Source organism: Centruroides sculpturatus, unplaced genomic scaffold (genome assembly GCF_000671375.1).
Source record: "Centruroides sculpturatus isolate CEXI.00-Female unplaced genomic scaffold, Cexi_2.0 scaffold63, whole genome shotgun sequence".
Taxonomy (NCBI): Eukaryota; Metazoa; Arthropoda; class Arachnida; order Scorpiones; family Buthidae; genus Centruroides; species Centruroides sculpturatus.
Window position 1 is genome coordinate 742730 of NW_019384640.1, and position 205913 is coordinate 948642.

General features: G+C 27.8%; 2 protein-coding genes across 3 annotated transcripts in view; both read right to left on the bottom strand.

Annotated features, from left to right (window-relative positions):
- The window catches only part of LOC111625973, a 36364-nt gene extending 8643 nt beyond the window's left edge, over nucleotides 1-27721 (bottom strand). The window contains exons 1-3 of one of the 2 annotated variants that reach the window (XM_023369237.1): nucleotides 27268-27721; nucleotides 3840-3968; nucleotides 3305-3445 (exon numbers count right to left, since the gene is read on the bottom strand). In XM_023369237.1, the coding sequence (XP_023225005.1) occupies nucleotides 3305-3445; nucleotides 3840-3968; nucleotides 27268-27523 (526 nt within the window). In that variant the 5' untranslated portion in view covers nucleotides 27524-27721. Of the gene's footprint in view, nucleotides 1-1822; nucleotides 3446-3839; nucleotides 3969-27267 lie in introns of those variants that run through there. The other variant, XM_023369236.1, reaches the window with a different exon arrangement.
- An 18015-nt stretch (nucleotides 27722-45736) lies between these two features.
- Nucleotides 45737-195406, bottom strand: LOC111625990 (dynein heavy chain 7, axonemal-like). Its single transcript, XM_023369258.1, has 56 exons — nucleotides 195174-195406; nucleotides 194792-195075; nucleotides 192842-192977; nucleotides 191527-191790; nucleotides 188268-188531; nucleotides 186630-186685; nucleotides 186416-186551; nucleotides 185102-185365; nucleotides 180674-180822; nucleotides 178433-178564; nucleotides 174594-174735; nucleotides 174380-174486; nucleotides 173839-174037; nucleotides 172684-172824; nucleotides 171213-171425; nucleotides 168621-168899; nucleotides 167805-168035; nucleotides 167476-167688; nucleotides 166317-166415; nucleotides 166075-166209; nucleotides 161278-161391; nucleotides 159723-159872; nucleotides 152507-152534; nucleotides 151340-151572; nucleotides 129599-129754; nucleotides 126115-126286; nucleotides 125875-126001; nucleotides 123173-123389; nucleotides 121943-122253; nucleotides 119327-119468; nucleotides 119106-119255; nucleotides 113613-113816; nucleotides 112414-112643; nucleotides 111334-111664; nucleotides 111032-111143; nucleotides 110869-110954; nucleotides 106946-107088; nucleotides 104960-105126; nucleotides 104305-104504; nucleotides 97654-97817; nucleotides 97422-97569; nucleotides 96983-97308; nucleotides 96454-96586; nucleotides 93268-93546; nucleotides 88986-89231; nucleotides 86864-87130; nucleotides 80229-80381; nucleotides 74026-74235; nucleotides 72628-72789; nucleotides 69817-70002; nucleotides 61140-61277; nucleotides 60494-60724; nucleotides 46933-47085; nucleotides 46681-46858; nucleotides 46138-46241; nucleotides 45737-46066 (listed from the first exon to the last, which is right to left on the bottom strand). The coding sequence occupies exons 1-56, from the start codon at nucleotides 195294-195296 to the stop codon at nucleotides 45860-45862; spliced, it is 10125 nt and encodes a 3374-aa protein (XP_023225026.1). The 5' UTR covers nucleotides 195297-195406; the 3' UTR covers nucleotides 45737-45859.
- Nucleotides 195407-205913: the final 10507 nt, after the last annotated feature.

Consider the following 205913-nt stretch of genomic DNA (forward strand, 5'->3'; position numbering starts at 1 on the left):
AAGAATTAAATAATTCTAGAAAAATTACATGTAATATAAATTATAATTAATAAAATTCTCATTTAAATTTTAAAATATATAATCATTTAAAGACGAATTTTATCAAAACAACGGAGTAATTTTAAATATTTTAAATTTATTTCTACTCTAAATAAAGAAACATTAGGCGAATAAAATTAACTTATTCATTTATATAATTAAATTTTAATTTAATTTCTATTTATATAATAATTAACGGATATATATATACATATTTTTTTAATTTCTACACATTTTAACTTCCGTGTTTTATTTTAATAAGCTGTAACCATTAAATGAGTTAATTTTCATATTTAGCCTATATTCTACATTATGAAACGGATTAACTTTATATTTAAATTATAAATATTAATCTATTTTAACTATTCTAGATAAAGAAATGAATTAATTTTATTCTAGATAAAAAAAATGGATTAATTTTAATCCGTTTCATAATCTAGAATATAAATTCATTTTAATTCATTTCTTTATATAGAATGCAGTTTTTAAAGAAAATTAAACTAATTTCGCATATGTAAAGACTCCACGACGCCTTTTTTAATCTTTTATTATTTACAGAAATAAATAAATAAATATTCTGATAAGAAAATATCTTTTTAAATTGCTTTTTTAGAAAGTTTACATGTATATGTATTTTTTTTAGAAAGGTGCAACTAAAGCTTTTTTGATGCGACATTCATGCAAAATAACAAAAGGAGAGAACATTTTTCATACATTTTGTTCTTAACGCGAGGAGAGTGATGAAAGGTTTTGAACTTTTGTCATTTCTCTATCGATTCTTCTTCTTCTCATGCAAAATGTGCGCCAGGTATTTTCGTGTAAAATAAAAATTTATTTTCCATTTGTTGATCGAATCGAAATAACGTCCTGCATTTACGTGATAACATTTTAATGTAAGTAATTAACATCGTTAAATTTACGACGGCATTTGCCAAAATTACACTTAATGTAAATATAGTCTATATTGAATGCGTGAGCAAAAAAAGTATGTTAAATCCTTCGAAAGTAGACGGAAATATTGAATTTTTACGAATTATTTTTTTAAATTTCAATCATATTTTCTGTTTAAATACATTATTTAATTTAATCGCACGTATCCTGAGCTGGATTCTGTATATTGTGGCTCTAAGCTATAAAATATAACTGACCCTTCCCTTCTATCTAGTAATGATACATGTAAAATGTGAGGCCCTTTAACTATAAAATATAACAGACCCTTCCGTTTACTAAGTAATAATGTATGTACAGTACAATATGAGATCCTTAGCTATAAAATATTAGGCCCTTCCCTCTACATAGCAATGTAAAATGTGAGGCCCTTTAGCCATTCTCTTCTAAAATGTGAGGCTCTAACTTATAAAATACTATTGGCCCTTTCCTTCCATTAAGTAATGATAGATAAAAATATGAGGCTCTAACTGTAGTCTTATAACACGAGGCCCTAAGCTGCATCTTGTTTAGCTAATGCGTAAATACGGCCCTGCATGCATCTATAATTATAATATAATCGCTTATAGTGTTTAACGTTATATATTATATTAATTACAAACATCATAATAACATCCATCAATCTAAATCTTTTTCGACAAATCTTACGGTTAGACAAATAAACAGATAAAGCGAATGCAGAAATTGAGCCCTTATCTATTTAGTAACTAGATAAGCTTGTAAACAGACAAACAAACGCATGAATAAATACAAAATAGTTTATAAGTCAATAAAATAACCTAAATTTTTATTTTAAAAAATGTTTNAAAAAAAATAAAATCAATAAACAATTTCGGATTATTTAAATGTTTATTATGAGGATTAAATCTGATTACATTTCTTAAAAATCGACATAAACGTACACGTGTACACACGATCTTTATACAAATTTGTTCTATTGTTTGATTTCTTTTTTATTATTTGGGGTCTCAATATTTTGCTTACATGTTTGTCATAAATATAATACTATATATTGAATTTTATTTGATAAATGCTTGAAATTTTTGTCACAGGAAAAGTATATTGTATTTCTTTTTTTAACGTTTTTTTTTTTAAATATATACTGTATATATTTTTTTTGATGAAAAATTTCCAGCAAAGCAAATACCATATAAATAAACCAATAAAAATCCTCCATACGTTTCGATTAACGTAAACGTAAATAAAATTTTATTGTATCTCGTCGCTGATTGGTAGATTTAAATTTTTTTATTACTAGTGGACATTATTATTGATTTATTTATATACATCTAGAGCAATATCAAGCAATTAAAGCTATATACAGCGCTAAAGAAAGTAATTAACGGTAAAAACTAATTTTTCTTGTTTTATGAGCCGGAAACCAATTTGGAAGAATAAAAAAAAAAGGAAAAAAATAAAAATAAAAAAGGAAATGCCTATAGGTGCAGTCTACTTATGGCAGTGAATAGTAAACTACTGCCATCTTGTGGCAGAAATCTGTACTATTGCTGGTATTTACAACAATAATTTTGGATTTAACAGTTTACCGTAAAGCCTTAAAAATAAAATACCAAATTATGAAATGATTACATTTAATTTTTTTTTTGCGTGGAATAAAAACTAATTATGATAATGATTAAAAATTAAAGTGATTCTTTCCCTCGTTTAGGGATTTTATATCAATAGAACGTGAGTAGAGTGAATACAGTAACGGATCTATTCATAAGTGAGCGTGTATATATAATAAATACATTTTTCAACATATTAAAGTAAGTAGACATTTAAGAATTTCTGTTTTCTATTCAAATTTCGGGTTTAAACCCATCGAAAAGGTAAGAAAAACGATCAGATGGTCACAGAACATTGTCTGGATATACAAACCATATATATTTATATATATATATATTTATTTATATTGTGCATATAGATATGTAGTAAATAAAACAAAATTTTTGGCACTCGATCCCTAGATTTGGCTACAGTTCGATTCAACGCACAAATTTACACAGAAATCGGCTTTTGTTTTTAAAGGTCCTCTAATCTAAAAAAATGAAACAATAAAACACAGAACTGATATGATTTTCCTTTCTTCTTAAGGTAGAAATGTTCTCAGATTTGCTGAAGTTTATCTCGACCCCTCGAAGTAAATTAAGAGAGCTACAAATTTGAGCAAAAATCTGAATAAAATAGAAGGTCAAAGGTTAAAGAAATTATATAATAATTCGGTTGTAGAAAAAACCTAAGAGGTGACATAGAACAAGAATGATGTAAGAGGAAAAAGACTGAAGATTTTCACTTCCATCTTTGTTGCATCCATCTCCTTTGCAACAACTGATGCAGGAAAATTCTGCTTTGCTTCTGTCGCAATGATCCAAGCCTAGACCTGTATTTTGACTAGGATCTCTCAAACTGCACGGGGCTAAAGCACATTTCTTTTCGATCTGATAACCTTCATCCTCTGAAAATACAAAGAATAAAAACCTTTACACAAAAAAATAACAATTTAAATAAAAAATATGACTATAGAAAACTAGAATATAATTTGTATTTCTTAGCGAGATAATCCCGTTTCTAACTGGATAAAGGTTTTATGGTGGAATATGTTGTTGCTATGGAGACGAATATTTTTGTAAAAAGAAACGATATGGAGAACAAAAACTGAAAATCGCCTTAGGACTCAATTCGTCGTTTTTATCCACAAGATTTCTATGTACAACCCCGATAGATAAGCCCTAGAACACAGGACTCCTCTCCGGCGATCGATGGTCCTTATGCGTTTCGCCAAAATGTTCTCTTCAATTAATGCTGTTTTAGACTACTCTACTAAGTTTGTTATAATAGAAAATACTTACTAGAGTTGGAGATAATAGTCATGCATCTGTCAAAAGCTTGGCTCGTGGGACAGGGCGCCAGGAATTCCTCAGTACATAATTTGTTGTCACTCACTAAACATTGATAACACTGTAGTTTATCCTCTACAGCTGTAAAAAATTCAATTTAATTATTTTACAAACAAAATTTTAGCTCTAATTTAAAATTTAATATAAATTAAATTGTTATAAATAATTTTAAATGTAAAAAACAATAGCATTGGTATAGTTTAGTATCGATTAACTAACTAATTAAGAACTAATCCCTCCAGGCTTGCAATTTTAATCAACATTACACGAAAAAAAAAAGAAAAATTTTAATAAGTTTCTGGAATTTTCTTAACAAAATACTATGTTATATACCACAAAAGATCCATTCTTATAAATGACAGCGTTAAAGAAAAACTAGAAGCAATTATCGACATAACTGACGTCCAAGAATTACCTTAGCGTAGTTTGTAGCCTGAAATACATAAAATCAATAAATCCTCAACAACATATCCCTGCAGAATCGTAATAAGCTGTTTTTTCTATAAATAAATGATAGCCAATATCAGATTTTGAGACATATTCCACTAGAATGCCAACAAATTAGCTATGGTGTTGTACGGCTCTATTCATTCAAGATCTTAAGACATTCTAGATCACTCTTTTTCTATACCTAAAAGCAAAGCAAAAGATACTTGAAAAATATTCTCTAAGAGGAATCGGGATTAGTTTTCCAATAACTTCCATTAGGAACCATTTCCAGAACTGGAATTGATTTCCATTAAGTTCTAGAAAGCTCTCTCTCTCTGTTGACATTTGGATGTTGCAAGGATTTGAGTCTTACAATGGATGCTTTATACCTTTCATCGAATCTCTTCACCTTAAAGAATTATCAAGAAGATAGTTTTCACGCTCGTAAATTGGCAGATATTTTCTCTTTCAGGAAACATAATGGATAAACAGGAGTATAAAAGTAGATGAGACATTATTACGTCACTTATGTGCAATGGCTAATTTATGTTTTTTTTTTTTAATTCTTTGTATAACAAAATGTGTTCTTTGCATATCAAATTTTATTATTAAGAAGAAGAAATTGTTTAACATTTTCTCCCCCTCTCGCTAATAAATGAACTTCTTTGGTAATTTGAGCCAGCCATTGTTGAAAAAGTAATTTCGCTTTATGTTATTTCCAAACGATAGCCTTTATCACATATTTAAACTTTACACATTTTCCTTGTTAAAAATTTCAAGCAACTTTATTTTCAAAACTTAATAAGACTAATTAAATGAAATTAAGATACGACGAAGCACTTAATCTTCAGAAAAAAACACAGAAAAAATAATTCTAGGAAAGGATAATTTCGTACTTATTAAAGTACATTTGATTATCTACCTTAATTTCATTTCTATGGCAATAATTCTACTGTAAATGTCAGTATTACTTGGCACATAATTAGATAAAACAGGCGAATGTTTCAACAATGCTCATAATTAACATAGCGGGCGTCCTGTTTAGATTTGTAACGCTGTATAATCTTTGTCAGTTTATCGTAAAATATACATAGCTTGTTATAATTAATAGGAATGAATTACCACCCCCTGATACAAAGATTAAAGGATTAATTAAGATTCTATTAAAAGTTCTAACTTTACTGAGGAATGCAACATTCTACTAAGCATATATTATCTAAATGCTATCGTGCAATAAGTTTTTATGGTTTTTTTTAATAGAAAAATTAAATTTTTTCTTCAATTGTACCGAGCTATTCTAACTTTTATGGCCGCCATAACAGTTTTGTTCTTGGAAACTATTTCTTTTCTATCCTATAATCGCTTTAAATTCCTTTGTTTTCCTCATTTTTAAACAATCGATTGAAGAAAGTTAAATTTAACTTAACCTTTAGTTTAAATCCAAACTGTTGACTTGTATTCTATTCTATTACTCGAATATCAATAGATTTTAAATGTAATATTTAAAAAAATAATAAATCAATTTTTAATGCTCTTAAATCCGCATTTGGGTATTAAGAAGCGATTAAAAAAACGAAGAAAATTTGCTATAAAATGAATTTAATGAACCCAAACAATAGGAAAAATGATAAAAGGTGACTGAAACGATATTTAAAAATTACATTGTCGAGTAAATTTGCTTAAAAGACAAACACAAAATCAATTTTTCAATCCATAGTTAACGTATCAGAATTGAATTGTTGCCAAATTTCGTTGTATAACGAAAATTCAGTCGATTTAAATCTTTTAAAAAGACATCTGCTGTATTTAATGAGGAGGACAAAGTATATCTGACAATGTATATATATATATATATATTTTTCAAAAAGTGTGGTCAATATTTGAAAAAAAATGCGATAACTTTACCGAATTTCTTTCAAACAAACCGCTCTACAACCGAGAAAAAAAGTGAAGACATTAGAGAAAATTTTCAAATTGCTTAGAGATCGACTTAGAAAATTTCGATAATTAATGATGCATGACAATTTTAAATTATGAATATTAATCGATGAAATAAAGAAATATATCACTATTAAATACCAAAAGACATTAACTTCTCTTCAATAATTTATGGATATTTATAAGATTATGTCGTATAAATTATTAAAATAATTAATAATTAATGTATTTTTATTCTTTTTCGAATATTAGTTACTATGAAGATAATTGAAAATTTATGTATTTCTCCTTTAAATAAATCTCTTTTAATTTATTCAACGAGATAAAAATACTTTCCTAAAGGATAAAAATTTTCACTTTTAATTGTATATTCATTAAATATATATTTAATAAAGTAGAAATTACATAAAAGTTTTAATAATAAGTTTAATAAAGGATGTAAAAAAATTTTTAATTACAAAATTTTATGCTTAGAAAAGTGTAGTAAACTCCTATCTGATTCTGAAGAAATTAAATCTGATAAAATATGTAGAGTGCTTAGAGAAATTTTCTTAAGTAATTTTTAAGATAACATCGCTCTGGTTTTACTTTGCTCATATTTTCAAATCAACATCAGCATCAGAAATTAAAATCGATCAACATAAATATCATTCTAAGTGTACCTCACGCATCTCTCTCTTTTAATTAGCCATAACTCAGCATTTAAATAATAAAAAAAAAAAAAAAGATATCTCCTAACTAAAACTATTGAGTGTGTTGAGTTGATTCTGCTCTCTTTCCAGCAATCATTACCATTGAGATAATTCAATTAACTCTGGACTTGTGCCAAATATTTGATTAGCTTAGAAATTACTTAATTATTTTATATAAGATTATATGGAGTAATTAATAATGAGATAATTATATAAATTTTATTATAATACTTTATTGAAGTAAAGAGTCAGGTTATTTATGTACAAAATGGAGAATTAAGTAAAAATCGATAAATCATGCTGTGTCAGATTATCAAGCAGAAAAAAAATACTAAAATTACAAATATTTTATAAATATTCTGACGTGAATATCTTCAATTTATATAGTATTATATTAATAATATATTTTTCTATATTAAAATTTATTGTTAGATGTCAAAATCTATCTAGATTTGTATCAAAAAATAGAAAAATAGGTTAATTTTTACATTTATATTCTAGAGTAAAAAATTGATTAGTTTTGTTTTTTTTTTTGAATTTGAATTTTAAAATATTCATCAATTTCAATTGTTCTAGACAGAAATATATTTCTTTTATTTTCTACAATTACAGATAATGAAATGGATTAATTTTCCATATATTTATTATTCACCATATATCTTCCGCATTCGCGAATTAAATAATATCCAGGAATTCAGATAAATGTAATTTTCTAGAATTTATTCATTTCTATTCTTTATGTAGATTAAGAAACGCTATATCTAGAATTAATGAAAAGAGTTAATTTTTTTTTATTCATTCATTTATTTATTTACACAATAGAAGTGATGCCACAAGGCAAGGAAAATCTTCCCTCAAGAAAATTATCGATTAAAAATTAAAAATAACAATAAACTGAATAAATTTCTAATGTTCTAGAGAAAACAAAATATATGTTCTAAAATTTAATTACAATTATAGATAATGAAATGGCTTCATTTTTTTTGTGAATTTGTCGTTCATTATATTTATTCTGCATTCCAGAATATAAAAGATATTCTGGAATTCAGATAATGTAATAATTATCTAGAATTTATCCATTTCTCTGTTTTAAATAAATACTTTACTTTATCTAGTTTGAAGTTAAAAAAAAAATAAAAATTCGTATATAGAATAAAAGAAATAAATTAAATTTTAAATTTACGTTCTAGAAAATGAAAGAGATTATTTTTATATTTGAATTTGAAAAAATAATCAATTTCTATTATTCTAGATAAAATAATTTTTCTTTTATTTTCTTTCAATAATGATAAGAATATAAGTTAAATAATATAATAAAATGACAGTTTTCTGTATATGTCAATATCTTATTTTGCATTCCAGAATATCTGTAATTTTCTAGAATTTATCCACTTTGAATTAATTCATTTCTTTACTTACATTTTTTCAAGTATATAAAAATATATACTTGAAAAAATGAATTAATGAATTTTTATTATTCTAGAGAGAAATTTTGTATTCTAGAATTCAGAATAAACATAATTATCCTTAGCTTATCCGATTTTCTGAATTTAAATTAAATTTATTTATTTATTTAGATTAAAATATTGATTCTAGAATTAAAAAAAATAAACGAGTTAATTTTTATATTTAAATTCTTGATTATAAAACGGATTAATTTTTATGTTTATAAATTATAAAAAAAAATTNTTAATCGATGAAATAAAGAAATATATCACTATTAAATACCAAAAGACATTAACTTCTCTTCAATAATTTATGGATATTTATAAGATTATGTCGTATAAATTATTAAAATAATTAATAATTAATGTATTTTTATTCTTTTTCGAATATTAGTTACTATGAAGATAATTGAAAATTTATGTATTTCTCCTTTAAATAAATCTCTTTTAATTTATTCAACGAGATAAAAATACTTTCCTAAAGGATAAAAATTTTCACTTTTAATTGTATATTCATTAAATATATATTTAATAAAGTAGAAATTACATAAAAGTTTTAATAATAAGTTTAATAAAGGATGTAAAAAAATTTTTAATTACAAAATTTTATGCTTAGAAAAGTGTAGTAAACTCCTATCTGATTCTGAAGAAATTAAATCTGATAAAATATGTAGAGTGCTTAGAGAAATTTTCTTAAGTAATTTTTAAGATAACATCGCTCTGGTTTTACTTTGCTCATATTTTCAAATCAACATCAGCATCAGAAATTAAAATCGATCAACATAAATATCATTCTAAGTGTACCTCACGCATCTCTCTCTTTTAATTAGCCATAACTCAGCATTTAAATAATAAAAAAAAAAAAGATATCTCCTAACTAAAACTATTGAGTGTGTTGAGTTGATTCTGCTCTCTTTCCAGCAATCATTACCATTGAGATAATTCAATTAACTCTGGACTTGTGCCAAATATTTGATTAGCTTAGAAATTACTTAATTATTTTATATAAGATTATATGGAGTAATTAATAATGAGATAATTATATAAATTTTATTATAATACTTTATTGAAGTAAAGAGTCAGGTTATTTATGTACAAAATGGAGAATTAAGTAAAAATCGATAATTCATGCTGTGTCAGATTATCAAGCAGAAAAAAAATACTAAAATTACAAATATTTTATAAATATTCTGACGTGAATATCTTCAATTTATATAGTATTATATTAATAATATATTTTTCTATATTAAAATTTATTGTTAGATGTCAAAATCTATCTAGATTTGTATCAAAAAATAGAAAAATAGGTTAATTTTTACATTTATATTCTAGAGTAAAAAATTGATTAGTTTTGTTTTTTTTTTTGAATTTGAATTTTAAAATATTCATCAATTTCAATTGTTCTAGACAGAAATATATTTCTTTTATTTTCTACAATTACAGATAATGAAATGGATTAATTTTCCATATATTTATTATTCACCATATATCTTCCGCATTCGCGAATTAAATAATATCCAGGAATTCAGATAAATGTAATTTTCTAGAATTTATTCATTTCTATTCTTTATGTAGATTAAGAAACGCTATATCTAGAATTAATGAAAAGAGTTAATTTTTTTTTATTCATTCATTTATTTATTTACACAATAGAAGTGATGCCACAAGGCAAGGAAAATCTTCCCTCAAGAAAATTATCGATTAAAAATTAAAAATAACAATAAACTGAATAAATTTCTAATGTTCTAGAGAAAACAAAATATATGTTCTAAAATTTAATTACAATTATAGATAATGAAATGGCTTCATTTTTTTTGTGAATTTGTCGTTCATTATATTTATTCTGCATTCCAGAATATAAAAGATATTCTGGAATTCAGATAATGTAATAATTATCTAGAATTTATCCATTTCTCTGTTTTAAATAAATACTTTACTTTATCTAGTTTGAAGTTAAAAAAAAAAATAAAAATTCGTATATAGAATAAAAGAAATAAATTAAATTTTAAATTTACGTTCTAGAAAATGAAAGAGNAAAATTTTTATAAAAAATACATTTTAATTTTCTGAATAAAACCACAGATAGACAAACAGACGAACAGTGAATTTAAAAAAAATTACGTTTTAAGTCAACAAAACAAGGAAAAATTTCCTTAAAATGCTTTATAATTATGTAAGATTGTATCCCAATTAATTAAACGAATCTAAAATGGATTTAACTAACAAGAATGTAAAATTCAGCCTTTACTTAAAACGAAATGGCATAATTATCATCATCTAAATACTATTATCTTAATAATATCACTATAATTATAATCATTTATCAAAAATAGTTAAATGAAGTATAGGAGAAGAGGAGTGTGTATGTGTTCATTTTCTCATGAGCATTCATTCAAACGCTCGTCTCTTCTCCAAGAAAAATGAAGCTGTAATAATCTGCTAAATATATTCTCCAGATAATCATTCTAGTGCTAATTACACATCAAATAAGCAAATTTAAGCATTTGCTAATGAAGAGATATGAATTTCAAGATTTCAAATTAAGTCACGTTCCTCATTGATTTCCATTAGAAAAATATCGACGAAAAATAAATATCAAAAGCAATTAAAGGGATGAAGAATCACTCAATTCCCTTTCATATTCCATAACTAATGCATACGAGTCAAGAACTTCAACTTCATGTTTATTAATTCTATTTGCTTAATTTGTATTTTTAAATATAATCAACTGTTTAATTGGATTCGTAAAAAGAGAGAGAGAAAAAAATCCTTTTATCTCCTTTGAAAATTTAAAATACTAATTACATGTTTTATTTATTAGATAAGCTTAAGTAATTGCATTTTTGAGTGGGGGAAAGAGAGTTGAACATGTTCGATATGCCTAATTAAGCTGGGGATTTTAACGTTGTTTCTCATAAATATGTGGTCAAAAAATTATAAATTAAATTCATTTCACATAGAAAAAGGATGATAAAATTTGGAGATTTATAGAATTTTAAATGTCTTCTTTAATTAAACATTTTCTGAATTCTTTTAAGTTCATATACAGCAGCTTACAGGGTGTTAAGAATTTTAAACTGTGCCATCTTCCAGTTATGAAAACGTTTCGAGGATGTAGTTGAGAGCATTCTGAAGAGTTTTAAATTAAAAATCACATTGCACGACTTTCATAAATGTGAGAAATTTCAAAAAAATCTCACTCTCTCCCCTTCTTCCTTTCCACCTATCATAAGGTTAATGTAGAAAACATTGCGTGTTTTAATGTAAAAAAGTTATTTATTTAGCAACTTTTAATTAATTATAAACTTCGTCCAAGGCATAATTTTATGTCTTAAGATGCCAAAATTTAGTTATAAATATCGAACTTAGGTTTTGTTTCAATCGATAACTATAAAAATGCAAATGTAAAACTTTAAACATTCTCGGGAATTTAAGCAAGAATTCTAATTTGTAACATTATAAATCCTTATAAGAATTTAATATTTTTTTAAATATAAGAATATATACACTATCTAGACTTAAAATATATATATATTTATACGTAATAAAAGATTGGGAAAGGTTTACAACATGTTTTACGACTAAGAAATAGTTATGATACAGCTCTGGATAACAATTTATAACATCTGTTTATTAAAATAAGAAAATAAAATACGTTGCAACGTTAAGAGATTTAATTAAACATATCAATAACATTGGAAGATTTATTAAAACAAGGAAGTTAATACTAAATCAGTTAGTTAAATGATGAAATTTTTACAAATTTCATTGTTAGAAAGTCGACTTGCTTAAATAAAGAATTAAACTGTTTACTCGAAAGACATTATGTGAATGGCAGTGTCATATACACGAGGATGTAGTCTGCTTTCTGTCAAGATTCAATAGTACGTGACTCAAATAAAATTCAACTCATGCACAACCAAGTGTTGTTAAATCTTGCGAAGAACCCTTCAAAACGTTGAAGTAATCCCAATTGTGCCAAGCAACTTTAATTAAAATTTTGAAGTATATAAGTTACTTGGCTTGTAAAAGATTGTTTTTTGATGAACAGATAAATCCGCAAGCCCGTTAATGGCACTCGAATTAGATTGGCATAGGCGTAACTGTAATATTGGAATAATCAATTATTCGGATGAATAATCTCGATAATAACGCCGCGAATATCTAAATGGACGGTTTCAATCTTATAGTTTTATTTATTCACGACGGATATTAACAAAATTGTGAGAGGTAATAAATTTCGCTAATTCGACTTGTCGAGTTCTTTACACGAGTAGCAATGGACGGTACATTATTTGTTTAGACACTCCCGGTTGTCACACGCGACTAACTAGGACACAAAAGAATATAATCCATGAGTCATCGTCCGTCTCCACAGACGACAGTGCTTACTTCTCGTACGTCGCCCCGAGCTAATAATTCTCTACCCATTAATCTATAGACAAGGCGCATGCTCGTCACGTCCCTTAGGAAGACTGTAGAGAGGGGATTACCGAAGTTTCAACAGCAATAGTCAGAGACACGGGCGTTGATTTCCCGTAGGGTACATCAGGTTTGAGATTCTCTCTCTAGATATATAAAATTTATATATCGAAACTTCTTTCGTTGTACTTTTTGTGAGAAAATTCCACCAATCTTAACATGTCATACGTTTGTATTTTTATATTAGAACAATACCTCATTATTTATTATTACTGTTATATTAAGTTAAAATACCATCATATGTTTTCGATNGATAGAATTAGAAATACTCTATTTTTGTAATAAATTCTTTGAGACTTGATAACATCAACATGATGATAGATCTCCTCTTTCTTCCTAAATATATCTTTTTTTTTATCTGTTCATATTCTTGTCTGTTGTTGATAAACTCCTCCACTCTACTTTAAAAGAAAAAATATATATTTTTTTAAAATCTACTTGTTAGAGTTTACCTTTATAAAACCTACAAAAATCAATTTAACTTCTACAATTCTTCTTATATTCGTACGTAAATAGTAATTTAAACAATATTTTTCATTATTTATTTATAAAATACATTCATAAATAATTTTTAGTTGTAATAAATAATCAAAATTTCGGTAGTTAAATAATAATAATAATATTCATTTTTATATATTAAAGTGCATTATTCGCTTATAAAAACGACAATTTTAATGGTACTTTATGAAGTAATTCGAAGCTACAAATCAAAGGATATTCCTAAAAAATTAATAATAATATCTTAAGAAGTAATGCTTATCAAATTATCTACTAAATTATTTAATGTATATATCAATTTAATTAATATATTACGTAATTTTCCTTAAGAGCATAACCACATTTACCGTATGAAATTTAAGTTATAGTAGACTTATATTATTTATAATGAGATAAATAACCGATGTGGAGGAATTCATAATCTAAAACAGATATAATTTTAGATATAAGACAGCAATAACATGAGATAAGACTGAAACTAAATGACTTTCCAACGTTAATTCTCCAATAATACCTATCTTTATGTATGAATATTTTTTTGTTGTTGTTATTGTTGAAAACGAGATATTTTCTCTTGTTTTTTCCAAAAACCCATTAGTTATATGATAATCCTAGCTCAATATTTGGTTCAAGATACGATATCAAGCGATAAGAATGATGAAAGGTATCTTTATCTCCTTTATCCTATTTCCGTCTTCCATCCGGATGTAATTAATGTGGTAGTAAACAAATTTGATCAATTGGATTCTAGTGTTTTACCCCCATCAAGAAATTTAATTCTGAAGTACTCAGTTATAAAAGGAAAAAACAAATAAAGGTTTTATTTTATTTTATTTTATTTTTTGTGCTAGTGAGACAGCTCCTAGTTATAAATCATTCGTCAATCCTCCCTTTCACCCGGTCTTTCGAGATTTAGAGGTAATCCTAACCGTTTCATGCACTCAACAATAGGTATTGTCGATGTTTGATAGCTGTACAATAACTTTACTCTTCACTTTTTTGATTATATAAGTTTGTTTTTTTAGTTTCTTTTGTGAATTTTTTACTTCAAAATAATCTATTTTTTTCCTAGAAAAATCGCCTCTCTATATAAAACTTTAACATTTTTATATCAAAAAAGAATCAAATTATAAATCATGATCGTGTTTTTGTGGTTTATTGAAGAATCTTCACTCAAAAATTCCCCCAAAAAACCTTAAAGAAGTTCAAAAATTCTTTACAGACTTAACTGAAGTTTTCTCCTGTATTTTTGACGAATACTTTACAGAAAAATAATATAAATTATTTTAAAAATTTAAACAATAATACAAGAAAAATATTTTTAAATTCGTNAGAATATTTTGTACATCTTTTTGATGTCCCTTCCTAGGGAAGAAGTACGAGGGTATATAAATCTGTTTACAATTTAAGCCGTTTCTTACGTAAAACATCATAAGAAATGCTAGTTTTGGTAAAAGAAAGTCGAGAGAATTATTTTAAAAATTTAAATATTTAAACTAGAAAAATATTTTTAAATTCGTTTAACAGTTTGATACAATAAACTGTACTACTTATAAGTCATCAGTGGATATAATTTACTTCAATACATTTCTAAATGTAGTTAGTCTTGTTTCATTTTTTTCGTTACAAGCCAAAATATGATTGAGGTTTAACTCCAGAAAATGGCCTCTCTCTCCTTCTCTTTCTATATATTTTTTTTCCTCCTACAACAGTAATCAATAATAAGATAAATGAATGTGGAAAGAGAAATGCTCTCTTGATAGTAAACCACTCCAAATCTTTTACGAGCCTTTCATAATTTTTATAAAATTCCATTTTAGAAATTACACTCTCGAATATCCAATTTTTATAAATTTACAGGAGACTTTACATATTAATAAATTTTCTATAAAGAAAAATTGATTTCTTCTAGATAAATTTTTTAAAGATTCTTCCTCCATGTTAGATTAGTTTTAAGGTAGTAAACTGGAAACGAATCATAAGAAAATAATCATTCTTACAAAAGTAAAATGGCCAATCTCATAAACAAGTTTGTAAGAATGGGAAGAGAAGTAAACTTTAAATATAATGCTAGAAAAAAAAATATAATTTTAGAAACTTTAAATCACATTTACGAGATAAAGGAAAGCATTTTTCTAGTAGAAGGATAAGAAAAATCAAATGAAGATTGTACAGAAATCTTCTATGTTTTCTCTTCTACTTAAATTGTTATAAATTCGTTTTCCATTTAGGATGAAGTGTACAGCATAAAAAAAAAATAAACATCATAATAAAACTGTACCTAACAGACATACTTTTTACTTTATCTACTATTATATTAATATTATTTGACCAATAGAAAAGTGTAAGTTTGTAGAATCTGTTTTTCGAGTCCTGTACAGATAACTAAAGAATTTTCTACAGCTTATCTTAAATGTATGTGACCATCATTTCAAATATCTCGATGCTATAAAGATCGGTTTTTCCATTTTGGTATCCAATTTCGTTTCTATCATAACTGGCTACAGACCTGGATAAAAAGATAAATGCTTGGCCAGCACTAGACGTATGCTTCTTATTCTTTTATTTTATTTTATTTTTTTATTTTTATACTGGAAAAAAATAATACATTCTTAAAACTTTACAATAAATTTTATTATTCTTTAACTTAAAAATATGCTATCGGATTTATGAATAATTGCAATTATTTAGAGTGTAATTTTAGCTGGTGCAGGAAAGAATTATACGGTTGATCTGATGATATTTTCGCTTTTGTGAATGATGAAAACTATAATTATCATCAATTCGTATCAAAATTGCGTTATTAATACCCGTTTATTACGCTACAATGTTTTCAAACCGATACTTAAAACAATAATTAAATGATCAGTTTCGAATCCAAGGTCGCGTATGATGTATTAATTCTAATGAAACTAGCTTACATAAAGTACAGCAGAGTCTCGGTAATCCGACGTATATCGGACCAACGGGTGCCAGATTATTGAATTTTAAATTAAAAAAAAAAAATAGAACTACAATAGGGGAGAGTGGAGATAGTTGTGACAGGGGGAAGTAGTGACAAAGCTTATAACTTTTTGAGGCTGATAGTACTGAACACTCATTGCAACATTCTATGTATCCCGTTTATATTGCGTGTGAAGTTAGAGGACGAATACTGTACAGCATTGAAGTTACAGTAATTAATGTGTTTTTAGGGTCAAAAGTAAAACTTGATTGATAGTTTTAAGTAGGATTTGTTCAAGCAAATAATTGGTAAGTTATATTAATTTTATGTCTATGGACAACAGACCTTCAGGCGTTATTTAACAGAATGCTATGGTAGCAATGTGATGTTATTGTAGTTACATAGACAGAAGAAGAAAACGGCGGTTGGGGCTAGCTAGTTTTGACACGCAACATTGAGACACTGTCACAACTTACCCCGTTGATCTTACGTTTAACGTATAATCTTCAGAGAAGGTATTGTACTGTACATAGAGGAAAACGAGAGAACAAAAGCAGGCTTACAAGATAACGTAAAAGAGCTAAAAAAGTAGTCAGAAAGATGTATTTTACGGGACTCTTCAATGTCTATAGAATGCCTCTAATGTGTCATAAACGTCTCCTATCCTAGTGCTATTAGACTCAAAACAATAATCCTTATTATGAATGCCTTAATTGTCAATCTGAAACATATGAAGAGAATAAGGATGATTACGTTGCAGTCAAATATGCTAACGACTAGTCTAACCTTCATATTTTGATTTATAGATCTCATTCAGTTTCATTATTCTTAAATTTCATAGTTTACATTATTCTCAGTTTATTATTGACAAATTCTTATTTTACTGCAGTATTATGAAAACCAGTCGACCCCCTATAACGTGGGTTCCTATAACGTAGCGAAAAAATTGCGGCAGTATTCATATAAAGGGACTCGTAAAACGTCGTCGCCGACTCGTGTCGCCACAGGATTGGTCGAATCTGCACTTATAGTAGACGAGCAGCCGAACTACTTTCCGCCGTCCAGCGCCACGCTACGGAGAGTTTAGGCGGGTAAATTGAGTTTACTATCGTCTGTACAGTAATATATATAAATTACTGTATATATAAATTAGGTACTGTACATATAATTATATATTAATTTAATTTATTGTAACTTTATTATAATTATATATATACTTTCCGCCGTCCAGCGCCACGCTACGGAGAGTTTAGGCGAGTAAGTTGAGTTAACTATCGTCTGTACAGTATGTAAATTAGGTACCGTAAGTCTAATACAGCACTAATTTTATACATTTCTTGTGAAAGAAACATTTCTTATTCAACGGCCATAAAAATTATTTCTATTAATGATGTCTCCAAAGTTCAACGAAATTTTCGCAGAAAAATAACTTATCAGAAAACGCGGCCGCCGTTTGGTGCGCTGCTCCGCAACGAAAACAAGCGTAAGCAACGGCGTAGTCGAACGGTGCACACTCAATAAGTAATCCTACAATTTTTTGTTTATAGCATAGTTTATACTGATTATTCCCAAAAATTATACGTGTTTTGGAAATGTTGAGTCGAATTAGTCTAGAATCGATTAATTTTATCGAAGAAAACCTTTCAAACAGCCTTAGTCCGTAAACTTCACACGGGTCGGGCTGTGATTGGCTCATGTATTTAAGGATTCCTACAACGTAAAATTCTTATAAAGTGGAACGTATCTAAGCGTTATAGGGGGGTCTACTGTATATACATTATAACAAGAAAAACATTCTAAATAAATTCACAACAGGTATGCCACAACTTGTTACAACATGCCCAATGATTAGAGCATGCTGTGACAAGTGTGAAAATAATAAATTACTTGGAACTATTTAATATTTAAAGGTTTTATGCTTATATAATGAGGAAAACAATGAGGTATACAATGTATATGATTTTGTTTTAGAAGTGCAACTAGTATACACATTATATAGAAAATAGTAAAAAAAACTGTCACAACTAGCCCGCCCTCTCCTACATACAAGAACAAATCATTCTGTTTATTAATATAATGTAGCAAAACACAGTTAGGGTACTGTACAGAGTATAAAAAATATAAATAAACTACAAAATTTAACTTTAAAACTATAAAAAAAAACCTACAAAATTCGAATTACTGGACCTGTCGGGCTGGCGAGTGGCGGATTATAGACTCTATTGCAGCAGTTTCCAATCTTTTTGATTTGGCAACCCTTGGCAGCCCATTTACCTAAGTTTTATTTTCCATTTTCGCTGTTTTATTTCGTTAGTCAATATACAGCACTGTACAATTACATGCAAAAATGGTGTATTTTTTTAAGTCGAAAAGCGTTGGAGGAAGGACACAGATAAATATAACAAAGTATATTTATATTTTAATTTAAAACTAACCATCGAGTACCGTGACGCCGTCAAATCCGAATAATCTTACAGGACATCCTCCATTATTAGTTTTTTCTCGCGTATTCACAAACCATCAAGAGCGTATTCTTAGGGGTACGCATATCCCCGGTTGATAATAGCTGCTCTACTGTAATAAAAATATACAAGATGGATGCTCGGAAACAAAACTTTTAATCGGATTTTTTTAAAGCAAATCACGTTTTTCTGTATGATTTTAAAAATCCAACTTGCATTTCTCCATACCAAATTCTTTTTAAGTAATACTATCGAGTACATTCACGTATTTCTACATATATAAAGTTCCATAAGTTAAAAGGTATAAACTTTTTACAACGTTTTTAAATGATGTACGAAGACATAAAACACTTTTTTTAAATATAATCTTTGTAATAAATTCTTGCTTTTTAATCTTTAATCAATTTAATTTTTAAAAATTAATTTAAATATTATGAGAAGCGCATAATATATAGCCTACACATATAATTTATTAATTAATGTGCATTAATGCGTGTGCAAGTATTTTTCAAGCGTAAATTAATTAAAAATACTTTGCAGTATAGTAATTATGATAAATATTTTTAGTCACTGACGACATTGACGTGCGGAGAAAAATGATATTTTTCAAAAAATAATTATGCTATAAAAAAATAAAAATAAAATAAATAATTATAAATTTAATTATTTTCCTTCGATAATAATATACAAAACGTATATTAACAGTACACGTAATGAACGTAATTTATGCATTACACGTGTACAAACGTAATGTAAGTTATACGTAAAGAACGTATAATTTTACGTATAAAATACAATTTTAAGAGCACTTTAACGTTGAATTTACTATTTTTACAGTCTTAAATGCGGTTTAAATTATATAAATTTAGGCAAAAAAATATTATTTTCGAAGTGATATTTTCAAGATTGGTAGAAGTAAGTTGAAAGGGCGACCTCATTAGTACCATTCGATTATCTACTTCACATTTCCTACACCCACTCCAACTGATTAGGTCCTATTTATTCGTTTCGTTAGTAAATTATTAGATTTCCCTAGAAAATAATAGTAAAAAAAATCATGCGGGTCGTGCTAAACAACATTCTATTCCTTTCTTAAAAAATATTTCTGCTTTATTCGTAAAGAAATTACGATAAATTACTTGTGGTTATTGGATAAAGAATGAATGAATTGTTTTTTCTTCACCATATATTATCTTTAAATAGATTATGTGTCGCATCTGTATAAATTTCAAGTGAGTGGAAGAAACTCTGTCATAAAGAAGTTAAAAATTATGAAAGATATGGGGGGAAAAAAACTAAAAAATTCGGTTGTAATTATTATNCAAAGTTCAACGAAATTTTCGCAGAAAAATAACTTATCAGAAAACGCGGCCGCCGTTTGGTGCGCTGCTCCGCAACGAAAACAAGCGTAAGCAACGGCGTAGTCGAACGGTGCACACTCAATAAGTAATCCTACAATTTTTTGTTTATAGCATAGTTTATACTGATTATTCCCAAAAATTATACGTGTTTTGGAAATGTTGAGTCGAATTAGTCTAGAATCGATTAATTTTATCGAAGAAAACCTTTCAAACAGCCTTAGTCCGTAAACTTCACACGGGTCGGGCTGTGATTGGCTCATGTATTTAAGGATTCCTACAACGTAAAATTCTTATAAAGTGGAACGTATCTAAGCGTTATAGGGGGGTCTACTGTATATACATTATAACAAGAAAAACATTCTAAATAAATTCACAACAGGTATGCCACAACTTGTTACAACATGCCCAATGATTAGAGCATGCTGTGACAAGTGTGAAAATAATAAATTACTTGGAACTATTTAATATTTAAAGGTTTTATGCTTATATAATGAGGAAAACAATGAGGTATACAATGTATATGATTTTGTTTTAGAAGTGCAACTAGTATACACATTATATAGAAAATAGTAAAAAAAACTGTCACAACTAGCCCGCCCTCTCCTACATACAAGAACAAATCATTCTGTTTATTAATATAATGTAGCAAAACACAGTTAGGGTACTGTACAGAGTATAAAAAATATAAATAAACTACAAAATTTAACTTTAAAACTATAAAAAAAAACCTACAAAATTCGAATTACTGGACCTGTCGGGCTGGCGAGTGGCGGATTATAGACTCTATTGCAGCAGTTTCCAATCTTTTTGATTTGGCAACCCTTGGCAGCCCATTTACCTAAGTTTTATTTTCCATTTTCGCTGTTTTATTTCGTTAGTCAATATACAGCACTGTACAATTACATGCAAAAATGGTGTATTTTTTTAAGTCGAAAAGCGTTGGAGGAAGGACACAGATAAATATAACAAAGTATATTTATATTTTAATTTAAAACTAACCATCGAGTACCGTGACGCCGTCAAATCCGAATAATCTTACAGGACATCCTCCATTATTAGTTTTTTCTCGCGTATTCACAAACCATCAAGAGCGTATTCTTAGGGGTACGCATATCCCCGGTTGATAATAGCTGCTCTACTGTAATAAAAATATACAAGATGGATGCTCGGAAACAAAACTTTTAATCGGATTTTTTTAAAGCAAATCACGTTTTTCTGTATGATTTTAAAAATCCAACTTGCATTTCTCCATACCAAATTCTTTTTAAGTAATACTATCGAGTACATTCACGTATTTCTACATATATAAAGTTCCATAAGTTAAAAGGTATAAACTTTTTACAACGTTTTTAAATGATGTACGAAGACATAAAACACTTTTTTTAAATATAATCTTTGTAATAAATTCTTGCTTTTTAATCTTTAATCAATTTAATTTTTAAAAATTAATTTAAATATTATGAGAAGCGCATAATATATAGCCTACACATATAATTTATTAATTAATGTGCATTAATGCGTGTGCAAGTATTTTTCAAGCGTAAATTAATTAAAAATACTTTGCAGTATAGTAATTATGATAAATATTTTTAGTCACTGACGACATTGACGTGCGGAGAAAAATGATATTTTTCAAAACATAATTATGCTATAAAAAAATAAAAATAAAATAAATAATTATAAATTTAATTATTTTCCTTCGATAATAATATACAAAACGTATATTAACAGTACACGTAATGAACGTAATTTATGCATTACACGTGTACAAACGTAATGTAAGTTATACGTAAAGAACGTATAATTTTACGTATAAAATACAATTTTAAGAGCACTTTAACGTTGAATTTACTATTTTTACAGTCTTAAATGCGGTTTAAATTATATAAATTTAGGCAAAAAAATATTATTTTCGAAGTGATATTTTCAAGATTGGTAGAAGTAAGTTGAAAGGGCAACCTCATTAGTACCATTCGATTATCTACTTCACATTTCCTACACCCACTCCAACTGATTAGGTCCTATTTATTCGTTTCGTTAGTAAATTATTAGATTTCCCTAGAAAATAATAGTAAAAAAAATCATGCGGGTCGTGCTAAACAACATTCTATTCCTTTCTTAAAAAATATTTCTGCTTTATTCGTAAAGAAATTACGATAAATTACTTGTGGTTATTGGATAAAGAATGAATGAATTGTTTTTTCTTCACCATATATTATCTTTAAATAGATTATGTGTCGCATCTGTATAAATTTCAAGTGAGTGGAAGAAACTCTGTCATAAAGAAGTTAAAAATTATGAAAGATATGGGGGGAAAAAAACTAAAAAATTCGGTTGTAATTATTATAAAAATTAAAAATAAAATAAAATTAGTTACAAAAATATATTATTTTAAACGGAAACTATTATAAATATATAAAACATTTTATTAGTTAATTTATTTTAAATTAATTTATATTTATAACAATTGTTTATACATCAATTTTATTACTTTATAAAGTAATAAATGAAAGCTTTATTAAGCTGTAAAACATTAAAAACAATTAGAATTTGTTTTAAAAAATCAGTTTTATAAATTATAAATATATTTAAATTAAACATAGCATACAATCTAGAATATTATTGCCAAGTAGAAACAGGGCAAACACATGTAAAACATTCTTCGATATTAATCTCTTTTATTACTCTGTGCAAGATATTATTATAAACACTGTACATAGCTTTAATTTATAAATTTAAAACTAAATTTTATATAATAAAATTTTTAGAAAACAAAATATTTTTTAAAAATTTGAAGTAAAATAACAAGATAAATATTATCTGAGAAGGTGGCCTTATCATCTTACTACAGCTATTAAGGAGCAAAGTGCTGCAGAGGAAGAAAATACAACTACCACTACCTTGAGAGCATGGGGAATACAACACAAAAGGAGAATTATTGCTGCGATAAAATTACGTTCCTGATGAAATTTTTATATAAGTAAGTAATGAATCACGTTTAAAAATAAATCCATCTTATTATATATATACGTTTACAGGGATTAACATGGATAAGATAAAAAGGAATTCGTATTAAATACCACAAAATAATTTCAATTCTTCCTTCATTCGTTCGTTAAATTATGAAGAAATTCATAAATTATCCCTCCAATTATTAATTTTTTATGAAAAAATTTCATACTTAAAAATATGGCGATTAAAATTATTTTCTATTTCTTTTTAAAATTTACTAATTAAACTTGTTTCCATTTAATTACTGTTTATTATTCCGAATCGTTTCATTATTATTTACCGAAGATAGAATAATAATATGAAGTTTAAAATTAAAGTCATAAGAGGTAACGTGGATAGTAACATTGTAATATCAAATGCAGGCATTAGAAAATGACTATTCATTAGCACACACTCAGATATACAACAGATGTCTTCGTATTATCAGATTTATAAGGCAAGAATATACAAATTTAAATATAGTTGGGAGTAAACATCTCCTTCGTATAATACCCGTGTTTATTGTGCTATTGTTTACAGTGTTAAGTATTAAAAATTGGAATTATCCTCGGTTAGTTGAGAATTATATTAAATTTATCCTAACAATAACATTTTAATGTATCGACTACTAATATCATCTAAAATTCTATTAGCAAATTACATTTATCTGTTCATTTTATGCTGTTCTAAATTATATTCGAGATGCTTACTGCATTAGTAACATTATCTATAAATTAAGCATCATTATAATTAATTAGATGAAACAACTAATATATTTTTTCCCCGTTAAATTAAACAAAAAAATACATAGAATTTCTGTTTTTAATCTAAATAAATACAGTGGCTTATAACCTAATTAATTAGCTTACTGAATGATTTACAATATTTAATTTTTGATGGGAAGTTTTAATGATGTTTCTTCAGGATGTTGAGAAGATTTTTATGTTTGTAATGAAACGGTACACCCAATTTACTCGTCCATTTTTAATTTTTGATTAATTTACAGTACTTAAAATAAATCAAATCAAGCGTTGTAAGCATAAACATCCTCCCTCTGCATTATTTACGATAAATACATTAACAGAATCTTTAAAAAATCCAGTTTAAATCCTTTATAATATTCATAAATGTTAATTATTTACAAGATGGATCATTCTCGGATCAATTCTAATGATTTTCAATGCAGAGATATCTTTCGAATTAACTGTATTAAAATTTAATGACAGATTTAAGATTTTAATAATTAGAATCAAGATATTTAATGATTATAAAATGAATACACGTTTGTATCCGATAAAGGAGACATTTATTTTAAATATAAAGTCCCTCGTTATTCTAATGGCATTTTATTAGCGTTCATGATAACTAGATTTTAAATTAGATAAGGAAATGGGAGATTCTGATAAATGTACAGTACTCCAAGAGTACAAAGTATAATTCTTCCTTTGATCTTTCAGAAATTTCTGTGCGAATTTTCATGCAATTTTTACAATCGATTTCGCATTGGTTAATTTAATTCAGCATCGTGGGTGGTGAAAGCTATTTTAAAATATATTTTTAAACATTTTTAAGAAAAAAAATCGTGTAAAAAATCCGTCATGAGCGCACGTAATTTGTTTATAAATTCAAATACATGAATATTTAATGATTAAAATACTTTTAAAATTTTTCTAGAAGTTCTACTAAATACAAAACTAAAAAAAAAAAGGAAACAGATTTATTAATTTTCAAAATTTCTAGAGTTAATCTTGAAATCTGAAAACGACATAACGCTTTTAGTAATTGATTCATTAAACGAAACTAACATATTAATTGATTAATCTAGTATAACATAATTACGCCGCAATTATAGAATAATGTGTAGATGTAAAGTACGTGTACATTTTTAAAGTTTATATATATTTATAGGAAAAAAAAATTACATATATTCATCTTTTGATGTAACTTTATCCTCTATTAATGAAGAATCTACAACGAGAGCAGAACAGATTTATGAGGATTGTGGACGATCCCGCTCTAGAATTTTATGACCAAACGTGTACATTACACGTACACTTCCATTTATGTTCCCGAAAGTTAAAGCATATACGTCGTAGTTAAATAATATTCTCATACATAATTAATATATCTTTAATTTTACTTCATATAACCAATAAATTTTTCATCTTTTTAAAACTTTTCTACAAAATATTTATAATGAAACTGAAGTACTTATTATAAGCCACTTTGGCCATAAAAATTTAACGTTCCTTTATTGATTATATAATTAATATACACTCTTATCTATCTTTACGTGTTATTTTAAATTTTTGAATTTATTTCTACGTGATTTTAAATCGTAAAACTTTAAAAATTTAATAGCGTTTTTAAAATTAAATTTAAAATGTTACTTTCTAGAATTTCTTAAATTGATTTATTGGAATTTTAAATTCGCTTGTAACAATTTAGTAATTAAACTTAATTGGATCAAATTTAAATAGAATAATTTAATTAATTTTAAAAGTTGTATAATTTTATTTTTCGACGATTAAAGCTGTTAAGTATATATATATTGTGCATGATCTGTATAAAAGAATATCAGCACAGTTCATAGAGGACAGTTTTCTCTAGTGACTTGACCTAGTTTCTGGAATATCTCTCACTATCTCAATGTTAGTTGCAGTAAGACATTAAAATGCCGTGAAAAAAGATTATTAAAGAGACAATAGCAAATTCTAGAACGGAACTTTAGCATGTATTAATTGTCTCGAAATTAAAGGTAATTTTTCTTAACTCTTAATTATAATTAAATTACTGTTTTACTGATTTTATAGCTTAAGGTGATGGCACTTTTAACCTGTTTTTATAAATATTTAATAATAGCTGATAAAGAAAATTTATTCTAGATCTAACCATGATTAAATTGAGTAATACTCTATCACAGATATTTGGAAATAATCTATAATAAGGATTATATATGAGGATTAAAATAATTAAAATTATATAAAGTTTTAATAAATTAAGTAGCATTTTAAATGTCAAAACACTCAAAAGGGCTATAAACTCGCAGTATAACTTGCAGTTTCAATATAAATTATTCTAGAAATAACTCTGTAAATTAATTAATTACCAAACCAGTAGTTAAATATTTATTTAATTCTTTTTAACCTGATCAAACTAAACGTGCGATTAAAAATATAATATTATCGATATTTGATGAACTTAGCACTGTTAACGCAGGAAATGGTTCTAGAACTTTGGTAAACAAAGCCAAATTACATTTGAAATTTTATTTTAAGGAAGAGATTTGCGGTTCAATTCTCTCCACCAATTTAAATGAACCTAAAGAAGCATTTTCATCTTATTGTGATTACAGCACTTCCTGTAATTTTTACCACATCACCAATTTCGAATCGACTGGAGTGAGAGGAAACACTTTTCCATTTTCTTTATTTCTTCTTTATCCTCTATACATCTTCATTTATCTTCGTATCTGAATCAATTTGTAATCCTCCTATTGTGCTTCTAAACGTAGTCCACCCATCACGTCACCAATTTGTAGTAGGCGGAATGCAATGAAGATGTTCCAATTCTTCTTTATACATAGATAAACATTAAATTTTTTTCGCGTGTGCGCGAAAACAAACAATTTAGTGGAGTTATAATGTTTATTATTCAATAAATGTAAGAAATTATACTAATTTGATTTCAATTTTGGATAAATTCCAGCTAGTATGTAAGAAAAATTCAGGAAAATCGAATCTATAGAAAAACCCAGTCATTCAATATACTGCACGAAGAACTTATCATTTGGATTACTGGATCACCTTTCCTCCAGTTGCTATGACGACAGGTAAAAGATGCTGAGAGCAACGATTGAACGAGTGCAATCAAATGAAATATTCATACTTTCTCTCCCATTGTTATTTTCTCAAATATTACTGCATTGTTAAGAACTAGACTGCAGAAGGTATTGTACAATTCTCTTATTCAAGCTGGCAAATCGACGTTATCTAAAATGAATATTTTCTAAACGCAGACATGACAAAGGTCACAAGTAGAGAGATCGTGCAGCAAATTCGAAAGGGAGTTCAACAAACCTAGAGCACCATGCTAGGGTTTGATTTTAGAGTTATCACATTACATAAAGAAGACTTACCAATTACGGAGGTAGCAAATAAAACCAACCAACTTGCCACGTGTTTCATCATTGGTTGAAAATCCAGAGGAGTAAACGAAGAGACTGCAATACAGCAAGCCTTCCACATGTACTGCCAGCAAGGTTTCCGATCGATTCGTCTACATCTTCTGGCAAGTTGTTCTACCACTAGGTGGTGTAATGTTGTGTTCAATGCAAGGTATCGCCCACAGCTGTCAAAGGACGTCTGTTTGTGTTTCACTTTTATCTTCATCATCTTTTTCAATTGAACCTATCGACAAATACTCTTAACGCAATTACCACCACAGAATCAGAAAGGAAAATAAAATAAACGTGTAATAATAAAATTAATTTTTTTCTTCTTAAGAAAATTTATTGCTGAAGTTCTGAGTCGACCTATATTGCAACAAGTGTTCAATTTGTTTTCTACTACTTAATATGAAATTTACACTTGATATATGCCTCTTGCTGATATATACCAACCCATTTATAACGTAATTTTTTCATTTTAAATTAAAAATAATAACGTTTTAAGTGATTAAATGGCAACAAAGCATGGATTAAAACTTCGAAAAACTTTTCTACGCGTTTACAGTACGAAAACTAATCTTTATATTTTGTTTTTATGTGAACTTAGACAAAAGTTCATTCTTCCTGAAAAGCTTTATAGGACAGTCTTTAATAATTTAACCTTTTCATTACTGAATTTTAATTAAATTTTTAAAATTATTGTTCCGTTACGTTTGCCTTACCGCATACACTGTTAAGTAATATAAGGAAAAGTCAATTTCGTTAAATTAAAAACAAAGCATCCTCTTATTTAAGCTTTATACTGTGACAGAAACATGATAAATCTATCGAATGGATCTTCTTTTTTGTCTGTTAATAAGTAAACAACTACTTTTTTTTTTTAAATATTATCTCAACTGACCGTTCACCAGTCTAAATTTAATCTTACTCTAGTATTTCGAAATGTTAGTTACGAAGATGATCTGTCATGTGAAAGTGGAGTAAGTGTGTACTTAATGAAAAATCACTTTCCTACCGACTGATAATGATTGAAGGGATTAAAAAAAAGAACAGAATTTCCACTCCAGTTCGCTAAAATTTGTTTTTCTTTGGGATTATCCTTCCGGATTTTTTTTTCTAAATTTATAAGTATAAACACGTTATATATATATATAAAATTGCAATTTTTTAATCTTCTGGATGAAAAATTTGTTGACATTTATGGCAATACGAAACCGTAGAAAAAGAAAATTCATATATATTTTTTTTTGATATTATAAACGAATATTTTCTCAAATGAAATTTATTTATAAAGTTGTTTTTTATTTATTTATACGATGAAAATAAATAAAATATGTTTTTTTAAATATTAATACAACAGCAGTTTTTATACTTGGATGAGAATTATAAAAAAATCGATAAGTTGCGGTACTGTTATTGTAGCAGTGAACTTAGTCCATAGACTATTGTGAATTTTTACACTCTTCTGGATGCAGAGGGAAACCACAAAAAGCTTTACATTTGCCAAAATTAGTTTTACTTCATCGTTATGTACTTAGTTTACTGGAGATTAGTTTAATAAAAGAAATCTACGGACAATTTTCTGTAGATTTTATGCCTTGGATCTACAATTCCACGATTCCTGAGAAGAAAATAAGAGATGAATTAATATGAGCATGATGCAATGAATTATACAAATGCTACATAAATTCGGTGGATTTTATTCTTAGAACGAAATTATACTAAAAGCCAGAGAATGTGTAAATCTAATTAAGCTAGGAAAATAAGTAAATTAGAATTAAGTTAATATAAAAATTTCATCTAAATTACAAATCTAAATCATAATAAACAAGGTTTTTCTTGGTAAAACATAAGTGTTTTACTAATTTAAAAAGATTTTCCTTTATAATATTCACGGAATATTATAAAATTAGATTTAATACGATGCAAACAACATAATTCGCTTAATTTGTTGTAAGTTCTTCATAATATATTTTATTTTTATTTAAAAATAAATGAAATAAACGTAAACAGGCTTAGTAAGCCGTTTTAGAAGCAAATAATACGAATATAAATTACTATAATCATAGAATGTGCAATATTATATCCAGATTCATTCGTAGAGGCTTGCATATAGGCGTATTCAGAAGGGCATAGGGGAATGTGTCCTTTAATAAAAAAAAATCCAGCAACGAATTGCTTAACTTTCCCGGTAACATTTGGTGGCGCCATCTGTTATCATATTTTATTAAAATAAGTTTTTATATTTTTAACTATTATAAAGTGGCACAAAGCTTAATTTTGAGGATAGGGTGGGTTTTATAAAAAGTTGTAAATGCTAATAACGAGTAAAATCGTCATTAAGCCTGACCTTACTGAAGATACACACGCCCCAATTTATCTCCCCACTCCCTTGACTTTTAATCACCAAAATTTAATAGCATCAATCTCCCTAATAACCAAACCGCCCTGAAAAATTTCAGAAAATTTCGACAAAAAGCACAGGAGTTATTAAGCTTCAAACAGGGTAACTAAATCGTGCCCCACACACTAAAATCCATACATACAAAAATTACTCCCGAAATTTTTGCATTTCTCGAAGTTTCAAGGTCCCCTGAGTGCAAAAATGTAAAATTCTTGGAGGTCATTTTTTAATCGATCGGCATACTTTCCCTCTGTCATATATAACCGCCGAGAAAGTAAAAATTAAAATAAATATATAAAGAAAATTTGTGATCAATACTAAGCAGTAATTTATTCGTATGATTTTACAAGAGTTATAGTATACTATGCTGTCACTACATTCCCTAAAGGTGTGGCCAAGAAAAAATGGATTTCCTGTGCACAGTGCCTGCAAGCATCAATCCTCTGAAGAACGTCATAAAGGCAGGGCATAGCACACCAGGAACACTCACTCACTCTTTCGCCCTACAACCTGCTGAAATCACTTACCACATCCACACTTGACACCCTTCGCAATTTGTCTACCCATACAAACCTCTTTCACTTCTTCCGTAGATAAAGATAAAAAAATCAAACATTCTTTGTATGTATATAAGCCATTTTGATAGTAATTTTATTCACAAATCACTTATGATTGTGCGCAATTTTTTTAAAGATAAATCTAGCCTTATACACGTATATTTTTGGTTAAGAAGAACAGTGATTGCTATAACTTTAAAGGGCCCAAGTGAATCTGAATTAGGTGACCCGATGTACTGTACAGTGTTGACTTCAGACATTTTTCTTCGGGAAAGTTTTGGGGAAATATTTCCTTATAAAAGATTGCTTTGGGGTTTCCTTTCGTGGTGCCCCAGGCAATTGCCTTTCTGACGGTAAGATAACGTGCTACTGAAGAGAAGGCACATGTACAGTACAGTACCCTCGCCTCTCCCTGTATACGCTTGTAGAAAATATGACTAATTCTAGACATCAAATTTATTTTGATCAATTCTAATTTTTCTAATAAAAGCTTTAAAAAAATGAAGCGATAAAATTCTACTGAATAATTCAAAATATTGTATTAAGAAATATGAATTCGTTATTGCATATTAATGTAAAAGCTGATTTATCTACTGTATATTCATGTTTGAGTTAAACTGGATTATGTATCTGAATAACTTTCAAAGAATGGATTTTATTAAAGTAAAATATGGAAGGAAAAAAACCTGAAATTTGACTGTATTTACATTTTTATTTATAATATTTATTTTAAAAAAATAAGAACGTAAAAATTCAGAACGGTTTTAGAGGATATTTAAACATTAATTTTGATAACTAGTAAATAATTATGATAAATCTTAATTTAGATGTCTAAATCTGTATTAAGATCTATTGCTGCAATTATATTTGGGATAAAAATGCGTAAATAAATGTAGGAGGACTTAACAGAATGGTTATTTTAGATCAGTATCCATTAAAGTATCTAGAAAAATATTCCTAAAAGCAACAGAAAAGATATAATTTCCTATTTTTCCAATGAAAAAGTAAAGAACAGCAACAAATTCCCTTTTCAAATATATAGGGCATCGATAGAAAGTTCGAAGAAAAAATTTATTCCTGTTACTTAGATCATTGATAGAAAAGTAAGGAAAGAAAAAACTTTTCTATCTTTTATATAAAAAATTCTGATATAAAAAACAAAACTTTTTTCTTTAACTTTTCACATTGCATTTCGGCAACAATCATACAGTTCCGTAGCATTTTGGACTGTCTTCTTTTATTAAATCAATTTATCAATTCTAAATTCGCTAAGTAAAAGCGTGTTTTAAAAGAAGAAGCGGTGTATATTCTTATATTTTATGAAGAAATAAAAGCCGAAACAATGTTAACACGTGTCAATCGATATTAATCACGATTTAAATGACGAAATTATCGCTGCAACATAATTCAAAACGAGAGTTTATATAGTAGTGAAGGCAGAAATTCCATATTGTCTACACCAGTTTGTGTATATACGTTCTAGAATTCAAAATATAGAGTGTATTTTTTAACCTTAAAACTTTTTTTACTAACGAAAATATTTGAATTTATATACACGAATCATTCTAAAAAAATTCTAGCATTCAATCCTCGGTTCATCTCCAGAATCTATAATTTTGAACATATTAGCAATTCTGAAGTGACTGCTAGACTACAAAAGGAAGCAAGGACCTGTACTGAGAATACTTTTATCAATAAAAATAAGATATTAAAATTGTGCAGTGTAGTTGAGAATATAAATTTCAGAAAAATTATATCTAGAATGGATTGAATTTATTATGCGTGATATCAGAACAGGATTTAAACTTGTTGCCACCCTAAGCTGTAGCATATAAGAGAGCTTCCTTCTTCACTAAAAAATAATAAATAAAAAAGACCGAAGCCCTAAACTGCACCTTGTTTAGCTTATGTGTAAATCCCGCTTCGTGCAATCAAGATTTCACTGTTAAAGGTAGATCTAATCTGCAAAATTATCGATCATAGATGACGAATGAGAAACAATGTTCTGAAACATCTACTAAAAACACGATAATCATGAATGGAATTTGAATTCGAACTCTTACGAAGTAAACGGAATACGCTGACATTGCACTTTCTTCTAGATATATTCAGAAACTCGTCAAAAATTTGCAAATGGTGCCTAAATTTTAAAGATTATTTTAACTAAACGGGCAAATACTTATTATGACATCATCAAATGCCAGGCTACAATTTTTAATATATCTAATTTAGTAGTGGCATGCCCCTGTAACCATACTTTTCCTTTAACAATAGAGTCATAACACCTTTCAGGAGAAAATGTTTGAATTGAAATAACGTGATTTCCGGTGAAAATCATCAGTTCATATATATATATACGATTTCCATATTTGGTCTCGACTTTCATCTATCTAACTCCGTTATCGCGATTAAGGAAAGACAGACAAATAGCCGGACGGACAGACAGGGGGACAGTGGAAGGTCTACAATGTTTTCAAATTGCAACCCAATTAATTTATAAGGAATACACTTTATTAAAGAATTTATATCATTCTCTTTAAGAATTAGAATTATCAAAGATATTAAATATTTAATTTTAAAAAATATTTTTTAAAAAACTAGAATATTTCGTTCTATAAGAAGAGAATTTATTTTGNTAAATAAATATATAATTATATTATTGAATTTATATCGTATTGAATAAATGTAACCGTAACCTCGAGAAGAGATTGCATATTTCTATTTCTTTCCATTTCTTTACAGGTTTCTTTTTTTTTCCTTCAAATCTTCTAACCACTTTTTCTTCTCGTTTTGAACTTTCAAGTTGGGAATTCAACCACATTGATCCTAGAGGAGGCTACATTCCCCGCTATTCTTATAAAAACGACTTATAATATTAGATTTTTTAAAAAATGTTACAGCATAATCAGCGATTTATGATGTAAAATAGCATCATCGGTGGTTCTAAGAAAACGTAGAGGAACAGGAGAAAGCCAGGCTAAAAGCTCACTTTAGATTATAAAAGAGGAAAGAAGGTTAGAAGCAAATTTTAGAGTTGGAAAGAAATTTTAAAGCATGTAATAAAATAAACAATACTAATTACATTGTAGAAAGTTTTGCTCTTTCAATTCTTTAAGCCAACCCGAAAAATAAGGTTTAAAATGCCATTCTTCACCCCTATTGCCACCCGCTTAGATAGCCGCGCCTTATATTGCTAATGGATTTTTTTTTGTCCTACATACAAGGCATGTACAGTAAAACCTGTGTAAACCGAACTAGCAAAGTAATTTTTGTCCGTTTTGGCAAGTTTCCGTTTCAGACAGGTTTAACTACATTATTATTATAATAGAATTTTGTTCTTTAAATCACTTTATAAATATTTTTAATTAAAAATGCAGTTAAAATTACATACAAGCTTTAAAAATTAATATAAATTTTGAATATTTTTTCGTCGAAAAATTGTAATTCTCTTGCAAGATTGATTGCGTTACCTCGTATATATTTGTAAAAGAGTAAACTACATAACATCTACGGATATTTGCCAGTGACCGAGAATAAAAATTCTAGCAGAAAATACATTAAAGTGTCGACTTTATTCAGAATAAATATTTTAAATCCACAAACTTTTTTTTTTAAGTGTAAACGTTTTTCCAAGTTTAAACTTATAAATGTTTTAGGTATGTTTAGGTATTGACATAGTTTAAATTCATTCATTTATTTTTGTTTGAAAGAAAAATAATAATTTTTCATTTATTCGGAATTTAATTAATATACGTTAAAGTAAGTAAAATTTATGAAAAATTTCCTTTTTAAATCAATTTCCAAGAGCTCTTTTGACATTTTCGAAAGAATATGCTCAATTTTTATAACTTAAAATTGGATTAAAGTCAACTTCACACACTTTAAAAGTGTTTACAAGTAAATGGAATTAAAAATGTTGTGAATCAAATTACCACTCAGTAGCAACATGTAAAATAAATTTTAAAATTACCCTAAAAAAAAAAAATGTTCCATCAACCGAAATTTCTGTGAAAAAAAAAAAAAAAAAATATATATATATATATATATATATAAATTTAGTTGATTTCTACGGTTTTTTCGAATTAAATGCGCGGAAGATATTGAAAAGGAAATAACTATTTTTGTCGGATATTAAATAAATGAGAAAACTCAAGACAGTGAATGTAAAGAATAACGGATAGTAAATGGAAAGCGAGTTTTCCTAACTCTATTCAAAACTATTCAAGTTTAGATATCACAGCAAATGGTGCAATCAAGAAAGAAAAATATATGACCATTTTAACCCATTCAAACCGTAAAAAGAGATTTAAAAAACTATAGAAAACCATACTCGACTTGGAGTCATCAAATATCGATGATGATGAATCTTTCTTTCACCAATTCTTCTCGCTCTCGTACTGTTTTCTTTCAACAAAAGTCGTCGCCATTTTTTTTATGAGCAGAACTTCTATCGGATACTTAAAACAAACAAATGAGAGCAATTTAAGAAACAAGAAAAGATGCTGAAAAGATGCCTTTTAGTACTATTAAATATAATCCTATACTAATGTTGAATTTAAGTTCTGCCATTCCGTTTACCAAGTTCTTTATGGATACAAATTCGATTGAATAAGAGTTTTGAATTTTTAGACGTTTCTCAACCTATGGCTATCCATCACTGAAGTTTTTATAGTTACAATTTCACCAGTAAATATTACAATAAAATTCTCTTAAACTTACGAGATTAAAAGGAAAAAATAGAAAAAATAAATCCAATTATTTCTTCCATTTTTATTATTATTATTATTATTTTTTATCATCATCAAGTTTAACTCGCTGCGGAATATTCATTGTGCAGAATTAATTTAATTAATGAAAGTAATTACTAAATGTAATTTTAATAAATTAAATATAAACGAAATTATTACACAAATTCGATACGAGTAATTTTTAATGTATCATTAATTTTTAATATAAATTATTAATGATTATCAACAGAATTAAATAATATTCAAATTTTTCTTTAATAAACAATAAAACAATAACTGATTAAAAATCACAATTAAAATTATAATTTTCTACTCCTCCCAATTCAAATTTGAAAATTAGATTATTTAAAAATCTGTCAAATTTTGCAAACTTCTATTTTTCAAAATGAATTACATATTGAATTCTTTGTTTGTTGGATGTAAAGTTAATTAATTCTGATGGAAGCTAAAAGTCCTCATAAAATTCTAAAAAATTAAATACCAACTTACTTAATTTAATTAGAATTTTCCTTTCGAACTTTTTCAATAGTTTTTATCATACTCCTTGAATTTTATTTATATATATTTATTGAAAAACTTTCGATAATTTAAGATATTTTTTTCCCTCTCTTCTTTCTCTAGATCATGTAGACTTGATAAAAATCCTCTTTACCTCAAAATTAAAATTTAAGAACTTGAATAAATAAACTATTTAATTAAAATGTAATGAAATTCAAATAGATGAATCTTTAATTAAAATTAACAAATACAAAAAACATCAAATTTTCATTTGAAAAATTGATTTTTTTTTATTATTAAAGAAAATCCTGCATTTTCCTCAATAAAGGAGAGAGAATTCTGACATTTATAAATATTTTATTCAAAATTCTTGAAAAAATCAATCTGAATTCTCCATTATTTTTGAAAAATTCACATCTGAAGAAACTATTAGTTTATATACAAAAAAATTCAACGAGGAGCACTCATAAAAATATAAAGGGGGTAAGCTTTTAAAAACTAATATACATATCTTTTAAGAGGGTAAGTTTTCATTTAATTATTCCTTATCTCATGTAAAATTCTTAAATGTTTATTCCATTTTATGCATGAAAAAAATTGTTTGAGATTTTCATAATAAAAATACTGATGCAGATTTAAACGGGATAACACAACCGAAAAAATGAAAAAAATAAAAAAAAAATTTATTGGCACTCACTTTTTCAAGATAGAATGCAGAATGTATGCAGTTAAAATTTAACGATTTAAAATTTAAATTTTAAAAAAGTTTTTCTATTCAACCTATTTTTTACTCCGTTTAAACTCATATTTTATCTTACAAATAAGGCAAATATTAAATTAGTTTCCACATATTTTTTCAATTAGAAATACAGTAGACACTCGATTTAACAGAATAATTGGAGAAGTGTCCTCCGAAAACAGATTAATAACAAATTTTATAAAGTAGAGAATATACTAAAATGCTATTATAATGAATAAGTATGAATAAAATATTATAATGTATATTGCATTGAGTAATTTATTCTTGTTGAACTACCTTTTAGAGCAGGGGTGTCCAACCTTTTTGTTTCTCTGGGCCGCATTGGAAGAAGTCAAAGAGTTTTGGGCCACAAGTATATATAATATATACTTGTGGCCCAATATACAAGCATATTTAAGGATTAACATGTCTAGATTACAATAATAAGTATTAAAACTTTATCACGAAAGAGAATATTTTAAAAAATTACTTCTACAGACACTTTCAATTTTTACTTAGAAATAGATAAATTCATTTATTTGAAAAAAGCAAATATTTGAGTCTCTGATTAATAAAAAGCGACGAAACACCATTTTAAAGTGCATTTTTATTCGACTAATATATTTATAAATGATATGTAGCCCCAAAAGTAGCCAAAGCGCCAAATGATATTTTTTTACGTTAAACTAAAANCTAACAGGAAAAGTAACTTTCGTTATCATGGAATTATAACAAAACCTGCCAATTCAATATAAATGGAAAAAAAAATATTATATGGAATTCAACGAAAATGAAAATTTGCTTGATAATTCAACTACGCTTGTTGAAGAACAATAAAAACACTACACTCAACAAGCCACCAATAAAACTCAACTGCCTAACCTATAACCAAAGTCTCCTTTTAATTTGTTTTTTAAAAAAAAAACGCTTGACAAACTTGCCCCGCATGCCGAAGTTGCCCCGGTCTCCCCTATATTTTTTAAAATATAAATTGCTGTAATTATCGTAAATAATCATAAATATACTTAAGTAATTTATTTATTTATTATTGTTATGGGTATATTTATAAATTATTCAAATAAGTCAAAAATTCTAAATGTTTAAGCGTTGAAGAACATTGGTTTATATTGAAATCTCGCTATAGAATAATCCATAAATTACATAATTCTATTTTTATACTTGTAAACTAACATTTCACTCCTGCAACGCTCCGTATCTTCTTTGTCGCACATACAACCCCCAAAATTATGTAACGCATAGCAACTCCTTAGTACAATTGACTAGGGAGAGTAGAGGATCGCGGGCACAAGAATTTTACTCTGTATCACGAGACCCGCAAGAGAAAACTTATATCCTTTTACATCAATTGATATTCCAATCTGTTGGCTATCATATGGTATATGACATTTAAAAACCTGATCAGTTTATTAGTATAAAAGTAGACAATTATGCAGTGTCCGGTATTTCCCTGTGGCGTGGGGTAACAGTGGACAGTACCTGAGGCAACGCCAGACAGCTAGAAAGTGACCAAAATTCGCAAAGGGAATAAAAGAAATGACATATATTTTATTTGCATATATTCATTAGAAATTAAAATACAACGAATTTGGAACCAGACCGGAATCAGAACTACGGATCGAAAGTCACGTAATTTAAAAAATTACGTGACTTCCGGTCCGTAGTTATTGGGATCTCCGATCCTTAAGCTTTCCATATTTGACCTGAATTAGTGGTGTCATGCCCCTGTACACAACGCTTCTCCTGATAACAATCGAGTCATGCCGGTCATCTGAGTCCGTTCTCGAAAAAATTTTGAATTGGAATCAGATGACTAAAGGACCAAATCGAAAGTTAACGTATAGTTAATCGGGTCTTCCTAAGCTTTCCAAACCTTTTCTCAATTTTCATCTGTCTAACTCTGTTCTTGAAATTAACGAAGGACAAACAGACACACAGCCGACAGTGGGACAAATGTATAGGTCTGCAATTTGTAAATTGCAACCTAGTCACTACAATTTTATGCATGGTCGGGATTTTCTCACGACCGTGGAAATCTAAAATTCTAGACTACTAAGAGAAAAACTGAGTAAATATATCATAAAATTAACCCCGAGAAAATTCCAAACACTATAAAGCTGTCTGTAATCGCCCACGGATACCCTAAATTGCAATATTTGATTCAAACGTATAGATACGTTATCCTATCTACAGTTTAATATATGATAAACAAATAACACAGAACACATCATCATCCACATTTATAAAGATGTCTAAAAACTCCAATTGGTACTTGTACATAAGAGCATTTCCTAAAAGAGTATTTTCGGCTTCACGAAACTTGGACGAAAACTTGCCAAAATAACATATATCATTACTACGTAACTGATAAAAATCTAAGGCAATACGGAATGTTCATCCAATATTTTATTTTTTACAATATTTCATGTCCGGCTTCCCCCCGCGCGCTTCTAAGATTCCCCCAATCTTCCCTAAGGATTTGCTACGTAACACTTCAGAAACAAAAATGAATCATTCTGTTATCTAAGGGCTAATATCCTAACACTAAGTAACGTTTTTGTAAACACCACCACCCCTTGTAACGCATCGTAACGATTACTTGTATAACCATCCACTCCTATTGAGTTACGTAATTTATGGATAGCCCGTATAACAATATACCAAAATCTACAAATTTTGATCATGTAGACAGGCCCCATCTCAGGAGGAACCAACAGTTTACGAGGCCTCATAAATTTCTTGTATATTAAGAAGAAATCTTTTCATTCTTGTCAAATTTTATTATTTAAAACATATAATAGAATTTTAAAACACTGTTCTGTATTTTAAATATATCGAAAGCCTCAAAAAAATAAGCGTCACGGGCCTTTCTTGACTTATAAGAGGTCATACATATAGAATTTTGATAATTAAATATATAATTTAATATCCTTATTCTTCCAAAACGTAACAAGATGAGATTCAGTTAAGTATCATTACATCCCTTTATCATAGTACAATTAAATGGCAAAAATGGGTAAAATTAGAAGAAATTTAATTTCAATATATATCTATATTAACTGTCATATCCTTATCTGGCTATTACTATTTCAGTACTGATGTGAAATATGTGCGAATTTAAAATAGGATATATTTAGTTTAAAAAATTCAAAGAACAAGGTCAAGAAAAACTATTTAGGAAAGATTTATTGCCGAAATATTCTTTCCTTATAAATATATATTTCGGATCTTATTTAATTATACATTAATATATAAAAGGTTTATATTTATATAACATAAATAATAAGTAAATTTGAGATAAAACTCTACCTGTACAACTTATAAAAGGTATTAGAATGTATGAAAATACCTTATTAAATGATAAATTTATGATATCGTGTTATATAATTTTATAGACATAAATTCCTTTAAATGTTACACCGATAATTAGAAATTCATAATTTTGGGGACGTTCATATGTTAACTCCGGGAGCGTAACGCTGTTGATAGGGAAGAGGATGTTGCACGAAGACGTCATCACTACTTCACATCTTTATTTTTGTAGATGTTGTACTTTGGATAATTTAACAAAAGAACTGCAAAATCACGAGTTTGACCTTAAGAGGATTACAATATATTGTGCCTGATACCACGTTCTTCACTCACAACTAAAGGAATGTATTCATTTGAATACCGTGCCAGTCCGTTTATAGTGCACAAAAGCTTTTCTGCACAAAACTCGCCCTGATCAAGCCTTTTGTAGAGCCACAATAATACAACTGAAAGAAATGGCATCTTTCCTTTCTTGCTCTTCTTCGTGTTGTATTTTTGTCACAGGATAACAATGCGAGGGTGCCAATAGGACTAACAATTTTCTTACAGGACCACCGAAAGAGGTAGCTGGGATTTTTTCCCGCGCCGAGAAAAAATTAAGGACTCTACCTTATAAATTGATGTTACTTTTACTAACATAAAATATTTAAGACTGCTAATTATTGAAAGAGAAACATTCTACATATTTCACTGTTTTAAAAAAAAACCATAATGCCCACTTTAACCACCAGGCCCCATACTAAGATTTCAACAGCCCTGATTCCTTATGATACATATTGTCCAAGTATTCAGTCGGCATTTAGAAAGAGGACCTGCAAGTACTATTATTATACATAGAAAATATATATATATATATATATATAAAATCTATAATCAAACGCTTCAAAATGAGCATTTTGTAAAAGGAAGTGTGGAATTTATCATACTTCACAAGAAGCCTGACGAGCATTCCAAAATCAATAGCTCCCAATCAGTTGCAGCAACACCAAACAACATACTCCAACGGCTAGTACAGTACGTATTGTTGCAGTAAGACGAGAATTAATAGTAAAACTGAAAGATCTAACTGTTCGTGAGCGATTTGCCCCATTATGGGCTCGGTCAAACCCGCAATAGATATGGGGAAAAGGTCCTCTTAGTACCCACAGGACAGAAAGACTTAAAAATGAAAATAAAATACTGAAAGATGGATTAAATCTGGAATTCAGTAAGTTGTTAGATGAAGTAGATATAAAGGTAAACACAAGAAAAGCTAATAATTATTAGTATTCAGTGTAACCTAGTTTCTCGTCAATTTAAATGTAAATACGATATTCGGTGTATAACAGGTTGACAAGAATCTCTTGCCCGCAAGATCTACTGAGCATGTCGACAGATTGCCAATTATCAATATAAGCAGTCGGAATGATTGGATAACAAGAAAGTGGGTTGAGACCATTAGAACTTGATGTCTTACTTGTTTGCTGCGATTGATGTAAAAATAAAATATTGCAATATGAAATGATCAAGCTTCGAATTACTTGTATCTATTTTATTAATAAAGAGGAGATGTACTGATTATGATTATGTAATATCCTAGAGAGGCTTTTATAATAATGATACTTGATAACAGGAAAAAGAAAGGATAGAAATGAGCATTTTTTGATGTAATATATATGGAGGATGTCTTTTCTTTTATGTAATATTTTGAAAATTCTATTAATAGAATTTTAAAACACTGTTCTGTATTTTAAATATATCGAAAGCCTCAAAAAAATAAGCGTCACGGGCCTTTCTTGACTTATAAGAGGTCATACATATAGAATTTTGATAATTAAATATATAATTTAATATCCTTATTCTTCCAAAACGTAACAAGATGAGATTCAGTTAAGTATCATTACATCCCTTTATCATAGTACAATTAAATGGCAAAAATGGGTAAAATTAGAAGAAATTTAATTTCAATATATATCTATATTAACTGTCATATCCTTATCTGGCTATTACTATTTCAGTACTGATGTGAAATATGTGCGAATTTAAAATAGGATATATTTAGTTTAAAAAATTCAAAGAACAAGGTCAAGAAAAACTATTTAGGAAAGATTTATTGCCGAAATATTCTTTCCTTATAAATATATATTTCGGATCTTATTTAATTATACATTAATATATAAAAGGTTTATATTTATATAACATAAATAATAAGTAAATTTGAGATAAAACTCTACCTGTACAACTTATAAAAGGTATTAGAATGTATGAAAATACCTTATTAAATGATAAATTTATGATATCGTGTTATATAATTTTATAGACATAAATTCCTTTAAATGTTACACCGATAATTAGAAATTCATAATTTTGGGGACGTTCATATGTTAACTCCGGGAGCGTAACGCTGTTGATAGGGAAGAGGATGTTGCACAAAGACGTCATCACTACTTCACATCTTTATTTTTGTAGATGTTGTACTTTTGATAATTTAACAAAAGAACTGCAAAATCACGAGTTTGACCTTAAGAGGATTACAATATATTGTGCCTGATATCACGTTCTTCACTCNATGATAATGTTTACATTTTTTAGTGAATGAAACAAGAATTACATTTTTTCTGTTTTTTTTTATAAATTTATTTTTCTTAACTTAAAAAAAATAATAAATAAAATAAAAGTTTTTATTTGGCAATTTAAAAAGCAACTTTCTATCATGACCATTACTTCTAATGTATTAGAAACTTCACTTCTTTGTTGTCACTTCACTTTTTTTTTTTTTGGCTTTTTATTCATGACTTCCAAACTTAAAATGGAAGCAAATAAATATAAGAGAACACAAACATTCTGGAATTTGTCTGGTGAAATTGTGCAGATTCTGTTTTTTGTTGTTGTTGGACTTTCTGCATTTCTTTTTTTTTAATAAAATTAAATTCTTCTACTATATTAAAATATAATCATTTTTTTATGATAAAATCAACAATTATTAAAATAATAATATTTTTCTACCGAAATTATGCACGTTGGCCTACATAAATCATTGTAATTTATCAAAAAAACATAATGACAATATTTATAAAACATAAATTCCAATAGAAAGATGATAAAGTAATGTTCTGCAGTTTATCTCTTTTCACATCCTACAATTTTAATGAAGTTCTAAGCTGGGAAATATTAAACAGAGTGTTTTACTTCTTTCCAATGATTGTGAAGAGTAAATTGCTTTTTCCTATTGTTTGCTTCCATTGATTAAATTTAACATTAAGGGCCTCTTCTTTTAATGAAAAAACATTGGCCTATAACAATTATTTTTCTAAACGATCCAACTAAAGGATGTTTACAGAACCGAAAAAGTGAAATATAAACAAAGGTATAGGTTAAACTCAAAATACATTCACCCTCAATTTCTTTTTTAAAATTTATAACTTAAATATACAGATAAATTTTATTAAATGGTAAGAATATGAGGTTCTTAAAGTAAAATATACATAAATTTCATTATATATTCTATATGAATAGGAAGTTTGCTTGAATTCAATATCATCATTTTGAAAAATATAAGAAGAATTTATCATAATTTTCAAGAGGGTAATCAAATATTCAATTTTTTCCAAGATAATAAACAGTTGTCTGTTTTGATCTCTCTCTAGTGTATTCCACATATTGAATTTAAAGTAATAATATGCAAGACTAGGGACAATATCAGATATCAGATCTTCTAAAAGCGGTTATTTAACTACAAAAAAATTTTGAGGTTAAAAACTCGACATTCTGCTCCTTTATTATGCTACTATTTTTCTTCACGTAATGAAATGACTAGACTACTTTTTTTATCATAAAATCACATAGTTTCGTATCTTGGTGACCGATCTTTACTTACTCCAAGCTTTACTCGTAAAATCATAAAAAAAGAGCCGAACTTTTTCCATGTAAGTTACTATTATTTTATTTATTTTTTTATAAGAAAACTAACATTCGAAAATTATTATTTATTGAGCAGTTGCGAATGATACGTTTCTATATTTACTCAACTAATTTTTTTTTTCTTGTCAGATAAAATAAGGAGAATAAAAACTCTGGTATCACTACAGCACTTCACAGAACACTCCACAATTCATTTTGTGACGTCAGATTCCTTTCTTAACAAAATATCGTGACAAGTATCCGTGACATTTCAACTTTTTGCTTCCGTCAAATTATCTATTAAAGAAAAATAAAAAGAAACTTGGCTAAAGTCGACAGACTCTTCAACAAATTTAAAACTAGACAGAATATTTTTTTTTTTTTAGTTTTGTTGGAATGTTATATGCAGTATACAATATATATGGAGCCGAAGCTAACGAAATTCTGAATAATATATTCCATTTCCGTTCAACTCTACCAATATATTCACCTGTTTAATATGTTTTCGAAGAAGGGTTTTGATAAAAATATAGATATATGCGGACGAATTTATTCTCTCTGCGCTCTTAAATCATAAATAAAGTGCAATGGGAGTTATCAGATTAATTGAAAATATACCGAGGCGATAACATTATTCATCGTTACTTATATTAATAGCGAGAATAACAAGTACTGTGTCGTTATTCAAAGGTTGATGGCGTGTGTTTGTAGTGCAAGACGATGCTGTCGGTGAACTAAGTGTCCCTATTCGACTCTTCCAAATATCGACTACTCCAATGGAGTCCCCCCATTTATATCCCTGGTGATCTATCTCCTGGGATATGCTCCTTGTAATATCAACGCTAGATGATGGAAACAGGAAGATAAAATATGACATTTCTGAAGTTCGAACGGCAAGTAACTTCACGACTTTCACACCAAAAAATGCAATTTACTAAAATATAAACAAATAACTTTCTATACACGTTGATAATGACACAGAATTTCAAATTCGCAGATTTAATCCAAACATGAAAGACAAACTACAACGATTTAAAGTATGAGAATATATTTTTGTAAAGTATAAACATATATATATATAAATCCGGTGACAAAAATCTCACGTGACGTATCACGATATATCAGAACTGAAGAAAAGAAAGAAAAAAAATGTTTTCAGATTTTTGAATTTTCAAATCCACGAAAATGTATCGAACGAATTTCCAATAAAAATGAATTATCGATTTGAGGAAAAAACTACTGATTTTCTGCATGAGATAAAGGGAAAAAATCTTGAAAAAACTTTAAAATGCATACATCTTTTCTTAGATAGTGATATTTATAATATAATTATTTAAAATATAATAAAATTTATAGCCAGATGCTACCCATTTAAAACGAAATTTCGTTACAGCAAGTCCATGCAACTTAAACGATTGTATTAATTGTGCTTTGAGAAAACGGTTGAAGATGAAATAAAATTATTTAAATTCTTATAAAATCTTCGAAAAAATTAAATATTTTAATAAATAAATTGTATTATAAAAAGTTAGATTTAAAAATAATGATTATACATAGCAAAAGTGAACTAGCAATCGTTGTTAACTTTATTTATTTTATGAACTTTGTTAATGGTTTTTTCGTCTCGAATGTAATTCTATTCTTTCGTAGGAATGTTGAAGGATGAATTATCTAACAATAAAACAGAGAAATTCGAAAAAAGCAATTTGGTGTGGGAGGAAGAAAGGTTAACAATAGATCAGCGGCGTCATCTGGTATTGGTAAAAGACACTAAGTTTATCCATAAACGATAAATCATAATTTAATATCGATCATCAAACTTAATTTTTGAATTACTTTCTTGTCTCAGTTTTAAATAAATGACAGTTTAACAATTTTATTCTTTCAATTATCTTAGCGATCGTTTTGCATTCACTGCTTTAGACTAAAGTCAATATTTAGTCCCGTGAAATTTGCTTTGGAATGTTTGCACAGTTTAAACAATTTAATTGGATAACATCCGAATAGGTCCTCTCTAGATTTTACACAAACAAAATGAAAGCGGATTTACATCTTTAAAACCAATACTGCTTTAATTTCAGTTCAAAACTTTTAATAAATTTTCAAGTCGATATCTTGTTAAAAGTAATGAATTTATAAAACATTTTTAATGAATTCTTGTTATATTTTTATTTTTTTAACTTCGTAATTTTGTAAAAAAAGCCTATAAAAATTCGTATTATAATTATGCCACGATCTAAGTTTTCAATTATAAAGTGTCTGGCTTGTGAAAAATAACACGAATGCTGAGAAATGTTTCATTGTTTGGGTATAAAATTAATTTAAAAAATTAATTATCTAAAGTGAAGATATATCAATTCGAAATTTTAATCCAATAAAAAATTTTGGCTTATCTGTACAAAATAAATCAATTATCTAGTTGACAAAGAAGAGCCACTCCACGACATATCCAATACTCTTCTGGTTTATCAGAAGGAAGAAGCATGGCAATGACAAAATTAGTCGAGTGTCCTGTCGTTGATAAAATACCTTTCCTTTCACTAGTTTTGTATACTGGGCAGAGGTAACTTGGATATGGCTTTGTATCCGCTTTTCTCATTGGTTTTAACCAAACCTTGATAAAAAATATTTGTTTTAAATGAAAATAATATGTTCAAAAATATATAAAAATGAATAAATAATTACCACAGGCAAATCACTAAAGAGAACTTTCGGTTGAGATTCGCAAAGTTTCCAAGTTTGGTGATCCCAACTGGCACCATCAATGAATAAACCTCTTATATATACTCCTATAGGAAACAAAGAAAAATTACTGCTGGGATATGCTAATATACGGTTCGAAAGTTTCGACATATGTTAATATTTTATCTCAAGTTTCTGAAATAAAAAGCATTCCAAACTTTGACATATTCTCCATCACAAAAATAAACACTATATTTTTATATTAAAAAACTGTGGAATGAATTTTGGCACAAAGTATTTCAGGTTGTAAAATATATTCTACTTTAATACAAAAATAATTTAAATTTAAATATTGATGTCAACAATAAAGAAAATGGTAATGGATAATATTCCAAATTTTCTTCTAATTAATAATTTTTAAATGAATTGCAAACGAAAAATACTAACATTATCATCATCAATGGTTAATGACAGTCTATATTCTTCAATTTTTATGCAGTTGTTTAATTAATTATTAAAAATTTTAAAATAATAAAAATAACTTACCGTCTGTTGGCGGTTGAAAATAAGGTTTATCTGTTAATATTTCATAATCAAATGTAAGAAGATCGATGGGTATGGTATATTTTCGTGCATAATTCTGTTGTGCTCCCGTGAGAAATGCTTGAGTGAAATAGAAACCAGAAATCCAGAATACTGAAGGAGGTCCTCGTTCATACCATTTCTAAATAAAAAATATATAAAAATATATGTAAAATTGCATGTAAAAAATATAAAAATTTACATAAAAAAACTAACTTGGAAAAAATTCACTCTGTCAATAAAATCATTAATATAACTTCCCAATGGTTTTAACGTTGGATAAGATTTAACCATCCATAAATCCGGTATTTTTCCATTTAATATACTAAGAAAAACTTGCTCTAATGACATCGACATGATAACTATACCCTGAAATATATATACAAATACTATTTTAATAAACTGAAAATTAAAATATTTTATTTTATAAAATTATTTTCAATAAAATAATTGCTAATATGACTCTAAAATAATTCAACAATATAAAGATGTAAAAGCCTATTTTTTAGGAAAATATTTATAACTGTGCATCAAATATTCTTTAAGAAAAGAAATACGTGAAATCTTTTTATAAAGAATTTAAACCATTTTAAAGTGGATATCAATAAACTCTGTACTAACTTGGAAGTCAAATTTGTATTGATTTCAATGAAAAGCGGAAAGTATCCAGATTCACATCGTCATAAAAATCTGTGATCGTATGAACTCTGATCAATGTAAAAATAAATAGATTATATATTTTTGCATGGGTGAATTTACTGTATTATAGGTTTTCTTCTTTCTTAGAAAGAAGTTTCAAAATATATATATGTGTGTTTGTAATGTCTGCTCCCCGAGGGAAGAGCAGCATGGCTAGTTTTCTCACATCATTAGGTAATATCTTCTCGGTACATGGACAGGACGTAAGAGCTGTAGTCTGTTTTCCAACTAGAATAAGATTAGATTCTACACTTCAAATTTTTCTTTATATAAAAATCCCTATACTTAAATGAACTTTCTATTCATTCGTCAAAGTAAACAAGATTAGAAAAAAACTATAGAAATAACGCGATTTTATATGGTTTTCAATTTAAAAATTAGATCCTGATAGGATATTTTTAATACCGTATAATATACCAAATTAATATTCTAAACATCTATTTTTTAAGTTTATTTAATAATTCAATTATTTATATATGAAAAAAGCATACGAACTCATTGCAAAATATGAATGATTTAAATAGAAATAAAATATTCAATATGAAATACAGTAGAACCTCCATTATCCGGACCTCTGTTATCCGGATTTTCCAAAATAAACAAACATTTTACGAATTTGCTGATTTGTACTTGGCGAATTACGATACTGTTTATGTACGTGATGGAGTGCATAACTTTTTTTGTTTCTACAACGTCTCACCCGGCACAGTGGCCGTAAACTCTTAAATATATTTTACGTAGTAATAAAAAACTTGACATACGTATTTATAAATAATTTATATTCAAATCACATCGTTTCTATGACCAAGGGCGGCGTAAGGCATGGACGACGTGGGCCACCGCCTATGCCTCGCGGTCCGAAGGGCCTCGCGCTTCGAAGGTTAATGCATTACTTAAAAGCCGTGAACGCGACGAAAAAATTTTACTCGTCATAAAACGATAAATAGTTTGTCAAATTTTTATTCATAAAAATGTAGTTTAAACTGCTTTTTATTTTATAAAATCCGTCTTATTGCGCCACCAGAGGGCCTTTTAAACAATAGGTAGTTTGTTAGCGTTGATCAGTAGTAGTCCAAATTCGATACGAACGTTTGTTTCTTGAAAATTTGATCACGATTTAAATACAGTATTTACTTTTAATGTTACCGATATGTCATCGAAAAGAAAACGTGTTGTATTATCATTAAAAGACAAATTAAAGTATTTGTTTCGATTATCCGGATTTTTCCTTATCCGGACTACCTTCATCCCCAATTAGTCCGGATAATCGAGGTTCTACTGTATTGTTAAGGCTGATTGTTATCTCTTTGGTTATTCACGCGATCTCCAGCAGATGGCGTTAAAAATTTAATGCTTTTTCTATGGGAAAACTCTTTTCCAAAATTCTCGAAAAAGAAAGCAAATAGAACCAAACAGTTTTTTTGCGTTAGAATCCCAATTAATTCTTCGATTAACGTACGGTTCAGAATTTTTAAATTCTTATTCATTAATTTTCTATAAATTTTCTACGAATTTAAAAATTCATAGAAAATTAACGAATTTGAGTTTCAAAATTCTGAACCGTATCTTAACAGAAGAATTAAATAGGATTCTAACGCAAAAAACTGTTTGGTTCTATTTGCTTTCATTTTTGAGAATTTTGAAAAAAGATTTTCCCATAGAAAAAGCATTAAATTTTTAACGCCATCTGCTGGAGATCGCGTGCATAATTAAAAAGGTTACAATCAGCCTTAATATATTTTAATAAATTAGTTCATTTTTTATATTTTATCATTAAAAATCACTTATTTGATCATTTAATATATTGCAGTTTGTCAATATAGTTTATTACTGATTTCTTATTTTGTTGAATGATACTATATCATATCTAATAAGTGGCCAAATCATATAAATTATATTGCCACATATAAGAAATTTAAATATGATATAAATGAATTATGTTTATTTGAAAAATACAATGGCGTAGCGCCATTGAATATATGGAAGATATATAACTTCTCCTGAAAATTTTGTAGTGTGTATTGATTATTGATCTGATACTCTTATTAATATTGCTTGTTCATAGTACATGAACTTTTTTTAAAAAATTCTGGCAAGGTTATAATTTACAAACGCTACTGAATAACATGCCATTTGGCTTCGTATTTTAAAAGTATCTCCTTACACCAAACATAAAGCTACTGAATACTGGTAGTTGGTCACAGATTCGCGTCTCACAAATGGGCTGGCTGCTTGAAGTTTTCGTGGTCTAATACCTAAACAAAGGCTAGTTTCCTAAGGAAAGGTCTCTCAAGAGGCACCTCCTTGGAAAATCGCCCATGTGTTGCATTGCCTCAAACCATCAAACCAAACAATTACCTAAAAGGGCTAATATAGTAGCCTTACATCATACATGTGTTAGTAAAACTAGCTACTGATATTTTATTAAAATTCCTTCAGCTATCCGATTTGTCATTTAAAAATGTTAGCGTATTACGTATAAATAAATAATTCTACAGGCTTTCATTCATTCATTTTATCTAGTACCTCTTTCCTTTAATTAATTAAAAAATTTCACCATATATTTCTAAATTAAAAGTTTCTTCCTGGGGTAACCGCCTTGGACTCTCGTTTTCCTGGGAGTAGCAATTAACAAATAGCGAAACCAGGATGGAGCCCAGGCAGCCGAGATACCTTATATTTGTTAATAAATAAATTAAGAAAATATGCAATAAGTACAGGAAAAAGACTTGAATGTGAGAAACACACTTAAACATACGTATATACAAGTATAATATCGAAGAGTTTACTTTTTATCCAAAATGCTAGTGGCTACACAAGAATGAATGTAACTTTATAAACGTTTTAAGTTGAGTCCCTCTCTAATATCGTTATTGCAACCCTATACGGTTTCTCCACGACCTACGAATAGGAAAATTCACTCTTTCTATTTCTTAATACTCTACATCTTCACCCTTACGAAAATCACGAATCTCCACTAGACAAATTTTTATAAAATTTTCTTTGAAAAAGTATATTTAAGTTAGAAAGGCAGTAATTCACATAAAAATATAATATGTAGATAACAGATTCTCAAATGCATTCTATCAAACATTGAAAATAAATTGATAGATATCTCACATATAATGGTTAATCCCATGAAAATTTCTGATGATCACGAATCTCCTTAGAGAGACAAGCTATTTCCTCGGCCATCCAGTCTTTAAGATTAAATTTTTAAATTCTTCATTTGTGTAAATACAGTAGACCCCCTATAACGCGGGTTCCTATAACGTATATTCCTATAACGCGGCGAAAAAATTGCGACAGTATTCATATAAAGACGCTAAAAGGGACGCGTAAAACGTCATCGCGGACGAGCAGCCGAACTACTTTCCGCCGTCCAGCGCCACGCTACAGAGAGTTTAGGCGGGTAAATTGAGTTTACTATCGTCTGTACAGTATTATATATAAATTAGGTACTGTACATATAATTATATATTAATTATATATAAATTAGGTACTGTACATATAATTATATATTAATTATATATAAATTAGGTACTGTATATATAATTATATATTAACTTAATTTATTGTAACTTTATTATAATTATATATATACTTTCCGCCGTCCAGCGCCACGCTACGGAGAGTTTAGGCGAGTAAGTTGAGTTTACTATCGTCTGTACAGTATGTAAATTAGGTACCGTAAGTCTAATACAGCACTGTAATTTTATACATTTCTTGTGAAAGAAACATTTCTTATTCAACGGCCATAAAAATTATTTCTACTAATGATGTCTCCAAAGTATTCAACGAATTTTTCGCAGAAAAATGATATCAGAAATCTCGGCCGCCGTTTGGTGCGCTGCTCCGCGACGAACACAAGCTTAAGTAATGGCGACGTCGAACGGTGCACACTCGGTAAGTAATCCTACAATTTTTTGTTTATAGCATAGTTTATACGGATTATTCCCAAAAAATTATAGTACAGGTATTTTGGAAATGCTAAGTCGAATTAGTCTAGAATCGGTTAATTTTATGGAAGAAAACCTTTCAAACAACCGTAGTCCGTAAACTTCACACGTGTCGGGCTGCGATTGGCTCATGTATTTAAGGATTCCTACAACGCGAAATTCGTATAGCGAGGAACATATCTACCGCGTTATGGGGGGGGTCTACTGCATACAGTTATAACATTTCAATCATAAAGATTTATTAAATTTAATACAGCAATATTCCGTTCTTTAAAAATAGTATTCGAATTTACATTTGATGTAGAAAATATAAATAAAAAATGTATAATAATATTAAATAATTAAAAAAGATTTTTATTAGAGTGTACTTTCAAATCATCAATTATCCAAACAATGTGACTACATCCGATTCATTAAAACTAAGACATTTACTTCGATAATTGTCTTTCAAATGAACAATTAATATGATATCTATGTTTTTGATCTTTATTGTTCTGGAATATTTAACAATATACTGTAGTAAAGGAAAGTAATGTTCTACACAAGATAGAGTAACGATTACATTAAGCTTGAAAGAACAATGCATGCTAAGTTATACGTTGATCAAATTTGTTTCAATAGAAAAATTTCAATGAAATGAGTTAAAACGGCCATCTGAATAAAAATGTGTCATAAAATTATTCAATAATTTATTTCTAGTGCTTAAATATAATTGTTTTATTTATTGCTTTAATTTGCATAAATGTATTTAGTTAAAGTAATGATAATCCTAATATTTGCATATTCATTCGAAGAACATACAAAACACACACAGAACCCGAACTTCAAAAAAAAATGAAAACAAAATTTCCAAATTCTGCCAAATTTTTGAAAGTTCTTCAAATAAGCAAAATTTGAAGTCTCTTCAATATAAGAAATTTTTTCATTGCAAATAAAAGAAAATACTCTATAGACAGCAATATTATAATTATATAAAGAAATAATTGTAGCAGACAAACAACACACCACTAAATCTTTATATAAACAATCTGGACATAGTACAATCTACAGTAATTTGGACATTGCTTTTTATATAGGAACTTAGATATTGTCAGAGACAGTAGCAAGTGCAAAAAAAATCTTCACGATAAATATCCTTGAGACATTAGTCATGATTGTATTGACAAAACTGTGTCAAACAATTGGTTACCTCGGGATAATAAAATAAAATCACATACATCATAGATATATCCATTCTAAACACTCATAATGGTAAAATCAATACGTACAGTACATAGAACTCGCCCGAAGAATAAAATACCCGTGAAAAATGTATAAAGGATTTATTGTACTCATAGTCTTCTCTCCCACAAGTATCACACATGCATTATTTGAAAGGCTAGAAACATTAGATTTCAATTACAATTTTCACATCACATTTCTGTTAAAAAAAATACAGAGATGACAAACCTTTTTTCGAAGGTGGGTCAAAATTAAATTCAAAATTTAGTAACTGCAAATCGCATGTCGAATATTTATTTAATTTGAATAATTTAAAAAATATAAAAAATGCTTATAAATTTTAATTTATTTAATTTAAAATACATTCTCTCCACCTGAAATTAGTTATGGCTTAACCCTGTACATCACACTTTTCCTTTAATAACAGAGTCGTGCCAGTCATCTATCTAACATCTTCCAGGGGGAAGTTTGAATTGAAATACTGTGACTTTCAGTTTGAATTGGACGTCCGTAAATAGTTAATCGGGGTCTCCTGCCCCTAAACTTTTCACATCTGGATTTCATTTACCTAATTCCATTCTCGAGATTAAGGAAAGACAGACGGACAAGTGGAAATTTATAGATCTACAAGTCTAATAATTTCTAGATATTCAATGCGGATATCGTAGAATTTTCGCGCGTGTCACGGCAAACCCGTGACGCGCGGAAATAGAGATCACATAGGAACTTTTTAAACACAAACACACACACTAACAGCACGCAAATGCGATAAAACAAGTTTTTTTTTAATACGTATGCTTTGATTTTAATTTGGCATGACACTTATTACCAATATTAATCAATATTACCAAATTTTGTGTTTACATACGAACTATAACAATGATAAAATATTCACTAATAATAATACAACTTCATTGAGATATTAACTAATTAATTACGCGAGGGTCCGGCGCACTTTAGACAATATGAAGATCAATGATTGTACCCTTAACAGTTGAGCCTGAACTATAATAGTAACGGCTTGCATAACTGAGAGATAGGGAACAATGACTCGATTTATACTACCCATAAATTAGGACTTCCATGATTAGACTTTCTTTTTAAAATTCTTTCCGCCCTTTGGGCACTAATTGGGCCTTTTTTCCATACCGATCGTACGTTCGGCCAAGCACACAATATGGCGATGGAGTGATGAGAGACGAAGTCCGACATATCCGGTTTCAACCGTCCATGAAAAATACCTGGCATTTTTCGATCGCCCGAATTTAATCCTGGATCTCCTAGAGCGGTAGGATGACACCTTAACCGCATCGGCCATAGAACGTCTAAATGACTAGGCTAAATCCATCACGGTGAAGCATTTTCGCGACTATATTGAGATAATTATAACAAAGTACAATGTTTTACTTATATTAATTATTATATTCGGCGGTGGGCTTTTATTTTTAATTGGTAAAACTTTTATCCGCCAGAATTAATTTGAATAATTTAAAAAATATAAAAAATGCTTATAAATTTTAATTTATTTAATTTAAAATACATTCTCTCCACCTGAAATTAGTTATGGCTTAACCCTGTACATCACACTTTTCCTTTAATAACAGAGTCGTGCCAGTCATCTATCTAACATCTTCCAGGGGGAAGTTTGAATTGAAATACTGTGACTTTCAGTTTGAATTGGACGTCCGTAAATAGTTAATCGGAATCTCCTGCCCCTAAACTTTTCACATCTGGTCTCGGATTTCATTTATCTAATTCCATTCTCGAGATTAAGGAAAGACAGACGGACAAGTGGAAATTTATAGATCTACAAGTCTAATAATTTCTAGATATTCAATGCGGATATCGTAGAATTTTCGCGCGTGTCACGGCAAACCCGTGACGCGCGGAAATAGAGATCACATAGGAACTTTTTAAACACAAACACACACACTAACAGCACGCAAATGCGATAAAACAAGTTTTTTTTTAATACGTATGCTTTGATTTTAATTTGGCATGACACTTATTACCAATATTAATCAATATTACCAAATTTTGTGTTTACATACGAACTATAACAATGATAAAATATTCACTAATAATAATACAACTTCATTGAGATATTAACTAATTAATTACGCGAGGGTCCGGCGCACTTTAGACAATATGAAGATCAATGATTGTACCCTTAACAGTTGAGCCTGAACTATAATAGTAACGGCTTGCATAACTGAGAGATAGGGAACAATGACTCGATTTATACTACCCATAAATTAGGACTTCCATGATTAGACTTTCTTTTTAAAATTCTTTCCGCCCTTTGGGCACTAATTGGGCCTTTTTTCCATACCGATCGTACGTTCGGCCAAGCACACAATATGGCGATGGAGTGATGAGAGACGGAGTCCGACATATCCGATTTCAACCGTCCATGAAAAATACCTGGCATTTTTCGATCGCCCGAATTTAATCCTGGATCTCCTAGAGCGGTAGGATGACACCTTAACCGCATCGGCCATAGAACGTCTAAATGACTAGGCTAAATCCATCACGGTGAAGCATTTTCGCGACTATATTGAGATAATTATAACAAAGTACAATATTTTACTTATATTAATTATTATATTAGATATGATTGATCATAATAAATACAGAGCTGAGCAAACAATCTTCACAGACATTTGTGAAAAGTTTTTATAAAAATAAGCGATTGGTAAAATAATTTATAGAATATATAACTTTTGCATTATATATAGAATATCAAGCGTAAAATGATGATTGATTGTAAGAATCTCTTAACCATAACCAGTTAGAAATAAAAAATGAATGAAGATATATTTGCTATTATTCATTTCTGTTTCTTTAAACAAGTACAGTTACATAAAATAATCGCTTTTTCAAGTCAAATATTTTCGACAAACAATTACATTATTTCTTTTCTTTTCGTTTTCTTAATTAATTCAGACTTAATATTATCTTACGAATAAACAGGAAAAAAGCCGCCTATTCTTAATTTATTCTATTAAATATTACAATTATTAAAGCATTAGATTATCATACTTACAATGAATTAAACATATCACAAAACAGCTACAAGAAGCTAATATTTACAATATATATTTGTAAAGTAACCTTCCATACATAAAATTTCTTCAATTGAATAAGTTAAAATAGGTTAGCAAGATAATAAAAATAGAATTAATAGTATTTGACTTAGCTTTTTTTGTGGTTATGTAAATTATCAAAATGTAAGTCAATATTGATATTATAAATTTCAACAGAGAGAATCTATTTGATAAAACCGAAAAGAATTCTTCTACTTCTGTAACCAAATTAAATTAAGTTCAATTTCGATCTTTACCTACGATCGACCCTGAAGTTTTTGGTAGTTTTGGTTACTATTTCGTTCTGTATCCTTTATTTATGTTAGCTGACACCTTGCAATGAGTAAAAATACGATGACGTGAACAGAATAACATTTATAAATCAATTCGAAAAACAGGTTCAATCTAAATTTGGAACTGATAATTAGCTTTATCTACAAAGAGAGATATGTCACTCTAACTGGATATCTCATAGTAATTACTTCTCCACTTAACATAGTATTTTCGGCACGAACAGTGAATATATTAATTCACTGTTTGTGCCGAAAACACTACTCTATTACATCAGGCGCACCATTAACCGAGTGGATAACACTGGTAGTTGGTCCGTTGGTCATGGGGACGCCCTGACCAACAAGTTGGCCAGATAGTTTCCGAGTTTTCTTCGTGTCTAACATACAGAGGCCAGTTTTTCATGGAAAACCTCCCTAGAGGCACCTCCTTCGCCCACGTGCAGCGTTGCCTCATCTTACCAATCATGGATCTTTCAACATTCAAAAGAACTAATATAAAAAATTCAGGTTCCTTTATTTAAGACCAACTCTCTAAAAATCTTTAATAATTAAAAGTATTTCGAGAAATTCTAAAATCTAAATTCTTCAGATGGAATTGAGCTATTTTTAAGAATGTAATACCAATTATTACTCAGAAATTAATGTTGAGGTTTAGTTTTTAGCCTTTAAATATGTATAAAGTGTTGAATAATCAAATTGAAAATTTTACTTTAAACTACTTTAAAATAACATTTTAAGAATTTTAAGGATGCTTTAATAGCTACAGTAAGTTCTAGTCATGTTCTCCTAACTTCTTTAATAGTTAATATGTAATTATTTTTTATGTTCCTAATGTTCTATCTGCAACATGCCTCCTGAATAAAGAGCAAAATATACTTTATAAGCGAAGATGCGCTAAACATTAAAAAGTAACTCGATATTGATAGAAAATTCGAAAAATGAAGGCAATACTGTAAATTGAATTTACATCGATAATAATCTGCATAAAGTATATTTTCAATAGCCTTTGCAACTTTTTTAACAAATCGATTCTATTTATTAAAAATAAAATACTCTTAAAAAAAGGAAAAACACCATTACAAATGAAAATAAATCGTATTTTTGTAATCAATAAACTTACAAGAAAAATACTAGAAATTTAAAAAGAAAAGATTCATATGGATTTTGTTCATATTTGACATAAAGATTTCAGATATAAACAAAATTTGACATAGCACTTTTCTGTGTATTCGTCTCTAGAGCATCGGTTAGGCTCTAAAGACGATTACAGAAATCTCTATAGAAAATAAAGGAAAATAATAATTACGCTACCAGATGTAATATTTTTTGACATTTTCGAATTGTCATATTTTAAAAATATCGATCCAAAGAAAGACTAAAAAAAAAAAAAGATATTATCGGAAAATTACATTATGGCATCTTTATATAGAATCAAATCAACGATGACATTCATATTTATCATTCTTACGGTGATTATTGATATTAATTATGGTCAAAAATTAATTAAATTTACAATTATACAATATAAACGATTATATATAATCGCTTTTGATGTTTAAATGTAAAAATAACTCTTTTCTCAGCAATAAATTTTATTGACCCGTGACTTTCGATAATGTGTGTGCTCCGATATACATTGGTTACTGGCATTGTTCCAATTACTTCTTTACGTTAATTACAAAAAAAAAAGAAGAAGGAGAAGAAGAAGAATTAATAAACTTTTCAACAACGCAATATAAAAGAGATAATCCGAAGTAAAAAAAAAAAACATAATTAAAAAACTCAAACGAAAATTAACAACATAATGAATGTTTTTCGCTAATTAAAAAGTAGCTAAAATTTTAATATATTTTCGAAATTAAAATTAGATTTTCAGCAAAATAAAACGAATATAAAATAAAATTACCAGAAAAATAGTAAATGTGTAAGATAATAAATTTTATGAGACGCTTTTAAAGATAATAAAAGCTTTAATGTTTCTTTCATATCGGTAATTTTAAAATAATTATTTGTGATGAAACTCTTCGATATAGAACGTAACGAGTTAAAAATATTTGAATAAATATATAGAAACTTATAATAAGAAACAAACTTAAATGTAGATGTTTACACTATCATCAGAAGAATTTTCTAACCAGGAACATCGAGAACCTTTATAGAGCCCTAGACCCCTTTTGCTATGTTTTAAACATATGAAATAAGTAAAGTACTTTTTTATTAATAAAATGCATTCTTAAAGATTACATTGTTATTAAAATTACATTAATTTGTAGGGGTATGAACCACCATGAGTGCCTAAGCTTTCTCCAGGCCTAGAAAAACATCCCCATCTTTCCCCTTGGTAGATCTGTTTCTAACAATCCGTTCATCATCAGACAATGAGTCGATAGTGGATGATTATTCTATTTACTATTTTAAAGGATTTAATTCCCGTAAAACAGATTTAAAACTATTTAAACTCAAAATATTCTCTTAACTAAGAGAACAGCATATTTTAAATTTGAATAAAACAGTGATTATGTCAAATTATATAATATTTCCATTCTTTAAAATAATTCTATGAAAATAAAATAAAATACCATATAAAATTCTAGAATGACGAATAATAAAATTACATATGTCATAGAAAAATGAATTAGTAATTTAATCGATACTCTCAAAGATTCATGATAAATGACAGATTCAATTCAACAGAAATTCAGACAGAATTCAAATGACAGATTCATCTTACGTTAGACATTACATTTATTTTTGTATTAATAAGTGCCAAAGAAGTAATAGGAATCATTCAAGTATGACATAAGATTATTAATGGATAAGATGAGAAGATGATAAGACGAATGAGATAATATTAATAAATTATTTTAATATTTATAAAAGAAAATAATTTATTAGAATCTTTTAATAGAATAACCGTATGATATTTTAAAAAGTATGTACAGTACTGTGTAAACTGTAATTACTATACTAATGTACTGTATAACTTTATAACTTTAATGTACTGTAAAAATTATGCAATGTATTCGACAAAACTACAATTAATTTAATACTTAAGTTACTCTAATTAATTAAAAATAATACATAAATCAATGATTTTAAAATGGAAATTTATAATAATTTCATAATGAATTTTATCAGTTTTCAAGTACGTTTATGTAAAATACACATTGGACCGAGTTAAATACGTATTGAAATCATCCTTTTCGACCAATGAATTTTTTTATAACTTCTCAAAGAATTCACTTTACTACAACAGCAAGTTGATGAATGGATACAGAACTTTATAGTTCTGTATCCGCCATTCATCAACTTACTAAAAATTAATTATAAGATATATAATTGTTTAATCTTTAATTTATATCCAGCAAAAGTTTTTCAAAATGTCAGAACACTGTACTCGAAGCTTCTTCCTTCTAAAATGATTTATTTCACTTCTTTTATATGACATTTTTCAAACAAATAAACTTTAACCGATAATCAATAAATCTGAAAAAAAAAACTCATATTACTTTTATATTTTCACTACCATTTCCGTTTAATAGCCGTTTTTCAATGTCTAAAAATACTAAATCTACTGAAAATTCTATAATTGAGAATAAGGAAATATAATTTTGTAATGTTTTTTTCCCTCAGTATTCAAGAACACCATAAGAAATCTGTATCCGGACATTGTATACATCGAGTTGTTTGCATGATTTGCAAATTAATAATATAAGTAATATTATAGTAATTAAAATAGATCGTTTTGTTTATTTGAGCTAAGCCCAGATAGAAAATTCAGCTACAACAGATTTCTTTATTAATAAATTAGCCTATATAATTTTCTTTATGTGTATGGTGATAGTTAATTTGATGTTTTAACCGAAATATACCGTTTATTAAGACGATTTATTTCAAAAACAAATGCAAATTTTTCTAATCTATTAACATGTTTTTAAATGAAAATACAATGCATATAATCAAGAAAACCAGCGAAATTTTTCAGAATAGACTATAGATCATGTCCACTTTTATAAAGTAAACACTTATGTTATATATGTGTAAACTATAAACTATTATTATATATAATGTCTTACTACTGTACATCATACTTTTCCTGAAAACAATTGAGTAATGATGGTCATTTATCTAACTCCATTCTAGAGAAATTTTTGAATTGAAATCACACTACTTCCGGTCTAGACCGAAACTTCATACATAGTTAATCTGTCTCTCCTGCCCCTAAACACTCTATATCTAGTCTCAACTTTTATCTATCTAACTTCGTTATCGAGATTAAGGAAGGATAGACAGACAGACGGACGCAGTGGGAATTTATAGGTCTGCAATTAGAAAATTGAAGCCCAACGACTACAATACCTAGTAGTATAAATATTTACTTCTTCAATGCAATAATAAATTTTGATACTTCAAGAAAACAATAAAATTTAAGAAATATTGCAAATATAAAATGAACAAAAAAAATAAAGTAGTTATTTAAGTACATAACTTATTATAAATATTAAGTTTAGCAACATACTTTAATAGCTTTCTGAACTTCAATTAATGAATCTCTAATTACACTTAGCAGCACATTAAATTTTTCCATTTCCTGAACTAGAACTGTATTCATGCTCTGTTCATAACTTACAGGATACTTCAGTAAAGCCAAATGAATATCAAAATTATTTGGTAATTTTATAAGAATGTCATTAGCAATTTTTAAAACAACCTCTTCTGATGATTGATCAGTTCCTGTTCCAATTTGAGCCTATTTGAAAAATTAAAAAGAAATAGTAAATATTAATTAATATACTTGTGTGCTTATAAACAACCATATATTAGATTAACTATTATATAAAAACAGAAGACGATCATAACAAGTAAATATGCTAGACGAGGAAGCCCATTATACATTAATAATTTTATTTTAACATATTGTTTATAACTTAATTACTGAAATTACAGTATTCTAACTGGAATTTCAATAGTGTTACAATGAGACAATTTATGTGATAAAATAAGAGAAAAGAAATTTAATTAAAACTATTTTATTACTTGAAATTTGTTAAAATTGAAATTTAATTTAAAAATCAATTTTATAAAAAAAAAATTGTACAATTTAGTATTTTGACTGCATTAATTACATTGTATTAATCATTAAAAACAATAAAAATAATAGTTACTTGAGTTGATATAATGGTATTAAAGAATAATTTTGTTTCATTCTGATCTTTAATAATGTTTGCATTTGCATCCATTCCATGTACTTCTGGTTCAGTTGCAAAAGGTAAGTTTTTAACAAAAGCGATGTAATTTTGATACTGCAATTGTAAAAACGTAAAAAATTAAAGTTAAATATTTAAGATATATTTTAAAAATTAATGTATAATCTGCAATAACAGAAGTTAGCCTATTTTAGTGTTTATGCACAAAGCCATTTATCTAATGCTTAGAAGATTAATAATTTTGAACAATGATCAAGAAAAAACAATTTATATCAAAAAATCATAAATAATCCAAAATACGTCAGATGAAAAAATGATGGATTAGTGTTTATTAGAATAAAATTTACCAGAAATTGCTACAATCTTCCTTAAAATAATTTTTTTTATTTATTTCCAATTTCTGTCAACGTTATGAAAATTAATTTTTGAAAATACTCTCTAATCGTTACATCATTTCATTTTAGGAAATTTAAACGAAAATATAATTAGATATATCCAAATTATCTTGCATAAAAAGTTACATTTAAAAATCAAGTGAGAGAATATCACGCTTTTAACAAAAAATGTATATACCTACGTTAATCATTTTGATATTCAAATATAAAAATCACTATTAATAAACCACAATGTGCGAATTAGGATATCCACTCAAAATTTCGAAAAAATCCGGTTAATTTCCGATTTTTTCCCTTAATAGAACGATTTTCCTCGTTTATTGGGTTGCAATTTGAAAAAAAAAACTGTAGCCTGTCTCCGTCCGTCCGTCTGTTTTTTCTTAATCTCGAGAACGGAATTGAGTAAATGAAATCTGAGACCAGAAGTGGAAACACTAAATGCAGGAGACCCCGATTAACTATATACGAACGTCCGACACAAACACGAAGTCACATTATTTCAATTTTAACTTCTGCCTGGAAAGTGTTAGATGACCGGCACGACTCTATTGTTAAAGGAAAAGTATGATGTACTTTTATGATGCAAGCCATTACTTATTGGAGATAGAGAGCATGTATTTTAAATTAAACTTTCATGAATTCACGAAATCCTAATATATCAACATTTTTAAATAATAACAAATATATTTTAATGGTTAGTAATACAGTAGACTCGCGATTATCCGGCCTAATGTGGGGGCAGCCGAATCGGATAGGGAAAAAGACGGATAACACTGAGATTGAAGATAAGGCATTTCTTTAAAGTCAGGGCACATCAATATGTCCCATATGTGTTATTTTTCAGCTGTAATTTTTGCGGTACCTGCGATGTTTTAATACAGAATTTTCAGCAAAAATAAGCCGGCAAGATGCCTGTAATTATGATGACTGCATTTGAAGGCCAGATGGCCGAGCGGTTAAGGTGGCTCAGGTCGACCATGTCGGGGTATTCTCGCTCGATGGTTATCATTGGTTAACATGGCATGCATAATTTCACTTTGAAGATTTTCAGACAACAATTGTCACGTTTCTACACTCTGCAGTTTGTATGAGACCAATTTTTGCATTTTTTCTGGGTCTTAGATTTTCACTTTCTAACGCCTATAGCCTATAGTTTGCGATTTTATGAAACAGCTGTTACATTTCGTGAGTTTTAAAATTTATTATGTCTACGCATTTTCGCCATTCAGTATTGTTTGAAATATAAGAAACGGGAAATATGTAAAAGTTGTTGGATTTAGTTTGCATGAGCGTATTTATCCTTTAATGCCATAGTGGATTCTGATGCTTTTTTGTTGGCTTAACAGCATATTATAAATCAAGCGAAAAGCAGGAGTGAGAAGCTAAATATATGTAGTTTATACATATAATGGTTAAAACTAATAATTTATTAAAATAAAGATGTATTTATCCTCTGCTGAAATTTGCAAAATTTTCTAAGAGATCACCTCAAAAAAAAAAAAAAAAAACACAAGAATGAAAGAATGAAACTCTGCTTCTAACGGCGACCAACACGTGATTACAGATTTATGATGTCATTTGCTATCTAACCACAACAATCACACATTCACAATTCCATTGTGTTTCGAGATACCTAAGTGAGCGGAATTGCTCTCTGAGTGACATTGCCCAACTTTCCCCATGGGCTTGCTAAAAAAGGCTCTCTTATAGGCCCACAGGGCGGAGAGTTTAAAATTTACCCGCATATATGATTATTCCGCATTATCCGCGGAATAATCGTACATTTTACGAAAACGTTTGCAATAGCATTACTTGCATACATTATTATTATTATTTAATAATTGCTCATTACATTTTGGATTATTCTAAAAAGAAAATTATTTTCAAAACGAGCAATTATTTATTATGACATGGTCACAATGCCAGGCTGCAATTTTTTATCATATCTTTAATATATGCTCTCCACCTCAAATTATTAGTAGTGTCTTGCTCCTTTACATCATACTTTTTCTTTAACAAGAATCGTGCCGGGTCATCTATTAACAGCTTTCAGGGGAAATGAACAGTTTTGAATTGAAGTAACATGACTTCCGGAAGTTCATACATAGATAATCGGGACCTCCTGCCCGTAAGGTTTCCATATCCGGTCTCGGATTTTATCTAACTCCGTTCTCGAGATTAATTAAGGAAATACTGACGACAGTGGGAATTTATATGTCTATAATTTTTTCAAATTGCAACACAATAATATGCCCAGCAGTGGCCGAGTGACGTTTTTCGGGTTTTCTTCATAACACCTAAATAGGGGGCTAGTTTCCCATAAAAGACTTCCGGGAGGCATTCCCTTGGCAGATCGCCCAAGTGCCGTTGCCATATAAGAATAAAACTAAACCAAACCATTTAATGATATTGTACTCTAATAAAACATAAATTAATTATAAAAACATAATTACTTTTTTATTTTTGTTTATAAAAAAAAAAACTTTAAAGCTGATTAGGCCAGATAATCGCGAATCTATTGTATTGGTAAAATTTTTGTAAATAGTCATAAGATGGGTGTCTAATATCAGAAAAAAAAACTTGCAGGCAAGACATTTCTAATGCTTCGATTTATTTGAAAATTTTTGTGTAAATCTTCATCAGTTAAAAAACTCAGAAGTATATTTAATCATAGAAACATATAAATATGAAATCACAGTACACATAAAAATAAAAACAATTTATTATTTATGAATTTTCCGCATTTATCCACGATGTGTCGGTCCCCATCCTTCAACACCTGGCCGAATCCATGCCAGGTTTTAAAAAAGCCACAGAACAGGATAAATTTTAAAAATGCTTTCTTGAAAAAAATCGATTAAAATCGCAAAATTATGTGAGTAATGTTAATTAAAAAATTAAAATTAAAAAGAAAACATTTTATAAATAGACCTGCTTTTTTAGAATTAGGCCTTCAAATTTTGAAAGAAAATCACTGTCAAACCTTTTAAATATTTATGTTTTCTTTGATACATATATATATCAAGGAAAACACAAATATTTAAAAGAAATTAAATTTCGTCTAATAACTGAACCGAAAATGTTTACAATAATAATATCAAAGCTTAATCAGCCATTTTGTGTTAGCACATCTCAGTTAGACAGAGAATGCAGTTTGCAGATAATACTTCTAATACCCAAATCCAAATTCAGATTTGGCATATAATATATCACAATACAAACAATATAGACAAATACATTATACAGTATATTATTATTTTTTAAATACGTATATGTACTCTACAATACAACAAACATTGAACAATAAGTGAAAAGGTCTGTTACAGTGTGTGTCTTCGACGATATCGAGTTTGATTTCTTACTCAACAATGTTCTCGATATTAATTAATTTCTTCCTCGTCTTCCTCGCTTGTTTCTTTACTTCAATAATGTCATCTTCAGATAAATATCCGCAGACAGCTATATTATTATGAGCATTGACAAAATGACACAATTTTCATCATTCGTTGCTATGAGAACGGCCTAGTCTTCTTCGATAAAGCCAATGAATTCTAATATAAATTCCGATGTATTCGAAGCATCGACACTTGTTGACGAAAACCTGCTTTTGTAAAGCAACTAGTAGTTTTGCTTTATTCCAAGCTTTGTTAATCATTCGCATTGCAACTAGCAAGTTGATTCAAACTCATGTGATCCATCTTCAATAACGTGCAACACCTTTTGTATAATAAGCTTTACGTATTGTAATTTAATGTTTTGAAATCCCGTGTCCCTCAGGGAGGTAGACTGCCACCTCCATCGCTAGGTCATCTGGCCGTCTGCTTGTGAGATTATCTCCATAGTAGGACGCACCGCTAAGAAAAACTAAGACGTATCGAATATTTGCCGCTGCCACTAAGACTTACTGCTTTCGATAGTCAATGAAGTGATAGTATATCTGGCATCAGAACAATACTATATACCCAAGTGTGGCAAGTATATCTAATTAGACGATGTATTAGCGTTTCCAATAGGCTCTTTTGTATAGCCGCAAACGTTACTTCTTTCAATAAAATAAAATTCTACATCTTTGCCACTGAAAGTTCGCCACCATCACTAGAAAATTACAAGTGGAATCAATGCTTTACGCGTTCTTTGCATTTTTATCCTTCTAATACGAATCACTTTTGAACCAGTTTTCCGGCCCTTTTAAAAAATAAGCCGGTTTTGCTTGAGTTGAAAATATCATTCGAACTATAGTTCTGTAGAATTTCGCACAATTCACCTCTCACATTTCAGCACTTTAACCCAAAAATTTTATTGAAAACTATTTTCTCTCTTAAATTTATTCAACTTTCCGATGCTGGCTTTGACTCAGGTATGTCCCAAATTGAATCTGAATTATTTGGTTTTTTTCCCTCTAAGTTCATCGACAGGGATTGCTTGTTTCTACACCGTACAAACCATTTCAGCATCTGAATATTCACATTTACGTCCGCTATTCTGTTCTATCCGATTCTGTTATTTATTGAAGCTTTCCGAAATCCTCTCTTTGTTTTCAGATACGTACGGTACTCAATGGAATGCCAAATTCATTTGCAATTTCTGAGTTTTTTTTTTTTTTCTTTCCTTCTTCCGCGGTATTTATGAAAATCCTCAACAAAATTTTTATATTCTCTTGTTCGCCGCTTCTATCTACAGTATTTACTTGCTAGAAATGAAAATGGTCGGTACAGTCAGTGATTAATTGGTCACTACCAGCAATGAAAACGTCACCACGAAATTTACAAATTATGAACGTTTAGTTCCAAATAAGATATTGACAAACTCGTAAATCTAATTGACCGATAATTCAGCAAGTTGTCAAATTACATATGTGTTCCTTACATTTTTAAATTTACGTTACTTCACGATGGGTATCGATTTCATCAAGTCATACCAGCATATAATTACAGTACGTGACTATCGCAGGATTCGCACTGCAAATATCCATTTCGCTACACTATGTGACAAAAAAAAGAGGATAAAGTAAAGATGGATGACGATGACGACGCGATAATCTTAGTGATATATCCGTTATTTATGAAAAAATAAATAAATAAAAGAACGATTTTGGGATAATTTTTAAAAGTTTGGTAGATTTTGGTATTTCATCAACATTGATGGCAGAACTACGCAACGATGCCGAATTACATAATTAATAAGTAAATTTGTGAATTTAAATACTGCAGCATATTAAAAATTTTTATAGTTTTTAACGACTGTCACGTAAGAACTTCGAGAAAATTATAATCTTGTTAAATCCTAAAGTCGAAAAGAAAGAAAATGACATCAAGCTATTTGATAACTTTTATTCGTTTCTAATTGGCTTTATAATTCACGAGATATAAAAGCATCATTCAAATAATGTGCTTAAATTGCTCGTGGATTTAGTATCAGCACCAGATGTAAAACGCCGTTAAAATTTGAATTTTATGTCATGCGATCAGAACTACAATTCTATACAATACAAATCTTCAACTTCGTGATAATATCGTCTATCCCCAAAAACGTAAAAAAAAAAAAAAATTAAATTAAACATGAAACAAAGTCCTTCAAATCTTAAATTTCGAGTTAGTCACAACTGCTTTGACCTATAAAAATATAAAATGCATTGAATATATGGGAGTTAAGGAGGAACAAAAATAAAATTTGCGTTAAGGAATTTCGATTTATCGAGAGTCTACTTTAGATATAGTTGTGCGTGTTTTTGAAATACTTTTCTTGTATTTAAATGTGTGTATAGAATAAAATCTTGTTTAAAAATTTCAGATTATAAATAATTCATTGATTTGATTTTTGTTTGGTGTTTATTGTAGCATATGATTGTCAGCTTTGCTGTTGTGTCCTACATATTTACAGAAAAGCTGCCAATGCAGGAACTATAATTAATTAATACAGTACTATAATATAATATAATATAAAAAAAAATTATACTGTAAAATTGTATTACGAATTAATTTTAAAAATTTTAAATAAAATCAGTATTATTCAAAATATACTTTTTGATAGACAAATCATTTAATTGTTTTGGTTTTTATAAAACTTACAAATATAATTTTGTGAAGAGACCTAAACAGACTACAAGTAACAATTGAATTTTTAATTAATATTCTTTACGAATAAAACAAATAATCGTATTAAGTTATTCAATGTTCCTAATAGAACATTATATATGTATATTTTCTTAGCATGTATAAGAAAAATAAATTTAATAATTAAACATAAATTTAAAATTCAATTAACAAAACAACACAATCAATATCTTTCTCTAAAATTCAATGAAATAATTTTCTATAACCATAACATTTATATATTTTCTATTAAAATAAACTTTTAAATATTTTTATAATTATAATGAATACACAACAATATATTGTAAAAAAATAAGTTATTTATTAATGTTTTACAATTAAATGTTAAGATTTAATATGTCTTCAATATATCTGTGTAGAATTTTCATATATTTATATGATCTAAACTAGAGATATTTATTCTGAGAGATAAAGTTTTGCTTGTAACAAATCTTAAATTAAGTTGAAAATTAATTAGTGTTTAAAATAAACAGTATAAAATAAAATACAAAAGTATATTATTTATGTTGTTTTTTCAGAATTAAGAATACATATGAAACTTTATAGCTCGATTATTAATACAATGTTATTTTATGCCAGTCCTATTTGGTGCTTGGACTATTTCTACCAACTTGAACAATTTCACATTTATTATCTATGCAGACTATTTCACATAGAAAGAACAGTACCGGGATATGCACTACGGCACGAAGCTAATCGAATATGGTTATTCCCGTTTATATTAAAGCGAATTATCAAATTCTTTTATAAACTTAATTTCAAAGGTGATAATAATTTAACTATTTTATATCATGAAAATATTAGACAAAGTAAACTACAAAAACATAAACAACTATGGTATAATAAGCTGCAAACTATCTTCAACTCCTTTGGAGTATCAGTTCTATTATTTAAAGATAAAATTCAAGATTGGAAAACAGGTTACTCATTGATGTTAGAATCAGCTATAGCTCAATCTATAACTAAAGATCAGAACTCCCTTTATAGCAGTAAATATCACTCATATCACTCGTGGTACTTGGATATATTTGAAATACCTTCAATGCAATCATATATATGACAATCGGTAAATTTGAATATAAAACGATTTATAATGCAACTTCGTCTAAATAAATATTCGCTGTATACTTACTTATAAATACTTATATAAGTTTACTAACTAAATGTTTTTTATGTAATGCTGACGTTTTAACACCTTACCATTTGATATTAACATGTCCAAAGTTAAAGGAAATTCGTGAATATTATGATATAAATAGCACTTATAAATGCAACTCGCTAATAGAATTGTTAAAAAATTTTAACAATATGAGTAAAAAAGAATTATATAATATTTATAATTATTTTTGTAAAATAATAGAAATTTATAATAACAAAACAATGTAAATTAAAGAATATGTGAATATGTACGCGAGTAATAAGTGCAAATTAAACAATTAATGGAAAATATTGTTTTATTAAAGATAAATATGGATACATGAAACTACAACCCCCATGTAATAGGGAAGTTAATAGACAATAAACTTTTTTTTTTTTTCTGAATTATTTATGCTGTTTTATAAAAATGTATGTAAAATTGGTTTATAGCATACCAATATAACAATACATGATACCAGTCTCTATTAAAAATTTTAAAGGTAATTCTGTTGATAGGCAAATATTTCCAATAATAATTATATTAAAAAAATATGAATACTATATATTTTAAAAATATTTAAATACTGTATATTATCCTTTAAATTTATTGTTCTGTGGTCATTTAAAACTTGGAAATTTATCAACATGTGTGTTTTTGGTTTAATTCACAACTTAATCATTTATAAAGACTAAAATTACCAATTATCTATACCTTTAGCAATTGAATAAACACTACTTTTATTTTTAAACAGTTAGTAACTTTTATATAAATTTAATTTGCATATTTTTCATTTTTTTTCTTCTTTCTTGATCACTTTTAGATAATTATCAATTTTATAGCTATCATGATAAATATATTTTGCTTTAATTATGGACTCATTATTTTATTTTAAATTAAATGTAATTCTATTTATAGAATTTGAAACAAAACACCAAGTTTAATTTATTTAAAAATTTTATAATTGCTTAATAAATTAAAGTTATGCTTACAATGCCTTCTGGTGGTAAGCAATAAACTTTTGATGGATCAAAATAATAAATATCTTGTGTGACAATTTCAGGTCTAAAAAACTCATTTAATAACGTTTTTAATGTTCGACGATCCCAGTCATCAGTAACTCTGCCACCATAATTACATTCTCCAATAAGGTACAACAATGACTCAAATGGAATATACTAATAAAAAGAAATAATAATTAATATTGCCAAAAATACACAATAATTATTTTATTGCATATTATAAATATTTATTTTAAGAGGAATGTTTTAAATATATTATATATAATCTATCTATATATATAATCGAGACGAGTTGATAATAATAATAATCAGCGCAGAGCCCAAATAGTTAGGAGTTGAAAGTTGAAATTTGGTACACAGTTAGGGTACGTCACGAGAACGCACACTAAGAAGGGATTTTTCGAAATTCCCCCGGGGGGATTTTCAAGACGGGTTGATAATAATAATAATAAGCACAGAGCCCAAACGGTTAGGAGTTGAAAGTTGAAATTTGGTACACAGTCAGGGTACGTCACGAGAACGCACACTAAGAAGGGATTTTTTAAAATTCCCTCTCAAGGGGAAAGGGACAGGATTAAGGCTTCAACAATGAAAGTGTCAACAATGGAAGTGAGAATAATGGAAGTGTTAAAAATAAAAGTGTTAACAATGGAAGTGTTAATAGAAAGCGAGGTGCAAGATTTACAGGCACAGATGCAGTTTTTTTGTGTTTTTGCGGGAAATCGAACATATTTTTAGACCCATCTAAAAATTCTCTAATTAGTCTGGAAACAGGGAGACCAAATTCTTGCATTCTGAGAAAACAGATAAAATTGGATGTAATGTAATAACCTTAATCTTTGCTATTGTTACTTTTTTCCCGAGCAACACCGGGTTTATTTGCTAGTTATATATATATTTATAACTTAATACAGTCGACCCCCTATAACACTGTTGATTTTTCCGTTTTATATGAATTCCATGTTGTACGAGTGACTTAGATTTTACAAATACGTAAGCCGTTCACAGCCCGGCACATGTATTTGTAAAATCTAAGTCACTCGTACAACATGGAATTCATATAAAACGGAAAAATCAACAGTGTTATAGGGGGTCGACTGTATTAAGTTATAAATATATATATAACTAGCAAATAAACCCGGTGTTGCTCGGGAAAAAAGTAACAATAGCAAAGATTAAGGTTATTACATTACATCCAATTTTATCTGTTTTCTCAGAATGCAAGAATTTGGTCTCCCTGTTTCCAGACTAATTAGAGAATTTTTAGATGGGTCTAAAAATATGTTCGATTTCCCGCAAAAACACAAAAAAACTGCATCTGTGCCTGTAAATCTTGCACCTCGCTTTCTATTAACACTTCCATTGTTAACACTTTTATTTTTAACACTTCCATTATTCTCACTTCCATTGTTGACACTTTCATTGTTGAAGCCTTAATCCTGTCCCTTTCCCCTTGAGAGGGAATTTTAAAAAATCCCTTCTTAGTGTGCGTTCTCGTGACGTACCCTGACTGTGTACCAAATTTCAACTTTCAACTCCTAACCGTTTGGGCTCTGTGCTTATTATTATTATTATCAACCCGTCTTGAAAATCCCCCCGGGGGAATTTCGAAAAATCCCTTCTTAGTGTGCGTTCTCGTGACGTACCCTAACTGTGTACCAAATTTCAACTTTCAACTCCTAACTATTTGGGCTCTGCGCTGATTATTATTATTATCAACTCGTCTCGATTATATATATAGATAGATTATATATAATATATTTAAAACATTCCTCTTAAAATAAATATTTATAATATGCAATAAAATAATTATTGTGTATTTTTGGCAATATTAATTATTATTTCTTNATTTATATTATAATAAACCAAGGACATTGAGGCATATTAATTTAACAATTTTTTTAATAATATATTTAGCCAAAATTCTGGTGAATCAGAGAATGCAAAGAACAGGAAACATGGAGAAAGAAATAGAAAGATTAAAATCGGAAATATGGTACCCAGGTATACGAAATAAAATAAAAATTGTTTTCTGTTAATCTTTGTAATATTATCTGTAAAACCAGTATAATAAGTCCTGATAATAGATGAAAGTCGAATTTATAGTCGAAAAATTTACATATTGCTAATCAATGATAATTCACCAATACAGTTTTGTTACAATTTCAAATAATTTCTCAATTTCATATGTCAAATAATACTCAAAACAATAATAAATAAGTAAATATTCAATCTTGGTTACAGAAATCTCAATTTCATTTTATTTTTTTTCCAAAATGCCTTTTGCTGTTAGAAAATAAACTATACTGATGCTTAGTGAAAATATTTTTCCATTAATTCTTTGCTCCAATGTTGTGTGTATTACAGATGGTAAAAATGAGAAGTCATTTATCAACTATTTTCTTTTGTAAGTTCTAATTGCTGTTTTATGCATAATTTGCTTTATTATACAATTTTGCAATTTACTAATAAATTATTCTATTTTCAAAAATTAATAAATTTGAAACTGTGTTTAAAAACTAGATCAAAATTGTTAGTACAATTGTTATTTGATTCAGCTATATTGTATTAGTGTATGACAAATATTTCTTATATTTTTAGTTATTAAACCTAATAATAATTTAAGAACTATTATGCATTTATTTCTATCTAATATAAATTGAGTTTCTAATTTGAAAACAGTTTAATTTTTCTTTAATGTATTCATTAGATAATTAACCTTCTTTATCATAAGCTTAATAAAGATATATAAAAAAATAAAAGTTTAATATAAAAACATACATCATATTCATTAAGAAAAATTGCTAATTGTTTGACACTTATTTGAAAATCTGTTTCATTGAATTCATATAGAATATTCCATCCTCTGGAACCAAATTTTTTACGTTCTTGAATAAGAGCATGAAAAAAGCATAAACTGTATAATAACTTCTTGAATGTAGTCTGTAATTTAAAATAAGAAAATTAAAAATGATTATTATTACAAATTATAACACACAAACATGCACAAATACATGTATACATACATAACGTTATAACAATGTAGATAATAAATTTAAAATAGAATTTTATTTCTATGAAGCTATTTTATTTTCAGTGGAATTATTGCTGTAACTTATTAGTTCTAAAATAAAACAAATTCATAATTTCACAGTCATTTGATGTAGTTTCTATCTTTGTGGACAAACCTGCTGCCAAACTTCTGGGAAGAAGCAAACATTGTCAGTAGCATCATTTTTAACCAATATCTGAAAAGATTGCTTTAAAGAAGAAAGGATGCTGTCAATGTCTTGGAAGTGTTTGTCTCTAAGAAGTTCTTTCATTTTCAGATAAAGATCCAAGTCACATGGACCTATGTTAGGTGAGCATGGTAAATGTTCTAGTATTTTCCAATGTCATCTGCTTAGCAATGTCCTCATTTGTGACAACCTATGTATCATCCAATTATCTTGCATAACAATGCACACAGCCATCTGATTGCACACATTGTTATGCAAGACAACAAAAGAATAAATTTAGATTCATTTGAAAATATAAGAGAATTCCAAATCAACATTTCAGTTCATATGCTATTTAACCCAGATTAATTACTTCTGCACAGTTTACTAATTGGTAATGGCTTTTTTATATGAATAGTAGGTTTTTAGCATTATATCCTGGCATGGTGTACTCACATGTTTTCAATCTTTCCATGTTCATGTTTCATTATAACAAATGAATAGTTGTTGATAAATGACAATGCACTCTGCATTATTACATGAGAGGATAAATCTTTATATACTTTTAACACAATGTTAATTGTTGAAAACTTTCCATTTTGTTTATGAAAGTACATACATCATCTTTACACAGCTTTCTATATCAATGAATGATTAATGATATCAAGGATGATGCAATCTTTATAGTTTCTTTCAGGTCTGTAGCAAAATAATACTGTACTTTAATTTTAAAAAGTAAATATGCTTTTATAGGATTTTATGAGTGATGCAATTGCAATGGCCAGTACTAAATAATATCCAAAATTTAAAGTGTAAATAAGAAAGAAAAATCAGGCTTTTTAAATTACAATCTAAAAAAAAGCATATTTGCAATATCTACAATTATTAAAAATTAAAATACACCAAAGAAAGTAAATATATATTATTTTTAATATATAAGAAATTAACATTACATACTTACATTTTGATGACATGAATTAAAAAATTCAGAATCATTCACAGGATCAGTACAATATAATCTAAGTATACTTGATCTTAAACCTTTAGGGGGCTCATTAGTTATTTTTATACTGTTTTGTAAAACTGATATTGGAAAATCTTCAGATGGATAAGAGGTTAACCATAATCGAAAGTTTGTATGTATTTCATCTTTAATAAATTCTTCACAAATCTAGAGTTATTTTTATAATAAAATTAATTATAAAGTAAAAATTAACAATAATGCATTACCATATAAAAATAAATAAGAATGATAATTTCATTTTAAATACACTGATATTAGTAAGAAGAAAAACAAATTTTATTGACAATAACTTTCCAACTTCAAAATCAGTTACGCCCAGGAAATCAGGCATCTGTGGAGGATGGATAGGGTGCTTATTGTACCTGTCGTTCTCTCCTGTACAGGTGTGATACCACACACGCTACACAAAAGCCTGGGAACATTACAATTGAGTAGAAATACATACATCACACTACAGAAGGCCACTATATTGAATACATGCCATATTGTTAGGAAATTCCTTAATACTGACATTGACACACACATTTAATTTTAGTTTTGTTTTGGTTGCTATGCCTTGACTCTGATCCGGCATAGTACACAGCCACCGGTGTGTACCGAGTATAATCCACTAAACCCAACACATAATAATCATAAGATCTGGATTTAACAATATCACAGTAATTCTAATATTATTCTATTTTTAATCCAATTTTTCAAAAATGAGTTTTTTACTTGTAAATACTATATGCAAATACTTCCATAATGTAAAATAGGCTATAAAATTTTTCTAAAATATTTTTAAACTTTTAATTTGAAAAAAATTTTGATATTTTCTTTAATCAATGAATGGAATGAAGAAATAACTTTTGTGACATATAATTCTATGTTTTTTATATTGGAATATTTAGTCAAAGAAACAAAAAAATATATGACTGAGTACAAACAACAACAAAAAATTTGAAGAAAGATAAATTTAGAAAAATTAACTATTCTGAAAATTTATTAAACAAGTAAAAAGCATTGAAAAACTTAGTTACAGTATAAATTTTTAATCTATAATTTTAGTTTAGTACAGTTTTTTTAAATATTTAGTTTAAAAAAAATAAAAATAGAAAACTTAATTCTTGGAATATTTTTTAAAACTTTTGATGAAGAAGAGCTATAAGATTACTTATTTGCGTAAAAATTAACATATGAAACTTCATATTGAAACAATATAACTTGGATTATGATAATGTAGAAAAATTGTCTGATAACAAACAAATTCTCCTAAACATTGTAAAATTTAGCAGCATAACAATTTTATTGAAATTTTACTTTCTATTATCTACTGTAAAAAGTTTAGTGCATAAAAACTCAAAAATTCAATCTACATTTTTCATACAAAATAAATTCTACAAATGATTTTCTGTATTTCACTACATACTTTAATCTTAAAAATATATTTTATTCAGTTTTCAGTAATAATTTAGTAAATTCACAGTTGAGTTTTTGTATCAGAAATTTTTTTGTTTAATATAGAAAATAATATAACAATACACAAATTTCAATAAATCATTTAAATGCAAAAATACTTAAATATAAAAAATAAATAAAATAACTTAATAAAATAAGAAGAAAAATTCAATACAATAGTGAATTACACTATTGTATTGAATTGTACAGTCATACCCCAACTTACGCGAACCCGGAGTTACGCGATTTTCAAATCTCGTCGATTCATCTTTTGTTTGAGTGCCACTCAACTTTTGATTATTCACTCCCCCCACACTATTGTCCAGCTTACATGTTCGAACGTGTCGCGCGGAATCGACGCATAGCTACAATTTATTTTGTGAAATTTATTTCTGTTTGTTATATCTACGGAGACTTGAGAGACTCTATGTGGTGATTTCTTGTAGCCGTGAACGAACCAAATGGCGAGATAAGATTAACGAGAACATTTATTAGCTTACATACATCCTACTTGGATTTTACACAAAGGCATCTGCAATCATGAACAATTGACGAAAAAAGTATACATTTATCAGATAATAAACAAAGACTCATTTTGTAAACAATTTACCTTTTGTATATACAACTGACAAGATTACCTTTCAAATTATAAACAGACTCGATCCCAAGCGGTCTTTTGATCGTCGGACATACAAAAGAAATGAACAGATGGCGCCTAACTTAAGCGCGGTTTACAATAACGAATATGATTAATCTTAACACTCTACTATGTCATCCAAACGAAGTAGAACTGATTCTTCTGCATCAAACAAGAAAAGAAAAACTTTATCTTTGGAATGTAAAGTTAACATTATTAAAGACTTCGATACAAAAATGAAAATTTGTGAATTGGCAAAGAAGTTTGATCTACCGGAATCGACGGTCAGAACAATTATAAAAGATAAAGAAAAAATTCTCGAAGCTGTAAAAAATGCTCAATCTTTAAATTCAAGCATCATTCGTAAACGTCACGGTATTATCGCTGAGATGGAAACAATGTTAAAATTATGGTGTGATAATCAAGTTAATGTGAAAAATTGTATAATAATATAATTTGTTATACGTATGTATTATCTAAGATTTTATTAAACATTTTTTTCTAAATTATTGTTTTCTTTAGTCTCTGGTCCCAATTAAAAATAATTTGTATGTATTTATATGCAAAATTATACCCCGACTTACGCGGTTATTGCTCGGTCCCACCTATCGCGTAAGTCCGGGGTATGACTATTGTAATTCATAACTAAAATTGGGAAGTTGAGGTACAAATTTTCTTTAAAAAAAAGAGCTAAAAAGTGACAGACTTTTGCAAAAAAATGATTATAAAATGTATAAAAGTTAAACCATCATTTAATTGTGCATCAAAGTATATATAGAAAATGCAACATTCAAGAAAATTATAGAAAATTCAAATCAGACACTTTCGGAATCTAATTCATCAGTTTCATACTTGCATTGTACTTGCAAACTTTCAGTCATCCTATATTGTCCATGGTCACAATGGCTGCAGACTGTGCAAGGAAAGTAAAATTTTCAACTGTAAAAACGATCTCTTAACACCAATAAATGTGAGAAAAGCATATTTGGATTTCACTATAAATTTGAGTTTTTAGTAACTGAAGAAATTCAAGAATTATATTTTGAATATTTGGATTTTTGCTCTGGAAGTATTTCATTTTCTCTAAAGAAAATTCATCCAACTGGTTTTTGGCATGTTTAGAAATCTCCCACTGCTTCTTAGTGTACAGACTGCTTTCCTCAAGTTTAAAAATTGAATTCACAGGAACTTGTATGAATGTACAGTGTAGAGTTCCTTTAACACAGTTTCTTCTTTAAACAGTCTTGAGTTTTATTGCAGCCACTGAAGGCTTTTCATCCAGCTTATAAATGAATGCTCTCATGAATAAGAAATTTTTGGCATAAAAACAAGTCACTCAAATCCACATGCTCCACCTAGTTATTACAGGTTGGTGGCAAACCAGTTATCTCTTTATATAGATGCACTTTTTTTTTTTAACTCTTTCCGCCCTGTGGGCACTAAGAGGGCCTCTTTTTGCAAACCAAAAATGGTGAGGGATGGGACCGACATATCTAGTCGGGTCACTCCCCAAAAAATTCCTGGGGAGTTTTCAACCCATCTGGATTTGATCCCGTGTCCCCCAGAGCAGTGAGCTGCCACCTTGACCACTCGACCATCCGGCCCTCTATAGTACATTGTATAATACATTCTTAGGTCATTTAATCAGTCTTTTTCATTTCTAAAATAAAATCATTGGTTCATGAAAATTCTGGCCTAATTGCTTTATTACTCTGTTAAGATAATGGATAAGACAAGTCAAATATCAACTTTATATTTGAACATGCACTTAGCATATATGGTGTCTTGTCTGTTATAAGTAATCAAACCTTTTCACACAGAATGACAAAGTTCCATAATTTGGCACATGCATAACAATTGTGGAATTTGTCTTTTGTAATTCATAAACTCTTAACAGCATGGGATGTACTGTTAATGAATCAACAAGAATGTTCAGTATGTAGCACATCCAACATTTCATCCAAAATGAAAAAGACTGGGCTGTTTCATACTATTTCCTATATTATTTTGAAAGTTGTCTCATATGCAGACTGCACATAGCTTTTCTTTAGTGTTCTTTGGTCAGGGATTGGATTCTTGGTATACTTTTCTAGAAAGTGTTTTGAATGCTGGATGGTTTACATTGTTAAGAACAATTCCTGCCCATATTAAAGCTGTAACCAGTTTACATGCAAATTCATTCTTCTTCCTTACATTGTCCTTTGCAAAATTTAATAATGCCAAAATAAAATTTGTCCTTTATGTTCTTTCTTTTCCTGCTGGAAATATGTTTAATGTGCTGCCTAACTCATGAAGAGAGATGCTTTTCATCCACATTTATATCACCCACATTAGTAACATCACACAGTTCACATCTCAAAATACTTTTGTTGATCATAATCCCTTTGTCTTTAAAATTATTTATTACCTCGTTCAGTTTTGACTTTGATATCTTTGGCATTTTTAAGCCAGCAAGCCATTATGTCATCATCATATCCCTTCCTCACCTTTGTAAACAATTGTCCTTATTATTATCAGAAAAAATATTTAAATATGAAAATATCAAAAAATTATTAATTAAATATTTAATTTCTGATTTATAAATAGAAATAAAAAAATACACAAAATACCTAATTTAACTACAAAATAGAAAAAACTATCAAAAAACTGCTCAACAGCAAAAAAGGAGAATGCAAGATGTTTGATGCTATGGTAGACCCCATCATACATTTATGATGATCGTTATTAATCTGAATGATTGGTAAGATCTTTTGAAGTCAGGAACCCTGACATCACTTAGTCAATTCCACAGACTAAGACGTGAGCAAAATCCAAATGATACAAAGCGTATCAAAGGAACAAAACTTCCAATTACAATAAGTCCTTCAAAAAGGAATTCGAATGACAACCCACTAATCTATACTCTACCTTTAGAGAGAGAGTTTACATAAATATATATTACCTTTGTTTTATAAGTAGTCTTTGTTGAATAATTTGATTGTATAATCTGCCAACATTATGTTGTTTGTTGTATTTTAATATATACTTGTGTTAGAGCTCAGGGGGTGCTCTGATGTTTTAAGTTGTTTCAGTTTCATTTTCTCTCTGTTTGTGTTATGTAGCCTTTATCTAAAGATTAAAAAGAATAGTTTAATAACTTCTAATTTTCTATTTTTAACAGTCTTCTATGTCAAATGAGAATTTCTACAAGGAGCTGATATATGAATAATTACGAATGACTACATGGTTGAAGTGCAGTGAATCAAAATTTTCTTTGTGAATGAACAAGAGTATTAGAATAAAATCTTTTCTTGACTCCTGAGAGATCAAGAATATGAAGGAAAAAGATGGAAAAAGTGCCCCTTTTAAATGAAAATCTCCTCCAGTCAAATTAATTAAAAATGTTTTCAATGCTTCTGACATGCGAAGTCAGCAGCTTTTGCAGTGGGATGTATGAAGATTTTGCATTCCATGCCATGCTATCACTTTTAAGGAAAGTGATATTATTTCTTTCAAACAGAAAAGAAGTTGCCTTTCCCTCTTTTGTGCATTTTCTCAAAAACAAGTAAAATTTGACAATTGTTCAAAATAAATGGTTAACAAAAATCTGTTAAAATTAAAAAATGAGTTACAAATGAATCATTTTTCAGACAAAAATTTTGTTGAAACTAATCTATCAGCTCTAGATTTTCAGAGGAACTAATATCCCATCCAAATGATTGTAAACTCAATAAAGAACCATTCTGTAATATTTTAAAACAGTCATCTGTTCAAGTAACAAAAAGGGAAAGAGAGTACTCAACTTCCCAACTTTATCATTAAAAATATTGAAACAACAATTCATTTATAATAAACTTATTTAAATTCTATTTAAAAGAATGAACTTACACAAATCATTTTTTAATTTTAATAATACATTAAATTACCTTTTCNAAGTAACAAAAAGGGAAAGAGAGTACTCAACTTCCCAACTTTATCATTAAAAATATTGAAACAACAATTCATTTATAATAAACTTATTTAAATTCTATTTAAAAGAATGAACTTACACAAATCATTTTTTAATTTTAATAATACATTAAATTACCTTTTCTAATTCTGGCATCCATGATCGAGCCAAATGGCAATTTTGGAGTAATACCCATGTACCATTACACATTCCATCATCAATTAAAGCTCTTGCAATTGGGCCTTGACCTTGTCCAAGTGACAGAGAATTTAGCAAAGCTCCACCAAAACCCTAAAACATTAAAATCTTGTTTGTTCAAAATTGATATATATAGTTAAAAATTTCATTGTTAATTAAAAATATTACTTATAAATTTATATTAATATTATTAATCTATCAAATTGTAAATATAAATTTTAAGTAATAAACATTTTCCAAAGGTAAACTTCAGAAAATGCTTATTAATGTTATGTTCAGAAAATGTAAAAACAATGAAATAAGATTTAAACCAACAAAGAAAATAATATAGCACTAATAAAGTTTTTGAATTATTAAATTTAAAACAATTTATAATAGGATTAGAAATCAAAATGGATAAATAGAACTTATTATTTTGATATCACAAATATGATTATTGTAAACTAAATATTAATTTAAATAAATTTTAAATTTACTAAAATAGCTGGGTTTAAATTTTTCAGAAGATATGTTCAATGCTTAGAATTTCAAATAACTTTCAATAGAAGCAAATGTAAAAATCTTAGAAGCAGCACATATGTACTGTTCTAAAAAACTGCATATTATTTTCCATTTATTAATAATTAACAGAATTAATATAATGTTTCAATGTTCATTCATTAAAGTTTTATTCATATATTTAAATATATATGAATATTCTACATTTTAGCCATAAAAATACAGATTCAAAATAAAATTTTAACATTATTGAGTGGAGCATAAGGGATGCTCTTCATAAGTCAGAAAATTTTTTGTCTGTGATTGAAGTTCAAAGCAATGATTTTTTTGCAAATATGATTTTTTATTGCATTAAACATGATTTTTTTTGCAAATATGTAAAAATAGACAAGGCAAATGTCATGATAAAGCCAGAATTTTGTAATTCAATCTATGAGCTGATATATTCCAGGTCAAATATATTAACTTTTTAAATAAAAATTATTATTGATATGACTACAGTAATTTTTCAATATTGCATATATTGAAAGACTGTGAGAAATTTACACAAATACGAGAATCATTTGGTATTTGTGACAGAGAATTTTGCTTGATTATATGTATCATATAATCAAGCAAAGCTTAACCCAAGACTTCAGAAAAAATTTAAATAAACTTTCAAAGAAGGAATTATACAATTTATATAATTTTGTAATTAAAATTGTAAAGAAAGATGTAACTACTAAATAACCAACTGAATTTAAGAATTTGTAAGAAAATAACTAAAGATGTAAAATTATTGGTATACTGTTTACAAAATGTATAATTTAATATTTGTAATAAGTAACAGGGTGTCCACTTTTTATGCTAATAAAGATAATAACAATAATTGTAGTAGTATCACAGTGTGACAACACTTCTTCCCACATTTGTTAGTCTCTTGGACTGGCAGCACTGTTTCTCGTTGCATTTGAATTTGTAACAGTCGTGCATTTTAGACACGAATAAAACCTTTCTTAAGGTAATGTCTCCTTACACTACAATAATAATAATAATAATAATAATAAGACACACTTATTTAATTTGTTTTGGTTGCTATGCCTTGACTCTGGTCCGGCATAGTACACAGCCACCGGTTTAAACTGATTATTACCCACTAAACCCAACATAATAATAATAATAATAATAATATAATAAATTGAATGGCTGGATAGCCCAAGAGGTTAACACCTAACACCCCAAAACCCATGTTTTATTGACTTCTTTGGGGATTCCTAAAGTAGGCTGACTGTATGTTCCATTTTGAACAGAACAATACTGTTTTGTTGCTATGTCCTGTCCATCTCATTGTTTTAGTAAAAATCCCAATTTTGTTCTGTTTTCATAAATACTTTAAAATATGCTTAAATGTTGGTCAATCATAACCTGTAAACAAGTTTTTGTCAATGGTACTAATCATTCCTGTGGAGATGTATTGATGAAGATTAACAAGAAAGGGAAATATGTGTTGCAAGACTTGGGCATCTTAGATGCTGTATCTGTTCCATAGCATTGTTTATTTTGATCATGTGCTTACTGCGGCATATGTAAAAGACATATGATGATATTCAAAAAGAACTCAAATTCATCAAACTGGATAAATTATGGTAATGATTAAAAGTAACATGTCAACATTGTAATATCCATTTTTCCATTGCTCATGAAGGTAGAAGTGCTTCAAATAAGATAGCCAGAAACATAAGAATGCTGAGAAAACTTTCAGTTCAGTTAACAATATTAGCTTTTATTATGAAACATGATGGTGAAAGTAATAAAATTGCATCCTGAGAAGCTCTTGTTAACTACTGTGCATCACAATCAGAGTTTATGAACAAATGAATACTTGTTGAATTTGATTAAGAAGATTATGAACCAAAATTTTCTTCAGTGCATATACAAAATTAGAATCAATAATTACTAATATTTTATCACTGCATTTCATCACTGAATGAAATAAAAATGGATAGGAATAAGCCAAGAAGCATTATCTTATGTTTAGCTGCATCAAACATTCCAATTGTTCTGTAGTGTTTTTTGCCCAGCTGTGGTGTTCAAGTTAAAATTATAGATTTTACTTCCTTACCTGGTGAAACATCTAACACATAATGTGCTATGTTGAAGAAAGTAATTCATAAATTTGCATTACAAAACAATATTGTTGCTTTGTGTGCTGATAATACCAACATAAATTTTAATGGTTGCAAAAAAATTGATAAAAATAATGTGTAGCAAAATTTATAGAAAATGAACTGGAGGGAAAGATTATTTGTATTGATTGTGGGGTTGGACACACATTATAAACAATTGCCTTCAGTGTATTGTTGATTATTTATCAATCAAAACTGAATGTTTTATTGTAAAAGCATACAAATACTTTTCTGTATAATGTGAAATCCTAATAGCCCCGGGTCTAAAATAATAATTTAAAAATAATGTTAAAATTTTATCATAAAATTATCTTTCATTTTGATGGGAAAATAGCGTTTTTTTTTCTAGCGTGGGAAAACAGCTAGGAGAGTCACTTCCTTTGACGGAAGTATGAGCATCCTCTGTTTTTCCCTTATCTGCTAAAAATCTCGCTTCGATGGAAATTGTTTACCCCTCATTTCTTTCCCCTTCCCATCCATTCACATGGATAAAGCCTCGACTGATAATTGGTCGTAAATGAGAAGATATAGGCGAAGTTCAGCAGTATTCGGGGAGTTCGTCAACAGATCCCAGCGTATTCAGACAAAATCCATACAAGCTCTCTAAGGCCAACACCTTAAGAGTTCGTTGGCAGACCGAAAGTGACAAGACTCCACTCAATTGTTCTCTAAGGCCAATGCCCTTAAGAGTTGTGAGGGTCAAAAGGGATGAAGAATTTTATGAATAAAATAATCAGTTAAAGAAGAAACTAAAAACTTTAGATAAAATAATATTTCGAACTTCACCAAGATTTTATCTACAAAAACGAATGAAACAGCAGAATTTTGAAAGGAAGTTGATTTCCTTTCCCAGGCGAACTGGTGATGAGCCGATAAGGTTGCACACAGGATGTAAGAGAGAATAAAAAGGGCCGTTTTCGCGCCATTCAGGAAGCAGTCCAATTCGAGTAGTAGACGGATTGAGAAGTGTCCTGCCATATGTCCATACAAAACCTCCGAAGCAGTCCATAAAGTAGGAAACTGCTATACCAGGGAAGAATACTTAAGAAGTCATACAGATGAATCCAACATACGACATACGACATGAATATACTAAAGTATAACATACGAGAAAGGAAAGATAATCGAATAACCTCCTCTAGAGAATACAAGAAGAGGAATATTTAAGGAAGGAAGTAGATCTTCATACAAATACAGAAGGTAATACAAGCTCTGAATAGATCGATGTAAACTCTCTCACGCGTTACGTTAGAAATAAGATAGTTTAAGTTAGATTTAGGTTAGATTCATCATTGTATATTCTTTATTATTCGATTTATTAAATATTTACTTGTTTATATAATGACTTGGTTTCTGTTGAACATTCATTTATATTTAAGTTCCTATGTTTATTCGATCTCCGAGATTAGGGATAACGCGTGTTAATCCGTGTGTAAAAGAATTGATTAACTGGTGTCTAGGAATCCTGACAATTTGGATAGAGATTTCACAGTCTTTAATCCTCATTAAACAATAAATATTACAGCCCTCCTATGAAAAGGTTTTAAGATCGGATCTCACGATTCGAAACTCCGAGAACTATTCTCACGGAATAGGCCGAGTAAGTGGCACCCTTTAGCAGGTGCCCCCAGCTATCTCACATCGTACGTCCATAGATCGGAGAGTGAAAGGGACTCCACACATATATGCCAGCTGACCAACGCCATAGTCATCTCCTAACAACTTACTCCTAAATTACCAATGGAGTACCTTCGCTGAATAAGATGATGACACTGCCAAGTGAACAGGTCGCATGTTTAGGAAAAAATTGTGAGCTCTCTCTCTCGTAATTGTATAGTTTAAGAACACATTTCTCTCTTGACTCGGTATAGACTAAGAATAGATTTTCTTCCTGTCGCGATTAATTTGATTATTCGTTTTTTTGATTGACTGTTTTGGATTTTTGACTATTTCTTATTTTGTATTAATATTGTTCATTTTGTTTATTAAATTCTCTATATTTTGTTTAGAGATGTCTCTGGACTATTTCCTGAATCAGATCTACGGCATAAATTTCACGCGTGTTTATCCGCGTTACGAGAAGTAGATAAACTGGTGTCGGGACCCTGACATAAGGAATAAGGTGAATTCGCCATCACCAACTTCCGCTCTAAATTCTAATTTAACTATAAGACCCTCCGCCACTCGATTTCCTATTAAATAGGAAAGCCATTCTTGTGGACGAATGAGACTAGTTTCACCAACTAGCTGCCGATTAAGTGATACTAATTATCTTAGTAGATAAGTACCCCCGGCGAATCTCACAATATACAGTCAGAATTGAAGAACTTAAAAACTTTTGTGGCTTTGCAGGAAACAGTTTAATATAATGCTAAACTGTTAGAACATGGAAACACAATATTTTTGTCTTGGGCCCATCAATTGACAGAATTTTAAGCATGTCTGACAGACTTCATTCATATTTTCTTTATCAAAAAAAAAAAAATATGCCATCATGTTGCAGAAATTGTTTGTAGATTCCTGTTTAAAATTATGATTGTCATTTGCAAGACATCAAATTTCTACATTCTAAACACACACATCAGCTTCATTGAAAACAATAACTACTATTTCTGTAGATGAAATATTAAAATTGAGCATTCTGCCAACATATCAGCAGCCCACAGCAGTGAGCTGTTTGTTACAACTAATGCATTTCCATAGCCATATATAAACATTGGGGGGCTACAGGAGCAAGCCAAAAGAATTCTGACTGAAATCTTTCTCTTTTCTAGTCAACAATAGGTCTATTGGCTATAGTCTAAGTATAAAAAAAATGTAAACCTAAATGTAACTTAGGCTTAACAAAATGTAAAGCCTAAATTTATGTAACAAAAGCTAAAGCATATATTACACAAACTGCACGTGGACACTACTGACTAGGCTGAGGGGACTTAGCCACTTCATAGTCTCATTGTCTAATGAGACTATGAAGGTTCTGAACTAATGTCAAAAAATTACTAGAAGCATAAGTAGATTCAGGTGAAATTACTGAACTTAAGATTTTTAAGTAGTTGAGAATTTCTATGAAACCAGTTTAGAATATACTGTATGTTTATACAGTATATTCAGTGAAAGTGCACCTCAAAATAACACAGAAATTCAAGTAGGTATAACTAAGAAAGGAGGTATCTGAATGGAAAGAAATTTATGACACTCTGAACATGGATCTGATCACACGGATTTGAATAGACAAAACTATTTGATCAGTGGACTTCTTGAAAGGTATAATTGTGGGATGATTGAATGCTTAAAATGAAGAAAATATTTTTGTATTTGATAGGTGAGTGCAAATATTTTCTGAAATGAGTGAACAATGTCTATAGTTTCAGAGAATTTGTAACATAGTAGAATTTATTCTGAATCTGCCTAGAAGTACAGCATCCATAGAAAGAATATTTTCTATTATGTTATGCATGTTGTCTAAGAAGAAATCCGGGTTAAGTATCCAATCAATTAAAACAATGCTAAATGTAAGACAAAAGTGTAACATGAAATGTGGTAAGTTTTATGACAAGATATTGAAAGATCAAAATTTTTTGCATAAAGCGAGTTTGTCTGAAAAGTACACATGGTAATAGCACGAAGATGTGCAGTCCTCTCTACACCAACTTTTAGACAGATAATAACTTTCCTATTTACATAAATAGTGACATATTAATTTTTGAATGTCACAAAGTAAACTTTTAAAGATAAATTTCTTTTGTATTAAAATTCAGTATTGTAAAATTTGCTATAAATTTATATTTAAAACTTTATGAAGCTTTTATGGATAATTTTTAGTGGAAAATAATACAAAATATTTTAAATTTATAAATATTTATATATTATACTCAGAGTTTATATATTGTTTTATTCAATTAATTCTATTACCTGATCAGAAGCAAATTTTAAAAGAGCAGCTGTGGGATCTGCTCCTGGAGAAAGTATAAATATTAATGGAGTACAACTGTTGCTTTGAAAATAAACTTTTTCAAGATCAAATGGTGGAATTTCAATATATTTTTCTCCAAGATATTTTTTGATAAAATTCCTAACTCTTGGAATAATTCTATCTGGACGAATACATCTTAAAATAAGCAGTTTTTGAAACTCACTTAAATTTGTCCATGGAAAGGGATAATTCATATATTCAGGAGTCTAAATATGAAAAATATAAAAAATCTTATTACATCTTTAATTGATTTAATATCTTGTATTTATGTTATATATTTAAAAATAAAATTACTCACATATAGAGTAAAATATTATGATAAGTTTATTAAATATATAAGTTATATTTAGTCAAAACTTTATAACTTTAAAACTTTTGGTCAAAAATAAAATAAACAGTTTATTTAATCCAAAAACAATTTTAAATAATTTTTCACTATAATTATTCAAAAATTTAATTTTCAAATTAGCTCAGCTTATATCACTTGTGATTGTAAAGTTATTTAAAATCAAATATAACTGTCTTATTCATTTACAAAAACTAAATTTTTAGTTTTTAGTTTTTAATTTAGAGTATAATTAATTGATAATTATTAAAGTTTATTAGTTTATTATCCTGAATAAAAATTGAGTAAAAAGTAGAAGTGCATGTCTATGTGTATATATAGGGCTATTAAAAATTCTTGTATTGGTTTCATTATTTTGTTCTTATGCATTGATACCAGCATTGCATCGATAGATAGGAAAACTCATCAAGCTTTTCCATACTTCCTGCATCTATGTAGTTACATGTTTGCCCCAAGGTAGCAAAAAGTTTTGCAAAATGGCCACTAACAGCAGTGAGAAATCTTTCTGTGTCCTGGAGTTTCATAAAATTCAGTCTGGTATCAGTATCCAGCAGCATTTCCACATTAAATTTTGGAAGGATCTACCAACTGACAATTCCATTAGCAGATGGTATGTGCAATTTCAAGAGACAGGATGTCTGAATAAGTTAAAAGGAGCATGTAAGATAAACTGAACTATCATATTGTATATAGATACAGTAGAGCATCGATTATCCGACCCCCGATTAACCGTCACATCAGTTAACCGACCGTTCTAGTCGGCAAATTTCAAATGTCCGCTAGTGATGTGGCACTACAATATTTGGCTATGTCTTGGCTACTTTAATATTATTTTTACGTGTTTTAGCTGGCAACACTCATTCGACCATGAAAGGGAGCCAGTATTTAAACGAGGCTTAATTTTCTAATTTTTAACGATACAATAGCGACGATTATTATTTAAAAAAAAATTTGTTAGGCTTAACATCAATGAAAATTCAACGTGACATTGGTTAATAGCGATATACTAATATACTAATTACATGGGATATACTAATATACTATACCAGGGGTGGCAAACCTATGGCACATGTGCCCAAAGTGGCACGTAAAGAGAAATCATCTGGCACGTAATGTATCATACGATTTCTGTCTTTTTCAATAATCTTTTCAGTTTATCACCCAATCATCCTTTTTTCAATCAGATTTTTTACATTTATTCTAATTAAAGCGTATTCGTTTAATTTCTTTAAATATCGTTATTCGAAGTCTGAAACTTTGGCATGCATAAACATCTTTAAAGCTAAGTATGCTTACAATATGGCACATGAATACAAAAAGGTTCGCCATCCCTGTACTATACTAATAATGTATTTTTTTCATTTTTTTCGGTTATCCGGTTTTTTCAATTATCCGACCAACCTGAGTCCCCAATTGAGTCAGATAATCGATGCTCTACTGTATTGGTAGAGTTACAGAAGTGGCACATATTGAAAATTTGTAATAGATGTAAAAAATTCTGAGAGATGGCTTTACAAAACAAAATGTAAATTGTATTTCTATTCCAAAGTTTGTATACATGATGACTTTTTAAAACCAATACAGTCATTTTGAATAGCCCTATACATACATTACATATACATACACACTTCTAATTTCACAGCATATATACATATACTGAATAAAATAGAATTGAAAATAATATTTAAAAACATTAAGGTATATTGAAAACTTACTAAACTATCATATATATTCTTCCATTCTTTCAGATCTGAAGAAAATGATTTTCTGAAATTTTCAAATGTTTTTAAAGTAGTTAAATTGCATATTTCATCCCAAGATATAGAAGGAATCCATTCTGCTGGTTTCTCATATATATTTTCTAAAGAAATTCCACCAGTCAAAAGAAAATTCCATTCTTCCTCATTAATTTTATCATCATATTTCAATAAATTAATGCAAAGGAGAAATGAAAACAGCAACTGAAATTATTGTTAAAAGTAGATCTTGAATATTTTGTTACAAAATTTAAAAGTTTTCTTTTAACATAGCATTAAACTTTACATAATATAAAATAAAATAATATCTTATAAAAATTTCTGTAAAACAATAAAAATTTATAAATTCATTAAAAAATTAGTTTTATAAATTATTACATCAAATGCAGTAAATACCATATTTGTCTGAATATAAGTTAATCTGAATATAGGTTGATTCCTAATTTTTTTAGTTTTCTCCAAAAAAATTTTCTTTCCAATAAAGCATAAATCGACCTAGAGAATACCATGTATCAATCTTATTTGTGTGACAAATCACTTATGTTTTTTTCTTGATATGCTGAACATGTGAGCAACTGTGCTAGTGTTATTTTTCTCAGCATATTTGATGCATATAAGCTTAATGTTCACATCAAAGCTTCTACATTCAGATACTTATTTTGATTGGGTTATATTTTGTTCAGTTCAAACTTTCATTTAACAATCCATCTCTGTCTGTTAAGAAAAAATGTAGACTACCTGAAATTCCATAATGCAGGATTTCCTGCAACCTTTGAGAGTGAAATACAGAGTGTAAAATATTATACCAACTTTAATTATACTCTTATTTGCATAGAATATCGACCATAACTTATGTTAGGCAAAAAAAAATACTGGAACACGATTAAGTGTATCAAGGATTTTTTCACACCTGTATTAAAGCCAAGTATCTGCATGTAGGTCATACTTGGGTATAGGTTAAGAATGGATTTTTGGACCTAGAATTTAGAAAAATCTATCATATATCTGGGCAGATATGATAATTAATTTTATGATTTTCTTTTAAAAATAATATAATTAAAAATTATGCAATTTAAGAATTATGTAATTCTCAAAGTGAGATTAACAAAGAAAAAATTTGATAATAAAATTAAGTTTTTTGTATAGATAATTTCTCATTTTTCTGTATATACAGTTAATAAAAACAATTTTTAAAACTAGAATCTTAAATCCTCTTATTAATGATTACTTATTAAATAAATATTAAATGATAACTTTTTTATTTTGAAATATTTTGATCATTATAAAGATTATCCAAATTTTTAATAAAGATCACATGATCTGATAACCAGCCAAATTTTTCCTAGTAGTAAATTGTCTGAAAAAAATTTAATATCAACAGAGAAAAAATTTTTCTCTATTTGATATTAAACTGTAAATTTTTATGTAGATATCAAAACTTTTATATAGTAAACTTTTAAGCCAATTTTTAAAATAAAAAAATGTTTCATAAGTAGTAAATTAATTTTAAAAATTCTTCATTTGACATGGGTCTGTAATAGATTTTATATACACATAGATCAAAAATATTGTTCAACACTAATACTTAATTTACAACTAGAAGGAAATAGAAAATAGAAGGCAAGAAGTAGCAAAGTTAATAGGACAGAATAAGAAAGAATACCCAGATTGTTCAGAGCCACATGTGAGCTTTGTAAACACCCAATACTATCTTCTACCTTCCACTCCCACTTACTGTTCTAGTAGGGGTTTTTTTCTTCATCTAGTTGATTAAAAAACCCAGTCACTCACTCTGACTAGTCAAACTGAAACACCAACTCTAACACCATGACTCCAGTCTGGGAATTTCAAAGTTCTCACATGTCTCTCAGGCACCAGACACTGCAACATCTCTCTCCTTTTGAGTTATTTTCTCCTAGAGCACCCACTCAAAAAATTACCCTTCTTCACCTCATATGCCCTCATATAACCTCGTATTCATTATTGGTAAATTCTAGGAAATGTCTACGACATATAAACAACAAGATATCCTGTCATGTTTTATCATGTCAAGAAAACTTCTTAATCTAACAAACAGTAAAATGATATGAAAGCCATTTTTACATGGTGTAGAAAAGTTGTTGCAAGTTAATCTAGTGGCTTATAATTCACACTATTGAAACTGAAAAGTTTTTCTAACACATAATCATGGAGTGCAGGAAGGGAATTACAGTATTTTAAAATTAATTTATCTATTATATTATAATTATATTATGATAAATTTCTTACAATTAACAATAATTTGATTTCATGGTTTTAAGATTAAAAAATTTAACTTTATAAATAATTTTTTGATAATGATATTTAATTCACAAATATTAAAAGTCAAATGTTTGCTTGTTGAATGCAATCATATACTGTTTCTCTCTCTATTATGCAATATCATTAAATATTTTTGTTCTAGCTAAAATTAAGTCAAATTTAAAAAATTAATTTTTTTCTCATTTTGAATATTTTTGGTCATGTTTGTATATTAAAAAAATTATCATCTTTCCTTTTAATTTCTTTATTTTATCATCAAGAAAAATATTATCATCATTATTCATATTGTAAATTATATCATCTTGTAAACAAATAAAAGTGATAAATTGGAAAGCAATGGAACTTTCTGCACAGTAACCATGTCTGCAGAAAATTTTCCAGTAGAGAACAAATTTGGAACAAAAATAATTACATCAATAGATTTTTATTTAATTATTTACTTTTTTCGGTTTTTTCAGACAGACAGAGTGGTCCATGGTCAAGGATACAAGGTAACATATTGCAATCACTTTTAGAATAATTTGTGGAATTTTCTTGGTCCACAGAGGTCCACTTGGATGTCCAGAAGAGAGAAAATGGAGTATTTGCCCACCCCTAGACACCCATAACAGTAACTTAAACTATATCTGATTATTTATTTGTTGAAATCATGTCTTCTTCTTCTTCTTGTTTCTTCTAATTTTATGTCACAACTTGGTGCATTTATCGACACTTGGCAAATAATTTCATCATCCACTTTTAATTCATACAGATACGCATTTCGGGCTTTTGTCCCTCTTCAGTCTGTTACATCGATAGGTTGTGACTTGTGTATACAATATCAGTCAGGCACCTTTCGTACTTCCCACAACCCTCCCCTCCCCTCTTCTCCCAACTTGACGGCCTCCCCCGCATGCCTCGTAACTTGTAACATGTCACTTCCCCAAGTGCTGCACACAGTCTCGCCTGCAACTGCTTCAGGTCTGTGATGTGTTCTTTTAATCTTGTTTCTAAATTTCGTTTTGTTTCTCCAATGTATACTTTTGGCGGTTCGCATGTGCAAGGTATTTTATAGATGACTTCAGTAGTGTTGTATTTGTCTGGTTGTTTATTTATGTCAGGTTCAGCCTTCTGGATTCTTTTTTGCAAGTTGTTATAGGTTGGGGCTAGCTTTATATTTATTTTATCAAAACTTTTGTTTACCTGTTCAAAGAAGCCACGAACGGAGCACATTCATAAAAACTGGCTACAATTTTTAAAAATAAAATGTTTATACAGTCGCAGGCGAGGCTGTGTGCAGCACTTGGGGAAGTGACACGTTACAAGTTACGAGGCATGCGGGGGAGGCCGTCAAGTCGGGAGAAGAGGGGAGGGGAGGGTTGTGGGAAGTACGAAAGGTGCCTGACTGATACTGTATACACAAGTCACAACCTATCGATGTAACAGACTGAAGAGGGGCAAAAGCCCGAAATGCGTATCTGTATGAATTAAAAGTGGATGATGAAATTATTTGCCAAGTGTCGATAAATGCACCAAGTTGTGACATAGAATTAGAAGAAACAAGAATATTTGATTATGTTAAAGATAATGTGCAGTTAAAAATTATTAAAATTTATATATGTATAATTGCTTTTTGTTTATAATAATGCTAATAAATGTAATGAATATTACATAAAGAAAAATGTATAAAGCTTAATTTGACTTTTGTTCTTTATGACAGGATAAATGGACTAGTTAAAAGAAGTTAAGAATAAAAATGGTTTGTTTTTAAAGGTTTGTGTAGAGGTTTGGTTATTATTTAAGTGCAGTTAGAGAAGAGTGTAAAAATGTACATATCTTATTAATACTGTTATTGTTAAATAACACTAAATTTATTCATATTGAACAATTTTCAGTAAATTATAATTATTAAACTTTAAATTTTTATCATCAGCAAACAAAAATCATTACATATACTTACTTTGTCTTTTTCAAATAAACTATGGCAAATATTTGAATAAAGAGAGTAAGTAAAATGAGATTTTAAGTTTTTTAATCTTTCTTCTAATGTCATTCCATGTTCTGAATAATCAATAGAATTTTCAAAAAGAGCAATAAACCATTTTAAAGAATATTGGTACATTGGATCAATGTTAGCTAAATCTGCTATTGTAAAAAACAGTATTGATGAATGAACAGCAATTGATCGATATCCAACACGAGCCTCTTCTATTTGTGTTTCTGTTTGTTCTGAAACTGCCTAAAAATATTTTTTCAAAATTTAGCAATATGATAATGTTTATTCATATATAGAAATCTCTACATATCAACAAACTATAGAGAAAAGTAAATATTTTAATTAATCAAACAAAAATTTATAATATATAGTTTATTTTACCTAATTTAAATAATTAGAATATATAATATTTTAAAAATAAATTTACAGTATAAAATAAAAAATTTTATATAAAGTCAAATATTTGTTTTCATTCATATGAGATAAAATGAATGAAAACAAATATTTGACTTCATATAAAATTTTTTATTTTCATATTAATATAATATAATTATAATTATATTTAATTAATTATAATTGTAATTAATATTAATATAAATATTCATATTAATAAATATGCATTACCAGTAATGAAAAACCAGAATGAAATCAAATGATAATTTTCTTTTTACCGCAAACATTTACCTATGTAAAGTAACTTATTTTGTTCTTTTTCTTTTTCACTCTCTGAATGTATATGTGTATTGATCAATTTCAAAAAGCAACATTACAAGAATTTAACGATTTTAAGCATTTGTTTCAAAAACAAATTACATTATTTAAATTTCTTTATAGTAATAAAAAAAATCTGTACTACAATAATTGTAGTACAGATTTACTAATTATTTGTAACAATTATTCTTCTGCCAAATTCTTATGAAAGTTTATTTTTGCCAAAATCTCTATGTCAGTTATCTTATTCCTGTAGTATGAAATAGATAATTCTTCATACAGGCCAATCATAAGATAATTTGATCATCCCAGGTGATTCTGATAATTCAAACAAAACCAAATATAAATACAAATTATAATAATGAAATGTCCAACAGAGAATGAGCAGTTCAAGTACTTCCTTATTATCAAAAGAAAACCATCAGATGACCAAAAAGTTAAATTACATGTTTTGGATAATGCATATAAGGAGCTGTCTATTAATTTCATGGACAATTTTGAGCCAATTTTGACCTCATCCCTCCTCTTTCTGTACAATGATGTAGTTTTGGAAAAATTATCATCTTTAATTACATGTATAATACAATAATTCATGAATCTCTTTCATTTTCAAAAAATAACTTTAAAAAGTTCTACAAATAACTGACAATTTATTCACTAGCTAGTAAGTATTCTTATAAGAACAAATTCATTTGCCACTTATATCATTAAAATCTACATAGACAATGCCTTGACCCTCCTTCCTTCCTCCTCATGATGTACAGTGATGTACTGTACTTTTCATAACTCTCCTCTCTCCTTAAACTATACATGTAATTAATGGAGAACCCTATCCTTTTTCATCAAATAAATGGTTCAAGCACAAAAAGTCTGAAATTCAAAAAAAACTTATTAAAGTGTTTAATTGAAAATAAAATCAAATATTATACAAAAAATTAGGAATGAAGATGACCTTCATTATTTAGATGCTGTACCATCCACTAAAAACATAAATATGCTCAACCATGACATGTCCAACATGCACAAAAGATTATAAATGCTCTGAAATACATTATTATAGTTCACTGTGACAAGAGAAATCAGCTTTTTTTTTTTCTGGAGAAATGTTTCGACAATATATCACCAATAAACTCATTATTTTCATCAGTTTTTGTGATGATTTATGTTACGGAAAGATCTGGCAACACCAGAGAGAGAGCGGCACGTGCAAGACAGACGGCCGATTAATGTACGCGACTGGAGATCATCTGGTCCAAGTAGAACCCTGAATAAAGTATTCAGAGTAAGTGTTTGTATTCCTGTCTTACTGGGGGTCTTAAGTGCATCACGAACAGCGTGTAAACACAAAGCAAACTATATAAAACAATTTAGTTCAATTATTTTGTATTATTTTTTCTGTAAATAAATATTTTGTTCTCTTCCAGCAGAGCATATTTTTCAGTCTTATTTCAAATGGCAATTACCTATTATTTACATTTATTTCCTATAAATAAATTCATTTCTGACATTAAAAGTAAGAATGAATTTTACATCATCTTGTAGGTAGCTTCTGGTAACAGACTGGCAACTTTGGGTTGAATTGCATTTGACAATCAACATGTTAAACAAAAGTAAAACAAAACTTAAATTCTTTTAATTTTTTTTTAATATCATTTTTTAATAACTTCTTTGGATAACTGTTTAATAACATTGTTTTGTTAATGAAATTAATTGACTGTGGATAATAAAATATACATGGATATAAAACTATGAAGTATTTTATTAAAAGTTAAAATTTTCACAATTGAAAATTAACAAAGTTAAAATTCATTTTTTTAAATTAAAAAAAATATATACTTTCTTTAGAATTTGGCACCATAATAATATAAATTATAGTAATGCTTACTTAAAATATCAAAATTATTTTACTTAGAAATGTTTTCATTCTTTTTCAGATGCCAATTACATATTATTTATGACTACTTAATTTTGGTACTTTTGTTTGTTGAAAACTTATACATATATAATTTAAAATATAAGAATTTATATTTCTATATACATTTAAAAATGTTTGATCTAATGTTTGTTAACAAACTACAGGACATTCTTAAATGAAAGTGGAGCTTAATCTCTTCTTTTAAAAAAATGAACACATTTCTAAGTGAAATAATTCTGGTATTCTGTAGTAATTGTTACTATTATTTATTTTAAAAATTTACATTTTTAAATTTTTTTTATAATTTAAATGCATTAATAGTAATAGTAAATGCAGAAATCCAGTTATATATTGGCTAAGCATAGTAATAAATTTTGTAAATTTATTATATTATATATTAATTGAGAAAATATTATTTTTGTTTATATTATTATATAACCTAACTTAATTAAATATTTATCATATTTTTATTAAACATATATATTATACAAATTAACAACTATATCATATATTCTAAAATAAACCTGTTTTTCTTGAATTTCATTTGAAACAGATTGCAATGATGAAAGAATGTTAATGGCAACTTCATCTTCTAATATAGTTCCTTCAGAAGTTGATAACTGTTTCAATATTTTATCCTCTAAATCCCTTAACTTTCTAAAATTTAACAAATTTAATGAAACTTAAATATATTATTCTTTAAAATAAAATATGAAATTATCATAATTAAAGTTTTATAGAGATAGAAAAAGAATTGATTTGAAATATTTGATATATTCAAGAACTATAAATAGAAAATGTACAGAAATTAAAAATTTGTAAAATTAGCATAATTTGATAATTTTACATTTTATTTCATAATTTAATTTATAAATTATAAGCATAATAGTTTGGTATTATGTTTATTTTATTTATGAAAACTTCATAAATAAAATAAAGACTATGATTAAAAATTGCATTATCTTGTACTTAATATGAAGTTAACATATTTATAATATACAACAAAATATGTATTTTTTAAAATATTTAGAAAATGAAAAAAAAAAAGCTAACTTTTTATTTTCTGCACTTTGAATAATTAATTGGTTTCTTTCAAATTCTAATTCTGGCTTTTCCTTTCTTACAACAATGCCCTGCAATTGATCCTCCAATCCAGCTGGTGTAATCATAAAATTTATAATTGCCACTTTCACAAACATTTCAGGCAAGTAATGAGGATTACGTAATTTTGTAGTAATATATAACCTAAAGTTATCAGAATATTCAATAGTACTATCTCCAAGTTTAATGCATAAGGTACCGCCTTGTCTAAATGTCTGTTTTAGTAATAATGGTTCCAAAATAGGATCCAAATCTTCATTAACATTTTCTATTAAAACCTGAAATAAATATATTTCTTTTTATTCATAATTACTTTATATGATATAAGACAATTAAATTATTATTCCTATTTAGAATATTGATATTTATTGACGAAATATTTAAATCTTACCGAGTTTCCAACCTGAATACAGTCTTGTAATGTATGAAAAAACTTTTTATCAGTCAACCTAATAACTTTAATGTCTTTTTCCATGTTTTTAATCCATCTATTAGCTTGACCTTGAGGATCAATCATTAATGGCCACTTTATACCATTTCTAAAGACAATTTTGTTAAATTAATAATAAATTTTAAAAGTTAAATGCATAAATGCAAAAAATTAGAAATAGTGTTTTACAAACTTTGCAATTAAAGCATTTTCAACTGAGAAATTATCTGCAGGAAGACCAGCAATTTTCCATTCTCTAATAATTACAGGATCACCAAGAACTTCAGATAAGGAAAAATCTTTACTACATATAATATTTTCCTCTTCAGTAATTTTTATCCAATATAATAATTGATTCTACAGTATAAAGTACAAGAGAAATCAGTAAATAGGTCATAAATGACTATTAAAAAATACTAAATGAAATAGAGACTTGAAAATCATTTATCATTACATTTACAAGTTCGCTTATTTCACAACATAATCTCCCTCATTTAATGTATGAATGATATATATCCCATTGTTTTATTGAAGCCTCAATACAGGCTGCATAAAAGTTTTGGGTCTGCTGTTTTAGCCATATCACCTCACATTCAAACTTTTCAACATTTGTGAAATATTTGCATCTAAAATGATTTTTTAATAGACTAAATAGGTGAAAATTGCTTGAGGCTAAAATGATGCTGTAAGGATCAAGAAGTTTCCACTCCAATTGTTCAATTTTCTCCAGTTTAACCAAGCCAAATGACATTTGGCATTATCATGATTAAACAGTATTCCTTGTCAGTAAGTTTATATATTTTTAATTGCAATGTGAAGCTTTGACAGAACTAGACAGTATGATTCAATATTCACATTCTGACCTGGCTTCTGGACAATACTTGATAATCCCTAAACACTATAAGATTAACCTTCCTTAAATTTCTTGGATGAAGGCAAAGAAGGATTATAATTATTTGCTTTTTTTCCAATATTGTAATAAATCTTCTTAACAGCTATATGTAATTTGATATAAATTTTAGGGACTTATCACACCACGGTTTTCAATTGGAAAGCTCACTGAGATTTTGTTAAACCAATATGTACAGTACATTTCAGGACATATACAGTGAGTGATTGGTTAACGAACAGTTCGGACAGTGAACAAATCAGATAACAAACTTTCGTGAAAGATTTTTATGTTCGGACAATGAACACATGTTCAGATAACAAACACTTTACAGAACAAACAGAAAAAGAAGCAACATAAAATAGTGAATACCGATTGGTCTTCCCTTGTCTTCAGGTAACAATTTGAAACCTTTCAGAGCTCTGAAGATGTCGACATCGACACTCAACCCGATACCAATTGGATAGTATTCCTTAGAATTTTCAAACTCTCCATTGTAATTCCAGCTTTTTGTTTACCTTTCTGACAAATAATTTTTTATAAACTTCATGTTGGGAGAATACTTGTTAAGTTTTGTGTTGGTTTTTATTTACGAAAGGCGAGAGTTTAACTGTTCCATTGGATATTTGTAAACATTTTAATACCAAATTTCGAATTCATCAGGGCCTTGCATTTAAATGTACACTAGTTGATTTCTGTTCTCTAAATTTTTGTAAGTGCTTTTCTGAACTTTTTTTTAAAAAAGAAACTGATAATATTATGGAGCCTAAAAAGAATGGAGTGTCAAGAACTGTGCTCACCATAGAAACCAAACAAGAGATAATAGAGTGTCATAAGGTAGAGAGTGGGCACAAGATGTCTGATGTTGCTAGGCAGTATAACTTGAACAGGTTTACAGTAGGCACACTCTTAGCTATGAAAGATACATCAAGAAGTCTCAATCAGCTAATGGAGTAATGAAAATCACATCTGAGAAATAAAAAGCATTTTAGAGCTCATAATGGAACCTGAAACTGATCTGACAGAAGAACTCCAAGAACTCTCAAGTGAAGAACACCAAGAAACTCAGTGAAATGTGTTTTCTTTTGAAAAAGAAGAATACAAAAGAGGACCAATGCCGACATCTGCTATTAAAGATCTTTTGAAGAAGTAGGAAGATGTCAGAACAATGGTCATCCAAATGACATCCAAACCAGAATGAAGTTAATAGGCTTGGAGATCTCCACAATTACAATGCTATTAATTACTTGAGAGGCTTGGAAATATTCTTAGAAAAGCTTTTCTACAAACCTCACACTTTATGTCCTTACTGTATGTTATTGTCAACATCTGGAAATCATTAAATGCAATGTTTCTTCTTACCCATTTTAATGGAGGAAAGGGAAAGGTTGTCAGTGATCCAAATTCTCACATATGGTCACCATTCAGTTCCAGCTTCCAGTGCCATCCTTCTTTTCACCCACCTAGATTTACTCACTGCCCCATGGATGGTATCTCCCACTTTGGGAACCATTGATCTACAGTTAATCATCTGTCAGCTTGAATCATCTCCACCACCACACAGTTGCTTCTGTTGCAATTTTAACAGGTTCACCAAATCAGTCTTCATCAGCAACTTTTGACCCTGAGAAAATTTATCAATCTAGTAGCATACCACTTTAAATGACAACACTTCTCACTGTAAACAGGAAACATTTCTTTACGAATTTCCTTGCAGGAATGCCTTTTGCCTATAAAATGCACACCAAAATGTTGCTCTTTAATTGTATACTCCTGAAGCATAGTTGCCATTTTGAAACTAAGCTGAACATGTGCATGTGACACCTAGAGTATCTTGCCTCAATTAATCATAAGGTGTTCTCAATAAAGAAAAAAGAGCAGACAGACAGACATAATTTTATTTTAACATTAATATACATTGTGAAACAAAAACCTAAAATAATTTTTTGATTTCTTTCCATAAATCATAATTTTGCATTTTTCTAAAATTAAAATACAGGTAGGTCTCCTACAACACAGTAGATATGTTCCTTGAAAATACCGCGTTGTAAAAAATTGCGTTATAGGAGACACCAACTTAATACAAAAACTGGGATTCAGTTCTAAAAAGAGAAAAACTTGGCGTTTGAATGATGTTTTTTGAATTTTTCAAACCAGCCATTGCTAGCCACAAATTTAACACTGGTTTCATCAGCTGACAACTGTCCCATTTGTTTTAAATAATCAAATATTTTTAAGGCTTTGTGTTTAAGTGCAGTTTTATTTAAAGGCAACCATTTCTTGTTCATATCTTCTACCCATAATATTAGCGCTTGTTCCATTTTTTCCATTATAGGTGCTCTTGGACGAGCAACATTTTTTGCAAGAATAGATGATCCGGATGCGACCAAATTCCTAATCTTTTCTCCCAATTGCTTAATTGATCGAATAGTCAACTCATTTAAATTAAAATGCCTACTAATATCAGCTATTCGCTCTTGATTTTTAATTCAATCCAAAATTTATATCTTTGAGGAGTTATAAATTTTCTTTTTAACGACAGTCCTTTCTTTTCATTCGGCATTGTTATGGATAAAATTTTTTCAAACAGTTTTGTGGACAGTAAAAATCACAAAAAATAACTTCCTTTCACTATGTTGTTAAAAATATACACCCAATAGAAGTTTATACTGTATTTTGGACCATTTTTGCAGTCCCCACTTATTGAAAGAGTATAAATGATCGAAAATTTTGTGATATATTTGAGTGTTTATGGTAACTGATGCACTTCTGTCTAGAAACTGGTCTTCCCCTGAAACTTTCAAGGGAATAACATGCCAACGTTGACAAACAGCTTTTTCCAAGGACATTTAGCTATGTATGCCAAACTGCAGCTTGTATCACGTGATCCGTTGCAATTTTTCTGTTATGTGAAAGATAATTTGTTTCTAAATACTGTAAACCGCGTTGTAAAAGTACTGCATTGTAAGAAAATTTCCGCATTTTTCCAATCGCATTGGAGTGAAAACGCGTTGTAAAGGTACCGCGTTGTAGGAGGCCTAACTGCAATAATTATATAGTAAAAGTGTGTATAAAAAATGTGTTATCAAAGTTCAAAAACTTTTCTGTTTTTTAGTACATCATAGCACTAGATATCTTCAAGAAATGACATACAAGGTCTGTTCAAAAAGTATCGGACCTTTGGTCGGCAAAAATAAATTTATTGACTTTGAGGTACAAAACCCTAATCCCCTTCAAAGTAGTCTCCTTGGTAATGTATACACTTCTCCCAGCGTTCCTGCCATTGCTGAAAGCACTGCTGGAACGCATTTTCTGGAATGGCCATCAGCCGGTCCGTCGCATTTCGCACGATGTCTTCTCTCGACTAAATTCGTGTTCCTTTTAGCGGCATTTTCAGCTTGGGAAATAGCCAAAAGTCACACGGAGCCATGTGGGGAGATTACGGAGCGTGACGAACCACAGGAGTGTTGTGTTTGGCGACGAAAGCCTGAATCAGATGCGCAGAATAGGCGGATGCGTTATCACGATGGAGCTGCCAAGTTTTGATCGACCACAGATCCAGTCGTTTGCGTCGCACTGTATCGGAAAGACGACGAAGGACCTCCTGGTAGTACTCCTTTGCGATGGTTTGGCCTTGTGGTGCGTACTCACGACACACCACCCCACGAGAGTCGAAAAAACTGTCAACATGACCTTTGATATTGCTGCAGACCTGCCGCGCTTTTTTGGCCTCGAGGATCGTCCCCGAAAGCCTGCTGAATCTTGCGAATGATTTACACTCGGGTATCGCCAAGGTTTTTGGCAAAATTTGATGTAATACTGCTGCTCGCGTTGTTCAGTCATTTTTCAGCTTAGTGGAATCCGACGAGAGCGCTCTACATCACCTCACTCATAGGCCGATTGCCAACGACTGACGCTTCCTGCAGGCGGGAAAAAATTCAGAGATGTGCATGACTGTCCCCTCCACAACTCCACCAAAGGAGGCCTCTCGCACATCATTGGTTTACGCGGAAAAAAATAAGGTCCGATACTTTTTGAACAGACCTTGTAGATAAAAGTTTTGTTGTTATTTAAAAAATTGTCAATATTATCTTTAACCATCAAATTGAATTTACTCAGCCATCAGTGTTTTGTCTACCCTCTCATATTTTGTTTGAATTCTAAGTATCTAGCATTTGTATTTTTTAACTCATATTTATTAATATAATTTAATATACAAAACTACTACAACTTAAGATATTAAAAATAACTGTAAAACAAAATCCATTAACGTTTTTATTCAAAAAGAATATGTATATTGATATACAGTATTCATTTACTATAGACCAATATTTTGAAAACAATTAGTGATAGTTATTTGCAGTTATAGCATTGTTCTGACGATAAAACTACAACTGAAAACTAAAACTTGCTTAGAAAAATAGGAAAAGAAATGAATGTAAAAAGAAACTGGATCTACATCTCTTATATACAAGTACTTGATGAGTATATTACCAATATACATATCAAATATAAAAATTACTGACAGTTTTCAACAAATTTATTATAGATGACGTCAAACCAACTTTATATGTTAATTTCATAATGCTAATAATTTAGTAACCTAATTTTATCTAAAAATATTTTGTAATCCACTAAATTTGGTTATTATATTTAATATTTTTGAATGTAATTTTAAAATTTCAAATAAAATAACTGAAAATCAGTTTAAAAAAATTAGGAATAGCAATATTTTTATATAAAAAAAAAATATTTTTAATCCAAAGAATTACCATTAGAGAGCTTGAAAAAACTAAAAAGAATGTGGCTATTTTTTCATTATATGATATTTATTCACATCTGTAAAATTATGATAAGTAAAAACATACCTTTCCTGCTAACATTAGTTCTGTTTTGCTTCATTTATCAAGATGAAGCATTTATGAAGATGAATAATTTTATTGTAAATTTTATATTAATTATTTTATATTAAAAATTTTACAATGAATTTACAATTTATTATAAAATTTTTGATACAATAATATTTTAAAGTCTGAACTTTATCCTTCAAAATTTTTGAAAAATTTAAATACAATATAATTAGAAATATTTACTGTATGATATATTTTTAATATACTTAACTTGATTTTTTAACTTTCTCTTATTTTGTTATATGTAGTTTTATATCAAATAACATAGCATTTACATCTTTGTTGTTCCAATTCTTACACTTTGGCATTTCAATTGTAAAAAATATAGAAAATAAAAATTATCATATTAGATTCCTCTTTCTAGTGTGTCTGATGTCTAGTGTTTTGATTTCATTATTGCTATGGGCTTTAAATTTTGAAAATGTCTAATATATAGTACATAAATTAGNTTTAGCTTACTTTAAAATTCCTTTTCAAAATATTTTACTACTTCAATAAAATTAATTATAAATGAGCATTATTTTATTGTGACATCATCACAATGTCTGGCTGCAATTTTTAATCATATTTTTTAAATTTATTTTATTTAAAATATATGCTCTCCACCTTCAAATTACTGTAGTAGTGTCTTGCCCTATACATAACTCTTTTCCTTTAGCAATAGAGTCACGCCAGTCATCTATCTAACTCCTTTCAGGAAAATTTTTGAATTAAAATAACATAACTTCTGGTTTGCATTGGAAGTTTGCATATAACTAATTAGGGCCTCCTTAAGCTTTCCATATCTGGTCTCAGCTTTCATCTATCTAACACTAATCAATTTATCTATTCTCTAGATTAAGGAAGGACAGACAGACAAATAAACAGATGGATGACAGTGGAAATTTATAAGCCTACAATTTTTTCAAATTGTTAAGATACAATTTTTTCAAATTGCAGCTTAACAATAATAATTAGAATAGTTGTAATCTTGTAAAAATAATATTAAATTTAACTTATTTTTATCATAAAAATTTATGTTTTTATTAAATCCATACTATCTTACCAGTCTAAATGATAATGTAAAAGCTCCTAGATATGCTAATACTGCTGACGATAATAACACATCTCCAATTAAATTTTTATATTTATCATCTAATTTCTTGGAAGAATAGCTCCATCGATCTTTTTCTCCCCCAAGACCTTCAATTAGTTTTTCTGCACGCTTAAGTTTACAAGTACAGTTATTAACTTGTTCTTCCAAACCTATACAATAAAAATAACTTGTTTATATCCATTTATATATTTTTAAAATATTTAAAATAAAATGTCATTGCAAGATTATATCATACTACAAAGATTTTACAGCTATTATAATATATAGATACAATATATATATAGCCTAAGTATATACAGAGTTCATAGGAAAGTCCATACACTCCCTATAAGTTTTAAACTACCTGTCATAGTGCCACGGGCATAATTGTCAACCTTTAGGACAGTAACCATATACAGTCCATTAAATGTAATTTTAGCACCCCTAGTGATTAAATGTGGAAGTAAAGAGAACTAACTTAGAAATCAACAAAGATAGGCAAAAAAAACCCAATTAAAAATGAAAAAGCATTGTTTAAGTGTTACAAAACAATACTTGGTTCAGCAGAAAACATTTCTCAACACTAGTTACATTTTATATTAAAAAGATATTAAGATATAATTACCAATCTTTTTTAATTTATGAACTTGCAAAATTTGCTGAATTTCATGTAATTGTTTCTGTACTTCTTCCAAAGCAATACGCTTTTTTTCAAAAGCTTTTTGTGCTTCTTTTAACTTTTCTTCAGCTTCAACAAGTGCTGCTTTTTTAGGTTCTATATCTTTTAATACTCTAAATTTATAAATATTATAATTAACTATATTAATGATTATCATATAAAATTTCAAATATTTTACAAATCAATAAAAAAATGTATTATTAAACTTAGAAAAAATATTTTTATTAAATAAAACAGTATTGTACATAATACAGAATATAAAATTATTTAAGGCTAATTATTGAAAACATAGTTTATGAAATATTTTATCAGAATAAAATAACTTAAATGGATATTTCAAATTAATTACATTTTGCTTTCTACATTTACATTCTCTTATTTTTCAGAGAAAAGTTAAAATTATACACACTATTCAAGTAAAATACTATGACCATCTTAAGGTATAATGATGGCAGGAGCTGGCAGGTTCCATTTGAACATGCAAAAGTCATCTACTTCACATACAAGAAGCTGTCGTCATGAGCTGTCAATCCATATGGGTAGTGCAATTGAAATGAGAAAAGGCAAATTTCAAATAACTATGTTATTCCAAGTCTTAAATAATAAGAACTTTGCCTACTCATAGCCTCACTACTATAGATTTAAGAAAAGATTGTGCTACTGTGTATTATAACTTAGCTTCACATTGTTAACACAAAGTATAGTACATTAATTTCTTCATTAGTATGGTATATAGTCCAAACTCATTAATGAATCAAGCATTAATTCATAAACCATTCCAAATTCCTATAACAGATAATTCTATTACAGAGGCATTTATCAGTTAAATTTCATAAAGATAGCAAATTTCTCTTGTGTCACTGCAAGTATTTATTGTATGTCTATACATATGTTTTATTTCTGAATGTGTCTGTTTGTCTGTTATAAAAATTAAAGGTGAACTGTTTGCACAACTGTGAAGGGGTCTAATAGATATAATTTTTCACAAAGAATCTAATAGTGCAATTTAAAATTACTAAAATGTACCTCTGCTTAGTTATTAATTAAAATGTACCAATATATGATCAGTGAGATGATCATTTCTGCTCTAGCATAGATATACCCCACTGTTCATAACCTTAGGGATGTTGGTAACTGAGAATATGGTAATTTCTTCTACTAAATAAGGATTATACTTGTAATTTGTTCTTTGCATGATTATTGCACATTTCGCTAAAAAAAGTTAAAGTAAACTATTAGTTAAGAGAAACATTAATGAATTAATGCAATTACATTTTATATTGCATTAAATATTTAGTTATTTTTAATATATTCCTTGTCAAAATCAAAGGATGCTAAAGTTCAACTCAACTTCTGTTTTGTTCTAATTTTATTTGAAAAGTTTCTTTCAATGAAATTCAAGTCAGGAATAGAAATTTCTATTAATACTTTGAAGGTATCTTCCTTTTGATGAATTTTGTTGTAGGGTGCAAATTAACACTTGTGTAAATATTTACAGCAACAAAGCTTTGTGTATGTGAAATGTTTGTTATAATGTGACTGTTTATTTGGACAGTTGCTTTTTATGATATTTATTTTTTAAATATATGATCAGCGATTTTATAAACATATAAAATTACTTAGATAATTCTCATGGGATGATATTAACCATATTGAAAATTTAATTGTTTTTTAACCTGAATGACACCAGGTTTGTCTGCTAGTAATCTATAATAATTTATTAGTTATAAAATTAATTTGTTTCTTTTGCAAAAATCTCTTGTCTAGCAATTCCAATTCAAATATATAAAATTAAAAAACTTTAAAATAAATTGTTTTTTTTTTTGAAGAAACATTGGAGAAGATGCTTGTTTAATGTTTATTAAAAGCAACAACGTTCATTGATTATAAATAATTTTAATTGATTGGTATAAAAAATTATTCATTACTCACTTGTCATAACTTGCTATAGCAATAACCCATTTACATAATCCTTCTGCAGCTATAGAAGCAGATTTGATTTTTACAGGATCAAATTCAGGTTTATTAATATAATTTTCCCTAATTGTTTTTATAGCTTTTAATGGGATATTGTCCTAAAATTACAAAAGTTTTATTTTATAAAAGTTATATAAAGTAGAATAAATTTTTTTTTAATTAAAAAGAAAAAATGTCTCTTTTTAATAAAAATATAAAAAGTAATATAATATATAAAAATAAAAAAATATAAAATAGTTTAGTACAGTATGCAGTCAATTTTATCTGATAGAAAATCAAATTTTTCAAAATGATAGTAAATAATGCATTGTCTACTAGTAAAAAATATCTGTACTGAGCATGATAACAGTTGTACAAAATCACCTGAAGTCACTATGTATTAGAAGATAAGTTTTTCATTCTTATTTAAAAACTGTCTAGTATTTACATACTTTTGAACTGTTCTTCTCTTGTTATAAAAATATTCAGATTTTTTTATTGATACATCAGTATTAGTAAAATATTTTAATTTATAACTCTGGTGGAAATTTTAAACTATTTGGGATTCACTTATTTAGATGTAAAATGATTTAAATTATTTAAAAAGTATGTTTCTGCAGATTTTAGAAGTATGTTTAAAGTGGTAGTAATTATTTTGTAAAGTTTTGTAAATATATGAGAGTGACATCATGTTGAGAAATGCAGTCATAATTATTGAATGATATCTCTAAAATTATAAAGGCTAATTGCACAATTGAGAATGAATAAATACTTTTTCATTGTAAATAAATATATTTAAATTTGCAATTAGTGAAGAAATGCTGGGTTTGTAATGGAAAAGTTCTGATTTAAAATAGAATATTTTTAATAGCTGTATTATTATACAGTTCTATAGGACAATGTTACTAAATGGTTTAGATTTCCAAGAATATTTGACAACAGATACTTCAAACATTTTCTGGATAACAGATCAAAAGTGATTTGATAAGTTTTTATTTTACTTTGTATACAGCTTGGCACTGTGTTGTAAATGCTGACATGAATTATTTATACATTTGGTTTTGTAACTTATTGTCTATATTTAATTTGTACCCAACCAAGTTAGAGGAAACTAAAAATTATGTATTAATTTGTGAAATGTTTATAATTAATTTGTACCCAACCAAGTTAGAGGAAACTAAAAATTATGTATTAATTTGTGAAATGTTTATAATTAATTTGTACCCCCAAATGCTAGGGAAAACTAAAAGCAATAAAACTTGAATTTGAAAAAAAATTGAAATTTTAAATATTAAAACTGACTTTATATGAAATACAACATTTTACTATTAAAATGAATTTGAAATATTAATTTATAAAAGTATCAAAATATTTGTGTTATCTACTGAAATATGTGCAAGTTCTTGGATTATAACTATCTATGAAATTTTTTCCATCTTAATGAAATTAATGCTTATCTAAAAAAATGTATATTTATAATATTCAATATAGAAGTAATATATACCAGATATTTCCATAAATAAATTATCTCCAAACTTAAGTCCATGGACTTTAGTCTTGGACACTAGGTTTACTTTCAGTACGACAATTTTGTACACAACAATTTCCCTTTAATGAAGATTCTTTTTCAGAATAATAGATTACCTCATTGTTACAGTGAAAATGGATTATTTATCAATTCTTTTTATTTCTATGCCCTTAATATAAAAAGAAAAAAAGTAAAGCATTGTCTACTTGGACCTTGTTTATAAATAGGATTTATTATACTAGCTGTGGTTTCTCATTAGCAAAAAGAGAAAGTCTTAATCAATAGGTAAAATAAAGATATTTTGTTTTACCTGTTGACTAAGACTTTCTCTTTTTGCTAATGAGAAACTACAACTAGAATAATAAATCCTATTTATAAACAAGGTCCAAGTAAACAATATAAAATGGATTATTTATCCTTGGCAACTGCATCTCCAAGATATATAATGCTTAAGGAAGAGACAGTGTTAGACTAATGTATATATCTTGCCTTTTTTTAATATTTATTGTTCTAAGGTTATTTATTATTATTATTTATTGTAAATAATGTAAATTAGTTTTAATTTATTGTAAGTAACTTGATTTGACTGTATAAAACTTTCTAGATAAGAGATATCCATTTTCAATGCTAAAAAAATAAATTAAGGTAAATTCTGGAAGCCTTACCCATATTTTCTACAGCAGACATTGTCTTCATATTCTTCATTATTTTTCAAAAATAATTAGAATATTATCAAGAATATTGGAGTGTATTTGAATGTAAAGAGACTGAATATTATAATTCTTCTGATAAAGAATAATTTAATTTATATTAATAAATAAGTTCCTAAAAGTAAGCCTAAGATTATTTTTGTCATCAGTTCTTTACATTTAAGTTGCTTGGATTCTGTAATTAATTATGAAAATATCTAATACATCAATATATAATAAATATAACAAAGACAGCAAACTCAAAATAAGTGAGTAAAATGAAACACTAAAAAAAAAAATTCATTCAATACAGATCATATCAAAATAATTTTATTTTCATATAATACAATGTATTTGTTAAATCTGTTAATAGTAGAAAACATTATTTTAATTCAAATTTTATCATCCAAATAATTTAAATTGGTTAAATTTTCAATAGAACTGAGAAACATACCTATTATAAGCAAGGTTTTGAATAAATTTCCATTATTCAACTATAGTATTTGGAAAGTTTTAAGTATTAATTAAAATTGATTTTACATTAATATAATAGTTTTGATATATTTTGGAGCTGATTAAAATTATTTTAAAATAATTTAATTTTTATGTATAATTTTTTTTTAAATCTCTATTTCTATAATAAACATTTATATGCTTTCTTAAGTGAAATCCAAATTCCAATTGATATATTCTTATTTATTGTTTGCCTTAAAAATAGATATATCATTAAATTTTCAACAAAATTTTTATCTTAAATAATGATAATAATTATAAAAATTTGTGTCTTGAACTGCTGACTAAATCTTTATAATGCTGTTAATTCTAAAATCCATTAACTCTTTAATTTCTAAAACAAAATTTCAATTTGAACACTTTCATTTTATATTTTAAATTTCCAATTTAGGAATACTGAAATATTATTCCTGATTTATTATTTTAAAATAATATTTTAAGTACTATCACTATATCATTGATAACTTTGATTTAGTTCAAATAAAAAGAAAAATTTGAATATTATTTCATTCACCAGTACAGTGTGTATTTCTATTAATAGGACTTATTAAACTGGTATTTAAGATGGTACCTGGTACTACATTTACAAGTAAATGTAAATAAAACAATTTTAATCTGTGTGACTGATTTGCAGTAATCTTAAATACCAGTTTAATAAATCCTATTAATAGAAATACACACTGTACTGGTGAATGAAATAATATTTGAATAAATTAAGGACATTGAGGCATATTAATTTAAAAATTTGAATAATTTGTGACAACATGTAGTGTCCTCTTGCAACACTAGAGGGTGTACAGTACTTCTGAAAGTGAAATCTATCAATATTTCCTTCAGATATAAAATAGATAACACAGGAACTTTGCCCTTCTTGTCTTAGCCCTTGTTGTCGTCTACTTGTTGACCCCTGATATCTATACTGACTGCCAATGTGGTAATTTCCTCATTGTATGTAATATATTTGTAAAAACAAAGAAAATATAACTGCATGCACATTGACTAGGCATTTCTCTAATAACCTACTAACCATATTAGCCTGCAAATTAATTCAAAATGTTTTCAGATTTCAGAAAAATAGCAGACATATCCCATTATGCAATCATGATTGTACTATTCTAAATTAAACAGACAATTTATATTTAAGTCAACATATTTTATAAAAAACTAACCTTATCATAATTTTGCAGATGTTCTAAACATTTCATGTCAGCAAAAAATTTTTTTGATGGTCCCCAATAATCTTCTGTTGTTTGGCCTAACAAAAAATTAACATTTAATTATTTAATTTGAAATACTTCTTAAATATAAAATTAAAATAAAACTTTTATTTACCTATTAAATCTTTAGTAATAATTGGTTTAATCTCTTTTAAAATACAAACTGCTTCCATCACTAATTTTATTCCAGGAGGTGGATGTATCATTGTTTTAAGAAATGTTATATCCTGTAAGATAAGGTAATTTAAATGATAAAATCTGAGATATTTTTATTTTTTAAGTAAATAAATAGCATGCAAATTAATGTAAATTCATATCTATTCAAATAAAATGTGTTAATAAGTGTTATATATTATTTAATTTTTTTTATCTGATATCAAAACAATGTAAAAACAAAAATAAATAATGTATATTTACAGTAGGGGTTATTGTATTCAAAGCTTTATTAGCAGCAATTAATTGTGGCATTGCTTCAGCTAATTTTGAATCACACTCTTTTTTGATAGTATTTGCTTCATCAGTTTGAATATTAGCTAATAATTCATCTTCCTTCATTTTCATTTCAATTTTTGCAACTTCTTCCGATTCATTTTCGACCATTTCCATTGTATTAGCAACTTCTTTACTTGCCTCAATTAATTGAGGTTGCAATTTTGATAATTCATCCTTCATTTGAGAAACTTGATCAGATGCATGTGCCAACTGCTCTAATCCAATTTTATATCGCTGTTTTAATTTTATGATTTCTCTGTTTAGGAAAATATTTATTGATTTGTTAAAAACAGTTTTATAATAGCATGTATTTATATATATTCTAAAAATAACAATGTTCGTAAAAATAATATTGTCTCATGATCTAAAATTCCTCTGAAAATCTTTCATTAAACTTGAAACACAGCTTTCTGTTACCAGTACAATTTTAGTGATTTAGTTATCTTTGTCATCAATTCAGAAAGTATGAAATATAAGATAGAAAAGTTTTATTCTACATCTTGAGCCTTTCGTATCAATATCTGCAAACAGACTAAAGCTTCTGTAATGTCAAAATCATTTCTAAAACTAAACTGACAATCATTTATATTCTCTTCTGACTTTATATACATTTTTTCATAAATAATACATAAAATTTTTCATGGCATGATTCATTAAGAAATTGCATAAATTGTTTAATTTCACAAAAATTTATTAAAGAATAATTATCATTATAAAATAAACAAAAATTACTTTTTTAAAATAACATGAACATAATTCATATTTTTATAATAACAATAAACTAGTTTAAAACAATGATCGTAATAATTTAATGTTTCAAAGTTAAATGGACTAAACATTAAAATGTTTAAATTTTAGAACTAATTGATTAGGAATAGTAAAAAAAAGTTGAATAATTTTCCATAAACATATTTCAAAATTTTCTTAAAATTTGTTATTTTCTTATAAAAATAATTTTTAATTATTTTAAAATGTAAAATTGAAATAAAATTTAGTTATTCTTACCCTCTTTTTTCAGTTAAAAGAATTTGAAAAGTTGATATCAAATCCAAGAATGATTTAGGTGTGACATAATTATGACGATGTAAAACCCTAAAATAATCTTTGGAGAGATCTACTGTTGAATTATGAAACTGTTTGCAAAGATTTATGCAACCTGACAATTCTGTAGATTTTAGATTAACTTCCTTTAATAATTTACAAGCTACAGCTTCTAATGCATCATTTGGCCATACCTAGAAAAATAAAATATCTTAAAATCTATTTTTATAGTTAAAAAAAAAAGTAAATTATAAACAAAGGTTTTTTAATGAAAAAATTTTCAAAAACTTAAGATTAAAATAGCATTATTCGAAANCTATAGTCACCACCACAGTATTCCACCATAACTTGGTTCTAGTTTATTTTGTTTTGGCAGGATGTTTTACCATGCTCAACATCCAAAAATTTTCAGCTTGCTGATATCATTCCATCCATGCCACAGAATTGATAATTTACACTAAATTAATTTTGGACTTCTCCAGAAGTGTTATTTATATTTTTGTTGTTTGAAAAGAAATTTCTTTTTTCAATATTTAGAATACTTTAAAATGTTTTACAATTTTTAAAAAAATTAAATATTCAAAACAATAAAAAAATTTCACTTAATTTGTAATTAAAATTAGGAGACATGATGAAAATAATATCTAGTAAATCTTCTCTCCTTTCATTCTTCTGTATGAAGAAGAGTAAAGAGAGTTCATTATTAAAATAAACAAAACAAATTTTAATCTTCAAATTAAGTTTTATCTATTTATCCTAAAATAACCAAAAATAAGCAGTTATATAATAATACTGAGTCATCACATAGCATAGTTAATAATATTTAACTGTTTAATAATAAACTCCTTGTTTTTCATTCATAAATACTTTAATAACAAGAAGAAAAATGTTAATTGCAAAAGTATGATTATTTTTATTGAATTTTTCCCTATATTAATATAAATAGTTTTACAATATACAAAGATTACTTTAAACAAATTTAATTATTGTGAGTTAACAAGTAATATTTAATTAAAGTAATAACAAAATTCTAAGTTATAATTTATTATAAATGTTACCATTGTCTTTTTTGTATATCAATAATAAGAATTTGTGAAAATGAAAATAACAGTCAAGATTATAAGTAATTATTATATTAACGAAAATTTTTGTATTATCCTCACCTTAAACCAATCAATAGTGCAACAATTAACAAGTGATGGAAATTTACGAATACGATCTCTAAATAAATCACTGGTTGCACTCATTGTTAAACAGATATGTAACTGCTGTTTTACAAGCTGGATAAAAAGGTTGAAAAGTGCAAGTGGTGAGCCATCTGTCTGCTGTGATTTATCTCGTAATCTGTTAATAAACTTATAAATTAATTGAAAAGTTAATCAGTTATCATTATAAGTAAATTATTAAAAAAATTTATAATTACTCTCAGGAGATAGAAATATACCTGACTTAAAAATTATAGTACAGTATAGTCATAATTGTATGCAATGGATCAGCACTAAATTAATTAGATTCCTTGGTATAAAAGTTACTGTTTTTAATTTTAACTGTATACTTTTATTTGTTTTACTATGACAAACATTTATACTATCATTTTAAAACAATTTTGTTTAAGTTATTAGATAATAAAAAAATTATATTGTCATAATATAAATTTTATGTCCATACAATAAAAGAATAAATAAAATAAGATTACATTTTTGTTAAAAGTGAAGAAAGAATGTACAATAGTACATTGCTTTAACTAAAAATTGTGTTTAATAAACAAACAAATACAGAAAGAACAGCAGAACATCACAAGCCTTCTGTGCTACTTACAGAACAGTGGAGTGAGGCAAACAGAGTGCTGGAAGATATAACGCTTCTGACAGTAAAGAATAAAACAATATGAAATTCACTTTCCTTGACACACCACCTCATTTTGATGTTCTTGAGATTTTGAAATGTAGTTGTATGTTACAAACAATAACAGTATTTAATATGTAAAGACTTTCTATACATATATACTATATCAGTCAGTCACAAAACATCAAACTTCTGAATTTGACAAACTTCTCTTTTCCCAAAGCTTTTGTAAAAATGTCAGCAATATTTTCATTTTCATTTGGAAATTTCAATGTTTAATTGAAATTTCCAAATGTAGAGACAAGGAAATTTCAATGTTTAATTGAAATTTCCTTGTCTCTACACAGGTCTTTGATGTTGTGATATCTTATGTCAATATGCTTACCAGTCTTTGAATTCTCAAAAGTTTTCATCATAAAAATCACACGTAGATTGTCAACTTTGAGGATTGCAATATTACACTTAACCAACTTCAGATAAAATACCTTTCAAATTCATTAATTCTTGAACTTTGATGCTAACTGAAATATATTCAGATTCCATAGATGAAAGAGCCACAGAGTTCTATTTTCTGGAATACAATGCAATTGGATTTCCAGCATAAAAACCAATCATTCTGCTCACACTTTTCCTAGTTTTCGTATCTCCTCCCCTATCAGCATCACTCATGCCTACTAGACCATCTAAACCTTTCTCTTCTTTCTCTATAGTTTTCCTCCACTCTGATGACTTGCATGCTTCCTGGCACGTTTTAGGTCCTTCTGTCAATGATAACAAACAATATGCAGTATAGAATTCAAAATCATTTAAACAAGAAGGTTTCTTAATGTTTCTTCTAACTTTAGAATTTCCTTTTTGTCTTCTCTTTCATCTTTTAGCTCACTGTTTTATTGTTTCCTAGTATTCTTCCATCATCATTTTGTTCTTTTTCTTCAATACTGGGTATAATTACAGCTGGGAAAACACCCCCCTCTTCTATTTGTTTTGGTCTGGCTCTTTCATTTTCTGTATACTCCATACAGTTTTCATCAACTGTACAGTACATCTCATGATCTTATTATCCTTTCTTCTGTCGGGATCCACAACCTATAGTCACCACCACAGTATTCCACCATAACTTGGTTCTAGTTTATTTTGTTTTGGCAGGATGTTTTACCATGCTCAACATCCAAAAATTTTCAGCTTTCTGATATCATTCCATCCATGCCACAGAATTGATGGCATTTTCTCTCTCTAAAGAGCACTTATTAAAGATCTATTTAGTTTGTAGGCTGAGCTCTTTAATGTTTCTCCCCATAACTCCTTTGAAATTCCTGAGTCAATGAGTTTTGTGCAGACTATGTTTAATAAAGTCTTATTCATGAGTTCAGCCTTTCCTCCTATCTGTGGGTTATAGCTCATAGTGTATTCCAATAGTATGCCACTGTGTTTTGCAAATCCTTTAAAATTGTTTGAACTGAATTCACCACCATTATCCAATTGCAGTGTTTTCACAGTAAGACCATGCTGAGCTTTCATTTCTCAAATATAATCTATCAAGTTATCTTCTGCTTCACACTTGTATTTTTAACAATTTAACAATGACAAAATGTGAAAGTCATCTAACATTACCTGAAAATACTTTCACCACTAATTGTAGATGGTGTACTTGGTCCACACACATCACTATGTATGACAGGGATGTCAAAGATATGGCCCGCAGGCCATGACTGGCCCTCGAGGCAATTAGTTGCGGCCCCCGACATTAATTCAATAATGCTATTTGTTTATTTTTTTATTATGTTCATACTAAACAAAGTGTGATATTTTGTATTTAAACAAATAATACTGAATAGACAAAATTGTTGAACTCAATTATTATTATTATTATTTATTTATTTATTCATATTACTTAGAGATATTAATTTTATTTGATTTATTTTTGTATTTAATTTCTTGTTTACATTATGTTTTTTCTATTTCATCTTTTAAACTTCAAAGTCCGTCTAAACAAGATTATTTATTTTTGCTGGAAAGTACGAATGTTGTTTTTTTATTTTGTTGTCAAATCTTGGGTTATTAAAAATGAATTTTTTTATTCGGATACTTTTGGGCTACTTTTTAGAAAATTTTCATACACAAAAGCTATAATCATCTGGCAACGTTGTTCAGTATTCAAGACACTTCCGTAATTAGAGACTTTGTTGTGTTTTCTTATTGGTGAGCAAGTTCGGTCAAATAAATGCAATGGTAAAAAATTTTCAATAAATAATGTCAGTAAAAAGAAAAGTTGATAGTGAGTGCCAATTTTTCCAGCCAAAGTGGGAAATTTGGTATTTTTTTATTGAATGGAATGGTAAACCACTTTGTTTGATTTGCAATAAGATTATTGCCATTTGTAAAGAATTTAATGTGAAAAGACACTATGAAATGAATCATAAAGACAAGTTTGAGTTATTTACCAATGAAATTAGGTGTAGTGATCTGTCACTCAGATTAAATTGTTGTTTTTTTTTTTTTTGTTTTTTTTTCGTTGTATGTGTTTCGCATGCTCCGTTTGTGCCTGGGCACCACTTTTGTAAAAACCCGCGGGACTCTGATTGGTTTGTGACTCGTGACGTCAAAAACGAAGAAGTATAAAGGGAGGTGTTTCACTCTTTGTCTGGCGATTCGGACTAAGTTGGACACGTGGTATTAGTGAAGTGCGCGAGTGGACAAGCACGTGGTAAAAAGGTAAAAGGAGAATGGACAGTGTGGAGAGAGAACAGTGATCCAATTCCATCCGGACCTAGAATAAAGACTTCAAAGTGAACCCCAGATACATTGATCAACATTTTAGAGAAGAACTCATGTAAGAAAATTTGTTTGTGTTTTGTTCCTTTATATTTGTACAATCCCAAAAAAATTAGGTATTAGATTCGGGAGCCGATATAGACGCGTGTTAACAGTACTGAATATATATTGTCGGTGTATCAATATGCATGTAAGACTCCCGAAGTTTTGAATCATATATTTTAATAAGAACATTAAATAATAAGTGTAAAGTCCTTAAATTGGTTGGTGTTCATTGCCTATTACCCTCCACTGTAAACTGTATACTAAGGTATAGCAGTAAACTTAACATAGGAAAGGAAACTGGTATCTTTGAAACTAATGGGGCAGCAATCATTTTTTAAAAAATCAAAAACTGACAATGAAAATGCATTGAAAGCTAGTTATTCGATCGCACTAAAGATTGCAAAAACATCAAAAGCTTTTAGTGATGGTGAATTTTTAAAACAATGTATGCTAGACGTGGCTGACATTTCATTCCCATCACAGAAACAAGTCATTCAAGAAATACCCCTGACTAGAAATACAATTGCTTCCAGAGTAAATGAATTGGCAGAAAATTTGGACTTTCAACGCAAACATAAAATTAAAGAATTTATCTGGTATTCCTTAGCAGCTGATGAAAGTACAGATATCAGAGATACATCGCAGCTTACTGTATTTATTCGTGGAATTAATGAAGATTTTAACATCACAGAAGAGTTGCTGCAATGCATACCATTGAAGACTACTATCAAAGCTCAAGATATTTACTCAACAATTGAGCAATTAGTACCAAATTATGACTTGGATTAGAGTAAATTCTGCAGTATTACCACATATGGGTCATCATCCATGGTCGATAAAAATGCTGGTGTTGTCAAAAAATACGGAACAAAATTTTAAATGAAATTAAAGGTGAATGACCCAAATTTGTTGGAATTCACTGTATTGTACGTCAAGAAGTCTTAGCCTCTAAAGTGCTGAAAATGGATCATGTAATGAATCCCATAATTAAAACAGTTAATTTTATTAAAAGTAGAGGACTAAATCACCGCCAATTCACACAATTTTTAAACGATTTTGATGAAAAATGTTCATTACCAAACGCAGGATTAACAACATCGCGCCAATCTTCTAAACAAGCCGAATTCCGATCTCCGATGAACCTCGAATTAAATGAGCACTTAAGTTGCGATTTTATATAATTTGTGCCGTATTTGTGGATTATTCCTTGGATCGATATTTTAAAGGCATCCACGTTCAGAATCGTCGAAGTGGACGACTATAAGAGGTATGAAAGTACGGTGAAACTCTCTCTAAGTCGGTATAGAAACTCTAAGTTGATATAGAAACTCTCTGATGGTATAGAGCTTTGTGTAGTTTTGTCATTTGCCTATTCTTTAATAAATTGTTATTTTATATTTGTTAAAATAATGGTAGACTCCTTTACTCGATCTCGCCCTTCACCTTATCGTCGACCCCAATCACCTCTCTTTACACTCGGTTGACCTCTTATCCTGACTATAGAGGGGGGAGCCTTACGCCCCCATATTCACAAAAACATCATTCGCACTTGTTCACAGAAAGTTTGTTGTGTCGCCTCATGTAACTGCCGAATGAAAAGTCCGTTGTTCACAGCCAGTCCGTTGTTCGAGTCACGTAATGGCCAAACAGAAAGTCCGTTGTTCGTAGTGTCTGTTATTCGAGGCATACATTATACAAGGATATAATAATAATAATAATAATAATAATAATAATAATAATAATAATAACAATGCTGATGCAGGCTGGATCAAGGAGGAGAACAGAAACTTGCATAACATACCAAGTATGCCCTGTGCTGAAATAAACATACACGACATTCGCTACGCTGTTAACAGAACACACAACTGGAAGACACCTGGTGTAGACAACATTCACAATTTCTGGTATAAAAAGTTTACATCACTGCACCAGGAACTAGCTAAACATCTAACACACATCATCATCAATCCACAAGACATGCCAAAATTTCTTACTCNATTAATATCTTCAAGAAATAATTCTGATATAATCTGCTTGTCAGAAAACAAAAACACTCTATGTGTATCTTCAATACTTGATTTATTTAATAGATTTTTAATGTCATTTTGCCAATCTATATTTGTATAACTCCTTGAAATTTCAATCTATATAAAAATTTTAATATATATTTAATAATATTAAAAAATATATACATACATACATAAAATGCATATACCTGAAATAGATCATAATTTGCAATATGAGCTGCAAGTCTACTTAAACATTGTTTTCCAGAACCTCTAACACCAGTCAATAAAATATGACCATGTGGTAACAACATTATTCGAGAAATATGACACAGATGTTGAATAAAATAGCTGAAATTAAATAGTTTATTTTTTATTAGATTTTATTTGATAAAAATTTATTGAAATAATGCAATAAATATTTCCAAAATATTAAAATAATAATTATTCAAAATGAATATGCAATGTAAGATTTAGGCAGATGGGGAAGATTTTTAAAGTTTAATTTCTCCTATTTCACAATTCAAAAAAAAAATGTTATAATGTTAATAAAATGGTATATTTTATATAACTTATATTTATTAAGCATCTATTCAGTTCCTCCTTAGTCTACTGTATTGTGTTATTCTATATACATATATTGAAAAAATTAATAAGCTACATTATGAAAAGATAATGTAGTTGTTTAAAACCTCGTCCTTTTAAAAATTATGCACAAAGATCAGATGTAATGAAAACTAAACAATCTTCATTACATCAGAATTTTCATTGCACATTATATTGTTAAAAATCAGCAACAGATTAAAAAAATTTAATTTTAAAACAGAAATGCACCCAAAATTTAAATTTGTATTAAGGACTTAATGGAAAAAATATTTATTATGTCAGAAAATCTCATTTGCCAAATACTTAAATCATAAATATAACAAATAAATAATGATTCTAGAATGCCCTGTTATCTTACAATTATTATTGTTCATTTGTTATGTCTACTCAATGTTGGTTTGATGGTAGCTTATGCCTGAGTTGAAACTAATTTTTTCCATTTTTACTTTCAGAAAAGTGGCATTCTTAAATGAACTTTTTATATACAACTTTAAAGTGTATATATGGAATTTAACTTTATTCAGTTATTATTTTTATTTATTTATTTTGCTCCTTTTGAACATTTTTGATCACTTACTTTGTTGCTTGAGGCAGTCACCTCATCACCTCACCCATTAAGCTGGCCCTGTGTATACTTATTAAATTAACAAACTGAAAACACTATATAGAAAGAAGGTCTAAATAACAATGGCATAAATTTTTATTTTTGATAAACTTATGATAAAAGAAAGCTTCCTTTTAATAATACAATTAAAACATTTTGGATAAGATATTAAAATATTGTACCCAAAATTAAAGCAACAAACACAAAACTCTTGTAAAATCAACACTATAAAATGAATAGTTGAAATTTAATGCATATGTAAATCAGCAAAGTGTCATCCTATCAAGCAAGGTCATGCAAATAAGGCATAACACAACACACCTGTGAGACAAAATCTAATGTAACATGTAGTGTACAGCAAAATTGTTTCTGACAAACAAATGTCTGTGAAAAGCATAAACAATGAGGAAGTGTCCTGATATGCTTCCTTACTAGCTTATCAGAACATTTTTCAGAGAAGGCATCTGGATGATTCATTATGATGGAGGGCAGTTCATTTCTGTGTTTTTGCTACATACATTTGTGTGTTATTTTAATTTTGAACACAAGTGTATATATTTTAAGAGCTTCATTAATTATTTATATATTATGAAAAAAGATACACAAAACATTAATAGTTATTATAAAAGAATATATATTTTCTTAAAAGTGTTTTTATTGTTATTAATTATTTTATAAAATAAGATTTCAAACTTTTTCTTTTTGAAAGAAATTTATGTACAAGACAGATTTTAAGGTTGCCTCTGATGAATTTGTATATGTCAGATAGCTAAGAATTTAAATGACCCATATGGACCTATAAATCATTGGAGAAACAAATGGGATTTTATTTGTTTAAACAAAAGACAAAAGTTATGTTGCATCACAAGAGGAATGTGAATTGTTAAATCATACATGTCACTCAAACTATCAGATATTTTGTCTAATAGTGGTAATCAGCTGCAGTTGAGACAGTAAATGTAAGTTGAATGGGAGACAGAAAAAGAAGATGCAGGTAGGATAAACTTCCCTGGAAGAGGAGTAATTTCTGGATAATTTCCATTGACTTTTTTGATGACAGTTTGAAGATCCAATCAAATAGTAAGTAAATTGGGTGTGCATGAGTGAATTGAGTTAGTGAGAAGGATCTTTGAGAAAAAAATTGAGAGGCTTGAATAGCAGAAAATCATCCTGGTCAGTTCTTACTGTCTCTTATCTTTATTTCTAAGAAGTCAGTGACTAGGGAAAAAGGAAAGGGACAAGTTATCAACACGTGCAATAGAGATTGCCCATTGAAAGATACCTGCCAATACCTCAAGACTCATCTGAGTTCATCCATTCTTCTAATATTTATTCTATCAGACCCCCATACTCCCAAATCAAATCTTTTGAATGAAATAAACTTTTTACAAAATTATTGTCTTTATATTTGTATTAAACGAATTAACAATTTTTCAACTTTTATGTGGATTTCATGAAGATATTTCATAAGAATCAAAATTCTCATGTTGTCTATTAGCAATAGGTAATATGTTTATAACACATCTATTATTTGTTGATATAGATTAACAATATCAACATTTCATAATTTTTGCTTATAAGTTTTAAAATTAAATAGCATGAATTATAATATTACCTGAATAACACTATATTCATAGGATATTTAGAGATATTATTATAATCTGTAAGACATTCTTCAATAATATTTTGTAAACTGACAATATCTTTTACTTGTGAGTAGTAATTTTGTTCTGGATCACTAAAATCACAAAATATTAAATAGGAAGCATCGTTTTCTGTAACAAATCCATCTTCATTGCTATCCAGAAAGCTTAATAAGTCATGAAAATTTTCATTTAAAACACTATTGCACAAACTTTGAACACTTCCAAACAACCAAGAACAATCATCATCATCAACTAAACGATCATAAAAGACACGAAAAATCTACAAATATATAATTTAAATAATTTAATAAAATTGAAAAACTTAATAATTAATAAACAAAATATATTATAGAAAGTTTTTGAAAAATTTAAAATAGCCTACTGTTCAGTGGTGCATTTTCCATTAAGCCCACTAGGCCCAGGCCTAGAAGTGCAAGAGTTTGGGAGGGTTCAAAAATTCATAACAATGAAATAATGAAAACATAACCTTATTTAGAAATATGTCATAAAGTAAATTAAAAGATTAAGTAGAGAGAAAATAAGACACATCATTTGAGTAATATTAATACATAAATATATTTTGCATAAACAAAGTGGTAGTACAAATGATAGATTTTCAACAGGAATACCCTTTGATCCTTTTCATTCTGTTACCACTGCTGGAATGAAATGTCAGCAATGCATAGAAATCACCTGCCACCCAAAATACTATATGTAAGATCAGTACTGCGTAAGATCATTATTTGTGATATGTGCTATTGTATTTTTTATTAGGCCCACTAGACCCAGGACATCTTTACAATATAAGTCGCAAAGTTGTTAAACTTCACCAATTATACTGTAATTCATCCTGTATAACAAAAATTATCTTTAATTGTATCCAATAAATGTATTTTTCATGATTTTGATATTTAAGAATCTGTAAAAATACAATTATTGCAAAATTAAAATTATAAAATAGAATTAATCAGTATAAAAATGGCAATACTATTAGTTTCAAGGATGTGCAGTACTTGCATATTGTGGGCCTAGAGGTGCCATATTTCTAAATACACCACTGCTACTGTTACTATATTTCTTAAACAACATAAATTTAAAATTTAATTCTATTACAAAAACTATTCTTGTTAAATTTTTTGAACAATTTATTCTTTTTTATTAAAATAATCTATATTTTCATTTAAACTAATGCTACATACTTCATGTATCCATAGAATATTCATAGATTTAATATCCTTAATGGTTTCAGGTGATGATAATAGAAGTCCTTGAACAACACGTGAAAAATCTCTCAAGTTAAAAAGGTAATGAGATTTGGTTGGTATTGGTAAAAGATTTTTCGTTGATTCCTTATAAATCTGAAGAGTTGCTTTAATGATTGGAAGTACACATTCTTTGATACTTGAATCAAAATTTCTAAAAATAAAAAAGTCAAAATTGAAAACATATAATGCAATGAACTATCAAGAAGACAGAAATAATTATTTTTAACATTAATTCTTTTAAAAAAATAATAATTGTATATTAACATATTATTTTCATTACAAAGTATGAGGTATATAGTTTAAAACAAGCCAAGTTATATTAATTTTCCAATGTAGCCAAACTTTAATTTAACATGAAAAATCTTTCAAAATCCAGATAAATTTGTGTTCAGATGTTCAGATTGTTAAATAAATCATAAAAATTTCAATTTCATTTGAACCAGTGCTATTTTGATTAAAGTGATTTTTTTGTAGGAGTTGGACATTTTTCAAATAAAATATGGTCTTTGCCAGTTTTTGAACTTTACATTTTGAACTTGGCTACTTTTGACTGTTATTTTAGTGGACTTGTCCAATTCCAAAGTTTCACAGTACTTAAATGTGACAAAAAAATTATTAAAATTGCATAATTCAAGCATCTACATATTAATTAAATGGGAAAAATGAAAAGGTGTGAAAGATATATGATATAGAAAGAAATAGAAGAATTTTAGAATTTTTTACAGATTTGTATTATTTTATGGTGTATAAAGACTCCCCAATTAGATTAGAATTACATGGTAATGTAGTATCAGTGTGGTTGATGATGGAGATCTGCTTCCAGATCATTTCTTTTAAATTTGTAAATTTCTTGAATTAAATGTAAATAGACATATTACATGATACCCAAAACAAGTCATATAACAGAAACTTTATCATAGATTTGTATATACTGTCTTATGAAATAAGCAGGGAGTCAGGGGTTAATCCCTTCTGACCACTTAATCTGCACAGATTGGTAAAACCTGATATCAGATTGTTGGATGGCTTAGGAGGGCAAATTGAGTGGGGAGTGCTCCAGTAAGTCGGCAGGTACAACGATAGACAGGTGAAACTAAATAACAAAGCATTTATTGAATAACTAAGCTAGGTTACATAAGATGATAATAATATTAAGTTTAAATGCGGTTAAATAGGAATTTACTATACAAAGGCCACTCTTAACAGCTCTAACAACTATTTCTGAGAGAGAGTTCACAAAGCTCTAAAATATAAATACCTCTATGAGGATATGAATGATATGTGTGCATTGAATGGGCCGTAGGAATTGTAGTCAGCGCAGAAACTGTAGTATGGTGATGGAAGTTCAAAGTTGTGGTTGGGCATATGGCGATGTCCTTTCGGTCACTGTGTCTGGTGTATGGAGATGCACACATTCACAAGTATAACTTCCTTTGGATCGCCCCAAGCTTCCGGGAGCTTAAGCTTTTATACTATCTTCACTGGAAAGAAGTCACATGATCAACTTCTGTTGACACTAATGGTGCATTCTGATCAAGTGTCAACTTTCCCACCTAATTGTGAAAACAAACGATGACCTCCGACATAATTCTCATCAAGAGTGGGTTTTTTCCATCGGAGTTGTTTACAATTTTCTTTCTTGACAACTATGTAAAAATCATGGATCTCACAGTCTCCTTCAGTAATGTTTTCTTTTTTGCTATAAAGATATTTTCCCTAACAATTGTTACAAATAATATACTAAGGAAAAAAGTTTTTGTTTCTTCAAAACACTTGAAGCATTATTAATTTTCATAGGAAAGTAAGTGTTTTTGATTAAAGGCAGTTTAACTGATTAAAATATTAATTAATTACAAAATTTAAGGAATAAGCTTTTAAAATATAATTGTTAAAAAGTAAAGAAATCTTTTTAGAAGGATAACAAAAGAAAAACTTCAGATGGAAACAATTAAAAGCCAAATATCAGAAATCTCTCCTTACTGTTTGCTTTTTGAGGAAGACATATCACAGGTCTTATCTAACTAAAAGTATTTTGTGTGGTTAAAAAGTGAACAAAATTATTTTTGTGGTGACAATGACCATATTTATACAATTTTGTATTAAAAGATGGGGTCTGATAGATCCAGATGACTTCTGGATGAATGCAGTAGAAACACAACAACTCTCAGAGTGTTAAGTATATAATAGATTCAATCTACTTTTACACAAAATATTCTAATCAAATAGTATATAATAACAAAAATTGTAATTCCGATTTTAATTAATTTTCTAATATAATTATATTTTGTAAATTAGAAAATCCTTAATTCAATTACAAGAAAAATCAAACGTTTTATTTTGGTTTAATTATTCACATGTTGCATTGAAAATAAAACATGTTTTGTTTGAATAACAAATATCATATGTTTTTATCTTTATCAAAACTTATGAATAGTTTATAAGAATTTATGATAATTTTTGTGTATTCTTAAATAAGAAAACTGTAAACATACAAAAAACTTTTATTAAAATATATTACATGTAAAACAATTTTTACACCTGTAATATATATATATGTTATACAATTATTCATGCAGAAGGATAGATGTATATTCAAAGATTAACATAATGAATTAAAGTAAAAAGTAAATACTTACTTTATTTTCAAATGCCAATCAAAAATACTAGTAAATATTGTCATCATCACTTCATCACTAAATTCATTTATTGTAATCGTATTAAAATGGCGTAAGAATCGTGGTGTTATATCATTACGTCCTCCTCCTCAAATTTTATATTTATGGAAAAAATAAAATGTTATAAATATTAATTCACTATTCAATACCAATTTTTTACAATTATCTTAAATTATTAAATTGATATAATGATTATTTTACCTGGAGGACCCATTGTAGCAACTATTTGTATGTCAACTAAATGTAGAATTGACAATTCTTTAAGGTCATACCACATTCCATGATCAATCCACTGATGAAGAATTTCAATACATGGCTGTGCCCCAAACTGTTCTTGCACAGGCATATTTAAATCATTTATAAAGACAACCTCATAAAATATAATAATTATAAAGTATTTTTTAATTAAAAATAACTCTTATTATATAAAATTCAAAAAGTAGATTTAATTTTTGGATTTTAATAAATTTTAAATAATGCTAAGTACAGTGGGTGATCAGTTAACGAACAGATCGAATAATGAACAAATCGGATAACGAACACTTTCGCGAAAGATTTTTATGTTCGGACAACGAACATATGATCGGATAATGAACACCCCACAGAACAAACACAAGAAGAAGCGACATAAAATAATGAATACGATTGGTCTTCTCTTCTCTTCGGGCAACAATTCGAAACTTTTTGGAATGTGGAAGACATCGACATTGACACTCAAGCCGGTATATACCGATTGAATAGTATTCCTCCAAACTTTGAAACTCTCTCTTGTAATTCCAGTCTTTTATTTTTCTGACAAAACAATTCTTTTATGTATTGGCGAGACTGTCAGGTAGGGTAGGAAACTCGTTAAGTTTTGCGTTTTCTTTTCGAAAGGTGAGAGTATAATAGCAAAGGTAAAGAGGTAGTGGGCAGAAGATGCCTAATGTTGCTGGTCAGTATGGCGTGAAAAGGTCTACAGTAGGCTGCAGTTCAATCTTATTTAAGAAAAATACTGTATAATCAAGAAGACTCAAGCAGCTAAAGGAGCAACAAAACTCATATTTGAGAAATAAAGAACATCAAAGAGTTCATAACGGAACCTGAAACGGATCTGACAACAGAAGAACGCCAAGAAACTCGGCGAGATATGTTTTCTTCTGAAAAAGACAATTAATGCCGATATCTGTTATTAAAGATCTTTTGAAGAAGTGGGAGAATATCAGAACAATGGTCTTAGACTGGCATCCAAACTAGGTTGAGGCTTGAGGATTTCTACAATTGCAATGCTATTAATTACTTACGAAAAATCCTGAAGAAGAGAGAAAAGCAATCTTTAACCCTTTCAAACGATAAAAAACATGACTAATAAAAACGCAAGACTGTGTATGTATGTATTTTTACTATTACATATAAATAAACATAGTAAGAAAGTATATATGGGGTCTCCAGAATGAATTAATTAAATTCCCATTAAAACCTATGGTAAATTGATAATCGGTTAACGAACAATTCGGATATCGAACAAAGTCTTGGAACGGATTATGTTCATTAACCAATCACCCACTGTATATGCAAACTACAAAACTCCAAATAAATATAATGAGCAATAGTTATAATACTAATCATAATGTAGTGTTAGGCACTTGTTTTATATTGTATTTTTTTTTTATTGTTGATGTATTGTTATTATTTGTCGGGTTTTACCATTTTTGTAACATGTTGTCAGTTTCCCTTCCGGTCGCACGCCACCTTTTGGCAGAGGTCAATGGGCTTCTGATTGGTTGTTGAGATGGCCATGTCATAACGGAAATGGACGGAAAAATCAAACTTAGGAGGATATAAAAGGAGTGATCCCACAACATTTTTATCTTTTTTTCCTTGGAACCTTCGTGAACTGTCCTCTATGAGAGAAAGTGGAAGAAGACAAAGGATGAGGAAGGAAGGTAAGGGGTCACCACGTGCTAACAATAGACTGTCGAGATTTAATCGTGTTGGAAGAAGAAAGAAATCGAATTCCATCGAGCATTGAAGATACAAGAGACATGAATTCGAAGTGTAGATGAAGGAACGTTGATTGTTATCAACTGTGTAATAGATTGTAAAATTTTTATTATCTGTACTTCTGAACAATGACCACGTGTACGTGAGCATAATCTAACATAAAATCGAGTGTTTTTATATTGAGGTGTGTTTTGTGTGAGGTCCTCATTTGCTTTCTCTTACCCTACTTTAAGACCTGATGTATTTCGGTGCCCATGAAGGTCTACAATAATAACTGTTTCTTTCCTGTGTTTTGTGCTACTGCACTTTTACTAAAGATGGACTTATCATATTGCATTAGCCACAGAACAGAATGGCCTTGAGACACACAATTTCCTTCTATGTATTTATTTTTTATATGCATTTCGAACTCTTCAGTCTTAATACATGGATCCCTTTATAGGATTTTTAAGCATATGCATATACATTATTAATTTTATAATAAAATCTGCTCAAACATACATATACATATGTGACAAAAATCCACCAAATGAGTACATTTTAGCCTGGACACATAAACTTGAAAAGAAAATCTGTACTATTTGATACAAAATTCTGGAGATCAATAAAATGATATTTCAGCATTCCATTTTAAACTACTGGAAATTTACAAGCTATATCTCACACATCTGCATTTTCTTTGCCTTTGGGTGTGCTTCCCTTTGACTCACAAATGTATGTTAGTTTATTTATTTTTTCTCTCCCTATTGGTTAGAAAGCCTTCCAAAGATTCATGTATTTGTAAACCTGTATTATCGTTTATTCGTTTATTATTATTATTTACTTTTATAATTTCTAAATGTTCAAATAATTTTCATTTAAACATATTTTTTTGCTTTTTGAACTTTAGTAATTTTTTTTATTACTTTGCATCCATTTTGGTTACAATGTTTAGCATCTATAATATAAAATTCAAAATACCTTGATAACAACCTAATTCCAAAAAACATTACTGGACAAAAAGCACTAGAAATAACTGAGTTTATATTTTTTAATATATTTTATGAATTAAAAAATTATTATTTCAGATTATTACTCAGAAAGTGACTTTCAGTTTTATTCAAATATTTATATCTTTCATCAATAAAAAAAAAGTAATACATATTAAGAAATCAATAAATATGTTATTATAATTATATAATCAACATGCTATACTCTAGTAAATGAGCATAGTAAAAGTGATTTTAACAAGAATTTTAGAAAATTTTATACCATTGAAATCAATGGTACAAAATTAAGTTATGAGTAATTATTTATTGTGACCTCATTACAATGCCAGGCTGCAGTTTTTCATGACAGTGCTCTCAATTTTAGTAGTGTCTTGTTCCTGTACACCATACTTTTCTTGTTAACAATGGAGTCATGCTGGTCATTTATCTAATTTCATTTGAGAGAGAATTTTTGAAGTGAAATAATGTGACTTTTAGTACAAACTAAAAGTTTGTATATAGTTAATAGCTTAGGGGTCTCCTGCCCCTAAGCTATCTATATCTGATTTCAACTTTCATCTATCTAACTCCATTCTTGAGATTAAGGAAGGATAGACAGACAGATGACGCCAGTGGGAATTTATAGATGTACAAATTTTGAAAATTTCAGCCAATAAAATAAAGTTATTTATCATAATTTAATACTGAAATTTATTTATTTGACTTTGACTTACTAATTTGTTTCCAGGTAGTGGACCATAAATTCCTTTTCTTCTTCTTTCTAATTTTTCAAGAATAACATTTTGTGTTTGATTAGCAGATGTTTGAGCAGAAAAAGTCATTATAAGTGGCTTATAAATTTTGCTGTCAATTTGGTGTAACAAAAAATTCTTAAAAAATAAAAAGTAACATTCAGATAAAAAAATATTTTTTCATAATTTAAGTATAATTACATATTATCAAATATTAATTTTAAAAATTTAATATTAAATACTGTTTTATGAATTTCTAAGATTTTAAATCAAAAAATATTTTTAAACTTATGTATTATAATAAATTAAAGTATCAGTAAATTTTTGTCTGATGGAGAATTATTTTTCAATAAAAGTGAAGATGAAATCTGTCCAAAAGGGATCACCATTTTATTTTTTATGTTCCAAGACAATACACTTTTTCGATGACTGACCTTTCTTTGTAGGCTACTTGTCGCCGGTAGTATAAAATAGTCCTTTTAAAACACATAATACTTCCAATTAAAATTATAAAATAATTTCTAAAAAAGGAACTGATGATAACAGATGTCTTGCTTACGTCCATCCATACTTTCTCTGGGGGTGTAACTGCTTTTATCTACTGGAAACTGGCAATGGAAAATGTAAATTTGAAAAAGTTGCCCCTTGTCTTGGAACATAAAAAATAAAATGGTGATCCCTTTTGAGCAGATTTCATCTTCATTTTTATTGGAAATTAAAGTATATTAACACTGTATTTATAAGGTAAGATTGACATACAGTACATAATTCATGTTTTTATTAAATTATTACAATGTAACTAAATTCTTAATGTAAAAATGAAGTGCAACGTCTCCCAAAAGTTTGAAACAAAGAGTTTTGAAGATTTTATTATTTTCCAAGTAAAAAATAATTTCTAATCTGTCTTTTAAAATACTAATTATAAAATTCATTTAATTAAATAAAAGCAAAACATGTTTTTAAAGAATATTTCATTTCTGTAATAATTTAATTATTATTTACTGTCATAAAATTATTGATTTTAATACTGTTATTTAGATAAACATCATTTAGTTTAATAGGAAAACAACTAAACTACTAATCTAAACAGAAAACAAAAAACTTTCTTCTTCAACAAAAGCATAATTAGGCTTGCCAGACATCCCAGTTTAAGGGTGATGTCCCAGCCTCCTGGCCAGTTTGTAATTTTATCTCATTTAGAGGAAAGGTACCAAAAATTTATGTAAATTAATTGGAAATATAGAAGATCAACTTTAAGAAACACCCTACGCCAAGGAAAGTTGCTGTAGCATGACTTGATCTTGACATTCAGTGCCAGCACAGTGGCTGCACTACTGTCAGTTCCTCTTTCCTATCCAATGCACCCATGCCACCTTCCATCCCTCCTGTCAAATAAGAGCAAAGACAGGATACCATGTGCCTTGAGTCAATTAATGGCTAACTATTCTTATGCATATGTATTGTTTTCTTGTCATAATTATTGAATCTTGTGCTTCATAAAATTTAAGTACAGTAATCCCCGAACTTACGCGATAGGTAGGACTGAGCGATAACCGCGTAAGTTGAATTCGCATAAGTCGGGGTATAATTTTGCAATTTGTGTAAAATTCAAGTTGGATGTATGTAAGCTAATAAATGTTCTCGTTAATCTTATCTCGTCTTTTGATTCATTCATAGTTACAAGAAATCACCACATAGAGTCTCTCAAGTCTCCGTAGATATAACAAACACAGAAATAAATTGTAACTATGTGTTGATTCCGTGCAACACGTCTGAACATGTAAGCTGAACAATAGTGTGGGAGGAGTGAATAATCAAGAGTTGAGTGGCGCTCAAACAAAAGACGAATCGACAAGATTTGAAAATTGCGTAACTCCGGGTTCACATAAGTCGGGGTAGCATAAGTCGAGGTATTACTGTATGTTGAAGATGTATATTGTAATGGGAAGGAGTTGAGGATTGTTTCCATCATCTGTTCTGGTCTGACACTGTGAAAATCTGGCAAGCCTAAGCATAGGCAAGTTTTAGTATTTGACCACTGAGTTTAACTACGCCTTGCAACAAATTCTCAAACTTTCAGTTACACTAAAATCATATAATAAATGCAATGTCATTTAATATGTTAATAATGTATATAAAATATAATAAAAGTTTATTTTAGATATTTATTGTTTAGAAAAGTTAAATAAAATGAAGCTTGCAATGTCATAACATTGTAAATGCTAATTTTCTCTAAATGTGTGTTATTGAATTGAATTATAAATGCAATGGTTTCTGCTGCAAAAAATATTGTGGTTATATTAGCACTGCAAGTGACTGTATTTTGATGTTTAATTATGTGAAGCCATTATAGGTTAATTTTTCTCACAGTAATGTTCCAAGTTAGGTGACGAAAGACTTTATTGAAGTCTTTCGTCACCTAAGCAAGTTTCAAAAAATACTTTTACAACAAATGCATTTCAGGCTAATGTAGTGTTTTAGCTCCCTTCAGTGATGTATGAGAATACAGAAACAATTTAAAACTTTGGTATACACTTTCCAATTAAAACTTGTAGTATCACAGTAGTATTACACTTGCAGTATTACAGCAGAACATCATTAGGACATCGTACTTATTACATAGTACTTACAAGATATATACAGTAGAGCATCGATTATCCGACCCCTGATTAACCGTCACCTTGGTTAACCAACCACGTTCTAGTCAGCAAATTCAAATGTCTGCTAGTGATGTGACGCTACAATATTTGGCTATGTCTTGGCTACTTTAATATTATTTTTACGTGTTTTAGCTGGCAACACTGGATCGACCATGAAAGGGAACCATTATTTAAACGAGGCTTAATTTTCTAATTTTTAACTATACAATAGCGATGATTATTATTTTTTTAAAAAATTTGATAGGCTTAACATGGAGGAAAATTCAATGCGAAGTAGGTTAATAGCAATATACTAATATACTAATTACATGGGATATAATAATATACTACACTAATAATGGTTATCCAACTTTTCAATTATCCGACCAACCCCAGTCCCCAATTGAGTCGGGTGGTTTACGCGAAATTTGCTTAAGATCCGCGATTCCGAGAACGTAACCTGTCAAAGAGTCAATAGAGTTAACAACTCCGTAACACACGAACTAATTGAAAGTATACCGCTGGACGTGTTCTGTCTAAAGGAACCCGTGTGGCCATTATGGCAAATAATCGTTCTTACAGTTTCGGTAGTGTTGTTATTGACGTCATCAGTTCTCGTAGTTGTCTGTTACCATTACAGACTCGCTATATTGGCCTTTCTGTACAGTCGAGGCGTGTACNCACAAGTCGTAACATTGCCACATTTATTAACTGGAACAAGAAAGACGTCAGTCCAACCTTCTGCATAGACGGTATAAAAGGTAGGATGATCAGTAGTGTTTGCTGAGTATAGGTTATATCTGTCCATTAAATCACTTAACAGGCGTCCTCTATGGTCTTCTTTATAATGATACCAAATTGGAGATTTCGCATTTGCGTCTCCCACCAGAATGAAGTTGTCGCTGTTAAGGCTTTTGATTATATCTTGTAGTTCTTCAATACAATTATCATCATCATCATCAGGGGGAAAATATATACTAAGAATATAAAGTTGTGGCTGTTGTTGGATGGCAATAGTAGTTATTCTCTGTGTAGTTAAATCTGGAATTAAAGCAGCATCTAGGTTGTTGTCTCTCACTATTATACCACTTTTCGGTTTTTCTCCGTTTCTTGTAGTTAATACTCTCCATCCTCCGAAGCTTACTATTTTATTGTTCAAAGTATAAGGTTCTTGTATTATTAATAGGTTTACATCTAAGTCATTGGCCGTCTTTATTGCGAGTGAGCTTGCCGCTTTACTGTGTTGCATATTTATCTGTAAAATACGCAGATGTGAAGAGTTTACATCGTAGTTACTATTGATTGACAGAGTTGAATTATCAGAAGCATTGTCGTTACTATTTTGTTTATTTCTTTGCATAGTAGTGCCTTTGGGTAACCGAGTGATTATTTGTTTGTTTCTATATTCCATAGTCAATTCTTTTTATGATCTGTGTTTTCAGTTTTATTAGCACTGGGCATTCAGCACTGAATGCGTTGTGATTCGTCGGTAGTTTCTTTTCCGGCGGGAGGTTCCTGTTAGTTAATTTGCAATTATGACAAGATGGGATGGTGTTTGTTAATTGACATTCTTTGAAGCGATGACCTCTTGAGCAGTGACTACACCTCTGCTGCTCGGTACAATCACGTGCCATATGTCCGAAACCACAACATCTGTAGCAGCGTCTCACTGGTACAAAGTCATCCACTCTTATTGTGGTCCAAGCCATCGATATTGTCTTGTGAGCTATCAGTATATTTCTTATGCTCGGAGTTACAGAGATTACAACGTGATGACAGTTCTCCTTTGTTTTCTTTCCTTTGATAACTGTGTTAATGGTACATTTTTCTTCTATGTTATCTTTTTCCAGACCCCTCCAAATGTCATTTTGTCTGGTCATTACTTCTATTATCTCCTCTTCAGGGATACACTGTGGGACGTTTAGTAATATTACCCTTGGTCGTTTGCCTCCCGATGTTCTACATTTAATCTTGTCTTTTATTTCTTGAATCTTTCCTATTTCCTCTTTTAGTTTCTTCCCATCTTCTTCACTCCCGACCCTTATGCACACACCATTGTCTCTTATTAATTTAACTTCTTTGATTTTAACCCTTATTTTGTGTGGCTGAATTTTATCAAAAATCTGCTCTGTGATCTCTTTTATGTCTGTTCGCGCACCTTCTTCTTCATCACTTGGGTACACCAGTACAGCGCTATTGCCTCCTTGTTCACCATTGTTATTAATGGTTTTCGTCGTATTGCTTGGTTTCAAGTTGGATTTTGTTACTTCAGCGTAAGTAAGGTGCCCAGCAAATTGGTTGGGTTGAGAGTTCTTGATCTTTATTTCATTCATTGTTTCTAATAAGTTAGGAAGTATATTGTTTTGTTCCTCTCTTTCTACACGATATGCTGATACAATTCCGTACATTTGATGCACCGACGCAAAAAGCTGCGTCACCTTGTCCTTAATTTCTTTACGTTCTCTTGTTTTAATGTTTCTATGACACGATTCAGGTAAGAGATCTAGAATACGTCTCATTTGAGTTCTTGCATCTTTAAGGATTTTACTCTCAATTGTACAGGGCGATGTATCATTACCTAAGGTTTCATCGGAAATCCTCGGTTGTGTGCCCTTTGCCATTAAATTTCTTAATACCCTTGTTTCTCCCATGGTGGTATCCATAATAAACCCAATAAGGTAATCAAAATACACACCCAACGTCAATGAATACCGAGTCAATAAAACAATAATTATAACTATGGAAATACTTAAACTAGACCTCAAATACTCCTCGAAAGCGAAATACAATACTAACCTTAAGAAGAAGTTTTACCAACAAAACCCACAAAATAAACGTATGTTAAATTAATTTAATTACAGTATATCCTAAAAACAGTCACCCCTACTCTGAGGTGAATGAAATAGTGTCCGTCTAAAAAAAAATAAATTTAAAACGACCGTTGAGAATAAACAACCAAAACAGAAGCGACCGTTAAAATCCGTTGACAGTTAAACCGTTATGTTTAAATTTATCCGTAGCTAACAATTATAAAAATTTAAACCGGAATATCTCCCCAAAAAATAAACCCAGCAACCCCAAATTTATACCAGATATAGATAATAGTAAGCTAAATAAAACCCCTAATTTCCGTCCCCCTCTGACTTATACCCCACCCGTTAGATCTATCCGAAAAACGCGAATTTCAAGTCCCCCTAGCTCCTCCCCTAATTGTCCTAGCCGAAATTTTAAATGGTATACGAACCACCTCTGTTAGCTCTTTCGAACGATGTGTCTGATGTAAGTGTGTATCCAAAATTCCCTCCAAAATTGCGATTCAAATAGAGAGCACAAAATGACACAGCCTATTCTGACCAAGTTTTTTCCAATCTTTTTTCAGGGTCTAATTTGATTATATAGAATATTCAGGTCAATAGTCAGTTTGTATTAATAATTTTAAAATTGAATAAAATTTTGATAATTATTTAATAATTTATACCAGTGGTGCCCAAACTATAGTCACTGGGCCAAATCTGGCTATGGCACACATTAATCTGACCTGCAAACATATTTCATACATCACTTATAAAATAATACAAATATGCCTACTTTTTGTATTTATAGAATACACAAATATTTATGGCCACTTATGTATTACTTATGTACAATTTGACTTGTCAATTTAAAAGTTTGACAGGCCAAATCACTAATTTATGCCATTGATAATAATAAATAATCATCTACAAAACTTTCATTTATATATCTAGATTCATTATAGAGTTTCATTTATACATTGTTTCCTTTCTGATAAAGATAACAGATATAATATTCTTATCAAAAATGTACTCAGATTTTCTAAAACATGTTTGTTCCATTCTTGCATCATTTTCTTCAGATATTTAGAATCAAATAATACAAAATTTGGCCAACCAAATATATTAAATGGCTTGTTAATGTGCCCTTCCTATATACGATGTTTCCTATTTTTTTCCTCTTCCTTTTCCTTCGTTTGAGATTACTCTGGCTAGAATGGATGGTGTTTGCCTGGATGCACTTTCATAATGACAGCATAAAGGGCAGAGTACAACTGATTGGTAATGGATAATTTTTAAGAAAAAACAAATGAACAAACGACTTTTCCATTTTCTGCAGAACAATCATTGTAAGAAGAAGGACAAAAGCAATTTGGTAAAAAAAAATGTTAGAAAGATGGAGAAACATTTTGAAAGGAGTTTTATGTTAATATATATATCCTGTATTTCAACATAAAACAGAACATACAATTTGCAGCAAGAAATCAGTGTATCCAGTGCAAATAGTCAACCAATACAATAAATTTTCTTTCTTTTTGTCTATCTTTACAAGTACTATCCTATATACTTTAACTAAATAATCCTTTATTTACAAGTATTTCATTCAACAAGTAAAATATCCAAAGGTTAAAACGTACAATTTATTCAATTGTTTCTTCTACATATGCATTTCAGGTATAGCACTGAAAAGGGGCTGAGAGTTCATGTCAACCCGAAGTGCGTATGTAAAAGAATTGAATAAATTGTACATTTTAACTTTTGGATATATTACTTGCCAAACAAAATACTATACCTATAAATATAGGATTATTTAGTTAAAATGTATAAGAATACAGCAAACCTATAATTAAGAAAAATAAGAAAAGTACTATCCTATTTATTTAGACCTCATTCATAAATTGAATAGAAAGCTGCAGTTCAAGGCCAAAATTGTCAGGTTACTCATTTTGTGTGAAAAATTGAATAATTTCATTATTGTAGAATCAACCTGTGTAAAGAATGTAATTTAAAATATAACATTTCTTTTGCTATTTTCATTTTATAATTAATCTGAGTTATGGACAATATAACTGTTAACTTTACAATTGTCTCTCAAGGGAAGAAAGATGTATAATAGATTATTAACTAATGAGTGTGAAATAATCACAATGTTAGAAAGTTTACAAATTTATAATATCCTTTGCAAAAACAAAAGCCCAAAAGTAAATAAGGTTTATTTAATAAAAAACATTTAATTTAAGAATATAATTACAAAATTTTAAAAATTTTGTAATTATATTCCCCTTATGTACCCTTATTGCTAACAGTAATGAACTCTATATTAATTAAACATTCATTTAAAGCTGTGATAACATAAATTTGTCAAAAATATAAATAAGAGCTTAGTTCTCAAGCTTGTGGTGCATCTTGACTTAGATTTTAATTATACTATATTTTGGGCTAGTTATTTGTCTTTTTGATCCATACACAATAGAACAAAAAAATAATAATGCTTTCCATTCCTTAATAATTAATTAACAATTTATTGTTATATGATTTTGTAATAAAAATAAATTAAACCTATATAATAAGTATAATCATGTAGAAATGATTGCAATTATTACTTACTTCAAGCCAAACAAAGAATACTTCTTGTAACATGTTTAATTTCTCATTTATTATATTTTGTAATGAGCAATCTAACAAATTCATTAAAGATTTTATACGATTTATTTCTGATGTTGGTGATAGTTCCTGAAGGAAAATGTGTAAAATATAAGAAAAAAATAAAATGTAATAATATATGATATTAACTAACAAATTAAAATTATGCATTTATGTTTATATACATGGGGTGTCTGCAGAAATTTTCAAGGAGATAAAGCTTGGACACAAATAATTAGATCAATAAATTTTTATTTAATTTTTTTTCACAAGTAAATTATAGAATCAGTATTTCATCAATACAAAAAGACAGAAAAAGCATTTCATGGTCGAGGATGTAAGGTTACACATCTCAGTCACTTTTACAATTATAATTTATGAAATTTTTTATTTGATCCTATGTATGGTTGCCAGACATCCTCTTTCCCCCCCAGACATTCCTCTTTTTGGACAGAATTCTTTTGTCTGGATTATTTTTTTATTGATGTCCTCTTTTATCTTCTTTTTTTTGTAAAATTGTTTCACCATGACACATTTTCACATCATTTTTCATTTTAATTCAAATTTCAGGAACAAAAATCCCTGTTATTTATAGATCTGATTATTTGAATGCATTTAGTGAGATGACAGTACTGAATTAAAACATGTGTGCCATTAGTCATTCGTCACACTAAAGCTTCTGCAACTAAAGTGGACTCCTTCGAAATAATTCAATTGTTTCATATGAATAGGGCTTTCAGAACCACAATTTTGGAGTGATGTTAAAAAATTTTTAGTGTATTAGAAAGAAAAGTGTGTGGGCATAGATGGTTCAACTATTATTACTAATACAACATTCCAATACAAAGAGAGTCACAAATAAACTCCATAATAAGGTTATAAGATTTACGAATACACCACTAACCAAACACCTACAACTAAAAAATGCCACAATGAAATCATCTGAGATACCAAGGCTATTTGGCTATGCTAAAACTCATAAATCAGGCAAACAAATATGGCCCATTGTGGACAAATAGAGATCCTCAACGCTACCCATCAAGAAGAGTTTAGATGAGCTCCTCAGAGACCATTTGAAAGATTATAACTACACCATTTCGAACACTTGTGAACTCATCGCTGAATTAAAAAATATTGCTCTAACAGATCAAGAGTATGTTACAGTTCTAGACTTTGAATTGATGTAGCCATCCATCAAATTGAAACTGTGCTTCTGTGCCCTTAGAGATTTCCTCTTTCAAGCTGTTCCACATAAGCCCAAACACCACAAGCATATTTTAGAGCTAGTCCATCATCTTATGTGCTACACCTCATTTTTTACCTTCAACCAGCAAATCTATCTTCAAAAAAGAGGAGTTCCAATGGGTAGCCCTCTTTCTGGAGACCTCTGAGAATTAGTAGTTAGAAAATTGGATAGCCAAATCCTTGAAAACTTCAAGAAATCATATTCTTGAAATCATATTACACACATGTTATGTTGATGATATTCTTATTATTTGGAGATTTAAGCCAGATATAGACAGTGTTCTGCAGGCTGTCAATTTCAACCTGTTTCGGCTTAAGTTAAAGTTAGATCAACATGATGATAAGATGGCACACTTCCTCAACCTCCAAATATACCTATAATATGGTTGTATACCATAATGTATACCATAAGCCCATCTACAATCTTTCCTCATTTCCTCAGCATCTAATGACCCATTTACTTATAAAATAGCTGCGACAGGGCTCTTATCAGAAGAGCCTTTACCCATTGCTCTAACATCAAGGATGTGCTGCTAGAAATAGAATGCATTAAACACATTGCCATAGCCCATGATTACAACAGTAAACTTATAGATAGTCTAGCTCACATGATACATAGGTGCTTAGAAACAGAAAGGATAAATCCCAGACCTCTTAAAAAGCAAATAAAATGCATTGTGGTTGATTTTGACCCTAGAATGATTCAAGCATATAAAATCATTGCCAAGAAGGTCAAAGCTGATCTTATGTACAAATGCAACCCTTTGATATATAAACTTCTGGCTAATGCAGTGAAGCCAGAAAACCTGGAATATACTCGGTTCCACTAGAGGACAACAGATTTAATCTGATTAAAAATTTAATATACATAGGCTCAACCAACAGATCACTTTCAAAAAGGATAGTTGAGCATAAATACAATACACACAATAATAAGTTTAATACCACCCTAGCACAATTTGCAAGCGAGCCGAATGTAACAGCCAACTGAGAAGAGTCTAAGAGTTTAATTCCAATACTCGATAGTTATAAACTTAGAACAATAGAAACACTAGAAATCTTTGTGAATTTCCTCAAAGAAAATTGTATCAATAGCAGAGATGCCAACTTGCTCTCCACCACTTGGAAATCACTCCTTGTTAATTAATGAACATAATCTGTTCCAAGACTTTGTTTGATATCTGAATTGTTCGTTAACCAATTATCAATTTACCATAGGTTTTTATGCAAATTTGATTAATTCATTCTGGAGACTCCAAAAAATAAAAAATATATACTTTCTTACTATGCTTATTTATATGTAATAATAAAAATACATATATTCACAGTCTTGCATTTTTATTAGTCAGGCGGTATGGAGTCTCCCAAGGCCCGACAGCTCTCTCACCCTCTTTTACAAATTACAAATTACAAATTTTTATTAGTCATGTTTTTTCCATTTGTGGAGGTTAAAGAATCTGTCCAATGTCGATTGCTTTTCTCTTTTCTTCAGAATTTTTCGGAAGTAATTAATAGCATTGTAATTATAGAGATCTCCAAGCCTATTAACCTCATTCTGGTTTGGATGACCATTGTTCTGACATCCTCCCACTTCTTCAAAAGATCTTTAATAGCAGATATCAGCATCGGTCCTCTTTCATCTTCTTTTTCAAAAGAAAACACATCTTGCTGAGTTTCTTGGTATTCTTCTGTTGTCACATCAGTTTCAGGTTCCATTATGAGCTCTAAAATGCTCTTTATTTCTCAGATGTGATTTACATTACTCCTTTAGCTGCTTAAGAGTTCTTGATATATCTTTCATAGCTAAGAGTCTGAACATAAAAATTTTCACAAAAGTGTTCATTATACAATTTGTTTGCTGTCCAAACTGTTCATTAACTGATCACCCACTGTATAGAAAGTTTCTAACATCACTCTAATACTATTTACTTTTTTTTCATTAAATGAGCAAGAAAGAAAAAGAGAATTGATATAAGTATAATATTTTACAATATCATGGAAAGTACTATTAAAACAAAGAGCTCAAGTAGCTAACACCAATAAAGTATTTTGATACTTTTGTATTTATNTAGAAAAGTTAAATAAAATGAAGCTTGCAATGTCATAACATTGTAAATGCTAATTTTCTCTAAATGTGTGTTATTGAATTGAATTATAAATGCAATGGTTTCTGCTGCAAAAAATATTGTGGTTATATTAGCACTGCAAGTGACTGTATTTTGATGTTTAATTATGTGAAGCCATTATAGGTTAATTTTTCTCACAGTAATGTTCCAAGTTAGGTGACGAAAGACTTTATTGAAGTCTTTCGTCACCTAAGCAAGTTTCAAAAAATACTTTTACAACAAATGCATTTCAGGCTAATGTAGTGTTTTAGCTCCCTTCAGTGATGTATGAGAATACAGAAACAATTTAAAACTTTGGTATACACTTTCCAATTAAAACTTGTAGTATCACAGTAGTATTACACTTGCAGTATTACAGCAGAACATCATTAGGACATCGTACTTATTACATAGTACTTACAAGATATATACAGTAGAGCATCGATTATCCGACCCCTGATTAACCGTCACCTTGGTTAACCAACCACGTTCTAGTCAGCAAATTCAAATGTCTGCTAGTGATGTGACGCTACAATATTTGGCTATGTCTTGGCTACTTTAATATTATTTTTACGTGTTTTAGCTGGCAACACTGGATCGACCATGAAAGGGAACCATTATTTAAACGAGGCTTAATTTTCTAATTTTTAACTATACAATAGCGATGATTATTATTTTTTTAAAAAATTTGATAGGCTTAACATGGAGGAAAATTCAATGCGAAGTAGGTTAATAGCAATATACTAATATACTAATTACATGGGATATAATAATATACTACACTAATAATGGATTTTTTCATACTTTTCGGTTATCCGACTTTTCANAATAGTAGTTATTCTCTGTGTAGTTAAATCTGGAATTAAAGCAGCATCTAGGTTGTTGTCTCTCACTATTATACCACTTTTCGGTTTTTCTCCGTTTCTTGTAGTTAATACTCTCCATCCTCCGAAGCTTACTATTTTATTGTTCAAAGTATAAGGTTCTTGTATTATTAATAGGTTTACATCTAAGTCATTGGCCGTCTTTATTGCGAGTGAGCTTGCCGCTTTACTGTGTTGCATATTTATCTGTAAAATACGCAGATGTGAAGAGTTTACATCGTAGTTACTATTGATTGACAGAGTTGAATTATCAGAAGCATTGTCGTTACTATTTTGTTTATTTCTTTGCATAGTAGTGCCTTTGGGTAACCGAGTGATTATTTGTTTGTTTCTATATTCCATAGTCAATTCTTTTTATGATCTGTGTTTTCAGTTTTATTAGCACTGGGCATTCAGCACTGAATGCGTTGTGATTCGTCGGTAGTTTCTTTTCCGGCGGGAGGTTCCTGTTAGTTAATTTGCAATTATGACAAGATGGGATGGTGTTTGTTAATTGACATTCTTTGAAGCGATGACCTCTTGAGCAGTGACTACACCTCTGCTGCTCGGTACAATCACGTGCCATATGTCCGAAACCACAACATCTGTAGCAGCGTCTCACTGGTACAAAGTCATCCACTCTTATTGTGGTCCAAGCCATCGATATTGTCTTGTGAGCTATCAGTATATTTCTTATGCTCGGAGTTACAGAGATTACAACGTGATGACAGTTCTCCTTTGTTTTCTTTCCTTTGATAACTGTGTTAATGGTACATTTTTCTTCTATGTTATCTTTTTCCAGACCCCTCCAAATGTCATTTTGTCTGGTCATTACTTCTATTATCTCCTCTTCAGGGATACACTGTGGGACGTTTAGTAATATTACCCTTGGTCGTTTGCCTCCCGATGTTCTACATTTAATCTTGTCTTTTATTTCTTGAATCTTTCCTATTTCCTCTTTTAGTTTCTTCCCATCTTCTTCACTCCCGACCCTTATGCACACACCATTGTCTCTTATTAATTTAACTTCTTTGATTTTAACCCTTATTTTGTGTGGCTGAATTTTATCAAAAATCTGCTCTGTGATCTCTTTTATGTCTGTTCGCGCACCTTCTTCTTCATCACTTGGGTACACCAGTACAGCGCTATTGCCTCCTTGTTCACCATTGTTATTAATGGTTTTCGTCGTATTGCTTGGTTTCAAGTTGGATTTTGTTACTTCAGCGTAAGTAAGGTGCCCAGCAAATTGGTTGGGTTGAGAGTTCTTGATCTTTATTTCATTCATTGTTTCTAATAAGTTAGGAAGTATATTGTTTTGTTCCTCTCTTTCTACACGATATGCTGATACAATTCCGTACATTTGATGCACCGACGCAAAAAGCTGCGTCACCTTGTCCTTAATTTCTTTACGTTCTCTTGTTTTAATGTTTCTATGACACGATTCAGGTAAGAGATCTAGAATACGTCTCATTTGAGTTCTTGCATCTTTAAGGATTTTACTCTCAATTGTACAGGGCGATGTATCATTACCTAAGGTTTCATCGGAAATCCTCGGTTGTGTGCCCTTTGCCATTAAATTTCTTAATACCCTTGTTTCTCCCATGGTGGTATCCATAATAAACCCAATAAGGTAATCAAAATACACACCCAACGTCAATGAATACCGAGTCAATAAAACAATAATTATAACTATGGAAATACTTAAACTAGACCTCAAATACTCCTCGAAAGCGAAATACAATACTAACCTTAAGAAGAAGTTTTACCAACAAAACCCACAAAATAAACGTATGTTAAATTAATTTAATTACAGTATATCCTAAAAACAGTCACCCCTACTCTGAGGTGAATGAAATAGTGTCCGTCTAAAAAAAAATAAATTTAAAACGACCGTTGAGAATAAACAACCAAAACAGAAGCGACCGTTAAAATCCGTTGACAGTTAAACCGTTATGTTTAAATTTATCCGTAGCTAACAATTATAAAAATTTAAACCGGAATATCTCCCCAAAAAATAAACCCAGCAACCCCAAATTTATACCAGATATAGATAATAGTAAGCTAAATAAAACCCCTAATTTCCGTCCCCCTCTGACTTATACCCCACCCGTTAGATCTATCCGAAAAACGCGAATTTCAAGTCCCCCTAGCTCCTCCCCTAATTGTCCTAGCCGAAATTTTAAATGGTATACGAACCACCTCTGTTAGCTCTTTCGAACGATGTGTCTGATGTAAGTGTGTATCCAAAATTCCCTCCAAAATTGCGATTCAAATAGAGAGCACAAAATGACACAGCCTATTCTGACCAAGTTTTTTCCAATCTTTTTTCAGGGTCTAATTTGATTATATAGAATATTCAGGTCAATAGTCAGTTTGTATTAATAATTTTAAAATTGAATAAAATTTTGATAATTATTTAATAATTTATACCAGTGGTGCCCAAACTATAGTCACTGGGCCAAATCTGGCTATGGCACACATTAATCTGACCTGCAAACATATTTCATACATCACTTATAAAATAATACAAATATGCCTACTTTTTGTATTTATAGAATACACAAATATTTATGGCCACTTATGTATTACTTATGTACAATTTGACTTGTCAATTTAAAAGTTTGACAGGCCAAATCACTAATTTATGCCATTGATAATAATAAATAATCATCTACAAAACTTTCATTTATAAATTAAAATTAAAAAATTATGAAATCTTAAACTTACATTCATTAATTCATGAAAAATATCATTAAATTTTAACCATCCTTCTGTATTCAAAGAAGATCCCAGTGACCAAACAGAACAAAACAAAAATGTGCACTATTAAAATTTAAAAAATCTTTTACATTTTAAAATATTATAAAAATTATGATAATAAAGCTTATCTAATGTAATAAATTCAAAACTATTATTAATTCTTACTATTATAGAGTAACTAAATAAAGAAACATTTTAACAAATATTATATATATATATAATAAAGTACTTTTATAATTTCCTCCTTTATACATTATGTTATGATAGTCCAATGCATTTCTATTTCTTTTAATGATAAAATATATTATTTATACATTACTGTGTTATTTATACATCATTAATCTATTCATTATACAGTTTCATTTATACATTGTTTCCTTTCTGATAAAGATAACAGATATAATATTCTTATCAAAAATGTACTCAGATTTTCTAAAACATGTTTGTTCCATTCTTGCATCATTTTCTTCAGATATTTAGAATCAAATAATACAAAATTTGGCCAACCAAATATATTAAATGGCTTGTTAATGTGCCCTTCCTATATACGATGTTTCCTATTTTTTTCCTCTTCCTTTTCCTTCGTTTGAGATTACTCTGGCTAGAATGGATGGTGTTTGCCTGGATGCACTTTCATAATGACAGCATAAAGGGCAGAGTACAACTGATTGGTAATGGATAATTTTTAAGAAAAAACAAATGAACAAACGACTTTTCCATTTTCTGCAGAACAATCATTGTAAGAAGAAGGACAAAAGCAATTTGGTAAAAAAAAATGTTAGAAAGATGGAGAAACATTTTGAAAGGAGTTTTATGTTAATATATATATCCTGTATTTCAACATAAAACAGAACATACAATTTGCAGCAAGAAATCAGTGTATCCAGTGCAAATAGTCAACCAATACAATAAATTTTCTTTCTTTTTGTCTATCTTTACAAGTACTATCCTATATACTTTAACTAAATAATCCTTTATTTACAAGTATTTCATTCAACAAGTAAAATATCCAAAGGTTAAAACGTACAATTTATTCAATTGTTTCTTCTACATATGCATTTCAGGTATAGCACTGAAAAGGGGCTGAGAGTTCATGTCAACCCGAAGTGCGTATGTAAAAGAATTGAATAAATTGTACATTTTAACTTTTGGATATATTACTTGCCAAACAAAATACTATACCTATAAATATAGGATTATTTAGTTAAAATGTATAAGAATACAGCAAACCTATAATTAAGAAAAATAAGAAAAGTACTATCCTATTTATTTAGACCTCATTCATAAATTGAATAGAAAGCTGCAGTTCAAGGCCAAAATTGTCAGGTTACTCATTTTGTGTGAAAAATTGAATAATTTCATTATTGTAGAATCAACCTGTGTAAAGAATGTAATTTAAAATATAACATTTCTTTTGCTATTTTCATTTTATAATTAATCTGAGTTATGGACAATATAACTGTTAACTTTACAATTGTCTCTCAAGGGAAGAAAGATGTATAATAGATTATTAACTAATGAGTGTGAAATAATCACAATGTTAGAAAGTTTACAAATTTATAATATCCTTTGCAAAAACAAAAGCCCAAAAGTAAATAAGGTTTATTTAATAAAAAACATTTAATTTAAGAATATAATTACAAAATTTTAAAAATTTTGTAATTATATTCCCCTTATGTACCCTTATTGCTAACAGTAATGAACTCTATATTAATTAAACATTCATTTAAAGCTGTGATAACATAAATTTGTCAAAAATATAAATAAGAGCTTAGTTCTCAAGCTTGTGGTGCATCTTGACTTAGATTTTAATTATACTATATTTTGGGCTAGTTATTTGTCTTTTTGATCCATACACAATAGAACAAAAAAATAATAATGCTTTCCATTCCTTAATAATTAATTAACAATTTATTGTTATATGATTTTGTAATAAAAATAAATTAAACCTATATAATAAGTATAATCATGTAGAAATGATTGCAATTATTACTTACTTCAAGCCAAACAAAGAATACTTCTTGTAACATGTTTAATTTCTCATTTATTATATTTTGTAATGAGCAATCTAACAAATTCATTAAAGATTTTATACGATTTATTTCTGATGTTGGTGATAGTTCCTGAAGGAAAATGTGTAAAATATAAGAAAAAAATAAAATGTAATAATATATGATATTAACTAACAAATTAAAATTATGCATTTATGTTTATATACATGGGGTGTCTGCAGAAATTTTCAAGGAGATAAAGCTTGGACACAAATAATTAGATCAATAAATTTTTATTTAATTTTTTTTCACAAGTAAATTATAGAATCAGTATTTCATCAATACAAAAAGACAGAAAAAGCATTTCATGGTCGAGGATGTAAGGTTACACATCTCAGTCACTTTTACAATTATAATTTATGAAATTTTTTATTTGATCCTATGTATGGTTGCCAGACATCCTCTTTCCCCCCCAGACATTCCTCTTTTTGGACAGAATTCTTTTGTCTGGATTATTTTTTTATTGATGTCCTCTTTTATCTTCTTTTTTTTGTAAAATTGTTTCACCATGACACATTTTCACATCATTTTTCATTTTAATTCAAATTTCAGGAACAAAAATCCCTGTTATTTATAGATCTGATTATTTGAATGCATTTAGTGAGATGACAGTACTGAATTAAAACATGTGTGCCATTAGTCATTCGTCACACTAAAGCTTCTGCAACTAAAGTGGACTCCTTCGAAATAATTCAATTGTTTCATATGAATAGGGCTTTCAGAACCACAATTTTGGAGTGATGTTAAAAAATTTTTAGTGTATTAGAAAGAAAAGTGTGTGGGCATAGATGGTTCAACTATTATTACTAATACAACATTCCAATACAAAGAGAGTCACAAATAAACTCCATAATAAGGTTATAAGATTTACGAATACACCACTAACCAAACACCTACAACTAAAAAATGCCACAATGAAATCATCTGAGATACCAAGGCTATTTGGCTATGCTAAAACTCATAAATCAGGCAAACAAATATGGCCCATTGTGGACAAATAGAGATCCTCAACGCTACCCATCAAGAAGAGTTTAGATGAGCTCCTCAGAGACCATTTGAAAGATTATAACTACACCATTTCGAACACTTGTGAACTCATCGCTGAATTAAAAAATATTGCTCTAACAGATCAAGAGTATGTTACAGTTCTAGACTTTGAATTGATGTAGCCATCCATCAAATTGAAACTGTGCTTCTGTGCCCTTAGAGATTTCCTCTTTCAAGCTGTTCCACATAAGCCCAAACACCACAAGCATATTTTAGAGCTAGTCCATCATCTTATGTGCTACACCTCATTTTTTACCTTCAACCAGCAAATCTATCTTCAAAAAAGAGGAGTTCCAATGGGTAGCCCTCTTTCTGGAGACCTCTGAGAATTAGTAGTTAGAAAATTGGATAGCCAAATCCTTGAAAACTTCAAGAAATCATATTCTTGAAATCATATTACACACATGTTATGTTGATGATATTCTTATTATTTGGAGATTTAAGCCAGATATAGACAGTGTTCTGCAGGCTGTCAATTTCAACCTGTTTCGGCTTAAGTTAAAGTTAGATCAACATGATGATAAGATGGCACACTTCCTCAACCTCCAAATATACCTATAATATGGTTGTATACCATAATGTATACCATAAGCCCATCTACAATCTTTCCTCATTTCCTCAGCATCTAATGACCCATTTACTTATAAAATAGCTGCGACAGGGCTCTTATCAGAAGAGCCTTTACCCATTGCTCTAACATCAAGGATGTGCTGCTAGAAATAGAATGCATTAAACACATTGCCATAGCCCATGATTACAACAGTAAACTTATAGATAGTCTAGCTCACATGATACATAGGTGCTTAGAAACAGAAAGGATAAATCCCAGACCTCTTAAAAAGCAAATAAAATGCATTGTGGTTGATTTTGACCCTAGAATGATTCAAGCATATAAAATCATTGCCAAGAAGGTCAAAGCTGATCTTATGTACAAATGCAACCCTTTGATATATAAACTTCTGGCTAATGCAGTGAAGCCAGAAAACCTGGAATATACTCGGTTCCACTAGAGGACAACAGATTTAATCTGATTAAAAATTTAATATACATAGGCTCAACCAACAGATCACTTTCAAAAAGGATAGTTGAGCATAAATACAATACACACAATAATAAGTTTAATACCACCCTAGCACAATTTGCAAGCGAGCCGAATGTAACAGCCAACTGAGAAGAGTCTAAGAGTTTAATTCCAATACTCGATAGTTATAAACTTAGAACAATAGAAACACTAGAAATCTTTGTGAATTCCCTCAAAGAAAATTGTATCAATAGCAGAGATGCCAACTTGCTCTCCACCACTTGGAAATCACTCCTTGTTAATTAATGAACATAATCTGTTCCAAGACTTTGTTTGATATCTGAATTGTTCGTTAACCAATTATCAATTTACCATAGGTTTTTATGCAAATTTGATTAATTCATTCTGGAGACTCCAAAAAATAAAAAATATATACTTTCTTACTATGCTTATTTATATGTAATAATAAAAATACATATATTCACAGTCTTGCATTTTTATTAGTCAGGCGGTATGGAGTCTCCCAAGGCCCGACAGCTCTCTCACCCTCTTTTACAAATTACAAATTACAAATTTTTATTAGTCATGTTTTTTCCATTTGTGGAGGTTAAAGAATCTGTCCAATGTCGATTGCTTTTCTCTTTTCTTCAGAATTTTTCGGAAGTAATTAATAGCATTGTAATTATAGAGATCTCCAAGCCTATTAACCTCATTCTGGTTTGGATGACCATTGTTCTGACATCCTCCCACTTCTTCAAAAGATCTTTAATAGCAGATATCAGCATCGGTCCTCTTTCATCTTCTTTTTCAAAAGAAAACACATCTTGCTGAGTTTCTTGGTATTCTTCTGTTGTCACATCAGTTTCAGGTTCCATTATGAGCTCTAAAATGCTCTTTATTTCTCAGATGTGATTTACATTACTCCTTTAGCTGCTTAAGAGTTCTTGATATATCTTTCATAGCTAAGAGTCTGAACATAAAAATTTTCACAAAAGTGTTCATTATACAATTTGTTTGCTGTCCAAACTGTTCATTAACTGATCACCCACTGTATAGAAAGTTTCTAACATCACTCTAATACTATTTACTTTTTTTTCATTAAATGAGCAAGAAAGAAAAAGAGAATTGATATAAGTATAATATTTTACAATATCATGGAAAGTACTATTAAAACAAAGAGCTCAAGTAGCTAACACCAATAAAGTATTTTGATACTTTTGTATTTATAAAAGTTCAGTGAAATACAAAAATGATTTTTGAGATTTTGTCAGATATATCTTTCTTACTGTTTAAAAATTATTATAGAAAAAAAATTATAACTTTTTGCAAAAGTAATAAATTTAAATCTCTAACTTTACTTACTAATGTTTGAAGTTTATGCACAACATGTAATAATGGTGGGCAAAAGTAGTTGAATAAACTCATTAATCTCATTTTGCTATTTTCTGTAACAATATCAGGAAGAGCTCTTAACCAAGATTTAAATATAGGTTCCCATCCTAAACTTGATGGTTGCATATATATCATTCCACATCTTGATACCTGAGATAATTTTAAAATAAAATTTATAATCAAGTATTTATGGTATCAATCCTTCAATATTATTTGAATAAATAATGTATGTACAGTATTGAAAAAAGTTATTTGACTTACTATGGTTCTAACAAAATTTTGAAAGATTCAATTATACATACGCTTATAGATACATGTGATAAATGAATAAAATGTATCTTTTGAAAAGCAACTATTCAATTTATTTAATTCTTCTTGTATTATATCTAATCAGTATATTTGGAACTTTATTGTCAAGAGGTTTAGAGATTTGTTTTTATTTATCTATTCATATAGTTATATCTATAATTTTCAATGATATTTTACATTCATTAATACATCTCAATGCCTAATTTAATAAGTGATTAATTTTAAAAGTTATTAATCTAACATCAAAGTTTAATTTTATGCTTATTTTTAGAAATTAAATATTCTGAAATGACTATCATTTAATTACCATATTTTCACAAATTGACTGGCATGCCGTATATAACCAGACCTGCATGCCAGAAATCTGGCACACTGGTTAAACTGTGACTAAAAAATAAAATTAATAAGATCTAACAAAACTAATTGTTAATAAATATTAAAGAAAACTTTCAGGTACAAGTAAAATAAAATAATAACATTGTAATTTGACTGACTGACAACCAGGAAGAGAGTTTTATAAAAGAAAAAGACTGTTTGTCTCTCTCTAATCTGTGGCTGGTTCTTGCTAAGTAACTTGTTTGGCAATCAAGTTATTGTATGGCAACCAGGGCAAATATGGCATTCAAAATTTTGTTCATAGGCCAAATTGTTTGAAAAGAGAGGCATTCAAAACCTGAGGTGTTTGACTGTATATATCATGATATAGTTATAATATAGCTATTTTATTTTTGACAAATTGTTTATAAACAAATTAGGAATTTAAAAAAATTGTAATAGTGGCTTTAATAAATCATCAATATTTATTAATACAATGAATAAAAAATATTACTTTAATAATTTNAAAATGTGCACTTACTGTTAAATATAATGTTTTCCCAGTTCCAGTTGGTCCAACTAATAACATTGGTATTTGCTGGTATATTAATAATGATGATAAATATGAATAGCGTACAGTATCAATAGTTGGAATAATAAATTCATTAATATTTGAAGTAGGTGTGATTTCTATTTTTGAAACCTCATTCTTCCAAAGACTCCATTGTCCAAGTATTGTTGAATTCTTTAAGAAATACATTATTAATAAATGTACTTATAATTCTATAATTTTCTAAATTTTTAAAAATAGAATACTGTTTTAAAGCAAGTTGAAACTATATATTCCATGAAAAGAGTCTTATTATATATATTCATGGCAGGGGGACCTGAGGTCTGAAGAAGTACTAAACAGTTGGTAACAGCTCTGAGTACAATGGAAGCTGAATACATATGTCAACATGTGTGAGGGATATAGGTTAAATAAAAGAGATGCTCGGTTAACTTGAACACAAATCATTGAAAGAACCTACAATCATTAATTGCGACAATCAAGCAGCAATAGGTCAAATAATAAAACCAAGCACATAGCTGTGAAATACCACTTCATTCAAGAGAAAGTTACAGATGAAATGATACAAATAGAGTATGTATATACTAAAAGAGACACAGATGACATCCTTACAAAACCCCAGGAAACTGAACCTTTTTTTGATCCACCACAACAACATAAGTAGTGAAGAAATCATCAAGAATAGATAGAATCCCTTTGAGAGGGGGATTGTTAGTGGAAAGAAAATAAATATGTTACATGCAGAATTTGAAGTGGCAACACCGTGTAAAACCCCAAAAACACAAAGGGAAACAAAAAAACTAGTCAAATCAACCTTTTCATGTACGACTACCAACATGTAGATGTGTGTTCGTCTCATCCTGTAGTGTACCGTAGTTTATATAGTCAAGTTAGTCTTAATGTTATATAATAAAATATGACAAAAGATCAGAGAGTCTCATTCTACCAACAAACTTGTATGAAAATATATATTTTTTCAGAATTTCCAGCAGAATAGTTCTTTATACATTAACTTAATATATTGACTTTTGCAATATCCAATGCTAGATGATATAAGTTATAGTATAAAATAAAATAAAATTTATTAGTGTTAATGTAATTTTATATTAGTGAATTCATACTTGAAGTTTTAGTTACTTTTACTTCCATTATGATGTTTAGGATTCTATTAATTTTTTAGAATACAAAGTCCAAATGCATAGATCAGAAAGGAAGTTTACAAGATCTGTTATTCAAGATAAAATTTCAATACTGCTGATATTGTTATACAGATGCTAAAGCTCAATTGACAAGAGGACAGTCTTCTTGTCAATTGAAAATACAGGATGAAAGTGTCCTACTGACACTTTCTTTCAAATTCTTTCTGATAGTACACACTTCCTTTCATATTGTCAATTTACACAATTAAAATCAAGAATTTAATTACTTAGATATTAATTGTGTAAATTGAAATAAAGATAATATCACTAGATAGCTAACATATTTACATGATTTTAGTCTTAGTCTAAATCAAATTAAGTTTAAAAACACCATTTGTGTGCAACTTTCTTAATGTGCCTATAGCTACTTACTTATATTTAAAATCAGCTGTTTATTATTTTTTTGAATAGTAAATGATCAAAATTAATTATTGTTTGTTCTCTTTAACTTTCTCAAATNAACATTGTTAAATTTATAAATTTATAATTAACATTGTTAAATTTATAAATTTATAATTAACATTGTTAAATTTATAAATTTATAATTAACATTGTTAAATTTATAAATTTATAATTAACATTGTTAAATTTATAAATTTATAATTAACATTGTTAAATTTATAAATTTATAATTAACATTGTTAAATTTATAAATTTATAATTAACATTGTTAAATTTATAAATTTATAATTAACATTGTTAAATTTATAAATTTATAATTAACATTGTTAAATTTATAAATTTATAATTAACATTGTTAAATTTATAAATTTATAATTAACATTGTTAAATTTATAAATTTATAATTAACATTGTTAAATTTATAAATTTATAATTAACATTGTTAAATTTATAAATTTATAATTAACATTGTTAAATTTATAAATTTATAATTAACATTGTTAAATTTATAAATTTATAATTAACATTGTTAAATTTATAAATTTATAATTAACATTGTTAAATTTATAAATTTATAATTAACATTGTTAAATTTATAAATTTATAATTAACATTGTTAAATTTATAAATTTATAATTAACATTGTTAAATTTATAAATTTATAATTAACATTGTTAAATTTATAAATTTATAATTAACATTGTTAAATTTATAAATTTATAATTAACATTGTTAAATTTATAAATTTATAATTAACATTGTTAAATTTATAAATTTATAATTAACATTGTTAAATTTATAAATTTATAATTAACATTGTTAAATTTATAAATTTATAATTAACATTGTTAAATTTATAAATTTATAATTAACATTGTTAAATTTATAAATTTATAATTAACATTGTTAAATTTATAAATTTATAATTAACATTGTTAAATTTATAAATTTATAATTAACATTGTTAAATTTATAAATTTATAATTAACATTGTTAAATTTATAAATTTATAATTAACATTGTTAAATTTATAAATTTATAATTAACATTGTTAAATTTATAAATTTATAATTAACATTGTTAAATTTATAAATTTATAATTAACATTGTTAAATTTATAAATTTATAATTAACATTGTTAAATTTATAAATTTATAATTAACATTGTTAAATTTATAAATTTATAATTAACATTGTTAAATTTATAAATTTATAATTAACATTGTTAAATTTATAAATTTATAATTAACATTGTTAAATTTATAAATTTATAATTAACATTGTTAAATTTATAAATTTATAATTAACATTGTTAAATTTATAAATTTATAATTAACATTGTTAAATTTATAAATTTATAATTAACATTGTTAAATTTATAAATTTATAATTAACATTGTTAAATTTATAAATTTATAATTAACATTGTTAAATTTATAAATTTATAATTAACATTGTTAAATTTATAAATTTATAATTAACATTGTTAAATTTATAAATTTATAATTAACATTGTTAAATTTATAAATTTATAATTAACATTGTTAAATTTATAAATTTATAATTAACATTGTTAAATTTATAAATTTATAATTAACATTGTTAAATTTATAAATTTATAATTAACATTGTTAAATTTATAAATTTATAATTAACATTGTTAAATTTATAAATTTATAATTAACATTGTTAAATTTATAAATTTATAATTAACATTGTTAAATTTATAAATTTATAATTAACATTGTTAAATTTATAAATTTATAATTAACATTGTTAAATTTATAAATTTATAATTAACATTGTTAAATTTATAAATTTATAATTAACATTGTTAAATTTATAAATTTATAATTAACATTGTTAAATTTATAAATTTATAATTAACATTGTTAAATTTATAAATTTATAATTAACATTGTTAAATTTATAAATTTATAATTAACATTGTTAAATTTATAAATTTATAATTAACATTGTTAAATTTATAAATTTATAATTAACATTGTTAAATTTATAAATTTATAATTAACATTGTTAAATTTATAAATTTATAATTAACATTGTTAAATTTATAAATTTATAATTAACATTGTTAAATTTATAAATTTATAATTAACATTGTTAAATTTATAAATTTATAATTAACATTGTTAAATTTATAAATTTATAATTAACATTGTTAAATTTATAAATTTATAATTAACATTGTTAAATTTATAAATTTATAATTAACATTGTTAAATTTATAAATTTATAATTAACATTGTTAAATTTATAAATTTATAATTAACATTGTTAAATTTATAAATTTATAATTAACATTGTTAAATTTATAAATTTATAATTAACATTGTTAAATTTATAAATTTATAATTAACATTGTTAAATTTATAAATTTATAATTAACATTGTTAAATTTATAAATTTATAATTAACATTGTTAAATTTATAAATTTATAATTAACATTGTTAAATTTATAAATTTATAATTAACATTGTTAAATTTATAAATTTATAATTAACATTGTTAAATTTATAAATTTATAATTAACATTGTTAAATTTATAAATTTATAATTAACATTGTTAAATTTATAAATTTATAATTAACATTGTTAAATTTATAAATTTATAATTAACATTGTTAAATTTATAAATTTATAATTAACATTGTTAAATTTATAAATTTATAATTAACATTGTTAAATTTATAAATTTATAATTAACATTGTTAAATTTATAAATTTATAATTAACATTGTTAAATTTATAAATTTATAATTAACATTGTTAAATTTATAAATTTATAATTAACATTGTTAAATTTATAAATTTATAATTAACATTGTTAAATTTATAAATTTATAATTAACATTGTTAAATTTATAAATTTATAATTAACATTGTTAAATTTATAAATTTATAATTAACATTGTTAAATTTATAAATTTATAATTAACATTGTTAAATTTATAAATTTATAATTAACATTGTTAAATTTATAAATTTATAATTAACATTGTTAAATTTATAAATTTATAATTAACATTGTTAAATTTATAAATTTATAATTAACATTGTTAAATTTATAAATTTATAATTAACATTGTTAAATTTATAAATTTATAATTAACATTGTTAAATTTATAAATTTATAATTAACATTGTTAAATTTATAAATTTATAATTAACATTGTTAAATTTATAAATTTATAATTAACATTGTTAAATTTATAAATTTATAATTAACATTGTTAAATTTATAAATTTATAATTAACATTGTTAAATTTATAAATTTATAATTAACATTGTTAAATTTATAAATTTATAATTAACATTGTTAAATTTATAAATTTATAATTAACATTGTTAAATTTATAAATTTATAATTAACATTGTTAAATTTATAAATTTATAATTAACATTGTTAAATTTATAAATTTATAATTAACATTGTTAAATTTATAAATTTATAATTAACATTGTTAAATTTATAAATTTATAATTAACATTGTTAAATTTATAAATTTATAATTAACATTGTTAAATTTATAAATTTATAATTAACATTGTTAAATTTATAAATTTATAATTAACATTGTTAAATTTATAAATTTATAATTAACATTGTTAAATTTATAAATTTATAATTAACATTGTTAAATTTATAAATTTATAATTAACATTGTTAAATTTATAAATTTATAATTAACATTGTTAAATTTATAAATTTATAATTAACATTGTTAAATTTATAAATTTATAATTAACATTGTTAAATTTATAAATTTATAATTAACATTGTTAAATTTATAAATTTATAATTAACATTGTTAAATTTATAAATTTATAATTAACATTGTTAAATTTATAAATTTATAATTAACATTGTTAAATTTATAAATTTATAATTAACATTGTTAAATTTATAAATTTATAATTAACATTGTTAAATTTATAAATTTATAATTAACATTGTTAAATTTATAAATTTATAATTAACATTGTTAAATTTATAAATTTATAATTAACATTGTTAAATTTATAAATTTATAATTAACATTGTTAAATTTATAAATTTATAATTAACATTGTTAAATTTATAAATTTATAATTAACATTGTTAAATTTATAAATTTATAATTAACATTGTTAAATTTATAAATTTATAATTAACATTGTTAAATTTATAAATTTATAATTAACATTGTTAAATTTATAAATTTATAATTAACATTGTTAAATTTATAAATTTATAATTAACATTGTTAAATTTATAAATTTATAATTAACATTGTTAAATTTATAAATTTATAATTAACATTGTTAAATTTATAAATTTATAATTAACATTGTTAAATTTATAAATTTATAATTAACATTGTTAAATTTATAAATTTATAATTAACATTGTTAAATTTATAAATTTATAATTAACATTGTTAAATTTATAAATTTATAATTAACATTGTTAAATTTATAAATTTATAATTAACATTGTTAAATTTATAAATTTATAATTAACATTGTTAAATTTATAAATTTATAATTAACATTGTTAAATTTATAAATTTATAATTAACATTGTTAAATTTATAAATTTATAATTAACATTGTTAAATTTATAAATTTATAATTAACATTGTTAAATTTATAAATTTATAATTAACATTGTTAAATTTATAAATTTATAATTAACATTGTTAAATTTATAAATTTATAATTAACATTGTTAAATTTATAAATTTATAATTAACATTGTTAAATTTATAAATTTATAATTAACATTGTTAAATTTATAAATTTATAATTAACATTGTTAAATTTATAAATTTATAATTAACATTGTTAAATTTATAAATTTATAATTAACATTGTTAAATTTATAAATTTATAATTAACATTGTTAAATTTATAAATTTATAATTAACATTGTTAAATTTATAAATTTATAATTAACATTGTTAAATTTATAAATTTATAATTAACATTGTTAAATTTATAAATTTATAATTAACATTGTTAAATTTATAAATTTATAATTAACATTGTTAAATTTATAAATTTATAATTAACATTGTTAAATTTATAAATTTATAATTAACATTGTTAAATTTATAAATTTATAATTAACATTGTTAAATTTATAAATTTATAATTAACATTGTTAAATTTATAAATTTATAATTAACATTGTTAAATTTATAAATTTATAATTAACATTGTTAAATTTATAAATTTATAATTAACATTGTTAAATTTATAAATTTATAATTAACATTGTTAAATTTATAAATTTATAATTAACATTGTTAAATTTATAAATTTATAATTAACATTGTTAAATTTATAAATTTATAATTAACATTGTTAAATTTATAAATTTATAATTAACATTGTTAAATTTATAAATTTATAATTAACATTGTTAAATTTATAAATTTATAATTAACATTGTTAAATTTATAAATTTATAATTAACATTGTTAAATTTATAAATTTATAATTAACATTGTTAAATTTATAAATTTATAATTAACATTGTTAAATTTATAAATTTATAATTAACATTGTTAAATTTATAAATTTATAATTAACATTGTTAAATTTATAAATTTATAATTAACATTGTTAAATTTATAAATTTATAATTAACATTGTTAAATTTATAAATTTATAATTAACATTGTTAAATTTATAAATTTATAATTAACATTGTTAAATTTATAAATTTATAATTAACATTGTTAAATTTATAAATTTATAATTAACATTGTTAAATTTATAAATTTATAATTAACATTGTTAAATTTATAAATTTATAATTAACATTGTTAAATTTATAAATTTATAATTAACATTGTTAAATTTATAAATTTATAATTAACATTGTAGTTTCAAATATATTCTCTTTAGATATTCTCATAATTCTGCACATCAAAGCTATTTTGAAATAAAAACTTCAGTATCTGTCGAATAAATAAGTTAAAAAAGTTTTATATTTATTGTTACATTTTCAAAATTATAGACTCATTTTGATTTGAACGTTGATTGGGTTTAATACTTAGTAATTGACCTTTATATTCACACTGTCATCTGTCCATTATCTGTAAAATTATTCTATAACAACAACTGCCGTTCAGCAGTTAATGGGAATCCTCTTCCATTTACATGTTTTATTTCATCATCAATGATTTAAAATATGAACAATTCCAGGTTTAGAAAAATTTACACTGAATTCAGAATTCATCTTGAGAATAGATTTTTAAAGGATTACTCAATCTCATATTACTCTCACTCTTTGTAATTGTCAATTAATAATTTTGTTAATTCATCCCATCCTGTTTACAATATTTTTTAAATAAATGATATCTATTTTTATCTAAACTTTATGATGAATAAATCAATATGGCAATAAAATAATATGGCAATATGGCAACTCACTCAAATTAAAACACTGTCTAAATCTGCTATTGAGTCTGGATAGTAGGTCAAATAACTGGTTTCTAATCACTTCTAAACTGTGGCAAATGTTTCTTATTTGCCACAGAAATGAAATTTTTCTGAACTACAGTCTGGATTATCTCTAAACCATTGTCAGCTTCTAAACATTGTCTCCACAATTGGGGTTAATGTGCAACTTAAAAATATATAAATTTTAATTTGAGGTTTTATACTTCAATGAAATTTATAAATTAAGTTATTTTTTTCTGAATAAAATAATTTTAAAACTAAAAATATGCTTCTTACTTCAGCTTTAGCAAATTCACGATAACTCTTGGCTAAAACACCATCATTCCACTCATGAGAAAGAGTATCAAAACTACCATATAACTGTTCAATCGTAATAGATTTTGGATTAATTATTCTGTACTGTACATGATGTTCGTCCAACAAATTCTAAAATAAAAATTACAATTATATATTTTAAACTGATGATAATACATTGTGAATATTGACAAAGAATATAACAAAGAACTAGAAACAATGTCCTAACACATTTAGCCAACAGATTAGCTGAATGTGTTGAACATTTTTGTTTTAGTTTTCAACTTTTTCTGCTCTGTAGACATTATATTATTTCTAGTTTGTCTGATTATAAATTTGAATTTTGCTTTGAACATGGGTGTTTTGTGATTGTCAGACTTTTACTTGAGATTATTATTTGGGAAAGTTTAAAAGCTGCTAAAAAAGCAGTGTCATATGTATTAATATAACTAAACAAACATTTGTTGTATGACAAAATAAAATATTAAAAAATTAAAACTGAGCTAAATTTTGACACTCCAGAATCTATATCTAGAATATAATTTTAATCTGAAGCAATGCAATAACTAAGCAGGTGCAACAGTCACTCAGGCAAAGGGTCCTAAAATAGGGTGTAAAAAATTACCAGTATTATATTTCTATTTTTAAATTTTACCACCATAGGGACGTTTCATAACGTTTTTTAGTAAGTTGAAAAATAAATAACTAATTTCTATTGTATTTGTTTTTTTATATTTTTTCCAAAAAAACAGGGAGACAAAAATAAAATCTTCTACAGGACACACGGAAGCTAATTATGGCACTGATCTAAAGTATAATGTCATAACATCTAATAAGTTTTATTTGATGGAATTTTAATCTTTTCAATTGCTAGAAATAGCTAATAAATAATTTTTTTTTTCAATTACTTAATATTTAAATATATTTATATATCATAAATAATAAGTAAGAATCTGCTTTAATGGAGTTTACTTTAATAACAAGTTTCTCTCAAGTACTTTTGAGCAACCAAACTGATCATCAGATGTACAAGCAAATTATTGTTTACTATACTTTTAAAGAAATTAGAGGTTTTTGCATCAATTACCTATATACCTATTATACAGGGTGGTGCAAAAGTAGGTATACAGTTGAAAATCTGAGAAATATAAATGTATAATGTTGATTATTATTATTTTTATTATCTTTTATTAGTTTGTTTTCTTTATTTATTTGTGATTTAATTTGTACATAAAAATAAAATTTTTTTCTTCCTATTTTCTCCCTATATGTTTTTTCCATAATAACAACTGTATACCTACTTTTGCACCATCCCTGTATATTAATGTGAGTATTTAATCTAATAATTTTTGAAAATAAATGTTTTAGTTTTTTGTATATTCATAAATTTTGAAAATTTTAATATAAATTAAATAGACATTACTAAATTTAAATATAAACAAACATATTCTATAAATACAAATCTTTCAATCAAACATAAATTTAGAATTATTTTTTATATAACTATTTTAATAAACAAAATATTAGATATACAAACATTATCACAGATATCACTTAATGTAGCAGCCAATATTTTATAAGCTGATGTCTTTCCTCCAAAAGGATGCCCAACAATCATAAAACCATGTCTAACTATCATCATTTCATAAATCTGAAAAATAATTTGATAACTGATTAAAATGACAGATATTTTTATAAAATAATTTAGAAATACTTAAACAGGTGATAATTATATATAATTATTTTTTTAATTATCATGATGTCGATTTGAAAAATTATCATGAAATTTTTTATTAGATGAAGTTCTTGCATCAGTTTTATCAAAATGCAGTTTTCTAAAACAAACAGGCTTAAATTAAAACTGAAGTGATCAATCAAAGTTTCATTTGGCAAGATATGACAGAAACTATTTTTAATGTTCCAATAATAAATTTTTGAAAATATTTAATATTAAATTAATTATTTTGGATGTTTAAAGTAAATATTTTAGAAAGATAAAACTAAATAATATATTGTTCATATAATATTAAAACAGAGATATTTTTGCTACTAAATGGAAATTACGTACAACTAAACTACTGTAATATGAAACAATTTATATTATCTTTTAAATTGGTACATTATTTCAAATGAAAATGAATGGATTTGCATTAGATGTAAATTAATTCAACATATTGTTTATCGCACCAGATGACAAATAGTGTGTTCACTTTTATATTTAAAAAAAAAAGTGAAAACATATTTAAAGTTTATAAAAACTGTTTTATTATTACATATACCAGTGTTTCTCAATGGGAGTGATATCGCCCCTATGTGGGCGTTTTTCCATGTTCAGGAGGCGATTAGTAACAATTTATATTTTATGAGGCAAAAAAACAATTTTCTGGGCAATATAGTAAAACATTATATTAAGAATAATTAGATATTTTATTCGTTATATCGTACAATAATTAAACAAATAACATTATATAGTCACTAATCTATTCGATGCAGTATGAATTTGGCGTTAGCCTTGCCCCTCGACATCGGAATTTTGTAGTGAAGGGGGTGATACTATGTAACGATTTTATTGAACGGGGTGATACTACATTGAAGGGGGGCGATGATTCGTTAGAGGTTGAGAAACACTGACATATACAGTATACTGAGCAAGGAAATAATAATGACAACAGAGGAAAACTATTTTTATACAATTAATTAATTTGATAACCAACAATTTACATAGAAATCTTTTTATATATTTTTCCTAACTGATACATTATGTATCAAAAATTTATATACTGTAAGGTCTCGTTTTATGCGGTGGATACGTTCTGCAGAAAAGCGCATATAAAAAATTCACATAAAAAAAGACTTTACTTGCCTTGAAAAAGTAGGGATACGTTCCGTAATTTTCTAAAATCGCATAAAACCAAAACAACGAGTTAAAATTAACTTAAAACCGCATAAAAAAGTTTGCAGAAATTAAAAGAAATAGGCTGCTTAATAAATTACTTCGAATGTCTGAAAGAAATTCATATAAAATTTAATTTCAAAACAATTACAGTTTATACCTTTCAATGCGAAACTCAGAATGATGTAATAGCGACTTGTCGATGGTATCATGTACAAGGGGAATCCCCGAATTGCAAAAGCTCACTCTAAAAACAAATCACTGACATCTGGATGTGAAGAGTTAATTAAAACCCCTTTAGTTCCTCGCCCGAGTTAACTCGGGCAGGTTACATAGCGTTACATAAAACACGGTCCTTAAGGCCATTTTTGAAATTTTTTTTTGAATTTTTGGAATGTTTTTTAAGTCTCCAAATTTTTTAAAAATATTTAAAAATATACGGCCAGCTAGTGTTCACCCTACTTTAAACCCTTGTCCTCCCGCGACGTCTATGAGAATGCCCCGGGAAATCCAACTCCAGCTGTGTTCAAGGTCATCCAGATGTGTAAACAATGACTCATCGGTGTTAAATTTCACAGAAGGGCGAGACAAAGGAAGTTAAACTTTGAAGCTTTTTCTTCAAAATTAACGCATTTCTTTCGTTTTTTTCAGTTTTAAGTATTTTTTATGTTTAATTACATTTATATCAAAAATTGCTAGGAACTAAAGCGATTAAGGTAGATCTAGCTGTCCTTTACATCCATAAACGTTATATGTCAGTGGAACAAATGGAGTGAGCTTTGAGCGTTCCACAATTTTTGGAGACTGTCTATACGCGGGCTTCCTAAACAAGCCTATATGTATGTTTATCCAAGAAATGTTTGGATGAAATACAAACCGCACAACTTCAAAATCACATAAAAATAATCTGCATAAAAAGAGACCTTACAGTATATATATATAAATGAGGATGCTTATTTGCTATACACTCCTAGGCCATTCGACCAATTGCTACAAAACTCAGCAGTTATGTTCAATTACTTCTAGCTTAGATCATGTCGTACATTCCATCCAAAATTATCAATTGGATTTTTATATACCAATTAATTTCTGTGTACATTTGATTGCTGGCTTTACATGTAGCATAATCTATTGGCAAAAAATTTAACAAAATAATTAACCAAATATAATTCTTACAAAAAAGAATATAATTTAAAAAAATATATATTATATTCACTGAATTAATGCAACAATGATATAGCACTGTAGATGTGCCATTTTGTCATTACTGTAACATGTAGCACATTGCACTTGCTTGCGTGGAGTGTAGTAGTGTTTTGCCCCTGTACATCATACTTTTCCTGTTAGCAACAGAGTCGCGCTGGTTATGTATCTAACTCCATTCAGGGAAATTTTTCAATTGAAATAACATAATTTGCAGTACAAATCAGAAGTTCATATACAGATAAATCTGGTTCTTTTCTCTTACAATTTCCATGTCTAGTTTCAACTTTCATCTATCTAACTCAGTTCTCAAGATTAAAGAAGGTCAGAGACAGATGGACAACTGGAAATTTATAGCTATACAAATTTTTTCAAATTGCAGCCCAATAAGTATACTCCAGTAACCAAGTGGATAAAACCACCAAACACCATTAATCAGTTGTGGATTTGCGCATGGTCAATGGACTGGCCAAGTAGAGTTTTCTGGGTTTTCTTTACATTCATAACACTTACACTGGGGCCAGCTTTACATAAAAGTCTTTTTGGAATGCACCTTGGCAGATTGCTCACGTGTTGCATTACCATAACCAAATAAACCAAACTAATCCTAATGAGCAATTATTTACTGTAACATCATCACAATGCTAAGCTACAACTTTTTGTCACCATGTTTTCAATTCTTTTTGTGATGATCTTGCTCCTGTTCATCATTCTTTTCCTGTTAGCAATAAAGTCATGTTGGTCATACATCTAATTCCATTTAGGGAAAAATTTTAAATTAAAGTAATATTATTTCTATTTCAAACTAGAAGTTTGTATATAGATAATCTGGGCCTCCTGCCCAAAAGTTTCCATATTTGGTCTTGACTTTTATCTATCTTACTCCTTTCTTGAGTTTAAGGAAGAACAGTCAGACAAACAGACAGACGGGATGATAGTCAGAATTTATAGGTCTACAATTTTTTTCAAATTGCAGTCCAATAATTTTTCTATAGATGCAATATTTATGAGAACATAATTCCCACACAGTTTATACAATCTGTTGCCAATATTTAAACACTTTATTATCATATAAAAGCAATTATTCTAGTATTTTTACAAGAATTTTTTATTTAAAAAAGTTTTATATGAAGTCTTTCAGATGTAAAGGTTAGCAACTTTGATCACATGCAGGACCATCACAACCTGTCTAAGACAAATTATTTTTCACATGNAATTCCCACACAGTTTATACAAACTGTTGCCAATATTTAAACACTTTATTATCACATAAAAGCAATTATTCTAGTATTTTTACAAGAATTTTTTATTTAAAAAAGTTTTATATGAAGTCTTTCAGATGTAAAGGTTAGCAACTTTGATCACATGCAGGACCATCACAACCTGTCTAAGACAAATTATTTTTCACATGTTAATAATAGACCAGGGTATTAATTAGTAGTTGTTGATCATCCTCTCTCTTGGGAGGAGGTCAACTACTACTTTTGGTCAAATTACTTTAACTCCTTTCTGCAACAGTCCCTTTTTCCTATTGGACCAGCAATATGGTGTCATTTGAATAGAAATTACATAATTCAAGATTACCGATGAGCACAAAATATGTTTTAAGTATATTTTGAGGGTGATAAGTTTAAACATTTGGTCTGTCTTTTGCGAAATTTGATTCATTGGCAGATTACTATTTGATATTCGGCTGTGAATGGTACAGTTTCTTAGAGTTAACATTAGAAAATATTATGATATCTGAAAAATTTCAGATGTATTTTCAATTCCTGTCTATTTGACCATTGAATTTGTGTATTAAGATAAACATGACAATGATAGGCTGGAGTAACCAAACTCTTTTATATGGTTTTCATTTTAAGGTTGTTATATTATAGTATTTGATTTACATAACTATGAAGGTTATCTTACATATCTTACATAAGGGTTACTGAGTGTCCAATCTAACACATTTTAAAAATTTTTTATTCCTCTACTGTACACAATTTAAAGAATTTTTAAAATGTTTTAGATTGGTTACTTGGTGTGATAAACCCTTATGTAATATAACCTTTGTAAATATAAATCAAATACTATAATATAATATAACAAAAAAGTTAGAAATACAAAATAATCTAAATAATCTTAATCTTTGCTGCTTTTATTTTTTCCTGTGCATTGCCGAGCTCATCTGCTAGTTATAATATAAATTTTAAATTTTACATAATTACATAATTTTACATAAATTTAAAATACCTGTTGAATTTTTTCCAAAAAGAAATCAGTTACTTCAAGATTATTCAAATTACAATTTTTTGTTATAGCTTCATTTAATATTTTGTAATCTATTTTCAGCAATTTAATTTGTGGAAATAAATCTGAAATAATTCCCTAAAAAAACACTTATTGAATATATATTGTTCTTTTTTAAATGTATTTCTGTATATATTTATAATATGAATATACAAACATAAATTAATTTTACAAACTGTACTTACTGAAAATAATGGAATATCTTGATTTAAAAATTTGGGTAAATTTACATCTTTTATTGCTTGAAGGATAATGACATCCTCATTTTCTTCTGGATATTTTTGCTATCAATAAAATACCATCATCAGATTTTGTTAAAAATAATGCATTATGTGAAAAGATAAAAGTTATTTTATGTTTTATTTATTTATACAAAATAGCATTTTAAGAAAGAATATTCTTAGTTGAAGATTCAAGTATATAACTCAATCAATGAAAATAATTGGATAATTTATATTAAATCACTAAATTTTTTTTATTTAAATAAAAACAATAATTTCATTATTAGTATTTTAAAAATACCTCTTTGACATTTGTGGGTGTATAAAAATGGCATGTGGATTAATATGGACTCAGATTTATTTATTATTATTATTATTAACTACATTAGCAAAAAAAAAAAGAAGGTTAATAAAAGATTGAAAAATCCTTGAAAGGGTCCTAATATAAAAGTTTAGAGATTGCTAATACAGGTATACCTCGCCTTACGTCGGTAATTGGTTCCAGGAAAACGACGTAAGTCGAAAAACGACGTAAGTCGAATTTACTTGTCTCCGAATCTACTTGTCACTAGGCTAAACCATAAATTACCATTCCCGGTTCTGTATTTTATTTATTAAGCTCACAAACAATTTTATTAAATTTTAGTTTTTAATATAATACAAAAAAAGTAATCAAAATTTACGAATGCAGGTACTGTAAATACAGTATATACTTGATTTTATGTGCTTTAAACGCTTTTCTAGTGATATTACGACTTCAATATTTGTGGCGGACAGACGTAAAGTCTAATAAAATGACTTAAACTCGATTTTTATTTTCCATATACTTTTTTGACAAACGACGTATAATCGGGAACGACGTAACTCAAAACGACGTAAGTCGAGGTATACCTGTATAAATTATGTAAGATTACAAAATTTTAATACTGAACATAACTTTTAACATAACATTCAAATTTTAATGAATTAGTTTGCATATGTTATATATTACTAAATAATACTACTTATAAATTTTCACTCAGAAATGAAAGTACAATTTTAATGGTTTTAATTAATATAATTAATTTAAAACTTTTTCATTGTATTTATTAAATCTAAAATAAAGTTTTATCTGAATACTTACTTTTAAATTTTTTGCAGCTGTTAATACAGATATAATAGCTCTCATACCATAATCATAATGTGGTTGAAATGATAACTGTTCAGAACAAAGTCTATAAGTTGCTACTATTTTTATAGCTAATGGTCTTGCATTCACAAATCCATATGAGTAGAGATATATTTCTGATATCATAGAATAATCAGGAACCATCATAGCCACTGGTCGAAACAAAGCCTGAAAGCAATTTTGATTTTGAACCATTGTAATTAATATAGAATTATCCACACAATAAAAATATATGTAGTTCAAAATTCAGTTTAAAATTAAAATAATTTTAAAAATAAACTAACTTTTAAATTATCTGGTAAGTCAAAACGACCTGCATATCCAGGATTCATTGTAATAAATATTGCACATGTTAAATCAAGTTTTATTTGAGTTCCTTCAAACATTAGTGTCTTTGCTCCAGAATTAATTCCTCTCTGAATTGTCAAAATCTGTTGAGCAACAACTGATAAAACTTCAAGATCTATTCTATTAAATTCATCAAAACAGGACCATGCTCCACAACATGCTAATCCCTAAATATATGATAAAATAATTTTAATATAGTAAACGTGTATATATTTGTAATATATTTAATTAATATTAATATTTTAAAATAGCAAATTTTTCTTAAAAAACTTTCACCAGCTGGAACTGCTTCTGACATGTAAAACTTGGTCTAATATGGAACTGACAATATTTTAATGAAATTTTTTATTATAATTGGTTGTTTTATATTCTCATATATAATTTTTAAGATATTGTCAATTATCTTAAATATTATACAAATCAATAATTTGTTCTGATGTAAATACATTCAATTTATTTGTCAAAATTAATAAATTAATTTCAAATATTTTTCATTTTATTTAATAATTTCCCTTTTCAAAGTTGTTTGTTTAATTAAAACAAAACTATTTGAATTTTTTAATTAAAAAAATTTAGTAAATCATTTTTATATTTGTTATANCACTGCCATAACTCATATAAATATTTTTATTTAAAGTCGATTCAGCATCGACAAAAAAGAGTTCCAAATCGATATTTGGGAAGAGCTTATACAATATTCGATATAAGAGACACGTCTGATATTTTTAAGAAGGTAAAATAATAATTTTTACCTTAAAAAATTTTCCTAATGCTATGTAATCCAATCCTTCAGAACAATTAAATACAATACACTGTTTAGCAATAGCTTTTGCCAAATCTTTAACTGTTTCAGTCTTTCCAGTGCCAGCAGGTCCTTCTGGAGCACCTCCTAAATGTAAATGTAGAGCAGAAAATAATGTTCGATAACAGCGATCTGTCAATGGTGTAATTACAAGTCTACCAGTGTTTCCAAGATATTCATATCCATATTTCATAGAACAATTTATCATGCTTGTAATCATTGTTTGATCCTAGAAATAACAATTTTCAAAATTGTAATATTAAAGAATAATTGAAACTTTTAAGCCTAAGTATAGATATTCCTGAACATTTTGACTTGTTTTTTCATACATAATACATATTTTAATATCTCTAAACTACCTTTTGTATGCCAAAAATTTCAGCCAACAAATAAAAATTTTGAGCTTTAGTATACTGCTTTCAGTAAAATCAAAATCATTTATATAAATGAATTATTATTGTCCATTTTCTGTTTAATAATAGAATGGATATCATCGTATTGATAGGATAGATCATCCACTTAGTAAGATGATTTTAATCCCTTTATTATATAGTAAGGACACATACCATCAGGATGAACTATATCTCATCTTGTAGTTCAAGCTTTGAAGCAACAACAAAATACACAACTTTGTGACTAGGAATTGCAGAATTAAACATGAACCATTAACTCCAATCTCCCAGTTCTGCAGATGCCAGGCAATGTGTGCAGTGATGTTGTGCTTTTTGCTTCCATATTAATCATAGGTAACAAAAAGCCAGTTAGATATTGGCCAGTTCTTTGTGAACCAGGATCTGGCCAAAACTGATTTGCATATTGTCATTCATGGCTTGCTACACTAATTCCTAATGTCAGTAAATATGCCAGTGTTTTGACTTCAGAAACACAATTTGTGTTTTATACTCAGATTACATATTATAATCCAGTTCAGTACAAAAGTTCATTCTTTTATACTTAGACCATTCATTATATGTACAGTAGAGTCCTGCTAGTCCAGACAAAGTCCTGTTTGGATTGGCAGATTTTCAGATTAACCGAATAATTGAAATAATACAGAAGCAAGCAGTAAAACAGGTCTGGTTTATATAGATCCAACACTATCAATGACTTTTGTTTCTGTTTATGTGTATAAGTATTATACAGATCTGCTGTTTTAATAGGCCATGTCAAACACTGATTTATTAATTTTGTACAGTATTAATATAGTACTAAAATAAAATACAATTTTCTTTGTTGTGGAATTCTATATTTTTTTGTACCACTAATACCATTTAAATTCAACTAGAAAATACAAAAAACATATATTTTGTGAGCTAGAAAATTTCCTATCCACAATCTCAAACATGTTTGGATTAGGCAGATGTTTGGATTAGCGGAAAACTACTGTATGTATACTGGTACACAAATGGGAACAAAATACAGTCTGACATATCAACTGAAGAAGACTAAAAGGTTTTCTTATAATACTTTCTCAAAGAGATGCCTATATGTTTTTATATATTTATAATATACAAAAATTCACAATTTTTCAATAGTCACCTTGACTCACTGTCTCTCCCATTCTCTCTCAGACCATCCTACTATCCATTCTACTCTCCATCCTACCAGTAGGAAGAGCTTATGGAATATTGGTATACTGCTGGTAGGATTATCCTACTTGCACAGCCATCCTGCCAATAGCACCTACCAGCAGGATAGCTTGCTGTCTATTCTCCCATTAATGTAAGGTTTTAATGCTTTAAAGTAATATTTTATGCATTGTAACATATTTCCTGTATAAAAAATAAAACTTTTACAAAATAAAATATTTTGTGCATTTCATTTTTAGCTCTCCGGAAATAAGACTTATATTGTAACGTGCAACTATTGTTTAACCTTTTTACATATTATTAAGAATGCATGTTTAAGTTGGGGACTGCCTGCAATAATAAATATACATTTGAAACATGAAATTACCTAGTTTTATTATATAAACATGAAAAATAAATGATATATATCACAAAAAACTGATTTTACTGATGACTAAATTATTAGTTTCAATCAATAGTAAAATCAGCTAAAAATTTTCATTTATTATATATTAAAAAATTACTCTAAAATTAATACATAAAACATTACAAAATATCATTTTTGACATAAATTACTATTTTATTTCTATTATTTATAATTTAAACTATTGTTTTAAAAGTGTTAATATTACAATTTTGTATATTAATGAATACTGTTTGTATAAAATTCATAAAAAATGAATTAATCTAGAAAGACAATACCTAAGTTATATTGGTAAAAGATTATTAATTTATGCAAACTAATAATAATTTAAATAATTTTCAAGTTCTTTATTAAAAAATAACTAAAAAAAAATGTATTATCCAAATTGCTTTCTGCCAGTTGATTTATTATGTTTCCTTCTAGTGCACTTTTCATGCTGGCAGACTTATCACACTGGACAGTGTGTCCAGTGTGATAAGTCCACCTATATGAAAAATGCACTAGCAGGAAACATAATTAAAAAATGTAGCTTATATACTTAAATATTTACCTTCCAATAATATCTCAGTTGAAAAATCCACTGAAAATCTTTATCAGAACTAATTTTCTTTTTAACAAGAAGGTCAACAACATCTCTGGAATGAACATCTAATACAATAAGGGCACCTACTGTAATCCTGTTCTGTTTTGAGAGGTTGCCTCTTACTAAATGAACAATTTTTTCAATTTGTTTATTACACTTAACATAAAGGTCTTTTAAAGCCTGAAATTAAATTTNTCTTGCTTTTTTCTTTCCCAGATATTTGAAATAATTTCAGTTTCATTTTATATATATTAGATAACAACATACAGTGAAACCCTGGTTAACGAACGTAATCTGTTCTACGAGTCCGTTCGTTAACCAAAGCAATTTTTCCCATAGAAATTAATGCAAATACAATTAATCCATTCTAGCCGTCAGTATTTTTGTAATTTTATTTGTAAAATGGGTTTTCTTTAATGAAAATATAGGAAAACGTGCTCATAAACAGTCAATCTAGGTTAAATTTTCAGAAAAGGGGAAAGATTTGACGGGTATAAAAACATCACATACGATCGTTGAAGTTCTAAAATGACAGATAGCAGAAACAATAGGCTAAATTATGAGCGAAAGGCTTATAGGTTTATCAACAATCTCTGATCAGAGTCGACAAACAGGTGTCAAATAAACGCCTCGGAACAAACTTTTCTCATGACCTGATCTGGTTTCGGTTTTCACCTGAAGACAAAGAAGAAAACAATCAGGAAGCTAGGAATAGGACACAGGACTAATCGTAAGGTGAGATTCAAGGAAGAAATACTATAAAAACCCCGAATCTCAAGATCAAAACGCAGTTTTCCTAAAAATTCTGTGGCGATTAATCTGTGTCGTCTTCATCTGGATTAAGCCTGAAGTTGTGCCTGCTAAAATTTGTGTTGTGTCTCGCAGACCACTCCAGTCGTTGCAGCTCTGTCACCTACCATTGCTTCTGTGACCAAGTGAACCCATCTCGCCATTCTGGGGCTATGACTGATCAGCTTGCACTATCGTAGGACCAGCGATATGCCACTCCTCAGTGCCAAGAGAAAATACTGTAGATAAGCCATTTCCAACTACCTCAAATATGTAAGCATCTTCCCATTCTAATAAACAATTTTCACTGTAAAATACTTGTCATATTTGTCTCCTCCGCCACCACCAACGTACGAATAGACCCTAGACCATCACCAACACACGATTAACTGATTTTCCCTAAAAGTCGGCAAGCTTACAAATTTGACACAAAAAGCCATTAAGTTTGTTAACCAAATTTTGTTCATTATCCAAGACAAAATTTTTGCAAAATAAAAGTTCATTAACCGATTTGGTCGTTAACCACGATGTTTGTTAACCGGGGTTCCACTGTAAATGACATAATTCAGCATTACCATCAATATACCATTCCAATAATAAAAATTTAAAATTCAATAATATTAGGAGAGGATATTATAAAAAATCTTACATAAATGCCTGTTTTAATAGCATTATGAACTTCTGCAGTCCAAAAACATAAAGACACACAAAGGACTGCTTGTCCTGCCCATTGCAATACCCATTGCTCACGTGGATTAAAATAGTATGCTTCCATTGCATCAATTATCACCTGTAAAATAGTATAGAAAAATGATTCTAAAAAATTAATGATTTCTTTACTTAAATCAATAAAAATGTCTGTTGAATTAATATTTATATCTATTAATCATATTTCTGTGATCAAATAATATTTCTTATAAAAAATATATAACAGAATTAATTATGTTTCTTTGACATAATTTTGCTTTGCTTTGTTGCAAATTTTATTTTTGTAAGAAGTCATCTATTATTTTTCAAGTAAATATTTGACTAAATAACTAATAATAGTTAAATAAGTCTTTTGAGTAACATGCAAACAGAGCCATAGTTATGAAGGGCTATGTCCCCTCAGCTTAGTCAACAGTATTCACAATCAATATATGTAATATGTATGGTACTTTCTCTTTCATAATGTAAACTTAGGCTATTGTTGCTTTTTTCTTTAACACTTAGATTGTAGCCAATAGGCCTAGTAAAAGAGAAATATACAAATTTTTCAGCTTGTTCCACTAGCTCTCCAAAAATATTTATTTCCGGTTAGAGAATTGTACGCAAATATTATTATTTTTATTCTACATTGAATTCTAGGAATCTGAAGAAAAGGAAACAAGAATAGAACAATGTACTCTAGAAATTTGGAGTATGTTTTCTATTGAGATAACATACTGAGAAAAATATTGAGATATGTATATTTTCATTAGAAAAAACAATTACACATTAAACTCCTATATAAATTAATATTTTACCATTGTAAGGAACAGGTACATTTTAGGATCAATGTAAAATAACATAAATGGTACTTCACAGTATTTGCAAATTTCATATACATTTTTTTGGTTATTGATATTTAGATTATTGATATATAACCACTGTTCACATTAAAAATTTTACACTAACATAAACAAATATGAATAGATATAATAATAAAACATAAAGTTTACTATAAAAACTTGTTTTATTGGAACTGTTTGTAAAAACTTGTTTAACAATAGTAATTTAATATATTAGTTTAATTATTATTTTTTTACATAACTATACACTGTACCTTATAAATGCTATTTCTCATTGATGCTTCTAATTCTAACAACCATTTTTCTACATGTCCATGAGAATTAGCTGGAATAATTTCTGGTGTTAATTTTATTTCCTCTTCTTCACTACTTATCATGTGAGTTATTTTCATTTCTTCAGTAAAGTGAAGTTTTGATATTCCTTCAAAGCATTTTTTTAAATGTGGCTGAACACTGTTATTGTAAAAGTTCATTTGTTAGTAATTATTATATCAAATTAAAAACTGTTTAATATACCTTATTTATTCTAATAAACAGTGGATGGTATTATAAATAAAAAATGGTAACAGTGCATGGTAAATAAAAAATTTTTGGAGTGAAAAATATTTAAATGAAAAATGGAATGAATTTTTCAGTTCAGTTTAATCCTTGAAATTTTATTATCAGTTCTTCTAATAAATAAATATAATAATAAATAACTTCAAAATTATACCATAGATTATTATTTTTTTATTTTATAAGTTTTTGTAAAATTGAATAATTATAATTCAAATATTAAATATAGAATTATCTTACCACATTGGTTCTTTAATATGAGATAAAATTTCAAGCAATTCATCATTTGATAGAAAAAAGAATCGAGGAAAGAAAAGACGTTTCTTTTCTAAATAATTACTCAAACCCTATTTGATTGAAGTTAAATTTTAGAAATTAATTAGAAAAAAAAATTTCAAAACAATAAATAAAATAACAAATTAATTTTTTTTAAATAAATAAATTTGTTAGTTACTTTCATTAGTCTCTCTAATAAATCATTTGATTTTTTCAATTTCTCAAACATTTTAGGAATTTCTAAGACAACAAACACATGAGGATCAGCCTCAACACTTTTCATGATATTTTTCCAATTTCTGTCCACAATATTGAAACATCTAAAATTAAAAAGTAACAAAATGTTTTAATTAGTTTAAAAACTAAAAAATATTAGTGAATTTTTATTAACAAATAACTTTTGAATAAGTTGCACATTCTAAGTTATTTTAGAGTGTACAAGAATTATAAATAAATTATATTGAATTATATTAATATTATGTATTCATTTTTTTGAATCTTATTTATTAGATGTTGCAAGATAATTTAAACAATTTTCACATGTAATGTTTTAGACTTTTCAAGACCTACTTTTCATTTCAGAATTGTGAATTTACAGTAATATACATAATTAAATGTAGAATACAATATCAATAATAAATATAATAGGTATATGCTACGATTTCTAATTTTTAAATTTCTTTTATTTATCTTTTGTACAATTATTTTTGATTTATCTAATAATAATAATATCTATCTAGATACGAAATCAGTTATAATTTTAAATACATATTCTGAATTGTATTTCAAGTACAGTGGAACCGCGCTTAATAAGCAATTTGCATAACTAGCAAAACAAATTTGTAAAAAAATGACTTGCTTAACGAGCAATGTTTTGCATAATGAGTGACAAGAAAGGATGTGCGCATGCTCCATCAGTCTGTATTTAGCACTCTTTCCACTAGCATATTAGTGTTGTTTGTGATCACACATTTTTCCAAACTTGTGTTCAGACATATTACATATAAACATCAACAACCATAGCCCGCTATATAATAAACACACCAAACGATATGCCAAATTCTTGGGCTATGTAAAGGCTATAATTAAATATTAGAAATTGTTTAATTTGACTAGAGGTAGGCAGTTATGATACTATCTCATATTAAATTTAATGACCAATTCCAGAAATGTCTAAATTAAAAATTAATTATTTATAATTATTAAATTTAACACAAGATGGCAGCATAACTGTCTACCTCTAGTCAAATTAATTAATTTCTAATATTTAATTATAATGTGAGAAGCCAGGGAACAATTAATACCGGGTTAAACCCCTTTTGATCGGCGTTGGATTGATGAGATCTGCTCAAGTGTCACTGGATGGCTTTAAACAGAAGGGCTATGTTGTCGAGTGGGAAAGTCACAGTTAAATCAACAGGGTGTCCATTCTGCCAAATAAAGACAGGTTACAAAGTTAACAAAATAACACATTTATTATAAAAATAAGCAGATTACAATATACAGCTAATTAACTTATGCTCGGTCACACGGTTCTAGGGATATTGTTTCCACGTTAATATCTACTTCTAACTAAGAGAGAGAGCTTACAAATGGGAGTACAACTCTAAGTACGATACCTCATCATAAAGATAACTCGATGTTTCTGGATCCTATTCATATGACCTCAGCAAGATGATCGTGGATCTAGTCGAGTATTGGCAATCTGTAGAGTGTCATGGAGCTGGTGAGTAGAGCTTCTTCTATGCTGGAGTCCACCCGATGATCGAATTTGAGTCCTTTTTATTCTCCCTGAGTGAAGAGAACATGATTCGACTCTCTATTCTTTTGGGAGTCGAATCAGGTGATTTTGATTTAATGTGATCTAAGGTCGAGATGTGTCATTGCATTGGCTGGAATGAGCTGGATTGTTGATACTTTCTTGCTAGGTATTCTGATTCTTTTTACCATATAAGGCAACAAATTCGAAGTTCTTAGACATCACCACTGAGATGTTGTGACTCTTCTTACCTCATAATTTAACCGATTTTGATGTTTCTCCCCCATTAATTTTTAATAACCATATATTTAGCTTTATTCTCAACACTTATTCAAAACATTGTTAAAAATTGTTGATTTTTATGGTTATTTGATCATCTTTTATCTTGGCTCAGAGGCCAATGGAAATGCCAGGTGGTGAGAAAAGAAAGTGGGTTTTTCCCACTTTGTAATAAACTGCATATTAGTTTAACTAATTAATCTAATTACTTAATTGCCCCCTAGAATTCACAATAGCCTTTACATAGCCCAAGAATTTGGCATATCGTTTGGCATGTTTATCAGACATTAGCTGTGATTTTTTTGTTTTCTGTAAATCGAATTTGCATTACAAGTTGGTTCATTCCACACTAGAAGAAAAGATGATGATGATTCATGCTCTTTAACAATGTATATTGTATAATTTTCTTTGAATAAACGTTATACATAAAGTATTTGAGTATTTTTTTCAGCATGGTACATATTATCATTATCGTATTTTACATTAATTTATATGGGAAAAATTGTTTTGCTTAATGAGTGTTTTGCATTAAAAGTAAGATTCTGGAACAAATTATGCTTGTTAAGCGAGGTTCCACTGTATAATTTAAAATGTAAATTTTTATCATAATTTATTGCTAAAATCTAACATTTTAGTTATTGTTTAATGTATTTAAATAATGCAGTGCCTTAGTGTGTCTTATTTCTGTTTTTCCATTACAAAATTATCATATTGTTCATGATTTTATATCTGTTTCTCAAAATCCTCTAAAACAGTTTGCTATTGTTTAATAAATCATGCTTTATGAAAATGAAATGAAAAAATTTCATTTATATATTTCTAAGAACAGAAATCCATAAAATAGTTTTCAGAATAATTTAGTACAGTAGAATGTCGTTTATCCAAAAGCTGATCAACCAAAATGCCGGTTAACCAAAAGTGTTCCAGTTGGCAAATTTAAATTTCCACTAGTGCTGTGGCACTGCAATATTTGGCTATATCTTGGGCTACTCCAATATTATTTTTGTTGGTGTGCATGTTTTAGCTGGCATCACTGGCATGACCATATTGTATCATTAAAAATTATTTCTTTATTCTGCACAAACAAAATAAACATATTGTTTTGATACTAGATACTAGAACGTTTTTGATACTAGATTAACTTCTGAAATAATTTTTTTTTTGTTTTTATATTTTTCAATGTATTTATTTTGTTTGTACAAAATAAAGAAATAATTTTTAACAATACAATAGCCACAATTATTATTTTAAAAAATTTATGTTAGGCTTAACATCGATGAAAATTGAATGCGAAGCAATACGCAACGGAGAAAAATTTCAACATAAATAGGTTAATATATTTTTTCGTACATAATCGGTTATCCGAAAAATAAGTTATCTGAACAATCCCAGTCCCCAATTGATTCGGATAAACAATGCTCTACTGTATATACATCAAGAATAACATTCTTTTGAATATTTTCTGCTAAAAATATCCAAAAGAATGTTATTCTAGACTACTTTTTTTTATTTTCTCTTAAAATGATCTCTTTTTGGTTTTCCTCATGAAATCATATAATGCATTTTCAAAACCATTTCCATTTTTAAAGTATTTTATGCAATATAATGTTACATTTACTTTAACGTAAAAATAAGTTTAAGATAACAGAAATGATTTATAAATATTAATAATAAAACGTTTTAATTAATAATATATTAAACATCAATGGCCAGATGAGCAAGCAGCTAAGATGGCAGCCTACTAGTTTGGAGGACCTGGAATCAAATCTGGATGGGCTGAAAAATCCCATAAATTTTTCACAGGATAGTCTTCCCAAATAAGTTGGGCCCATCCCTCATCATCCAGCTATCCCATTTCAGGGCTTAGCTAAATCCATAAAGGCAAGCTAAAAAAAGGCCCTCTTAGTGCTCACAGAGTTAAAAAAATATTTATATATATTAAACATTTTATTAAATTAAAGAATATTGATATTAATTACCTTCCATCTTCTGGTATTTGTTTCATAATATCTGGAAAAGCAAATATAGACTCCACATGTAACCATGTTACTTGTACTTTCAACCATTCATCTAATATTTGTCGTATTGTTAGCAATTTTTCTTTCCAAAATCTAAAATTTGTTTGATAATTAATTTCAATGATTTCTATATTTACAAATATCAATTATATATACAGTCAAATCTGATTAATCAAAACCTGATTGATTTAAATTATTGAATAAATTACATTATTAATTCCGTTCATATTTAAATTAATGTTTAAAAAGTACAGTAAATTTAAATTCTTTTATATATAAACTTGAATAATTCAAAGCTAGTACATCTCATATTTTGAAAATGAAACTTGAAAAGAGAAAGTAGATATAATCAACTGATTTATAGAATGTGTATGTTTCAGGGATTCCCCAAAATAATACTGGCATTGAATAAAATTCTAGGATATGGACAAAACTGTCTTGTATTTCAGTTTTGATGTTTAAATCTAGATAGTAAAATAGTTTAGCTATGTTTTTGCAATATGTAATCATAAAATATACACAAATTTATCTTTAGTCTAAAAGACTGAGGTGATTAAAGAAGTGAAAAAAAATAAAGAAGATATATGATATTGCCAAAGGGTATGAAATACTTATAAACACTAGTGTAGTGTTCAGTGCAACGAGAATAAGAAACAGGTATAACATAAAAAACAGAACTTTATTTTATATAGTATGAACACAAAAAAATATCAGGTCCCAACTCTGATGCATTGTTAGTGAATACTTTTATACAACATTATAGTACAATCAAGATTGTTACACAAAAGGATCTTCTCAATCACTTTTCGATATTCACACACATGGGGTTCAAATCACGAAATTATACACAAAAATCAGCCACACTTAAAACTACTTTACAACCTATGTTTTTACTCTGATTAATGTTAAAAGAGGGAAGAGATGTTAGATAGGGAGATAGAGTTACATAGAAAGAATTCTTAGAAAAGGGATACCTGTTACTTCACGTATCACGATGAAACTGTCCAAATATAGCTTTGCAGTTCTCCTAAATTTCACTAGTATATATATTTTCTTTTTTAGTTGTCACTAGTTCTTTTTTCTTTTGGTCTTCCAAACAAGATTTCCCGTTTCAACTCTCTGGACTCATCGGCATTTTCTGTACCAACCATATATCTTAGCAGTCGTACCCTGTCACTTATGACATTACTCAAAGCCCAGAGCTCATCCTCTGCACATCTGACTTCCTTGGGAACTTGACCAAAAAGTGCTGATTACACTAATATTTGCCCTCAGGGTCTTCTCCACTCTATTGTCTAATGCTCACACCCATGGAAGTAAGGCAAGGGTGGAAAGTTCTCAAACTCAGGAAACAAATAAAACTCAAGAACAAAAGAGAAATTGATAGGCTAGGAAAGGGAAGTGATAGAAAATGAAAATAACATAATTTAAAAACTATACATAAATAAATGGCATCACGCCACACTAGAAACTGGCAAAAACTAGTTTAATTTTCAAAAATGAATAATTCAAATTTTTTATAATTCAAATATTTTTGAATTCCTCAATGTACAAATTAAGATTTGACTGTATTGTAAAACAATAATCAAATATAATACAAAAAGTATTTCAAAACTCTGCTTAATGAGTTTGATAAAAAAATATTGAAAATCATTAATTAAATCAAAAATTATACTTTCATCAATTGTTTACAGATTAATATACATGGAAAAAGTTAATTTATAGATTTACAGATAGCAAATAAATAAATAAATATGCTTTTATAAAATTTAATATAAAATTCATATTTAAAATTAGAATTGAAATGCCAATTTCATTTGTATCAAAAATGACTTACACAAAAACCATATCAATGCATACCTAAATAAAATTTGAAATAAAACAAACAAACATAAATAAATCATCATCTAAAGAAATAAAATAGAAACAATTTTATTCATATAATTATTTTACTTGTTTTTATATGATGTTCACAGCAATGTAAAAAAATGGATGTTTGGACTCAACATGAAAAATTTATTTCTATTTTAAAATAACAAGACATGTTTGGTCCTGTTCAGAAAGTCTAATAAACAGCATAACATAGAGAAATCTATTCTATAAATATGCAAGTAATCTGGAATAACTCAATTATCTATAACATTTGAAAAAGTCATTATTTTCTAATTAATCTTTAATTCTACAAAAATAAATCATACTTACTTAATCTCTTCTTCTATTGGTTTAACAAATAGTGAACTTAATATAGTTTGAGTCTTCATAATATGATCATCTAGAAGTTGCTGAATGTCATCTATTGCAGTCAAAATAGTTGTTCCAGTATCTTTGTAAGGAATTAATGTAAATTCCACCTAATAGTTAAAATGAAACATATTTTATTTATATTTATTTATATTACAAATGAATATATTATATGTAAATAACATTACTTTTTTTAAGTTAAATTAATTAAGTAAATTTCTTAACAAAATCACAAGGTATTTACCCTATTGATAACATTTTAATAATAAATTTGTATAAATATAATATGAAATTTCCATAAAGAAATATATTTTATAATCAGCAATTATTTATTGTGACATCGTCACAATAAACAATGCTGGGCTGTAATTTTTAATCATATTTTTAATTAATTTAAAATAACATGACTTCTGGTTTGCAGTGGAAGTTATTTTATAGTTAATTGGGGCCTTCTGCCCCTAAGATTTCCATACCAGGTCTTGGATTTTATCTATCTAACTCCATTCTCGAGATTCATGAAAGACAGGCAGATGGATAGACAAACAAATGACAAAAATGGTGGAAATTTACAGGTCTACAATATTTTTCAAATTGCAGCCCAATAAAATAAGTTATATGAAAAAATTCATTACTATTATATAAAATACAAATTTGAAAATTAAATTAAACAGTTAATGCTTTTAGTTTGATACTAAAAATTCTAAAAGCTTTGTATACCATAAGACTATTGCTATTGATAACATTCTCTCACTTGAAAGCATAACATGCACAAATTTGAACAAAGCTGTGACTTATTAGTGACTTTGGTTTGAAACCATGTTAAAGAAAATCTAATCTATCAGATTTTTCATTGTTGCATCATCAAACCAATTGTTGATGAGATGGAAATTACATGTTAGATCACGTCATCACTCTTGAGAAAAATAAATGCTTTTTGTGCATGTTCAAAACAACTCAAAAGTCATATTCTTGTGCATCATATAAATATATGAATCGTTAACAAATCTTGTCAGCATGTTTCAAATGCAACAAAATATCAAATGTAGTCATATCACATAAACCAGTCTTAAGTACTGTACAGTACATTCAATTCTCTTTTTATACTTCCTGAAAAATCTCCATAAAATAGTCATGTAAAACATGGAAAATTGAAGGTTAGTTCCAGACTGCAAATATGATAAACCAATTAATATGATGAAATGCGTGTTTAAACAAAGTATTTTAATTTTAGTTACTAAATCAGAGAAGAGACAACTGTAAATTATTTATCAGAAAAATTTTATTCATTTATATTATTTGCACAAATTTTATTTTATTTTTCATTTGAATTTTTCAATTAAACACCAAAATATTTCTAGTGTAAGGTTGCTGACGATGGTGTGTTTGTCAGGACAGTCATGTGGTCACAGCTATCATGTGGGAGTGGAAAAGACTCTCTGGGACAGGTTTTCCATGTTTTGACTGTTTAATAAATTATTAGTTTTCTTACAAAAGAGCTAATTCTCCATTGTTACAATTCTTGCAGGGAGAAACTAAATAAAGTCTGAAAGTTCCTTACACTGTTTTCTCTCAGTCCTTTATTGATGTTTTTGAAATTGTTGGTTCTGGGGCACACTGTTCAGCTTCAAACAGATGATCCTGGTAGTAGGGATGATTCTTGAAGCAGGATAATAATTTCAGGGGAGTCACTCAAAAAACGTCACTCAAAAGGAGATGTAAATCCAACAGCAGATGTTTACAGAAACACCAAGTTGTAGGAATGATAAACAAAGATCTAAGAATGTCACATCCTTGAATCATGTGTTATTATATGTTTTACCCCCAATTTTGCTTTGTGATTGACTGCCCTTGTCACTGGTGACAATTTGAAACCCCATGGAGGGTGCAGGAGAGGTCAAACTTGCAGCTAAATACAATTCCTCTCTAACTCCATTTTCCTCGACTTTGGTCTTTTCCACACAATTCACCTTTTGTTTTAAATTTTATAAAAAAAAACTTTCTTTGTTCAAATGAAACCTTTAATTCTTCCTTTGTTCATTTCTGAAATAGGAGATCTTTAATTTCTTGTTTGATTGTCAACATTGGGACAACAAAATCAATTTCCTTCTGGGCCCTCACACTAGCTTTGACTTCAAATGGCTTACAAAAACCGTTCCTTATTGAAAGAATTGAATTAGATTTGGTTGATGAGATAAGGCAAGATAACACATGAGCAATCTATTAAGAAGGGGTGCCTCTCAAGAGGACTTTCTATAGAGAATCAGCTCCTTGTTATGCAGTCTTATGGCCAGGAATAAATCATTGGAACAAACTGAAAAAATTCTGATAAGTATTTTTTTGTTTTTCAGCCAGCACCAGACCTATTATCTACACACACACACAAATCTTTTAATGTCGTAACCAACATTACATAACTGGTTCCGCAATAAGCACAGCCAGTTTACAGATGTTTTAGGTATTGCAAATGTTATAGTTACACCTATTATCTACAGTCCAAGTGTTAAAAGCATAACAGTAGTCTAAGTTTACATGACAAAAGCAAAAGCATATATTATAAATACTGCATACAGGCAGTGCCAACTAAGCCAGGGGACATAGCCCCCATGTATCTACACCAAGTTAAACACCAAGTTAAAGAGATAAGAGAGCTGTCCATTCATGGTTACGGACTTTGCCCTATTTGGAAATGGAAAGAAGGAAAAAGCAATAGGTCAAAGTGTGAAAAGAAAGGGTAATAGTAAAGTTTGAAAGGAAGGCATGGGAGGCCCCATGGGTGCCTGTATCACATTCATTGAAATAAAACCAGAAGATTACAATATGTTTACATAATATTTTAAGTGGTTGTCATAGAATACAAACTTTGAAGACTTTTGACAATTACAAAGCAGCAGGAAACAGTTGATTTACAGAATTGGAAGGTGCAACCCAAAACCGAAGGGTTACCAATGACAATAATGACGAGAAACTAAGAAGGAAATAGTTGTAATTATTACCAGACAGTACAAATTTTAAAGATAAAGAGTACATTAACACATTTGTAGCGTTTTTGAGGAGAGTGGGAGGCCAATAGAAAATAAACACCAATTGGCATAAATGGATCACCATTCTGAACAAAAGTAAACGGAATTGGCAGCTGGGGTACAACAAAATGTACCGGACTACAGATGGTGGCCCAACCGATACCAGCAGAAATAAAACAATGTTACAATACATTACACAGCACTGCCGGTGTTTACAGGAATGTTATATAGCGTACATTTACCATAATTATTTTTTTTACCCGTTTCCCCACCTCCTGTTCCACGAAAGGCGTATCTTTAGGCTGTGACTAGTTGGTAGAACTGGTGTTCTCTCTACTGAAGCCATTGGTGCTTAGAGTCTTTGTTTTATACACAAATTGCGTTAGCCTTCTCCACAGTTTTTTGTTGCTAAATACTTCCGTTGGGTTTGGTGGCCAGTTCTGTCCCTCCATGAGGCATGCGCCTATGAACGGGAGTCTGTCGTCNAAAAAAAAATGGATAAAAATGCATGTTTCAAGGATGCAAAGTTCTTTGTTTTTTGCTCCAAACCATTGTTTTCCCGTTAAAATCTTTCATCCAACCCATCATCTTTCTCCAAGAGACATCCAATCTCCTGGAGTTGTTTGTGGCATTCCTAATTCATCCCTGGAATGAGGACCACCTGTTTCCAGGCTGCAGTGTGCTCCAGGGCTGTTGATCCTGCTGACCATAACTAAGAAAGACTCTTTGTGAATTATTCAAGACTTTACTGAACTCTCAACCATGTAAACTTGTGTCAACAGTGACATTGAGATATTTGTAAGAAAATCCTTTTTTAATCTCATTAAACAGGTAAAGAGGATAAACTTGTCTCAGTGAATTTCATGCTCACAAATAACTGTCTCGACCCCTTGACCATCCCAACAATCACACACAGTTGGCACCTTACATGATGTCAGAGAAGTGCGATTTTAAGTCCCCATCTCCATCCCTGTTGGCAAGCCTCATATATTAAGTATATGAAAACCCAATAACAAGGTTTTGTGACTTCGTATTAAATGAAAGCAAATTTACCATAAAATATTTCAAAACAGGTGTAATGATCACTTACAGATATCTTAATGAAATCAACAACATTAATTCATACATATTATTATAGAAAATAGTTTACTACACATATGTGAGTATTAATATCAAATTAAACAATATATAGAATTTAAAAGAAATAAGCAAAATTACTTTATTTCTATCTTTGAGGATTTTATAATAAATATTTCTTAAAATACTTAAATATTATAAATAAAAAATAAAAATCTTGTTTTAATTATAAAAAAATTATTAATTTTTAAAAATAACTTATTAAATTGTTTTATGTTTAAAAGTTACATACATTTTTCCAGTCAAGAACCATTTTATTATATGCCTTTTCAAGACTGTATTCTTTAGTTGCAGCTTCAGAAATAAATTCTAATTTTGGAACATGTTCCATCATTTTAAGATCAATAAGATCATTGACATTTGTTGTTTCTGTTGGATGTACTGAAAAACCCACAACAGAAGATATTTGATCCCAATGTCTGGATTTTAATCCTGGATTACATACCGTTTGAATTAATGGTAAATAGTTTCTAAATTTATCTACTGATAATTTAACCTAAAATTCAAAAATAATTTGTAAATATTTCATAACTTCATAAGTTTAAGAATAAAAACTGCAAAATAAAAATAAATGTTGCTTTTAAATATAATTAGCAGTTAATTAATTTGATTACTAATTTAAATTTACTAAGTAATATTATATTAAAAATATATACCATATTTCTATGCATATAAGAATATGCTTTTATATGTGCCATCTCATTTTAGCTTATAAGAGCACTGAACTGATATGTCAATGTAAATTACATGTAAATGAACAGGTACAATAACTATTTTGTGATATCTTTGTGGTAACTATTATTAAAAATTCAGACCCAAAATTTAATAAAATGCTTCTGATACTATAACAATTTTTTAAAAAAATAGTTTTTTAGATACTTTACAGAAAATAGTGTCAATTCTTTTTCATCTATAAGAACATGCTCTTATGTATATGGAAATGTAATACTGGTTTATGTAATTAACGAATTAAACCTAAAATATGCCTAAATTACTATTATAAATCAATTATCACTAAACTAAGTATTGTTGATATATTAACATTTCTTGCTTGTAGCAATTTAAACACTGAAATACATTTATGCAGGGATGCAGAATATATCCAATTGCATGAATGAGTTTTGGGAAATTAAAGCCATCCTGGGGAGATTTGCAGTAGAAAAAATATGGAAGTAGCTATAAAAAAAATGCATGTAAAATGTTTACTTTGTTTTTGATCAGTTCAGTTACTTGTTACATCAATGTCTACTTATATTATGTGCTTGCAGTAAGAACAAATCAGTCTCAGTTACAGAACCATAATTTTAGTTTCAATTTTTTCAAAAACCAAAACTGAAGTTGAAATAACTAAGTTACATATTATAGTGTACTATGGTTTGTATTATAAAGCTTTTTATAAGACACATTAGAGTATTAATTAATTATCAATGATTTAATTTGATATTATTTTCATAAAGTTTACTTTCACCATTTAAAATTAAAAAAAGTAAATAATTTAAATTAAACATATTACTCTTAAAATTAAAAATAAAATTTAAACCCATACTTGTGCAGCAATTCTACTAGCAGCAGGTACATCAATAAATGTTTTCTCTAATTTATATATTGTTCTTCTGATATCTGCTACATCTTGCTCAACATCATTTGGATTAACCATCTTCAGTGGATCTTGTAACCATTTCCTACATAAAAAACTAATTTTAATTTATACAGATAATTTATATAGTAAAAAAAACGAATGTATGATAACCATGCCATACAATTCATCAAAGAACATAAAAAAAGCAACAATAAATATGTGAGGTCCTGGATAGGTCTGAGCCATCATGAAAATCACGAAAAAATCATCAATTTAGAGAAAAAATTTAATTGTTTAAAAAGGCAAAATAGAAAAAAAAAATGGTTGAAGTCCAACATCTTTTGTTTATATCAAACTGCAACACAGAAAACATGAATCAGAGAAGAATGTCGTCCTATGATCGGTGAGAGATCGAATTCGGCTTCGATTTTGACCTTTCTTGCACTCCAGGAGTCCCGTTACACTTCGTAACAAGGGACCTGCCACTCCAAAAGCATGATTGAGGGAGAATGACCAATCAGATAGAATGAAAGAGAGAACGGAGATTGATATAATTCCGATTTTTAAGGACAGACTCACTTTCTATAAACTGTGCACCTGAACTTGGTTAGTCAGACACTCAATCAAGTGAAGTTCAAAATCATCAAGACGCCTTGCGTCAACATGCCAAAGGGCATTTTCTCCATCCGATTCTGCTTTCTGATAGGTCTCCCCTCATCACCTGGTGACAATTTGAAACCTTTTAGGGCATGGGAGAGGTAAATTTCGCAACTAAATAAAATGGAAAACAAAAGATGAATGGTTAGAAGAATATCAAAGTTAAGGGAAATTTAGATGAATAAGAATCGGGTTAAGTTGCGAAATTTACCTCTTCCATGAAAAGTTTCAAATTGTCACCAGGTGATGAGGGGAGACCTATCAGAAAGCAGAATCGAGGAAAAAAATGGATAAAAATGCATGTTTCAAGGATGCAAAGTTCTTTGTTTTTTGCTCCAAACCATTGTTTTCCCGTTAAAATCTTTCATCCAACCCATCATCTTTCTCCAAGAGACATCCAATCTCCTGGAGTTGTTTGTGGCATTCCTAATTCATCCCTGGAATGAGGACCACCTGTTTCCAGGCTGCAGTGTGCTCCAGGGCTGTTGATCCTGCTGACCATAACTAAGAAAGACTCTTTGTGAATTATTCAAGACTTTACTGAACTCTCAACCATGTAAACTTGTGTCAACAGTGACATTGAGATATTTGTAAGAAAATCCTTTTTTTAATCTCATTAAACAGGTAAAGAGGATAAACTTGTCTCAGTGAATTTCATGCTCACAAATAACTGTCTCGACCCCTTGACCATCCCAACAATCACACACAGTTGGCACCTTACATGATGTCAGAGAAGTGCGATTTTAAGTCCCCATCTCCATCCCTGTTGGCAAGCCTCATATATTAAGTATATGAAAACCCAATAACAAGGTTTTGTGACTTCGTATTAAATGAAAGCAAATTTACCATAAAATATTTCAAAACAGGTGTAATGATCACTTACAGATATCTTAATGAAATCAACAACATTAATTCATACATATTATTATAGAAAATAGTTTACTACACATATGTGAGTATTAATATCAAATTAAACAATATATAGAATTTAAAAGAAATAAGCAAAATTACTTTATTTCTATCTTTGAGGATTTTATAATAAATATTTCTTAAAATACTTAAATATTATAAATAAAAAATAAAAATCTTGTTTTAATTATAAAAAAATTATTAATTTTTAAAAATAACTTATTAAATTGTTTTATGTTTAAAAGTTACATACATTTTTCCAGTCAAGAACCATTTTATTATATGCCTTTTCAAGACTGTATTCTTTAGTTGCAGCTTCAGAAATAAATTCTAATTTTGGAACATGTTCCATCATTTTAAGATCAATAAGATCATTGACATTTGTTGTTTCTGTTGGATGTACTGAAAAACCCACAACAGAAGATATTTGATCCCAATGTCTGGATTTTAATCCTGGATTACATACCGTTTGAATTAATGGTAAATAGTTTCTAAATTTATCTACTGATAATTTAACCTAAAATTCAAAAATAATTTGTAAATATTTCATAACTTCATAAGTTTAAGAATAAAAACTGCAAAATAAAAATAAATGTTGCTTTTAAATATAATTAGCAGTTAATTAATTTGATTACTAATTTAAATTTACTAAGTAATATTATATTAAAAATATATACCATATTTCTATGCATATAAGAATATGCTTTTATATGTGCCATCTCATTTTAGCTTATAAGAGCACTGAACTGATATGTCAATGTAAATTACATGTAAATGAACAGGTACAATAACTATTTTGTGATATCTTTGTGGTAACTATTATTAAAAATTCAGACCCAAAATTTAAAAAAAATGCTTCTGATACTATAACAATTTTTTAAAAAAATAGTTTTTTAGATACTTTACAGAAAATAGTGTCAATTCTTTTTCATCTATAAGAACATGCTCTTATGTATATGGAAATGTAATACTGGTTTATGTAATTAACGAATTAAACCTAAAATATGCCTAAATTACTATTATAAATCAATTATCACTAAACTAAGTATTGTTGATATATTAACATTTCTTGCTTGTAGCAATTTAAACACTGAAATACATTTATTCAGGGATGCAGAATATATCCAATTGCATGAATGAGTTTTGGGAAATTAAAGCCATCCTGGGGAGATTTGCAGTAGAAAAAATATGGAAGTAGCTATAAAAAAAATGCATGTAAAATGTTTACTTTGTTTTTGATCAGTTCAGTTACTTGTTACATCAATGTCTACTTATATTATGTGCTTGCAGTAAGAACAAATCAGTCTCAGTTACAGAACCATAATTTTAGTTTCAATTTTTTCAAAAACCAAAACTGAAGTTGAAATAACTAAGTTACATATTATAGTGTACTATGGTTTGTATTATAAAGCTTTTTATAAGACACATTAGAGTATTAATTAATTATCAATGATTTAATTTGATATTATTTTCATAAAGTTTACTTTCACCATTTAAAATTAAAAAAAGTAAATAATTTAAATTAAACATATTACTCTTAAAATTAAAAATAAAATTTAAACCCATACTTGTGCAGCAATTCTACTAGCAGCAGGTACATCAATAAATGTTTTCTCTAATTTNAATGAAAGCAAAATAAAAGTAAAATAAAAATAAAGCTCAGACTTGGTTCCTTACAGTTCAACCCAAACCTGTGTTCAGTGGTGTTATCCACTTGACCACTAATGGGTCCCATATTGAAAGAAATTGAGAGAAACACAATCATACAAAGAAATTTTAATTTAATCTTTGAATTAAATTTGTAGCAGTCTTAAGTGCAAATTCTAAGAATTTTTCTTTAAAAAGAGAAACTTTTTAGAAAAAGAAGTAAATATTTTTTTTTCAGAATTAAATCAAATGGAGATTTTTAAAAGGAACAAATTTATTGAACTATTTAGATGTTAAATCAAAACAAATTGTGTAAAAAGAGAATGGAAGTTTTTCAGACTGTTATATCAAATCTTATAAAAAAATTCAAATAAAAACAAATTGGATGTATATTACTTTTTTCACTTAAATAATTTAAACTAAAAAATTTAAGATGAGATATTTATTCTAATTTTTATAATTTTAATTCAAAAACAGTATAATATAAACTATTAAATATATAATTAAACATATTTTTTTGTATAATTCATTCATATGTTATAATGTAAATTCTTTTTTCTAATTTACTGTTGATTCTTGTATTCTCAACTTAATCATTTTAAATACTACCAATGCTAATATGATAAATGATAAAATACTACATATTAGCAAAAACTGAGAGAATGAATACTACAGAAACTGCAAATAGAAATGGTATGAGTATCAGACAAAAATTGAACTTTAATGTTCAAATAATGAAAATCCAGTGAGTTAGTTAAGCTCTAATTTAATTAAACAAAGCAAGACTTAAAGTCTAGCTTAAACAAAAAAAGCTTTTTCCAATAAAATGGAAAACAAAAGATGAATGGTTAGAAGAATATCAAAGTTAAGGGAAATTTAGATGAATAAGAATCGGGTTAAGTTGCGAAATTTACCTCTTCCATGAAAAGTTTCAAATTGTCACCAGGTGATGAGGGGAGACCTATCAGAAAGCAGAATCGAGGAAAAAAATGGATAAAAATGCATGTTTCAAGGATGCAAAGTTCTTTGTTTTTTGCTCCAAACCATTGTTTTCCCGTTAAAATCTTTCATCCAACCCATCATCTTTCTCCAAGAGACATCCAATCTCCTGGAGTTGTTTGTGGCATTCCTAATTCATCCCTGGAATGAGGACCACCTGTTTCCAGGCTGCAGTGTGCTCCAGGGCTGTTGATCCTGCTGACCATAACTAAGAAAGACTCTTTGTGAATTATTCAAGACTTTACTGAACTCTCAACCATGTAAACTTGTGTCAACAGTGACATTGAGATATTTGTAAGAAAATCCTTTTTTTAATCTCATTAAACAGGTAAAGAGGATAAACTTGTCTCAGTGAATTTCATGCTCACAAATAACTGTCTCGACCCCTTGACCATCCCAACAATCACACACAGTTGGCACCTTACATGATGTCAGAGAAGTGCGATTTTAAGTCCCCATCTCCATCCCTGTTGGCAAGCCTCATATATTAAGTATATGAAAACCCAATAACAAGGTTTTGTGACTTCGTATTAAATGAAAGCAAATTTACCATAAAATATTTCAAAACAGGTGTAATGATCACTTACAGATATCTTAATGAAATCAACAACATTAATTCATACATATTATTATAGAAAATAGTTTACTACACATATGTGAGTATTAATATCAAATTAAACAATATATAGAATTTAAAAGAAATAAGCAAAATTACTTTATTTCTATCTTTGAGGATTTTATAATAAATATTTCTTAAAATACTTAAATATTATAAATAAAAAATAAAAATCTTGTTTTAATTATAAAAAAATTATTAATTTTTAAAAATAACTTATTAAATTGTTTTATGTTTAAAAGTTACATACATTTTTCCAGTCAAGAACCATTTTATTATATGCCTTTTCAAGACTGTATTCTTTAGTTGCAGCTTCAGAAATAAATTCTAATTTTGGAACATGTTCCATCATTTTAAGATCAATAAGATCATTGACATTTGTTGTTTCTGTTGGATGTACTGAAAAACCCACAACAGAAGATATTTGATCCCAATGTCTGGATTTTAATCCTGGATTACATACCGTTTGAATTAATGGTAAATAGTTTCTAAATTTATCTACTGATAATTTAACCTAAAATTCAAAAATAATTTGTAAATATTTCATAACTTCATAAGTTTAAGAATAAAAACTGCAAAATAAAAATAAATGTTGCTTTTAAATATAATTAGCAGTTAATTAATTTGATTACTAATTTAAATTTACTAAGTAATATTATATTAAAAATATATACCATATTTCTATGCATATAAGAATATGCTTTTATATGTGCCATCTCATTTTAGCTTATAAGAGCACTGAACTGATATGTCAATGTAAATTACATGTAAATGAACAGGTACAATAACTATTTTGTGATATCTTTGTGGTAACTATTATTAAAAATTCAGACCCAAAATTTAAAAAAAATGCTTCTGATACTATAACAATTTTTTAAAAAAATAGTTTTTTAGATACTTTACAGAAAATAGTGTCAATTCTTTTTCATCTATAAGAACATGCTCTTATGTATATGGAAATGTAATACTGGTTTATGTAATTAACGAATTAAACCTAAAATATGCCTAAATTACTATTATAAATCAATTATCACTAAACTAAGTATTGTTGATATATTAACATTTCTTGCTTGTAGCAATTTAAACACTGAAATACATTTATTCAGGGATGCAGAATATATCCAATTGCATGAATGAGTTTTGGGAAATTAAAGCCATCCTGGGGAGATTTGCAGTAGAAAAAATATGGAAGTAGCTATAAAAAAAATGCATGTAAAATGTTTACTTTGTTTTTGATCAGTTCAGTTACTTGTTACATCAATGTCTACTTATATTATGTGCTTGCAGTAAGAACAAATCAGTCTCAGTTACAGAACCATAATTTTAGTTTCAATTTTTTCAAAAACCAAAACTGAAGTTGAAATAACTAAGTTACATATTATAGTGTACTATGGTTTGTATTATAAAGCTTTTTATAAGACACATTAGAGTATTAATTAATTATCAATGATTTAATTTGATATTATTTTCATAAAGTTTACTTTCACCATTTAAAATTAAAAAAAGTAAATAATTTAAATTAAACATATTACTCTTAAAATTAAAAATAAAATTTAAACCCATACTTGTGCAGCAATTCTACTAGCAGCAGGTACATCAATAAATGTTTTCTCTAATTTATATATTGTTCTTCTGATATCTGCTACATCTTGCTCAACATCATTTGGATTAACCATCTTCAGTGGATCTTGTAACCATTTCCTACATAAAAAACTAATTTTAATTTATACAGATAATTTATATAGTAAAAAAAACGAATGTATGATAACCATGCCATACAATTCATCAAAGAACATAAAAAAAGCAACAATAAATATGTGAGGTCCTGGATAGGTCTGAGCCATCATGAAAATCACGAAAAAATCATCAATTTAGAGAAAAAATTTAATTGTTTAAAAAGGCAAAATAGAAAAAAAAAATGGTTGAAGTCCAACATCTTTTGTTTATATCAAACTGCAACACAGAAAACATGAATCAGAGAAGAATGTCGTCCTATGATCGGTGAGAGATCGAATTCGGCTTCGATTTTGACCTTTCTTGCACTCCAGGAGTCCCGTTACACTTCGTAACAAGGGACCTGCCACTCCAAAAGCATGATTGAGGGAGAATGACCAATCAGATAGAATGAAAGAGAGAACGGAGATTGATATAATTCCGATTTTTAAGGACAGACTCACTTTCTATAAACTGTGCACCTGAACTTGGTTAGTCAGACACTCAATCAAGTGAAGTTCAAAATCATCAAGACGCCTTGCGTCAACATGCCAAAGGGCATTTTCTCCATCCGATTCTGCTTTCTGATAGGTCTCCCCTCATCACCTGGTGACAATTTGAAACCTTTTAGGGCATGGGAGAGGTAAATTTCGCAACTAAACCCGATTCCTATTCATCTAAATTTTCCTTAACTTTGATATTCTTCTAACCATTCATCTTTTGTTTTCCATTTTATTGGAAAAAACTTTCTTTGTTTAAGCTAGACTTTAAGTCTTGCTTTGTTTAATTCTTAAAGGTGAGAGCTTAACTAACTCACTGGATTTTCATTATTTGAACATTAAAGTTCAATTGAACTAATTGCTAACTAATTAGTTCAACAGAACTAATTGCTTTGGTAATTCATTCCCATTATACTCTTGATGAATACTTTTTAATGCCTTAAAAACTAAACATAAATCTTATGTGAAGTTCTCATTTGAAAATAAATATTCAAAAACTCAATAATTTTTAATACTGTAAGAAATTTAAAAAGAAGATATAGACATAACAAGAAAATCAGACATCCATAAAAGAAATAATAATAGAATATCTGACAAATCAGGCTGATTTAAGTCATGTAATTTATCGATAACAATATTTTCTGCAACACAAAATAATACCTGTAATTTATAGTTACTGAAGTGTTCTTTATTTAATATTTATGGGAAAGTTTATTTATACTCATTAGTTATACTCAAGTACTCATTGGTGCTTTACAAGAAGGAGGTGACATTATTTAGAAGAATGTGAGGTTTGATATATAAGTAATCCTTGTATAAAAGGGCAAATTTTAGCAGTCCTTGTATAACACAGTACTTATATACAACAATTTTGATATCAGAGTTTATGTGAAGTCATCTGTTTATCTTATTCTAGTAAATGTTCTTTCAGTTAGTACAACAGAGTTTGCCAATGCAGATTGTGCATTTTTCCACTATATGGTAAAAAGCTTTTCTTTGTAATAATGAAAGCTTTTTATTTTTTGTGGAAATCTTTAATTCATGTTTTGTTAAATGAAATTTTCTGAATTAAATAAAGCTATTTTCTCTTACATGATAAACATAATTATTATAAAAAAAAGAATCATTTAGGAATGTAAATTCACCTTTTATATATAATATGAGTCTCACATAATGCAATTTTTATAATGCAACATTTTTTGCAGAATCTAACTATGGAATTATATAATAATTACCTATATAACATATTTGCTAAAATATAATTTTAAAATTAAATTTTATAAATAAAAAACATCTACATACTTATAATTATTGAAAAATTCAACAGCAGTTTCATAAAGTTTTAAATAAGATGATAATTTTGAAATTAATTCAGTTCTCAATGGATAAGATGTAATCTCCCATCCATATGCTGCTTCCTCTTCATTAAATTCATTGACAATGGCAGCAGAATCTTGTAATTTTTTATCAAGATCTTGAGCTTTCTGAAGATATTTCTGAACTTCAAAAATATCTCCAAAATATGTAAATTCATTTAATGTTTTACAATATTCTTGTAATGTTTCACTAAACTGTATCCTTCTATTCTAAAATAATCCAAAATTAAACTATCTTATTAAAAATGATTTACTTAAAAAATCTGTTTCTTAAAGTTTAAAAAGTTTTATTTATAAAATTTTGTTACTTGTAGATTTTCCTGGAAATCTGCTTCTTTCTCAGACATAATTATTTCATGTTTAGTAATGACATTAGGAAAATCAGATGCTAATATAAATGGTTCTGCATTAAGTTTCATGTCATCAACCATTATAGTTGAAAAGTTTGCAAAAAAAAATATTCTTTCTGTCAAATCATTCAGTTTTGTTTCTATTTCTGGTAAGAGTTCATTTTCTAACTTCTTTATAAATGCCTAATCAATCATTTTAAATATATATAGTATTAATATATTATTTTATATTCTTCAGTAAACAAATTATTATGCATTCTATCTTTTTTATTTCATATTAATTTAATAATTATTTCAATAAAAAACATTAAAAAGTAAATTTTAGTGCTATTTGAAAGCGCGAATCTCAATATTATAGTGTACTATGGTTTGTATTATAAAGCTTTTTATAAGACACATTAGAGTATTAATTAATTATCAATGATTTAATTTGATATTATTTTCATAAAGNATTTTTTCAGCTAGTTTTTTTTTTATCTTTCTACTTCATTCTAAGAGAACTTTTTTCCTCAGGCTTATCATGTGTTCATCAAGGCCTACAATGGGATGGCCAGACAATGAGAAATGGGACCTGCCATATCTGGAACAGACCACCTCAGAAAAATTTCTGTTTTTTTGACCTGCCTGAATTTGATCCTAGGTCTTTCAGAGCAATAGGCTTGTGTCTTGTCACCTTGTCAACCAGCCTGCTTTCAGCTAGTCTAATGAACATCATTTGCATCCTTCTGAATTTGAATTTACTAAAGAACACAAAAATAATATAAGGCTATAAAAAATTAGCAATGTCATTAGTGAAATATTCAATTATCAAAATTATTGTTTAGACCATCTTTTCTGACTTGATAACACATTATCTTGGCCTGGAAGTAATGATTAATTGAGTAATATTTATTGAGTAAATGATAAACTATTAATATCAGTACCAGTTCAGCATACTGATACCATATAAATATGAACACACCTGAATTCTACTTGCCGAGCTTTTTTTTCTTTTTATTCAAATGTTTTTGGCCTATTTGGATAGGCCATCCTCAGGCTTTTTTTTATCGTTCCAAATTGGAACCATTCGTTCAAATTTCATTTTGATTTGAATTTTCGAAATAAGTTAACAACTTTTTGTATATTACATAAATAAACAAAATAAAGTAAATAAATAAAATAAAATAAGTAAAATAAATATGTCCTTATACGCGTTACAAACATTAAATAACATTAAATAACATATTTTTACATGCGTCTAAATTTATAAAATAATAACTTCTTATAAACCCCAGTTCCCACTTTATGGATTATTGAAACCCATACATTTTTGTATTTTGTATTTCCATGCTGTTGGTAATGTATTTGCATCCTATTCATTTAAACATCGGTTCCTCATTTTACTTTTGTATCTCTATTTTTTCCATTTCCATCGCTAGAGACGGTGAGTGCACTGTTCTTATGATCTTCGCTTCATCCCACTTAACTATTGCTCCATCGGCCTGTGCCATGCTTGCCAATATTGTGCTATTAAGTCCTTTACTAACACTGTATTTGTGCTCTTTTATACACACTGCAAGGTTTCTTCTGGTCACCCCTACATATTCTTTATCGACTCCTAGTACAAGAAGGCACTTATAAAGAGGGCCTTCTTGTACTGCACCAATGTGCAAGACCGTGACAAGGAAATGGATAGAATACAAAAGGTAGCAAGAAGTTTAGGATACAAAACGGCCACAATCAGAGGCCTTATCAGAAGTTATGGAAAACAACAGAAGCTAAAGAACTACAACAGCGCATAGCAACACAACTGCATTCAACAAGTTCACATACAATGAACAGACAAGAAAAGTAGTGGATGAGCTAGGAAAATACAAAAATACAAGGATAATTTACAAATGAGCACCCAACATATATAGATTATTAAGGAACGATAAGGACAAAATAAGAATGGAAGAGCAAGCGGGGTGTATACTATCCCATATGAAAACCAACAAATAGGAGTCGATAAAGAATATGTAGGGGTGACCAGAAGAAACCTTGCAGTGCGTATAAAAGAGCACAAAAACAGTGTTAGTAAAGGACTTAATAGCACAATATTGGCAAGCATGGCACAGGCTGACGGAGCAATAGTTAAGTGGGATGAAGCGAAGATCATAAGAACAGTGCACTCACCGTCTCTAGCGATGGAAATGGAAAAAATAGAGATACAAAAGTAAAATGAGGAACCGATGTTTAAATGAATAGGATGCAAATACATTACCAACAGCATGGAAATACAAAATACAAAAATGTATGGGTTTCAATAATCCATAAAGTGGGAACTGGGGTTTATAAGAAGTTATTATTTTATAAATTTAGACGCATGTAAAAATATGTTATTTAATGTTATTTAATGTTTGTAACGCGTATAAGGACATATTTATTTTACTTATTTTATTTTATTTATTTACTTTATTTTGTTTATTTATGTAATATACAAAAAGTTGTTAACTTATTTCGAAAATTCAAATCAAAATAAAATTTGAACGAATGGTTCCAATTTGGAACGATAAAAAAAAGCCTGAGGATGGCCTATCCAAATAGGCCAAAAACATTTGAATAAAAAGAAAAAAAAGCTCGGCAAGTAGAATTCAGGTGTGTTCATATTTATATTTAACATTGCTGAGAAGGAGAGAGATAATACTGATTACCAAATTTGATGACCATACTTTTGACCTTTTGATCACTAATACTAGTTTAAATAACTTATATAAAGTCTATATTAAAACATAATAATAATTAAAACACATAAAAAACAATAAGTGCAGAAATTTTTAAAAATATTTTAGCAATAATGAAAAAGAATTTTTCTTAAAACACTACTTACAGCCTGCTTGGATTCAATATTATATTCTATTCTTATAATATTTTTCATGGACTGGATCATTTGTAAAATGCAATCATTTATTAATATCTTAAAATCGTTTAGTGAAGGTTTTAATCTGATTCCTTTGGAATCAGCTTTAACCTTAATCCCAAAATATGGTTCTTTTATCTGAAATAAATATACAAGAATATTTTAAATTAGTTACTTCTTAATATGCATAACATAAAATAGCATATTAATTAATTAATATGTAAATTATCTGTAATGTAATAAGATATTAAATGTATTACATTTAAAAATATTAAAAATAATATTAAGTTATACAAGATATTCTAAAATTTATTCAAAATAATATATAATTAAAAGCATTCAATTAAAATACATCCTATTCTAGTAAAAATATCATTTGAAATTGCTAATCGTAATTATAATTGGTTTGGTAATGATAATGATAAATGATTTCAAAAGATATGAGTTGATGCTAATTGCTAGAAAACAATATTAAATGGTAACAAATTGTAAGTTTTTTGCAATAATTTACTTTGTAGAAGAGAATATTAATAGTGGAAATGATATGAATTGCTATCAAATGATCTTTTATGTTGTTGCATTTTTAAATTCTAAATACATGATATCAAATGTCAATTGACATCAATTACTAAGTGATATCAAATGATACCAATTGGTATTATTTATTAAGTGATGTCAAATCATATAATTTTGCAAATGTTCAGTTCATAAAAAATAATGTGTATTATTTGATTTTATATTACTTCACATTTCAAATATATCAAATCAATATTTACAACAAAATTTTTAATGTATCATTTAATATCAACTGATCATTTAACATCAAATTGTCAACTGACAATAATTGATATCAGTTTCTGCAGTCATACGAAATCAACCAAAGGAAACCATTTCATAAGTAATATCACTTCATCAATTGATACTAACTTATATCATTTCATCAGATGATATTAAATGATATTGCTCATTAACATTTGGTCATTTAAAATCACTTCATCAATTGATAACAAGTAATAGCATCGTATACCATTTGGTCATTTAAAACTGTCCAAAACCACTTCAGAAATGATATTTTTTAAGATTGTCACTATATTATTTACATTCAGTATATTCTTATAAAATAATGGTATTAAATCTTTATATACTAAGCAATGACTTAAGATTATCTATCAATAATTTTTAAGAACTGTATTAAATATCATTTATTAAAAGTTACAGATCTTCAACATGTAACATTCATAGATAACATTAAAGAACTGTATATAGATTTTTAAAAATTTTCATTTTAAATCATCATATTTTACAACAATTTAAACATAAAGATATTTTCAAAAATTACTAAATAAAAATACACATTATTNGTTTACATTGAATTGTGTAATAAACAGACCTAATTATCATCATATTATTTAGATCAAAAGATTGTATTTCTCTCATATTTCTCAAATCTTGTATTTAATTAATGATATTTTATTATTTTATTATGTAAAACTTTCTTATAAGTGTAAGGATAATATGTACAGATAATTTAATGTTTCCCATTCAATGTCAATTTAGCAAATTTTTGTTATTAGCATTTCCATGTTCCATGTTCTAACCTCTTCTTTCTTACTTACACTGAGATAAAATTATTTTCTATGTTCACTTTTTAATATCTTATATCTTTAATATCAGCATATAATTGCTTACATTCTAAAATTCAAAAAAAATATTTAGAATATCACAACTTTTTTTATATTTGCAACTGTAATTCTTTAAATTACTATAACTTTTTTTTATTTATTAAATTTTGAAAATTATTTGAAATAAATAAAATCTGATATCTCTCTTCAAACATATTTGCTTATAGACAGAACATATACTTTCATAAGGCTCTTAAGTTGTAATTAGAAACAATATTAGAATTCCTATAGCTTCTTAACTTTTCTTCATATAAAGCACTTAAAATTTTTGAGGATATTTCACAACACAGAAAAAAATTTCAGCAGGTATAATTATAAAACTTTCAACTTTAATTTTCATTAAACACATTTAAATGATACTATTTATAATTTAACTGTAGAATGTTTTGGAAAGAAATAAATTACGGGAATATAATTTATATAGCATATTATGGCTGCTTGCCTTTTTTTTTAATTATTTAAAATTTACATGTTTTGCTTATTTTAATTCTCAACGTCTTTCCTTTGTTCTTGTCTTCCCTTTTTAATCTTTCTTTTGTCAACATGGTGGTTATGTCCTGAGAAACATTGAGAACAATAAAGAGGACAACGACGAATCCAAAGGGGAAAGAGTAACTGGAGAGTCTTAAGCTCAATTTTGGAGAGAATGCATGGAGGTCTTGACAGTCAGAGAAAAAAAAAAAACAGAATGAAAGAGTGAAGATTAAACTTCAGCGAGTACCATGTAGCTTGACAGGATAAAAATTTTATGAGTGCTCCTTTTTGAACAAGAGATTTTTGATCATCACAAAGTTAGATAAGCAATGGACGATATTTGTGATGAAAGATGGAAAATAATAAAGCTAGAAAGCTAGAAGAATTCATTGTGGACCCCATCTCACAATTGAGGAAAAGTATCCCCCGATAAAATCCTGGGTATTTTTTACTACTGATCTTTCTATCTCTATCCTTCTAACTTCTTATCCTACTTTCCTCTTATTTAGATTGTAAAGTAGATTTAAGGTAATATTAATTTCAGGTTACTTCTGTTATGTGTGAAATGTTTTTTCTTTTTTTAGTCTGTAATCACGTGCACTCCCAACGCAGGAAAATTTCACTGGTATCCAACCTTAGTTGGGATCCTGACAAAAGATCCTGTGACACCTGTTTTTTCTGTGTAAATAAAATGAATTAATTGCATCCATTCATTATTTGTGTTTTGGTATTACACTCTGTAGCCTGTATTGCTTTCGTCAGCATTGTATTAATACTCAATTGTCACAATATCAACAAAAAATTAATCTCTGGTTTAAAATAATTTCCTAATTTTATCATTTTTTCAAACCACAGAAATCATTACTAACATTTATAAATTGAAAAAAACTTTAAATAATTGTTAATAAAGACCATTGGTGTACCACCGCATAATTCTGTTTTGATGAAATTATGAAAATGTTTTTTTTTTGTTTATTCTGAGATTATTTTGAATATTCATAAAATATGAATTATTTAAATGTATAGTAACAATTATTAAATAAATGAAATTTTAAAATATTCTGTATAAAAATCTAAAAGACAAAAATTAAATAATTATTTATATTTTGTTATATTTACATTTATATATAATATATTAAACTTGTAACTTACTCTATAGTTTTATCACGATGACATTTCAGTATATATTCAAGTAATTTTCCTAATAAATTTTCTACATTAGTTTTCAATAAATGTAAAACATCAGAATAATCTACATTGAATAGCCCTTTTGAATCTAATTTTATATTTTTAATTTCTTCAAGAAGATCATTCAATTCATAAATTTGTTTAATACAATGATCATATTCTCCTTTTGAAATAGTTTCAGATGCTTTTTCCATCTACAGAAATTAATATAATAAAATATTGTAAAAACTACTATTTAATGTAACAAAAAAATAAATCTTACTGTATAATATACTTAAAATCTTACTGTATATCCTGTATAAAAGTATCATTAATTACTGAATACCAAAATTAAAAACAAACTGTTTTCATTGAAATATAAGCAAATAATTATTTAGCATTAATTGTCATCCTACCAACTCTAACCAATGTCAATAAATCACCATCAATTCTTTATTTACGTCACTGTAAAAAAGTGCATTTCCTAGCACATTTCTACAGTGATTATAACAATTCTTTTGTTCAAGCCACCATATCTCAAAAAAGTATATTTTTAAATAAAACATAAATTTATTTACTTATTTTGAAACATATTCAATCAAGAGAAAACAGTGAAGAAATGGCAAAAGCCAATTTTTTTCCCAGTAATAATTGAGAAAATTTGGCTTTTGCCAATTGTTGGAATGACTATTGTAAAGGTTGCTTAATAGAAAGCTTGTTAGTAAAAAGTGCCAATTTTTAAGTTCCTTCAACTTATATTAATAGGATTTGACTATACTTCATACATTTGTTCAAAACAGAAGAAAAAATGGATTTAAAACATTCATACCTGTTGACTTTTTCTTGATAAATCATCAAATATTGCTAATTTATTTTATAAATATTCAAACAAATTAATAAAATCTTATTCAAAATTTTACAACAAAAATTTTAAAAATTTGATAAAATCAAAAGAAATATCATATATCTAACAATTTCCTATAACATCATTTTGAATAAGATTTTAATAATTTGTTTGAATATTTTGTAAAATATATTGTAAAATTTTGAATTATTACATAAATTGTATTGAATAATTTAATCATATAATATACAATTTGAGACAGAAACTAATACATTTTTTTAATATTTTAACATTCAAAATTAATGTTTTTTTATTCCTTACTTAATTTAGTAAGGAATAAAAAAACATTAATTAATTAACATGCAACATCTTTTATGTATATATTATTCAACACTTTCACTATCATGTTTGCATTAATTTATCATGTTATATGGATGAGCACGAAAAAGAGAGATTGAAGGAGCACGAAAAAAATATAAGATCTAAACAACCGATCACGGCTTTGGCCAATTATGCTATCGCGGATCCTGCAGAGATTACAAAATCGAATGGAGCAAGGCGGATATTGTACAAAAGATCGCTAATATACGACATCTAAAGTATGCAGAGGCATGGCACATTTATAAATACAGAGAAAAGGGGCTTAATATAAATTTTCGAGAGTCAAGTAGAATAGCAACAGCATGGAGAGAGGCGGCATTATAAAGAGCTAATGGACATGCGCGATCGAATATCTGAAGATTATAGAACGTGCGTTGTTCGAATTACCGTTGAGAAAGTTCAAATTTTTAAAATATTTTACATCAATCCTGAAGAAGGTCTATAAATTAGACCGAAAACGTTAGAGAACTGACAAAAGTAGACTGCATTTTAAAGGTATAGTGAAATGTAGCAATCCTGAAGAAGGTCTATAAATTAGACCGAAAACGTTAGAGAACTGACAAAAGTAGACTGCATTTTAAAGGTATAGTGAAATGTAGTAATTAATTAATGCAGTTAGAGATTTAATAATATGGATGAGTTTTGTATTTTCTGTTAATGGAATTAAATTTGACAATTCTTAATATATTTGATTAATAACAGTACAAACTTATTTAATTTTTTTTTTAAATTTCTATAACTTGTAATGCCAATTTCTCATTTATTAACGTTCTACACAAATGACACATTTAAAATATATGCATATATGTATATATATGTACTGTACCTATTTAATAAGATAATTCTGATGTTTTTACATGTTTCAGTACGTTATATATATTTTTCAATTTTTTTTTTCTGCTTGATACTTACTGTTCTGAGTTTCTAATTACATTAAATATTAATTACAGATTTATTTCATCCCAAATAAGTTATTAAATGTTCGCTATTTGCTTATTTATATTTTCAATATTAAGACATTTAACATTATATACATACATAAAAGTTAAAATAGATATATATGTTAGGTAAAGGATTCTATAATGTTCAATGCAAATTTGGAATATTCTTTGAAACCCTAGAAAAAATACTGTGAAGTCTCATCCCCAAACACACCTAAACCTTTCCCTCTTAACTTTAGCCTCAGCAATTTTTTTGCATTTTGCAATTTCATTATTGTAAATATTCAGATCAATGAATGTACATTTTAGTACATTATTTTCTTACCCTCTCTCAACCAAACTCACCAATCCCACACTCAATGTTCCCTCTAAGCTGCACGGCTGCGCGGCCGCGCACTGCTCAAATTGTTGCCACGCACGAGAATTTATGCGCCGCGCAGGTGAGCAGGCACACGAATTTGAATTGTTGTTTACTTATTTCTCACTCAGTCTGCAACATGATTATTGCTGTGTATATTTCAATTAAATACATTAAATCATTGACAAAAGATAATATTTCGTATAAAAGTATATTTTAAAATGAATTTTAATCTCTACTTTATAATTAATTATTTTAATTTTTATAGGAAAAAATAAGATTTTATATATATACTCAGAAAAATTTTTTGCTCAGAGAAGTATATGTTCCGCTCATCTACAAAAAAAATTAGAGGGAACATTGCCTGGCACTACTGCTACTTCTGCTTGTTTGAATTATTCAGTACAATGCAATACCCCATCTGCAGCTGCAATGAAGTGTCTATTCTGTAATGGGTGATGCAGGTGACAAGAAATAGACACAGCTGTAGACTTTCCATTGAGTGTGAATCATTTAATTAGTATGTCATAGCAATTGATGCAGCTGGTGTACGGTAACTACATGGCAACTGTTCCAAAGAAATTCCACTCGTTTGAATTGGGCCTCAATTTTTGAGTATTCTGGTTTTGTTTTTAGATATTTACAAATAGATTAAAATTAAATAAACAAAGTTAAAGAACAGCTTATTTTATTACACTGATATTGTTTAAATGGCTATGATTAACTTCACCATGATTTTAAAACTTCAACTTCTAAAGATTTTTTTATACACCATTAGATACAGATAGGAGTTTCAGCATAACATTTGAAAAACAACTGTCAGTATTGTAACTTGTCAGTTGTGACAGCATTATTTGTGTAAGAAAGCAAAAAACAGGAATTCGTTTTCTGAAGTTTTCATTTGTATATCTGAAATAAAATGTTTAATAAATTTATGGAAAGTGATCAGATGTAGCACTTAAATTATTCCATTATCTTCAACAGATAAAAAGATATTAATTGTTCAATTTCAAAAAATGTATCATCATCAGGAATCACCCTTGGCACAAAAATAGCAAATTCTCCAGCAGCTTATTTGCTGAGAAAAACTTTAATCTTTCACAAATGCTTTCAACTTTCCCACAAGTTATCCAAGGTAAACTACACATTACTGTTATATTAATAAATTGACCATTCTCAAATTCTCTAAAATTTTTAACTACATGTTTGCAAATTATTGCAAAATTTTTAGAATTTTAAACATAGGCAATCTTTTGCATTCATTATGGTCAAGAAGCATTAAATTTGTTTTTATATATAAACAATAACTCAACAAACCCAATTTTTGATTAAGGCCAGATGATCTCTGAATTAGGCTATGATTAGGTTAATTAAGTTAATACAGGAAATCCTCATTAGTTTGAAATTCAAGGAACAAAATAATCATGACTTGAATCATCCAAGATTTATATATACAGTGATGCCTCGTATAACGTACTTAATCCGTTCCAGGTGCATGTCCGTTAAGTGAAAAGTCCGTTATACAAAACACATTTTCCCATAGAAATACATGTTAAAACATATAATTTGTTCCGCAGCATAAAATAACCATACTGTACCATAACAAAAAAATAAAAATGGAGCAGTCACCAATTATGCCGGGTAGTCAGATGTTGTGAGGAGGAGGTGGAGGAACACTTTCTTCACACATTCATACAGATACAGACTTTTTACACATTGCAGCGGTTCTTTTTTTATTGTTTTTTAATCGGATTCAGATTCAGGAGATGCTACCGGAGCTTGCAGGGTCAACTCCTCTTGTTCCATTCTTTGTTTTTTCCCTGCCGGCTTCTTGAAAAACATGGTCTGTTTCTCGCTCTTCTTCAACACCTGTTGGAAATAACGAGCAAGGGTGTCATTGTAGAGATCATTGATACTGTTGGCCTCAGCTCTGTTTGGATAATGAGTGTTGGTAAACTCCTGAACCTCTCCCC